At 48.0% G+C, this 250,794-nt stretch overlaps 1 protein-coding gene and 1 pseudogene across 2 annotated transcripts; both read right to left on the bottom strand.

Moving 5' to 3' along the window:
* Positions 1 to 13,800: 13,800 nt before the first annotated feature.
* LARS2 (leucyl-tRNA synthetase 2, mitochondrial) lies at positions 13,801 to 155,419 on the bottom strand. Of its 2 annotated transcripts, XM_002912754.4 has the most exons (21): positions 155,283 to 155,416; positions 151,457 to 151,711; positions 145,579 to 145,707; positions 132,792 to 132,883; positions 130,289 to 130,349; positions 103,985 to 104,074; positions 93,437 to 93,580; positions 74,428 to 74,535; positions 72,299 to 72,458; positions 63,851 to 63,955; positions 60,688 to 60,803; positions 57,781 to 58,064; positions 54,343 to 54,441; positions 51,541 to 51,678; positions 40,251 to 40,351; positions 37,678 to 37,860; positions 36,410 to 36,579; positions 34,512 to 34,589; positions 31,415 to 31,526; positions 19,731 to 19,858; positions 13,801 to 15,076 (listed from the first exon to the last, which is right to left on the bottom strand). In XM_002912754.4, exons 2-21 carry the CDS (start codon positions 151,688 to 151,690, stop codon positions 14,897 to 14,899), a joined length of 2,712 nt encoding a protein of 903 aa, XP_002912800.1. In that variant the 5' UTR covers positions 151,691 to 151,711; positions 155,283 to 155,416; the 3' UTR covers positions 13,801 to 14,896. The 2 variants fall into 2 exon arrangements, with proteins under 2 accessions (XP_002912800.1, XP_034514062.1); XM_034658171.1 differs by lacking the exon at positions 151,457 to 151,711 and having other exon boundaries at positions 155,283 to 155,419.
* Positions 94,166 to 94,306, bottom strand: LOC117802118 (annotated as a pseudogene).
* Positions 155,420 to 250,794: the final 95,375 nt, after the last annotated feature.

Below are 250,794 nucleotides of genomic sequence, written 5' to 3'. Positions count from 1 at the left end.
CCTGCTGCAGAATGAGCACAAGCCCCAGCCCGTGTCAATCCCATCCACTTGAGTGTGTCTCTGCCACAGGCGCCTCGGCGGGCCGGTGATTCCCATGTTCAAGGGGGAGGTGACATGCTGTGTCACGTTGAGAAACAGAGGCACTGGGGCAGTGGGCAGCGTCTCCTCTCCTTCGTCAGGAGATGTGACACTGCTGACCTTAACCCGGGGCTCTGGGTGCCATGAGGTCAGAAGGCAGGGAAGGGGTCGGGGGGCGGGGGGGGAGGCAGCAGTGTCATTTTACCATTTACCCGGAAATCGGTGCTGCCTTTTTCTAAACGGGTCGTAAAGTCCCACTGCCACTGCCCGCGGCAGGGCTGGTCTACCAGATGTCTCCTCAAGGAGACGCGTGCACACTGGAGAAGAGGCCCACAGGCAGGTCAGAGAAAGCAGCTGGGAGAGAACAGTGGGAAGCCCGTGGTGGGTTGAACAGTGTTCCCCCAAAAGTCATGCCCTCCCTGGACCCTTACAACGTGACCGCGTTTGGAAACAGGGGTGTTTGCAAATGTAAATAGTTAAGGAGGTCATGTGGGACAAGGGCGGGTCCTAGTTCCACTATGTTCCTTGTCTTGACTCGAAGAGACACAGAGGCACAGGAGGAGAACGCCCTGTGACAAGGGGCACAGCTTTATGTGACGCAGCTGCAAAACCAAGCATAGCAAAGGACACCAGAGGCCCCAGAAGCTGGAAGAAGGCAAGGAAGGACTCCCCCTAAAGCCTTCGGAGGGACCAGGACCCTGCCCACATCCTTCCTTTTGGACTTCTGGTCTCCAGAATGGGGGGAGAACAGATTTCTGTTGTTTAAACCACTCAGGGTGTGGCACTCTGTTGTGAAATTTTCCCAGCCCCGTAGTGGCACGTGGCAGCCCTTGGGTCCCCTTCAACCAGACCCCTTGTGCAGATTCAGAATCCCCCAGTGAGGCAGAGCTGGAAAATGCATTACATCATGTCATTCATTCATTCAATGCATAATTATTGAGTATCTGCTCAGCGCCGGGCTCTGTGCTCAGTGCTAGGGATGCTGTGGGAGACCAAGGAGATGGGCCGGCTGCCCCGCGCAGGGTCCAGGCTAACAGGAGACAAGTGCACGCAGAACAATCACACATGTGGATGGGGAATTCCCAGTGGTGGAAAGTGCTGGAAAAGGGGAGAACACGTTTCCGGGAGAGCAGTAGGGCAGGAGGGACAAAGCTTGGCTGAGGATTGGGGTAGTCGGTGAGTAACTCTGTGAGGAGCGTGGTGTGAGGGCAGGGCAGGGCTCCCCGGGCCAGGGTCTGAAAGAGGGTGTGGCCGCTCAGGCTCAGGGCAGGACGGGAGGAGCTGGGAGCAGGAGATGGCCCCTCAGGCCTGGTCAGCGGTTCCGGATATAGTCTAAATTCAATAAGAAACACTCCCAGTTAAACCTTCCTCCCAGGTGTTTATTCTCACAAATAGATTTCTCAAAAAATTTATTATGAAGTAATTTCTACACCCAATGTGGGGCTCGAACTTACAGCCCTGAGATCAAGAGTCACCCACTCCAGTGCCTGGGTGGCTCAGTCAGTTAAGTGTCTGCCTTCGGCTCAGGTCATGATTCCGGGGTCCTGGGATCGAGCCCCGACTCGGGCTCGCTGTATCTCTCTCTCAAATAAAAACAAAAAAATTAATTAATTAAAAAAAAAGAGTCACATGTTCCACTGACTGAGCCAGCCAGGTGTCCCTCTCACAGATGGATTTTAAAATGGGGAGGCGGAAGGGCCTGGATGAGGCCATGGTAAGACACTGTCATCTCCTGGGAAACAGTGGGTCACTGGCTGGAAATGCGCCCTCTCACCCCCCCTTTCAAATGTGTGAACAGACCTCACACTAAGCCTATATTGAAAAACAGGCTCACATCTGGATTCCAAATTGAGAGGAAAATGAAGGAAAGCAGAGGTGGGGGGTGGCCCTTCTGCATTTTGCAGCTCATCTCAACCTAAGAAGTCAGCCATCAGGCGGGGCAAGGCAGCTCCGTAATTGTGGAGGCTCACACACCCTGAATGGCCTTACTTGGGGGGGCAGTTTTTAGAGAAAAACATTCTGTGGGTCTCGTCTTTCTCTCAGGGCTGTCCTGGATCCCGGAGGCCCTGCTGCTCTTGTGTCTGTGGGTGTCTCTTCTCTGTCCAGACAGTGGGAACCCAGAAGGAAGGTGCGGGGGGGGCAAGAAGGGGCACGTGTGGTGAGGGGAGGGGAAGGGCAGGAAGAGTCAAAGCCCGGGTCATCCCAGCACAGACCGGTGAGTCTCGTGAACCCCAAGCAGGGTATATACAAAGAAAACCACATCGAGTCATGTCCAACTCAAACGGCTGAAACACAGAGTTAAAGAGACAGTCTTAAAAGTGGGCAAAGGAAAAAGGGCATCTTCAATGGAACAACAAATTCACGGTCATCAGAAACAGACAGTCAGAAGGAATGGAATGGCATCTAAAATCTTGAAAGAAAAGCGTGTCCACCAAGAAGTCTCTAGTGAAAGTACAGGGAAAACCTGTGGGGGGAGGGGAAGAGGGAGAGGCAGACTCCCTGTGGAGCAGGAAGCCCAACTTGGGACTCCATCCCCAGACCCTGGGCTCATGATCTGAGCTGAAGGCAGATGCTTAACCGACTGTGCCATCCAGACGCCCTAAAAAAATGTCTTTAAGGACTGCTGGCTGTTTAAAGCAAAAATAATAAGCAATTTACGTGGGCTTTATAGCATATAGAGAAAAAGTATTTGGTAAGAGCTCCAAGGACAGGAAGAACAGCTCAATTTGCACGCTGTGAAGTTTACAGTATAAACCCCAGGAAAACTATTATCAGTTACACTTGCACGCTGCAATGTCTCAATAACCATTGAAAGACTACAAAGAAATATAATAAATATATTATCTATTTGATACTCATGACAATGGGTAGACCATTCTGGGCAGACCATTACCATCCAATTTAAGAAAGATAAAGAAACTCAGGCTTGGAGAGGCTAAAGCTTTGCCCAAGGTTGTCAGATAGGAAATAGGTACCCCAGAACTCAACCCAAGTTTTTGGACCCTCCAAGCCTCTTCCATCATTCCAAGAGTCAAGAAACTTTCTCTGTACAGGGCCAGATGATAAATATTTCAGGATCTGGGAGCCACAGAGTTTCTGTCACAGCTTCTCAACTCTGTGCGAAAGCAGCCACAGACAAATATATACACAATTCGGCATGGCAATGTTCCAATAAAACTTTATTTATAAAAACAGGTGGTGGGCCAGATTTGGCCAATGGGCCACAGCTGGCCAATCTCTGCAATACTGCACCACTCAGGGGTTTTTAGTTCCGGCCCACAAAGGATCACCCTGACCCACCACCAGGGTCCGGAACCACAGACATAGGCAACGGGCTGTATTTGAGCCCATGTGGCTGTCCCCACCCTTCTCCCCTTCCTGGCTCCCTTGGGCTCTGGCCGCAACATGATGGTAACTAGAACACTCAGTTCCTTTCCACTCCTGCCTCAGGGGAAATCCAAGTAAAGGCCAGCGACTTCTGGGCCCTGATTACCGCATCACATTGTGCTCCCTCCACTTTCCTTTTTCTCTAGGCTTCAAATGAATGACTAGTGCTCCCCCCCACCCTGCCCCGTCCGCGGCTCTTCACTCCCTTCTCACAGCTCTCTCCACATGGCCTTTTTTTGAAGCTCCCTCCGCAGGAGGCTCCCAGCCCTTGGGGTCAGCCCGGTTCTTGACAATCAAGACTTCACACACACACACCAGATTTGCAACAGGCTGTTGGCTCTGGGAGTGCCCCATGACGAACCCTCCACCCCAAGCCCGTGGCAGCCCAGGCAAGAGGGGCCAGGAGCGAAGCCTTAACCGTAGCCGAGAGGCTACAGGAAATCATCCAATTTATGCTTTTGTTCCCTGCCAAGAAATCCGCAGACCGTCATTTAGGGCTGCGCCCGGAGTTTTCAATTTACGAAATATCCCCGGACTATTTTCAGCAGTCTTCCCTCCCAGGACGCCCATCTCACCTACCAGCTGGCATCGCTGGCTCAGTTTTGCAATTAAGGAAATAAAAGTCTTGGCGGTCCTTGACAACTTGCGCAAGGTCACGGAGCCCACTTGGGGCCAGAATCAGAATTCAAAGTTGTCCTGCACCACCAAGCCTCACCCAAAAGTCCGTAACCACTTCTTGACCCTTGGAATCACATCAAGACTTTGGACCCATGTCAAAGGTCAGTCTTTGGGCTCATTCCGACCTGATGCTTAGGACTTCTAAGCTGAGAGGCACTGCAGGAAAGATTTTGCTTAGGGGCTGAGGGGCAAAGCCACTGATCGCCTCTAGAACATATTTATATGAACGAGAAAAACTGCCTGCTCTGGGCAGTCATAGTCCTATGGGCGCATGGCTTGGCCACTTGCTCCCTGACAAGCTACCTTTGTGCAGTGTACAACCTACACAACCGTACCTGTAACCTTACAGAAAAAGCAGTGTGGGCATTTTGAACTCTTTCCACTCTCCTGGAAAAAAAAATAGGTGGGCACCTTTGTGGCTGGTCTATGGGAGCATGCCACCACTCAAATGCACGGATTGTTAGGCCATTCCCAAACTGCCCCACAGAAGCCTCGCCATGGGCCATGCAGGGTGAGACACGTTCTTGCAACCCACTTTAGCGATCATACCCCAACGGAATGGACCTGTTGCCAGGGGCGTGGGGAGGGGCGAGGGGGAGGGAGCTAGTGTGTGCTAAGCACTTACTGTGCACCCGAGGTCACTCGTCACCTCCCCCCGCTGGGTGGTCGCCCCGTGGAAGGGGGAAATCACGAGGAGATAGATGCAGCCCAGGGCGGCTGGGTGGGTCACGACTGGCTTTTTTGTTTTTAGTATTTGGCGTTACACTCTTTCAAAAAAGTAAACGTGAGGAAACAGATTCAGAAAAGGCACACGTACTGAGTGCGCACCATTAATTCTCCTAAACTCTGCAATTGGCACCCAGATCGTGAAACAGAACTCAACAGCACCCACCTCCGGACACTTACCTGACACCTCCAAGCCTCAGTTTGTTCATCTGTAAAGTGGGGTCCTGCTCGTTACACCCCCCAACAGTGTGAGGACTAAACGGGATAAACTGTGTGATTGTGAGAGTATTGGCCAGTTCGAAGCCCTTTTACCTGCCTTAGACTCCTCCCAACAAGGTCAAGGCCGGAACTGTTGTTATCCAAGTCCCACAGGTGAGGAAGTGAGCTTCAGGAAGGGCAGGTCACCTGCCAAGCTCTCAGGATCCGGAGCCGGGCCTCCAGCCGAGCCGAGCTCCAGAGGCCTCTGCCTTACCCGGCAGCACACTGTCCGGTTCGGTGGCGGGCACAAAATTACCGGAAGATACACCGCAGCCAATTACTATTACCTGCCTTTCTGAACATTTAGGGGGCTTCCACCCCAGGTGGGCGCTGTCGGAGGAGGGAAGCCCCTGCGATTCGATGCCTCGGGCGCTGGTGGCCCACCTGAGCACCGGGGAAGATAGGCGACCTTTGTGTGTCATGGCCCACTGTGCCCCGCGGCCGGCACTTCCTTGACTGACAGCCGTGGGGCCCTTGTCATGTCTAATCTGCCCTCCTGAGGCCCCCTCATCACCATCACGGGGCTGTGAGGCTCATCCTCTATCAGGCAAAATCAAGGAGCAGGCGCCCTCCCCCAGGGCAGGCCCCTGGCGGTGTGGTGTGTGTGGTGAATGTACGTGTGTGTGTAAGTGGTGTGTGTGTGGGACATGCGTATGTGTGTGTGTATATGGTGGTGTGGGGTGTGTGTGTATGTGGGACGTGTGTATACGTGTTTTTGGGGTGTGTGTGTGTATGGTATATGTGGGGGGTGTGTGTGGTGTGTTTATGCGTGTGTGTGGAGGCAGGGCGGGGCTGGGGTGTGTGTCTCCAGCACCAGACACACTCGGACGCTCAGGGACTGCCACATTCCCAGGCTGAATGAACACCGTGACTCTTCCGACGCAGGAATGTGAAGAATTTCCCAGGTTCCCCGCGGGGCATCTGAGGAGCCTGCCTTGCTCTACCTTTCCAAATGTCCCACATCCTCCAAACCAACAGAACCTTCCAGATGGCCCCCACACACCATCGCATGAGTCTCACGGGGGACCTTGGGGACCAAGCAGCCGAGCTCTGCAATGGAAGCCGGCCATGCGTAGGACGACCCACTGGGTCTGCGATTTCACGCCCTTCCGCAGAGTGAGGCCGGGGCAGGGGCAGAGCGGGCATCGGCAGGGCAGGGGAGGAACGGGTCTGTGACGGCAAGCACACAGCGAGCAGCTTCCCAGACTTAGAGGGCAAACAGTTGTCGCTCCGGAGAGGTCTGGAAGCCCAGGGCTTAGCGGATACGGATCAGGAAGACGCACACTGACGAGCAAGTCTGGAGACGAAGATTGCTCGGGTGGCAGGAGGCAGCTAGCCGCCCACCACATACTTGGGTGTCCCCCCCCCCCATGCAAGGTGGTGGCCAGGAAGTGGCTGCAGCCGGGACCACGCTTCCCCTCTCCCCGGAGGCCAGGAGAGTGGACGGAAGAGACGCATGCCCCTTCCAGACCTGGCACGTGAAGACCTCCCTGGGAAACGCCACCCCTCTCTCCCCTTCCCTGCAGATGTCAATGTCCTGGGAGGTCGATGTCCGGGGCGCCCTTGGAAGCCAGGAGTTGAACGTGATGGAGGCTGCATCAACCCGGGTCCCTGCAAGAAGCTGGGGCAGGACGGAACAGAGCTCCTCTCCTGCCCCTCCACCCAGGATTAGATTATGGGACCGGGAAATGCGGTTTGCTGCGAGACCGGAGGTTTAGCGGCGTAGATGTTACCGGTGAGCTGAAGGTGAAGGGCAGACCGGGCGTCCGCGCACAATGCAGGTGGTACAGGTAATACTGGAGTAGCTGGTAACGAAGAGCTCTAGCTCCTCCCCCAGGAGGGACCGGAGAGGTCTACGGTGTTCGCTAGGGCGTTTGCTGAGAACTCCGCTTTCACCGAGGATGAGGATGGTAATGGCCGTCTCTGTGCGGGCTGCCGAAACAAGGCCCCACAGACTGGGGGGCTTATAAGCAACAGAAATTTATTCCTCAAGGGTATGGAAACAGAAGTCGGAGATCGGGGTGCCATTATGGCCAAGGGCTCTGGTGAACGCTCCCTTCCCCGGGGTGTAGACTGCTGACTTCTCCTTGTGTGCCCCCCAACAACTCCCCCCGCCACCAGCCGCTGGAGGGATGGGAGGCCAGTGGCGAGTTCTCTGAGACTCCTCCAAGGGTTCTGATGCCACTCATGGGGGCCCCACCCTCGTGACCCCACCAGACCCATCACCTCCCAGAGGCCCTGCCTCCTAGCATCATTACTTGGTAGGGGGGGTAGGCTTTCAACATACAAATTTGCGGGGGACATAACTATTCCGTTTGTAATAGTAGCCAAACTATTAATAGAAAACAAAGACGTGGGGCGCCTGGGTGGCTCAGTAGGTTAAGCGTCCGCCTTTGGCTCAGGTCATGATCTCGAGGTCCTGGGATCGAGCCCTGAGTCGGGCTCCCTGCTCAGGGGGGGAGTCTGCTTCTCCCTCTCCTTCTCCCCTACCCCTCCATTCGTGCGTGCTTGCTCTCTCAAATAAAAATAAATTTTTTATTATAAAATAAAGAAAACTAAGACGTTAACTGACACCTAAGAAGTTAATTGATAACTAATACTGGAAATATTTGGTGACACTTGGCTCAGGCTCCCGCTTCTCAGCCACTTCTTTCAGCCTGTTTCTGCACAGTGGCTGCCCTGGTGGGCTGCCCACTGACAGCGAGGCCCCTCGGGCCCACTCTGGCTCTGTTTCCAGTGGAAGGGGGGAGCCTGCCTTTTCCTGATGAGTGACACGCCAGATGCAGTGAATGACATCACTTTTTGGGTGGCCCTGCCTCCCCGATCGACCCCACAGTGTGCAGTACACCCTCTCCACGCTCTCCGTCACCTCCCTGTCCGAGGAAGGGGGATCCCTCTCCAGGGCACGGTTCTCTCCTGGTCCTGCGGACAGCCCATGGGGGTGCCGCTGCTGTGGTGTGGCGGGGGGCACGGGTGGTGCTCCTCTGGAAGGAGCCCGGGCCGGCCAAGCTCAGTAATCCCAGATGAGGTCCTTCTGCTGTGCGTGGAAAGGATGACCGGGGACGGTGGTGATCTCAGCCACCTGAGGCCTGCCCAGGCCGGGTGTCCCCCACCTCCTTCCATGGGATTTTCCCAGCAGTGTGTGGGGTTGAGCCAAGTTGACTCCCTGACTTCTAGGTCCCAATGATGGGGCCCAAGGGAGGCTCCGTCTGTCTGCCGGAGGTGACGGCCCCTTGGAGGGGTCCATCCCAGGCTCAGAGAGAACCAGACCTCTCGGTGGGCACTGGCTGAGTTGGGTGCCTCGGGACACCGGGGATGTGCTCACCTGGCTGTGCACCCACAGTGGGCTGACCTTCCCGGCCACGGATCAGGAAGTGTCGGCTGGATAGTTTCTAGGGGACCCTGGGGACCATTGGAGAGAAAACCAGAACTGTCTTGGAAAATTCGGAAGGTGCGTGGGCTGGTTTGCGTGAAGGCCTTCGGGAAGCGGTGCGGTGAGCAGGGCCGGAATCCGGCTCTGCTGTCTGCTCGTGTGTGCGATGCGCAAGCACCCCCCCCCCCGCCCCCGCCGTGGTAAAGCACTTAGAACGGGGTCTGCCACATAATCGGTTGGCAATAAACAGTAAATGGTATCACTGCTGATACTGGGGGATCCCAGACCGTGGCTCCTACATACTGGGCGTCTGGGACAGGCAACGCTCCTGCAGAGGCCCAGCAAGAACGGGAATTCAAGTTCAGGCCTTGAGGCTGGGGGAGGTGAGTCATCCGTGTTGGGTCCCAGGCCAGCTGGGTGACTTCAGCGGGCCTGGCCACCACCTCCCCCTCAGGGCCTCACGATCCCTGCGCCCCTCCCCCACACGGGCGGGCCCAGAGATACGATGGAAGCCTGGAGGGGCCCCACCCCTGGATCTGGGGCCTGGGCCTCCAGGACCGGCCTTGCCCTGGGTGTTCCAGGCTCTCCCCTTCCCGCCGGCACCAGCGCTGCCCACCTACCCACCCACCCTCAGGGGATGACCCCCTCGCTCGCTGTTGGTCATCCCAGATTCCAATCTCCAAACTCATGGGCTTGGATGAGAGCCTTTGGCTGCCCACCCCTGGAGCGTCGGACAGGGACCCAGCCCATGAAGCAGATGTTTTCTGCTCCCTCGTCTCCCAGGGAGGAAGGGGAGAGCAAACTCTTCTCATTTTGCCTACCCTGGGCCTTCCCTTGACCTCTAGGGTGCGGCGGGCCTCATCCATTGGGATGATGCTGCTGCCAGGAGCACAGGCTTGCCCTCCAAAGCAGGGGAGGGGTGCTGTGAGTGGAACGGGCACAGATCGGAGTCGAGATGCTTCATCACTTACCGCCGTGGTCTCAAGCAAGTGTCAGCCCGTTGGAGCGGTGGTTTTGCCATCAGCAGAAGGGGGATGGAGGGTAAGGCCCCCTGGTGGGTCTCATCCACCGCCCCGAGGCCAGTGGCACTGCCCCGCGCCGCACAGCCTATAGGCAGGAGGCGGGCCAAGAGTGGCTGGACTTGTCCAGACTCTGTCCCGCATTCCACATCTCTTGTGAGTCTGGCTGCTGTTCTAGAGCCTTTCCTCACCCGCAGACGCGCTCCCTCCCAGGCTCCGACTGTCGCCTTTTCTCCCCAAAGGTGCTCCACCCTGACCAATCCCCTTCACGGCCTGCGGCTGAGGGCTCCGCTGTGCCCCTTCTCCGGAGACTCTCCCTGGGCCAAGGGGAGTCCCTTCATCCCCAGATGCCCAGGAAGTTATCACCCCCACCCCCAGAAGAGACCCACAGCCGAAGATGGACAGATTCAAAAAATTCACAAAAGCCCAGCCCCTCCTGCAAGGAGGGACACGTAGGCAGGGCCACACGCATGCCAGAGCTCCTGTTCAGAATTCTCTGGATAGAAAGAGCAAGGACGAGCTGCACTTCCTCCCAAGACATGCCACTTCTTGCGTCCCAGGTCGGCAGGTGCGTGCCGCGGAGGAAGCAGGAGCCGGGACTGGTCCTGGCTCTAGCGGTTCCTAGTGTTATGACTTACGGAGTTCACTGTACGTTTCTAGGCTTCTTTCCTTTATAGGAAGAGAGTCACAATTACCACTTTGTTGCTTTGATATGGTAATGCCAGGGCAGCGGCAAAGCCCCTACAATGGCGTGTGGTGCACAAAATGACCCTGTAAGCAGGGCTGCCCCTTCCTTCTCTCCCAGGAGGAGGAAGGCCAAGGGGGGCAGCTGGTGGGGAGGCCACTGGTGCAGGAACCACGCCCTCTTTGGCCTGTGGTCCCTGGTGGCCAACCCCGGCCCAGCAGGAGTGCTGTGGCATGTCTGTGGGCACTAGTGGCCTCATAACCCCTCCTCTGCGGCTCACCTGTCAAACCACCTGTCAAAGAAAACTTCTGATGCCCCACTTTTGGTTTGGAGGCCATCTTGTCTGAGCACCGGCCTGCCAAGAGGTCCCTGGGCCATGAAAGGCCTGCCAGGGTCTCTGGTGGACTTTTCCACGTGGCCCCCAACCTCCTCCAGCTCACACCACTGGGCCATCGCTCCCAGCTGCCTCAGGCCGCCAATCAGGAAACCCCAAGCCAAGGCAGGTGACACCATAAGAACGATGGCTGCTCCACTCAGTCAAGAGGCCTCCCCCAGCACATCACAGGCTCTCCTTCCAGTAACTGCTGTGGAGGAACCTTCTACTCTGGGCGCCACAGGCAGGCCACCCCACCCGAACCAGACTAGATCTAAGGGCTACAGCTTGGCTCACATGTATGGTTTCCAGCTCTTGGCTTTTTGTCCCTTGCTGCATTCTTTCCCATGTCCCGATTCCGTGGGTCCTGGGACAAAAGTGGATGGCCAGCGTGGGGCCAGAAGGAGGTCGGGAGCTTCCCGGACCCTTGTCAGACTGTGGCCTGGGCGACCACTTAAGGAAAAGAGGGTCTCCAGCACCCAGGAAAGATCACTGTCACCCAGATGAAGCTTCCAAGAAACTAACCAGCAGGCATGGAATCATGGAAGCAGATAACACCTAAGGTTTCAGGACATGAAGTGAAAATACCAAATAATAGGGCTGACTGTACCCAACGGGATTAAAATTCCTCCAAGTTTACTGCTTAAATCTTTTACCTCAGCAGGCTGGGATGCATATTTTTCTAAATGTTCTCTTCTTTCTGACCAAAGATAATCCCATTCTAGACCATTAGCCTATTTTTACTCAGGCAAGATTACTCAGAATGAGCTATTCTCTTTTACTGAGAACTTATTATGTGCCATGAGCTTTACACACATTCTCTCACTTTATCCTCATGCCCTAAGGCATGGTTTCTACTCCTGTCTTCTCAAGAAAACAAAGGTTCAGAGACATTCCAAGGCTTGCCTAGGTCAGTGAGGTTTCAAGGGACATAGTCACTTGGTCGCGTATCACAGAACCTGGGTCTGGCTGACTCCGGAGCTCACGCTTTTGGCTGCCATATTGGTTTATCCACCCAGGACAGGAGAGTTCCATGAAGGGATGTTACCTCCTGTTCTTCTGTCCTTGGGCTGCAGATTCCGAGGCTGAGAGATGCTTGCGAGGGTCGCACACCTGCCCACACTGAGTGGCTGCAAACACCAGCTTCCTGGGGCTGCTTTTTGCTTCTTTAGATTCCACTGTGTACAACAAAGAGCCTATATTTTCCCAGTTGGGGCACGTCCCACCTGGCCACTGGCTACTTGAAAAATCAAGGGGGACAGGCCTTTAGCTCATTTGAATCTTCACAAAATTGTCCATTTTAATACCTTCCCCCCATTACTGAAATACCACATGACCAATACAAGTTGGAATACGCAAAAAAAAGTAAACAGAAGGAAAAAATTACTTGTAGGACTCTCAACCAATGATTTGTGAGCAAATTTCCTTCTCTCTCTGTAAGGGCTGGAATTTTTAAAAATTACGGTCAGGATCACACTATGTAAATATACTGATTTATTCATGAGAAAAAGGTCATTTTCCTTTTTTTTTTTTTTTTTTTAATAAACCATCTTTGGCTGGCTGCTTCATCTTCCATGGACTGGCTGCACCGTTTTCCTTAACCAGCTCCCCAGGGGTGCGCAGTTAGGTTGGGATAAAGCACGTCTACGCCTTTGCTCAGCTCATTCACTGTTTTAGGGTCTCAGAGATCAATTTCATTTTCCTTGGCAGACAGTAGGCGCCTACTATAGGGGCATCTGCCTGCCGTGGGGTTTCCCAGGTGTCTCTTTCCCTATGGGTAAACTCTCTTCACTCATTCCCCTGCCATCGCCCGTGAACCCGGGTGTTCCACCGAATCTGGCAATAATCTTTGCCTCCAGCCCTCTGGAACCCACACTGCGCTCTTGGACCGGCGCCCACCACCTGTACCAGCACGGGGGCCAGCGCTGTGACTTCCTGGCTTTACCGGAGGACAGACCAGGCCAGCCTCTGCTCAGAATGCCGACATTCAGCCAAGGTCTCAATTTCCTGACTGTGGCACTTAGGGCAAAGATGGGCAATTACAGGGGGGCGGGCAAACATGGCAGGGTGGCAACAGGGGATTCGGAGGCCAGAAGATGTGGGTTTGGATCCCGGTTCTACTTTCCTGCTGTGGAAACGGGGCATATCGTTGAACCTCAGAGCCTGGGTTTCTTTGTATTTCCGAGGATAATTCCTTCCCTGTAGGGTTATTGTGGGAGTTACATGACATAATGCAAGTGAACTTGTTGAGTCCGGTTTTTGACCTAATCAAGGCAGTTAATAAAGGACTGAGATCATTCCCCACCCCACCTCCCTACCCTGGGGATTAGCGTTCTGTTCCATTGTTCTTTATACCCAGCATCTCTACTAGTACCAAGGAGCTCTTGTTTCCAAAAGCCTTATTCTCTCGCAGAGAAAGTTCTCCAAAGCCATGGCCGGTTAGTCTAGCAGCCTTGAGGTTTTAATGGCCCATTGCTCTGGCCAGATTATGTGCAGATAAAGGGCTCCCTGCCCTTGTCCTGTTGATGGGTTCAAGACCACTGGGCTTACTTTGGAAGAAAAAGGACAATCGAGCAAGAACACTCGTGGCTCTCTCCCCACATCAAATACCCGCATCTACTTGCTTATATCGACTCCACACGTGCTGGTACACGGAATGGGGCTGTGTCCACCCGAGGGGGCTCCGGGAGCATGTTAAGCACCTGCTGGAGACTTCTGGCCCCTGCCTCCCATTCTGGGCCTGGTCTTTCCCCGGTCTCCTCCTTCATGCTTGGGTCCCACACCAGACTCATTCCAGGGAAGCGGAAGACAGAGGAAGGACTAGTTCGACGTTTTATGGTTCAAATCCATCAATCAACCCAGTGGTTCTCAAACTTCGCTGCCCATTAGAATCCCCCATGCAGCTTTTAAGGTTCCCTGAGGCCCAAACACACCTGTGATCACTTACACCAGAATTTCGGGGCACAGGGACCAGGCATGGTATCAAAGCTGAGCCACATTTGAGAACCGGTAACTTAACCGCTGTGGCTAGCGAGCCTGAACCAGGGTTGGCTACCACGTTCATTAAGTCCCCCCACGCACCTCACTTTATGACTTTCCGTGTGGACTCAGGCACACGGCCAATGCTTCTGATGAGGACAGAACACCTTGATCTGGTCCTGATTAACTCCCAGAACGGGAGCTATGGCGGCTATTCCGAGATCGCACATCCGTCCCAACGTCATACGTGACACACAATTTATTACGTTAAAAAAAGGCATCTGTTCGCCGCTCAACTGTAGCCACAGCTGAGGCTACTTTAGAAAAACGGCATCAGAAAACAAATACAGCTTTTCAGTAGCACAGAACGGCGGGTTCTCCTGCGCTTCCCCAGTAAGTATCATCAGTGGCTCAGGCTGGTTCTGGTAAGAGCACCTAACTGCTGACTTCACAGAACCCCGGATTGCCCTAAGGCACCGACAACGGGGGTCCAGTCCCGGCCCCCTCCCGGCAGCCAGGCGGCGGGGGCTTGAACCTGGAGGCAGCGGCCGGGGGCACCAGCCCCCTCGCCCCCGGTGAGCTCGCTCGTGCTAACGCCCTGCCCTGGGGGCCACCCCGACATCTGGGGCCCACATGGGCAGACTCCCCGCGGGGCTGCGGTGCACCCTGGGATGGGTTCCAGCTGAACCAGCCTGGTTCTGCTTCACTACCAGCACATGTGACACCCGGAGAGAGTGGTCAGGAAGTGGTGCTCTGCCCACGAGCCCGTGTGTCGGCATCAGAGCAGGCCCGGCAGTGGGGACGCCTGCGGAGGGACCAGCCCCGCCACATACTGGATATTTGGTCATAAACCCTCATGGCTCCTCCATCCAGCCTGAAAGCGAGGAGACCCTGCCACGATGCCCAGCCGTCACCCGTCCAACACTGGCTGTCCATGCTGCTCCGTGCGCCGTGTGTGGGTCCTCAGTTTACCCTCATGCTCCTGGGCTGTGCAATTTCTAGGAGTCAGGGCTCCCAGGCTGCTCGAGAGGGACCACGTTCATTCTCACTTGCTTCTCTTCTCGCCTTCCTGCAGACACCCAGGGGACACCCAGCAGTTCCTCTGGTGGCTTCACACGCGCAGCTGGCTTCCTCCACCTGCGGCGGCTGCCCGAGCCCTCCGCCTCTGCTCCTCCTGGTCCTCCTCTGCCCACACCCACCCTCACCCCTGCGCCAGGCCCCACCACCCAGGCTCACGCCCTAGCCCGTTCAGCAGAGCGCGAAGGTAAACATTCAAGACGCTAGTCGCTTCCCCGCCCCGGGCCAGCACACTCGTCCTTCCTCGGGGGCCACACCTGCGGTCAGTCCTGCACCAGGAAGTTGATGAGGGCCGTTCTGGGGGACAGGAAAGCCTTCTTGATGTTTCGCCCCTGCAGGAGCCTGACACCCAGCTCGCTCTGGAGGACGAGCTCATGGACTTTGTCCTGGTCCCCCGCGACTCCCTGGGGCACGGGGATCTTGCCACAGGCTTTGTTGTTGATCTGAGAAGGAGAAAAGCGAGACAAACGGTGAGCAGCATCCTGAGGATGACAAGGGGCCCCAAACCAACGCCCGCGGGAAGCGGGGAGATGCAGCACCGGCTTCCCCAGACGACAGAGGGCAGCGAGGACAGGATTAATGCCCGAAAACCACAGGCTGGGGGAGAGAGGATAGGGGCGCCCCGTCCCAGCTGTGCTGGAAGTTAGGTCAGAACTCTCAGCAGCTTCCAGGGGGAGAGGGACGGTTGTGTCATTGGGGATCGAGTCTAGGTTCTGCTCACAGCGAGTGTCACCGAGAATTTTACCCAGGTCTTTGCGGGGGGGGGGGGGGGGTGGTTCCGGCTCCTGGGGAAGGCAGGCAGCCTCCCTGCCGGGGGCCTGATACCAGAACGGGGTGCCCAAGTATGGAGACTAGGAAACTGGACTCAGCTTTGCCAAGAATGGGCCCATCCAGTTCCAGACGTCAGTGCCTATTCACTGAGGACCGTTCAAAAAGGAACACACTTCACAGCAAATACGAAGTGATATCGGCAAGGGGGGAGGTGCTGTCACAGCCCACATGGCTTCTGAACAGCCGTGCTTCAAATCCTCCATCCCACCGCTCCTGCGAGAACGCTTTCACTAACGTTCCTGGTTTTTTTACTGGGAAAATACAGTTACCATATTGTGAAAAGTTACCAAGAATAATTTCTCAGGTTTCAACCAAAGCCTATCAGGGGTCCCCCATCACCCACTTCATTTTTTCAGATGTATGTAGAACTTAGGGCCATTTTTCTTGGTTGCATCAACATACATCACTGGGTGGGAGCCAAAGATGATAATACATCATGTCCTGAAATATTCTAGAATACGGTTCTTCTAAAAAAGTGTGAGTCTCCTGGATGCAGGGTTTGGTGTCCTAAAGCTGTGGGACGAGGGCTGTTGTTCAAAGGACTGTGCCCCCCATCTTGTTTCTAAGCCATTAGAAGCCGCCATCTTTCACGACCACATGCTTGCTTTGACCAAGACCTCAGAAAAGACCTCCATCCTGTCACATCAAAGCCGCACCCTTTGTGAAGTCCTGGGGGCCCCAAACACGGCGTTCTCAGAAACTGCTTGTTCCTGAGTCACAGCCCCAGCTCCGGCTCTCGGTTCTCACCCAGGGAAGAGTGGCCCAGGGCAAGGGCTCCCCCAGCCACCTGCTGCGATGGGCCGTCGGGGGAGAGAGCACACGCTCTTGTGCAGACTCCCGGGCCTGGACTTCAGTTTCCTCTTCTTTCAGGTTGGAATCGCCTGCATTGTTGAGGGAGATAACCTGTCTGAAGGGACCAGCTCACTAGGCCTTACACCCCCTTACCCCTCGGCCTTTGTCGGGACTCCCGGCCACCAGGGAAGGAGCCAGATTGGGATGTCCTCTTCAATACACGGCCTCGGCACCATGACCCTACCTCTAGACCCAGTGCTTCTGTGGAGCCTGGGGACCGGGAGCCTGGGGACTGGCCCTCAGCAGTCCCTGTGAGGCCTGTCCAGGGAGCTGAGCCATTCCTGACCCCAACTGGAGCAGGGGGGTGGGGCGGCTCGTGACCTCTGGATGTGGCCAGGGAGCCCAGCGGGCCTTCCCACGTGGTCCCAGGCACCCTCTTCTGGCTCCCGGGGACTCTCCTGAGTTGCCTTACCCAGGGGGGGTCCTTTCAGAGGGAGTGGGTCTCCATCACACTCCACTCCCGGCATGAGGGACCAGTTAAATGGACACCAGGAGCCAAAGTGGGATTCCACACTGGACTTGGCCTTCAGGGACCTACAGGGGAAGAAGCTCTTTCAAATCACGTCAAATAGTGGCCATCTGACTTGAGAAAAGTCTTCCAGTTCCCATTTGGGGGCCCCGCAAGCTTCCATCTCTGCCGCCTCCCCTCATTACTTGCAGCCTCGGTCCAGGGCCTCGGCATTGTTCTCCCGGACTTTTCCAACTGCTTCCTGATGGACCCCTGGCCGTGAGCACTGCCCCCACCCCAGCCATGGCCACCCAGCGACACAAGGGCAGCCCTGTGATAGCGACGAACGATGAAAGCTGCGCTAAGTTCTCACTCCTCCGTGCCAGGTGCTGAGCCATGCAATCCCCCGAGCCAACCTGCATCTCCTCCCACAACCCCGTGAAGGCCATGCATGACCACTCTGTGCCCATTTTACAGACGGGGAAGCCGAGGCACACGAGGTGAAGCCACTTCGCCCAGCAAGTGGTGGAGACGGGATGACTCCTGGATCCTCCCCTTCCCCTGATCAGATGCCCTGCCAGCCCCCAACCCTCTCAGAGTGGAGCCTGGCCTTCTCCCCAGAAGCGCCCTACCTGTGCCTATGCTCTAGTCCCTCCACGGCTCGCAGTCCCAACGTCACCGAGGGCCTTCCCTGCCTTTGCTTCGGCCCATCAGGCATCCTCTTCTCCACCAGGGAAACACTGCTCCTCTTTCGAGCCCAGGCCCCACAGCCCCTTGTGGCAATGCCCCGACTGCCAGAAGCAGCGATGTCCACACCAGCGGCTGGCGGCACCTGCCATCTCCCCTGGGGATTAGATCCCCTTCTGCCGCTGCTCCCTCACCTACAGAATGGACTTGGTCGCACAGCTGCCTCGTCTGTGACAGGGGTAAACCAGGGCCTGCTCCCAGGCCTGCTGTGCGGGGTACATGAGTCAGTATCTGGAAAGTTCTTAGGGCAGTGCCTGGCCGTCAGTCGGCACTCACTGCTTGTTAGTGGGTTTTGTCATCAGTGCACCCAGAAGCAGGCTAGGCACCTGCTGGCATCATCCAATCAAATTCTTTCCACAACAGGCAAAGCTAGGTACCGTGTCTGCCTCCTTTCGTCGAAACAGAGGCCTACAGAAGTATTTTGTAGAACGGAGACTTCCAAGCAGGACAGTCTCACTCCCCAGCTCTATGCCTTAACCTGGAGGCTACAGAAACTCCCTGTGTGTGTGGCAGTCGTGGGTCCCTTAGATGGTCCCTCCTGGGCGCCGAGCGGCAAGGAGCTAATCCCCAGTGTTGGGCCCTGCCCTGCATACCATGCGCACAGAGGACAGGGGCACGGTGGGCCCGAACCATGCTGAATGACATGTACTGTCACCGCAGCTGCTATTTCTCGCCAGGGCACCAACCTGAGATCACACGGACACAGAACTCAGGCCTCCAAAGAAGTTCAGCCACGTGGCACGGTGCCCTGAGCCAAGGGGTCTCCAGTTGGGTGAACCCACAGGGAGTCCTACTCACATCTTAAACTTTGGGTTTTCATTTCCACGATAATTTAAAACTATTTTACCAAAGACTAGAACTAAATGTCTTTTCTGCAGTGATTAAAGTGGAATGGTATTTTACAGACTCAAACTTCAGGTTCTCAAGCTGGCACTCCTCACACCGAGGACGAGTTCTCAGGGACACACGAGATTATGTCTTAGAAACGTGACTTCAGGTAAAGAAACTTCTCTGCGCCACAAGGCTATTTTTGGTTTTGAGGCTTTTGGGAAGAAGCCCACCAGGGCAGGCCCACGTCCTTCCCTCCGTGGGGGAAGCAAAGTGGGATTGCAGGGGAACGAGGTGCCAGGGGAGGTGGTGTGGAGACAAAGCGGCTGGGAAGGGGCCAGTTCTCCCGCTTGGAGCCGTCTTTCCAAACACCGACCCGCAGGCTGGGCCCAGGATTTGCACAGACTCAGAAGAGCAGGGGCCTGGCCGACTGGGCCCCTGTGAGGCTGGGTTCTCTCTCAGCTCCTGGGCGGTGTGTTCGTGGCCCTTTTCACCATTTGCAGTGATTTTATTTATTTTTCTTTCCTTTTCCTTTTCCCGATCTCTGCCACTCGGCTTTCGGCTCCATCAGGGCAGGGACCCTGACCGACCTGTTCGATTTTGTACCCCCAGAGCCTAGCCCTGTGCCTGACCCACAGCAGGTAACTTGACCATTACTGACCAATAAGCAAATAAACTTGGGCAAGGCGACCAACTTCTCCGAGCCTGATTTCTCAACTGAAATTAGTAAGAATGGAAATGCCTACCTTACGGAATGGTAAGAGTTTAATGAAATCTTGGATGTGAATGACCTGGCCCCACGTGCGAACCAGAGACACGCTAAGAGGGCCCCCTCTTCCTCTTTCCCTCTACGACCAGATCAGCATTAAACAGTCCTTATAATGGGTTCCAGAGTACACACATTAAATACGTTAAAATTCCATAAAGGATGAATTATTCAAGTTATTTGCTCTATAAAAGGTTGAAATAAAAAACAACTTTTATGTATTTACAACGATGTAATTTACCCAAAATAGAAAAGAAAAGAAGAAAGAAAGAGACGTTACGTAGCCTTTCTGAAACAGTGTTCTCGGCAAGGTGTTCCTGCTTGGCCAACCTGCTCACCGTCACCCTCCTCCCTAAGCGAAGCAGGAGCGGCCCAGGAGACGGGAACACCGTGGAGGGCAAGGCGATCAGAACCTATAATGCAGGACAGGGTTCTGTCGCCCACCGTCTAAACCCCCGAGGGCCTTCGGAGCTTTATGCTCACAAGCTCGTGACGTGTGTTGACCTCAAAGCTGAACTGTACAAAGGTAGGAAGTAAGATAGGCAGGGCGGTGAGGCCGAGTCAGGCCCGACGACCCGCCCCGGTCAGGTTCACCTCCCGCCCTGGGGCTGCGGGAGACACTTACCAGCACGGCCATCTCCACCACGTCAGGCTGCTGGAGGAACTGCGGGTCCACGGCCGGCCACGGCTGAAGCAGCACGCTGGCGTCCCAGGCGTAGTGGGCACACAGCTTCCCGGGCACCTGTGCCAGGCCTGCAACGTCAAGGCACAGAGGGTCACGGGGCACTCGCGAGGCTCATGGAAGCAAGGTACACAGCCTTCGTCCCAACACAGTCTGGCTTGGAGCTGCCTGAGGAGGCCACACCTCGGCTTTACACAGCCTACCGGGGGGCCCCCCACTTACTTTGGCCTGGCTTATCGTCCCAGGCTTATAGGTAGCCTCCCCCCTTTTAAACAATACCCAGAGCTGTAAAGATGGATGGACATGTTGTTCTAAGGTGTGCATTTAGAGGGGCGCCTGGGGGGCTCAGTCAGTTAAGCTCTGCCTTTGGCTCAGGTCATGATCTCGGGGGGTTCTGGGATCGAGTCCCGCGTTGGGGTGGGGAGCCTGCTTCTCCCTTTCACTCTCCCTCTGTGCTTTGCCACTTTCTCTCTCTCTCTCAAAAAAATAAATCTTTAAAAAAAATAAAGTGTGCATTTGGAAAAACAAGGCTGCTGATTTTCCTTGGTCTCTGCATTTCTGTTGATGAAGGAATGCCTTTGTGCTCTTGAGAGCAGATCCCAAAATAATGAGCCATGCTCACTTCCTTTCCGGCCTGTGAATACTTGCGGTCTGCGAGGGCCTCCTACCCGGTCCTTTCACTCATGATCGCTGGAGCCAACATGCCGAGAACAGCAGGGCGCTCCTTCTCCGCCTTCACAGAGGGATCTCAGCCTTCACACTACACTTCTTCTGGAGAGGGGCTCCTGCCAACGACTGAATTGGAAAGAACTGGCCTTGGCTCAGGACGGGTCAGACGTGAGGAAGGAAAGCCCCACACGTCCTGCATCCTAGATCGCTTCACGCTGCAGCCCCCAAGCAGAGGCGGCCGTGCGCAGCACCCACAGGGCCCCGCGGGGACTTCAGCCAAGGTAGGGCTACTCGCAGGAAAAGCTCTGACTGCAAAGCCCCTGCCGATCTCATGAGTACAAGAGATGCCCCCGAATGCGCATGAAATACACACATCACAAAACGGAGCCCGGGGCGCTCCCAGCGCGGCCACGTCCCCCTGCCTCATCGTCCCGGAGGAGGGCTCTGGGCAGGGGCTTGGCAGTGAACGTGGCGGCGTGCCCGTGCTGGGGCACAGCTGTGGCCGCTGCACGGCCCTCGCGCTATGAATGGCTTTTCCAGGGGTGGCGGGGTGGGGGGTGGCCCTTGCACACCTCCTTATTATCAGCCCTGAGCCCAGGAAATCCATTTGAGGGACAGGCCCATCCCTCAGGGGTGGTCTGAGGCCAACTGTGAGGCAAAGGGAGCGAATCCCTCCAACGCCAGTGCCTGGAGCACTGGCTTGGGACTGACAACGTTTTACTTTCCTTGAGGGCAAAAGTAATGCATGCTCCTTGCAGAAAATTTGTAAAAGGTCAAACGAGAGAGAAGAAAATCATGTTGACCTGCATAATAGCATTTTTTAAACTTCTGATTTTTTTTTTAAAGATTTTATTTATTTTGAGAGAAAGAGAGTGAGCAGAGGGAGGGACAGAGGCAGACGGAGAGAGACTCTCAAGCGGATTCCACGTGGGGCTCGATCCCACGACCTTGAGATCACGACCTGAGCTGAAATCAAGAGTCAGACGCTTAACCGACTGAGCCACCCAGGTGCCCCTCAACTTCTGATTTTGAGGAAAAGTCATGTTTTTCATGACTAGTATATAAACCAACCCCACCAAACCAAACCACTACCAAGATCATGCTGTGTATGCGGTTTTGTATTCCTTTCATTTCATTATTTTAAAATAATAATTAATTTCACGGAAAAGGGTGATATGCAATAGTATATATCGCATGATCCTAGTTTTATTAAATATTTCTACGAACAGATAAAAGGTCAGAGAGAATGAAGCTAAGAGAAGCAGCGATTCTACCTGGGAGCTGGGAGCATGGGTGATTTTATTTTCATGCTGTATGGATTCTCTACAAAAAGCACTGATCACTTGGGTAATTTGAAAGGATATTTCGAGATCAAGCTTGCCCGCAGTGAGATGGGTTCGAGATTTTTCTTCTGGTTTCGTCTTAAGGTTACAGCTTGTTCCCCGTTTCATTTTTGAATCCAGCTCATTTTGTGTGTAGAGTGAAGGAGCATCGGGGCACCTGGGGGGCTCCGTCGGTGAAGCGTCTGTGTTTGGCTCAGGTTGTGATCCCAGGGTCCTGGGATGGAGCCCTGCGTCGGGTTCCCTGCTCAGCGGGGAGCCTGCTTCTCCCCCTCCCCCTCCCTCTCCCCCTGCTCACTCTCTCTCCAATAAATAAATAAAATCTTAAAGTGCAGAGGAGCATTTCATGGTCAATTTTCCGAACTTAATTTGGAGCGTAAACCTCTTCCCTATCTGTTTGTGAGGTTTCTTTTACACTATATTGTACTGGGGACGGTTTCAGGACCACCCAAAGCTACTCCATGAAGCTACTCCACGCGGCCGTCCGCAATGCGCGGGAGCACAGGCCGGGATGTGGACGGACACACCGCTTCCTTGGGAGAGTCTTGCTGCCGAACACACGGGGCAGCCTCACTCGGATGTGTGCTCAGTGACACAGCTGATCTGCATTCTAAGCTCAGGCTGTTTATGTCGTTGGCGGACTGTGACAGCCAGTTCCCAGACCGGCCTCCAGTCCGCGGCCCACTCTGAGGAGCAGCGACCCCCTCTGCTCTGTCGACGTCTGTCTTGATTCCGGGGCAAGGCTCCCAGACATACGTGCTGCACGTCCAAGTCCCGCTCTCTGGTGCTCTCGCTGAAAGCCTGGGCTGCTAGCCGGTCTGAGGGGAGGGAAGGCCGACAGAGTCTGAGGATCAAGTGGTGTCAAAGACGTATTCCTGGGCCCCGCTGGCCCCTGTGCCCTGGGCTTCCAGCACTTACCAATGAGCCTCCTCCATTGCTAACAGATGGGCTGCCTGGCAGGAGCCAAAAGGGGCTTCCTGCCCGTTCCTCAGAAGGGGTGCTATGGAGGCCCGTGTCTAAACACAAGACAGAGGTCACAGAAGGGAGATAACCATTTCTTTCTTTGAGCAGGCTGGCCCCGTGTGGCTCACCCTGTGACCCAGCTACAGTGGGAAGGATTCCAGAACGTCTGCATGGCCATCGAACAGGATGCCTGGGAGATGAAAGGGCCCTGGACACAAATGTTCTGGGCAGAAGATGTTGCAAATTCCACTTAGACCAAAAAAAAAAAAAAAAAAGAGGAAGGCCAGCCTTCCTGGAGCAGCCAGGATGCTTATTTATAGCAGGCTGGGTCCCCACCAGAGTTTCCATATAGATGGGAGTGGGGCCGTCCTGCTCTACAGGGTGGAACAAAAACTCACGGCTGTGGGTTCTCTGCAGTGTTTCTGCCTCCTGCTCCTTAGGGAAGTAGAAACATCTAACGTTTGCATAGCAAATACGATGCTTTCTTTACGTGACACACGCCAGGTCCAGAGCTGGCCTTTGGGCAGCACCTGGAGATAAGTCTGAACACGGGCTGGGATGCATCAGGGCCCTGGCACACAAGGCCACCGCGCTGGGCCGGCTGTCGCCTGTGGCCCACCCCCTTCCTGCCCCTCCTCTGGGAGAGCTGTTGTCACTGACCTTCCTTTGAAATGACCGACACAACCGACGCAAGCGCCTCTCATGCTCCAAGACCTGGTGAGGTCACCACAGTGCCACAGTGCCCGGCAGCGGGTGCTGGGGCGGGCGCGGCGTCTGGGGACAGCAGCCGCTCTTGCTGGCCACCATCAGACCTGCTTCCACCCCCCACCTTTGTGCTCACACACACACCAGGGTGGACTTGCGGACGCCATGGCCTCTGGCGCCCACTGAGCCTCATCCAGCCCTGGCGATTCCGAGGAAATGGACAGGACGGGATGCCGCTTCCTTTTAGCCTTCACTCACCGAAGGAATTCCACTGATGTTGTTTTGAGATAACACCACCGACGCGGCACACATATTCATACGTAAAATGCCATCAGAACATCAGTGAGAACTTATTCTCCTTTACAGTGATCACACATACACCCCTATGTGATCTGTATGTCTGTAGTTGTGCTGAAATTAAGGGATACGGCACTTATGTGTAGCAAAACGCTAAGCTACACTATTCTGCAGCCGTTTTACAAAGAAAAATGGATTTGTGGCACAGCCTGATGCTTTCCAGTTTTATGAGTCAATTCCGAATGCCTAAGGCGGGGGGCACGGGGTGCCCCTGGCTGTGACCTCACAATTACGGTGCTAATGGGAGACCCGGAGCATGCACAAGGTACAGCCTGAGGCAGGAATCCAGACAGAAAGAAAAAATTGCTGCACAGCCATAAGCGTGGTCAGAAAAATAGAAACAGATCTTACCTCCAGATTGTAAAGAACTTGTATTTTGGACAAGAGGCTAAACTCAAAGCAGCACAAAAAGCAGCAGAAGGACAAGCCCCCAAATACCCACGAGCAGAAGACGGCTCGATGACTCGTGGCACGTTCATAGGGTGGCACACTCCGTGGCTGGTGAGAAAGCAAGGGTCCGCCAAAAGTAGGGACGCACGACGGCTCTCACACACACAGAGAAAGCTGTTTGTGCAGCACGCCAACATCTGCCTACGAACAGGTGCACATTTCACGTACCACGTGCGTGGGGTCTAGTGTCACACTGAACAGCGAACGGGGAGCAGGGGGTCTCAGAGCAACAGAGGGATGGGGGCAAGGGCGCGACGGGACTGAGGACACACCCTTCTTCGACAGTTTCATGTTTTACAGTATGTGTTAGAGACATAACTTTTCTTTTTTTAAAGATTTTATTTATTTGTTTGACAGAGATAGACAGAGAGCACAAGCAGGGGGAGCTGCAGAGGGAGAGGGAGAAGCAGGCTCCCGCTGAGCAGGGAGCCCGATGCGGGGCTCGATCCCAGGACCCTGAGATCATGACCTGAGCCGAAGGCAGATGCTTCACCGACGGAGCCACCCAGGCGCCCCGAGATGTAATTTTTCAATTAAAAATCAAGGTTTTGCTTGGCTTGAAGAAGCCCCGAGAGCTACACTGGAGGGGGAGTTCCTTTCTGCAGTTGGCTCTAGGCCTTTTCTCCCGAAGTGGAGCTTACACAGGAGCAAGGGGGACCCGGAGGGCAGGCCGATCCTGGGACTGCGTCCTGGGCCACTTCATGCTGCTCTGCTGTGCCGGGTGTGCGCCTCAGACACCAGCAGGACGAGTGGCTGCAACTGGTCAGCTGTGTGTGTGTGTGTGTGTGTGTGTGTGTGTGTGCATGTGTTAAAACCTTCTTCAACTCACAACAAACTCCTTTTCCCTTCCTTCCTCTCTCGTGGTCTCCTATGTTCCAGAGCCAGAATCTCAGCACTCAGGACGTGTAGGTTAGAAGGACATTTGAAAACAAAATGTATTTTGAAATAATGAAACATTCAGAGGAGATCGTAAAGAAATGTGACCCTTCAGGGCGCCTGGGTGGCTCAGTCAGTGAGGCATCTGCCTTGGGCTCAGGTCATGATCCTGGGGTCCTGGGATCGAGCCCCACGTCGGGCTCCTTGCTCTGCGGGGAGCCTGCTTCTCCCTCTCCCTCCGCCCATCCCCCTGCTTACACCTCTCTCTTGCTCTCTTGCTCTGTCAAATAAATAAATAAAATCTTTAAAAAATTAAAAAAAAGAAAAGGCAATGTGACCCCTCCTCCTGCCTCCCCCCGTGGTCACGTGTAAAGCAGGACACTGAGAAGGGCACAGTCCACAGAGCTTACCCAGATCTCCTCGTTTACAAGCATTTATGAATACCATCATGAGCGAGCCGCTTCACATAACCTGCGCCACAGTCAAGACCCAGAGCTGCTCGGCCACCACGGGGCTCCTCATGGTCCCTCTGTAGGGCCACCAGCCCCTCTGCCCAGTCCCTAAGCCCTGGCGACCACTAATGTGTTTTCTATCTCTGCAATTTGGTTACTTCGAGAACGTTATATAAATGGAATCACAGAGTATATAACCTTCGGAGACGGACTTTTTTTCACTCAGCACAATCCCCCTGGGATCCATCCATGCTGTTGTCTATTAGAAAGGTCATTTTTGATGATGATGAAATTATGCCTCCAACCAGAGTACCACCGAGAAGCTCCCTGCTGGTGATTTTCTGCTCTTTTACTGTCCACCCACAAAGCAAACCTTGCGTCCTTTGTCTGGAAACAGTATCAGGGACTCCAAATACACAAAATTTCCCTAAGCAAGCAGCTACCCCCCTTCGCCGGGAGCACGACACTCCACTGGGGTTCACAAAAGGTAACCGTGTGAATGCAGATGTGGTGTCTTGAGCGCCTCAGATCCAAAACTTCAGGAAGGAAAAAAAGATTTCCTCATCCTGTTACAGTTTGCCAACTGCCAAGACGTTGGTTCTGTTTCTTATTGAAGGTCTCCACTGACTCTTGGAGCCTCTCGGAAATGTTTCCTTTCTACCCACGGCAGTGATGGCCATTTTGCCCACAGGACTCCGAATCGCCCCTAGAAGACAGATCCCAATTCTGTGAAAACCTGCTTCCCTGGGGAACTCTAGAAAAATGGCAATATCTGAACATTCCTCCCTCACCGTCTTCCCTTTACAGCCATTCTATCTGTCGAAGATGCGGGAATGAAACTAGAAGCCACGTGAAAGCGAAGTTTTCTAGAACAAATGAAATGTGTGTAAAAACTGTCCAAAGCCTTGGACCAAGAAGGACCAGCACTGCGGGATGACAATAATCATGTTCTCGCGATACAGTGCTTCTGTCTGCGAAGGACTCCCCAGCCCTTGAGACAGCGGCCCTCCTGAGCTCTGGGACAGGCAGGAAGGAGTCACGTCTCCATCCTCTCCCGAGGGCACCTGCCCCACACTGACTTCATGACCAGAGTGCCACGCCAGGTGCGTGGGACTCCTCACTTGACTCTGTCATGGACCCTGCGGCTCATTCAGAGGGCATCACACGTACACAAGTGGAGAGCCAGGAGACAAAGGCTTCCCCCACTGCTTCCTCGAATTAAAAAAAAAAAATTGGCTGCTATGAATTTGTAAAGCTCGAGGACAGACCTTCACTAGACCGCCCTCCCCAGTTCTCCCACAAATGCCCAGAACACAGCCTGGCACCTAATACGTGCTCAATAAAACTAAGTAAAACTTAGTAAAACTAAGATGCAATCTCTACCGACTCACTGCGCTACGGCTCACAAAAGCTGTGTGCGGTGTGTAGGAAAAATCATGGCGCAAGGTTTGGAATGGGCTAGCTTCTATCACGACGCTTTAGCGTGTGTCCTGTGGGGAGCCTGTCATACACCTGAAGGATAGACTGGCGGGGCCATGTCATGGTGCATACTTGTACCCTAAGACCCGCCAGGGAGGGACAGGGCCCTGGGGAGAGGAGATCCTCTCTGCCCACCCACATCACAACTGAAGGGGGATGCAAGGCGTTGGGGGGCGTTTCTGCAAATCCCACTGACATCAGTCCTGCATGGGAGAAAGGAAATGAGGGAGGAAGACAGATAATGCGGGACAAAAAAGGAAGATAAAAGGAAGTGACGCGCATATTCTAGGATAAGAGTACGTTTATTACAAATTAGATTGGTTTGTTTTAGAGCACAGGGAGACGAGGAGAGGATGAACAGCAAGCCACTGAAAAGACTTAATGGGGTTGCCCATGCTAAATGAAGGAGTCATGTTTCCTTCCCACTGAGAGAACAGATGGCTGCGCGATAGAATACGGCATTAGCGTGGCAGGGCCTGATACCAACCCCCTTTAGGGCACCCTGTCTCTTCAACGAAGAATGGGTAAATGTCTCATCCTCCTGTGTCTGTTCTAAAGCACTACAGAGGACCAAGAAACCCGATGCAATTCACTGGGTGGCATGAGCGACACACTCATTTCCAAGCCTGACCATGCACACTGAGAAAAACAGGTCTTCCTTAGGAAAATAATGGCCAAATTCTAAATAAAACACTAGCAGATAGAATTTGACAGTATACTCAAAGTCCGCTTCACCATGGTCAAGATGAATCTGTGCCAGAGAGACATTAGGCGGTCAATTAACTGGGCAAGAGTGATACCAACAGGGCAAAGGGGGAAGTTAAAAGCAGATGATACAAACACCTCAACAACTGAAGAATGGATGTTAAACAAAATATAGCTCCCATTCCTAATATGAGTTCTGGAAAACAAGGACAGAGCTGCTTCCTTAACATTATAGGGAATATCTGGGTGCCTGGGAGGCTCAGTCACTTAAGGACCTGATTCTTGATTTCAGCTCAGGGCATGATCTCAGGGTCGTGAGATCGAGCCCTGCATCAGGTTCTATGCTCAGTGGGAAGTCTGCTTGAGATTCTCTCTCCCTCTCCCTCTGTCCTTCTCCTACCCTGCTCACACTCCCTAAAAACTTAAAAAAAAAAAACAGAAACATTATAGGGAATATCTATCCTAAACCAACAGCCAACATCAAAACCAACAGGGAAGTATTAGTTCCCCTTCAATCCGGAAGTGAGACAGGACAGCCTGGACCAGCCCCTCGAACATTCCATAGGGTTTTCTGAGAAGTTTAATACACGGGACATACATAGACGCCAAACCATAACTGTTAGAAAGGAAACACTTATCCTTAGGTGCTGATCACAGAATCCTAGCGCATCTAAGAGGATTTTACCTCTTACCCAAAGTAGGAGATATTTGTAGGGGATCTGGGTAAGAGAATAAGTATACAAATAAATTATAAAAAAAAAAATACTTGGGAATAATCTTAAGAAATGCGTAGGACTTCCACGAAGAAAACGACAAAACTTGACTCAGCATAAGGGAAGTCTTGAAGAGAGAGAGAGATGGGGCGTCTGGATGGGTCAGTTGGTGTGTGCAACTCTTGGTCTCGGGGTTGTGAGTTCGGGCCCCACACTGGATGTAGACATTACTTAAAAATAAAATCTTTTTTTTAAAAGTATTTATTTATTTATTTTAGAGGGTGGGGACAGGAGCACGAGCAGGAGTGGCAGAGGGAGGGGGAGAGAGAATCTCAAGCAGACTCCACGCTGAATGAGGAGGCTGACACGGGGCTCAATCTCACGACCCTGAGATCATGACCTGGGCCGAAATCAAGTCCGATGCTTAACCAACTGCACCACCCAGGCGCCCCCCAAATAAAACCTTAAAAAAAAAAAAGGGAGAGACAGACCCCATGGAGGTCTGGAAGGGGTAAAGATGTAAGGCCTTCCCAAAGTAATTTTAGGTTTACCCACATTTCCATCAAAATCTCAAGAATTTTAATAATAAAATTACACCAGAGTTCTACTGAGGAGAATAAGCAGGTGAGAAGCACCCACATAGTTATGAAAAAAAAAAAATGAAGGGAGGCTAGCCCTCCAGATGTTAAAACTATGTTGAAAAATCTGATAATTAAATCAGCAAAACACAACACACACTTCAAAAAACAGACCCTGGAGTGGAAACGGGGATAATTTTTCAGGAAAATAGTCGGGCAACAGAGATTTAGAGTGTTAAAATCATTCCTATCTTTTCCACTTCCAGGGCATCATCTGAAGTGGAAACTCAGATCTCTGCCCAGAACTGTCCCTGGCGGATTATGGAAGCAAATGCTAGACACGTCACTGGAATAGTTACCAAACTCATGCCTGGGGGCAATTGATGTAGTGATTAAAAACGTGTACAAGTTTAAAAAAAAAAATCAAAATGTTTACACGTGTATCTTGTTTTTAAACTAGAAACACTCACAGACGAATTTTTTTTTTTTTTTTTTTGCAAACCCTAAAGAAACTAATCGGAGTCCCATGTAAAGCAAAGATGGCCAAACTGTTGCTCTGCATTCTGACCGTCTTGAGTTGGTCCCGACAGGCCACACTGGGCTTCTGACACTGAGGCCAAGGCCGGGGGGCCTGAGCTCCTCTGAGACATATCCACTTGCTCTGGCCCCATAAGGTGCGTGGCCCTGACGTTCGTTCTCACAGCAGCGAAGGCGTGAGCGTATCCCTCAGGATTTCAGTGGGCCCAGGTTGGGTTATTCCAGCACGTGGGGTAGGATTATCACCAAGGGATTCCAAAGTCCTTGCAAAACCCCTGGAATCATGACGGATGCTCGTCTGTGCATCTTTACCAATGAGCCAGAGAATTTTTGGAAGTGGATTTGAGGATGGGCATCACAAGCCTTCATAGTTCGTTATCTCTTCTGAGCAAGCATTACGCATTTAGGAATGTGTTCTGAGGAGTTCGTATGTGAACAAAAAATTGGCTATTCAGCTTTTTTTTTTTTTAAGATTTTATTTATTTATTTGACACAGAGAGAGAGACAGCCAGCGAGAGAGGGAACACAAGCAGGGGGAATGGGAGAGGGAGAAGCAGACTCCTAGCAGAGGAGCCCGATGTGGGGCTCGATCCCAGAACACCGGGATCACGCCCTGAGCCAAAGGCAGATGCTTAACAACTGCGCCACCCAGGCGCCCCTCAACTTTTAAAACAATGATGTAGCGTTAGAAATGGTCTACGTGTCCAGAAAGAGGAAATGGGAAGACACGATAAGCCTCACGCCAACTGAAAAAGCAGCTCCACGTTAAAACTAACAAAATAAAGAGATGACAAAAAGGAAAAGAAAGAATTAACTACTGAAGACAGCTTAGGGTAAAGGAAGTTCAAATTATTTCTTAAAAGGAGAGGATGTAGGTATTTCTAGTGACGGCCTTTTAGAACGACCAAAGGGCCCTGAAAATGCTCTCACGAGACTGCCCTCTGAGAGAAAAAGCACATGAAGTCTTGCCTTAGGCTTTCTTCTGACAGCCAGGTCTTAACAGTGGAGGGACACAGCCCCCCGCCTGCCTGTGCATCAGAATCACCCAGAAGCTGGTTAAAAACTCTCCAGTTACGGGTGCCTGGGTGGCTCAGTCGGTGAAGCGGCTGCCTTCAGCTCAGGTCACGATCCCCGGGTCCTGGGATCGAGCTCCACATTGGGCTCCTTGCTCAGCAGGGACCTTGCTTTTCCCTCTCCCTCTGCCCCTTCCCCCTGCTCAGGCTCACGCTCTCTCTCAAATAAACAAAATCTTTAAAAAAAAAAAAGAAAGGACAAAAAACATGCTCCAGTCACACCCCCAGCTCCAGAACTGGGACCTCCAAGGGGCAGGTGGGGTGGAAGCTTCCACATTTAGCCCACGTGAGCCTCAGGCAGTGGGGGTCACTTCGGTGCCCAGTTTAGAAGAGACCGAATGAGTTTTAGATGTGCAATGTGATGCCAGGCGCCCTTTTCTCCATCTGTAAAGTAGGACTAAACCTGAGTGTCCACCTTGGAAAGAGAACGTGGGGTCATGGCACACGGAGAGCGGGAGGCTGGGTCAGGAGAAAGAACGGCCCGCAGTGCTGTCCATATTCCCAGCGGTCTGGGCGCAGCGCGCCAAAGCGGAGAAGGGTCTTCCCCTTCGGCAGGGGTGACCACGCAGAAGTACCACCGTCCTGACTACAGGACAGGGAGGTCCCCGGTACAGATGCCAAACGCCGGACCCCACGCCTGAGGACATCTGAGCCCCACGTCGTGTTCGACGAGAGGCTCGGGCGCATGCTGGTTAGCAGTCATGGGTCCGACGAGGACGCCCCCACCTACCTGCCCAGAGCTCCGAGGTGATGTGAGGGGCCATCGGGGCTGCCATCACCATCAGGGCACACAGCGCGTCCTCAAACTCGGGGCTGTGGAGAACCACTCTCTGTGAAGCTTGCTGAGGAACCGAAAAGAACAGTGGAAGAATACTGAGACGATCGAAGGGCAAGGAAGGCCACTCATGTCTCTGGAGTCCAGAGACACACGCAGCCAGGCAGAAACCCCCCTTCCCATCCACGGTTGCTCTGGACACAGACCTCGCCCCGTTTAACCACAGTATTAAACGCACCGCAGCAGTAGTCACGACACGCACACCGTCCTTCACGGAGCACGTGCCCTGCCCTTGGTCTGAGGCCGACTCACGTGGTTCCCGCAAGTGCCCTCGGACGGTGGAGTTCTTACCCCACCTGATGGATGGAGCCGCTAAGGGCCACGAAAGGGGAGTCATGTGCCCCCAGAGACGTGGTTGACCAAGTGACGTGGCCCCCATGAGAATCCAGCTTTGCCTTAAACCAGAGTTAAACTCCTGGCCGCTCTGCGAGGTTTCCCGTGCGCTGCGGGCCCGGTGAGACATGCAGAGACTTGCTCACAGGCTTTGCAACGTGGACCGCCCAGTGCAGGGGTCCTTCTGCCCCCTCGGGGACCTCAGGGGTCCTCCTTCTATTACACAGCTGTGCAGGTTATGGTAACACCCAGTTTCTTCCTGCGGTGCAGCTAGTCTCATAATGCAGCCACACCCATTTAATTTATGGGGTACCTACTTGTGGCTAGACTTCGGGGATAAATGTCCAGAAGAGCACAGTTTCTGCCCTCAGGGAGTTGACAGCCAAGGGGGGAGAAAAGTGACAAATGAGTTGAGGGTGTCACAGGATTCCACGGGGTGTGGGTGGGGAGGGAGGGTGGTCAGCAAAGCAGGGAGTGAGCTTGCAAGTATAGACCAAAGACAGCCCGGAGGGAGGTGGGTTGTGGGAAGAACAACGGAACCGAGTTTCCCAGAGGCTGGTGGTTCTCAGGGCAGGCACCCTGGGGAAGTCATGATAAAAACCAGCCTAATGTGATGGCATCATTCAGTCTGTTTTTAAAACTCGGACAAAAACAATTTTGGCTTAATTTTATGGTATATTTGTTAAAATTAAAAGTAGGAAGCCCACACAAGGTATTCTGCTAGGTTAAGAGAGGCCAAAATTATTATCCATTTTTTAAAAAGCATGCAAAACTTTGCAAAACTGCCTAAGAGATTTGAATATAACTCCATGGGAGAGGATACAGAGAGAATCTACCAGAAGGGCTGCAGACAGAACTAGCTATTGGGGAGAAGAAATTTCATTTTCAATTTCATTTTTCTACAACATTTGCCATTTTTTTTTCCTGATTAAAAAAACACACACACATGGGGTGCCTGGGTGGCTCAGTCAGTTAAGCATCTGCCTTCAACTCAGGTCATGATCCCAGGGTCCCCGGATAAAGCCCTGCCTTGGGCTCCCTGCTCAGCGGGGAGTCTGCTTCTCCCTCTGCCTCTGCCTGTCCCTCCCCCGCTTGTGCTCTCTCTCTCTCTCTGACAAATAAATAAAATCTTAAAAAAGAAAAAAAAACACCCACACACACTCAGCAAAGAAAATCTGGGAAACATAAAATCACTCATAATTGTACCACCCAGAAAAAAACTGATGTATTTTATTCCAGTCTCCAAAAATGCAAAAATATGTGAATATACACATCAGTCCACATACCCTTTTGCTCGACTGGGATTTTTATCCTGTGAGCACTTCGGTATTGTGTGTTTATGTGACGTTATGTCATGAACAGTTTCCGATACTAAGGATTCCTAGAAGACACGATGTGAAGGCTGGTGGCACATTTCCTCCCTATTGATATGACAGACATCATTTCACAATTCCCCATTGGGGACAGCTGGAGTTCTATGTCTCTGTGATTGTAAGTCACCTGCCAATGGCTGGCCCTGAGTCAAAGGATCTAAACAATCACAGGGCTACCGGCTTCAAAGCCAAAGTTCTTCCTGGCTTCCTGGTTACATCAACCAGGGCCACTGCTGGGGTGTGACACTGTCTGTCTTTGTCATAGGATGGACTTTATGTCAAAAAGTCTCTACAAATTTTATAGGTTAAAAAAATAGCATCATGTTTTTAATTCGTGTTTCACGATAATTAGTAAGGCAAATACTTTTTCCTGCCAAGTTTACAGATGATTTCCATCCCATTTTCTGTGGGTGATTTTCTTTTCACATCCTATGACCACCTTTAGGCTAGGTATTTCCATATTCATATGTAAGGAGCTCTTCACATATCAAGGGTGTTAAGCCTCATATCTGACTTATTTGTTATAAAATATTTTCCCCAGTTTTTACCTACTTTGTAACATGGCAGGTTTTAATAAACTAAAAATGGCAAGTTTTATGTAGTCAAACCTGTAACTTTCTTCCACTGTTCTTGAAGTTTGGGGAGAGCTTCATTATAAAAGGTGGTAATAGCTTTAACGTCCTTGTTGTTGTTGTCTGTTGACCAAACAGCTAACCACTTGCCTAAACTCCATTTGTTGACAGATCTTTCCCCTGGCAAGAAAAATTCTAATCACATGTAGCAAGAAGAGGAGTCTATGCTAAAAGGCTGACTTTGGTTTTCTGTGAGCACGAGTCCAATCTGTCCAGGTTAAAGGAGTGTAACATGGTAGTAATGCCAAGGGGGTATCAGATCAATCAGGAAAGCAGGCAGAGGAAGCAGGAAGAAAAGAGCAGAGCCGGAAGAGAAGAGGGCTTGGGTCTGGTGCTGGTTTGTCACTAATCAACCAGACATGCCATCGAAACTCTTTGGGTGTCTATGGCCACATCTGCAACATATGGGGGTGAGGGAGGGAAGGGAGGGAGTGGGGTTTGGACCAGACAATCTTTAAGAAACTTCCAGCTATAAAACTAGGTTGTGACTATGGAAAAAATGCTTCTTTAAGGTAACAGAGCCACACCAAGGAGGTGACAACACAGTCCTGCTCTCTGTCCACGACGCAGGACCCTGCAGGCCACCTCACAATGTGGCCGGAAGCCGCCCGCCCTCCTCAGCTACCGGCAAATGAGGACAGGAGGGCCACTTACCAGGAGGGCACTGCTGAGTCCCATCAGCTGAGAAATCACAGCATTCAGTGAGAAGTCCTCTGTGAAATGGGCGGTCACCTATTGATAAAGGTTGAATTATTCTCTTTCTTCCAAAGCCCTTTAAGCTTTCCACAAAAAAAAACAACGCGACGCAACAACAAAGCACATGAATTATCCAAAAAAAAAAAAAAAAGTGAATTAAATGAATGTAATCAAAGATATTTATACATGCATTCACTATCTTGAATAATCACGATAACATTTCATTCGCACAAAGATTTTCAAAATCAGGGTCAACGGTGTTTCCACAACGCTTCCTGCTTCCCCACATCTGGGACCGTGTTGGTTCTCCCAGTGGGGACACTAAACACTGCTCACTGCCCAGACAGGAGGCAGGACCCGTGGACGAGCAAACATCAAAACAAGTCAACAGGAGATGGGGTACAGGATGTCACTTCTCTGTGGCTCCGTGACTTATTCACAACGAAGGTTATTTGTATGTGGGATAAGGTGAGTTTTGCATTTTCAAATATGGCGTCGACAAATGAACACATATATGACTTGTCAGCGTCTTCCTGTTCGTGTGCTATTCAATTTCCACCACGGCCAAGAACACAGAAAAACAACACATCTAAAGAAGTCGAGAGTTTCCAGCTTGTTGAAATACCCCAATTCTATGATCTGACAGAAGTGAAGAAAGTGCCAAGTAGAGAGAGAAAGCACGTGGCATGAAAACAATCATTCAGGCATCACTCACATCACAGAATTCAACTGCGTGAGCTCGGTGTTTCTACACTAGAGAACAGGGGATGGGAATATTCCCTAAAGACGTGTCACCGAACGAGACCCTGCTGGCTGGACCCAGGGCCTCATGAAAACCCTGTTTATTCGATGTCATCAGTTACCAGAATCCAGAAAAGTGACCGTGGCTGACTTTATAAGTTCAAATCAGCAATTCTAAAAAATAAAAATTAAATTAAAAAATTCAGCCTAAGGAGTATGGGGGGTTCTGGTACCCACTAAAAATGGCTTTGGATCTCCTAAATGCCTTCTTTCAAAGACCTATGATATTTTTTTCACAAAGTGCTTAAAAAGGCAAATGTCATGGTACAATGTCCGACTTCTAGAGAAGAAATTTATCGGGATTTGTTATCAATGATGAATCTTTTAAAATGAGTCAGGGGCACCTGGCTGGCTCAGCTGGTGGAGCTTGCGACTCTTGATCTCGGGGGCATGAGTTCGAGCCCCACGTTGGGTGTGGAGATTACTTAAAAATAAAATCTTTAAAAAAAGAAAAAAAATGATTGAGACAATAAAATCTTCTCTATGAAAGTAACATGAACACATGATTTATTTGCAAAAGGTAACCCACAATAACCCACACAGATGCTGCGTAACATCGTAACTGGGTGGGGAAGTCCTCGCTATGTCGGGTATCCAGAACTTGGATTCTAGGCTCTGAACCTCATCTCTTTCCCGTCTGTAAAATGAGGAGACCAAAGAGCAGTCTCCTCACGCCCCTTTCAAATCGCCACTTCTGTTTCCGTTCATCTCCCATGTGGAGTGTCGGCAGCGTGGTCCTGCATTTGGTTCTCTGCCTGTGTGTGAAGTGTGGAGCTGCGGGAAGGGAGTGGCCTCCCGAGATCTGGGAGGGACCCGTGGTGGACACTGTTGGAGGAAGCCCTTTCCTGAGAGCATGTCTTTCCATTAGAGAATGTGGACTGTTGCCCCAGCTCGGTGAGATACTCGACACGGTGAGAGCAACCTGTCAAGACCAAGGGGGCCGCCACAGCGAGGAAGGAGGAAGGCCCACAGCGGCCTGCCCCCAGGCACGGTGGCCCACCCAGACCAGCGTGCTCCATCACAGAATTAACCAGCATCCCCGGAAAGCTCCTAACCTCAGAGATGACCGAGTTCTTGTACTCCCAGAGCTTTCTGCTCTCGGCTCTCTCGTCGTCACTCAGCAGCTGGGGCCGGGGAGCCGTCCCAGAAGCCCTGGCCTCGATGAAGCGGGTCACCAAGGCCCACAGCCGCTGTTGCCACCGCAGCACCCCGGGGAGGGCGTCAGCTGGGTTTCATGTCAGGAGACGAGAGAGAGAAAGAGAGACACGTGAATGACTGATGGGGTTCTCCCCAAGCCCCAAGAGGCACGTGTGTGTCCAGGAGCTCAGCGCAGCACGGACTCTGTCTCATCCCAGAGCCCCGGGTATTCGGAGCATGGGACCTCAGGGCTGCTCAGAGTGCCGCCCACCAACCACCCCAGCCCACAATGAGCTCAGAAGCCTGGGCAGGAAGGGCCTCCGTGCCCAGCTGCCCTGAGGAAGAAAGCCTGCTGCCGCAAAGGCGTCCCTCAAAGACCCCTATGCCCACTCGTGGGCCCTCTGTACGTCCCCAGGGATTCCAACGCAGCCGGTTCTGGGACCGGCCTCCGGGACACACTTATCATGGGCAAGGGCACGCTGCGTGAGCGGTGATCCCGGGCATCTGGCTGCTCCTGCCCGAAGCAACCCCAGGGGTACACGGCAGGGAGGAAAACCGAATGACCACGGGACAATGTATTCTAGGGCAGCGAGCTACCCAACAAGGTTTCACATCACGCCTTTTCAGATCTAACCAACTCTGCAGAGACCAATCTCCTAAGGGGGCTCCGGAGGCTGCTGTGGGTGATGGAGGGGGTCACAGGGAACATCGGGAGAAGGCCCCAGGCAGGGTTTTCTGGGCAGGGAAGGGGTGACAACCCTGCCCTAGAACAAGCCTCTCAGGGTAGACAAGAGGGGACTGGCCTCTGTGGACCACAGAGGAGCCCCAGGGTGGCAGGGATGGCAGTCTGGCTCCCCGGGGAATGTTCTCAGGCGGGTCTTTGTAGAACCGGCGTCAGCACACCACACACTTGCCAAAGGCAGGTGCCTGGGGCCCCCCGGACGCTGCGTCAGCAGGTCTGGGGTGAGGACTGGGAATCCACCATTGGTCCCCAGCTCCCCCTTTCCATCTGGGAACCCCAGGCTGAGAATGGCATAGGACATTGGACAAACCGCTACTCCCTTCATGGACCTGATTCCTAGAACCCTTACTACTGTCTTCAGCCCGGACGTTTCCCTCCCCGAACCCCTCCGGCGTCCGAGGCAGATCACAGAGGCGGCGGGCCGGGGAGAGGAAGGGGCCTTACTCTTCACGTCCCACAGGATGTCCTTCTCAGGGGGGGCGGCGAAAAGGATGTAAAGCCGGATGGTGTCGATGCCGTACTGCTGGACGACCTCCTCGGGGTCCACCCCGTTGTGTTTGGACTTGCTCATCTTCTCCCACGTCACCTCCAACTTCTCCTTCGTTTCCGCGTGAACGGGAACAGCACCTGTGCACCGCAGTAACACACGGGGACGGACGGTGTGGCTCGGGGCCGGTTCTCTAAAAGCTCGTTCAATAAGCAAGAGCAATTCAGAGTGTCCACGTGAAGGATCCTACGAATTTGCTCAACACGCCTCTTTCTCTACTGTATACCACAGGAAATGGTTTCGTTTTGAAACGAGTGAGGCCCACCCCCCACCACAAATCTTCCCTTCTGGAATATACGGCCCGGTTGTGACGGCCCGTGCCAGCTTGCCTCCACCACAAAGTAGGACAAAGCTATTCCCTGCTTTATAAAAGTAAATGACGTTTATACAAAAGAGAGAGTAAGAACGGTGTAACAAAGCTTTGCACATTTTGCTGTTTTCTTAATGGATTCGCGGTCTCCTCTGGAAGCCGGTAGCTGACCAGTCAGGGTCTCAGAGCAGCAAAGCCCCCTGAGAGGTCACTCCAGTCACCACAACGTGGTCACAACGGCCTGTTCTTTGGAAGTGGCTCCTCCCCACCCCCACATCACTGGTCCCGAGGATGCTGACAGAGAAGGCCTTCCGTGGCTTGGTTGGGATGAGGTGACCCTGTGGCCGAGCCCCAGTGGCTGGGACAAGGAACGACATCTGGCAAGGTGAAGGTCCTTCTCAGGCCCCGGAACTAAGAGACAGAAACTCTTGCTGCAATGTTGCCAGGCACTGGAACCGTAAAGTCCTAAGGAGATGGGGCCAAACACGGCATCGTGGCTCCCCAAGGTCACCTTGTAACCAGAAGTTAGGGAAGAGCAGAAGCCAAGCCTGGCGGAGGAAGGAGAACAGGGCAGAAGAACAGAGGGGAGGAGGAAGAGGAACCAGAGGCTACCGAAGGAGAGAGGAGAAAGTTCTAGGACTGGCATCTGTGTGGCGCCCAGTGGCTGTGGGTGTGCTGTGAGGCCTGGCCTGAGCGCCGGCAGCCGGCTTGGGGTGACATCTCTATAGCCAGTGCCCAACGTGCCTTTGGGTGCGTTCTCTTCCTTCCAGCCACACAGTCCCGGACTCCAGCAGCAACCAAGCTCCCAAGGGACTGGTGTGTGTACCTAAGAGCTAATTCCATACTTCAGCAGAAGCACACCCATGAAGGAGATGGAAGTCTGCCCTTGCTGATCCAAGTATTCTCTCCCAGGGGGCAATTCTGTGTGGGAAGGGAAAAGATGTTCACAACACGTCTGGCCCCATGACATCGGAACAAAGGGAGACTGAAGTTGCTTTATCTAGACTGGGGCTCAGAGAACCATTGTTCTGTTTATCCTGCATATCTCCTTCGGGCTGTAGCTACTCTTTCCAGCACTGTTGTGCAAATTAGGAAATAGTCAACTACCTGGGCAGCAGTTGAGAAGTTAGAAAAAGGTGTCCCTCTCTTGGCACCTGAGGTGCATGGTTTGGCAAGTGGCTGGACCTCAGGCCCTGCTCACTCCCCCTTGGCTGGGTGCCTTTGTGCAGTGCACACGCTGCTCAGCTGTACATGGCAGCCCTGCCCTTAACACAGACAGCACTTCACAAACAACTGAATTTATATGCCCTTTGGATTTGGCTCCTTTCCCCTCTGGTCCGTGTTGGTGAAACACTGACAATTTCTGCTTTTCCAGCTTCTTTTTCTCCCTTGGACCATTCCAAACCCTGATTTATTACTGCATTAATTAGGTAATTCCACTGATGTCTTCCACCTAAATCTTTTCTCTAGTGTTTGGCCTGGGAGGCTGCCTACCATTAGGGGGTTGTTGGGTTTACATGATTTCCTCCGTTGTGCCCTGGGTTTTCCAAACTGAATGGCCAGAGTTCTGGGCGTTTCTCACCGGTGCCCCTATGTACCCCCACTCCCATTTTCTACTGATTTCATCAGTTGGCTGGGAGCACATGACATCATCATGGTGCCACCTCAAGATGTGGTGGGAGGAACTACGCCTGAGGAAAAGTGCAGGGGAAGTCAGGGGAGTGCCAGACGGGGCTGCTCCGGGGTGCTGCAGGGGTTCGGTATCGGGGTGGCCCCGAGGTGCTGACATGCATCTCGAGACCGCCTAGGGAGAAGTGCTGGGAGTACCCCAGCCTTAGAAGAGTGTCTCTTGGGTCTGGAGGCTCTGTTCCTGAGATACGCTGTTAAACATGAGTGACGACATGAGGGGATGCCTGGGTTAACTCTGGGTCACACACAAACAAAAACCCCCGCCAGAAGTGAAAGGACACAGGATGGGGCTGGGGCTGAGGGGCGGGCAGCCATCCCAGCCCCCAGCCCACAGCAGGCTGAGGCCCGGACACCCTGGATTTTCCACCCAGCCGAGGCCCCGGGCAAACACCTGCTTTGTCAACGGCTCTCAGGCCTGGCCTCAGCTCTTCTCTGCGAGTACCTGGATGGGACCGGATGGGCCCTTCTTACCTGTGAGATCTACTTCCTCTCTCCGTAGATACTGTCCCGATGGCAGGCGGAACGTCTGCCCCTTGATAAGGCCTTGGGTCAGCAGCTTATGGAAGGGCTCTCTGAGGAGAGATAACGGGAAAAGAAATCAATGGGTGGGGATTTGAAGCATCCAGAAGACAGCAATACAAGCTTTCTCAGCCGATGGACAGAGACAGCTGCCCTTCGTGAAAGCAGGTGGGCTGGTCAACGCCACTTGGAAACCCACCTGACAAACGGCTCCTTATGAAGCAGCAATGAGAACAGCAAGCCCAACCAGCTGCCTTCCACTTGGCGAAGTGGCCGGAGTGTGAGCCTTCAGATTCGGAAGGGCCTGGATTTGGACCTGCTTCCTACTCAGTGCATCCTAGGAGCCAAGGCAAGTCCCTTACCTGTTCTTAGCACCCGTTTGCTTATCTGTCAAGTATAGGCACTAAAAGTCCGTCCAAGGGCCGTCGGGAAGATTCAAGTAAACGCCTGCCTGAAAATACCCGTCAACGTTAAAGAACCATACAAATGTCAGCAACGTGCTGAGTCCGCTGTCAGAAGGGGTCAAGGGGGGGCCGAGAGATTGAAGTTGGGGCTCTGTTCAAGCAGGCTGCTTTCCCCCTCAACCTTGTGTACAGGGCCTGCTCACATTCATTAAAAAATGTGTAAGTCATACAAATTCATCATGCATCTACCCTTCCTGTTCAAGTTCATTACCCTCCTCTTTTTAGGCCTGTCCCTACCCTGAGGAGACAGTTGTTATTAATTGTACGGTGAATATACCTGGAAAAGTCTGGAGACTTTTTTTGAATGTCTTTCCCGTACGGATGTGTATATCCAGTTTCGTATAATTTTCTTGGATTTAAATAGATCATAACGTACATACTACTTTGTGGTATTTCACGTAACCACAGGGAGGATTTTTCCACGACAGTCCGTACGGATCTATCTCAGCTTTAAACTGCTCTCTAACAGGTCTATGGTCCGGATAGATTATACTTTGGTTATAGGGCCTGGTTTTCGTCACTTTGGATGAATAGCGAAATATAAACGTCTTCTCTGAAGGGGGCAGGTAGAGGTTGACCCCTCTGCTGAAAGGGCTTGATTTCTGACGTGCGATGGTATATTCCAAAGAATCCACCCGATTCAGGTGTGAAGAATGTGAGCGAGCCCTATCCCAAACTCGCAGAAAGATCTGGGGAGACGGCGGCTCATCGCGTGGATGCGTGTTTCGCATTCATAACGGCAGCAGGTGGGGACGTGCGGCGGGAGCCGCGTTCTCCACGAGCATCGCCGGCAGCACGGGGCACCTTTCAACAGACAAGCCCTTTGGTGCTTCAAGTTCACTTACGCAAGGCGGCTCCTCTGTAGGGGCTCAAGGGACCGAGAACCTCAGAGGCCCGGCGGGCCACCCGTGTCACCGTCGTCGCAGAGGGAGGCGCTGGCTTGATTAATTTGATAGGACCCTCGTTTCTCGCACGAGGCCATCTGATGTAGATGAACCGTGTTGGCAAGTCGGGCCCCCGATGTGTGCCTGTGCGGCCCTCATCGAACAGCCGTGCGGACAGATGCAGTTTAGGGGAAACTCTCTAGCAGATTCAGGGGGTGGCGTGGAGCAAAGAGAGGGACGGGGAAAGAGAGGAGGGTCAGCTAGAAAGAAGGGATTCCTAGCCTTCGTGTTTTAAAATCTTACGAGGGTGTGTGTGCATACATGGTGGTGGTGGTGAGGTATTTTCCAAGGTGGAAAAGACCCAATATATTTAACAGTCAGGTGGAAAGGCAACACATGCTTTTGAGACCTTGTTCAAATTATCCAACGTTATTCTTCAACGTCACGGGGGCCACCCGCCACGCTAGCAAGCTGATTTGGAAGAAACCCCACACGTGCGTGTGCGCAGAAGTCACCAACGCCCTTGTTCAGGCTCTAAAATCCATCCTAACGATAAACTCTTCTGAGTCGTAAAACTGCCTTCCTCCCACCTCCCCCAGGACATTCCACTGGCAGAGCCACGTTCGGCCGCCTGACGCTCTCTGCTGCCACAGTTCCTGTGCCCCCAAGATTCCTAGAAAGCGTGAGATTTTTACATCGAAAACCACAAAAGGTTACTTGATGGTCAAACGCGCTTGGGTCGTATGCTGCGTTTGGATACGGCAGCGCCTTGAAGGAGGTGCGATGGTGTCCGCAGTCCCCCCTCTTCAGGAACACCCGCACCCACACCACGAGGAACGCGTGTCCTCGGGCCACACACACGCTTCATCCACAGCAGGTGGGGATTTGGATGCCCAAGGACCCCAGGTCTGCATCTTCCTCGGGAAGCTCAGAGAACTGTACCCACACACACTGAGCGTGTGATTTTCTCCACCATTCGCCCTATGAACCTTCCCGGGGTCTCTCTGACACTTAAACACACTCGCTCCTCACGGAGGTCACGCACATGCCCTTGGTTGTTCCCAGCATGTGCCAGGCTCCCCAGGAAACCTGGACTTCCCCTTCCCCATGGAATCAGGCATTCCCTTTTCTGTGTGGCCTCCTCTGTCCCCAGCACACACCTCCACGCCGTCCCTTGTGTCCTGCGGCGTCCGGCACACACTGCCGTGACGAGTGTGACCGGCTGTGCTGTGATTACAACATAATCCTGCCCTGCACCCACCACAGCAAGGACTATTCTCTTGTTCTTCCCTCCGTCCCCAGCACCTGGCGCTGTGCACGACAGACGGCAGGCTGAAATAATGTCCAAACACAGAGGGATGATTGAGTGCATAAATACGCATAAACAGATGCATACGCGTGGACAGTGGGACGGAGGGAGGAGGACGCTGGGGGGTTGCCCTTACTGGCTCCTGAAGCCATCTTTCCCTTCCCACCAGTGTAAGGTGGCGCTTGGATTTCAGCCCCAATACATATACTAGAGTACATATACGGCCACAGTTTTTAAACAAAATAGAAAATCATATGGCTGCTTTTTATTGGGCAGGTGAAGGAACAGACTGGACATGAACACAGTCAAAAGCACCAAGAAAGCTGAGCCGGTATTCTAGAAGGACGGGGTGCCCCCCAAACCCGGTGGCGCCTTTGCTAAGCGTCCGTGCGCTCAACAGGGTGATCTGTGTGCACACTCACGCTGCACAAGGTCATCTTCTAGATTGGAATCTTCCTCAGATAATCTTACAGCAGCCTGACAGGAAAAAAAAAAAAAAGACAACAAACCAGACCGCCACCTTCTCCCTGCTGTGCCTGATGCCAGTGGGATGAACTTTACAGTTTACGAGATTTTTTCCTTTCCTCTCTCACTCTAAGTGCATGGCTTTGGCCACTCTTAGGAGAAATAAAAAACCGGGATGGATGGGGTGCCTGGGCTTAGTCATTGGGGGTCTGCCTTTGGCTCAGGGCATGATCCCAGGGTCCTGGGATTAAGCCCCGCATCGGGCTCCCTGCTCGGCGGGAAGCCTGCTTCTTCCTCTCCCACTCCCCCTGCTTGTGTTCCCTCTCTCGCTGGCTGTCTCTCTCTCTGCCAAATAAATAAATAAGGAGGGGATAATCTGGATCCCAAAGATAAAGATGAGTAGTCTGATGAAAATCCGTAGCTTTCAGCCCCAGTAGCTTTCAGCCCCAGATGCAGCTGGGGAAGAAAACAGAATTCTGTTCTGGGTCCTGCCGGTTCTCGAGTGGCTCGATGCTGCCACCTTCTGGGAACGGACAGCGCTGAACCTGCTGGCGTCTGCCCCCAACTCCAGCCCTTCTGCCTGAGGCTGCTGTCCTCAGGCCTGATCGCCTATAATTCTTCTCCTTCTTCTTCTTCTTTTTTTTTTTTTTAAAGGAAACTGTGAGATGAAGCGCATCACACATACTGAAAAGTCTACAAGTCCCGGGGGTAAAGCTGGATGACTTTTCACAACATAAGCGCCCCTACTGATGACCCACGTGTGACCAGCCTCCCACCGTGGGCCCCACCAGCCTGGCTGCTGACGCCATCGACGAGCTCTGCCCGGTTCAAAACCACTTCTAACCCTTTCCCAGCGAGGGATCCCAGTGGCCTGTGCACACTGGAGGCTGGCCCCAGAACTCTCCTCGTTGGTGTGTCCAGTGTGGTACCAGTACCTGCACTCGGCAGATAGTAAATCGTATTGTGTAATCAGGTGAGTCACCTCCTGTCTTCCTCCTGGGAGCCCCTTCTCCATGCCTAGTTCAAGCGGACGCTCAACAGTCATTCACTGGTTTGCCCTAAATCAACTCTGTGTCCCCGAGGGAAGAAATAAACCTGCCAGCAGCAGAGGTGGGGACACCGTGCAGAGGGACGAGAGATGAAGGAAGAAAGTGGATGAAGGGCAGGCTGTAGACGTCTGGGTTCTGGTTGCGGCCGCGACCTTTTTGCAGGGAGAGGCGCAGTGAGATTTCAGACTCTGTCCATTCAAGCTCGCAGGAAGCTTGCAGGAAGGAGCAAGGGCACGAGCGTGGGAGAGGGCCCCAAGAGGGTTCCCACTGGATTTCACGGTGGGAGGGGCGCGTCCCAGCCCCTGAGTCCCGCTCATTCCCCAGTGGTTCCCCCTCCCCCCCGCCCCATCCCCCACTCTTGCAGGGAACGATCCACAGGACTCTGGGAATCCGGTTTTCATTCTCAAGGCTGAAGCTGGTCACACGCTGGTCACACGCACCCACAAGCAGTTTATCTCTGCACGAGGAGTCACACTTGTTAATCCAATCCACACGCAGGCAAGCAGCAACCGGCTACTGAGCACTCTGCTGCTAGAAGGCTTACGGTAAAATTGGCAGCCCGAGACATGCTCAGAAATAACCATCCACACCATAGGGAGGAGGCACTAGTGTGACAGGGAGGTGCAAGGTGTGGGGGAATGAGGGCCAAGGGGAGGTCAAGGGCCCTGCTGAACTTGGAACCCGGTCCCGCTGGAGCAGAGATCACATCACTGCCAAGCTCATGACTAAGATTCACAACCAGTGTAACATATACTCCCTACTTGTCCATTCATCCACTGGGCAAATGGTACTGGGAACAAATGTGTAAAAGCAACTGAGTGATCCAGTCATCATAGTGACCATGTTAGCAGAGGGTTCTAGAAGGAAGTGAAAAATCTGAAACCAGCACCAAACCCCTTCTGCCTGGAAGCATCAGAGGTCAGGGGCATTATGCCGGGCCTCTGCCTGGAGGGGCAGAGCTGGTTTCCCTGTGCTCTTGGCTCTGGCTCAGCTCTCCCACTAATATCACCCCTAGAGGTAGGGGCCTGTCTGCTCTCACCTGGCCGTAGAAGGATGGGAAGTGATGCCCTCTTCAGTACTTTCTTGACAGTGGGCACTGCCCTGAGTCAGAAATTACAACCATCGATGCCCGCTGGTCGCTGGAAGCCACCTCGGTCCCACCAAGGACGGAAGAAAAGAAGGGGGGGAGGGCAGGAGGAAGGGCAGGGTGAGCAGGTCAGTTACTATTAGGATAAACAAGGAATTTCGGAACACAGAATGAAAGGCTGTTTTAAGCGCCCTGAGGACATATCACCGCATAGAAGCAACGTGGCTAAAAGAAGCTCAGAGTCCTCAGAGCGCTAACTGGTCACTGCAGATGACATTTTACCTACTCATGAGCCCCTAGAGGGCCCGCTGCCCACGGTCCTGACCCGCTAGGTGGCTCCCATGTGGATCTGGACAGAAGAGAAAAGAAAGCCCTGGATTTCTGAAAATAGTCTCTGATGTGGACTTTTCAAGACGAGTTTGCGGACTTCCTCTTCTTCCTCGCCCCGTGCCGGCTGCGGTTGGGGGCGGAGTGTATCAGGCTGACATCATCGGCCAGTTTCTAAGTACTAAGCCACGGCTCACTCGTAAGACACCACCGTTTCTATTTCTCAGCAGCCAGCCAGCAGCATGGGAGGAGCCCCGATTAATACGGTGAGAACCAAGTAGAGCGTCTCTTTGCTTCCTTTTCCCCCCCCGAAGCTCGTTTCTGGTGTGATTAGAAAAACAGGACGGGAGCCCATGGAGCCGTCTGCGGTCAGCAGGGCTCTTTGTCCACAGCAAACCGCGCGGAGAATGTCAGCTCAGCCAAGGCAGCGTCTCCCCGGAGCTGATGAAGAGCAACAGCTCAAGTCACAAGACGCTGTGTGTACCGCAGTCTCTCACGAGGGGAGAGAAAAGGTTTCTTGATCCCAGTTCAGGGGAGACGAATCCACCCCTCACTGCAGGGTGTCCCTGGAGCTCCCAGCCCGGGGTGATGGCCAGCCAAAGCTGCTGCCTTCCCTTGCCCAGAAGCAAACTGGGAGGCTCCGTGTAGTTCCCTGCTTCCGAACACAGACTGTACAGGACTGGGTTTTTTCTATTACAAAGTTACAAAATCATTGTATAAAAAAATCCGGGAAAATCAGAAGTGCATGAGAATAGTAAAACCACCGATAAGCTTATCATCCAGAGAAAACTAGTGTGAACATGTCGGCACAATTTTTTCTAGCCGCCTCTCTTGCTTTGGGTTATGCATATATAAGTACATTTAAAGGCAGAGAGACCCCAATCGCATCTATGATTTTGTATCTTGCTTTTTTTTTTTTCCAGTTCTAAGCACTTCAGATGCATTTCCTCATGTTATTAAACAGTCCATATAATATAATTTTAAAGAGTTGTGCAAGAGTCCTACATAGAGATGGGCTAGATTTTATTTGCCCTTTCTCAGACTTTTGAGGCATTGAGATTGTATCCAAACTTTTAGCTACCCGAACAGTTTGGTGCGTAAGTTTGCATTTCTGATTATTTCCTTAGGCTGGATTTCTAGAAGTACAATTAGCGTGTCCAAAAGTGTGAATATTTTAAAGGCTCTCACTCCGTATTGTCAAACTGCTTTTCCTAACGGCTGTTCCGAACTGCCTTCCTGTAGCAAACGAGGTCCCGGGCTCTGCTATATGCAAAATGGCACCTCACTGCTGTTTCATTTGTATTTCTTTGACTACCAGTGAGGGCAACATCGTAGAGCATGCTTCTCAGTCATTCCTGTATCTTCTTTTGCAGATTTCCTGCTGACATTAATTCTGGCTTGATCGTTAACCTGTACTCCCGACCCACAACAGCACCGTGCTGTCCCATGCGGGGGGGGGGGCACACCCACCCCCAAGAGCAGCTTCTTGCAGCCGGTCAAGAGACCTCTGAAAAGCTCAGAGTCCACACTGAGGGGTGCAAGTGTGAAAGAGGCCCAGGACTCATTTAGAAAACAGGGAAGAGTATTAGATCTGCATAAACCGCTGTGGTTTATACTTGATGAAACTGACCAGGATTAGAGTGAATCCAGAGCTCAGAGGCGATGGAATTGCTGACCTAGGAGGCCCCCGAGAACCAAAGGGGTTACCCGTCCAGACCCCCCACATGAGCGCGGGACAGAGGCCTCGGGCTCCCAGGCTAGAGCTACTGCTTTTACTCAACTTTTTAAAGATTTTACTTATTTATTTGAGAGAGAGCGAGACATGAGCAGGGGGGAGGAGTCAGAGGGAGAGGGAGAAGCTGACTTCTCACTGAGCAGGGAGCCTGACTCAGGACCCAACTCCAGGACCCTGGGATCATGACCTGAGCTGAATGCAGATGCCCAAGCGACTGAGCCACCCAGGCATCCCGAATCTCACTGTCTTGTAAAGAATCTTTAAAAATGCACGCAAAATACTGCATAGATGTGTTTCAATTCACATCATCTAGCCGCCCCTTAAAGTTGATGGTAAAGCAAGTTCCGGGTGTAGCTGGAAGCTCGGCAAACTAGAGATTCAGCTGAACAGGTACAAAGTCATACCCCAAACCGTACTCTACAATTACATCAGAATGCTGCAAACATTTTTCCTCCTCGAATATAGTTTTGAAACCACTGGACAGGAGTTCTGAAAGTAGCCAGGGCTTGTCTTCTATTTTAAAATAGCTAGCCAATGAATCATTTATTGTTTTGTTCATTGCCCCTACAAATAACTGTGTAAGCTGGAGAAATGTGCCCCGGGGCCAGAAATCATTTACGGTCTTTGTTTCTAGACCTAGAAGGAAACATTTCTCGTGTTATCTTTTCTCTCTATCCCAAGGGGAACACTTCCTTTGAAAAACAGAAACTTTTCTTTCCTTTTTTTTTTTTTAAAGTAGGCTCCATGCCCAACATGGGGCTTGAACTCACGACCCTGAGATCAAGAGTCGCATGCTTCACCAACTGAGCCAGCTGGCGCCCCGAAAACCATACACTTTTATATGTTTATATCAAGGAGTTACACTGAATTTATTTAAACAAATATTCACTGAGAATGTACACTGTCCAGGATACTGTCACGGCAATAGGACACAATTCCCATCCTCAGGGGTAATTTTTATCTGGTGAGGTAAAGAAGTTTCCACAGAATGGTAAATCCTTTAACCCAAGGCACAAACATTTCGACTGCAGATTAATGCTGTTAATGTGTTCACTGTTCTTCTGATGAAGATCAGTTTATTTCTACACATGAAGGGTTCTGGGACTAATGAGAAGAAAATGATTTTAAGCATTTAATTTGTAAACTAAATGCATTTTTTTAAAGATTTTATTTATTTATTCGACAGAGATAGAGACAGCCAGCGAGAGAGGGAACACAAGCAGGGGGAGCGGGAGAGGAAGAAGCAGGCTCATAGCGGAGGAGCCTGATGTGGGGCTTGATCCCATAATGCCGGGATCACGCCCTGAGCCCAAGGCAGACGCCTAACCACTGTGCCACCCAGGCGCCCCTAAATGCATTTTCTGTACAGTAGACCTTTAATGTGTGTGTGCCTGCAGAGAGAGAGGGAGCAGGTCTGAGCGTGGGGTGAAGGGAGGGGGCATCTGGGTGGCTCAGTTGGTTAAGCGTCTGCCTTTGGCTTAGCTCACGATCTCAGGGCCCTGGGATCGAGTCCTATGTCAGGTTCCCCGCTCAAAGGGGAGTCTGCTTCTCCCTCTCCCTCTGCTCCCCCCTTCCTTGTGCGCTGTCTCTCGCTCGCTCGCTCTCTTTCTCAAATAAATTAATAAAATCTTTAAAGATATTATTTTTTTATTTATTTGACAGAGATAGAGACAGCCAGTGAGAGAGGGAACACAAGCGGGGGGGTGGGAGAGGAAGAAGCAGGCTCATAGCAGAAGAGCCCGATGTGGGGCTCGATCCCATAACGCTGGGATCACGCCCTGAGCCGAAGGCAGACGCCCAACCGCTGTGCCACCCAGGCGCCCCAAGAAAATCTTTAAAAAAATATTTTTGTGGAATGTCACAGGATGAATCTGAAATTCATATGGAAGGACAGAGGTCCAATTACAGCCAAGATACTCCTAAAAAAAAGAACAAAGAGGAAGGACTACCCTTACCAAACCGTAAGACTTGTAAAACTAAAATAACAAAGCCAGGAAATAACTATCAGAGCAAAAAGCAAACAGACCAACAGACAGAATAAAGCTCCTATGAACAGGCCTTTTGCATATATACGAAAACCTGACTGTGATAGGAGAGAGCACTAAAGATCCATGAGGAAATGCATGGACTGGCCCATTAATGGTACTGACACACTAAAGGCAACAGCCATAAAGGAAAAGATTATTAAAACTTATTGCGTTAAGAGTTTCTGCGCATCAAAAGACACCATAAAAGTAAGAGAAACTAAGAACTGGGAAAAATGTTTGCCATACATATAGCTGGAAAAGGAGGAGCAACCAGAATATTTTAAAAATTCCTACAATCAAGGGGCGCCTGGGTGGCTCAGTCAGTGAAGCATCCGACTCTCGATCTCAGCTCAGGTCTTGATCTCTGATCTCAGGACCGTGAGTTCAAGCCCCACGCTGGGCTCCATGTTGAGCGTGGAGCCTACTTAAAAAAAAAATTCCTACAATCACTCCAAGCAACCCAGAAAAGAAGGGTGAAGGACACAAATAGGGATTTAATGGAAGAGAAAGCACAGAGGTCCCTAAACATATTAAAAACATGCTAAACATCATTAAGTGAGCAGTGTCTTTCAATTCAAACATAATCCACCAACTGATCCATTACATAAGCAATGCTGACGTGATGAAGACGTGTGGGGATGGGAACCCCCATCTCTGCTGGTATGAGTATGGGTTTTTTTGTTTGTTTTGCTTTTTTTTTTTGGTATGAGAATGCTCATACAGTTTGGTTCATCACTGCACAAAACACTCCAACAACCATTAATGGCACTGTGGACACAGAAATCAAGTTCCGCACTAGACATTCCACTCCACGTGACGGAATGCCCTACAGCAGTGAAACGGGAATAGGACATAACGCTATGCACCAGTATGGATGAATCCCCAAAAATGCTGAGCGGGGAAAGCAAGAGAGAGTACGCGAAATATGATGCCACTTACGTGAAGTTCAAACACAAGAAAACCAAACAATACATCCTGTTTAAAAATATAGAGAGGTGATACATTTAATACAGAAAATTAATAGTTCAGGATTTTAGGACAGGGGTTGGCTGGGGGAGGGGCAGCGGGTAGGGAGATGGTCTGACTGGATAGGGGCCCCTGCGTATTCTAAGGAAACTGTAATACTCTTTCTTAAACTGAGAAGGGGGTACGGAGATGTTCACTTTATTCTTTAAATTGTATAAGACATTAAATACACCATATAAATATATATATACATATATAATATATACAAATATATATGCAAATATATGTATATATTTATATTAAATATTAATATATAAACACAATGTATTAAATATATTATATATGCAAATATGTATTTACATATATATTTATGTATGTATGCATTTACATGTTGTATTTCATGGGAAAAAAGCGTGCACAGACACCTTTCTGACCATAATGGTGAACAGGTTACAGGCCAACATGAAGAACATTTATCAATGGATTTACAGTGTGATCCTCCAGCTTTAATCCATTACCTACTTTCAGCAGAATGATCTATCAAGGCAGGATTCAATCAAGCTTAGAAAAAGAGCTTGCATCGCATGGCCAGAGGATACACACGACCTCAAACGAGAAGCTGTAAAAAGCCCTACAATGTGATGAACTGCTTCTCTCGGCCTCAGAAGTCAAAATCTCCATTAATTAACTCAGCTAAACAGACAAGAGCTGAAGGCCAGACTCTACGCGGGCCTGCCATCATCACACGCCAGAACTATGATTAAGTAACAGACACGCACTTCAAACGGCTCAGGCCGACAGTGACCGCGAAAGGACGCTTGAGAAACAGAGGTCTTCCACTACACGTGTTTCCCTTGCTCCGGAAGAACCTGCCTGCAGTTGTCGTTCACGGAACTGAATTCTTTTGCCGAGTGGTATTAAGCGCTCACCTGTGTTTGACCATTTTTTGATCGTGGCAGAAATGACTGAAGAATCTCGCATAGAACAAATGCATGACGGCGTGCTCCTTCCCTCCAATGTACAAATCCACAGGCATCCAGTAATCTGCCAAGGCTGCGTTAAAAGGGCTGCAAGAGAGAGAAATGGTCACTTTTTACAAACCCGCTTTGCCACAAGAGCACAAATTAGATAGACCTATTACAACTCGCATATGCCCCGAGACAAATGAAGTGCGAGAAAAACAGTGATTTTTCTTTTTAAAGTATAATAAGAGAAAGGCTGATATAATAAAACAGAAAAAAAAGTCAGGATGGTGTGAAATTATGAAATTTGTAAAAACTGTTTCAGAAGCCATTACTGACATTTTAACAAATGCCATTTTCATGTCAAATGAGGACAAAAGGAAAACACACAGCAGCATTAAAAAAGGTATTTCTGTGCAAAAGGTATTTCCGTAAGATGTGTATTTGAGTATCTGGATTTCTATTTTAATTTTTATTATGATTAGGCAAATTGGGATTTGTGAGTTCTCACCAATAGGGGGCAATGTGGTTTTTACAAAGGAGATTAACACGCAGCCACTAAATATTCATTTTAAAACAGAAATTCCACCTTATTTTTAAGAGCAGCCTTAAAATATGGATAGTCAGCAAGAGCCCTGTATACGGTCTGCTGCGCGCAAGGAGCGTATTAGGGTAACGCACACAAAAATCCCCGACGTCTGCCTCTCACCTCATAGATAATGTCAGCAACAGAAATCCTACGACAAAGGCTTCCTCAGACTGGTCCTAAAGGATGCTGGGGAGTAAAGGAAACACCGCTGCCCTCTAGTCTCTGGCTGGGACTCTCGAGAGGGGAGTCTGAGTGTGCAGAAGTGCGTGTGTGTGTGTGTGCATGTGTGTGTGCACGCACGTGTTGTGGGGAGGGGAGCAGAGCCGGTTGAGCTCCTTCAATCTCAGGAGAATGTGCTTCCTCGAGATCATCCAATGAAGTAAACCTCTGCCTTTGAAGGATTTGTATTCCATGGTTTCAAAGATTCGGAAATTCTCTTCCCTACACCTCAAGGTACTTCTTTTTCCCAGCCTGGACTGGGCTCAGGCGGCCAGCAAGCAGGGAGGCCTGGCCCACCGCCCCGCATTTGCATCGTAATGGAGCTTGCTTTTCTTCAGTCACTAGGCCGGAATTCTGGTAAAATTAAAACAATTTTTTTTTCCTTTGTGAACAAGCGTTCCTCAGAAAAATCCAACTTCGAATCCAAGGGACGGAAAAGAAAGGGAGGTCAAGGGGGGGGACGGTGCTCATCCTGAAAGCAAGTGTGGGCATTTCCATGTGGAAAGTGGCTGTTGCTCGGATCCATGGTTTACCAGGGAACCAAACAAGGAGAACTCGAGCTGGTGCTGAAACCAGCAGCTGCCTTTTATGAGGCAAAAGATGTGCTAAGTGGTATTCCCAGATGGGAGGCTGTGAAGGCCTCAGACGTCTCTCCCGGTCCAGGGTCCATCCGTGATGGAGAGCTGCCATCATCTGTGAGAAGAGCTTCCTTTGAAGCATTCTGACAGGTAGGGCCTGACTGTCTTCTGAGCAGCTGATGCTGGACAGAAGGCACCGACAGCCCCTTCTAGAAGGAACTATCAGAGGAGGGGACAGAAATCACAGGGCTGCAGGGCAGGACTCTGGCTGGGGGGAGGGCAGGAGTGCTCATCTCACTGGAAATGTATTAGTTTACAACCACTGAAGAGATAAGGGGGGCATTTTTATACATGGACTTCGGGGTTTGAGGGCAATGGTTCTCCTATGGACGAGAGCAAACGAGCAAGGTCTTTGAAGCACATGGTGGCCGTTTTCCTGAGCTCTGTGATTGCTTTCTTGTGCTCATTCTCTTTACCCCTCTCCCTACGGCCCTCTTCCCCTTATTCACATGTTTACCTTTGTCTAAGAAATCTGCCTATGGCTGAAAACTCAGATTGTGGTGAGAGTCTGTCGTTTCAACACTGGTCCCCCACCCCCACCTTCATGAGCCCCCCCCACCTCCCCCCACCTTCGCCACTTGGAATTCTGTAGCTGTTTCTTTGGGCAACTATACTCTTTATTATCAATTTTAGAAATTACTGTGTGTATGTGACAAGAGGCAATGCTTCCTAGCTCCCTCACGCTCCCTACTTCCTTCCCTCCCATCACTTTTGTCTGTTAAGTAAACTGCATTACAACTTTATAACCCCATAAATGCAGTTCACCACAGGGCCATGAAGGGGATTACGACAACAGCATTTTCTTCCTTCTTTGGTTTTTTATTTTCCTCGTACTTGGGATTTGCCTGGCTGTGAAGCCTCTAATTTGATAATCTGACACACTCCCTTAGGAAGGCCTGTTTCAAGGGGCACGGCTGACCAGCTGTTTCCAGCTGCGGTGCCCTTGGAACCCCTCAGTGTCCCTGCCAGCCCCTACTCTCCCAGAGGAAGGGGACCCGAGCAGAGACACCTTTGCCGTACCTGGGAATCTCTGCGGAACAAGCGGTGCTCGGGGCTTCCCGTCGGCCCGGCTGAGACTTCCTCAGAGCTGCACTGTGGTCTAAGACTCTTCTAACCCAACTCTCCTTCCTTCCCCCCTACTCGCTTCTCAGATGTGGGACCTGCACGGTGGTCTAAGGGCTCTCCCCACCAACGCCTGCTCCGTCCCCCGATCCTTTCGGGCGCTGCCCCCGGGAAATCGCTCACATACAGAATTCTGTCTTGGTGCCTGCTTCTTGAAGAACCCAAACTGACAGACGCTCGAAGGACGCAGCAAGGCCTTACCTCTGGGTATTCTGTGGGTCAGTATATCTGAAATAGTACCAAGCAGAATCGACAAAGGTATCCATCGTGTCTGTCTCTCTCTTGGCGGCTCCCTTGCACCTACGAAATAAAGGAAGTTCATCAACTGGATTCTTCTTCGGTTTTAATGCAGTGCTCCACCGGCTTTTGAGAAAGCGATGGCAATTCGGTATCCGTTTTAGAATGTCACAAGAACAATGCCTCATCATGGATTCAGAGAACGCTCTCCTTTTGTGTTGTTTAGTACAGGATGTTTTCAGGAAATTTACAAATAAAAATTTAAATCTTCAAAAATTAAAAGCCTTATTCTCCACTGGGCTGAATTTTACCTGGTAGAAAAATCTAACAACCTAAGTGGATAAGCCAGGAGTGTCTCTCTTACATGTTAACTTCTATTTTAGGCATGTCAAGATGCCTTCAGCCAATGCCTGCTTTGTGATACCTAGGAAGCAAATCAATTTACGAAGAGAAGCTGAAAACCACACGGAGACGTCGTGCTAAAGAATGAACCTGGGTTTTCTCTATCTCTGCAAGGGCTGGGGGTGCAGAAATAGAAACCCATTAGGGTGACCTTGGGAAGAGACGTCACCTTGGGGGCCGTGGTGTGCTGGGGCCAATCCATAGCGGCTTTTGAGAATCAACGGTTGGCACCTCTTCCCAACGCAGTGACAAGTGATGTCAAGTTCGCCGCCTGAAACTAGCCCTTGGTGGAAGTATGTATACTACAGAAATCAACAAACACCACCAATCAGGGGCTCCCCTCCAACGTACCCACCGCTGAAGGACACGATACAGAAGGGTGAAGATAGCCCACTGTTCCAGAAAGCAAACGAAGCAAGATGCCTGATGTATGAAGAGCTGAAAAGAGAAAGTGATTCTCATGTTCAGGACGGGGATGCCTTGGGGAGGACTAAGGTTCCGGAAGGGCCCAAGTGCTGAACCGGTTCCGAAGCACGTGTCCAGTGTGATGGGCCTGTGGGATGGCACGAACTGGGTGCAAAAAACCCCACAACTTCTAGGAACCCAACAGAGGGTGCCGTTAGTCAAGCCTAGCCTAGGAGGGGCCCGACCCCCTGAGGACTCCTCAAGGCCTGGAGCACCACTGCATGCAATGAGCCAGCGACTATCAGCTACGGACAGCTGACGGGGGCCCTTTGGGGCAGTGAGAACAAGCTGGAGAAGATGGTTCTGCCTCCAGGTTCTCCCTCTTGAGCCTTGGAAGAGGGACCAACCGCCCTTCTAAATGCTGTCCTTCTGGCAGTCTCAGTCCTTGGGGGTTCTGGGAGATTTTGAAGACGGACACAAGGAGCCCCAAGAGGAACGGATGAATCTTCTGCTAATTTTGCATGCAAGGGCAAGAGTCTGCTTTTAATTTAAAAATAAAAGAAGGCCTGCATTTATATCTTGCATCTGGGAAGCAGTTCATACTGGCTTTACAAATCGTACTGAAGGAAAGAGCCACCCCCTGCCACCTCCCACTTATTAAATAGAAGTGGCCGAGCAGAGACACAGGAGTCCCAGATCCTTGGGGCCCTGGGACTCACAGGGGCCTCCCTCTGGGAGCAGTGGTGGTCCCCGGGGTTGGGGGCAGATGTTGATGGGAGAGAGCCCGAGGGAATCCTGTTTCCTATCACCCAGGGCTGCTACAAGACACTGATCTCCACAGTGCATCTCTAAATTAAAGCCAGATCTTTTTATGGAGAGAGCAATCAGCCAGAACACAGACACTATTTCGGGAAATAATTACAAGATAAAGGTTACTTCTTCCTCACCATCGGGGCAAGGTGTACAAGTCAGGATGAACATGATCAACAGAGTCATGTCTGCCTGCAACTTGCCATGCTGATTTTCTTTGTAATGGTCACGTGGGACTTGAGGACAACCAACGCGTCTTACTGCCGCCACTAAAGGCTGGTTACGTGGCACAGGCTACTTGGTAAGTGGAAGGGACAGGTGATGGTGACAGGGACAACAGTATGATCGTCCTTGGCTCCAACGGTACGAACAGTAAGAGTGGGAGCAAACAGTAAGAGTGGGTGCAGGCATGGAGCCAAACGCTTCCCCAGCATTCTCTCCTTTAATCCCCAGGAACTCTGGGATTTTGAGGTAGAGACTATGCGTGTCCCCATTTTGCAGATGAGTAACCAAAATTCAGGGAGGTGAAGAAATCCACCCAAGGTCTTAGAGCTCAGGAACAAGGAATCCACATCTGTTGGGCTCTGCAACCGTGCCTGGCCACGCTGGTTCCGTGACTGTCGGTCCTGGACGCTCACTAGAGTCAGCCAGGGAGCCTTGACCAACACCACGGCCTGGGCTCTGCCCTCCAGGAATCCGCAGCCAGGGTCGGAAGCCTTATCCCCACCAGACGGGCCCTAGGGAGCTGATCTGGTGTGCTGAAGGCCACCAACGTCTCTGGCAGGGAAGCCCTTTTCTCACCGCTCGTTAATAAAGAGGGCGTGATATTTTCTCCTGGAGCCCACGATTCTACCCTGCAAAGGCCCAGAGCCCCCTCTGTTCCTGCCCACAAGCCCCATCTCAAATCTTTAAAACCACCTGGGTGAGAACCTGGGAGGATGACGGTAACACTTCCATTTACTGGACGGTTTGTTAGGCAACACTGTGCAGGATTGCGGGTGTTAATTCCGGTCTTCTGAGCAGCCCTTTGAGGGGGTTATTTTAGTTTCCGATAAGAAAATCGAAGCTCAGAGAAGTTACGTGACTTTCCCAAGGTCACACAGCCAGGGCCACGATTCGAATCCATTATTGTCTGACTCCCCAGCCTGGGCCGTGCAACCACTAGGGTTACCTGATTACCAACCTCGTGACTCAGCTCTGTACCGGCAGAGGGCCAAATTATTTTAACATCCTCGTCGTGATCGACAAGGCAGAGACAAATGGCTTCTCCATAGAAGGAAGCAGGAAGACGCTGGAGCTGGGCTTCGTTATTTATTTGTTTAATCAGCTGGTATGGTATCCCAAAAATCATTTGAGATACACCAGTGAACTAACAGTAAAACACAATCCTACTTCCAAAACGAGAAGATGTTCCTGTGTCTTAAAGAATGAAACCCCTGCACACACATCCGCCCCCGGAGCTACCATTCTGCGGCGTGTGTAAAAATCTCCACTGTTATCAGCGACTAGGTGGGAAAACAAAAGCAGAAAACATTTTTCTCTCATCTCCAAGAAGCTCTCTGGAATATGAAATGGAAGAAAGTGGTCTTTTACAAAGTCATGATGAAAACATGTAGCTTTCCATCGGATGGCAGGTGTTTCTGGTAAAGATGTGAGTTGCCAGAATGACCCAGGGTGTTCTTTTCAGTCTGATGGGAGTGCCGGAAAAAGGGAGCAGAGAGCCTGAAACTCCAGTGGGGTGCTGGGGCCACAGACGACACCACGGCTGGGGATGCAGTTCCTTACCTAGGACAGGCACAGTTCACCCAATCCGAAGCCGCGGCCAGCGGGGAGCCTCCCCTGCCGGTGAAAGATGCGATGCGGGGCAAGGTCACGGGCAAATCCTGCAGTGGCACGGGCACGGGGCCGCAGGCCGGGCAGTGGACCACGGGGATGGGCGTGCCCCAGTACCGCTGTCGCGAGATCAGCCAGTCCTTCAGTTTGTTGCTTGTCACGTCTCCACCTACCCCCTTCCTCCGGGCTTGCTGAGTCAAGGCTAGAAACGCATCCTGCCGGCTCATGCCTGTGAACTGCGAGGGAAAGGAGAGAGATCCAAGGCTTCCTTCCACAAGGACAAGCTGTCACCCGCCACCGCAGCACCTCCCCCTCCCCAAGACTGCTGTTTTTATGTGTAGTCTGTGCAGAGCCGTGTGGTGACTTCATGAGCCCCAGGCGCCTTCACCTCTGTGGCCCCCTCCTCCTTAGGATAGCTTGGTTTTTTTTAAATAAAGATTTTTATTTATTTGAGAGAAAGAGAGAACGAGCGGGGGGGGCAGTGGGAGAGAGAGAGAGAGAAGCAGATTCCCTACTGAGCAGGAAGCCTGAGGCAGGGCTCAATCCCAGGACCCCAGGACCATGACCTGAGCCGAAGGCAGACCAACGCTTAACGACTGAGCCACCCAGGCGCCCCATTCTTAGGAAGTATTAAAATTATGTTTTATAACTATACTGCAAGAAGAAGAACATTATTTTGACCCTAAAAATTCACTTTTTTCCCCTCTGATTTCAGAAGAAATTAACATCTCTTCGGGGACCCCCTAAAAGTACCATGAGCCCGAGGAACTGTGTCCGCCGTGTCTCACGGGCAAACCAGTCCTGGTTCTGCGGCTCCCCTTATCACCTGAGCCCCGAGACAGGGCAGGGTCTGTCAGCACTGAGCTGCCAGCAGAGAGCTGCATGGTATGTACTTCTAATGATGAGTCCCCTGTTGGGGGAAAAAAATAATCCAGAAAAGAAAATTCAATACCCTAATGTAGAAGTAATTCAGGCAAGCAGGGGAATGAACTGGGGCCACAGCTGGATGGACCCGAACCACGCCTTCTATATTTAAACGCTCCCATTTTATAGAGAGCAGAGCACAACGCTGAAAGTAGGAAAAAGCAATTCTCTCTTCGCCCAACGCTTTTCAGAGAACCAAGCTAATGATGAGAATAGAGCCAGCATGAACGCCGGCAGGGGATCGTGGGTACCTTGGAATTGGTTCACTGCGGACGGACTGCATCCCTACTACGTGCCAGGCTTCGGCGAGGCGTTGGGGGCACAAAGATAAAGATGCTCTGCCGCTTGCCCCCTGCCCGCAAGGAGCTGATGGTCACGAGGCATAAAGACCTAAGTAGAGTGACCCCCTCCCTGGGGTCTGCAGTGTCTTCTGACGTACACACCGAGCTTGCTACCAAGGAAGCACGCACCCCCTGGGAGGCATCTTCGAAGCTCCGCACTCCCGCCTTCGTGTCATTACGGGGCACGTGGTCGCAAGCTCTCTAGAAAGACTGCCTTCTCCATGGATCACTGTGTCCACATTCCAGAAGCTCACAGATGACAGGAGCCCCTTACCACCTGTTCTCCTTCCATCCACTGGAAGAAGTCCTTACCCCGGACATTCAGTCGAGAGCCAGGGGAGGATTGAACAGACCACCTGAAGCCCTCTGAGGAAGCCCGGGAGCACAATTAACGTCAGTCCTATACGAAGGACAGGGCAGCTCTCTGGGCACTTCAGAAGCCGACTTCTGGCCACGAGTGTCCCCTTTCTTGCGCTGCAGAGAGAGATTGAGGGCTCCCTAACAGGCGCCTTGGCGTGGCTCCACCTCCAGCGAGGCTCCAACACAGTCTAAAGGAGGGTTTAGGGTTCAACAACTCAGAGCATCTTACTACCATTTACATCGTGAGGGCACAAACGTGAGGTCAGGAAACGCTGTCACTCAGGGAAGGAAAAAAACCCGGCCATACTCTTTCATTTTTTATATCGATCTATATACATATCTATAACATATCCTCTAGCCACGTGATCCCAAACCTGAAAATCCCGGATCCTCAGGTCTAATTGAATCAGGATCACCCAGGCTGGGGCCAGTGAGGCCTGTGTTCCTGGTCCAGGGACCAGACTTTGAGTAGCAAGGCTGTGGGCCAGCGATTCTCAACGTGTGGGTCCTCGATCAGTAGCAGCACCTGAACACTTGTTAGAAATGCGTGTTCCTGGGCTCTACCTGGGGCTGCTGAATGAGAAGCCCCAGGTGGGGGGCGAGGCACTGCGTGTGTGTGTGTGTGAACAAGGCACCGGTCGACTCTGGGGTGTGCTTAGGTTTGAGAAGCACCGTCTCTGCTATTTACCACTCGCCCCTCACCCTACCCCTTCCATCATACTTCCTGGCCTGGGTCAAGAGCAACGCTGAGGTCAAGTCTTGCCTCTCCTGCCATCCACCACCTGGCAAGAGAGAACCTGGCCCAAATAAACGTGATTCAAGTTTAGTGTTCATTTCTATACATGAGTTCAAACTGAGGTGGAAACAAGTCCGTCATCTGGGGAGAACAGAAATCTCTAGGAAGAACAGCCAATTCCAGTCACCCTCCCAAGGAACTCGTTTTCCTGGAAGAGGGAATTTTTTTTTTTTTTTCAGGAAGAAGATTTCCCAAAATAAAGTGACTGTGATAACCATACTATTCTAGGAATGGGCTTGACTTAGAGTTGATCAATTTCTAGATCTTGAAAAGGAATATTCTGTTTTCATAGATTACGAAACGAGGCTGCAAGATCGTGAGGTTTGGGGATGAGCGAAATGGCAGGTTGTAATCTGGACCTGAAGGAAAATGTCTCATCAAAGCCAGGTCAAGGTCATGATCTGAGAAGCTGTTAGGCCCGTGGCACGGTGAACCAACCTCGGCAGAGCTGCTCATCCTCTCTGTGCCATCTGGCAACGTTTCAATGACTTCGGAGTAGGGGAGGCCCAGGGTTTGGGCTAAGGTGGTGTCCTCTGGGCTGGTGCTCGGAATTCCTGTTCAGAGGGAAAGAAACACAGAACACCTTCTTTGCAAATATCCAAGTCACGAAATAACTGACAGCCCTGACACTCGGCTTTAGCTTCCTAAGGGACACGCTCTTTTAGCTACAGAAGTTGTAAAAATGCAACGCGTTCCTTGGGAAAATGGAGAACAGTCTTGGAGAGACCCCCCCCCGCCCCCGCCCCTCATACAACCAGTTTACCATGTCGGCATGATTTCCTTTAAGTCTTTATCCTGTGTTTCATTTCTTTTTTTAATAAAAGAATTGTGATTCTAAAATATACGATTTGGTGTGCTTTTTGTCACTGAAACCGTGAATCACCAGCATCTGGACAAGCCTCTTGTCTGAATTCCCTCAGGGACCAAGGACAGCGGCGTTCTCTTGAGAAGCAGGGCTGACTGCTCCAGCATTTCCTGGCACCCTAGAAAAATCCATGCGGTCCTGAAGTGGAAAGCTGGCAACTGTGGTTCTTCACGCTATGCTCTGCTCCCAAAGGCAATGGTACATGCATTCCGAATAGAAATTTATTCTTCAGCCCACACATGCCCTTGAGATGGGAGTTGAGTGTTAAGTAAATCGCTCATCCAGAAGGCCAGGTCGACTGTCTTGGCTTCAATTATTCGTCAAAACAAGCTTGTTGGCAGTTGGGTCTTCAGGGAAGACTTTCTCACTCTCGGCACGACTGGCACCCTGGACTTCGTTGTGAGGCTGGCCTGAGCATTGCCAAGATGCTGGGCTGCATCCCTGGTCTCTGCCAGTAGCACCCTCCGGAAGTGACGGAAAAATGGCTGAAAAATTGCCAAATGCCCCCTGGTGGCAAAATCGCCCCTGGTGGAGGACCCCTGCTGCAGGGTCAGCTGTCAAGACTGCTGACGTCCCTGCAGACACAACACGTCACGTGGCCACCGAGCAGGAAGACTAAGGACAACTCACAGAGTGCTTAAATCAGATTTCCACGAACAACCTCTTTAGAACACTGACCTAGGAGGGTGATTTCATGTTTGGGAGACATGTTCTAAAGCTCCTTGGCAAGATGGAAAGCTCCATGGTATGATGGAAAGTTCTGTGGCGTTCCAGCTGAGATTACTGACCAAAAAAAAAAGTATCTAACAAGGCAAATAAATGTTCGGAGTGGACTTGAAGGATATGGAAGGGTGAGGACAAATGGCAAGCAGTAAGTATTACTGGAAAGTGCCCATGGTCAAGAAGGGAAGAGTCATTCACTGCGTCCCCACAGCGTATGGTTTGGAGTAACCAGGAGAAATGTTTGAATGGAGACACTGTGGTCAGAAAATTTATTTGGCCATATAAAGAACGCTGTGGACCACAGTGTGGGTTACGTGGGGCTAAGCAGGATGTGAACTCTCTGTAACGTGCAGGTGGGATGGCAAAAACACTGCTTTATCTCTTTTTTATTTCTTTTGCTTGTTCTTGGAAGTCAAGAAGCAGTAAACTTAGAAAATGTTAAAATGTAACTGTGGGAAGTCAAGACCACAGGGAAAATGATTTCCATGCACATCCAAAAAAAATCAGATTTTTTTTCCTTTCAGAATTTTCAATATTATGCCAGTAATTTGACTCGAAACACACCCCCCCCCCAAAAAAAGCAAAAAGCCACATCAACAACAGTTTCCTTTATTGCTCTCTTGGCTGGTTGTACTAATGAGTCTAACTAATTATAAAATACAGAAAAATAACAGAAGGAATTATTTCGGGGCACCTGGGTGGTTGGTGAAGCGTCTGCCTTCGGCTCAGGTCATGATCCCAGGGTCCTGGGATCGAGTCCTGTATCAGGCTCCCTGCTTGCTCAGTGGGGAGCCTGCTTCTCCCTCTGTCTGTTTCTCCCCCTGCTTATGTTTTTTCTCTCTCTCTCTCTGTCTAATAAATAAGTAAAATCTTTAAAAAAAAAAAAAAAAGAAGGAATTATTTCCCTGAAGCAACACCCTTTCTAGGTTTAAATGGTCAGAAGGGAATGACCTGAATGGCTTAATATCCATCTTCTGTTTGGATGTTTCTTGAAATCACTTTGTCAAAAACTCACCTGGGTATCGGGAGGGAAAACATGATTTCGGTAAGAAATGCTGTTTCTTCTGGGTGCCAGGAAATCGAGAGTGCGGAAGGAACTTTCTCTGCAGGCTTTTGGCACTTTGAGACTGGTTGGGATCTACAGTGGGAACGCTGGGGAAGAGGGGCGCTCGGGTCTATCCGAAGGGCGGATCTTGGATGGGCTGTCGTTAGTTCTCGTCCTCGGTTTGCCCCTGGTCTCTGCTAGGTGACAACACCTCAGAACTCCCAGGATGAGCAAGGCTGCAGAGGACATTCAACGCGCAACTCTAAATGTGCCTTCCACTTGACTTCTGTGTCATGGTCCTTTCCCTAGAGGCCTCAAGTTCAGCCCAGGGGCACCTGGGTGGCTCAGCCGTTAAGCATCTGCCTTCGGCTCAGGTCATGATCCCAGGGTCCTGGGATGGAGCCCCGCATCGGGCTCCCTGCTTGGCGGGAAGCTTGCTTCTCCCTCTCACTCCCCTTGCTTATGTTCCCTCTCTAACTGTCTCTCTCTTTAAAAATAAATAGTCAATTAAGTATTTGACTTTTAAAAACAAATAAATAAAATCTTTAAAAAACAAAAAAAACAAAAAAAACCCCCAAAAAACCCCAGCCCAGTCCATCACTTGTGCTCAGAATCCCCATCTCTGCAGTTCTGTTGGTCCTACGAGCTCGGAAATCAGATTTCATCCAAGCTGTACTGTTCCCCGTACCATACGTACGAGTCTCACCAACTAGCTCTACTGGCCCGATCCGTGGGTCACTTTTTATTATTCTCAAGAGCAACTAGCAAGGTGTGGTATACTGGGTATGTTTTCAAAATGTACCTCTTAAACAGGGAATGGCTCAACGAAGGGGACTATCATGTTCCCAAAGAGGCAGAACAGATCGTGGACTCAGCAGTGAGCCCTTGTGGTTGACAGCAACAGGCTGGTATTTTGATCTGAAGCCTGCTGAGTAAATTATCCTGATTATATTTTAACAGCTACTTACCTATTTTGGAATCCAGAGAGCCCTCCAAGTCAGCTTTGGCCAAGATAACGACAGGGACCTCCTGCTGGGTAAGCATGTTCACAGCCGTCACGGGTGTGAGGCAATCTGAAAATGAGAGCAAGTGACAGCTGGGGTACTAACACCATCTAAGTCTCAGAGGAGACAAGTGAGAAAAATAAGCACAAGGACTTCTGTGTTTTGTGCTAATTGTTAAAGAATCTGTTCTTTGAAGGCATTAATGGATAATTCACACCAGTAGAAAATCAAAAGATTAAGCAAATACGCAAAAATGGTCGTCTATGCTCAGAACCAAAGAAGTGAAATGGCATTTTTACTTTACAGATGGTAAAGTAAAGATGGTCCCGCCACCCCCTTTTCCTTTTGAAAAATACCTCAAATGTACAGAAGAATAAGCAACACAAAAATCTATGATGACTAAGGAGATGTCTGGGATTCCAAATCCCAACACCTGAAGATGGAAATGGATAGGAGAGTAGAGAATAACTAAGCAGAGAGCAGGAGAGTTCTGGACACACAAAGACAGGACAGTTCTTCCCACCTACCCTTTTTTAGGAGATAGTGGAGGATGTGATCCAGCAAAACAAGGGGGTAAATAAAGAAAGAGACAGAAATGGGATCTAGGAAACAGAGAACCTAACAAAAGAAAGAGGGTCAGGACAGTCTCAGAACAAAGACAGAGGGAAGCCATAGGATGGCAGATGGGCAGCAGAGGCCTGGAGAGTGACCAGGTCAGGCCTGTGTAGGACAGAGGGCCCAGGAAGCATAATCAGGGGGAAAAGGAGGATAAATACATTATCCAACAGGTTGGAATATGTAGAAAACTGTATTGAGAGGAGTTTTAAAGAGCCTCTGGGAAGGTGTGGGAAGACTTGGTAATTCAAAGAACATAGAGCAACTTGGGGAAAAAAAAAGGACATCATTAACTTCAGGCAAAACAGAAAGTATATTACCAAAAGGAAAATGTAATCATAGTACACTTGGCTCAGTTGTGAACGATATTTATGTGGTCATAATAAAATACTTAATTGACTATCTGCAGGAATGGAAGCATGAGGGCTCAAACACAGTTCCAAAGGAAGAAGGGATGAAAGGAGTAAACAATAAGTGAGTTCACTTAAGCTTACTGCAACATAAGCAACTGACAACAGTTATAATTTGTCAACTCTTACTATGTATATTTGCCATATTTTATGACTTCATATAATTATCCAAAATACGTTTTACAAACCCCAAAGTTAAAATATGCCCAGGAAGTAAGCTGTATTCTTTTCAAAGAAGAAAAGATAGGCTCTGTAGGCATCTAAGCCAGCTCTTCTCTTCTTTCACCTGGCAGGGGTCAGGAAGTACAAGACAGGTTACGGTGTGGACAGCGTGACATGTAACCCAAACGGGTCTCCGGAGCAGAGGTTCAGGAGTACCCATGGTACCAAGACTGGGAAGCACCTGCTGCCCTGAGCTGCCTAACGGCTGACACTATCCAAATGGAAACCCATACTTCTGATTCCGTACTGCCCTTCTCAAAGATGACGTGTATGTGTGCAAAGTCTGCAATTATGATAAAATGTGAGGAGGAGGATGGAAGATGAGGGGAGGTGGTGCACAAGTTAAAGTTGCAGGGTAATGTCGAGAACTGAGAGGGAACAGGGTAGGCATATTATCCAGACACATGGAGGTCTGGACCATAGAAACAACTGTGGCACAGACAGTCTACCCCAGACCTGCCTCGCCTTCTGATTCAGCAACAGAACACTTAGCTGGACACACGTCTGCATAGCTCACAACAGTACCACTTAGCCTCGCTTGCACTAGGTATGGCCTTGGGGTACGTGCAGAAGCAAGTTCTAGGGCATGCTCTCAGAGGGAAGGCACATGACCTTTTTTCCCTGCTTCTGACTTACTGCAACACAGACAAAGTGTAGAACATCTCAGAACACACAGGTAAGGGCAAGACCCTTGAAGGACACAGTGGGGAGGCAGAAAGAGCCTTGGCCATGACTGACTCACAGAGCAGACTTGTCATACTTGCTTTGAGATTCATGCGGGCAAGAAATAAACTGTCTTTTTAAGTCACTGTGTTTTCAGGACTCTGTTGCAGCCACCAAACTTATACCCTAAGTAACACATACCTAAAATGATTCAAAATGGCTGGGTAAGGAAGCTCCTGCTATTTCTAATACTCTTTGACCTTTCATGTGATATACACATATCACTTGGATCATACAAAACACAAGTTAATTTTTAAAAAGAGAAACGGAAATTAAAGTAATCTTGAAGCACTATCATTTTACACCTGAAAAGTTAGCAAAAACTTTTAGAGGGGTACCACCAATGTTTGCGAAGTTGCACTGAAATTCGTGTATCATTGGATAAGGCACTCTAAACCGATTATAGCCCTTTCAGAAGCCGATAAAAGCAACCTGTAACAAGAACTAGAAAAATGTTCATAACCTGTGACCAAGTAAATCCCATTCTGGGGAATGTCTCCTAAGGAAGTAATTCTAATGAGGAAAAGAGCTACATGGAAATAAATGTTGATAGCAGTTTGTCCATAACAGCCCCAAACATGAAAAGGCCAAACGTTCAATATGATAGGAAAGACTGAGGATATTATGGTACCTTGAGTTTATGGAATATTATGTACGGATTAAAAAAAAATTATGAAGCCTGCGTAAAAACAAAGAAAAAAAATCCACTTTCTGAAATCATATTACATGAAGACCAAAACATAAAGACAGAAGCTGTCTGATCTTTAAGATCCATTTCTGTGGGAACATGAATTAAAAAGTAAGATGACCACATGCTGGGGCACCTGGGGGCTCAGTCAGTTGAGCATTCAACTCTTGGTTTCATCTCAAGTCATGGTCTTGCAGTCATGGGTTCGAGCCCTACACCGGGCTCTGGGCTCAGTAAGGAGTCTGCTTAAGATTCTTTCCCTCTCCCTCTCCCACCTCCCCACCCCTCCCCCTGCTCACATGTGCTCTCTCTCGCTCTCCCTCTCAAATAAATAAAATAATTTTTTAAAAAAGGTAATATGACCACACACAAAAGAATGAAGGTGGACCCCTACCTTTGCTGTATATAAAAATTAATTCAAAAATGGATTAAGATGTAAGATAGAAAATGAAAAGACAACCCACAGAGCTGGAGAACATTTCTGTAAATCATGCACCTGATAAGGGGCTTGTGTCTAGAAAATGTAAAGAACTACTAAAAATCAACAACAGAAAGACAACTCAATGCATAAAATGGGCAGAGGGTCTGAACAGACATTTCTCCAAGGAAGATAAACACATGGCCCATAAGCACGTGCAAAAATGCTCAGCATTACTGGCCACTGGGTAAATGCAAATCGAACCCACAATGAGACACCACGCCCCTCCCATGATCATCATCAGAAAGACAGACAATAACAAGGGCTGGCGAAGACAGAGAGAAATCGGAGCCCTCGTACACTGCTGATGTGAAAATGACACGGTGCAGCTGCTGCGGGAAACTCCGATACTTCCTCGACCAGTTCAACACAGAGCTACCCTATGAACCAGCAAGTCCGCTCCTAGATACATACGCCAGGAAAGGACAGCATATGTCCGCACCGACATCTGCACGTATGTTCACAGCAGCACCACTCACAGTAGCTATAAAGTAGAATGTCCACCAACTGATGAATGGATGAATAAAACGCGGACTACTATTCTGGAATAAAAGGGAATAGAGTACTGAAAGAGGCTACACATGGATGAGCCTTGAAAACATTATACAAAGTGGAAGAAGCCAGTCACAAAAGGAAAAAGACTGCATGATTCCATTTATATGAAATGTCCAGAATCTGCAAATCTACGGACAGAGCAGACTAGTGGCTGCCTAGCGCTGGGGAAACAGTGGGGACAGGGTATGGGATCTCTTTGGGGGTGACAAAAATGTTCTAAAACTGTGCATAATTCTGCAGATAGACTAACAACCCTTGAATTACCCCCTTAAAATTAGGGGTGAGTTTCCTGGTACGTGAATTATATTTATATTATAAAGTCATTCTAAGAAAAATCTGAAAAAAAATGTAGAGTACTACATGAAACAAGTGGGTTGGATTTAGGCTTTTGGGTTTTTTGTGGGTTTTTTTTTTTCTCCACCTCCAAGTTCTAGTAGGACAGTTTTCCATTAGAAAAAAAATCCATCTATCAGCAGATCAGTAATGAGTATCAGCAGATCAGTAATGAGTACACAGCAGCATGTTGTATGCTTGCTCATGTGGTCAAAATCCACGTCTCAGAAAGGACAAGACTAAGATTGGAAGTTCTTGACCACACCGAGAGCTCTCCGTATTTCTGCTCAATCAGGTCCTGGCAGCAGGCGGCAGGACGCAAGGAGGCCATGGAGAAATCTGAAGTGACTGAGACATTTCCTACTGTTACACCAATACGTTAGCACAAAGGAAACACTCCTGGCCCCACAGTGCCCTCCGCCCTCAGGGCCCCACAGCAGAGCGGGCAGGTCTCTCATGCCCTCTGGAAAAACCAAACAGATGGCTTTCCGTTGAGTGATCAGCAAAGCCGTGCTCGGGGCAGGGGTATTCTGTGGCAACAGGGTTGTGTGGTCAAGGAAGTGTGGAAAGTACCACGTGACCTGCTCTCGGAGACAGTCGCCATGAGCAACAACGAGGCAAAGGTTCTGAGAAGTCCAGGAGCAAAGAAACCTGTTCGTCTTTGTTTCTCCCAGGTTATGTGAGCGCAAAAGCTCTTCCCTGCACAGAACATCTGTTAGCATGTGCTCGAAGGATGGTAGAGGGAACGGTTTGATTAAAGAACAGGCTGTAACCTACAGGATTCCATCCCCACGCACATACGAAGCAGAAAGGGGGGCAGGACAAGAGCGAGTGATTAATTATTTAATGTTCTGGGGCTCCCAGGGAGATGGGGCTCTTGCTCTCTGATGTGGCAATAACAATGGGGTTCTGAGGTGCCCTTTCGGGAGACCTCACTTACACTTTTGGCAAAAAATGCCTTGTGGAGACCACGGGTGACTCACAGCTGAAATGTGTGGTTCCAAAGCCTCAGGGTTTGAATATTATCTTAATATCAGAAATGTAAGAAAAGACGCCAGGAAAAAGACAGAACAGCTTCTAGAACTCTGATGATATTTCCCTATTGATGCTTTTTATGGTTTCTAGCTCCCATCAAGTCAGAGCTTACATAACACGACTTAAGTCAGAGGCGGTCAGCTGAGAGAAGGAGGCAACGTGAAGGATAGAAATAAGCCCGGTTTGAAGAACTCTATGGGGAAGCACCTGACTTTTCGCTCCCTTAAAGGAACCTATGCCAAATTAAACGATGCTGAGCACAACACAGCACTTGTCGTCAATAACCTCAGCAACCCAGTTGGCCCAGCCAGAAATCAGGGCGGTGTCCCCAGAGCCTCTGCCCTTGCTGCCTTCCAGAAACTTCTGAGAGCTGCTCCAGCCCCTTTATTCTGACAACCACTGTTCTCCTGTCTTCGCCGTCTCTTAACTCATGGTTTGCTGGTCCTCCTGCCTGCCCTCTGCCAAGCATGACCCCCCCATCCGCCTGTGTCATCCTCTTCCTCCTCTGGGCCCCTCAGGGCTCCTTCTGTACCCACAGGGCCTCCACAACTGCCCTGCCCACTTGGCTGGAAAAGACAAACTCACAAAGGTGAAGTGACCTTCCTTAAGTCACAGGAAGGCCCTGGGACCAGAACCTTGGTCATCTTGTGTCCACACAGGAGCTGACAAGAAGAAACCAACTTTGAGGCTGCAGGAACCCATGTTTGAGAATTTAAACTCCTGCAAGTGATACATTCCATCCCAACCTTGCGCTCCCCTGATGTTCAGTGGTCACTAGTCACCCACAAAATCTGACGCTGGAGGAAAAAAATCAAGCCGCCTGATTGGAGCCAGTCGGCAATGGTAAATGACAACCTCGATACCACGCTCGGGTTTAAAATGTAACCTCCAAAGCCAAAGGAGGCATACATCCATATTCATACGGTGATTTTAATTCGGTTTTTAGAAAAACTGCATTACCAAGGCACCCTATTGGCCTTACGTAACTCATGCCACGTGTCAAAATCCAGAGACTTGACGTGCAAATTAATCTTGAGACTTTGAATAAGTTGACATCTGCAAAAAGACTATTTCTACTCTGAAAATTAGAATTGGAAAATATAGAGCCAGGCGTAATGTTCCATTTGGAATTATTTCAGAGATTATTAAAAAGAGGCGAGAACGAGGCTGGCGAGCCCTTCAGCGCCAAAATGAAATGATGGGACAAGTCAGAGGGGCCGATGCCCCAGACGATCATGAAACATCGTTCTTCGCATCTGCTAAAATCATGTCATTTCTTACACACCAAAATGTTTGGCATTTATACAGTGCCTTTCATGTCAGGAACCCCATCTCTCACAATGTACGATCTGAGGAAGCCCCTGTTAATATTCCCTCCTTTTAATTTGTGTCCCCAGATTAACTGTAAGAAAACAAAATCTAACGGCTTGGATGTTTACATTTTTTAGTTTTTCGATTTTAGATATTCTTCAACCATCACAGCCCACGAGGAATTTCAAAATGCTCATGAGAGTAAAAACTATGAGTTTTCTCTTTCAACCAAACAGTTGAAAAGAATCCAGGTTTTCTTTTGAGTGAGTGGAAAATAAAACAGACAGCTACACTGGACTTCTTAAGCACCACGCCGAAATTTTAACACCAGTCTTCTTTCTGTTTCAATACGTAACAACAGGAAAGGACAGCAAGTGCTAACTGTGGACCAGAGTGAGTCACGCACGCGTCTGGCTCTCCTCTGTCACGGCTCCCCCCGGAAGGCAGGACCGGGACGGTTCCTCTGCGCGTCCCCAAGCGCTCAGCACACAGTAGGCTCTTCCTAAGTGCTCACTGATCTGAACCTGGCTTCGGTGCTGGAAGTCAGCAATTAAAAGTCTTCAGCAGAGGTAAGCTGGGATGACATTGTCTATCTTTCCAGCCTGATATCAGGAAACCTTTCATTCTGGTTATTTTAAGAATAGCAATTAAAAAAAAAAAACACCTTTACATCACCACGCACACCATTTTTGTTAGTCAAATAATTCAAACAGATCCTGCTAATTCAGACTGTGTTCTCTGGGTTGAAATTTATAGTCTGTGAAAAGAGAATATGGATTAGATATTTACAGAAACAGTTACATTTCTCCAGAGACCTTCTTCTTCTCTCTTTTTTTTTTTTTTTGGTTGAAGATTTATTTATTTTTTGAGAGAGAGAGAGAGAGAGAGAGCGCGCAAGTGCACGAGCAGGAGAGGCAGAGGGAGAGATAGCGTCTCATGCAGACTCTGCTGAGTGCGGAGCCCAACATGGGGGTCAATCTCACGACCCTGAGCGGAACCCAAAAGGTGGACATTTGACCGACTGTGCCACCCAGACACCCCATCCAGAGACCTACTTCTGATTGATGGGGGACTTCCTTTTGCCTGCCCAGGGTCCATACTGCCTTCCTCTGGTAAGAGCCTCTGAGTGTTTCGGGGAGCGGCCCCTCCTCACTGGTTCTAGTCTTGGTGGTCTAACAAGGAAGGAGTCCCACCTTCCCTTGCCCAAGAAAAAGGCCACGGGCCTCAGTTATACCATCCAGACACCTCTCCCTACAACAGGAATCTTAGACCAAGTGCCCCCAGCACTGAGGATGAGGTGACAGCAGATTCTCTCCATCAGTGGCACTCAAGAGACTGTCTGTTAGTTCCTGCTGCCAAAACCCCATGGCTGCCTGATCCAAGTCCTCTTCCAGACTGTTTCCTGCTAGTCAGCAAGCTTTCCACAGCCTCCCGGAGGTTCCCTTTGTCCTCTGGGTTGGCCAGCGATGCGTTCTGTTGCTTGCAACCACAGAACGCTAACGCACAGGCACTCCCCAAATCCTCGCTGACCAGTAACCCCTGCTGTGCCCATTCCAGGTCGACTTGATCCACCGATCGAGGGCCTGTGCTGAGCAGTGCCCTGTTCAGCCGCTCAGATGACTGGGGATTCTTTAAAATAATAGGATGAAGCTGTCGAAAATGCTTCCTCTGAGACTCACTGGCCTCCTCCTGGTCGCTATCATCAGGATAGTCTTATCTGACGATGGAATTCTAAATTAAGCAGAAGATGCTATTCCTGTCAGCAAGAGCTTTAAGTCTAGATTGCACTAAAAGAGAAAGAGTTGAGCTTTGGGTCAGAAACTCAAGAAGCCGACAAATTAGTCAGTCGACGTGAAACCGGGGTAGCAACATTTTCAAAGAGCTCGTTTATCCCGTTTGAAAAATAAAAAACTAACAAGTCAGGCTCAGGCGAAGAACAGATCACACAGGATGACATATGGGAAAGGACCGTGACCCTGGGAAGCGCTCGCTGTCCAACCACAACGTGTAATCCCTGTGTCAGCCCGAACTCGCCAGCTCACCTTTGCCAGGAACGAGCGCCTTCCGGAAGGTTTCCTTCAGAGAGCTGTGCCCGTGTAAGAGTCTGTGGCTGGGAGAGATGGCCACGTGGGAGGTGCCGTAAATGGCCTCGGGGGTGGCCGTGTAGGCGGTCAGCTTTTCTCCTGTGACTTGACCATCCACCTGGCAGGTAAAAGCAGAGCCATTTCATTCCTCAGGGCTCCTTCGGGACTGTCGTGGTCCCGGACCACATCCCCTCCTCCCTCCCTCCTCAAGCCCAAACACCAGGGACAGTTTCTGGCTGCGGCCCCAGGGATGTGGGGCCCTGAGATCGCCCCTAGCAGGGACAGAGACGGGCGAGAGAGAAGGGGATCACCATTCCTCTTTGAGAAGCCTGGTGCCCACTGCCAGGCATACTTGGCAGCCCCATATCGAAGATGGTCAAAGCATGCTCAGAAAGACACCTCCCCCATTTTCTCTGGCTCCTTTGTTCACGAATCAAAAATAACTATCAACGTTATTTTGTTTCTGTCCTGACAAAGGAGCTATACTTTCCTCCAGGATTTAAGGTATAGTTAAAAAAAAAAAAGAAGAAAGGCATATGCTTTTCTAACCAGAAAAACCACCACTGAGGCTAAAACCATTCTGAAGAGGAAAGAGAGGACACCTGAGGTCACGACTGAGTGTGTTCCTAGGGCTGGTTACATGCCTTTCAAAGAAGAGGCATACGTTAGGCATCAACTGAATGATAATTATATGACAGACACTGAGGGAACAGATGCTCCTTCCTTCACACATTCATTCAGCTGTGTTCACAGTGGGCCAATGACGTGCAAGTCGACACTGTGGCCGGAGTGTGAGTCAGAGGTCCCCTGTGGAGCCAGATTTAGAGCCCCAGAGGCCCAAACACATGGTCCTGCACCTGCCGGACTGAGAGTTCCCTCCCCTGAGACATCTCATTTTCAGGTGGGTCCAGGAACGGAGACAGAAACATTTTCATAACAAAATGTTGGGGAAGGGAGAGAACGTGGAAGCCATTCCATGTACAGCAGCTGAATGGCTCAGAGACCCATGGCCTTCACCCTGGCTGAGAAGCAAAGGCCTTTCGACACGGGGACCCGACCTAATCTAGTGCACAGAACCCCGAAAGAGATGGTCCAGGGAGTCTGAACCAAAGTCGCAGCTGGACTGAATTTCAGAAATCTCACCACCTTCTCAGGAAAGTGGTGACAGAATTTGGTCATTTCAGGATTTGGTTTTCAAAGGTTTCAAAGTCCCCGCTCCTTTATGGGGGGGCTTCCCATGTCTGCAGTTGGAGGGAGGGGGATCACTTTTGTGAGGAGACGGCAGAGGGAAGAGCAAGCTCTGTGACAAGTAGTGGGTGCTCAGCAGACACCAGCATGGCTATCAGTAGGAAGAGGCTAGAAAAGTAGGTCAACTCGGTCTCTTGGCTGCTGTCCCCTCCTTCTAAAGGTCTGACCTAAGGTGAGGGATGAGTTTGGACCTAAGTGCACAAAAGTCTGGAGTAGGAAGGACACATCGGAAGAATTAAAAAAAAAAAAACCAAACAAAAAACCCAGAACCCACCCCGGTGAGAAACAGCAAAACAACAACTATAAAGTCTGTAGGGACAAAGAGAAAAGTTTGGGGGGCACCTTCCAGAGTAGGTGGGCCTTCGGCAGTGACCTCCGAGCAGTGTTTCCACACAGGTAGGCTCTTCTGAACCCTGGGTAAGCCCGCAGCCCTCACCAGCTTCGGGTGTGCCCCGTTTTGAGATGGTGTCAGCCTTCGCTCATTGGCTTTTAGCCTGCTTTGTGACACGAACCCCTTTGAGCTCTGGGCCCGCTGCTCAGGAAAATGCCCACACAACCTTCCGCACATCATCTCAGGGAGTTCACGGACCCATAGAAAACTGGAGCATCAACTGTTTCCTCAATAGAGATTTGTTACTGATCACAGCCCGAAATGATCATTTTCTGTATACAACGGGTTAAAAATATGTTATTAAAATCAAGTTTGCCTGTTTCTATGCACTTTAAAAATGTGGCCACTGCAACGTTGGAGATGACGCTGCTGGTTTGCTTGGTGAGTTCTGAAACCGCAGAAGGGGGATCTGTGAGCTTTAATCCACGGAGAGGCTATGCTCGATTACCTTCAATGTGAAGTCCAGATGGCAGCCCACACAGTCCCCGATCCAGTGGGCCTGCATGCCTTTTATTCCATACCACTCTGGAAGGTCCACCAGCGCGTCCTGCATGGCCTGCAGGAACGACAAGAGAAGAAGGGTGGAATGGCAAAGCTGACTTAAGAGGCGGCACAGGATGGGGGGGGGATGCTAAGTCAAAAAAAGCGGGACATTAAAGGAGGCTCCGGATTCAGCCCTCTCCTTGTCTATGTGCCAGTCCGAGGAGCCCAGCGAGGGTTGGAAACAGATGCACTCACCATGACTCAATTTAACAAGATGGGTTTGACCGATTTCTCTATTCTGAGCAGGCCAACGTTTCGCGGAAAGGAGAAAATTAATGAGGAAAGACCCCAATTAACATCTTTGATGGATGCGGTGAGGAAATTCTCTCCCACAGTCTGGGAACTAAACAAAAGAAGTTCAAGTTTCTGAATTTTGAAACTCTAAGATAAGCAACTCAAGGGGATGGGCACGTTACAACTCAGCTGTATCAAAAATAGAACACTATAAATGACATCTTCGCATTTAAAAAAATCGAAATCAGCATAAGGGAAACCATTGCTCTGATCTGTGTAAACAATTGCTATCAGAAGTGCATATATAGGGGCGCCTGGGTGGCACAGTGGTTGGGCATCTGCCTTCGGCTCAGGGCGTGATCCCGGCGTTGTGGGATCGAGCCCCACGTCGGGCTCCTCCGTTAGCAGCCTGCTTCTTCCTCTCCCACTCCCCCTGCTTGTGTTCCCTCTCTCGCTGACTGTCTCTGTCTCTGTCGAATAAATAAATAAAATCTTTAAAAAAAAAAAAAAAAAAAAAAGAAGTGCATATATATTTTCACTGGTTTTTTTGTGTCTGTGTGTGTCTACTTTTGGTCCTAAATTCCTATAACAGGGAGGCTTTTCTATATAAATTACTGTCTATGGCCTCGAGTCCATGCCATCCTTCAGCATTTGGCAATAAGACACATTCCTTCAACAGATGGATTTAAAACTAAATCGCAGGGGCGTCTGGGTGGCACAGTCCGTTAAGCCTCGGACTCTTGATTTCGGCTCAGGTCATGATCTCAGGGTGGTGAGATCGAGCCCTGCTTCAGGCTCCACGCTCAGCGGGGAATCCGCTTGTGATTCTCTCTCTCCCTCTCCTTCTGCTCCTGCCCCCAGCTCACACGCACTCTCTCTCTCTTTGGTTAAACCTTAACCAAAAAAAGGAGTAAATCACATATCTGTAATGTGAAGAGTACAATTTTAAACTCCTGATTGTATTATGATGAAGATAGGCTTCATAATGATGCTTGTCTAGTGTTTTGTAATCCATAAAGTGCTTTTACACACATCTCTTCTCACATACTCTGGTAAGGTAGCTCACTTTCAAACCAGTGAACTTATACTGAGAGAGGTTATAGCTCTGTGATGCGAGGCTGCCGGAGCGGACGAGTCACGACTAGAACCCAGACTTACTAACAGCACTCCTTCCCCTCCAGCACAGAGATTCACACTCAGTTGTTGTGATAAACAACACAGAGCCTTTTCTATACCCATCATCTGTCTATCCATCCAGTCTCATCTACCTAATAGAGTCTGGAAGCTTCAAGATCCAGAAATTTCTTCTGCGGCAGAAACTGTGGATAATGGACCCCATCAAGCTGACCAGCAGTGTGTCATTCATTTTTTTAAAAGACTTTATTTATTTATTTGACAGAGAGCGAGTGAGAGAGGGAACACAAGCAGAGGGAGAGGGAGAAGCAGGCTCCCCGCTGAGGAGCCTAATGCAGGACTCGATCCCAGGACCCTGGGATCATGACCTGAGCCGAAGGCAGACGCTTAACTGACTGAGCCACGCAGGCGTCCCCATTCATTTCTTTATTTCACCACGAGGTATTAGCCACCCACCCGGCCACACCAGGGCCTCATCTAGGCTCTGGGGGCGTGGGCATATGCAGAGTAGGATGTGCCAGAGTCCCTCCCATGAAGTCTAAATAATGAACACATGTAGTATGCTGCTCTTAGTCGGGTAACTGATCAAAATTCAATGCCAGATGCAATTAGTATCACAGAAAGTGAGACAGGGGTCCTGGAGGTGACGCAAGGGAAAAGAAAAACAGTGGGAAGGCAGGGAAGAAAAGGAGCAGAGTGAGAAATAGGGAGCGTTACAAAAGAGCTGGGTGGATGAACCCCAGGGAAGGAGAAGGAAAGTCACGGGAGTCGGTGGGTGGGGAAAGCGAGGCTCCAGAAAGGAAAGACAGGAAGAATAGAGGGAATTTGGAAGCAGAGAGATAATGGGGAAATGGTGCAGGTGAGGGCATGAAAGCTAGGGAGCCCCTACCATGGGTGGGGCTATGGGGTGTCTGACCCCAGTAAGATGCAAGGAACAGTGCTGCATGGAACGCGGCTTACCGGCTGCTCAGTGACACCATGAGCCTTCCTGCCGCAGGGCTGTCAGTCTCGAGTGACGAGCGAAGGAAAGAGGGAGCAGAGCTACACTAACATGAAAATGGAAAGCAGACAAAATGGAAGAGGGAGAGCATTGGAAAGCCTCGCAAGTTCAAGCGGTCCTCTGAACACTACCGCACACCAGGGCTAGGCAGACCCCCTTCCTTTCTGCCACCAACAAACCCAGTGATGGGGCACTTGGCACAATCCTCAAGGCAGAAACACAACCACCCAGGGTGTTCGTAGGTCGCTTCCAACACATGATTCTAGGCTTCTCCCATTTCTGGGCTGTTACTTATGAAAGATAAAAAATGCTTTTTTTTAAAAAAAGTTTTATTTATTTATTTGACACAGAGAGAGACACCACAAGCAGGGGGGGCAGCAGAGGGAGAGGGAGAAGCAGACTCCCAGCAGAGCAGGGAGCCCGATGCGGGGCTCGATCCCTGGACCCTGGGATCATGACCTGAGCCAAAGGCAGACGCTTAACTAACTGAGCCACCCAGGGTGCCCCCAGATTTATTTTTATGCGACTTCTGGGGTGTCTAAAAATCACTCATGGTGATGGCTGAAGACAGTATAAGATCTTGACTCATCAAAGAAAAGTTCAACTATAGGCCATGTGTAGTTTTACATATATTTAGCTGGATTGGATTTCTTTGGAAACGGCCTCACTGCATGTACCCAGGGTATGGAACAACACTCAGTGAGCTAGAATACTGATCTGATCCAGACAGCCTGCTTCCTGACTTCCAGATAAACAGTAGCTTCTCCACCTTCCCCTTTCCTGGCTGACACAAACAGAACGTGAAATGCTGGAGCTACGTACGCATGCGATGGTTTGAGAATATTCGCTCAAAAACAAGTATTACAAACATGGGAGATTTTTCTGCTACTGACAGCACAGACTTGAAAAGCTGCACAACTAATTTTAGTATAACCCAGAGCGTAAGGCGAGACCTGGGATTCGATCTTGGATCCACTGTCCTGAAGACGCGTGAGAGAGGAAACCGAGGGAGTTGGTGAGAACTGCATCTAAAAATAAGGCTTTCCTAGAAGTCGGTTCTTTCAAAGTCACCAGCGGCGTTGGAACTTCAGACAGGACACGGGCATGTGGTATCTCCATTATGAATGAATCACATACCAAAGTTCCCACGGACCCGTCCACTTCAATTACAAAATGGTCACTGAGCTCCTTGCGCGACAGAAGACATTGTGTTTGGTGTGATAAAAGGCGCGCCAGGAGCTCCAGAGGACAGGAGCATGTCCCACTGCCCCACCAACGTCCGATCAGCAAACCCCAGGAAACTCTATGGGCCCCACAGCCTGGCTACTTCAACAGGTAAAGTGTAAGAAAAAGAAAAGGGAGGAAGAGGAAAACCTGCAGGTTAAGACACTTAGAAGGCATCATCAAATAAAGAAAGGGAGAGTTAAGAATAAACCCGAGTCTAGGGAGGCACATGTGGGTGACAGCTACAGAGAAATGTAAGGCAGAGCCTATTCCCACAGCACAGCGGCTCCCTGGGAAGCCGTGTCTTATGGGAAAGAGGGAGGGCTCCGGGGTGTTGGCAAAATTCAGCATCCTGACCTCCAAGGATGGCTGCTTTAAAAGAAATCGATAAGCTACATGTTTGTTTTACATGATTATCTGCATTTCATTTTGCAGTAAAAATGTCACCACAAAACACAGGCTCACTCAGTCTGGGACGGCAGAGCTCTCAGCTCTCGATCCCAGTGTGGCTCCCGGAGAGCAGGGCACGGGGCAAGGCTGGCCTGCGGGCTCCAGGCGGCAGCTTCTGCTCTCTGGTCTTTCTTTAGAACCCACGCAGGGCTTGGCCCAGAGCCCAGACGCGTGCCTTGTGTTGGACAAATGCTCATTAAATTGCCATTCAACTCCCTCTGCTCGGGGGCGAGAGTGGGAGAGCAGAAGCAGTGGAACTGGATGCCCAGCCCCTGCGCAGGGACGGAATGATCTCCGTGGAACCCTGCCTACGTCCTGGGCACTTTTACGTGTGTGGTACACTGAAGACAAGGCACGTGTCACGTTCACGACAGCACAACCCAGCACCAGTCCACCTCACAGACGAGAATACGAATCTCAGCAATTTCCCCCGGTGCACCCCACAAGGACGGAGCCGGGGGTGGGGGGTGCACTGGGAAGGCAGCGCTCGAAGCCCGTCCCTTCCTAGACCTGCTACCCCATGACCACCCTGCCATCCAAGGGCTTACGTTCAGCTCTCCCGTGTCTGGGTTTCAGACGGTGTCGACTCCCTCTTCTCGAACTTGGAAGAGACGCTTACGACAGCTCTGCCTGCGTCTATTATCTCATTTATTTTTAAATTTTATGGCTGGAAAGAAGCCTCTCGTCATGGAGTCATGGGGCTGAGGCTGTCAGTACAATTCCCCCGCTCTGTACAGATGAGGACACAGAGGCCCCGGGAGGTTCAGCAATCTGCCCGCCATCACTTAGCTAACTGGAGCCCGGCCCAAAACTCCGGTCCTCAGTACACAACCCAGGCCTCATTTAACTAGGACGCACTTTCCTCGAGTTTTCTCCCAAGTGGCACGGTGAACTTGAACTGCGTCGGCTGCCCAGCACCTGCAGGCTCTTCTTTCCTGGGGGCCATCCCCTGCGGGTGAGTGGCAGGGCCCCACCACCCACGATGGAAGCTTTCCCGGGCCCACTCTCTTCCTCTGTGGAAGCGAAACAAAGTAACCAATCATAGCAGGGGCTCAGGACAGTCTTGGAACACTGCCGGAGAGAGGGGGGACCCTGAGGCACCTGGGCAACTGGTTTAAATGCCACAGCAGACCTGAGAGGCCGGAGATCCTGGGACTGACAGCAGCAATGGCTTAACCAGATCTTTCCTGGGCAAGATCTCAGCCGTGTCCTTGTGTTCCCTGAATCTGGCCAAAGTCTAGGTCTCTGGCCTTCCACCAACTGTGAGCAACCTGATCCTCTTCTGATCTATTTGTTTGTGGCTGAAGTTAACCAGAGTAACTTGAAGTTGTTTGCAACCACGTTTCCTCACTAAGATCAATGGATTTAAAAAGTTTCAACATTCTGAAGAATATTAGCTGATACCGTACTGCCTTGATATCACTGTCACAAAAGTATAAAATCTTGAATAGATTAATTACATATTAATATCACAACAAGACTATATTAATAAACCAGTAATCAATCTTCTGATTAAGCTGCATGTTCTAGAAAGCTTTTCAATTTATGGAACAATTTAGGGGTTCTTAAATGCCCCCAGGCATGTAACTAGTGCATTATAAACTCTGAAAATGACCCACAGCTTTTCCTCTCCAATAATCAGTAAGTTCCATTTAACTTCCAAGCAAACCCACATGTGGTCTCACGGGATCTGACGTCTTTCCATCAGATAAAACCCACATTACATGATTGGAAGATTAGCTCCACAGCCCACATTAGCCTTTCCTGCCACAGAAAATTCAGAGTTGACTGACTTTGGTCCAACGTTGACTGCGCCTGACACCCCACCCCTCCCCTGCATTACCGAGCCACCATGTAAGTACCCAAGACCTCTTACAGTGTTTTTCTTCTAGACTGAATTGTCAAGGCTGAAACACTTCTGGTTGGAGGTGCTTTGCTTAAAATATTCAGATCTCAGGGAGGACAAAAGATTTGAATAGAATGAAATGTGAATGTTTTGATATGCTAATTACCGGGGGAGTGGGAAGGACACCTGCTTAAAACCTCAACAAAATCTATGACTATTTCTAAAAACCAGAAGAACTTTTAAAAAACAAACCAAATGAGGGGCGCCTGGGTGGCACAGCGGTTGGGCGTCTGCCTTCGGCTCAGGGCGTGATCCCGGTGTTGTGGGATCGAGCCCCACATCAGGCTCCTCCGCTATGAGCCTGCTTCTTCCTCTCCCACTCCCCCTGCTTGTGTTCCCTCTCTCGCTGGCTGTCTCTATCTCTGTCGAATAAATAAATAAAATCTTTAAAAAAAAAAAAAAACAAATGAAATCAACATCTTGAGAACAACGCAGCAAGCCCTGTTTCGTCCCCACAGACACCGATGCATCACTGACTTGATGAACGGGGGTTTAGAGAGCACAGCCCCACAGCCCCCAAGGACCTCTCCTTCATCCTGCGCTGCTGCCCCCCCATCTCTGCCAGACCAGGAGCAATGTGGGGGTATTTATGGGTATTTATGGACATATTTATGGTGCTGCAGTTGTTCAATCTAAAGTAGGCTATGGGGGCGCCTGGGTGGCTCAGTCGTTAAGCATTTGCCTTAGGCTCAGGTCATGATCCCAGGGTCCTGGGATCGAGCCCCTCATCGGGCTCCCTGCTCCACCGGGAGCCTGCTTCTCCCTCTCCCATTCCCCCTGCTTGTGTTCCCTCTCTCACTGGCTGTCTCTCTCTCTGTCAAATAAATAAAATCTTTTAAAAAATTAAAAAAAAAAGTAGGCTATGTTTATCTCCTTTTTTGGGTGTTCCGGTTGAGATCATATATCCTTCCTCCTCTTGGGGGCAATCACGGTAATAGTCGATGGAATTCATCTCGTCTCCTGTCCTTACATTTGGCAAACACTTGGCAGTGCCTCCTTTTCCCACCCTGGCCAACTCAATGTGAGAAAATCTTACCGGTTCACGGAATCCCCAAACCTGGGGAAAGAGCAAGTTTTGAGACTCTTTTTAAAAAGTGCAGTGAAATCACTTTTCCAAGGGCATCAGAGGGAACCCAATATGTAAGTGCTAAAAGCTAAAAGCTAAACCATCCTTTGGCCCCTCTCCATCAATCCCAAGGCTTTGGCGCGGTTTGGCAACCATGAATTTATTCAACTCCCCTCAATTAATAAATGAAAAAAAAATGGCTCACTCAACCAAGTCCATGGCAGACCCCAAATAATGAGTTACCCAGATCTCCTTTATTGTTCTGTGCCCACCCCCCATGCTGTTTTCAGGTATCTTCACGTAAATTAAACAAAAGACAACTCCTTCCACCTGCAAAACCTAGAAATTAACCATATGGATGGGCTTCTCAGTCCATTTTTATAAACAATGACTGTACTAATACCTCAAGGCAAATGGTACTGTTGCCCTGTGGTTATTACTCAGCACACACAGAAGTATTGTGGTTTGCAAAGGGCGCTTATAATCATTTTCAGCAGGGTAGGGCTGAAAATACAGCCACTGTCGCTCCACAGATGCACCGTCTGAATGCAGATGCTTGAAGAAGTTGAAACAGGACTGTACATTAGTGGGTCTCAAACTCTAGGAGCCAGAGTTTAAGAACATGAACCAACAAGAGATGGGCTGACGCACGCATCCAATCAAAAAAAAAAAAAAGCTTCGGGGATCCCAAACATCGTTGGGAATGAGAAAGACGAAGATGAAATAATACTAAAAAGCTTGGGATAAAAAGAGAATTAAATATAACATGGCTAATTGGATTCTTTCTTCAAAGAAGCAGAAATAATGCCAGGAATAAATCCATACCTCCCAAGAGAGGACAGTACGTGGGCTAAAGCATTAAGAACAAGGCGCGGCACGACCACAAGTAAGAATTCCAGAGGAAGCGGTTTTAAAAACATGATACACTTTAGAAGACCTTGGTTAAAAAAAAAAAGTTTAGGCAGACTGAGAAATAAAGTGGACATATTAGCTACTAAGGGAGAGAGTCCAGAAACCAGAGCCCGGAGAGCTGGACACCGAATGGAGGCAGAATGGAAGGGAAAGATTTAATGACAAGACTTAATTAAAATGGGCAGTTTTTAAAGTCTTAACACTGAGCCTCCTTCTGAATCAGTGTGATCTGAGTAGCAATTCTGTTTGAATTATAAATTCGTATGCACTTTTTCCAAAACTTAATCGTGTTGCCAAGATGTTCTTATTTTTGTGTTTGAGATTGTTTCAACGCAATCACACCAAAGACACAGCGTGTATTTGAGGTGTAATAAAGGAAAATAAATGCTGAAGGCAGTAAGATGTTTTTAAAAACTCTAGATGTCCCCTCTAGAATATTCTAGAGGGATCAACTCCCCCACAGCCTCGTCTCCCTCTCCTGCGTGGACTCTGGCATGAAGTTGCACACAAGGATTTCTGCATTAAAAAGCTCACACGGCATGATGTTTACCGTGCTCACTTCCCTCTGATAGCTGTGTTTTCACCTCTCTTCTGAAAGGTGATGTGTATTTCTACCAAAATCCATTTGCTGTGGCATCTCAAGGCAAAACATTTATTTGCAAATACAGTCGTGCTATGCAAGAGTCTCAATTCCAGCAAAGGTGTTGTTAACCAGAAGGGAGATAATCAGTCTAAGCAAGGCACCCTACTGATGATACGGGACTCACCAACAAGGTGCGCGTTCCTGGGACTGCGGGGGTCATAGGAGAGGAGGTGCCAAGCAGCCCACACGAATGAACATCGAGTGTGCATCTCAGAGCCGAGGCAAAGAGAGGGACACGCCAAGTACTATTAAATAGCTTCCAAGTAGCTGGACAGAAGGAAGTGCTTTCTGGGTGCAACCACCAGGGACAGACGTAGGGAAGGAAACCAGCAAGCACGGTGGCAGCCATTTTGGCGAATCTCCTCTTAGCCCCATTAATTCTGGCCACACCTAGCAGCCTTTTTCCCCACTTCAGACCCAAGCAAACCCCTTTTCTGGCAGAACAGTTCTAATTCCACTAACTTCCAAGAGGGGGTGAGCACAGGTTCTGAAATGTCCCCACCCCACCCCTAAGAATGCAGATGACAGAGGCCAGACTCTCCCAATGGCAGTCATCTGTCTGGATGAGGCTGCTTCGTATTCCCAGAGGCCACTCAGGTGGCCTCACTGCCCCTGGGTAGACAGGACACAAGCGGGGCTGTCCCGTACCCACAGGACAGGGAGCAAGCAGCGGAACAGCCGCACCCTGTACTCAGCCCGATCTGCGACTCTAGGCTACCCTTGCCTGGAAAGGTGGTTTTGTTCCGGGAAAGCAGAGTCTTGGGAGCAAGACTGAAAGCTTTTATTGGTCTAATGAGGGGGGAAAAATGGGGACAGTGATCCCAGGGGACATTCCGCTCAATTACCTTCACGTTGGAAGCCTGCCCATAAATTGAAAAGTTGCAGGAACATGAGACCATCCCTTCCAAGGCACTCAGGTGTACAGAAGATATGTAAATAAATGCTGACATAACCCTGCTATCAGGTGTTTTGTTCTATGATTACCAAAATGATAATAATCATTCTGGAAAATATGAAGAAGCACGAAGAACAACAACAATTTCCCACAATCAATATAAACACCCAGGGAGGTCACTATTAATATTTTATTCCGTATTTTTCCATCGTACTTATACCCCATCTTCTACTGATTCAAAGATGCACATTTTCTTTCTTTCTTTTTTTTTTTTTTAAAGATTTTTATTTGAGAGAGAGAGAGAGAGAAAGAGGGAATGAGCACAAGCTGGGGGAGGGGCATGGGCAGAGGGAGACAAGAGCCTCAAGTTTGATCCCAGGACCCTGAGATCATGACCTGAGCCGAAATCAAGAGTCACACGTTTAACCAACTGAGCCACCCAGATGCCCCAAAGATGCACAGTTTCCCCACAAATGCTGAAACTGGCCCCACAAATGTCTTACAATCCATGGTGCCTTTGACACCATTTTTCTTTCTTAGGGAGCATAAGATGTAATGCCAATCACGTGTTACAGCTGATAAAACATACTAGGGTGGTGGGTACTCGTGCGACCGTCACGTAGTTGAGACCATGCCCTTACTCTTTTTAAACTACTGGAGTTTGCATTTTGCCAGAGTTCACAACTTATGATAGCTCTAGAAAGGATTAAATCTTTATTTCGAGCAAATCTGACACTCAGAATTAGGCACTCTGGAATACAAACAAAACAGAGAAAAATGGAAAGATAGTATGGAAAATTGTCTCTTTCTCGAAGGGGACACTGATTTTGAAAACAAAACACTATCACATGATGATGGCTATGGCTGTTAATGCCTGCTTCTCTCCTAACAAGGCAGCCACGGGATCAGTGTCCCTGTTCCCCAAGCAGCTGGGCTCAGAAGGTCCAGGGTAAGAGGCAGGACCTTGGACGGGAGACAGGACACAAAAAGATACCGTTTCAGCTCGGAGGCCAGCAAGCCAATTCCATCAAGAACAAACCAGAAAACCTCCATCCACTGTACTTGCCATTACCTGGCCATCTGTGCCCTGGCTCTGGCCCTATTATAGTTCCTACCGGGCTAATGTTTGGCCTTCTTGCAACACCTGCCCTCCGACTGCACCGCGTGCCCCAAAATGCCTGGTTGCTTGGGAACCCGTGTTCAAGAGCTGGTAGAAAGAGAGCACGCAGGCCTGGCTGCATCTCAGGAGACCCAAGTTGGGTCCTGGCTTTCTTGGGCTTGGGGGCCTCCATTATAAAATGAGGAACGGTCTGTCATTTTCAAGGACACCTCAAGCTGGGGAGCAGGAGGAGGGCGGAATGTGCTCTGCTTAAGAGAAACCAATGCCTGATCCCTTTGTCTTTAGGTATCATATTGATTTTGTAATTTCCAAATCATGAGGGTTTTCTGGTTTGCATTTGTTTTTCAGATCAGGGCAGGGATTTAAAAAGCATGGGAGACCGTGGACTAAATGTGGGGGAGCCTGTGCACCATTTGCTCAAGTTTCTTTTAGCTTTAAAATCCAAATGTCGGGGCGCCTGGGCGGCTCAGTGATTTGAGCCTCCAACTATGGTTCAGGGCATGATCTCAGGGACGTGGGACTGAGCCCCATGTCGGGCTCCGTGCTCAGCAGGGAGTCTGCTTGGGATTCTCTCTCCCTCTCCCCCTGCCCCTTCCCCTCCACATGCACTGTCTCTGTCTCTCTCTCTCAAATAAATAAATAAAATCTTTAAAATCCAGATGTCTCCCAGAGCTAAAGGGGTTCATTGGTGACACTCACCAGCCCTCCCTGGCAATGCCCAGGGACCCCCTACAATGAGGTGCTAACAAATAAATCTCTTTACTCCCATGGGGTCCAGGCGGACACTTCAAAAAGGAAGGAGGTCCTTACACCCCAAAAGGACCTGGCCAGGAGCTCAGAAAGCCCACTCAGGGTTTAAGAGCAAGATGTCATGTTCAGTTCTGCCTTCATTTTTTCCTAATCAGATTTACAATTTATTTCATTGTCAATATAACCTAAGAAGCATATTACAGTTGACCATGAACATCACGGGTTTGGTCCATACAGTACAGCACCGTAAACGTATTTTCTCTTCCCTATGATTATCTTTGCCTCCTAACATTTTCTTTTCTCTAGCTAGCTTTATTGTTAAGACTATAGTATATAATACATACAACCCATAAAATAGTGTTCATCGACTGTTTCTGTTACCAGCTAGGCCTCTGGTCAACAGTAGGCTATGAGCCGTTAAGTTTCTGGGGACTCAAAAGTTATCTGTGAATTTTTAACTGCATGGGGAGAGGAGGAGGGTCAGCACCCCTAAATCCCAGGTTGTTCAAGGGTCAACGGTATTAACTTATTTTTCTCATTTTCCCTTTGCAGTCATTCCTTCTCTCTTAGAAACAAAACCCCGAAAACAACACAGAAATGGAAACTTATCGTTTGTCAAGCATGTGTGCTGACCAGGAGCCCATGTGTCCCCTTCAGCAGTGCTTTGGGGAGGCTGTGTGCGCACAGCTGTTCTCAGTTCCCAGACGGGAGGGACACGGGTGGGCACAAGGCGCCAGGGCAAAGGGAAATGAAAGCTCACAGGGAACAGGGCTAATGGAGAGCACACAGATGTGGCCAGACACGGGCAGGGGGCCTATCCGAGGCGGACAGGAAGGCCCCGTGTTTAGGGAGAGGAAATCTAATTGCTGGGGGCATCTCGGTACCATCCAGAAACACTGTGGGTTTCGGAATCCCAGAGCCGGGGCCCATGCCCTGCACCAACTCACGTGCACCCTTCTGGGCAGAGTTCCCTCCAAGGGCTGTGCAGAGCTATCCCCCACCGCCACCCCAGCAGTGTCACCCCCCGCTGTGGCCACAAGCCACTCCAGGCAGCGGGAGGCTTGCCTGGGGACCGCTGGGGAGCTGTCAGCCTCCAGGCACGTGCCTTCTTTTCGCCTCTCTTCCCCTACCCCCTGGGCCCTGCCCACTACCATCCAGAAGGATTTCCCAGGGGCTAGGGGGTGGCCCTCCCTGTAAGAAGGCCAACCATCACCCCAAGGAGTACGGAGGGGACAGCACGGAAGGTGGGGGGACTGCATTCACCGTACAGCTTAGGAAAGATCTGGGATGGGCGGGGAATACAGAGAAGAGAAAGAAGTCAGAGAGATTATGTAAGAAGGAGCAGATTTAACAACTAATTAGTTTTGTGAGACAGGGTGTCAAAAGCAGATCCTGGGGACGAGTGCAGAGTCTGCGCTTTCCAAAAGGAGAGACAGCCGGGGCATGGGGGAGAATTCCAGTAGAAAGCTTATGCTCAGGGTACCCCCGAGTGCTGCTCTGGGAGCTCCGGGGTCCGGAGCCTGCATGCACTCAGCCACTCCTACCACTCAGGAGCTGAGAACGTATTTTTTATAAGCGAGGAGGCATAACGCCACAAGAGGGGCACGGTGGCGATGGTGTCATAATAGCTTTAAAGCCACCGGGCTTTGAAGAGCAAAGCCTCACGGTAGATAAACCCGAGCTTGCATTAAATGCGCCCCTGGCCAGTGTGCTCCCTGCTTTTTATCCCAACAGCCTTGCAGGGAAGCGGACAGCTCATCAAATGCGTCTCACTGGTTCCTCTTGGTTCCCAGCAACGCTGCTTCCTCGGCCCACCTCTCATGTGGGCCTACACCCACCCCGTGAAGGCCCAGGCTGCACACACAGGAGCAGCCCCCTGCGCTAAGGGTCTTTCTTGGGGGCAAAAAGCAGGGCAGGGCCCGGTTGTCAAACCTCACTGACCAGTCCCTTTGCAAAGCCTCCCGAGCAGCACAGGGATGACTGGGTTGGTGTCAGGGAGAAACATTTCCCGGCATCATCAGCGAGCCAGCCTCTGTTCGGGGGCTGCCAGAGGCTGTGAGGGTAGGAGCAGAAAGCCGGGCACCAGGCCCGATTTCCAGAAGACAGCCAAACGCTTTCACAAGCAGCTCAAGGCCTCAGGACTGGAACCAGGGTGCCCGAGGGTCCCCATTCCAGAGGGCAGAGGGCAGGGGAGCCTTAGGCACCCAGGGGCATGTGCTGGAGACTGGGGCTGTCTTTCTGCTCCAGCCTCTAGAGCTCCTATCGTAAAGCCCATTCCCCTTCCCTCACCTCCTCGCCTCTCCCACCCCGTGTTTTCACTCTTTGCAGGCTCCAACACGACCAGTGTGTTCTGGGAAAGGTACCTCCATTTCACCCGCAAGCTCCCAGGTGAAACTGGGGGGAGAGGAGAGGCACAAGGGGGCAGGGAAATGGGGGCTCTTCCCTCCCATCCTCCCTGATTTCATGAGGGCTCATCGTTGCCTGGCTGCTTCTTGCCAGCAGAAATTCTACGTGGAGATACTTGTGAGACATGAAGTTTCCGGCACGTCTGGAAGGCAATGAAACGTTCCCTGACAGACATTCTGCGCTTTGCAGCCTTCCTGGAGCACAGGGCAGACCTGGGGCTCCTTCTCACCGCCCCCCGCACTCGCCTGCATCGTCACAGTGATCCCACTGGGCTATGCCCCCCCAGTCTGAGACTGTCCCCCGCACCAGCCTCCACGTTCCGTGCTAGCACCTGGCCCAGGTCTGGCCGGGTGCTCGGTAACATCTGGGGAAAGAATGAATGAATTCACACTCCCTGAGAAGTGGTACAGACTGCCGGTGGATGTGAAGCCCAGGGCTATTACTTATTACCAGTGGGAGCCTCGGTTTCCTTGTCAGTAAAATGGGGCTAATAGGCACGCCGTAGGGTTAAGTAAGATGGTGTCTGTAAAAGCCAGAGCACTGATCAGCTCAGGGGCAAGCAGGCAGGAAATGGGAGGGGGAGATGGACTTTCTGGATATTCCAGCAGCTACGGGGTAATTCCTGAAACCTTGGACAACATACCCACCAATCTGGTGTGGCGGCTGACTCGGCACCATCAGGGCATGATTATGCCCATCTCAACGCCATAGAGGGGCCTACGTACAGTGCCCCGGGGTCTGAGGGCCTGCGGGAGGCAGCTGCAGAAATCGAAACCACAGATCTATTAGAAAAGTTCACATGGGAAGCCGGCTCTCTATTTGTCTCGCCTTCCCACTGTCGCCCCACTGGCAGGAACTGAGGCGTTTGCTCCACCAGACCCTGAATGTCTTTTGCTTTCTGTGCAGAGGTTTGCACTCCCTGCTCCTCCCCCTGCTCTCCCCTCGCCGTGCTGCCCACAAGATACCTCCCACACTAATTCATGGGCTTTTAGATACTCCTACTGCAAGTTTTCTCCACATCTCACACAGCAAACAGTCCTGGCGAGACTGGATGGGGATAAGGGGAGCAAAATCCAATAACATCACAGAACAGCCTAAATAAAGCATTTTTGCATTTCAGGGCTCCCTGTAATTTTCACGTTGGGCATCGTCTTTCTTCATCTGGAAGGTAAGTGACGGAAAGGAGGGCCCCTCCACAGCCATGCTCCCCTGCAGACCACCAGCTGTAGGTCACAGAGGCAGCCCCCAGAGCAGCCAAACCAGAAGCAGACCCAAGGCTCTAAAGATGACTGTGGCAGGCACAGCTCACCTGGTCATCCTAGCACCCACTGTCCCCCCTCTTGCCTCAAACAGCTTAACAGCTTGACTGCAGAAGCTAAAAAGCCCATGCCTGCTTTCCTAGTCTCCCTCGAAACTGGGGAGTAGCCACATGATACAACTGGGGCCAAGAGAATACCAGTGGAATTTTGCTGGGGGTTTGTGGGAAAGTTCTTGCTTTCTGGGAAAAAGAAACAGTTGCTCGCACTGCCCCTTCTGCTGCTTTCTGTCTTGAATGGAAATGTGATGTTTGGAGCTCCTGCAACCATGAGGTGATAGGCAGAAAGGAAGGGCTGCGAGAACCACCGAGATGCCAACTCAGAGTCTGATCCTGGTTCAACCCCAGCAACTTGGGCCTTCTTATGTGGGAAAAGTCAACTCCCACTTGTTTAAGCCACCATTAACTCGGGTGTTCAGCTACTTGCAGCCAAAAGCATCACTAACTGATTCTTCTCTCTAGAGCAGGACCTCCCCCCGATTCAACATTATTTCTATCATACCAGGTTTTAAGGTGGATGCCTTATCTCGTTTGATCTTTGAAGTTTCAAACCCATTTATCCAAGCACCTGTTATTTGCACATCTCTACTCAACAGTCTCAGGGCCACTGCATACTCCAAAGGGTCAAGACTATGTCTTCCAGGACTCCCTACGGCAGTCAGTAGCTTAATCATCCACTTAGTGTCCAAATCAGGGTCCTTCTTAATAACACCACGTCCTACACACTCTCATCCAATAGATTCTCAAGTGCGACAAATTTCACCATCTGAGTATTTTCCTAACCTGCCCATCTCTTCCCACTCCTCCCACCTAGTCTAATCTCTGCAATGCCTGGACTACTCCAAGAGCCTCTCAACTGCTCTCGCTGTATCCACACTTGCTCTTTCCACAGAGAATTTATAAAAACACAAATCTGACCGTGTCATTCCCTTTCCTGGAGTCCTTCCATGGTTTCCCATGGCCCCCATGATAAAGTCCAAATTCCTTAAGACCTAAAAGGCCTTGCCTGATCAAGTCCCTCACTCCGCGCTGCACTCCGCTCCCCACTCCAGCTGCACCAGCCCTACTCAATCTCTCCTCTTGACTCTGTTTCATTTATACGGTCATTCTCAAAATCATCACATACATTTCTATTTTGGGGCCACCACACACGATATTCCCAATATGAAGGAGCCCCCCTCCAACTTTATGGCCTTATTTGACCCTTACTCATCCCTCTGCAGCCCAAACAGTGATTTTCTATTTCAGATATTGTACTTTTCTGTTCTAGATTTCCAGTTTTTTTTTTTAATAGTTACCATTTCTCTTCTGAGATTCACCATCTGTTCACTCATCATGACCATCTTTTCCTTTAAGTCCCAGATCATTCATATAGCAGATGTCTCTGGCTTTATCTCCTAATTCTAACATCTGGGTCATCTCAGGATCTATTTCTATTGGGCTGCCCCCCTCCCTTTTTTTCTCGGGATTACAGGCCACAATTTCCTGATTTTTCACAAGTCTAGTGCTTTCTTATTATATGTGGGGCATGCAAATAAAAACCAGCCATGTAGAGAGTTGGATTATGTTGTCTCCCTTTTAAAGGTGCTGAGTTTTGCTCTGAAAGTTTCTCTCGAAGGCGTCGGGTTTACTTTTATTTTTTATTAAGCGGAGTCTATTCTGATTTTGTCTTTGGTCCTAGGGTGACATCCATACTTCTAACATATGGCCTTTTGGGGGTCTCAACTGCATACTTCTGGCTGGGCCGTAACTGCCAAGATCCCTGAGCACGGTGCAGTTCTCTGGTGCCTGGTCTCCTCTCAGTCTCTTTCCAATCTTCTGTCCAGCCTTCTGGAGTCTTGCTTTTGTGCGTGGGCAGCCCTCAGCTGAGGACCTGCAGCGAACGTAGATTTCTGCTGGCCCCTACCACTCCCACACCACTCCCTCTCCTCTTGATTTTCAGGGCAAACCAAGTGCTGACCTCCAAAGACAGCTTTTTCAATAAATCTGCACAGGAGTTCAGCAAGAACCAGGTGAATCACCATGGTAACTAACAATTTCTGCTGAACAGCTGAAAATTCGCAGCTGACAATTTAAAGAATAATGTCCCTCCATTAGGTTATAACATTTCCAACTGGAGGCAGAGGTCAAAAAAGAAAGAGCTAATGAGATAGCCTTTCCTACAACGTCTATTACAGAGTCATCTGGAGGTGACCTGGTTTCCCTCCCCATAATGCAGTGGACCCCAACTGTCAGCAGATAGGGGCTCCCACTGCCTGGGATGTTACAGAAACGATGTCCGCAGCTTTGTTTTTCTTAATCAATCTCTCGATATTACCGTGTGCTTCAAAGGAGCAAGGCACTGTGTTAACAAGTTCTAATGGGTAGTTTTCCAAACCCAGATGCTCTTCTCTGCTACATTCTGAAGAAATTATCATGGGAAAACTGCCTCATTGAAGACCTGTCTTTTGAGTGAGAAAACTGGAGGTCATACATCCATATGGTGCTGGGATTGTGAGCTGGTGTACTGCGGTTCTAATTCAGCCAAGTTTTGTAGTGATCAGCGATTATATAACTTTGTGCTTTCTTGGCATATAAGAAGTACAGTGTTGGACTGGACCCAAAGTGCATCTCAGCCCACTACCGTCTCTCTGACAGAGCACCCCAGGGGCTACTATGGCTGGGTATAACTATCCTTACAGTGACTAGCATGGGGAAAGAACTACCATGGCATGCAGTCACTAGCCCTTCAAGATGTCTTTACCTTTTCAGATCTTGTTTATGTCCAGTCGTAAACAAAAAACTATGGAGATCATCAAATTGCCATGGGAAGTGTCCCTGATTGGCTCCAGTCATTTCTCTCTCGAGTTTCAGGGGGTGATCTGTCAATTCCATATCCTGAATCTTGGTAAGCTCAAAGGGTATTTTGCAGAGTGGTTCTGGCATAGCCAGAATGGGTTCTTCTGCTCAGGCTATTGGTGATTTAATAAGCAAGCCCCCCTTTCAATGGCTGGCTTTGCCTTCAATCCCCGAACACAGAAAGAGCCAGAAGGCACCCTAAAAACCACCTGGTGCCACCCTCTCCTTTTACTGATGAGAAAACTGAGCCTCCTGACTCCCGCCAGTTTACAATATTAATCAGGGACACAACAAGAGTTAAAATCAAAGATGTGGCTCCTGGTTTAGTTCCTTTTCACTCTGGTCTTCCTTCATGGAGACCAACTATCTTGCCACTCCTTTTATCTTATTTTTTTAAAAGATTTCATTTGAGATAGAGAGAGAGAAAGACAGAGAAAGAGCATGAGCTCGGGGTGGGGGGCAGAGGGAGAAGCCGACTCCCCGCTGAGCAAGGAGCCCAACGTGGGGCTCGATCTCAGGACCCTGGGATCATGACCTGAGCTGAAGGCAGACGCTTAACGACTGAGCCACCCAAGTGCCCTGCTTCACTCCTTTTAGATGCTCTTCTCTGGACCCTCTACAAGGTCCTACTATTCTTCTGGAAGTTTTACTAGTACTATACAGATGAAGATACTTTTTTTCCTTTCTAGCTTTATTGCTGATATGATCGCAAATGAAGTTGAACATTTTTTGGCCTCTATGGCAGCACAATGATTGAGTGTGTTGAAAGGTCAGCAAACGCAGGCCGACAACGACCCCAGGTGCCATTCTCGACATACCTCTGAAACTCCCAAACCCATCACCCTCGCAATGAGCGACCCTGAGGCTCATGTGCTTCCAGTCTACACACCCACGGCTCCAAGAGCCCTTCCTAGAGTTCACTCCCAACAGTGGGGCTCTCCAATTCCCAGAAGACCTTGGCGTAGCCTCCCAATACAGACGGCATTGTTGGGGGGGGGGGGGACAGCGGGCAGACACTCACCTTTGCAAAAGCAGTTGTCTTAATAAACCACTGTCGGAGGTACTTCTGTTCCACCTTCGCTCCAGAACGCCACGAACAGCCACGTTCATCCACCTGCTCATTGGCAAGCACTGTTTGATCCACCGGGTCCCAGTTAACCAAGGCCTGTTATAATTCACAGAACAAAATGATGCGATGTGGCGAGCATATGGGACAGGGTCAGCTCAAGGGGCCTTACACGTAAGCAGGTCTGCAAGTGCAGTATCTCTGCTCTGAGACTTGAGGGCGTCTCCTTGGGAGGACTGCCGGGCAAGGAAACCACTAGCGCTTTGTAAGAAAGAACAGAGCGCACGAACTACCTCTGTGCTTTCACCTTAGAGCGGGCTTGGGAGGGAGCCCGTGAGCATGTGGCTACTCAGGTCTGGTTTCTTCTTGTGTGACAGGACGAACCTGCAGGACTGGGGATTTCAGTAAACAGAGGGGGGGAAAAAAGGTACCTGGACCTTAGCAGAACCGGGTTATCTTAGGGGAAGCAAATATATTTATCCGAATATAAACAGGTACCATTTACTGAGTGATTACCATGCATTAGATGCTGTGCTGGGGGCCAAACTAAGGTTGGCTCTTGTAAGCCTTCACAACCACATTAAGAAGTAAGAATATTCTTCTCCTTCCCCTCCCCCGCCCCGTCCTCCTCTTCTCCTCCTCTTCCTCCTCCTTTTTCCTATTATTATTATTACTATTATTATTACTTGTAGCAAGAATTACTACCAAACTTCACTCATTGGGCCAGAGACCCTTGTGGTGCTAGCGAAAGACTTGCGTCTCGTGAGGCACACTACCTACACCCGTGAGTTCACCGGCCAGCAGGTGGAGGTAAGACTATCCCTACCCCAATATTACCGAGGAAGAAGTTGGGGAAGAGAGAGATTAGATAACTTGTCTAAGGTCACACAGTCAGTAAGTGAGAGAAAGGGCAGGAACTCGGGTCTCTCGAAACTATAAAAATTTCCGCAACTTTTAAAAACTCCTGTTTTTGCTTTGTTTTTAAAGAGTTATTTATTTATTTGAGAGAGAGAGTGCGTGTGAGTGTGCGTGGGGGGGTGGGGAGGCAGAGGGTTCTGCAGAGGCAGAATCCCGAGCAGACTCCCTGTGGAGCGTGGAGCCTGACCCGGGGCTCGATCCCACCACCCCAAGATCATGACCTGAGCCAAAACCAAGAGTCAGACGCTTAACCGACTGAGCTACCCAGGCGCCCCTAAAAACTCCTGTTTAAATCAAGGAAGAACATACAGAGCAATGTGGATCGATCCAATGGTACAACTTAACGAATTTTTATCAGTGCTCACTATCAAGATACAGAACATTCCCGGCATCCCAGAAAATTCTGTTCTGCCTTCTCCCAAATGAGTATCTGCCCCTGAAAGGTAACAATATTGTGAGATCTATCTATCCCCATAGATGGGTCCGACTGACTGAACCTGCAGTCTTAACCATTATGAAGCCTCTCTCCAGAATTCTAATTCATTTCTGTCGTCATTTAAAAGAAATACCTCTTCTGTCGATGTTCGTTCCTTTATGACGTTAAGTTAAAACTTAGGACAAAGAAGGCAATGAATACAAGTGAATACAATGAATCCGAAGAACGAGAGGTGTCCAGGCACTGAAATATCTTGACTTGATACACGTTATTTTTTAAAAATGTTTTTTATTATTTTTATTTTTTAATTTATTTTTTATTATTATTATTTTTTAAATAAGCCTGGGTGGCTTGGTCAGTTGAGTGGCCGAATCTTGATTTCGGCTCAGGTCCTGATCTCGGGGTCATGGGATCGAGCCCCAGGTCAGGCTCTGTGCTCAGCAGGGAGTCTGCTTGAGGATTCTCTCCCTCCCTCTCCCTCTGCCCTTCCCCCCACTCATGCACATGTGCCCTCTCTCTCTTTCTCAAATAAACAACCTTAAAAGAAATTTTTTAAATAAATAAACTTTTACTAAGCAATTCTAAGAAGAAATTATGCTAAGCATTGTCCATTTGCCCCTCAAATCCTCTTTCCACCCTGGTCTACACCGCAGGAAGCTGACCTCTGCGCCCGTACTCCCCTGGACACTCGCCCTACGCCTACACTCAAGCAGTCAGAGGCACCCTGGCATCTTCCCAACCGGGGTGTGTCTGGCGGTTGGTCCCAAAGGCAACACAGCCTCTGTCACACAGGCCTCTGCTACTGCTCTCCCAGTTCCAACAATACCCCCTTCAGCCTGGGCTGGCAAAGACCTCCCTCTGCGGCCAGCGCCAGGTGCTTGACCACTCCTTGTGGGCTGTCCTAAACCCTGCACAAAATCAGTCCTTTCATCACACTTTCTTCAATAACCGCTTTCAGGTGTGCTCTTTATTTCCTGCCGAGACACAACTGATCTAAAGATATATCTAAAAATTAGGAGTGGAGGACAGACTAACCCATCTATGGGTTGTGCTTTTACAACTAAAACATAGTGCATTCACTGCAAAACGGAAGCCTGAGAAGCACAGAGGCAGAGGGGGAAAGGTATGCACCGAATGAGCTTTTCCCTCTCCTTCCACCGTCCTCGAAAACCTCGAATCCATAAATAGAGACAAAATATAAGACAAAAATATTTCAGACCTAAAAACTCGAGGTCTATAAACTAAGCACGGTTTACTTATCTATTATCATTGCCTGTATTAGGGGTTATGACACAGTCATAAAGCTCAATGAGCCAGGTTCACAAGGGTGATGGTGGGTGTCCCATCATTTCTGCCCCCCTCCCCCTTCCCTTCTTGGACTGCAGGTTCTCAGAGGTGTGGGCAACTATGGGCTCCGCTGGGGATTCTCAGGGTTTTTCCATCTCGAATTCTCATTTACCAATTCTCCTCTCTGTTACAGGGGGGCTTCAAATAAAAGATAAGGGGCACCTGGGGGGCTCAGCTGGTTGAGCATTAAGTTTGGTTTCAGCTCAGGTCATGATCTCAGGATGGGGATCTGCACTCAGTGGGGAGTCTGCTGGAGAATTCTCTCTCTCCCTCTTCCTCTGCCCCTCCTCCACTCACATTTTTCTTCTCTCTTTCTCAAATAAATAAATAAATCTTTAAAAAATAAAAGATAAAATGAAAGGACCAAGTATTATTTAGGAACATGATAGGTCTTTCAAGAGCCCCCATTCCCCCCCAAAAAGATGCACAACTAAAACTGTATAAAACAGAGAAGAAAGCAAAAAAGCATACCTCTGAGGATACGGGAGAAGCAAACAGCATTGCAGATTGCAAAAACAAATAGGACTTTATTTTCCTATCAACATTTCCCACACAGCCCGGCATCTCTCAGGCTCTAGGTCACAAAATACAATGAGGGAGATGTGCTCCAAAGAGGTTTATACATTATAATAAAACTCTCGCATTGAATGAAAAGACCAATAAAAGCAAAACACAACACCAATTTTGCCCCCGTGAAAGTCCTGAGGGGAGAGGAACAGCACAATAGGAAACAGCATCTCAAATCAAAGACGTATCAGCTGGGAGAACCCACTGACATTTCTTCCCAGGACCACGATCTGGCCCATCCTCAGACCGGCAGGGTTCAAGTGCAATCTCTCCACAGCTTGCTAACCCAGGGGGTGGGCCAAACGGAGGGCCACCAGGGTCCTGGGCGTATAACATGTGCAGCCTCGTAAAGCCCCCAGGACCTGCTTCCCAAATCCCTTTTCTCGGGTCTCCATTCCTACAAAAGTCTCTATCATACAGCCTCCCTTGAAACCAGGGTCTTCTCTCATCCAGCATTCCTGGATTTTCACGTCTTGAACACTGACTCTGATGGACACCTAGATTTCTACTCAAGCACAGTCTTGCTACATTTAAAATCGTTTCGGGACAATGTCCCTGACTACAGTCCTTTCCTTTCCTTTCCTGGTTGACCTCTGTTTGCTATCACCCACTAAAGCCACCTCTGTGCTCCCTCAGCGTTAACTAGCCTTATTTGTAAAACACAGCCTGAACCCGTATTTTGAAATCAACCTTAAATCAATAAATGATTAAATCAACCCATGATATCATGAAAACCTCTGCAAACACACTGAACTCTGGGAGATTTTGTCCACTGCTTCCCTCACTTAAGTTACCTGGGAACATCACAGAAGGAGCCATTCCAAGTAAGAGCAATTTCTCCAGTTGACCAAGGAAGGGTTAAATACCAGGATTCATATTTTTGTTTGTTTGAGTGATTTGTGGGAAGCTTTCAGAAAGCCTCTTAGAAATGCGCCCCGTGACACAATCAAACCTCAATGAGCCAGGTTCACAATGGTGATGGTGGGTGTCCCATCATTTCTGCCCCCCTCCCCCTTCCCTTCTTGGCCTGTAGGTTCTCAGGGGTGTAGGCGACTAGGGGCTCCGTTGGGGATTCTCAGGGTGTTTTCATCTCGAAATCTCATTTTTCCATTCTCCTCTCTGTTACACAGCAGCTGTGTGGCGTCTACTGACCCAGGGAGCCTCCTGTTCCAAACCTCCTGCTTTATCTCATCCTCCCCCTTCACTTGGATCCTCCTTCCCCTTCCTTCCCTGGGCCTCGCCCTTTACCTCGGGCGCCAGTCCCTTCTAGGATCACACCTCCCGCTAGCATGCTTTCGTCTCCTGGCCAATACCTCACTCCTCAGGCCTTTGGCTACTCTCCATCATCTTCCTTGCTGCTTTCTCCTCGGGCTCTGCTTTCACACTACCAAGAACCTTTGCTGAGTGTGATGTGAGGCAGCTGCGGGTTCCAGAAGGATGCTTTAAGATATTCATTTTCTCAAGGTCCATTAGCTTTTTTTCCTGACAAAACCACGCCTTATTAAGGAACACCACATAGATCTTATTAAAAAATCAAACTCTCAATATCCATCTTGCTCCATTCCATTCAGAATGGGCCTGGGTTTGGACTGAGTGGGGAGGGGAGGGTCTCCAAGGTGACCGGTTATTTACTGCCACTACCTTCCACTGCCACCAGGGGGCAGAGCGGGAGAGGCTGCCCGCCTGCGCACAATGTGCGGTCCTGTAGGCTCCCCAGAACGCAAGGTCTTGCCGCAAACCTAGCTCGCTCAGGTGAGTGCATTAGCTCTGTCCCCAGCTGCCTCTGAAATCCTGCAGGAGCCCAAGGACAACAATCACAGATCAGCTGGCTTCCACAACTCCCCACGACGTTCAGGCGTCACAGCACCCTCTCTACTAACTGCCTCTACCACATCATTTTTTTTTTTTTTTAAACCAGAGAGGTGAAATTAAGGTTCTGCCAAGCGGAGGTCTTTACATTCATAGCTTGGGCTAAAAATATTTTTGTTTCGGGAGAGCAAGAAGAGATTCCGTTTGCAAAGGAAATGAGCCTTTTGATGGATAGCACTCGTTAAGGACAAAAGACTTCAACACTCCAGCTGTTTGGTAATGCTCTGCTAAAACGCTCTCCCCAAATAGAAGTTCATTTAGACAGCTTATACCAGAGCTGAATTTAAGGGTTAAGGCTATCTCCGATTTCAAAAAAAGTTATGACAATGCTGTTAGAGGAAAGGCATTAATAGGCGGGTTATTTTTGGCTTAGTATGTTTCACAGAGAATGCTACCTGCAGTCTTTCTAGAGTCAATTAACTTTCTGGTGTTAATTTCAAAAGTTTGTATTTTGAAATAAGCCCTTTGAACGGAATACTAACTGACACCAATTCGTTTTATGTTTTAAAGCCAATTTGAAAATAGCTAGCCAATAAAAGGAGACCTACATGGAATATAATACCTTGGATTAGGGCTAAGGCTGACCTTCAGACAACATTACCAAATGTGCATTTTTTGCACTCTATTTATGATTTTTCCTTAAGATCGTGGCTGGGTGGACTCAAAAAAATTAATACACCAAAAACCTTTCAGGCAACAACTAGCAACAAAAACACGACCTTTCTAAATGAAATCCAGAAAATAAGCTACCTTATTCTTCCCTAATACCTGGCCGTGGATGGGCTGCCTTAGAATTAGCCAGGAAGCTTTAGGAACTTTTTCCTCTCTATTTTTCCAATTTAAACGAACCATGATTTTAGGTAATTCCACAGGCATTTATCGAGCACCAACTGTGTGCTAGACATCCCGTGTTCTTCCCAAGCACCGGCTTGGTTAATCCTCAGAGAATCTGGGAGAAGAGGCTTATGGCAGGCAGAACAATCACAAAGATGTGATGTCCATGTCCTGATCCCCGAAACTGGTGAATATGTTACCTACACGACGAAAGGGTCTTGGACGGTATGATCAAATGAAGGATCCCGAGATGGAGAGATTAGCCTGGATTAACCAGGCGGGCCCAAAGTCATGGCAAAGACTCATCTAAGAGAAAGGGGGAGGGAGCAGAAGAGTCAATCAGAAGAAGATGGGAGGATGGAAGCCCAGGGCAGAGAGCTTGCAAGATGCTATGCTCTGGCTTTGAAGATTGGGGGTGGGGAGGCAAGTGGGGTCAAAAGTCAAGGAATGCAGGCAGCTTCCAGAAACTGGAAAAGGCAAACAACCAGATTCTCCTCCAGAGTCTCCAGAAGGAAGGCGGCCCTGCCGACATCTAGATTTTTATCCCAGTGAGACCCATTTCATGGACTTCTGACCTCCAGAACTGTAAGACAATCAATTTGTGTTTTATGACGACCCCGTCTGTGGTAATCTATTACAGCAGCAACAATAGGAAATTAATACAAGTTGTTTAAGAGAGAAGCTGTCAGTGGGGAAACTCGACTAGATTACCCAGGGGGATGCATCGCGGCAGGGGTGAGGGTGTAGGGGGAATGAGAAGAGAGACATCTGGAGCCAGCAGGACGGCCGTGTCCATGCAATGAGACCCTCTCCCAGAACTCCTTCCATCTTTAAAAAAGTTATTTAGCTCCTAAGATGCTGCCTGTGATTGGCTTTGGATCTAACCCAACAGTGACGAGGTTCAGTTTCCTATTTGGGTTTGACGTGCTGTAAAACGGAGGTACCATGAATACACCCCGAGTGCAGAGACAGAGACCAAGTGTCCGATGTACAGGAATATTACGATAAATATTCAATATCTTCAAAAATTCAACTGAAATAGAAAATAAATAGTGACAAAGAATAAAATCCTAGGAAGGAATATTACACAGCACACATAAGGGCTCCATGCAAGAAATGTTGACCCTATTAAGTCAGTGTACCCCATCATTTCAACATCCCATGCATGTAAAATAAACAGTAACCACACCCCTGAGGCGAGGGAACATTGGCTAATCCGATACGACTGCTTACACTCTTCCAACAACTGTTTACTCTGGTTTACCCGCAGGGCACCCTCTGCTTTGCTAGGGCTTTCTCATGGCTTACTCGGATCTGAGTCATCCTTGCTGTCACCTGGGAAGCATAACGTAGCTCATGCTATCTCCTCCTCCCTCTGCCCTGGACCCACGGGTGATGCCAGTGTGGAGGCCCCTTTGGGATGTAATGGCTGGAGCAAGGGAGGCTCTTCTGAAAATGTGCCTGTCAGGCTGCCAGGTCAGCACAGAACCTGGAGTAGAGGTGGGACTCTAGGATGCTTTCCCACTGATTCTCCTCCTACCCTTTTACTTCTGACTATTGAGTAATGCTCTTAAGAAAAATTATCCACATCTCAGAAACAGACCAAAGGGACTAGGAGGTGTCCTTTCCATGTAGGCTGGGGCCGTCTAACGGGCCCACATCCCCCAGGGATGATCTGATTTTCGAGAAAGGTGGGTGCCTTTGTTTGACTTCCTGTTTACTACGGTTTGAGTTATTTCACAATCCTGCCCGGGTGCGAGAGGAGAGGGCAACTTGTAGAAAACTTATTTCAATGCAAAGGGTTTCTGTCTGAGAGTAATGCCAACGGGCTCCCACGCAGTGCCAACGCAAATGATGTGTCTGATAGCAAAGACAGCTCCCAAAGTTAGGTTTACTGCCTTGTAGGCCATGAAGTGGCTTGGATTCTATTAGCAGATTCATTTCAGTATTCCTTTGACTCGATAAATCTCTGCTCCTTGAAATCTCGATTTGAACCATTCTTAACATACGACTGGTTTCCTCACTAATTAATGAGTTGGATAACATCTCTGATGCATGTTCATTTTGTATTTGTGTGGAAACCAGGTGTGTAACTTGGGGAAACCATGCTTTCACAATACAAAAAGATCTGCTGTGGGCAAGAACTTGGGACAGGTATTCTTATCTCTCTCCATTCCCCACCTGAGGGGGCTCCGGGCCCAGAAACAGCTACAGTGTTTTAAGAAATTAAACTGACCCAGGAGAGTCTACAGGGGTGGAACAGGGGTCATGATCCAGTTCCACAAACTTCCCCATCAATTCACCCCAAAGGCTAATGGGGACTCAAGTCTTCCTCCGAAAAAATAAAATCAGCTCAACAACAATGTATTTTAAATCATCGACATTTTAATATTCTTGATTTAAAGACGGGAGCAGGGGGTAAGGGTTATTTACGTTGGACAGCGGTTCTCAAAGTGTGACCTCTGGGGGTCCCGGAGGCCCTTTCAAGACCCTGGGGTCTGCAGGTGAAAACTCTTCGTTATAATAATAAGACCCTGTTTGCCTTTTGCCTTGTGTTCACATCTGCACTGAGGGTGCAGGAGTGATGGTGGGTGAGACAGTCGGCCCTCAGCATGAAGCCGGGCCGTGGCACCGGACTCCACGAGGGGTCCCTGGATTCTTTACCACCGTGCACTCCCGGTAGAAAGGGGGGAAAAAAGTCAGTTTCACCACTAACGTGCTTGACGAAGCAGTAAAATGTACCCGTGCTCTGAAATCTCAACTCTGGGGCACACGTCCTCGTCGTAACTTCTGTGGTGAGATGGGATGCAGGCCTAAGTGCTCCCACACAGCGCAGTGGGACAGTTGTCTCTAGAACAAGCACACGCACGACTGTTGGAGGGGCGAGCAGGATCAGCCAGTATTTTTTTTTTCGTGTAACTATGTTTTTATGTGAAAGAAGGACTGATGATAAACTATGGTGATCGAGACTTAGGAATCTGGCAAACATGTTCGCAAAAATAAACAAAGTGAGCCCATTGCTCCAAGGGAAACGACGGATGGTTTCTGTTGCCAATGATAAAATTTGAACTTTGAAGGGAAAAAAAAAATCAGAATTGTAGAGAACTTGCATCCGCCCACCATGAACTTCACAGCTTCCCACCACTTAAAAACTCTTCTGAGGGTATTCTGAGATGAAATATGGCAACATTTGGAAGGTCTGCGTAACTCACTAGACCCGGGTTTTCCAAAGGACTGATGCACGATGTTATAAGATGATGCACGGGTAAAAAAAAAAAAAATCCATTCCAAGTGCAAGACAGGCCAATGCATTTTAATGTAGGAGAGTATAGACGTTCACGGACGTTTCAGATTTCACACTGCAGCTAACTCTGAAGAAACCACCACTTGCTGAGTTTTGGTGTCGTATCAAAAAAAGAACATTCATAAATAATCTGGAATGGTTATCAAAATATGCCCCCACTATGAGCAGCTTCTGTCCGTTAGTTCTTCTGGTATTTACCATTGTAACTTTAGTGAAATCACACTTCGATTTTGGCGTATTCCCTTTAGACAGTTTTACTGAAGCTCTGCCATGAAATAGGAGATATTCAGCATGATCACGCAGCCTTCCTTCCAGCCCCGACCCCTCTTCTAGTTTCTGCGGTCTTTGTTACCTTGAGCTTTAATAGCTCCCGTTCTAACTACTAAAAAACAAAACGAAAACGAAACAGACGTACAGCTCTAGTTCTTCACCACGCCTCCTTGTTATGAAAGATAAAGGGATCACCTCCCGCTTGCTTCTACTTTGCTTCCCCAATTTCACCTCCTGATTTTGGTCAGCCATACGGTTTTCATGTTGTCAAGGTTGATGACATTTTGGTTTTATTCTGAAATTCAAATCGAGCCTTCTGCATTTGTCTCCATACTGATTCTACATTTTTTTTTAAAGATTTTGTTTATTTATTTGTGAGAGAGAGGGAATGAGCAGGGGGAGGGGAGGGGTACAGGGAGAAGCAGACTCCCCACGGAGCAGAGAGCCCCACGTGGGGCTTGATTCCAGGACCCCGAGATCATGACCTGAACCGAAGGCAGACGCTTAACCGACGGAGCCACCCAGGCACCCCTATGAGAGCTGTTCCTTAAATAGCACCCCAAATCTTCCCCAGGCCATGCAAGAGAGCTGCAACCACCCACGTAGCAGATGAGAAACCATAATTCCTAGAGTTAAGTTACCCAGGCTGAGTGAGGTAGCTGAGCTGGGGCTGGAGAAACTTCCTCTCTTCCTATGCTCCCTCCTTGACGTCAGGATAGGCACCAGACACCTTGTGGTGGAATTCAAGATAGACAGAAGCCCAGGCCTGTCCTGGAGGCACCAAACTCAGCCGGGCAGCAGTTACTCTCTGCGTCTGCTGTGATTGATTTCATGAACTTGAGGTGGGGTCCATTTCCACTGCTTCTGTGCAGGGCTTGTAGCTTAGTTAACCATGATGTGCTCTAATAAAACTGAGAAGATTTACAAAAATTTTACAGTGCAGCTAACTTTAACTTACCTCCTTTTGATAGGCCAGCCCAGCTTCGTAGAGCTTAATAAAGAGGTACTGAGTCCATTTGTAGTAATCTGGTAAACAGGTAGTTATTTCCTGCCAGAGAGGGGAAAAAAAATCACTCATAGGCCATTGTAAACATTCCCCCTCACCCCACCACCAACGTACGCACTGGCCTTGCAATTCACTTTTAAAAAGCAATCATACCGCAAAAATATTTACCAACCTATATATCTTCTGCCAACTCGTAAAGTGAGGGAAGAAGCAATTCGTTCTGGAAAGAAAGCTATTACTGAAATGCCACCCCTACCTTTCCCGGGGTCAGTTTAATGATAAGAAACTCATCGTCTCCTGCACACCTCTCCCTGGGGCCATGCAAGTAACAGGTGAATGACACTGTATGAAACTGGGCATTACCATTTTTGTCTGCATGTATTTTGGGGATCCTGACGCTAATTCCCGAACGTAGTTCATTTTGAAAGCAACCACAAAATTCAAGAGGAATAGTTGCCTGCTTCAGTCGGGTGCTCATTTGAAAACAAATCTTGTGTTTCTACGTGTAACTGGGCCCTGGAAGCTTTTTAAGACTTATTTATATTCCATTTATTCCATTAGGTGAATCAGGCTGTTGCCTGGTCAGGAAGACCCATTAAAACCATTATTAAAAATTAAACTTAGTGAGAAATCACCTGGCTTGTATTTCCATGCCTAAATCTAAGGTTCCAAGAATTTGTCCTGAAAACACATTTACTATAGAATCTTTAAAAACAAGTTACTGATCAACCAATTTCTAAGTTGATAAAGTCAAGTAAGCATAAAACCTCTATGCTGTCACACTGTTTCTTTTCGAGTGGTCCTTAACTTCAAATAAATAGCTAACATAGAAATGAACGTAGGGCAGAGACCATTCTAAATGGTTCCATTTGGAACGGACTATTGATATAAGGCATACTTCTATCAAAAGTGCAAATAACTCAGTCATTCTTCAGATGAATGAATGAAGACACAGTTGAAAACCCAGGCAGGCAAGTGGGCCAGGAACTGGGCAAGGTGTCACACTGGGGCCCCAATGGGCTATTTTTCTTATGTAAGATTCTTGGGTCCTTTTATGTGCTATTTTATAAAAACAGCAGCGTAAACTCTGAGAAAACAAGGAATTCAACTCTGATCACTGGCTTCCCTCCTCCTGTTGCAAGGCAGGTAGTGAATAACCCGCCAGTCTAACAGCTTGGCTGGTCCCCGGCGGGCCGGCCCCGCACAATGCCAGAGCTGGGGCCCCAGGTCTGCAGGAATGTCACACACCAAGCACTTTGCCAACTCAAGAATGGGCCCAGCACACAATGGGTGGGCTTATTCCCCCAAACCTCCAAATTCACCTTCTGAGATTTCCTTATCTTTTCTCTACCAGCTACCTGCCCACCCCCAGCCCTTGCAGGCACAGCACAGAACTCATTTTCCCCCGTTTTCCAGACAGGCCACTTAAGAACTCTCATTTTCTAACAAAACCCAGGGCGGGAAGCTATGCTCTGTATGTTTTCTTTTGCTCGGGTTGAGGCACCCCAAAATCTAAATGGATATAAGAATGCTTGCAGGTTGTTATATGTTAATTAATTGAATTTAAAAAATAAGTAAAAAAAAAAAAGAATGTTTGCATGTTGAATCAAATTGGTATCTCCACATAGGTTTCACAAATGAAATTCAAATCACGTCAGTCCACAAGATGAACTGGGGCAGTGGGGGGTGGTGGGGTAAGGGGAACTGGGTAAAAATATTCCCAGACCTTGTTATGGTGAATGTCTTTTAAAATTCTCATCCATTAGAAGTTAAAGGAAATACGTGAAGCAAATGTGACCAAAATCATGACAACATTACATGGAGGGGAGGGGAGTTCTCTTTTCTCTATTTTTCTATATATTTAAGTTTTCCTAAGGGGATATCAAAATACTTCCAATGAATACATATATGTATATATGTATACATGTTCTTAGCCCTTGAATCTGCCTCCGTATTGAGAAAAAAATTAAACAGCATTATTATCTCCACACTGGTTTATGGTTTTGAAAACCATTTTAACCTAAAATAGAAAAAAAGATGATAGATCCAGTCAGGAAAAAAAGAAAAAGGAAAAGATTGTCATCCAGCCAAGCATTAGCCTACTTTCAGTCAGCTGTATAACGCAGAGTGCCTTCTCCTCGGACGCGAGGGGAAGGGAGGTGAGCGGAGGGAAGGGGAGGTGAGGGATGGGGGACTATGGGCCCCCTTCTCGCACCCTGGCCTCAAACTTGGCTCTGACCTGTTTTATTTATATTAGGTTTCTGCACATATTGTTTGAAGAAAAAGTAATGTCAGCTGCTAAAAGAGTACAGCTGGAAAACCACGGCTCCAAGGACCATAATCCCCTCCAGACAGTTTCATTTCAGTGTATGTTCCCTCACCTGCCCCCAGGGCTGCAAGCACCGAAGGCCCGCCCAGAGGAGGTGGGCGATGCCCTGAAGACAGGACCTGCCATCCTGCCTGCCTGCTCCCATGCCCAGCCGGTACCCTCAGTACCGTGCACTCCACCCGTGAAGTGATGTCACTGCAGACACTCGCCAGGCTCCCCAGGGGCCAGTCCCAGAAGAACCATGACCGTGGTCCGAGATAGACCCTGCTCAGAAATGCATTCCCCGAAAAAGTTATAGAACCCTTCTGGAACCTCTCTGGATTTGCTAACTTTGAAAAACTCCCCAAAACCAAAATAGCTATTTCTGGTCTTCTAATGCCTCATCTCAGTACAAATCATCCAAGACATCTTTCTGGAATTAAACTGCTGAAAAGCTTTAACTTTTGTCAAGTGACTAGAAATTCCATGTCAGGGGAACTATCTACTCAAAACCCAGCCCTGTGGACAAAGGTCTTGGGGGGGGGGCTCACAAAGATGTTAATGGCCCTTCTTCCTTCCTTTCCCTAAGAAAAGGATTCTCAAGGCAGAACAGCCGCTCCCCAGGGACGTGTGTAACTCGGGAGACATCTCTGTCACTACTGTAGCGGTAGTGCTACCCTACAGTGCACAGGACAGATCCTAGAACAAAAAATCATCCAGCCCCAAATGTTACTAGTAGCAAGGGGAGAAACCCTGCTGGAAGGGTTTTGATCTTTTTATCTTATTTATTTATTTGACAGAGATAGAGACAGCCAGCGAGAGAGGGAACACAAGCAAGGGGAGTGGGAGAGAAGCAGGCTTCCCGCTGAGCAGGGAGCCCGATGCGGGGCTTGATCCCAGGACCCTAGGATCACGACCTGAGCCGAAGGCAGACGCTTAACAAATGAGCCACCCAGGTGCCCCCTGATCTTTTTATTTTTTTTTAAGGATTTTTATTTATTCATCAGAGAGAGAGAGAGAGCACAAGCAGAGGGAGAGTCAGGCAGAGAGAGAAGCAGGCTCCCCGCAGAGCAGGGAGTCCGATGCGGGACTCGATCTCAGGACCCTGGAATCATGGCCTGAGCCGAAAGCAGATGCTTAACCAACCAAGTCACCCGGTTTTTATCTTTTTAGTTTTTGAGTCTGTGACCACAGGCAGATAAAGGGAGAGTGAACAAAACAACTGCCTGGCGGGCATTCCATAAAAAGCCACATAGGCAGAAACACAAGTTAACTTAGAATTCCTGCTCCAGCTGGTGTGATGGCATCTCTCCCAAGGACATCTTGCAGCCTTACACAGAAATGCTATGGGACACAAACTCCTTGCCCTTCTACCAACTCCCAGACCACCCAGAGGAGAGGCCTATCAAGTCCGGGGGGCGGAGGCAGCTGTAATTCCAGAACTCTGCTCTGCATGCGAAGTGCTACTGGGAAGCGAGCAATCGATTTTACTACCTAAATTTTCAATCGTGTCATATGCCTGCAAGTCATTGCCTGACTTGGCGAATCTCACGTAATGCTGTCACGTAGTGACTTTCCTGTCTTGAAGTCGGAGAGGCACACAATTTTCCTTGACGCCACATCAGGCTATCCCCCTCCCAGGAGAGAGTTGTTGAACAAATGAGAGTTTAAATAGTGTCTGTTGGAATCCGCCCCCCCGCACCCAGGCCCAGCCCTGACGGTGACCCCAAGGGGGAGCCCTGGGTCCGTGGCTCCGTTGGCCACGGCTGTCCACGAGCTGTGGGGTAGCGCCAACCTGGTAAGACCTCTCCACGCGACCCCCAGAGAAGTCAAGCGAAGGATGTGCACTGTCTTCCAAATCCCTCTTCATTCCCCTGCTTTCCAAATAAGCCAACGCCCACGTCGCTGTAGACTTGTTTTTAAAACAAAACCAAGCAATTCAAAGTTATAGTTCCAAAAGCAACGGCAATTCAGCCGAACGCCACATAGATCTATATAAAGGTGTCGACTTTCATATCCCCCTGAACTCCAGAAAGCACAGCCTAGCTGTCAAGAGGCTAAATTTATGAATCTGGGATCTCAACGAGCACCGTTCCTCTGTGCTGCAATTCTGCATTTTACAATGCCAGGTTTTCAGCATTAAAAATATTTTGCACATTCACAGCCAAACACAGAGCCCAACGCAGAAGGTGAGCTCCCTCAGAACACAAGTGGGGCTCAACACGTCATCCTTTGAGGCCCGCCGTCCATACCTCACTGACCACACAAGTGAATAACCGAGCCGGCCTTGCCAGGGGTTCCCGCAGCACACCGATCCGGCCATGACGGAGCCTAAGAAGGTTGAGCCAACTTTGCTGTCTCTGATATGAAACAGCATTTGGCCTATGAAGGAAGAATCGGGGTGGTCAGTCACCTTCTGGGTACCTCACTGAGGCCTGCTCCTGAAGACACAGTCCTCACTCCATGAAGACTCTGGAGAGAGCATGATCTATGGGAAAGACATTCTACTGTGGGGCCAACTGACTTGGGTTCAAGTCCTAACACCATCATTACTTTGTGGCCCTACCCAAGTGTCTCCATCTAGAAAACTGGGGTAACGAAGCCCATCTGAGCAGGTGTTCTAAGGACACACTCGGTAACGTAACCAGAGCACGCGCTGGCCACCCAGGAGGGTCGCCGGGCTATTTCCCTTGGCTTGGTCCACAGTGTATCACGGAGCAGTGAGGCCGGCTTCCTTGTCACACACTCAGAGGTGGGGGCCACTGGGACAAGGAGAAAGGGAGGACAAAGGACCTAACTCATGGTCACTTAGCATCACTATCCCTTCCCAAATACTGGCCTTCTCACTACAAAGAGATGGTGTTCATGAGGGAAAGGCCAAACACATGATCCAGATGGAGACCGCCACACAAGGGTGTTCCGTCCGTCACCGCTGGTGCAAGCCCCCCGCCCCGACACACACACACACACACACACACACACACCCAGGTGGGGAGAGCCAGGCAAGTCAGAGCCTCTCTGCTCTGGCAGGATTTGGTTGGGTCTTTGTTCCTCGGTTCCCTGGCATCTCTGACAGAGACTGGTCCCAGATCACAGAATAGTGGACATCACTCAAAGCCATCATGCATTTAATTTGCCTTACAGCCTCACCATATTCAGGTTCGCTCTCAGGATTAAACGCAATAAAACAAAAACCCGAGGCTATGTGTTTATTAAGTCAGCCCTTCAGCAGCCCGGTACACTGGGACATAAACACGGTAAGAAAGAGGAGCAATCACCCCTCGCGTCCATTTCCAGTGGAAAGACATCTGCCACCTCTCCCCAGTCCCTGTGAGCTTCCTGCCTTCAAAACAATGAGGCCTGGAAACAGAGGAGAGAGGTGTTCGTGTCCCTTTTTAAAAAACTGAGCTTCTGTACCGTGCATTTTTTGTCAACTGTTCCTTAACTGCATCGGATCCAAAGGAAGTGTATGGTAATGATCTTGCCTTTTATTCCATTTCAGGTTCTCCAATCCTAGAGTGAAGGGCTCTGAAAACACAGCATAGCTCAAAGGACAGAGAAGCTAACCTCAGGACTCATTGTGCAACTGAAGACAAAAAAAAGAAAAAAAAAAACCGAGGCTGCATCAGATGTTCCTCACTGGGGCTGGTTCAGGGTTCCAGTCCACAGCTCCGTGCACCCGCTGTTTTGGAAGAAGGAAGAGGGAGAAAATCTGCCGGAACGGGACATGAACGGCCACCCCCACACTAAGTCCTCTAAACTTAGCACTGGCTCTCAAACTTGGTGGCACCCTGGAACGGAGCTGCGGAAGTTCCTGGTGCCTGGGTCTCACCCCACCCCCGGAAATGTCATGAGCAGCCAGGGTTGAGAACCACTGCAAAGAGGTTCCCCCCAAATACATCTCCCTCCCAAATACTGCATCAGCGGCAGGATCCGGTCCTGTCCTTGTGTCTTCGCAGAGCTCAGTCGGGCTTCGACACGAGCAAGAGCACAACTGAGTCGATATGCGATTTTTTTTTTTAAGATTTTATTAATTTATCTGACAGAGAGAGAGAGACACCCACTGAGAGAGGGAACACAAGCAGGGGGAGGGAGAGAGGAAGAAGCAGGCTCCCAGCGGAGCAGGGAGCCTGATGCGGGGCTCGATCCCAGAACCCTGGGATCACGCCCTGAGCCGAAGGCAGATGCTTAACGACTGAGCCACCCAGGCGCCCCCGATATGTGATTTCTAACAAGGTCCCCGGCGCCCTGTGCTGAGAGGGCTTTCTCCACCAGGATGCCTGGATTCCTGTCCTGCCCAGCACAGACTTGCTCCCTTCTCACAGTGAGTCCTTGCCCTTGCTGTCTTCCCAAGACAAACACAGGAAATAATAACAAATAACCACTTGAAACCCACCTCTCCAACAACACACACAGCAACCTGATTGGGTAACTCCCTAAGCTTGTGGGTCGGCTGCTTAAAACAACCCAGACTTTCTGACAGCTCGTTTCTCTGCCCAGAGGAGAAATGCTTTTCGGAGGGGAGGCTGCGGAAAACCCACGAGGGTGGCCTGGCCCTCCCCTGAGGCTTCAGGGGAAGAGGATGAGGAGGAAGATGTCAAAATCCTCAGGCGGATGCCCCTAAAGGGGACCTTGGGCAGAAGGGGGGCAGAGAGAGTGGAGGCAGGTGGAGCAGCACAGCCCTGGCCGGGGGTCTTCTTTAGCAGGTGATGGGACACGTCTGTACACGGCTCTGTGCTCCCACACTGCTCTTCCCTCCTCCTCTCATCCCACGCCCCACGGCAGCTCTGTGGAGGCAGGTACTGTGCACGCTGCTTTACACACGAGGAACCTGCACTTGGCCGGGGTTGGGGGAGGGGGCAGCGCCCAAGGCTGCCCAGCTCAATAGGGTGGGGGGCGGGGCAGAAGGGACCCTGGAATCCAGGTCTCTCAACTCAGAGGGACACCAGGGAGTGAAATGGCACCTTGAGAAGTACACCCTGGCCTTCCCGGCTGCGCCTGGACTGACGGCTGGACTGACTCAAACACGTGCCCCCAGGAGGTGTGGGTAAATCAAGCAGAAGGAAGGAGCTGGAGCAGCCTCCAGAAAGGAATACCGGGGTGAATATGCTTTTAGCAAAAACAACAGCAGCAGCCATAATGGTAACGAGCATTTCCCAGGCACTGACCAAGAGCTGGACTCGGGTTTGGCTGTTTAGAAGCATCTCGTTTAGTTCTTATTATGATCCCGGGAGTCAGCTACTCTAGTTATCAAATATGGGCTTGAACTCCCTGTTTAAAACTGCATCCCCCCATCCTCCTGCCTGCCCTTACCCTGTTCAGCCTTTTTTTCTTTCCATAGCACTCACGATCCTCTAATGTACTTTGCTGTTTACTTATTTATTATGTGTTTTGTCTATCTCTGTCTCCCCCCTCCCCACCCGCCTCCCCATTCCTAGCGCACTGGTTTCAAGGTTCCTCCGTGAAAGAAAGGGTTTTGTCTTTGTGCCTCCCACTGGTAAATTCTGAGTGCCTAGAACACAACCTGGTACAATGGATGTTTAGTAAGTGGCTGCTGAATGAATGAATGATCATTTTACAGATCAGAGAACTGAGCCTCGGAGTAACTTGTTGAAGGTCGCGTGGTTAGGAGAAGGCACAATTAGGATCCAAACGTGGGTCCAAGTGACTCGGGATCTGCACCTCTGCAAGTGATTTCCTCCTCTCCAAGTCACCTCGACTTTTATTAAGACGTGCATGCCGGGTGTTTGCAAGACAGAGAGCTGCATGAACCAAACACACACCACGTACGCTTAAACTTGTGTGACGAAGGTTTGCACAGGTGTCTTTCTGTTTGAGTATAATGTGCACTAAAGCTAGAACGAATGAAATGGCTCAAATACTATACCCTTTACTTATGTCAACACTGTATAATGTTTAATGACATACTTGATACAAAACTGACTATATTTTATGGTTTCAATTATATAATGAAAAAATAAAAGAGTATCAGGAAAAAAAAAAGGCAACAGGTACATACACACTGGGTTGCCTCAAGATGACACTGGGCATGGGTGATTTTCCTAAAATTATAAATGGTTTTTCCAACCTCCCCTGATTTTGTAGTGACCGCCTATTACTTGGAATCAGCCTACAGTGTGACGGCTCTTGACGACACTGCCGCCTTGGTGACAGCCTTACTAGGAACCCTGTGCCGGGGCACCCAGCTAAGCCAGGCCTGGATTCCTACCCCACAGAAACTGTGAAGTAACAAAGGCTGCCTCTGTGAAGTTTGGGGACAGTTTATCATGCAGCAAGGGATAACCACTACGTTTGTAAAAAGGGGTCACTAATGGGACCGAATCCTGGGATGGGCGCAAGGACTGATGAGAAAATGTAGGTAATACACTTGGCAAACGTTCAGCATGAAGACGAGGAGGTGGAGCCCCAAGGGTACCCCAGACTCCCCCACAGCGTGGCAGACAACTGGTCTACTGCCCAGGCCACGGGGGAATGACGCCGAGTGCTCCATGCTCCCACTTGACTCAGTCCGGAATGCCAAGTACATGTCCGTCCTCTTAGGACCTAACACAGACTTTTTGCCCCTATGATTTAAGTCCCCAAGTTTTGTTCACGTTCCCAGACAGGCTGTCAGCTCCTGAGAGCAGTGGAAGGCCATGGATGGCAGGAGCACGGGGTTGGCAGGCTGAAGACCAGGGTCTCAGCACTGGACTCTGTCCACGGGTCTGCTCTGGACTCACTGGGGACCCTGGACAAATGGCGCACCGCCCTGGGCCTCCCTTTCCTCATGTGGCAACTGTGGTGAGCATCCAGGTTATCTGAAGAGGGTCAGCTTGTCTTTCCAACACCGTCTGCCTCAGTATGGGTGCACAGCAGGCACCCAATAAATCTTCATTACAGCAACAAATATACCAAACTCCAGGTAGTCAAATGTCACCATATTTAAAAAAAAAAAAAAAGAAAGAAAGAAAGCCGTGAGTCAGAGCCCTTCCTATTTTTTTAAACACAACAGGCTTTCGGGGCACCTGGGTGGCTGAGCCAGGTGGGCATCTGCCTTTGGCTCAGGTCATGATCCCAGGCTCCTGGGATCAAGCCCCACATAGCATGGGGCTCCTTGCTCAGCAGGGAGTCTGCTTCTCCCTCTCCCTCTGCCCCTCCCCCTGCTCATGCTCTCGCACTCGCTTACTCTGTCTCTCTCAAATAAACAAATAAATAAAATCTTACTAAAACACAGACACACACATAATAGGCTTTCTTAAAAAGTGGTATGTTTCTTCTTAGAACCACAATCTAGCTTATTTGTGCTAAATTTTGCCAAATATGGGTTCACAAGAGAAATACTGCCCCAATTCATACCACGCTAAGAACTCTAAGACATCTGTATACAGAACCTCCAAACTTCCAAAGGCAAAAAAAGAACCACGTTTACCTCCATTAGCAACTTCTACAACAAAACAAATGATCATTGTTTTGATCAATGTTTTGATTACCAGAAACAAAGGCTAATTCCCCGCCCCCCCCCCCCAAATCCACTGAGATCAGTTTCCCAGCTCCCTGGTGTAAGGCTGGTTCTGAATTCTGTTTTTTCCCCATTTGATCCACCAATGAGAGAACATTCACTGAGGGCCTACTACCCAGTCCTTATTCTAAGGGACTCACTAATTGGCTAGAGCGATAGAAAATGATGGTACAAGAGAGCAGAAAGGATGGATTTTCCACCCAAGTCGAGCTTCTGTTTGTTCGCTCACTCGCTCACTGACTCGTTCCGCAGACACTGACTGGGTACCAGCTACGTATCAGCACTGGGTTGGTAGCACAGAGAGGACTTCTCCTCCATCACTAAGAAGATTAAGGCCACCTATAGTGCCTCATCTCATGGTCTGTCCTCCTTTCTCTGAAGTTCCTATGAATAATCATCCCCACCCCTGTCCTACTCATTCACATTTGACTGAGGGGGAAAGAGAGGTATTCCGACCATCCACCCTAACTCCCGGGGCAGCCGGGCCCCACACCTGTCCCTGCCACCAGGTTCTGCTGCATTTCACCTCGTGTGCACCTTTCCCTTCAACAGGGAAAGGCCAGGGGTCAAGTCTAGGCCTGGCTAGGGCTCCCCATCTAGACCACATGGCCACCACTTCCTCCTCCCCAGGTTATTATTCCCAAAGACTCCCACCGCCCAAGACTGCTCGGCCTCACTGGCCACTCCCTTGCATCCCTCTTCCTTCAACCATCTGCTGAATTCCACCTTTGCCAAGTTTCCGCCTCTGTCCTGCTTTCCCTTCTCTGTTCTCCTCCTTTGTGCAGAGTTGAGGGAACAGGTGTTAATATCAGGGTAATTAATTAATCATGAACCTAACATTTGCCTAAAAGCTCATTTTTATGTAATTATGTTCTTTCATCTCGGGTCTAACTTTAGACTGAAAGTGAGCATTTCATGAAAATTGAAAATGACAAATGCTGGGCACTGTGCTTTTCTACAGCATGCGTTTTATTCTTGAAGGTCCTGTTTTTCAAATCTAAGGCTACGGCTAAACGGTCACGTAATTTGAAAGGCTCATGTTCTACGTGCACTTGAGGCCAATTTAGAGAATGAGTATTAATGGATGGAAAATCGTGGTCTTTGCAGTTTTCAAGGCAGCTCACACTGTTTTTCTGCACTGAAATCAGCTTGATCGGTGAGCTCCTCTTCTTGCTATTTTCCTGACCCTTCTTTTCTGGGCACCATCATTTTTATGGGAACTTGAAAGCTGTCTCCTGCTACGAACGACACAAGACTCTGACAACTATCAATAATCAGACGAGAAGCAACAATTTGCTTAATTCCTTGGTAATTGTTCTTCGCCAGCTGACAAGGATTTCATCACGGCCGTCCAACAATACAGACAGCTTTTCCAACCAGACAGTTGGGAACAGAAAACCCTCCATTAAACGACAGATGAGACTAATGGGTTTGAACTGCAATTTGTTACCCGTCTACTTGGGCAGATGCCAGGATTTCAACTCTCCGAGCCAAACCAGCTCTCCTACAATTGTTCCATTTTTCTGGAACAAAAGAACATTAAGTTTTTCTGCAACGTTTTTGAAAATTTCAGGATTCGCGGGAGTCATCTGAAAGGTATTCTGAGACGTGGGTTCTCCTGGCCTCCTGAATAGCATGAAGGCTATTTGTTAGACACGGGAATGGATCCAGAGGAAGAGGAAATATCAATTCATCAATTCCGTGGATGGAAAACAGTGACAGCAGTGTGCAAAATGAGCTGTTCTGCTGCCTGCAAGCTCCATGAGCAATGAGTAGTAGAAACCTGTCACAGCCTGAAACCTGTCACATGTGACACAGACCGAGAAATTAAACGCTAAACTTAGAAAAAAGTATAGAAAATTATTTTGAGTATCTTTTAGTCCAATGATTTTTAAGGGAAGGGCGAGGGGCAAGGAAGCACAGATCAGAATCTCACAGGAGGTGGGGGGATTTTTAAAACTATGCATGCCATCTTCTTCTGGGATGATGGCACAGATGTACTTTTCCCTATTCTTTCCACGAGGTACAACTAAAAACCCCGGTCATTCCATACATAAAACAAACCTAGGACTCTGAAAAATGAAAAAGAGAAGGCAGAGCGGTTGAAGACCTTAGCACCTGAGGAACGACACAGTGGTGAGTTCCATGGATTTTCCTGATGCCCTGTAAGTCCCAGGACTGGCACCTAACTAAGTCAGTAACCCAGAAATGTCAAGGAGTACAGACAAAAATCTTTTTAAAAATTAAAAATTAAAACAAGAAAGAAAGAAAAAAAGAAAAGCCTGCTCTCTTGGGCCAGACTACCAGGGAAGGGACAGCCTAGCAAGAAAGAAAATTTAGACAACCCCTCTACTCAGGCCAGCATCACGGAAAAAAATGGCAGCCCACCCCCACCAGCAAAGGCTTAGTGGAGAGCCTAGACTTACAACCTTGGGAGGCTACAGCAAGGCAACCAAACTGCGCACCAGGGTGGTGTCCGAGGAAGCCAGTGGAAAGCCAGGACTTATACCCTCACTGGGCATTAATGAACATTCCTCTTTGGTGGTGACAGTGGAGACCACAGGGGGTATCTGGACTTCCACCCCAACCAGCAGTAATAAAATGCCCCTCCCTCTCCCTGATGGGATAGTGTCGGAGGAGTCAGGAAGTCTGTCCCTGCTCTGTGGTTAACAGGGCCACCCCTCCACAGTGTCAGTGGCATCCACATGGGGACAGTAACAACGTCCTCTTTCCCAATCAGGGCAATATCAGCAGGGGCCTAGTGGGGAATCTCTGCTCCTACCTCTGCCCAGCCGTAACAGGGAGGTCCTCCATCCCCAGGATGTCAGTGATGGCCACCTGGAGATCCCAGACTTCTACAGCTACATAGAAATACAGAGGCAGTGCCCCCTTTTACCCACTGGAGCAGTACCAGGGAATCCCTGCTAATATATAAGGTGTTTTTTTTTTTAAGATTTTATTTATTTATTTGACAGAGAGAGAGACAGCCAGCGAGAGCGGGAACACAAGCAGGGGGAGCGGGAGAGGAAGAAGCAGGCTCCCAGCGGAGCAGGGAGCCCGATGTGGGGCTCGATCCCAGGACCCCGGGATCACGCCCGGCCAAAGGCAGACACTTAACCACCGAGCCACCCAGGCGCCCAATATATAAGGTTTAAATAAGATCCAGAGGGGCGCCTGGGTAGCGCAGTCATTAAGCATCTGCCTTCGGCTCAGGGCGTGATCCCGGCATTATAGGATCGAGCCCCACAATCAGGCTCCTCCGCTGGAAGCCTGCTTCTTCCTCTCCCACTCCCCCTGCTTGTGTTCCCTCTCTCACTGGCTGTCTCTGTCAAATAGATAAATAAAATCTTTAAAAATAAATAAATAAATAAATAAGATCCAGAGTCTTAAAAGAATTCTCCAAATGTCCATATTTCAATAAAAAATCATTAATCATACCAAGAACCAGGAAGATCTCAAACTGAGTCAGAAAAGACAACTGACACAGGCCAATACCATAATGACCAGACTGTCACCATAATGACTAGACTGCCAACATTATCTGACAAGGATTTTAAAGCAGCCATTATAAGAAAGCTTCGATGGGAAATTATAAACATACTTGAAACAAATGAAAAAACAAAAAGTCTCTACAAAGAAAGAGAAGTTGTAAGAAGAACCAAATGGAAATTTTAGAACTAGAATATAAAATAACTGTAATAAAAAGTTCAAAGGATAGGCTCACCAGCAGAATGGAGGGGTACAGAGGAAAGAATCAGTGAACCTGAAGATAGTACAATAGAATTTATCTAATCTGAACAAAAGAGAGAAAACAGACTGGAGAAAAATGAAGAGCCTCAAAAAAAAAAAAAAAACCAGAGCCTCAGGGACAACAAAAGATCTAACATTCAAGTCATTGGAGTTTCATAAATAGAGAAGAAAGAGAATGGAACTGAAAAAGTATTTTAGGAAATATTGGTCAAAAGTTTCTCAAATTTGGAAAAACATAAACTTCCATATTCAAGAAACTGAAACTACAAACAAGATAAATCCAAAGAAATCCACTCCAAAAAAAAAATCATAATCAAATGTCTAAGTACTAAAGATGAAGAAGAAAACCTTGAAGGCAAACAGACAGAAACAATGTTTAGCTGAAGAGAAAATTCAAAAGGCAGCAGATTTCTCATCTGAAACCATGGAGGCCAAAAAGAAATGTCACATTTTTCAAGTACTTAAAGAACTGTCAACCCCAAATTGGCTATCCAGTGAAATTATCCTTCAAGAATGAAGGGGAAATCAAGACACTCTCAGGTTAAGAAAAATCAAGAGAATTTGTCATGAGCAAAACTACCCTTAAAGGATGGCTAAATGAAGTTCTTTATTTAGAAAGAAAATGATAAAAAGGGAATCTTTTTTTTTTTTTAAAAGTAGGCTCCATGTCCACTGTGGAGCCCAATGTGGGGCTTGAACTTATGACCCTGAGATCAAGACCTGGGCTGGGGATCAAGAGTCAGACGCCCAACAGACACAGCCACCCAGGTGCCCCCAAAAAGGAATCTTGAAACATCAGGATTGAAAAAAAAAACCAAATAAGCAAAAATATGGGTAAATACAGTAGACTTTCTCTTGAGTTTTCTGAATATATTACAAATGGAGAAGAGTAAAGGAATGTAAAGTAAGGTTTCTACATTTCATTCAAACTGGTAAAATGACTATACCAATGGACTGTGATACATTATATATGTAATGTAATACCCAAAGCAACAACTAAAGAAGCTAAAGACAACCAGCCAAACAAAAAAGTATAGATAAATCCAAATGGAACTCTAAAAAACACTCAAGTAATTCAAAGAAAGGCAGAAAAAGAAAACAGAGAAACAAAAAAGAAACCAGAAAATAAATTAAAATGTCAAAATTTAGCCACAACATATCAATAATTACATTAAATGTAAATGGTGTAAATATACCAATTAAAAGACAGAGTTTGGCAGAACTGATTTTAAAAAATGAACCAACTATATTCTGTTTTAAAATAAAATTCCCTTCAAATATAATGATATAAGTAGGTTGGAAGTAAAAGGATTAAAAAAGATATACCATGTAAAAATTAATTAAAAGAAAGGAAGAAAGGCTTTATTAAGACAAAGCAGACTAAGAAAAGTGGCTATATTATCAGTATATTTCATTTCTATTTCATGAACTTCAAAGAAAAATGTCATGAAGTAGAATTCAGAGCAAAGGAAATTACCAATGACAGAGAGGAACATCACATAATGATAAAAGGATAAATCACCAAGAAGACAGAGCAATCCTAAATGTATACACACCGGACAGCAGAACTGTAAAATATGTGAAGCAACTGAGAGGAGAATGGAAAAATCCACAATTACAGCTGAAGACTTCACTACCTCCCTCAGAATGAATGATGGAACTAGACAGGAGTTAGAATTCAACATCACCCAACAGAACCCAATTGACATTTACAGAACACTCTACCCCAAAACAGCCAAATCCACATTATTCTCAAAACAGATGCCAAGACAGATCATATCCTGGGCTGTGAAACAAACCTCAAGAATTGAAATCTGTGATATAATAAGAAATATATTTGTATAACATTTCTGTCCCATTATTGGCACAAGGCTCCAAAAATCCTTAAGAATTTCCTGGTAAGGAGGATGTTTTGTTTTGTTTTGTTTTTGTTTTTGGTCATTCAAAAGGACCCCTTTTGAGTATACCTGAGGTGACTTAGGGTGGGGCCCCCTAGATAGAGAACTAGGACTTTCAGCCACACCTGCCAACCTCTGGAAAAGAAGAGAAGGGGTAGGGAGAACTGGAAATTAAGCTCCATAAAAACTTTTTTTTTTCCCAAAGACAATCCAATTTTTTTTTAAATTTTTTTTAAAGATTTTTTATTTTTATTTTTATTTATTCAACAGAGATAGAGACAGCCAGCGAGAGAGGGAACACAAGCAGGGGGAGTGGGAGAGGAAGAAGCAGGCTCATAGCGGAGGAGCCTGATGTGGGGCTTGATCCCATAACGCCGGGATCAAGCCCTGAGCCGAAGGCAGACGCTTAACCGCTGTGCCACCCAGGCGCCCCTCCATAAAAATTCTTGAACCACGGGACTTGATGAGCTTCTGGGATGATAAATGGGCCAGAAGAGTGGCCCATTCCAGTTCCATCAGGACAGAAGCTCTTGTGGTTGGGCTGTTATTGCACCTCACACTAGCAGAATTCAGCAGTGAAGCCATCCAGTCCAGGGCTTCTCTCTCTCTCTCTCTTTTTTTAAGATTATTTATTTATTTATTTATTTATTTATTTATTTATTTGAGAGAGAGAGAAAGAGAGAACAAGCAAGGGGAGCGGCAAGCAGAGGGAGAAGCAGGCTCCCCGCTGAGCTGGAAGCCTGACGCTGGACTCAATCCCAGGACCCTGAGATCATGACCAGAGCCCAAGGCGGACGCTCAACCCACTGAGCCACCCAGGCACCCCAGGGCTTTTCTGTGTTGGAAGATTCTTGATGACTGTTTCGATCTCCTTCAGAGTCATAGGTCTATTCAGATTTCCTATTTCTTTGTGATTCAGTTTTGGCAGGTTTTGTTTCTAGGAATTTATCCATTTCATCCACATTTATCCTATTTTAGTAATCGGAGTCTTTTTCTTTCTTAGTCAATTCTAGCTAAAGGTTTGCCCATTTTGCTGATCTTTTTGAAGGCCCAACTGTTGGTTTTGTTGGTTTTCTCTGCTGTCTTTCTAGTCTCTAGCTCACTGATCTCTGCTCTAATCTTTATTATTTCCCTCTTTGTGCTAGCTCTGGATTTAGTTTGTTCTCCCTTTTCTGGTTCTTAAGTTGTAAAGTTAGGCTGTTGACTTGACATCTTCCTTGTGTTTTGATGTCAGCACGTATGGTTATACATGTTCTCCTTACTGTTGCTTTTGCTGCACCCCAGAGATACTGGTATGTTGTGTTTCCTTGTTCATTTGTCTCAAAGTATTTTCTAATGTCCCTGTGATTTCTTTGAGTCACTGGTTGTTTAAGAATGTGTTGTTTAATTTCCTCTTCAGCCCACTGCGGTCAGAGAAAATACCTTGTATGATATCTGTCTTTTAAAATCTACTGAGACTTAACTTTGTGGGTATCCTACAGTATCGGGATGCAGTCAGTAGAATATCCATTCCCTAATCCCTTGAACATGTGAACATGTCGGTTTAGTAGCTAGAAGAATTTTGCAGATGTAGTTAAAATAGGGAGATTATCCTACATTATGCAGGGGAGCCCAATGTAATCAATCACACAGGCTGGTAAGGGCAGAGACCTTTCTTTGGCTGGAGTCAGAGGGACACAGCAAAAGGGGGACTTCAGAGGGACTGGAAGCATGAGAGGGACCCAACCACTGCTGCTGGAAAAGCCACATGGAGGGCACAGGAGGAGTGCAGGCAGCCTCAAAGTAGCAAACACTGGTCCCCGGCTGATTGCCAGCAAAGACCTGATCCTACAACCACCAAGGAACTGAACTCGGCCAACACCCCAAATGAAGTAGGAAGCAGATTCCTTCTCAACGTCCAGCAAGGAAGGCAGCTCTGCTGACACCGTGATGCTGGCCTTATAAGATCCCAAGCAGAGGACCCTGTGAAGCCCACCCAAATTTCTGGCTTACTAAAACTGTGAGATAATAAGTTTGTGTTGCTTTAAGATGCTAAGCTTGTGGTAATTTTTATGGTAGCAATAGAAAACTAATACGGGGGACGTGTCTAGGATAAAAGTAACTATGAAAGACATCTTTGCAACAACCAGGAAATTCACATATGGATTGCATATAAGATAATATCATGGAATTACTGTTATTTATTTATTTATTTATTTTTTTAGTTGTCAAATGGTATTGTGGTTATGTAGGAGGACCTCTTAAGTCTTCAGACAGGAATAACCGAAGTACTTAGGAGCAAAGCACCACCGTGTCTGCAAGTTATGAAGCAAATATGGCAAGCAATATTCAATGATTGTTGAATCCAGGTGAAGGCAAATGAATGTTCAAAAACGTTTCATAAGTCGTTGGAGAAAAAAAATGTCGAGTTAAAGAAGCTAGACACAAAAGAACACAAACTAGGGGCTCCTGGCTGGCTCCGTCAGAAGAGCATGGACTCTTTATCTTGGGGTCATGAGTTCAAGCCCCATGTTGGGTATAGAGATTACTGTTAAAACAAAACAAAACAAAACACATACTATGTGAGTCCATTTATGTAACTGTTTAAAAAACATCTGTCGGTGGTAAAACTATATTGCAAACAAGGCAGTGGTGATCACCAGGTGTCAGAACAGTGGTTACTTGTAGTGGGGAGAGACAAAGTTGTGAATGGAAAAGGCCACATAGAGAGGGATTTTAGGTGTTGGTGAAGTTTTATTTTGTAACCTAGGCAGTTGCTCTACAAACATGTTTTATGCTTTAGCCTATATATGTGTAATACCTCACAATTTAAGAAGTTATAAAAATGCGGCGCTGGGGTGGCTCAGTCGGTTAAGCGTCTGCCTTTGGCTCAGGTCATGATTTCAGAGTTCTGAGATTGAACCCTGCATGGGGGGTCCCCTGCTCATTGGGGAGTCTGCTTCTCCCTCTGCCCCTCAACCTGCTTGTGCTCTAACTAAATAAAATCTTAAAAAAAAAAAAAGAAGTTATAAAAATAATTCTTGTATTCACAAAAACACTGCCAGCTTTTTCAAAATTGGCTTTTATTATTCCGTTATGCTCTACCTTATGCCAGAAATAATTGAGGGTAGGCTTGTCTTTTGATTCCTACCTAATAAGGTTTGAGAGCACAAGCATTCCTAAGATCCTTTTCTCTGAACAGAAAAACAAAACCACAGACCTACTGCATAAGAAACTCCGGGAGTGGGGCCCGGAAATCTGCGCTTTAACAAGGTCTCTTGGTGATTCTGATGCTCACAAAGGAAGTTACGAACCGCTGATATAAGTACACATATAAATAATCCTTGTTATTTTCATGGAGTAACAGCTTCATCTGCAAGATCTCCTAGATATTGCTTCCCAGCACGCCTGAAGTCCATTGTCCCCACACAACTACAGGCACCCATGCTATCAAAGGTTGTACTGGGCTGATGTGCAAGACGGACCTGGAGGCCTGATGGAGCAGTGGAGAGAAGGGCTTTGTACTCTTATTTTCTAAGACATTTAAAGAGTGATAGAAGAGTTCTCTCTTCAATAATCATAACAAACATTCTCTCGGAGAGAAGCTGAGGCTCAGAGGGGCAACAGATGATGCCCACCACATGTGAAAGGCAAGACCCATCACCAAAAGCCAGGCCTCTGGGAGGAGGGGGTAATTTCACTGCCATCAGCCAGAGTGCGTCCTGGACAAGGATGGCCTGCCTGGGCTCATAACCACCAGTGGGGGAGGACTTTGGATAAAACTAACTATCTCGCTGGGGCACCTGGGTGGCTCAGTCGTTAAGCGTCTGCCTTTGGCTCGGGTCATGATCCCAGGGTCCTGGGATCGAGCCCCGCATCAGGTTCCCTCTTCAGTGGGAAGCTGGCTTCCTCCCTCTCCCACTCCCCCTGCTTGTGTTCCCTCTCTCGCTGTCTCTCTCTTCACCAAATAAATAAACAAAATCTTAAAAAAACAAAAAAACACAACTATCTTGCTTGAATAGCCAAATCCACGGAGGGGCCCGGGAGACTTCCTTCTTCAGTTAGGGCTGAAGAGTCCAAGAATGCTACGCTGGTTGAAGCCATGAACACGGACATGTGACTGTTGGACCAGCACAGCTCTGCACGAGGTCAGAGGCACCTGTGCTCTGCATTCATGACGACACGTGGTTCCCAACCTGCAGACGACCCCAGCCCCGAACACTAGGCCTTGTGCACCAGCACCAACCTCCCTGTGAGCAGGTAAGCAATGAAGGATGAGCTGCCAAGTCACGTCACCTACAACAAAGATATCCCCTTTTCCCTCCTGGGGGAGAGGAAAACCTCCAGAAAAAGGTTAATTTTCTGCCTCTGCCAGACAAACTACTTCACCTCTGTCAGGACTTAAAAGAAGACCTGGAGAGTCACTTTGAGTGCCTGCTACACGTTGTCAAGGCAACCACGGCTCCCAGCTCTCGGGAATCATCCCAACCATGTGTTTAGGCCCTTGCTTGCCCCCCAGTTCTTTTTGTTTTAAGCTCTTCTTTAAAATTCTTCTAAAATAAAAACCGTTAAAAATATATCTTTCTACTCCCTCTGAGCCCTCCTTATTTCCTGGAGTTTAATCCTTCCTATTAGATATCCGGTTCTCTATGTAAACAAAATGCCACGGTTAAGGGCCTAAGCAAACATAATTTTCACTTTGCAATCACACAAATCATGCTGCCTTTGGAAGTAAGCTCATGCAGGTATGGTCCAAAGAGCTTGTGTGTTTTGCACAAAAAGAGGGTAATAACAACACAGGGAGGGGAAGAAAGGGCCAAAGAAAGACCAGCGGGGGGTGCAGGCTGACAAATGCTGGCGGCAGGAGAGATATTTACAAGACAACCAGCGCAATCTACAAGAGGACTGGTGCTCCCTGATGTTAGGGGACCGTCCTTCAGTCCTTCACTGCTTCCACTGTGACGACGGGAGTGAAGGTGGAAAGAGCGAGCCTTCAACTCCTAGCGACACACATTGAATTCTTGACAGATAAAGTTATCTGACTTCCTGCGTGTTGCAAAGTAATTCGGGGCAGAAGGTACGCATGAAGTCAGACTGGTCACAAAACAGCAACTGTTGAAGCTGGGCGACAAGTGCTTGGAGGTTCTCTATACCAGCCTCATTTTTTTGAGTGTAAACTGGACTTTTTCCATCATAAAAAAAAAAAAACAACCAAAAACATAGAGAGGGAGAGGAGAGAAAGAAAAGGTGGGGGAGAGCTGGAAAGGAAAGCAGGTGAGTCAAGGAAAGGGGTGAGAGCGAACAAGGGAATGGAAAGAGGACAGTGAAAGGGAAGAGAGAGGGAGAGAACTGTGCGCGTGGTGGAGATGCCACGGGCACCCCAGCTGCCCCCCTACTTCATGTAGGCTGTGTGGCACTGCCGGATAAAACCTGGAAAAGCTCAAAGGCACCCAAAGCCTAGCCTGGTAAAAATTGTGATAGAGCGTAGTCGCGACGTGCCTCCTGTACCGGCTCCGCGGTAGCCACACCCCACGCCTTTCTCAGCCCGCAAAGCCTGCCTTCGAGAAGCTGGGGAAGCACGTTTGTGTTCGTTTCAATGGATGACTGTCTTAGGGGCAGTAATTCCGGAGTCTGCCTGACCCCACTGGGACTGATGGGCAAAGCTGTCAGTCTTTACTACTGGGCACCAACAAGCACAGAAGACAAGGAGGAAATGAGACAAAGGGATTAAAATTCCAGTGAAAACGAGTATAAATAGAAACTCCTAAGATCTCCACAATCAAGAAACTCAAGCGAGGGGCACCTGGGTGGCTCAGTGGTTAAGCAACTGCGTTCGGCTCAGGTCATGATCTCAGGATCCTGGGATTGAGCCCCGCGTCAGGCTCCCTGCTCTGCCTCCCCCTGCTCCTTCTCTCTCACTCACTCTCTCTCTCAAATAAATAAATAAAAATTTTTTTTAAATGACCAATGAATATATAAAGACGGGGGACATGGGGACTACATCAGTACGGGAAACAACAGAAGGTGCCCCCAATGCGCGAGAAACGTCAAAGAATTTTGGCAGATGGAACCCAATTGAAGAAAAATACCATAAGCCAAACAGCGCCCCCACCAATCTTTAAGAATAGAATGGGTTCTTGAGAAGCAGAGCTCTGCCACCTCTTACTTGAAGGGGCGAAGTCCTGAGGGAGGGGACAGCAGGCCACGGGGCAAATAGAAAGTCCACAAAGTGGACCCCTCTGGCTTTGGTGGCTCAACAGTACTTCAAACAGTCAGGGTCAGGGGTATCTGTGATGGCACAACTCATCCCTGGGTAAAGATCAGACCGAAGGGAAAGACGCACCAGGAGCAGTGGATTCCCCAAACCCAGAAAGGAATCAATGACGCAGAGACTACGAAGGAGCTTCCCTTCCCCTCCTCTCAGGCTGCTGGATCTCTAACTTGATATATTAGTCCACGTCACTCAGCAAATACAGGAGAAAATCCACAAGGTGTCTATGAAGAGATTCTGAAACGAACAAGGACAACACGGCATTCCTACTGGTAAAAAAGACACCGCACAGGAAGCAAAATAATTTTTCAAGAGCATCTCCTTATAGCCTCAAAGTTTCTGAACACACACGGTCTGTGAAGATGAGATAAGATGGTGAAAGAAGAAAAAAAGAAAGAAGAGGCTTGAGAAAGAAACTGGGAACTGAATGAGATAAGAAAAAATACGACGAAATCTAAAAATACAATAGCAATATGAGTATCTGCACCAGAAACCACACAAAGAGGCACTGATTCGATAGAAACTGGACCAGTGATGCGGAAAGCAAATAGAAGTTCTCCCAAAAGGCAGAGAAGAACAAAAGGACCAAGGTCATGAGGGAGACAGATAAGCAAAGGAGGACGGTGAGCGGAGCACACACACCGACAGCTGGGGTTCTGGGGAGCCGGAGGAATGGACTGCCACAGGGAAGGACCCACAACTGCAGATTGAAAGGGGTCACTCAGCACTCAAAATTCAAGTGGAAGGACTAAACTGGGATACGCTCTGATGCAAACTTGGAATGGCAGGGGCAGAGACGGAAAGAACGCAACAAGCATCAAATGGGGGTATAAAGATTACTGCATGTACGAAGGGAGCGAACGGACTGTCTGGGCTGGTCTCAGACTTAAAGGCCAGTGGGTCAGAGGCTGGTAGTTACATAAATTCCACACGGGATTAAGTCACACAGAATGATAACTACTGCACACACCCCAGTGACTGCGTGTAAAACTGGCGAAATCTGAATGAGGTTCCTGACACTCGTTAATAGTTTCATGCCAGTGTCAATTTCCTGGTTTTGATATTATATTATATTGTAGTTCTTTTTTTTTTTTAAGATTTTATTTATTTGACAGAGACAGCCAGCGAGAGAGGGAACACAAGCAGGGGGAGTGGGAGAGGAAGAAGCAGGCTCCTAGCGGAGGAGCCTGATGTGTGGCTCGATCCCTAATGCCGGGATCACGCCCTGAGCCGAAGGCAGACGCTTAACGGCTGCGCCACCCAGGCGCCCCATATTGTAGTTCTATCCAATATTCTCATGGGGGGAAGCTGGGTGAAGGGCACTTAGGATCTCTCCTGTAAGTCTATAATTATTAAAAAAAAAAAAAAAGATAGTAGGTCAAGCATCAGGGTCCACTACAGAAATCCGAAAGAAAAAAGAATTCCATACCCCAGTAAACTGCTGTTCACACATGAAAGAAAAGGATAGTCATTTCTGTTATGAAGACAACATATGATGCCAGAAAAAGCAAGAGTCAAAATAAAATGTTCGCAAATCCAGAGCTTTTAAATGGGCAGACGTGCTCTAAAAAGGTCTACAGACCAGCACTAAAATTAGCCAAGAATAATTGATTTGATTTGAATAATTGCTATGGATGTGATTTCAAAACTAGCAGCAAATATCAAACATAATGTTTAAGAAATAATACATGATCAGAAAATGTATAATATAAAGAATAAATTAGGCCTAGAAACTCCTATCAGGGGCACCTGGGTGGCTCGTCGGGTAAGCATCTGACTCTTGGTTTCGGTTCAGGTCACAATCTCAGGGTCACGAGATCAAGCCCCATGTCGGGCTCTGGGCTCAGCACAGAGTCTGCTTGAGATTCATTCTTTCCCTCTCCCTCTGCCCCTCCCCCCACTTATGCTCGCTTGCTTGCTCTTTCTCTATCGCTCAAATAAAATCTAAAAAAAAGAAAAAAGAAAAGAACAAACACTCCTTACCTGTGTGGGCAAAAGACATGATTAGATCACACACACACACAAACACACACACACAAATTCAAACATCCATTAAACACATGGGGAAAAAAAACCTCCCTATCATGAACAATGAAATACAGACAAAAACAGCTCTGTCATAACTTGAGAGTATAAATTTGTATGGTCTTCAAACCTTCAAATACCACAAGCCAAATTATACCTTTAAGTTTCCTTTAAGTACCTATCTCAGCCTTAAACTTGTTCATGGCTTTTTTGAGAGTTCACATTAACAAAATAATAAAAAATGATATATCAAGATTTCTGCTCCAAGAGTGGGGGATGAACACAGCAAACTGGTCACTGAATTAGCCAAGCCTTGCTGAGACCTATCTTCATCTGAGAGCTTACCAGGGACCCAAAGAGATAATTATGGGTGCCTGGCGCATGGTAAGTGCTCAGTAACCATTAGACAGTGAGAGCAGTGGGGGTGCTATTTATCTACAACATCGCACAACAGGTTCAAAATCCCTTATCTGAAATGTTCGCAGTCAAATGTGCCTCAGAAGTAAGAACTTTTGGGATATCAAAAAATAATAGCGTATTTACCCAACAAGGTCTGGGAGAGTACCTGGTAATCAGTTATATCACTACTTCTACAGGAAAATATACAAATATTCATTCTAAGTGACATAAATATCAGTTCAGGTTAGATTTTGCAGTCGAATGAGTTAAAAAAATTATTCAGTTTTTAGAGCTTTCTGGACTTCAGATTTGCACAGAAGGGATGAGAACCCGTATTTATAATAGAGAAACATTAAAATCTATCTAAGTGTATAGTAATAAGGGATAAGTTACATAAGTTATAATATAGTCATTAGATGGAAAACTATACTGCTCTAAAAAGTCATTTTTTTAAACAATATTTAATAAAATGGGAAAATGTTCACGAATAGTAGGTAAAAGAAAAAAAAGCAAGATAAAAATATGCATTGTGAGTTCAACTTTGCAAAAGTAAATTACATAGATGTTTATAATCCCAGAAAAAGACACAAGGAACCATACCAGGATGCTAAATTAGCCAGGCTGACTCCTGTTCTTCTTTAGATGTTGCTGTATTTTCTAATCTTCTACAATAATCAGGAAAATAATCTGCTAATATTTTGAACCATTTCATGGCTGATGTCCCTGTGCAGACCTAGAGGGTTAACAAGTCCATCTCTGCCCTCAAGGAATCTAGAATCTCATCTCTGGAGAGCCCTGGGCAGTTGTCTCTGCACCAGACTGCATTTTGTTAGCGATTCCCCCCCCACTGGCCCCTCAGGACAACGGGACCGGGCCACCGAGACTTTGTCACACCTCCACCAAATGCAACACTGGTGCCCTTACAAGTCAAGTCAGCGGTAAAAATGGCATCAGTGGTGTACCGAGAACTTGATTCAGCTCGTGACCTTATTTAAAGCTACCAAAAAAAAAAAAAAAGGACTGTTCAAATGTGTTTGCTTTTTTTTCACTGTACTCATCAAATCTCAATTATTTAAGAAATTGCTGAAGAAGGGGAACCTGGGTGGCTGAGATGGTTAAGCGTCTGCCTTCAGCTCGGGTCACGATCCTGGGATCATGGTCCTGGGATCAAGCCCCACATCGGGCTCCCTGCTCGGCGGGGAGTCTGCTTCTCCCTCTCTCTCTCCCTCTGCAATTTCCCCCGCTTATGCGCTCTGTCTCTCTCTGTCAAATTAAAAAAAAAAAAAAAAGAAAAATTCCCGAAGAAGCAGGAAAAGATTGTATTTGGGTTTGTTCCAGGTGCTTCTCATGAGGAAGACGATGTGACCTTGACCTTGACAGATTCAGCAATGAAAACCTTCATCATTTTGTGGAGCATATGGATGCTAAGAGGGATTGTGACACTGGAGGGTTCCCTGTGAAGGGACAGGCAGGAATCCCTCTTACCAAACAGGCCATTAACGTCTAAGGGGGTGGGCCTTTGGCCAGAGCACTGAAGGGCTCAGTTCCCAGTTTCCTGAAGGGTTCCTAACACCCAGGTGGTCTTCATGAACTCCTCCCACACCTGGAACTCTCCACTGGTTTAATACACAGTTCAAAAGCATTTTACACCAAAATGTTATTTGTGACACAGCATCATGGGCTGTTAGGAGACTCAGTTTTGAACTTGGAACAAAGGTAAATAAAAGGTCAGTCAACTTGACACCTAACCACCCCAAAAAACCAGATGGGCTGATAGTTAATTACATTTATATAGATTCCAATGGTCTTTTTAGAATATTGCAGATAGGAGGGGAAATCCACGTGCAAAGCTACTGACACACATAAATTCTAGTCGGTTGTGGAGTTAAATAAGAAGTTAACTCTCCTAGCTTAATCCCACAGAAAATTACTCGTTTGCAGGCAGACTGTCCTCCGGGAGCACTTTTTCATTTGCGGAGTGCTAATCCTTCCCTCCCTCCCTTCCCTTCTCCGAACCCAAAGAGGAGAAACATAAAGTGTGCCCGTTCTCGTGTGCAGCCGGGACCCTCATAAAACGAAACCCTTCCAGGAGAAAGGGCTGACTTACCCTATCCCAGCTGAAACACAGGCCCAGTCGATCCAGCTGCCTCCTCATGTGCTCAATATTACTGTGAAACAGAGGGAAGAGAGTTTGGTTTTCGGAGGGGGGAAAGCCACAGACAAACCACACTTTGAGACTGTGAAGGGAAAATGCAGAAGTCTAGATTATTCAAGAGGGCTTCCAATGTTGCTTTGCCCTGGCAAAAAAATATTAATTACCGAGAATCAATGAAAATATCAGCACTATTAGAATTAGAAGACACCCATTCTCCAGATTCATAGAGAATCTACTAGAAACCACAATGGTCTTTGGCCCTAGGGACTGGCCCTTCCTCTGGCCATCATAGGGAATCCCTTTGGTATGTGCACTCCCGGCCCATCCAAACATCTGTATCCCACACAAATTTAAGCCAAGCGTTTCTAAGTTTAAATTCGACTGAAGGGAAAAACCCTAATGGGCAAATTGTGGAAATCCAAAAGAAACCTGCTTTCGTGCTTATCAGTCAAAACCTAAAATCGGAAACTGTCCAATAACTGAGATGGGTAGAAAAGCGAATGAATCAACTTTAATATAATATGAAATAAGGTGATACATCATTTTTTTCTTCCCCCGAGGTGATCTCTGCTTAGCCAAGAATAGCTTATTTTAGGACAGGCTTTGTGCTAGACATTTTGCGGAAAAGTGCTTACTATGGACAATGTTTGTGTCCCCTCAGAGTTTGTATGTTGAAACCTGATCTCCAAGGTGATGGAGGTCACGAGGGGGAAGGCCTCTTGAATGGGAACAGTGCCTTTATGAAAGAGACGCCAGAGATCTCCCTTTCCCCTTCTGTCATGTGGGAACACAGAGAGAAGATGGCCACCTGTGAACCAGGAAGGGGGGGGTCCTCTCCAGACACCAAATCTGCAGGTGCCTTGGTCTTGGACTTCCCAGCCCCTAGAACTATGGGAAAGAAATATCTATTGTTTATAAGACACCCAGACTATGGCATTTTTGTTACAGCGGCCAATGAAGGTGGCGCTTAATCTTTACCCATTCAGATGAGGTAGGAACGATGACTATCCCTCTTGTACAGACAAATAAACTGAAGCACAGAGACATTAAGTAACTTTCTCAAGGTGATTAGCAAGCAAGAAGGAAAAGCAGAATTCACACCGAGGTGGCCTGACTCAGGGGACATCTTCTTAACTGCTATTTTCTCGGGGGGGGGGGGTTGGCAAACTTCTTCTGTAAAGGGCCAGATGGTAAATGTTTTCAGCTTTCTGAGCCAAAGGTCTATCACAACAACTCAACTCTGCCTCTGTATCATGAAGGCAGCCATGGACAACATGTAAACAAATGGATATGTCTGTGTTCCAATAAAACTTTATTTACAAAATCAGGCACAGCCGTATCTGGCCCACGGGCACTAATTTGTCAACTCTTGATCTGGTTACATCAATTCTGTGCCATATTTGATTTACTTTATTCGACTATCTTTTCTTCCTTTTTTCATTACTCTCATTTAACCTAGAATTAACCATATGAAAAAGTGGGAACTAGGGGTTAGGAGAAAAAAAGAGAAGTGGATGGTACAGTGGATGTTTCTACAAAGTAGCCTCGGGCAAGATAAAGCAAAGGGAGGTCAAAGACAATGGGGACAGGCCCTGGAACTGCCCTTCTAGATCTCTTGCGGTGCAGAGTGGGGAAAGGCCCCAGATCTTTGTGAAAAAGGCTGACAGAGAGCCCAGAACATTCCACTAGGTTCTGGTATGAGGGATGGGCACTGCTGGCCATGTACATGGAAGCCTGAGGCACAGGTGGACTTGGGAATGTGTCCCCCTTGGAGAAAGCTATCCCCAAAATATACTGGCCATGTATTTCTATATTGAACGTCTAAGTTCCCCTTGCTCTGGAATGGTGAAGGCAAAAACAACAGAATTCTCAGAGAAAATTACAATGTAGAATTCGGATACAGCTCACACTGTGGTCAAGCAGATGAGAAGCATTATAGAAATGTAACAAATGCAACTCTCTCCTTCTTTTTCCTCCCAAATGCAAATACTCAAGGGAAGAATCAGTTTGTAAGAACAAACCATCAAAGTGGACACACGAATGAATACCCAGAACCTACTTTGGGACTTCCCAGTTAAGAATACAACACGCTAAGGGGCGCCTGGGTGGCACAGCAGTTGAGCGTCTGCCTTCGGCTCAAGGTATGATCCCGGCGTTGTGGGATCGAGCCCCACATCAGGCTCCTCCGCTGGGAGCCTGCTTCTTCCTCTCCCACTCCCCCTGCTTGTGTTCCCTCTCTTGCTGGCTGTCTCTCTCTCTGTTAAATAAATAAAATCTTAAAAAAAAAAAAAGAATACAACACGTTAAAAGACAAACGCCGACATATACAATCCTGTTCATCGCCTGGCTGACTGCAATGTTGTGTTTGCTTCACTATCCGTTTCTCATGCACGGATTAAAACCTTTTTTTAAGGTTTCTGTACAGAAGTATTTGAAGACGCCTGTAAATACATACCTTTGCGTCCAACTTTCTGGATGTAGATTCCTCTCAATCGCTGCATTTTCGGCAGGCAGCCCAAAGGCATCCCATCCCATAGGGTTGATGACCTGGCATCCAGAAAAGAAACACCAGTCATGGCAGACTGCTCATACCGCTATCCGTATTGTCTTCTGGGCCATAAACAGGCATTCTCTCCTACTAACATGTTGTAGCCCTTTCTGGGTGATTCCAGGCTATGCTTCTGAAAGCAAGCTGGCTATGATGACACATGCAGAGGAGAGCATTTAGAAGGTTATACACCAAGGTGCCCAGAGCCGTTATCTCTGAGTAGACTCTTCTTTACGACTACTCTTCACTTTCTTCTTCTTGTCTGTATGGTCTATAATGAAACCAAACTGTTTTTCTAAAATTATAATATTTTTTTTAATTTCAAAAATACATATATGTGAAAATGTATAGGCATTTAAAATGCTCACCTCGTATTACTATCTTCAAATGGAGGAACTGTGCCGTCCAATATGGTAGCCACGGCCACATGTGGTTATAGAAATTTTAACTTAAATTAATTCAGATTAAAAATTCATCAGTCCCTCCGTCACACTAGCCACCTTTCAAGAGCGCAACAGCCACTTTGAATCACTCCCTGTAAGATGTTCCTATTCTCTGAAGAATAGGGAAGCCTAAAATCTTAGAGCTCAAAAAGGCTTTTGAGATCTGTCCTCCAGCCTTAACCCCCTTTAATTTCACAGCCAAAGCAATGGCGGCCCAGCAAGAGTGAGCAGCCTAGCTGGGTCACACCAGCAGCCATCACCTTCAGCCAGGGTGGGCCAGGAAGGCATTCATTTCCGCAAAGGGACAACAGCTACAGCTGGCAGCTTCTGTCCACCTGCCTTACGTGCTGTGAACCGGAACCACGGTTTGAAACACGTACTGTGGCACCAAGGGACAGCCTTGTTTGTAATCATACGGCCAACCTGACCTTGTGTTCACACACACCACCTTGGGATAACGGCGAATACTCAGAGGTATTTACCAGTACCACCTCATCACCCATGCACACCAAAACAGGCCATTTTCCACTAAAGAAATAGGTCTGGCTTTCTTTTATAAAAAAAAACTCTTCCCTCTGATACATGAAGTAACACATATTCACTATAAATAATTGGGTACAGAGAGAAAAAGATTCAGAAGAAAGCAAAACTCACTTGTAATTCTACCAGACAGCCATAACCAATTAAATTTGGTAAATTTATATCCAATTTTTAGAGATAGGGATCATATTATTTATATATATATATAAATATATATATAAAAGATAGAGATGATATTACTTTTATATACTTACATATACTTATTTATTTTTATATATACTTTTATATATACTCATTATTTTTATATACTTATATATAAATATATAAACGATGGGGATCATATTATTTATATTTAGAGAGATTATATATATATTTGTAAATATATTTTAAATATATAAACATATATTTTTTATTAAATATATTTATAAAATATACATATATTATCTCTTCTTTCTTTCCCACTGTGCACCTGGGGTTTTCTTCCGTCTTTCCGTCTGGCCCAAGGACTCTCCCAGGTGCTCATGAGTATCGCCCACGGCCATCCTGCCTCAGGTCCACAGGCAGCTATGATTCCAAATGTCCCAAACTGGACTTGTCCCCCCATTCCGGTCTCCAGATGTGTTTTCCCCTTCGTCCCACTTACCAGGTGGCAGGAAGAGAACAGGCCTGCCTCCCCCAGTGTTTGGAGCCACTTGCCTTAGAGTCACCCTTCTGTTGGACACATTATTTGCTTTAATGGGTTTGAAAAGTCTAATAGAATAGTCCATCTGAAGCCAAAGGCCACGTACCCGCAATCAGAGCCGCTCAAACCCACTGTGGCAAGTGAGTGGGAAATGCCAACAAAGGCTCGCTCTTCAGGAGGCTGTGTGGTCTGAGGGGAAAAGGCCCAAACCCAAGGCTGCCACTTATTAGCAATGGGACCCGAGGCACATCACTTACTCGGTCTCTCAACTCTCACTTGCGACTGAAAGCAGCCACCTTGCATTGTCGAGGACCACGTGCCATGTCGTGGCACACCCTGCATGGAGCCCGGTCCAAGCACCCGAGACACAGGGGTGCCGGCTACATGGCAGCGGCTGTCATCTGCTACGCCCGGTCTGCAGCACCCACAACATGACACGTCACTGGTTTCCTTGGCAACACTTCAGCCGTGTCGCTGGCCAGAGGTATCGCGGTGGCCATCTGACACCAGGTAGGGAGACACCGTGACCTCACACCCGTCCTGAACATGGGTTACTCACAACAACTGTTGGCAGCACGTTGGTGCCACATATCAGAAGTTCTTAACCAAACCGAACGGACCATGAGGTTCAAAGGGCCGGTCATCTACTTGGCCTTCTTTCCCATAAAAGGGGCCCAGCAGCTCCTTCCTGCATAAGTCATGACTGACAGCAGGTGCTCCGCCTGAAGGGAGCCCCGCTCTTCCTGCCGCAGCTGGCTGAAGCGGGGCTAGTCCATGAGAAGGCAGCCAGCTGGGTCCTGGGCGGGAAGAGCCCTACCTCGGACTGCCCTGGATGAGAACACACCGCCTCGGACATCTGGCCACGTCAGGGGTGGTGGGGAGACTGACCCACTCAGATCTGCTTTCTAGAAGGGTTACAGGGCTGGTGAACAAACGGCACTGTGGCGTGCTCCAGCTGCTACTGTCCCGGGGAGGCGGCTTTGCCGTGTCCTACTGGGAGGGCCTGCATTTCCAGCCCAAGAAGACATGACTCCCAAGCTGTCCCGCATTCAGCCCTGCATCCGCACCCCTCCTGAATCTGCTGGAAGAGGGTAGATGTCTTTTACTGGATGTTTCTCAAAGTACAAACATAATACGAGCTTACTTTAACAAGTGAAACAACATAATTTGTGATACATGAAAGCAAAGCCGACCCTCTCCCCCTGGTCCCGACCCCCATTCTCAGCGCTCCGACTTAACTGATAACACCAGCCTCGGTAGCCCTCCACGTCCTGCTTCTCACTCAAGCACAGACACGCAAACCTAAGTACACATATGGAGGAGAGCTGGCTGGTTTATTTTTATGGAAACAGAACCTGTGATACTCTATGTCATGACCTATTTTTTTTTTCATTTAACACATCAGGGACATCTGTACAAAACATGTAAGTGTGTGTGTGTGTGTGTGTGTGTGCACATTTGCACATGTGTATGGCTTTGTAGAACATATCCTCCCAGCCCCCGGTATATCTGTTCTTTGTAGCGCGAGGAACCCGACTAGACACAACCCAATCCAGCTGATGTTTCAGACCCGAGGTCTCTCTGCCACTTGCTAAATGGGGCAGACCCAAAACGCTTCACCCTTCTGGACCGCACCCCTCACCTTCTGGGACCTGCTCCTCCTCCAAATTCACACAGTCCTGCTGCGGGACTGTCAATCACAAAACCCACCCCCACCCCCCACCCCCAGTTACACGGGCCTGAACGCCTCTCTGGGCTGGTCTGTTGCCTGTTGGGGGTGGAGGTGGGATGCCACAAAGATCAGGGAGGCGACAGCGCACTCTCTTCACTCCTTTCTCCTGGGCCCACAGGAACAAGGACATGAGATCGACCAGGGCTCCAGGCGACCCCCGCCTTCCGCCGGGTGGAGGTGTCTGAGAACACAGAGCTAACATGGGGACCGAGACTGGGGGTACTGACATGCTGCCAGGACCTGGCCTCAGTGCCCAAGGGCTTGTTGCCTGCGGCACCGCCTTTCATTCTGTGAGCTACACTGGGGTCTATAAACACGAACGACCCCCTCCCCCCTTTGGCTTAAGCTGGGCTGGGGTGGGCTGCAGTTCCTGGTGGCCAAGAATCCTGAGTAAAACAAACAGCTTTTAGGATACAGCTTTCTCTTCAGCATCACTCAAGCCATAGATGAAAAACATCCCCTTGTATTAAACTATTAAGCTTCACGGGTTTTTTTTCCTTTAATTTGCAAAAGCTATAAATAAATAAATAAACAAACAAACAAATAAAATCCTGTGTCGGGGATTTGTGCTGGATTACTGGATTACTAGAAAGTTCTGCAGTACTTCCATGGACTACACGGGAGTGTAATTGCCAGCTGTGCCTGAATTCTCCTAGGGCTGCTTCACTGGCAGAAAAAATGTAACTGTTGTGTAACTGCTCCAGGAGAAGGGGGAAAAACTTAATTACCACTTGGTTTCTTTGTGGGAGCTGCCAGAATGGCACCGGTTCAACGTTCCTGCCTATTAACATTCTGTTAGACGCTGTCCGTATTTTTAAATAAAGTCAATACAGAGACCGTCACGAAAGCCAGTCTGGATTTACGTAATATTTTTCTATTTTTGTTTTCAGATGAAATCCACATGAAAGGATATTCTGAGCCCACATGTTACCCAAGCTGTCTATGAAAAATCAAGTTAGAAAATCGTAAAGCTTCTTAATATTCCATTCTTATCAAAAATCGACAAAAAAGCAAATGCCTGCCCTGGAATACAGACTGTGGGAAGGCCTTTTGGCATCTTGAAGACAGAACGGTTCTCTCCACCATGGGAGGGATCACTGAAATAAACGTTTCCGTGAGCCAAGTTTCTACGGAACAGGAAAGGGGTCCTATCGCTCCTAGACCCTGGGTTTCCAGAGACCCAGGGACCAGGTGCAGAACTCACTGTAGTGCTAGGAGAGGATTCACGACTGTCAAGGCGAAACCAAGTGAAGACCTGCAACAGGATCATGAAATATCAAAGCTTGTCAATGTCTCCGAGGCAGCCGGTTCTCTCTGCTGGTCAAACTGTTACAGCCCATTTATGTAAAAGATACCATGTCAAGTGCTTCCTTTGCCAGACTCCTTCGCCTCTTGGTCTCTTACACATAGTCCACATTGAATACCTTCGATCTAGGTCCAGGATGCCTGCTTTCTTGCCTTCTTGCCTGTGATTCCCTGTGGCCAAGACCGTCCAAAACATTCACTGGAAGGAACTCCAAACTCTTTTTTGGTTCTCAAATTCCTACTCCCTTCTTTCTATCACTGTAACTCGGTTTAACCTTTAATGCTAGGGCCCCCGAGCCCTCTCAATTCCCTAGGAGTTAACTCCTCTTGGACATGAGTGCTTTCTGCAGAAAAGGAATCCAGAAAAAGTGCTAGTAGCTCTAACTTGGAAATCTATAACATAAACTTCCAGTGTGTGAAAAACCATAATTTCCAGCTGTTCTTCTAACAAACACTCTACATATTTACAACTGAGTGAGAAGCTAAAGTGGACAGCAAAACCACCCCCAAATCCGGAAGAGCGGGATACCACCACCGCCCCTAGACCAAAGGAATCAAGTGGCAAGCAGAGGTAACACAGCTCCAAGGCCGAGATCAAGTATAAAAACTGAAACATGAGGGTCTGCCCAGATAGAACTGGATTCCTGAAGATGACACTGACCAGGGCAGAGAGAGAGAAATTCTCTGGCTTCTCCTTTTCTCCTGCACGCCAGTCGTGCCAGAATTTCTTTTGTCCAAAACCAGCTGGGGGCCAGCTACCACCAGGGCTTGGGAAACGTGGTCTACGGGGGTCAGTCCTTCTGCTGTACAAGGCAAAACAGTGGGGGGAGCTGACAGCCAACTGGCCAGGGGCCAGCCCAGGAACACCAGCAAGACTAGAAACCTACCGCAATCGGAGATATCAAAGGGGAGTCAGGGCCAGCTATGGACGAGGGGGAAACACAGGGTTCAGAGACCTGGCAAGTCAGACCAGAGCTGGGCAGAAGGCGAGGCCTGGGAGCTGGGGCGAGGCCAGCCTCTGGTGTGGACAGAGTCACGTGCCCATGGCTCACCCTGACAGGGCCTTCTGCCACCCCCTGAGCTGAGCCGTGGGCGTCTCAGGGTTGGCAGGCAGGATGGATGGCAAGCAGACGGGAAGAAAGGGATACAGGAGAGAGCACAGTTACAAAGGACAACATGCAGACAAGGCTCGGAAGGGATACACACTGATACGTGCCAGGGATCACTGCCCAGAAGGGCCTGGTCAGGGAGGGGGTGATCAGAGGGGACTGCAGCCTTATCTATGTTGTGTTGTATTTTTTCTTTTTAAAGGGGGGAATATGGAATGTTATGTACAACTTTAAAATACATTTTTAAGAAGGAAAAAAAAGAACAGGCAAAGATACCGTTCTTCCTCCAACACAGGACATAAGATCAAACAGAGGTAAGAAAACTCTTCCGGGGAAGCCTGGGTGGCTCAGTCGTTAAGCTTCTGCCTGCGGCTCCGGGCGTGATCCCGGTGCTCTGGGATCGAGCCCCACATCAGGCTCCTCCGCTGGGAGCCTGCTTCTTCCTCTCCCACTCCCCCTGCTTGTGTTCCCTCTCTCGCTGGGCTGTCTCTGTCAAATAAATAAATAAAATCTTAAAAAAAAAAAAAAAAGAAAACTCTTCCGGTAGAAGGGAAGGAAGCTGGGGCAGCTGGTCGTCTGCCTTCCTGATGGCAAGAGAAATAGCACAATTGTTGCTACAAAAGGGCCAACCTATTCCCTGGGAATGACCAGCTTTCTCTCCTTTCATCATAAAACAAAACTTCAGAGTTGAAACCAATGCAGCTTCTAACAGAGAGCAACCATGGTTACTGCTTCCCAAAAAACTGCTATTTTCAGGGAGAGGGATGGTTTCTCTGGAGTAGATTCAACGCTTTATTTCCAAGAAATGAGAAACACAACATTTAATTTTGTTTAGCAAGTGTAATAACCCACCGCTATTATAGACTGGGGATCAAAATCAAGCGAATACTTCAGAGTAAAGAACCCAAACGACAGCAGCTAGGACCAAAACAGAAGACCTCCCCTGGGAAGGTGGAGAGACGTGACACACAGATAAATCAGCCGGTTTCTAATCAAGACACTGGACCAGCAATTCATTCTTCCCTTCAAATGACATCGGAGAGGACAAGCCCTGGAAATCCACTCTCTACTTTTAGAAGGTGCCTAGAGTCAAAAATTTGAAAACTAAATGCCATACTATGCACCCTCTGGGCACTTCAAACACACTTGTTGACTGGCGGGCCGACTGAAAATTGATGAAACATGTATTATCATCCACTTGCTAAGAACTCCCTTTGCTTCCTGATATTTAGGGATAATCATGTTATGATCACGCAGCAGCCACAGAGCCTCAATTTACTCCCTCCTCCGCAGTGAATAGCAAAAAGGCCCAAGCAGAAAACCCGACTTGGGCAGTGTGCAGAGGCTTCTGGCCTGAGACAAATGAGACCGAGCCCAACCCTGTGAGTGGGACCGGGCACCTTGATATTGTCATCACCCTGCTTCTGGCTGGGAGGGTGCCAGGGAGACCAGCCGGGGTGGGAGGTGGGTCATGTTATTTTCCAATCCCCTGTGCAGACAACATACAAAGACATGACAAAAGCACCACATGTGCTAGGCTTTAAATTGGTCATTAGACATTGTATGAGTTCAAGAAGAAGCCAATTGGCAGCACAGCCCTTTCTGATTCTTGAAAGAGAATAATTGATCTCTGGCTTCAAGAGGCTCTTGCTTAAACATCCAAACATCAGGACTAACTTATTACTGCTACTATTAATTGCGAGATACCAAAGGGAAACTGCATTACCATTTTTCTCATTGATCACTTCACAGGAAACTTGCCACAACCTGTGAGGTCAGTCGGGCAGGTATCACCACCCTCATTGACTAAAGCCCCTATTTCCTGATCAATTCATCACCCCCAAACCACCTGCCTCTCCACTTATAAAGTCCACATCTAATCTGTGCTGTGTCCGTGGCCTGGTCAGCTCTTTGTGAAATTAGCCTTCCCCAAGAGGGCTGTGATGGTCATGGCTTTCAGGCCTGTCTCCATGAACGAGTGAGAGCGTGAAGGACCACAATGATCCACTGCACTCTTGTCTCATTTCTCTCCTTCGGACAACTTATTTGCAGCTCTAAGAGGAAACCAAAGTAAAAGCAGCCCTGAACTTCCCAAATCATCGTTCTCATCCGTTCTCAAACCCAAATTACAATCTGTGGTCTGGCTGGGCTCACAAAATGCAAGGACAAACCACAGACTGGGAGAAGACATTTGCATTGCATTTAGCCAACAGAGAATCAGTAATCCAAACTGTATAAAGAATTCTACAGAGCAATACGAAAAAGACAAGCAACCCAAGAGGAACTTGGCAAATAACGTGAGCAAGGCAAACAGAAAAGAAGAAAAGTAAATAAGCAACAAACATATGAAAATATCTCAGCTTCACTAGGATAGTACTTAGGAAGATGCAAATTACAAACACAAGTTATGCAATTTCCCATATGACAAATTGACACAGACTAAAAAGTCTAACGTTCCTAAGTGCTGTCAAGGATGTAGGGCAGTTACAAACGTCATTCACTGCTGGTGGGACTAATAACTGGCCTTGACAGTTTGAAAAGCGATTTAGAAAGATGTAGTAACGTTGAGCTATGTACACTCTATGACCCAGCAATGCCACCTCTCCCACAGGCTAGCCCGTCAGGTACAACGACGTTCACTGCAGCAAAAATTTGAAACAACCTAAAACTCTATCCATGCAAAAATGGATAATTAACTACTGTCATAATTATAAAGTACTTATAATGGTTGAAGTAACTCTAGAGACATAATCAGGATAATCCTTGATACAAAATACCGAGTGAAAAAATATACAGAATATTAAGGTATCTGATATAAAATTAAAAACACAATAGTACCTATAAGTGTGTATGTATCCCTAAGTAATAGAAGTGTTCCATAATTTTTTAAAGTATCCTGTTTAAACTAAAGTGGACAGAGGGAAAAAAAGAGAAGGCAGTCCAGAACAGAACTGGAGGTAAGGTAGAGAAATTCCTTGAAAAACACAACTTAAAAGTGACACGGAAGAAAACAGAAGCTCTAAACAGACCTACAGCATTGAGGAGATAGAATCTGTCATTTTAAAACTTCCCACAAACAAAATGGCGGGCCCAGATACCATCACTGGTGAACGGTATTAAACAATAAGGAAGAAATAATGCCAATAATACACAGTGCTTTCAGAAAATAGGAAGGGAAAACCTTCTAGTTTATTTTACGAGACCAGCATCACCCTAACTGCAAAACCAGACAAATAAGTTAAAGAAAAGAAAATTTCAGAGCAGTATCTCCCATGCATGTAGGAGCTTAACAAATTATATACAGCAATTCATGCATTAAGAAAAATACATTATGACCAAATGAAATTTGTCCCAGGAACACAAGGTTGGTTTAAAAATTTTTTTAAATCAATCAACAAAATATATCACATTAACAGAATAAAAGAGAAAAACCTTATTCCATCTCAATAGATGCAGAAAAGGCATGTCACAAAAATCAACACCCATTCATGATAAAAACTCTCACCAAAGCAGGAATAAAGGGGAACTTTCTCAACCTGATAAAGAGTATGCTAAGATGGAGTGGAGCAGGGAAAGTTTGTGGAGTAAACTGGGAAGGAGAAGCCAAAATGCAGAAGTGCCTGGAGAGTGAGGTCTCACTGACAGCAGAGTGTTTTAAGGAGGAGGAAATGGTCTACATATTTCATATTGCTGAAGTTGAGAAAGATGAGGATAGGGCCACATCCACGGAGGTCACTGGTAGCCTTGAAGAGAGTAGTACTACCGCACAACTCACTCCACCTTTTACTTCCCACACTGTTCATGTCACGTATCTCCACTCAAGAACAAAGCAAACCAGTCAACAAATTAACAAGTTCTAGAAAAAGCCAAAGCTTGCTGAATTCTTCTTAGGCCTACTGACTGATTTTGAACCTAAGACTCCAATATTTCTATTTAATATTATAGAAATCCCAGTGTTCAGAATAAAGCTGATACTCAAGAATGAATGAATGAATGAATGAATACACATGTCAGACCCCGCTGTTACTCCAGATTATTCCTTCCTTCTTAGAGTGAGGACCATTGAACTTGACCTGAATCCAACCCCACTCTATCTCTGGGACCAGTGCCGACACTGGGAACGGATTTTAAAACAACAGCAAGCTCAACAGGCTTTATGTTATTGACAATTACACTGAGATTCCTGTTTCTCTTTTGCTGTATCGTGTAAAAAATAGCTGGACAAGTTTTCACCAAATTTGGAGTTACAGATGGGAGAAACTGACTTAAATACAGCTTATGAAAATTAACAAATTAATTTCAGCGGAACCTGGAGGACACCCAAAAAGACAGCTCATCATCTTAAGAAGAACAACTGAAACTTAGAAACAAAGAGAACCCTCGGTGCCTGTTGACCACACAGACTCAGCCACTGTAAACCAAATAACAAAGTGCTTTTAGGTACCCGTCGAGTCATAGGATAGGTAATATAAATTGCAGGCAATGTTTTACAGTCGAGCTGCTTCTGAGGAGGTAATTCTATAAGCTCCAGGCTGAAGAGAGCGGGGTTCAGTTATTAAATGATAGCAACTGACTTCCCAGAGTAAATCAAATCAACGTAAATAATAATTGGAGCGATCACTTATTAAGGGATTATTGTCGCAGACACACGTACTATCTCATTTAACCTGCACAACAATCCCATAAGGCAAGAATTACTGTTGACCCTATTTTAAAGATGAGGAAAGTGGGGACTCAGAGCCATGAAATGACTTCTGCAGGGAGTCCCTGCTGGGTCCAGCCTGACCCTGGGCTTCAGTTACTATAGAAGTCTCCTTTTTTTTTTTTTTAAGATTTTATTTATTTATTTGACGGAGAGAGAGACAGCCAGCAAGAGAGGGAACACAGGCGGGGAGAGTGGGAGAGGAAGAAGCAGGCTCCCAGTGGAGCAAGGAGCCCGATGCGGGGCTTGATCCCAGGACCCCAGGATCACGCCCTGAGCCGAAGGCGGACGCTTAACGACTGAGCCACCCAGGCGCCCTCCATTTTGTCTCTTGGGCCTGAGTGGTTCTGGGCCTGGAACTCTGCCTTGAGCTTCCTCTGGAACATCTCATCCCATCCAAGGGAATCAGAATCCCACCTATACCCCCTCAACCACCTGCACCCTCTCACAAATGTACAATTTTGCTATAAAAGCTTCATCCTCAGCAATTTGCCTGCACTCACTAATTGTCCAAAATAAGTTGGCGTAAGTAAAAAACCATAAGATAAATCTAGTCGAAGAATCACAGTAAGACAAAGAATTATACTTTAGGCAAAGAGCCAATTCACTCTGCACCGTCTCTTTCTAATAAACATCGCAGCAATGGTGGAAAGCAGTGTTTGGGGAAAATAACATCCGACATAAACCAGGAAGACAAATACCTTTGACTATTAGAGTAGAGCACAAGTCTCTGCGTTTGGTAGTGTGAAGTTATTAACTCTTCAAGTGACAAGGAGCCATTATCACTTGCCTTCCTTTTTAGGAATACTTCTTGCCAATGTCAGTTCAGCATAAATTTTCAAACCAATTGTGAAAACAGATGCACGTACGTCTCTACAAGAAAATCTTCACAAAGAACTAGGAGGTGGCAGATGTCATCTGCGTGGGCCCCAGCGGGTTAATAACAACAGGAACAGCTGGTGGGAGTGCCAGCGACTGCGTTAACGATTGCCTCTCTGGAGGAAAAAGCCCAAAGTTGGAGCATTTGCTGATGTCCATGGTGTAAATACTCCTGCCATGGCTGGATTTCAAGCTCCTGGGGTGACTGATAAACACAGAGTTGGACAGATGTGCACAGTGGGCTCTCAGGAGATGCTGTGAACAGGCCCCAGCCAGCCGCTGGTGAGCGCTAATATTTACTGGTTACCTACTACGTGCCAGGTATGTGCTACATGCTTCACAGCCGTCCTCCTTGGTCCTTGTAACAGGCCAGTGGGCAGGTGCTGCTTTATCCCCATTTTACAGAAGAGGGAAAACTAGGCCTTAGAGAGGTTAAGTAACTATTCAAAGATCACATAGCTAGTACGTGTTAAGAGCTGGCATTCAAGTCCCGGCCATCGTGTTCAGTGGTTTGTGTTCTCAATCCCGCCTTTCTGTAAGTGTTTAGAGACAGTACTGTGATCATTCCCACCCCATTTTACAGATGCTACGCTGCTAAAGAGTACAGAGTAAGCTTTGTACTTTGGCAATGGGGTGAAGGGGACTGACCCACAACGGCCGAGGAAGGGCCTTTCTCTTCCTGTTTTGGTAAATTTCACCTCAACCATCAAGACCCATGTCAGACGCTCTCTCTTAGTGGAGCCTTTTCCAAATGCCCCAGAATTGTTACTCTCCAGATATTTTTTTTCCTGATGAAAATGTTAATTTTTCCATCATAAAATAATCCATCCTCACAAAAGGATACAGAAAATATCAAACAGAAAGAGAAAAATCTCTTGTGGCCCTACCTCCTCCTCACGGCATTTGATCCGTATCTGTTCTATTGGACTCATTCCCCTACACGATGACTATCTATTATGTGTTTTACCCCCGTCAGACTGTGAACTCATCCTGGGAAGATGGCCCGTGTTACCAACATCTGTTGCTACAGCTGACGCCACCCCCACCCGACCTCCATCCCTAGCACAACATCGAACACACAGCGCCCCCCCCACCTCCATTAATCCAGACGCTTTATTAGGTCTTCTAACTCATAAAAAGAAACACTGGGCTTTTCGTGTTTATCGTCAAAGCTGTCCTAATTTTAACTAAAATCGGTTCTCTTCATTTGTCTTGACCACGTTAATGACATTCTTGCTGCCCTGGGTGGGGCGGAAAGGTGGGGGGGGGGAGGGCGCTGTTCCAGCAGCCATCTTTCCTTACCTGCATCCCTCGCATCTTCTGGAACCATGCAATGGTGTCGCTGATGGTGTACACACGCACGTGGCCCATGTGCAACTTGCCGGAAGGATAAGGGAACATGGACAGTACGTAAAACTTGGGCTTTGATTTCTGGGAAAGAATTGACAAAGAATGACAATGAGCATTTCTTGAGCATTTACTGGGACCCTACATGCACATAAAATATTGGCGCTGTACTCGAGGTAATAGTTTAACATTTTTTGAAGTTCCCTTTAAAAAAAAAAAAGGCACCTGGGTGGCTCAGTTGGTTAAGCAACTGCCTTTGGCTCAGGTCACGATCCCGGGGTCCTAGGATCGAGTCCCATGTCAGGCTCCCTGCTCAGCGAGGAGTCTGCTTCTCCCTCTGACCCTCCCCTTTCTCGTGCTCTCTCACTCACTCTCTCTCTCACATAAATAAATAAAATCTTAAAAAAAAAAAAGTGGCTCTCATAATGTAAACCGATAAAAATGTCAAAAGCCAAAATTCAAAGTCCTGGTTGAAGCTGAAGAATGTCCAAAAGAATGCCAAACAACCTCAAAGTGCTAATTACCCATATATATATATTTTTTTAATCTTTTTCCCCCCTCTTTTAAAAGCTTCTCTTTTAAGACGGTTTCTATCTAGGTCTTAAAGAACTCGATGTTTTTCCAAATGAAGCTCTAATGCATATATCCGTATAATTCAAGGACACTATAGTTGAACCACACAGACGTGACATCTCTAAATCCATTGTAGCTGCGTTCGGACTCGGATTTAGCAGGAAGAGCAGGACCCCGAGGCACCAGCCTGGGTCCTGGGTTTCTCAGCTGTATCATGAGCTTATCTTTCAACTGACAAAGCTGAAATGGGAGAATAATGAGAAAATCACAGCCAAAGAGGCAAGAAGGTCGTTGTTTCCCACGGGCAATCTACAGACAGCCTCACACTAGGGTTAGAGAACCTTCCAGCTGCCAAAAACACAGCTGCATGACAAGACACAGAAAAACAGTACCTGCATCCAAACAGAATGAACCCAGGGCAGGGAGTCCTTGCTGGACGGCTGACTTTGGGTCCGTGCACCGCCCAAGGAGATAAGGCTCCAGAGGAATCGTGGTAGTCATTTAATTGATTCCTAATTAGGGGTCTGTGGTGCAAGGGCTATGTTTTAATCATCTCCCTCTCCCCGCTCCCCCTGGCCCACGTCACTTCGTCCCACCCCTACCTCCAGCAGAAGTTTGCTACCCGGGCCCACAGAGCACTTGTGACCAATGGGCATTTTTTCCCCAGCTACACAAATCCTGTCCAGGTGACAGAGGCATCCCCCAGCCTTAAACCCTCTCATGCAGGGCTCTCTGAAGAAAGGCAGAAGAGATAACTGCTGTTGTTTGGTCTCTGAGGGTCCGGACCTTCTGATATTACCCCTCTCTCATTTATTTCCACCTTCTGTTTTTCTCTCTCTGCCCTTACTCCCTTCCTGCAGCCTTGCTAGAGTTCTTTCAGGTTTTGCTTCTCCAAAAGTAATGAAAACAAAAGCAAAACAGAATATTCGTGACCATTCCTTCGTGTATGCGGTGGGGGGGGATATATTTTTTGCTAAGTATTTGCAGGACTGATCATCGACACAGCCAACTATAATCAGGGGAGCGGAAGACACCAGAAGTCAGATTCTTTCCAAATCTCATCTGACCCCTTGCTTTATTAAACTTCCTTCAGCAAAGAAGTTAAGCGAACCTTTCATGGGGCCACTAGCATGTGGCAAAATAAACCAGATTTTTCTCTGTACTGCCTAACCTCTAGAAATTACCAGCAGGTGGTTAAGTCGAGCGGACTAAAACAAGAAAAGGGAAGGGAATACACAGGAGTCTGGATAATACACAAACCGGAAAAGCACATAATGCTCAAGTGAGAGCGGCAACTGATTTACATAAATGGATGGAAAGCAGCACGCAGATCACGCACTAACTGGAAAGTGCAGACCCACAACCCTTAGGAAAACCTCAGCAGACGGACAGGCCCTGAGGTGTGGAGTCCGTGGGGACTCATGACTTGCTGTCTTTAAGAAGGAAAGTGACAGATAATCGTCTCAACTTGTGAACTAGTCCCTCAAAGGAGGCGCAAGACCTTACTCTGCCACTCAGCGCGGAATCAGAAGCAAGCAAACTGTCCACTCCGTTTGAACCTTACTCCTTGCAATGAATGAGGTATACTGCCTTTTCTTGGGGCATTTTTAGGGACATGGGAAAAAAGCTATTACAGAGCTCTTGAGGATCTGAAAAAAAATCAATAAAATCCCTGATATAAACCATTTCTTGTTTTTTTCTTTTTTTTAAGATTTTATTTATTTATTGACAGAGAGAGACAGCCAGCGAGAGAGGGAACACAAGCAGGGGGAGTGGGAGAGGAAGAAGCGGGCTCCCAGTGGAGCAGGGAACCCGATGCGGGGCTCGATCCCAGGACCCTGGGATCACACCCTGGGCCGAAGGCAGACGCTTAACGACTGAGCCATCCAGGCGCCCCACATTTCTCGTTTTTCATTTTAAGTTTTTACATTAAGCCCATTTTTCTTTTTTTCTTTAAAGATTTTATTTATTTATTTGACAGAGATAGAGACAGCCAGCGAGAGAAGGAACACAAGCAGGGGGAGTGGGAGAGGAAGAAGCAGGCTCCCAGCGGAGGAGCCCGATGTGGGGCCCGATCCCACAACGCCGGGATCACGCCCTGAGCCGAAGGCAGACGCTTAACCGCTGTGCCACCCAGGCGCCCCAAGCCCATTTTTCTTTTATTATAATTGCCTTGTTTTCGTTGTAGTGACATATCTATTTTTTTAATATTATGTTTATTTAACAATTGCTCTTACCCCAAACATTTTCCACATACAACTTCTTCATGACTATCTCTTTTTGGGAGGTCTGTCCAACAGAGATTTAATGTATAGCACAACTGAGTGATTCATTACATACTAAGCCAAACTCCAAAATGGAGCTTAAAGAAGATATGCAGAAAAGCACCGCTGGCAAAAGTCTTTAATATTCATGACTATTTTTGTTTATTGCAGAAAAGGTATTCAGCTTGCTTCGTGTCCCTGCCTTTTGCTTTTCTGTGTGAATTAAGTCATTTTCCTCCGTGATAATGAAATGAGTTCCGTCCTCTGGGGATGGCAAGAAGGAATTATGGGAGTTTAAGGTAAAACTGCGCAGGAATCTGACTGAAGGGGAAATTTTCATAATTATATAAAACTATAAGAATGTAAGCCTTTAAAAGAAATTAAGACGGTCAGTGATGGGAAGAGGATGGTTTTTATAAGTGGGACCTGTTATTTTTGCCAGCTTCTGACGTCAGGAGAAAGGATAACTTTTGCCTCTTTATAGATCACGTTCCAAAGCAATCGCAGAACCTGGAAGGGGCAGACAGAAGGAGCCCGGAGCCCTAGTTCTGCCCCCCAGCCTTGCCACTAGCTGTGAGACCTTGGGCAAATTCCTCTGCCTTTCTGGGCTCGGAATCTAAATCAAAGAAAGGTGAGGCAACAGAAGGTCCCAGGTACATATCCCAATAAATTACCAAATCTCCCTCTGAGCCTCTGTTTTCTTACGCCAAAAAAATCCCCAGGGTTATTTCAGGATTAAATGAATTAATAGATGGAAAGATACTCAAATGTTCATTCAATGGAACTTCTTTTAATAATGATGATTATGGTGATCACGGCAAGACATTCAACTCCTGGAAACTCATCTGGGTGGATTTTAAATAGACCTAATACCGGAGTGAAGTCAATGATAAATGCTTCAAAATCCCGACATCCAGTTGTATTCTTAGTTCCTGACAAAGATACCACACATTCCGATCCTCTGGGAGCTTTTATTAATGTAACATTTCTATTTGTAAAAATGTGTTCGGCCACGTTTTCTCATTTGATTCTCAAAACAATTCTGTGAGACGAACAGGTTAAAGAATCTGAGGACCGAAGAGGTTACGTGATATGGCGGCCATCACGCTGAGGTCTTGAGGCCGAGCCCACGGTACTGCCCTGGCCCCAGACCGGCCACGTGGCACCTTTTCTACCTCACCATGCCCCAGTACAGACCCTAAGAGGGGGCCCCGGGGGACCACCCTCGATATCCCTCCAGCTGCTTCCCCAATTATTGATACACAGTTTATGTTGATCCATTTAATTTTTTTAAAGACTTTATCTATTTATTTATTTATTTATTTATTTACTTATTTATTGAGAGAGTGAGAGAGTGCACACATGTGCACACACATGAACGGGGGACGGAGGCGTGTGGGCAGAGGGAGAGAGAGACTCCCAGGAAGACTCCACACTGAGCACAGAGCCCCACTCGAGGCTCGATCCCACGACCCTGAGATCATGACCTGAGCCAAACCAAGAGCCAGAGGCCCAACTGACTGAGCCATCCAGGTGTCCCTTGATCCATTTAATTGTTAAGAAAAAAACAAAAAACCATATACTTAAGAAGAACGAGATGCCACAAGAATCAGCAAGATACAACTTTAAAATGCGAGGAAGCCATAAAATTATAATCTAAACCAAAAAGAAAAAAGAGAAGAAAAGCTAATTTTACTCTCCTCGTTCCGAATTAAACTGCTCCCTAGTTTGTTTCCAAAATACGTTCGGTTACCTGAGTCTGGTCATGCTGACATGAAGGCCCTTCGCATCCTGCTGAGGCAGTCAGGCTTTCATTACACAATCAAGCATCCTATTCAAACCTTCCTTTTTATCATTCCACTTGTTATCCATCACACCTCTCTCAATACCAGATTTTCTTTCTAACAAATTTCCCCAAAAACATCCTCTTCCTTTTAATACAAATAACTGCCCCCAGCATTCTTCACAGCGATCAATCTCATGGAAGGAATGAGTCTGAAAAGAGCAAGAAGCGGGAGATGGCAAATGGCCAGTCCATGGAAAAGCAGTCTCGTGCAGTTATTATTTACTCAACTGCTTGCCTTTGGCCTCATCTCTTTAATTAAATGTCGAAGGTCTGTCTTATTTGGCAACTATTACAAAGGGATGGTAGAATTTAAGAGTGAACTATCTTATAGCGCTTGGCTCTGAACAGATTCAACATTTCATGTCACAAATCACATCTCCCATTTGTTATTTTGGCCCATATCAAGGGGTAAGGGCTACCACATCCAAGACTAATCCCCGACAGGCTGGATTCCCACAGGAGCCAGCCCCCAATATGGCGCCCCATGGAAACTGGGTACAACCAAATACTTAAGATCATTAGAAGTAGAGTGCTGAGCTGAAGCACCCAGAGCAGAAGCCAAGGGGTCACTAACTCACACAGCTGCCGCTGCCAGGTAGGATCCCAGCCCCATATCACACCAGGGGAGGGCTCGTACCTCCCAAACCACGATGCTGAGATGGCAGAACCAGGTTGGAGGCCAAGGCCTGTGCCAGGGGGAGGCAGCTGCTTCTCAGAATATGCAGATTCAAAGTTCCACAGGTGAGGGGTCCAGGTGTCCACTCCTGGACTTCCCATCTGACCCTGCTGGATCCCTGTGTGCTGCCGCACCATGTCATGAACCATGAAGGACCCAACCCCCACTATGGTTTCCTGTCCTGATGAGGCTCCCCAGTAAAAGCTGCTCCAGAATGCCCAGTGTGGCACCACACTGAAACCCTTCTAAGCACTATCCTTGTCTGATCTCATTTACCCCTCACAAGCACCCAAGGAAGCAGGGGGCACTATCATTAGCCCTGTCTGTAGCAGATAAGAAAACTGAAGCACAGAGTCAATCATTCGGTTCAAGGTCACACCCTGAATAACTTACTTGAACTTGGGCAAGCTGACCCCGGAGTCCAAGTCCTTAGCCCCTCTTCTCTACCCTCTCAAAACCCCTCAGAATACTCACATCGGCTTCTGAAATTTTGGAGGCCTGTTCTTTTATTCGGTGATGCCACCATTTCTCAACATCCTTTCTTGTCTGCAGTGTGTACTCTTTCGTCCACTCTCCCGTGGCACTGTAAATACTTCTGGCACATCCCGGAATCACTCGCCTTCCCCCGCTGATGATCCCTGGCCCACCATCTAACTGGCTTTTCAGAAAAGAGACACAAAAGCCCAGTCTCCGCCAAGCGGAAGCCATGCTGCAGAAGGTGGGAAGATCCTGAAAAAAGAGGGCAGAAAGCACACGTTTGGCCTGTTTTCACGCAGGTACTGGGTCACGGAAGCTGCCAAGAGAGTTTCCTATAGGCTCACACAAGTGGGTTTCACACTCACAGAAAACGGCCCCACAGTGTTGGCATTTTACAAGATGGTCTGCCGAAGTTCTTGATATACCAAGTCTCACTGTCTCACTGCATTTAACACCTCTTGCTTCCTTGGGGGTGGAAACAGAAAGATCAAAAAAAAAAAAAAGAAAGAAACCGACAAAACCCAAAAAACAAAAACCCCCCTATCCACTGGGCTTGGCTATTCTAAAATATGTGGATGTGACTATAGATATTAGGGTGAACTATATGAAAACAGTTGACTATCCACAAGCCCATAGGACCAACCTACTATATAGACACTTTGTACACTGGAGGCAATGACATTTATTTTTAAGGGTTGGGTTTCTCCATAATTAGAACTATCCACAGGAGTCATGGAGTTTATGAGTTTATTCCCTTGCAAAGTCAGCATTTCCCTATCTTTACAAGCCAAAGACTACTCAATTAGCAGAGGGCACAGATGCCTGCCATTCCTCTTCAGGACCTCATTCCCTAAAACACATAAGGAGACGGTTCTGGACTATTCCCCCCCAACAGAAACAATAGGAAACAATGAAACTATAAAAATACAAATTAAGCTGAACCACAGTCTCATTAGTTTTTGCTTTCAAGGCTTGTGAGCTGTTGTGACAAATGAAATCCCAAAGAGTGCAGACAGATCACCAAATGAACAGTATGAAGGGAGGTCATTCTTTCACTGAAGATTCTAACCCTGTCTCTGTAACTTACTCCTATTTTACAATTTATATAAACCGTAAACAATACATACAACACTCCCTGTCTACCCAATGAGAATAAGCTTTCTAAATATGTTTACATAATACGTGGCTCACTGACAATCTCGCCTTTATGTAAACCAATGCTACGTAGAGACTAGAGAATCCTGAAACTGATCTGGGCATTTAAAGAACTTAAAGTTCATAAAGAAAAAAGCACAAGTACATTAGAAAGTGAGAGATTATTTAATGAATGGGAAAATATTCAAATTAGAGCCCCACCTGAAACCATAAACCAGTGCAAATCCCATACAGATTAAAGCATTTTTTAAGTATCATAAAACAAGACAAAAATATGAATATTTAATATATTTTTGCAAGGTGCAAGATGTTCTGTCCTGAGCAATGGAAGCATTCACAAACTATTAATAAATCTGACTCTAAAGGGGTAAAATGCCTGTATATCAAAACCACCGTGAACAAAATGAGAAAGTAAGCAATAAACTGAGACAAAGTCTTTTCTAAAATGGCAATAACAAAAGGTCACCCTACTCTATAAAGAGTTTACATATGAAAAGAAAAACATTAAAACCCAATTTAAAAAATGGGCAAAGGAAAAACGGAAAGAGAAATACAAATGTCTAATAAATACATGAAAAAGATCAACTTTAGAATTAATCAAAGGATGCAAATTAAAACAACAATGAGGGGCGCCTGGGTGGCACAGCGGTTAAGCGTCTGCCTTCGGCTCAGGGCGTGATCCCAGCGTTCTGGGATCAAGCCCCACATCAGGCTCTTCCGCTATGAGCCTGCTTCTTCCTCTCCCACTCCCCCTGCTTGTGTTCCCTCTCTCGCTGGCTGTCTCTATCTCTGTCGAATAAATAAATAAAATCTTTAAAAAAATTAAAAAAATAAAATAAAACAACAATGAAATATTTTGCTTAACAGATTGGCAAAAGCCCGTTAAATGCAAAACGGGCATTTTTTTTTTTTTACCCTGCTGCAGAGACGGTAAATGGATTCCACCTCTCTGGGAGCAATGTGGTAATAAAGTGTCAAGACTCTTTAAGGAAAGTTCACACCCAAAGTCAGGGGATTCCCCAAGACTCAGGGGGACACGGCATATAGTGTACTCAGGGCTATGATATTGAAAAAAATAAAGGAAATTTTCAACTTTTAATGTCTGTGGGCCCTGCTCCTGAGCTCCCGGGAAACTATACTTCAACATTTACCAAGGTGAAAATGATTTGGCAAAACCTCAAAGTATGGGCTCTATTTCTGCCGGAGCACACACTGTAGAACTGCTTCATTTATGAAATAACCAAAAAGAAGCATTCCAAACATAAAGATCAAAAAAAAAAAAAAAAAAGGAGAAATCCTCCCTGGTTCCCATAAGATTAAAGTCATATAGCCTTGCATATACTAGAAGCTTAAGATAAGGTCTGCAACGTTCTGAAATGTACTTTGTCTAACGATTTGTAACTTTTTATGTAAAAAAGTGTATACAACCCCACACCAAATGTTCCTTCACAGAGCACTCTCTTCTTTGTGAAGACTGTGTACCCCAGCAGCTGTCCTAACTTGGCCTTGAATAAAACCCGCTTTCTTTTAGAAATTCTAAAGGTTTGTTCAATTTGCCTCGACGATATACTACAGAACTTCCTGATGCTAAGCCCTGTTCCCTTCCTTTACTTTCCAGGCCCTGCTCTTGGCCACTCCACCACCAAAGCACTGATGGGCACTGCCTCTTCCTGACAAAAGAGACAGCCATTTCATTAGAGACCTCTGACCACTTCATCAGTGTGAAAGGTGTGGCTCATGTCTTGTATTTAGAATCAACTTGGCCTTCTTCTGCCTTAGCTCTATCTCATCCAGTTCCTCGCCTAGATGCTTGGAATCTTATCTTGTCTTCCACATCTTTCCAAAGCATCAGTCCCCATTACTCCGCTCCTCTTTAGAGTCAGTCCTGACCTCACTCTCACTTGGGGCTTAAGGTTAAGTTTTCTGAGAATGATGGAGGCATCGAGATGTGGTCAGAACGGGACAGGCCTGAGAACTGGACCCGAAATGACAATCGTATATGGGCAGAGAAACCTACAGGAAGAGTAGAGGACAGGCAAAGGAACAGAACACATGGAAGAAGCACATGGGGGCATTTGTGTGCGCCCAAAAGAAAATGCACAAGAATGGACCAGGGAAAGCGCACCTTAAAGAAAACACATTTTGTAACAAAAAAATACAGATCTTGCCTTTTACAAAGACTAATTCCCTGCGGGACCTCAGGCAAATTATTTCCTGTCGGGAACCTTTTCTTTCTAGGACGAGGAGGTAGACCCACAAGATCTCTGAGGGTTTTCGAGCCTTAATGCAGTGGCAAGGACCCCTGGGCCACAAAAATGCACCGGATGGCCTTTAACTGAGTTCAAACCCGCCAGTCCTGGGAAGCAAAGATCCAGGGACGAATTGGGGCAGGGGAGCAGGAACAGGAGAACTTAAGTACAAAACTACGTGTACGTATGCATTCTTCTGGGAATGGGAAAAGGTCTATCATCAGGGTGCGTGGCTCCACGAGTCTGAAGACCCGGATCTCAGAGACTTCCCGGTCAGAAATTGCACGGCTCCGGGACCACCTTAACCCAGACCGCACTTTCCCTTCCTGCCCCCAGCAAGCTGGAACCTCCCGATCCGGGAGCAGAGGTCTCCACTCCAGAAGTCTCTCGTCCCGCTGTGCCCCGGGCTGGGGGTTTACCTGCTCACAGGCTTTTGGCCTGCGGCTCCTCACGCCTCTGTTTCCACTTTTAGGGGAACACGGCCCGGACAGTCACTATGGGCGCCGCCATGTTGGCAGAACAACAACTTTATCTGGTAGCAGCCGGCGCAGACACAGACAGGAGGGGGCGGAGCCGGGGGACGCGAAGCGCTGCCCGGGGCTGACTCCCGGCAGCCTGTGGGGCGGGGGCATCTGCGCGGCTCCGCCCCCCGTTCCCGGGTACCTCCTCCCGACCTGAATCCCCGCCCTTCGACCCAGTACTCTACCCTGTCTCTGGCGTCACCAAAACCAGAAACCTGGGGGTCAGATTATTCCAGGTGCTGCAGACGTGTGAGAGACATCAGTTTAGTGGCCCCAAAATAAACTAGATGGCAGGTGGCGTAAAGAGCACTGGGAGAGTTCCGGTTCCCGGATTCGAATCCCAGCTTAGCTACAACTGCCTGCCGGGCTTGCATAGGTCTTTTGACCTCTTGATTCTTAACGATGGTTCAGGATCTTCTTCCATCATATTCCATAATTTTATAGACCCGGGAAGGGAATTATCCAGCCATGATTGGGAGTAAAGTGTACTTTCTCACCTGAAAGTAGGCTGAGAGTCAGGAAAGCAGGATTCCCGATGAACCACTTTCCTTGAGGAGTTTATGTATCCCCAACCCAACCTCTCCCTGGCCCCCAACTAGCGTTTCTTGCTACACATGAATAAATCAATGAACAAATTGTAAAGGACCAGTGGTGTTAAAGTGTGATTTTCAAAAAGGTAAAGCCCGTTTAAAGGAGATTTTGAAGAACTCATACACGTGGGCAATCAGGAATACTGAAATTAATTTGGTAATTGTACAAACCTAGTTGATATCCTACAGGACAGGAAAAAGTAATGTTTGAGAGCCATCTTTTTCTACAGTGCTGAAATCCATTGTATCTTTATCAAACAAAATTCAGCACATTACTATCCATATGCTACATTTTAACTTCTACTCTTGCAGAGCTGGACAACAGAAGACAAGCAAAGGTGCATATTCCTCTAGCACCAATAATCGCCAGACCAGCACTCCACCCAAGGGACACACAGGAATCTTTTCTGCCCACTCCGAAGTCTTTAACAAAGTTTCCCGACAGTTTAAAATCTAAGTACTTTGCTATTCAAAGGGTGATCTCCAGACTAGCGTCAGCCTCACCTGAGAACTCGCTAGGAATGTCAGATCTCAGGTCGCACCCAAATCCGCTGAATCAAACTCTGCATTTAACAAGATCTCCGGGGGGGATCTTTAGGCATGTGGAAGTTTGAGACTCCCTATTTTAGAATGTGAGTGTTAGAAAGGATCTTGAGAGGGGCGCCTGGGTGGCTCAGTCGTTAAGTGTCTGCCTTTGGCTCAGGGCGTGATCCCACGGTCCTGGGACTCCTGGGATCGAGTCCTACATGGGCTCCTTGCTCAGCGGGGAGCCTGCTTCTTCCTCTCCCACTCCCCCTGCTTGTGTTCCCTCTCTCGCTGGCTGTCTCTCTGTCAAATCAAGAAAGAGAGAGAGAGAGAGAGAGGGAGGGAGGAAGAAAAGAAAAGAAAAGAAAAAAGAATCTCGAGAACACTCCAGACCAGCCAGCTCACATTTTACAGGTGAATAAACGGAGGCCCTGCAGAACTGACTGTCTAGCTCAAGGTCATATTCAAGTTGGTAGAAGGTTTGCGATTCACCACTGGACCTCTAGCCTGCTAGAATAGTGCCCTTCCCAAATTGCAGAATGGAAGGTCATTAGGAGCTTGGACAGCTTCCAGTGCAATCCTCCCACTTCAAAGATTAGGACACCGAGGCCCAGAGATTGGATACATCTTGCCTAAAGTAATAAACAGCCAGTCGATGGCAAAGCCAGGATTCCAGTCCAAGTCTTCAGATCTCCCCACCCCTGATACTAGACGCTTAATTTAAACGGACACCATGGAAGCACTGACTCTCCCATTAACATGCTACACTTCAGGTAATTCAGCCTTCAGGTATGTCCTGCTTTATCCATATAAAACTAGAGTGCCCTTCCTCTAAGTTATCCAAATACTAAATTCTGAGTAGCCTCCACCCTTATTTTGGTTCAAAATCTCTCTTTCCTCTTAAGAATTGAAGTTAGCATTGACATTTCCAGGAGATTATTTCAAATAGAATTTTTCTAAAAGTCATTTGCTTTACTGGAAAGTTGCAATTTTTACATCAAAGAAGACAGTAGCATGAAAGCAAATCCCTTTTGCTCTTAAAGAGCTTGCTGCAAAGATGCATTATTGAATGAAAGAGACAAGTTGCTGGGCCATGTAGAAAGTTACCCCGCTTTTTATTTTTTAAAAAAGGAATGGAAACAAAAGAAATACATTTGTTAGAATATGAGTGGAAAGAAATCTGGAAAAATATGTCCCCTATTTCCTGTGATGATCTCTAAGGACAGGGTGGTCCTATGGGCCATTCTTTTTTTGACAGGTTTCTGTGTTCCTTTTGCTTTTTCTATTAGCTTGTATGGGAGGCTGATTAATGACCCCCAAAGAAATCTAGGTCCTAATTCCCGGCCCCTGGGAATGTCACCTTATATGGCAAAAGAGACTTTACAGATGTGATTAAATTAGGAATCTTGACATAAGAAGATTATCCTGAATTATCCTGGTGGGCCCTAGATGTCATCACAAGAGTCCTTCTAAGAGAGACACAGAGGGAACTTTGAGACAGAAGAAGAGCCAGTGTGATCCGAAGATGAAGTACCACAAGCCAAGGAATGCAAGAGATACAGCTCTGGAAGATGAAAAGACAAGAATATAGATTCTCCCCTATGATTCAGCAACTCCACTTCCAGGGGGATACCCCGAAGAGCTGAAGGCAGGGTCTTTTTTTTTTTTTTTAAAGATTTTATTTATTTATTTGACAGAGATAGAGACAGCCAGCGAGAGAGGGAACACAAAGGGGGAGTGGGAGAGGAAGAAGCAGGCTCATAGCAGAGGAGCCTGATGTGGGGGCTCGATCCCATAACGCCGGGATCACGCCCTGAGCCGAAGGCAGACGGTTAACCGCTGTGCCACCCAGGCACCCCTGAAGGCAGGGTCTTAAAGAGATACCTGCGCAGCCGTGGTCACAGAGGCATTATTCACAATAGCCAAAAGGTGGAAGCAACCCCAGTGTCCATTGAGTGATGAATGGATAGAGTGACATATGATAGACACCTACAATGGACTATGATTCAGCCTTGAAAAGGAAGCAAATTCTGACACTTGCTACAACATGGATGGACCTTGAAGACATTGAATTTGCTTCATAGGCACAAAGTTTCAGTTTGGGAAGATGAAAAAGTCCCAGAGGGATGGATGGTGGTGAGTAGTTACATAACAACATGAAGGTATTTAATGCCACTGAACTACACGCTTAAAAATGGTTCAGATGGTACATTTGATGAATATTTCAGTACAATTAAAAAAAAGGAAGAGAAGAGAACAGATCCTCTTCTAGGACCCCCAGTGGGAGTGCTTCCCTGCTAACAACTGGATGTGGACCCAGTGCAACTGATGTCCAAGCCACCAAGTTTGTGGTGCTATGTTCCCACGGCCATAGGAAGCATCATGGTTCAGCTTCCATGACTTCGTATGCAGAAAAAAATCAAGATTTTTTTGTTACATAAGGAGATTAATGCCCATCACCATGTGTTTGGTTTGAATCAGTGCGGCTTCACTTCTCTACCTTCTGTTTATTTCCTTACCTCTCCCACCTTGCTCTGCACTCTCTTTGTCTGATATAAAAGCTTTGCGTGTCAGCAATTTCCAGAAGAGTCTCCATTTCTTTGACCATTTCTTCCCCTCAGTGTAAATACAAGACTATTCCTTTATCTTCCCTCATGAAGTAAGGCAAACTGACTAGACATGACCTAGAAATGCACAAGTCATAAATAATTTCAATTTGACATTTATTTCCATGCTTTTGCGACCTTTCCAAAAATAAGTCACTGGGGCATCCATGTAAATTCTTCCCTGAGCTGTCACGTTTCAGACATTGATTCAGGTCTTCTGGGAAGGGAGATGAAAGCAAACCCTAAGATTCTTGCTACTCTATGGATGTTTTTCTTTTTCTTTTTTCTTTTTCTTTTTTTAAAAAAGATTTTATTTATTTGACAGAGAGAGAGACAGCGAGAAAGGGAACACAAGCAGGGGCAGAGGGAGGGGGCGAAGCAGACTTCCCACTGAGCAGGGAGCCTGATGTGGGCTCGATCCCAGGCCCCTGGGATCATGACCCAAGCTGAAGGCAAACGCCTAATGACTGAGCCACCCAGGCGCCCCTATGGATTGTTTTACAATACAAACTGCCCCAGCCCTGATGATCACATCACTTCAGATGTAGATGGGCTTATCATCTACGCTGCCCAGCACATCTCTACCTCCATCTTTCCTGAGCACAGCTCCTGGACTTCCCTCAAGGCAACCAGCCCTTTACCCCAATTCTGAGCCCTTCAGCCTGGTGGGCTTGACCCCTCATCTGCCAAGTCCGGCTGAATCCAATCTGTTCATTCCATCCCCTGACCACAGAGACAGTTCAGGCAGGCACTCGACCTAAGCCAGAAGCCTAAGCCTTCTGCTGGGAACATTAGAACCAGGATTCTCTTTCCTCGTTGCTAGTTGCTGTCTCAACCATTCCCGGATCACATTAGGAGAGCCTGCGAAGACTGGATGCAGGAGGAGGAGTGGGTCCTGGTGCCACGGAAGGATCTGCCAGATCAAGCCCTGCCTGAAGCTAGAGCGGCATTCAGCTTCCCATGCACAGGAGCCGGGGAGGCCCCTTAGTTGTTCAAGCCAGTTCAACTGGGGTTTTCCATTTATCCCAACAGAAGGTATCCTGCTATACCCACCTACCCAACTGACAGAGATGGCGCCCTTCTCCCTCCCTCCACATGGAATCCATCTCCAGCTTTTGTTACCTATGCAGTCAAGTAGCTTTCCCCAGCCCCGTACTCTCACCTGGCACCTAATACAACCCCCCCCCCAAGTTGAGGCTCTCCTCCCCTCTCACCTGCACTGTTGCAATCGCCTCGTTACCATATCCTAGTCATCTGTCTGCCACTGTGAATACCACAGTGGGTACTCAGTATATATCTTTTAAATGCAGTCTTTTAAAATTGGCAAGTTCACAGATTCCATATTTGTGAATTCACCTGCTCTCTAAAATTGATGTGTAACCCCCAAATCAATACTCATGGCACTTTCATGGTCATTCACAGACATACATGGGGAGTGAAAAAGGGGAGTTCCCCTCTTCCCCATCCCATGCATGTTCCCAGCTGAGGCTGAACAAGGTGACACTCTCCCTCCTCATTTTGGCTCTTATGCTATAAACGGGTCTTTTCCCCAGGATATTATACGCCATGTTTTTTTATATTTTTGCACTTTTTTGCTAGTGAGTTCACGGTTTAAAATGGCTCTGAAGAAAAGTGCAGAAGTGCAGGCTCGTGTTCCTAACCACAAGAAAGCAGTGATGTGCCTTATGGAGAAAGTATGTGTGTTAGATGACCTTCATTCAGGCACGAGTTACAGGGCTCTGGGCTATAAGTTCAATGTTAATGAATCGATAATATATATTAAATAAGGTGTCTTTAAGCAGAAGCCCACATACAAGAAACGGATCAGCTGACAAAAACTTGACGACCAGAGGCTTTCAGGAACCTAACCATGTATTTTCCTTCAGTATTCACTAATGTAGTGCTCAGGCGACTTTATAGAACACAATTACCGTGAATAACATGAAACAACTCTATGTGGAAAGCAAACAGGAATGATCCAGACTTTCTGACATCACAGTCACCAAGAGCACACGCTCCAGGCAGAGGCAGCCTGGCTCTGAAGCTCAGCTCTACCGCTTTCAAGATGAGTGATTGTGGGCAAGTCCCTCAGCCTCGCTGAGCCTCAGTTGCTCCGTCTGCAAAATGAGGATTATTGTGCCTACCTATTAGGTTGCTAATAAGAATTTTTAAAAAGTGAAAATTTTAAGCGAAAATTTTTAAGTGACATTAGTATGTAAAGTGTTTTGCCAAGTTCCAGACAGAGTAAACACTCAAAAAACGGTACCTCCGGCTTTTGTCGTTTTTACTGAATTTAAAGAGCTGGTCTACACACACTGCTAAGCGGTGGGCAGATGCCAAGATTGTACTGGAAAGAAAGAGATCTCCTGCCTGGTACTGACCCCATTCAGGCCAGGAGGGAGTGGCACGGACGTGCCTCGGTGATATTCCCACCAGAGTGCAAGCTCTTGGGGACAGGAACTGAGTCTTGCACACACGTTCAGTGACACCATGCCCAGTGAGAAAGCTCAGGAGGGAGGCAGATCCAGGGTAGACTCACAGTTTAGTCACTTAGCAGCTGCGTGAACTTGGGAAGATCATCTACCTTGCTTCTCTTAACTCCAACAGTAATGGTGTCTGCCTTGCAGAGATGGTGTCACTATTAAGTACAACAACCCACGTAAAATGCTTCCGATGGTGCCTGGCACATGGGCCTTTTGGTAAATGTTGGATTCCTGTCCCTGCAGAGGCCAGCTGGCTTTCTTGATTACATCTCAGCTCATTCACTAACCCCTCACATCCCACTCCTTGGCTATAATTTCCCTTATTATACTAGAGCTGAGCCTAATCCCCCTCCCGTCCTGCAAAACCCCATGGCAGTGGTCCCTACACCCATCATAAAAGTCCCCCTCACCATTCTAACTAGTGTCATGGATCATTCTTTCTTTAACAGTTCTTGCTGAGAGTCAAACCTAGCATTGATGGGCCAAAAGACTCACAATAACCTTTGCAGAACCATTATCAGACAGCTCAGTAACTAGGAAGATAAGAGTAGACGCCTTTCTGAAAGTTGCCACAATGCAATCTTGACCTTGAAGGGTCTGGAGTAAAATCATTATTTTCCTAGGTGCCTGATATTTCAAAGTACCCATTTTTGTCATCCTTTCCAGGGTACAAAGTCTGCTGAAAGCGACCTCTTTTGTTGACTTTTTAAATTTGTTTTTTCCCCCCAAAAAAGCCTTATAGTTCTGGAGTGTTTACGAGAAACCCCATTTGGAGTGACTCACACCACAATTATACTTGGACACAGAAACAGACCTTGGGATTAAGCTTTTAATCTCCTCCTCCATTACAGGAGGAAAAAAATTCTTTCCATTGCTGCAAATCTTCTTAGGCCTTGTGATTGCTTCTAGAAAAAGATAATCCTATTTGAAGAAATACTGAATGTGTAAAACAGTACAGATGGTCCCCGACATACGATGGGTCTACTTATGATTTTTTGACTTGACAATGGTGAGAAAGTGGTATGCGTTCGGGAGAAACTGTACTTTGAATTTTGAATTTTGGTCTTTTCCCGGGCTAGTGCTACGTGGTCGGGTCCTCCTTTTACGGTGCTGGGCAGGGCCCAGGAGCACAGCTCCCAGTCAGCCATGTAATCACGAGGGTGAACAACCAATAAATACACTTACGACCATCCTGTTTTTCACGTTCAGGACAGTATTCAATAAATTACATGAAATATTCAACAGTATATCATCAAATAGTCTTGGTGTTGGATGACTTTGCCCAATTGTAGGCTAATGTAAATGTTCTGAGCTGTTTAAATTAGGCCAGCCTAAGCTGTGATGTTCGGTCCTTTGGGTGTATTACATGCATTTTCAACTTACAGTATGTTCAACATGTGATGGGTTTATCGAGACATAACCCCATAGTAAGTCAAGGAAGAGCTGTATTGAGTTAAATTTGACCTGACTACATTCAGAATTTGTTCTTGCTGGTCTAAGAGTGGGCTACAGGTAACATGTCTTTATTTGCAAATTTGTGAAATCTATCTTTCCCATCTTTCAGGGGTATCCACAACTTGAATAAATAAATGTAAGATCTTAGAGTTCCTACATCTCTGCCATTAATTTGGCATTTAGTCATCTTTTGGCATCTCCATATTCTTGTAAAGTAGCCCTTAAATTTATGCGCATATGCCTTCTCCCAAGTAGACAATAAATTAAGTCAGTGATATTTCTCTAATCCTTGACCAGCAGTATAGTTTAATATACAGAGAATACAAGTTGTAAGTGACCCCCTAAGATCTAGCTGTTTTGCAGGCCAAGTTATACAACAGGCAAATAGAGACAGCATAGGCCTCAGTTTCCTACTCTGCCCAATTTATGGGGTGTACAGATCATGTATGTAAAGAATTAACAAGTGCCAGGCACATGAAGGGAGCTTGGGAAGTGGTGGGCTGATAGTAATGGTAACAGTAATGTAACAGCCCCTCAATGTCCTGCAGTGGCTGGAAGGGCTTGTTGGCAGTGACTCTGCAGTGGTTGATGACAAATACACCCCAAGGAGAGAAGGTGGTGCCAAACACATCTATACTTTTCCTACTAGTCACCTTTCAGACCAGTCTGAATGTGTGTCTGATAAGCACCTGGAGTCCCTTCTTTCTAGTCTCCTCTCTCCTCCCTCCTCATTCCCTGTAATCTTTTTTTACCTTTCATGACCCTCCCCCTGCTTACAGAGTTTCTAAATCTACTGGACAAATGACCCCTTCTCTTCCTAATATTGGCTGCCTTTTGTAGCAGAACTTCATGTTCTCCTATTGAATGACCTCTCTCCTACCAGGGTGGAAGATAAGAAGAATAAAGGGAGATGAGGGACTGAAAATCCTGGTCAGCCAAACAATAACAACAAAATCGCCATGACCATAAGCATCAGCATCGGCATCACCCATCAGCATCACTCATCAGCATCACCATCAGCATCCACCATCACCATCACTATCACCATAATCCATTACCATCAGCATCCCCGTCAGCAGCAGCAGCATCGGTATCAGTATCACCACCATCATCACCCATCAGCATCACATCATCATCAACATCCATCAGCATCACCCATCAGCATCAGCATCACCACCATCATCACCCATCACCATCAGCATCACATCATCATCAACATCCATCAGCATCACCACCATCATCACCCATCACCATCAGCATCACATCATCATCAACATCCATCAGCATCACCCATCTGCATCAGCATCACCACCATCATCACCCATCACCATCAGCATCACATCATCATCAACATCCATCAGCATCACCCATCAGCGTCAGCATCAGTATCACCACCATCATCACCCATCACCATCAGCATCACGACCATCATCACCCATCAGCATCGGTCTCAGTATTACCACCAAGATCACCCATCAACGTCAGCATTACCACCATCATCATCCATCAGCATTGGTATCAGTATCACCACCATCAGCATCACCATCGACACCATCATCATCATCATCATCGTCGTCGTCGTCGTCGTCGTCGTCATCCATCAGCACCACCATCACTGTCAGCAACAGCAGCATCCAAGTTCTCTACCTGGAGCCCAGGGTAAAAGGAGGGCAGGGGGAAAGAAAGAAAGAGAAGCTGAACTGAGTTCAAGTGCTTGACAAGAGAAAGAGAAGAGAAAAAAAAGAGAAGGAAGAGGAGAAGGAACAGGAGAGGCAGAAGATCAGAAGGAGAAAGAGGAGGAGAAGACTGAGAAGGAGGATGAAGGGGAGAAAAACGTGGAAGAGGAAGAGGCAGTAGCCTTGGGATGGGGCAGGCAATGAGATATTGTCCCTGGCCCTCAGCCCAGGGTAGGGAAAGACCATTCTCTTGTGCACAAACGGTTGAAAAGAGAGGACGACCACTAAGATGCAGGTGCTCGCTGGGCTGTTCCGTGGCTGTTTAAGTCTGGACCACCCTGGCCCCAGAAAGAGGAGAAGGATCTCAGGAGCCCTCAGTTACAGGACCCTTCTTACAGGCCTGGTACTGCACCGCAAGCTGGGTGGCAGAAAGCAAACTGTTTTACCTCTCTAATCCCCAGGCTCTTCATCTGTAAAGGGGCCAGGCACGGTACCTACCTCATAGACTTACGGTAAGGCTTAAATGAGAGAATGCATGTGAAGCAGTTGGCACAGCTCCTGGTGCAACGGCAGCCCTCAGCACTGTATGTGGGGGCTCCCCCTCCCAGGAGCTCGAGGTAGGGCAGGCAAGGCCACCTGGCTAGTGGGTGTTGGTCCAGTAAAGGTAGAGTCTGCTTAGTGCAAAGAGGTATGTATTCAACACTTTTCTCCTAGTTCAGTCCCCACATCATCTACGAGGTATGAGATAGGATTAGTTGAACCTTGGCTTCTCAAACATGTATGTGCACAGGAATCACCCAGGGATCAGAAAGTCTGGGGTGCACCTGAGATTCTGCATGTCTAACGGGCTCCCAGGAGGTGCTGATGCTGCCAGCGCATGGCCTGCTCTGTGAGTAGCAAAGAGCTAACGGATATCTCTAGTGTCACACAGTCAGTTGTAACATCCAAGTGATTCAGGAGTAAAGACGAGATACACGGCCACTGATGTGCTTCCCAATACTTACTTATTCTGTTAAATTTGGAAGCAAAAACCCATCTGAATGAGTGGGAAGCTTGGATAATAAAACCTTAATAAGAAGAAAGGAAGGGAGGGAGGAGAAGAGGAAGGAAACAAGGAGAAAAAGAAGGGAGAGGGAAGGGAGCGAGGAAAGAAGTAAAATGGAATGAAAACAAATTACTTCAAAGGCCATATAGTAAAAGACAACTTTAGTAGAATTTTGCTAAATAGAAATTGGTCCTATTGGACTTACTTATAAATACATTTAAATTATTTGAAATTAGCCAACTGTTCGTCAAATGGAGGAAAGACTTTTTTTTAAGAGTGTTAACATCTCTCCACCTGAGTCTTGCTTGCACATTAAATTTGCTTAGCAGATCCAAAGACAAAGACTAATCCCTATCAAAATAACCAAGTTTCCTTCTCAAGTGAACTAGCCACACATGAACAATTCAATTCAACCCATCAAACAATGTCTGAACATCTTGTACATACTAAGCACCGTCTTTGGTCCTGCAGTTAAAGAGAAAAAAGACACTAAATGCCCATTCTCAGGAGCTCAGGGCTAATGGCGGAGACAGACAATTGAAACGCCCCTCTCCCATAATCTATAGTGGTGGTAAAAATGGGGACTGTGGAACAGAGAGGAGGGACACATGTCTCAGCCTGGAGAGGAAGAAGAACGTAGGGGGTAGAGAGAGATCAGGAAAGGCATCCTGGAGGAAGTGATTTGAGTACTATCCTCCTTGTGTGATTGTCGAACAATCTTCCAGATGTCCATTCTTCACATCCCCAAAACTACATCTAGGAAGATGGTTAGATGCAGGGCCAAAAAAGCTGTCTCTGAAATCTTCTGGCCTCCTTGGTCTGGAAGAGCTGGCTGGGAAGTCCTCAGCTCCTTGGCTCCTTTGCCACCTCCTACCTCGTATGGCCAGTAGGGGGCAGAGCCAGAAGCCCTAAGCCAAAACAAGTCTCCAAGATTGCCCTGAAATTACACTAACGTGTTCATTAGCATCTCATTAGCATCCTTTGACAGCAGAAAAAGCATAAATAATTCATTGGTTCTGCTCTAGAATATCTAATGGAGTGGTCCAAACTCACTTGCAGAAGGGGCAAGCCTAAGGAGCTGGGTTGCGGGGGAGGGGGGTGAAATGTGGCACCAGCTCTCACACTGGAAAGTCTTCCCTTATGGGCCCACAGTGCTGCTCTGATGGAAGAGAACAAAGCGATACAACACTTTCCCTTCATCCAAGAAGAACACCCTCTGAAAGAAGGGAAACTGACCAGGGTGACCCTCTTTCAAAACAGAATAAAGATTCAGTGTCAGAAGGCTCACAGCACCCCCAATCAGCCTCTTCCAGGGCTCCCGATGTGACACACACAAAAAGATCCAGGCCAAATTATGAGAAGTGCTGCAATGCAGAGACTGTACAAGCATCGCCTGACAAAGGGTTTTCTCAAACATTATTGACCATGGAACCATTTTTTTTTAATTGCTGAGGACTTACTTTCATGAAACACTCATGTTCCATGGAGCTGAGCTGCAGTTTGAGTCCAAAGGCTGTCTGTTGGCAGAATTCCTTCTTGCTCAGGTGAGGTCAGTCTTAGTTCTATCAAGGCCTTCAACTGACTGGACGACGCCCACTCACATGATGGAGGGGAATCCACGTTAGTGAAAGTCTAATTGTTGATTTCATCCGAAAAGCACTTTCACAGAAACATACAGAATAACATTTGGCTAAATATCTGGGCACCAATGACCCAAGTGGACACATAACATTAACCATCACAGTGACCAATCTGGTGTCATGCCACTCCATATATGGGGTCAGCTAAGGAGCTCTCCTGGGGCTGGAGGAGCCGAACCTTCCTAGCTGGCTCACTTACACAGCAGGTGAGTTAGTGCCGGCTGTGGGATGGGAGCTGGGCTAGACTGTTGGTATGGAGTTAGAGGACTGGGTTTCTCTCCCTCTGGGCTTTTCCATGAGGCTGCCTGAACTTTCTCCAGCAAGATGACAGACTTCAAAATCAGGTGTTCTTGAACATACTACAACCCACCCTCAAATGATCATTTCTGCCACATACAAAATACTCACCCCCAAAAGTCACATCCCTCTACCACCCCGGCAAAGGACCAGGGTCTCATCATCTAAATAAGGTTCTGATGTGGATGAGGCTTCTCAGGTGCACTTCAAAGACAGACAAAACATTCTGCCCACAGAGAAGTGGGATGTATGTCCCCTCCTCTGGAATCTGGGGAGCTCCATCGACCTTGCTGAGAAACAGAAGATGGCAAAGTGACACCATCCCTGCTTCTAGGTCTGGGCCTTAAAGAGACTGGTGCTTTCCGCTTTCTGTCTCTTGGAACACTTGCTCTGGGCCCTAAGCCACTGTGAAGTCCAACAACCCTGAGACCACACTGCTGGGGCCGCCACATGTAGATGGATGTTCCAGTCAGTAGTCACCACTGAGCCCAGCCTTCTAGCCACTCCCGACAAGGCTTCAGATGTGCCAGTGACACCATCTTGGACCCTCAAGACCAGCCCAGACAGCAGATGCCCAGCACTGAGTAACCATCACGGGCACCCCAAGGAATAGGTCTGCCCAGATTCCTGACCCACAACATCGCATATTAAAATAATTGTTGTTTTAAGGCACAGGAGTAGATAATAGGAACAAACAGTATTTCAACGTCTTTTTTAGTTCAGTACTTTATAAACTCTTGGCTTTGTGTGTAATAGCAGAAACCTCTTTTCCAATAAAATTTCACATGGAACCCTAATTTATCAAGGGATCTGAGGAAGCTACTTTGCTTGAAGTAAGGATGGGGGACATGAACTCCTTCAACCTTCTTATCCCTGCCCCACGGCTAAGGCACTTCTGGAAACATGTAGAGACCTCAGAACACAATCAAAGACTGCAAATCCCGTCCTACTCTTTGTTCTACAAAGACCATACTTGAGATTCAAGGGCTAAATGGTCTGCTTTGCGTAAGCACTTCTCAAAATCTGGTCCCCAGCTCAGCAGCATCAACACCATCCAGAAATGTATTAGAAATGCAAATTCTCTGGCCATATTCCAGATCCACCAAATCAGAATCTCTGGGGTGGGGCCCAGCACCCTGTGTTTTAACAAGCCCTGCAGGGGATTCTTTCGCAAGCTGTGGTTGGAGAACCACTACGGTATACCACAGAGAGAGGTGATTACCAAGCACCTATTTTGACTTGATCAAGACCTGGGTTTGAATCCTGGACACTTCTTAGCTTTGTGACTTTGGGCAACTAACTTAATATCTCAGCCTCAGTTTCCCTCTCTGGAAAGAGAAGAGAGTAGTAACTACTGGTGATTCCCTCTGAGGGTCCCAACCTTCTTGGATGATGGAAACAAAGAGGGGACGCTAAAGGGAAGCCTGATGTGGTGACTGAGCCCCGCTGGAAGGAGGAGTGGCTGCCATTTCCTGAGTCAGGGTTCTGGGGTTTTCCTCTAAGTATCTTTGACTAATTCCAAGAAAGCAGGGGAGGCAATGAGGAGACGCAGCCACTGAGATTTAATTTACACGGACTGGCTTCACTAGAATTTCTGAGAAGCCTCAGGTGTCTCCAGCACACAGGCTCAAGTCCACCACGGTCAAGCCCCTGCCTGAGGCTCCAGCCCAAAAGCCCTCTGCCTTTCCCCTGGACCTCCCTGGACCTCTCTGCATGCATGATGAAGCAAGCCAGACCACCGCTGGTTCCGCCTCTCATGACTTCATCTTCCTATTTTTTCCTTCTTCCTTGCAATAATGTCAATACCAGAAGGAGGAGGTTGTCAGGGCAACCCAGAGTGGAGGTGGGAAGTCCATCCTTGACCTAAACCTTAAGTCTGTTTGGTTAGACACCCACTGAGTTCTTGCCTGCCTTGTTTCTTGATATCAAGAATGTAAAAAATTGACGTTTTCTGTTTTTCTCGTCTTTTCTCTCCCTCTAATAATCTCTTTCTTTCCCCCCACCTCTCTCTCTTTCTCTCTCCCTCTCTTCTCTCTCGGCAGAGTTGGCCTGACCTGTGTGCATCCTCCTGAATTTACTAGCTTTAACTCCTGTTTCTATGAGCCAATATTGATAACCTTTTCTCCCTAACTCAATAGTTCGAGACCCTCCAATACCCTGTCTGATCAGTATTGCTCACCCCACCCCACCCCAGACAGGAATTACATGAGGCTGAACACCAGGGGGGCCTGGGAGCAGGTGGTGGACACATGAAGTCAGGGCTGGCGGTGTTACTGTTTTATTAATTCCCATCTCCCTGGCCTGCATTTTCTCCATTACAAAACTAGAATGTTGGTCTCCGAGTTGCCATAATTGTGTTATGATACCATTTAAAATGATAAAGAAAAAGTCTGGAGAGGGGAAAAAAAAAACAGAATACACACAGAGATTATGTCTAAGAGATGAGATAATGATTTTTATATTTTTCTGTACTTCCTGAATTTTTTTTTACAATGAGCATATATTACTTTTTAAGCTTTCTTTCTGAAGTAGATTTACAGGAAGTTGCAAAAATAGTAGAGAAGTCCCATGTGCCCCCTACCCAGACGTGTATCCAGACGTGTATTACTTTTATAATAAAAAATGAAGAGTTAAAAAAAATACTCCTATATACACAAGAACCAACTTGAGAGTTCCCAATGGCCAGATCTGAGACAATTTGAGTAACAAATAATCATAGTAAAGGATTATAACCCATAGGAAGGAAGAAAACATTCACAAGTCCCTACCAATGTAAATAGATACTTGAATAAATAAATAAGAAGGGACACATCTACTTTACACAATTCCAATTAATAAAGGTAGAAGGAATGATAGAAATAGGAAATCAACAAGAGGCAAACAGCACAGTAATAACTGTTGTCTATAAGCATGATCAATGGCTATTAAAATTTATGGGCAAAAGAATGAGAAACAGGATAATTCCATAGTCTCAAGATAATTATTCATTACAAAGGGAAAAACAGAAACCAAGCAGACACCCACCACCTTACCCAAGGGATCAATGTCAACATTACCAGTAATGACATATTGATGTCATGCATCCCTGATATGATTCACAATGTCACTTCTGGTATTCTTGTCCAAAATGCACGACCTCAACCTAATCACAAGAAAACCTCAGACAAACCCAAAGTGAGGGACATCCTATAAAATGTTTGACCAGTACTCTTCAGAAGTGGCAAGGTCATAAAAGACAAGGCAAGACTGAGCGAAAAACTGTCCCAGATTAAAGGAGGTTAAGGAGACATAAAAACTAAATGCAATGTGGAGAATCTGGATTGGGTTCTGAAGTAGTCAAGGGAGATTAGTGGAAAAACTGAGTGTACCCGTTAGGATTCTCAATTGTAGGCAACGGAAACCAACTCTGGTTAAGTAAGATTTATCAGAAAAGTATCAGGACTGGGAGGAAGACACCAGATTTGAACCTAAACAGACTGGCTCCAGAAGTCCAGCTTGTAACCACTACATTTTGCTTCCTTTTGACAAACAAATAAACCTTTAAGGAGATGTTCTCTGTTCCAGGCACCAGAGCAAAGACTCAGTCCCTAAATATAATTACAACCATATTGGTATCCCCAGTCCCAAGCACAATATCAGACTCCTGAAAGATGCTTAATAAACGGCAATTGGATGACTCAATGAACCAATGTGGTAGCTAACCTCCAAGGTGGCCCCCAATGATCCCCACTTCCTTTTACCCCTTGGGTAGTCCCTTCCTATGCTGTGATACTAATATGGTAGAAATGATGGTATATGATTTCTGAGGCTAGATCATAAAAGACATTGTGTCCTCAACCTCCTTCTCTAGGATCACTTGCTCTGGGGTAGGCAGCTGCCAAGTCATAGGCACTGGGACAGTCCAGATTCCATAGTGAGAAACTGACACCTCCCACCAACAGCCATGTGGGAAGGGGCATTCTGGAAGCAGATCCTTGAGCCCCAATCAAGCCTTCAGACGTCTAAGTGCTGGCTGGCATCTTGACATCAGCATCATGGGAGACCTCAAGCCAAAACCACCTAGCCAAGCTGCTTCTGATTTCCTGACCTACCAAAACTTTGTGATAATAATTATTGTTGGTTTAGATGACTAAGTATTGGGGCAATCTGTTACCCAGCAATAGATAATATAATCAGCGAATGAATGAATGTCAGACCTACACTTTCCCTCCTGTGTCCCATGCTTACCACCGCAGCTTTGACAATATTTGATTGTCATGCCTGCATCACCTAGGTGCCCTGAAAACAAAGATGTTCCTTTTCCTCTGGGTCCCCATGGCCTTGTACCATACCTGACAGATAGCAGTTGCTCAGTAAATATTTGTTGAATGAATGAGTGCAAAGAGACAAATGGAGTCCTAAGCCCATCTTTATCCAGAGTTGCCCAGAAATCCTAAAAGTGTTGTCACTGGAAGGAAGACAAGGAATAGATTTTTGAATCAAAGCCATGAAATCAGTAGGTTGTTTTCTCCTGGCTTCCAATCACCAATATTTTTCAAAGGTATTTGAAAAGAAGAAGTGTTTAGTAAAGAGATCAACACCCTCCCACCACCCACTTGAGTTGAGGAACAACCCCTCCTTCCAAGCTACAAAGGTATAAAATGACCCTTCACAGGTCACATCAGTGGGCTGGCTTGTCACTGTTTTGCAAATACCACAATGCATAGAAATTAGGTCTATTCAAAATGTGCTTTTCATCTACTTGGAAAATTAACAAGCAGCCATTAAAAATTATAAGAACTATTAATCAGTGTTAAATAGATCACGTTCAGTGGGAAAAGCAAGAATGAAATTCCATGCGCATTCCAAAGACTGTACTAGACCTAACCTCTTCAAATCCTCTTGCCCCCCCNTCCCCTTGCCCCCCCCCCCCCCGTCTCTTAGCATAGGCAGCGCTGGTGTGACCAGTTCTAGGTAGACTCTGGCCATCTTCTCAGAGTGGCAACCCGACATCGTGTGCCTCATGGTTCTTGCCCCTGACCCTGGGACTTCTCGGTTAATGCCATTGCCTGGGACCTAAAGGAAACCCACACAGCACCTATGTGAGAGCAGCCCGGAAGTGTGGGGGAGTCACCCCCTGGGGAAAGCCTCTGACCAATGAGGGGTGGGGAGTCAATGGAAATATGCTTCTCTCTTTTTCCCTCCCACCTATGGAAGGTCTAAATATGGCTCCTTGGATGGTGTTGGGTCCAGCACTCAGCTGCGGCCAACTTCATAATACATTCGTGCCTACCCCACTCCCCCATCCCTCCTCATCATTCCCTGGAATCTCTTACCTCAATCAAGAGGTAACTTTTTCTCAGACTCTGCTTTCTGCGGAACAAGACCAAGACAAGCATCACCATGTTAGAATAAAATGTTATTTTAGGGACAGAAACTGCAAGGAACAGGGTCCCCCAGGGCCCACCTTGTGCCTACAACACCTCCCCACCCTAACACACACAGTGACCTGAGGCTGCCCTGCTTTGTGTCTGGGCCTTGAGAGTTTTCAAACACACTTTCACAGTGCCCTGGAGGGGGCTGGGGTCGTGATGCACATTACCACTCCCATTTTACAGAGGAAGCAGCAGGGGTCAGAGCCAGGGGTTACAAACACAGTAACAGGTGGCAGAGCTAGAACCTGGGTCAGGCCTTCTGGCCTTCATATTAAGTGATCTGTCCATCATACTCCAGGCCAGTAGTTTGCAAACTTCTCCTTCTCAGGATCCCACTACACTTTTAAAAATTACTGAAGATCCCAGGGTGCCTGGGTGGCTTGGTCAGTTGGGCGTCCAACTCTTGGTTTTGGCTCGGGTTGTGATCTCATGGGTCGTGGGATTGAGCCCTGCATCGGGCTCTGTGCTCAGTGGGGAGTCTGCTTGAGAGTCTCTCCCTCTGTCCCTGCTCCTGCCCCTGCTTGCTGCTGTGCTCTCTCTAAAATAAATCTTTAAACAAAAATTATTGAAGGTCCCAAAGAACTTTGTAAGTCCCAAAGAACTTTTGTAAGCCCCGTGGGGACAGGAACTAGGGTCACCCTTTTCTCAGCCATCTCTGCTCACTCACTCCCCATTGAGTATGCGCACAGTAGGTGGTCAATTCTTGCGGCAGGATGAGACAGAGAGAGGATGGAAGGGGAATGGAAGGAAAGACCACCCCAGGTCCAATGTCACTATGGTGTCACTGCCATAAGCACCTGCCCCTTCTGGAACGTGACCAATGGTTAGAGCCTGCAGACAGTCATCGTCACCATCGTAGAGCAGGCACATATATGGAGCACTTACTGTGTACCAGGCACTGTTCTCTCACTTGACGTGGATGGTATTTACCCTTCAACAAGAACAACCCTATTTCTCAGCTGGTATTATTATTATTTTTTCAAAGAGCTGGCATATACTATTTTATTAGTTTCAGGTGTGCTACCCAGGGATTCGACAATTCTATGCATTATGAAATTCAGCTTGGATTCGTTTTACAGATGAGGAAACTAAGGCACAGAGAGGCTAAATAACCTGTCCACAGTCACAGAATTAGTAAAGAGTGGAACCAGAGTCTGCGCCAGGCTCTACGAACCTAATAACAGCTCGATGCTGCCCCTCAAGGTGGGAAAGAAGAATCTGGAAGGGGCTGCCATAAGATGGGAGCACGTGAATGAAGATGATGAGGGGAAAATGGCCAAGGCCACAGCCTCTGGTCCACACTCACCGCTTCAATCCCATGCAAATATACCCAAGTTCATCGGTGTACCGGTAAATATCTCACCATTCACTCTCTTGAGGGGCAGGGACTGACGAGTAAGCATCCGCCCATTTCCATGGTGTAAATGTTCTCTTACCATGGCAGATTTTGAGAGACCAATGGTTTAACACTAGTTTACAAAGTTTCTGAGTATTTAACAAGGTGCTCTTGGGAACCAGCATGAGCCCGCTCCAACAGACCACTACACACACCAGTCCAGCAGTATTGGTGCGTTCCCTTAGGTATCCAGCAACACACAAGACGCTAACCAAACCACTGCCGTGACTATTATTAATCTCAGGATACCAATGACAGCACTAAGACTCCAAGAGATAATTTTCTCAGGGCTACAAAGCTGGAATGAAACTGAGCAGGCACTCAAATTCAAGTCTCTAGACCTGCACTAGTCAGTATGGTGACCACGAGCCACACGTGACTACTGAACAGTAGATGTGTGGCTGGTCCAAGCTGAGATGTCGCTGAAAGTATAAAATACACACCAGAGTTTGAAGACTTTGTTAGAAGAAAAAAGAATGTGAAGGATCTCATTTATATATTTTTACATTAACTGTATGTTGAAATGATAATATTTGGGATAGGTTGGGTTAAATAAAATGCATGCTTGAAATTCATTTCTTTTCTAACGTGGCCACCAGAAAATTTAAAGTTCGATACTAGCTCACATTATATTTCTATTAGCATGACTCTAGACTCCTGGTCTAGTGCTCCCTCCCAAAGCACCAGGCACTTCTCATAGTCAGCGATACCCTGCAGGGTCTTGTGTGCAAGAATGCATGTGTACGCGCACACACACACTCAATCCCACCTGTGCAGAGGATCACTCCCCCTCTCTGCCCCTTCTCCCCAAACACTCACCACTCACCTCCCAGAGCTCCCCGGCTGCCATAATGGTATGCAACCACTCCCCCCCTCCTATCCTCAGAGTACCTGCCTGAGGACCTCACATCCCCACCCCCGCCAATGACCTTGACAGAAATGGAAATGCTACCTTGGAGCACCTGCCCGGAGTGCCCCCCACGCACAGATTGGCACTGCTCTATCTGGCTGAGCAGTGGGCAGGGGGCAGGCGGCACCTCCCTCTGACCAGGCTTCGTTTCTTTGAGGAGCTCTTCCAAGGGAAGGACATTTACCTCCTTGCCGCAATATCACTGCCCTTGGGTTACAAGAGCAACAGCTCGGCGATTCAAGGTGAAAGTAGCTTCTGTTCCAACCCCACTTTTCCCCAGCCTTCCTCTTTCTGAAACTGCCCGCTTGAACTTTGCAAAAGCTTTTCAGAAGCCCACTGCTGCCGACTTGTCAGAGAATTTACACACCTTTGTGCATGTGTACGTGTGTGTGAGAGAGAGAGAGAGAGAGGAAGGCAGGAAATCCACATGTTCTCTGCCAGCCTCCTCTCTGCCTCATTCACAGGCACACTTGCTCAGTATACCGCTGGCTGTGCTCTGGCCTCACCACACTGGTTCCCTAATTTTTAGGAGTTGGTCTTTTTCAAGTTCACAGCTGTTGGGTATCTCCAAAGGGTTTTTTTTTTTTTTTCTTTCCTTAAGCATTAAAAAAAAAGCACCCAGACCAGACCTTCTGGCTCAGGTGACATTAATCTGGCAATTACACGGAGGTAATTATCCAAACGCAGACTCTGGGTTCTATAAACAGACACTGTCACTGCCCTCACTGTGCCCAGCAGGACCCTGTTTCCAGAGGTCTCAGCAACCCCTGGTATCCGTCACAACAGCCAGTGAGGGTTTATAAAGACTCATCACAAAACCCAGGTAGGCTCTGGAGATACAGCCTTCCTGCTTACAATTGCTTAATTAGATGGAATAGTGCCTGCGGGACCCCGATCAGATGAGCTTCGTAGACACATCCGACTCCACGAGGCTCTGGGCTGATGGGGGCAGGACAACGACTGAAGATTCTAGAACCTGTGGTATGATAGGATGAGACCGGTGGCATAGAAGTGAGGTCCATGTCCTGCGTCACACTGCCGTTACTTAGCTTTGAGACCTGCACACGGGGCTGTCCCTCTGGGCCTTCGTTCTTTCCTCAGCGAAGTAAGATGGTGCTGAGTCGGCCTCCTGCAGGTCCTGCGGTATTAGGGCTGCAAGCCGCCGGAAACCCCAATTCAAGCCGGTTTCTCCTTTGTATCTGCACATAACGAGAGGCAGAAGAGGGTGCACCTGAAGCAAGGGACTATCAGCACTCGATGATCCGATGTCATCAGAGGCCCGGGTATCTCCTCTGCTGGCTGTACTGCCTAGGGACATCTTGTGACCACGTAGCCATCCCAGGCGTCACATCCCAAACCACACTGCTCAGGACCAAGAGCGCCCATCTCTCCTGCAGCCTTTCCCAAAGGCTCCTCCCGGAGACCGCCCCTCTCGCATCTCATTGGAGGAATGTGGTCACATGCCCACTTCTGAGCCAATCATTGGTAAGGGACAGGGGACGACCGAGATTAGTTTAGAACCCGTCTGGCTTTAACCTGAGTCACCTTTCTTTGCGTCCGTGGAGGGAGAGCACCTGAGAAATACCGAGTTTCTGTTTACGGAAGAAGGGGGGGATGTCAGGTGGGCAACCTACAGTGTCTGCCACGGATTCTACTTAGGTTTAAGTGGAAAACAGGGCAGGTCTGGTCCTGTCCAACCTCTACCCCATCCCCCATTTCTATTTTCCTCCTTTCCCCCCTTTTTATTCCTCTGTTCTAGTTATAATTGCGGGGAACATAAACCAAATCAACTTAAGACCTTTTTTAAAGGGATTTATTGGCTTATATTAACTGAGAGTTGAAGGGGAGATTTGAACCATCTCCATTCAGGGGATGGGATGGTATCATTAAGGAGGGCTGGATCTTTCTCTCATCTTCTTCATTGCCAGCTCCGTGCCAGCTTATTTCTCGGGCAAGCTCTTTCTCTCTCTACTCAGCAGATACACCTTTGGCAATGAAAGGCGTCCATGGCCCTCAGTAGCAAGTTCTGGAAGGAGGGTGTTGTGTGGAACATCCTAAGTAGAAGCCACATTTCAAGAAGTTAAGTCTGACCATGGGTGGGCTGGTTTGGAGGGAGAAGAGGACAGAGATAGGGAGACCAGGAGGAGGTGGAAATTGACAGGAAGCTGAGTGGGGGCCCCAGGGGTGAGGGGCAGAGTGTGTGGTGACTAGTTCTCCGCCTAGTCCTTCCAAGCAAAGGAGAGTCGTGGTCCAAACTCCTGATCATGTCATTCGAGGCCTGACCCCAACTTACTTTTCTGACCATGTGTTCTGGAGCTCATCAGCACAAACCCCTATCTGTTTTTAGGCAGATCATGAGAGCATGCCCGATGAAGCCCTGGTTCCACCTTGGCCACCCTTCCCGGCCTGTCTGCTCAGCTACACCTTCAACCAACCTTCAAGGTGCAACCCACCTCCTCCTGACACAGCCCTATAAGGATTTCCTCCTTCCTTGAATAAATGTACTACCCATTCCTGGCCATTCCTGGAATCTGCATTGTCTTCTCCATCCCATCCCCACCAGAGCCCACCTGCAGACTTGGCATCTCCACCCTCAGGAAGGATTCTCTCCTGAAACGGGGAGTTGAAGGAATTCCAGGGATTCCATATGAAGTTAATCTGGTTGCCAGTTCAGCTCTGACCTTGTGTCCCAGTGAGAGAACTGGGTTCCTAACTTGTGCCCTGCAACAATGACATCCAACATTTCCAAGCCCTGAGCGCTTCACTTGTGTTATTTCGTAGTAAAAGCCACACTAGGATTTTTCCTATCTTACAGAGGCAGTTGAGGCACAGAGAAGTTAAGAAACCTACCCCCAATCAAAGGAGAGAACACAGACTCCACCTCTTGCAGAGGAAGGGGCAAACTTTTGGAACAGCACCTTGAACCAGAACTATTGTGGGAACCATTTTTAGAAAATATGGTCCTACTGCACCTTGCTATCTTTCTTACTTTTTAATTTTTTTAAGTTTGTTTGTTTGTTTGAGAGGGCATGCCACAAGCAGAGAGGAGAGGCAGAGGGCGAGGGTGAGGGAGAGGGAATCTCAGGCAGACTTCCTGCTGAGCACAGAGCCCAACGTGGGGCTCAGTCCCACAACCCCAAGATCATGACCTGAGCCAAAGCCAAGAGTCAGACTCTTAACCAACTGAGCCACCCAGGTCCCCCATCTTGCTCTCTTTTTTTAAAAAATGGCTTTTTATTTTCAAATAATTTTAGAATTGTATGGGTAGCAAAGATAGTACAAAAAATTCTTGTATTCCCTCCATCCCGGTCCCTCTACTGTTAACATGAAGTAACTGGGAGACATTTATCATGGCACATTAAGCCATGAGATCTCCTTGATCTCCGAGGAGTTTCTCTGTGCAGTTTCTTGGTCTTTTCTTATCTTTCATGCCCATGTTACTTTTGAAGAGAACTGGGTCAGGTGTACGCTCTCACTTTGATAAACATCAGCTCTCACATCACACTTCAATGCTGTATGAAATTTAAAATTTTTAAAGTGAGTAAAATCCGGGGGGCCTGGGTGGCTCAGTTGGTTAAGTGTCTGCCTTCAGCTCAGGTCATGATCTCAAGGTCCTGGAATTGAGCCCCGCATGGGGCTCTCTGCTCATCAGGGAGTCTGCTTCTCCCTCTCCCTCTGCTACTCCCCCCCTACTCATATATACTCTCTCTCTCTTTCTCTCTCAAATAAATAAATGAATAAAATATTTTTAAAAATAAAATGAAAACTAAAAAGTGAAATCCTGTGACCACTGTAAAAAGTAATAAGGAAAGCTTGTTTAGATGCAGTCCGGAGACCAGCTGGAGGAGCTCTCATGCCCTACCATTCATCTTCAATTGCAGACCCACCTGGAAGACACACACCTTGCAAATTAACACTGTTCTAGCTCCTACTTTACTCTCCTAGCAGGAGAAAGGAAGGTTTCCTCTTGCCCTGGCAACAGCCCAGCCAATGAGAGACTGTCACAACTCAGCCAATGAGAAGCCACTATGCTTGGAACTCCCAGTTTACTCCATGGACTTTTTGTTTAGAACATCCCTCCCTAGGGGCTCCTGGGTGGCGCAGTGGTTAGGCGTCTGCCTTTGGCTCAGGGCGTGATCCCAGTGTTCCAGGACGTGATCCCAGTGTTCCAGGACGTGATCCCAGTGTTCCAGGACATGATCCCAGTGTTCCAGGATCGAGTCCCACATCGGGCTCCTTCGCTGGGAGCCTGCTTCTTGCTCTCCCACTCCCCCTGCTTGTGTTCCCTCTCTCGCTGGCTGTTTCTCTCTCTGTCAAATAAATAAAATCTTAAAAAAAAAAAAAAAAGAACAGCCCTTCCTACCTCCCCCCCTTTCCTCTGTAAAAGAGTGTTCCTCTCCTTCCTTCTCCAGACTTGCCTATGGTTTTCCCGGAGTTTGGTTGTAGGGGACTGCAATTTTCTGCTATTCCCAAATAAACCTTTTTTTTTTTCTGGTAAAATTACTGGCAGTTTTTTGTTTGTTTTATTTAAGATTTTATTTATTTGACAGAGAGAGAGAGAAAGCACAAGCTGGGAGAGTGGGAGAAGCAGGCTCCCCACCGAGCAGGGAGCCCCATGCAGGGCTCGATTCCAGGACCCTGGGATCATGACCTGAGCCAAAGGCAGACACTTAACAGATTAAGCCACCTGGGAATCCCTGGTGGTTGTTTTTAAGGTTAACATCACAAAGTAGCTACCACATTGTATGCTTTTCCCACCAAACCTGACCCATGACTGTATAGAGACTGTGATTTCCTCACCCCAGGAATATGAGCCTCTCTCTTATCTGGAAAACTATTCATTGGCTAATCTGAGCCTCAGTTTCCACATCTGAGAATAAAAGAAGTACAGGGTGGGCTAGATATCTCCAACCTCTGCCTCAGCTTTAAAAGTTGATTCCAGAAGCATCTGGCTGGCTCAGTCAGAAAAGCGTGCAACTCTTGCTCTTGGGATTGTGAGTTTGAGCCCCACATTGGGTATAGAGATTACCTAAATGAATAAACAGACACTTTAAAATAATAATTTAAAAAATAAAATACCATTTTTTTAAAAAGTTGATTCCATAAAATAGATTTCATTAACTTGAAATTTATTTTTTGAGCCTTAATTATTGGTCAAATTTCTGCCTCAATTTTAAGGCAATTAAACAACATCAAATCAGTTTCTTGTAAAGTCTGAAACCTAAATTGCTTCTGCCTCTGGGCATTCCCCTCACCCCTGCCTCACCCCTCCAGACTCAAAGCTCTGGAAGGGCAGGGGTGGGCCTCAGGACTCCTCACGCCCAGCACTCAGAGCATTTCGGATGAGCGCAACCACTTGCTCGGATGTCTCCCTGTTGCTCTGTTTCTATTACAAGTTCACGAACCCCTATGACTTCCAAGTACATTTTTCCCCTCCCAAACTACGCAGTTAAGTCCTCCAGGGGAGCAACCTGGGGTACCATTTCTTTTATGTCTTCCCACACTGTGCCTACTCTATCCACCTCCGGGAACAGTCAGGCAATGTTCTGGAATGACCCACTCACGCCTCGAGCATCAGCCCGACTGGCTCTGGACGCATTCTAGTGGACGAATGTGCCATGTATTTATTTGACAAATATATATTGACCCTCAAATAGATGCCAGGGGCTTCTCTAGGTGCTAGACCTTATTTTCTTCAGAGTAGGATCGCCAGCCTCTCGGATAAGATGGTACTCGAGCATTACTCTGCAACCCTCCCACCAGTTGATGGCAAAAGGGATCAGAAAGATAAAATGCGGTACCCGAGATACGAAAGCTATGCGTGTCGGGGCTTTAGATGTTTTATCCTGACAAAATACCTTATTGGTTTGCTTCATTTTGTTGGTTGGGCTCAGGTTACTGTGTTTTGTTTTGTTTTGTTTTGTTTTGTTTTGTTTTGTTTTGGACTCAAGTGGCCTATTCATGAAGAAGAGCCAGTGTACAAAGCCAGCATAGAAAGAAAATGCAATAAAGGTAAAATCAGGTGTTTGGTTTAGATCCCACCTGCGCTAGAGGACAATTAGGCCCAGTGTTGGGGGGTAGGGGCTGGAGGCTCCCTGCAGGGCCAACCTTGCTTAGAGTTTATCACTCTGCTCTGCCTGCCTTGAAACTGAAGGATGTGATCTGGAAGTCAGTAGACAGCAGGAGACCCCCCCTTTCTTCTGGAAACCTAGCCCCTCTTCCAGTTTGGCACCCCCTGCTCAAAGGAGCTGCCAGCCACACTCTGAAGCAGCTTACCCTCCCACAGGATTGGGGTGCATTTGGACAAACCACGTTTCTGAATTCTCCATGCTGGAGGGGCTCTCATTTCCCTCATGTCTCTCTGTTGAAGAAAGAAACCCTTTTCCTTTCAAATGGGATCCAACAATTTAAGAAAAAAAAAATCGATTGAACTTTGTAACTTCCTTTGGTCTCCTGGTAAGACAGATTTGGGTTTTGATTCTTTCAAAATGTGAAATTTGCCTTGTTCTGTAAGATCAGAGATTGGAGGAGTTTCTCTCTTTTCTCTCTTTTTTTTTCCTTTTTTTAAGCCCCAGGGGCACCGACTGTTGAGGGAGTGGCGTCTGCTCAGAACTCCCCAGCGTGGCACCTTCTCTCCCAGGAGCACAACTCAACAGCTAACATGTGCTCCCCATCGCTGGGTTCCAGCCCCGTGTCATCATGCAACCTCAGGGGGTACCATTCCCATCCTCACCCACGATGGGGCAATGCTGTGCCTGACAGATAAGAGGGCTTCCTCTTAATGGACCCCCCAAAGGCCCGGGTTGTTTAATGGAAGGAGCCTGCGGTGATCCTGCCTCGACATCACCACGTGACCTTCAGCAGGTTGCTGAACCTCTCAGATCTGCGTGACATAGGAGGCTGTGCCAGATTGGACATGCTGGTCCTTATTCCTCAGACTGATGTGGACGTGGCAGGAGGCCACTGTTGCTCAGGATCCCGTATTGACCAGACTTGGCTGTTCCCATCATAAAACAAATATAGAGTGTTCCTCTCTCCCCACACACCAAAAAACATGACGCTTTTCTTGTTCCTGTTTTTTGTGGCAGTTGCTGTGGAAAGAATACATTGCAGGGTAGAGGAAAGAGTGAAGAAATGGAAGAGCGTCCTGGAGGGGAGGGACCAGGGGTGAAAGATCCATGTCCCGATGCAGGAGGAGGAGCCTTATGGGTCAACCTGTCCGCTTGCTGGCATCTGTCCCTCTCCCTCCACCACCCGCTTCTCTTTCGGAGAACTCCCTCTTGTCCCCTCTGCAGGTGCTCTAGAGGGACAAGGGGCCAGCAGGTGTCCTGGGAGAGGCCAGCAGCCCTGCTGAAAGATGGAGAGTGGGCCCAATACCAAGCCTGGGAGAAGCGATGCCACTGAAGGCATCACTGCCCTGAAGAGACCCTCCATCCCTCCCTGTTGTCTAGATCCCCACAGCTCCCTGCTCCTGTCTTCCTGAGACCCGGATTTCGGCTCTGTCTTCAATTCTGTGTCACCTCACGTCCTTCCACCAAATGCAGCTTCCGTTTAAGTTAGCCAGAGTCAGACTCTGTTGCTTGCAACCAAGGGATTCTAACTGAAATGAGCATTTCATTTCTTCTCTCCCTCTCTTGCAACCTCATCTAAACAAACAAACAAACCAAGGATGGGAGGAAGGAAATGAAAGAATGGATAGGATGACATTAGTGGTTTTTTAAAAGATTTTATTTATTTATTAGAGAGGGAGCATGAGCAGGGGTAGGGGCAGAGGGAGACAGAGAGGCACACTCCCTCACTGAACAGGGAGCCCGATGCGGGGCTCGATCCCAGGACCTCAGGATCATGACCTGAGCCAAAGGTAGTCACTTAACTGACTAAGCCACCCAGGTGCCCCAACATTGGTGTTTTTAGATTTGTTTTAGCCACAGAGCCATTTCCCCCTGATTAAATCAAATGGCCTACCCAAGACAGATGAAACAGAGCTCCTCGTTTCTTCCAGCTTCCTCCAGCCTGTAATCCATCACTGGCCACCAGGTTCTGCCTCCTGAAAAGCAATCAGGGGTGTTGGATATATTTCCCATCTAGCCTGGTGAAGGGATACTGGGAGCCACCCCTGCCCCCAGATCTGCATCCTCAGATCCACAAATCCCAGGCACCACCACCTCTGTTAATACTCACATGCGAGAAAGTTCGGTTTCCTTGGGGAGAGGGGGCTCGGAGAGAGGGGGAGAAGCAGCAGCTGTGCTCCAGGCACAGTGGGGAGTTTCATATGTTTTAGATAGCACAGCAACCCACAAGGTGGCTTCCTTTACTATGGTTTTGCAGATGAAGAAACTCAAGAGTGCATGGGGCGCCTGGGTGGCACAGCGGTTAAGCGTCTGCCTTCGGCTCAGGGCGTGATCCCGGCGTTATGGGATCGAGCCCCACGTCAGGCTCCTCAGCTATGAGCCTCTTTCTTCCTCTCCCCCCCCCCCCGCTTGTGTTCCCTCTCTCGCTGGCTGTCTCTATCTCTGTCGAATAAATAAATAAAATCTTTAAAAAAAAAAAAAAAAGAGTGCAAAACACTGGCTGGAAGGCTCAGAGATACCAGTGCAGAGCGGGGACTTGAAAGCAGGTCTCTCGTTCCTGACACAGGGACACAGTCCCTCATTAGGCTCTGATCTGGGGTACAGAGTAGGCCTCTCCCTGCACACCCGTACCACCAGCAGTCCCTGCCCTGCTCCCCGCCACACAACCCACTCCTCCCCCCGTTGCACTTTTTCCTGTTGGCGCTTTGCTCTCTGTGTTACCTTGAATCCTTCTGTTTCCATCAACACAGCCCTTTGCTAAAGTACTGAGTGAAAGAACAGGGAACATATGAAAGGAGTACAGTTTAAAGGTTAAGAATACAGGGTCTATCATCAGATGGCCTGAGGAAATGCCAACTCCGATGCTTACCAGCTGTGTGGCCTTGAACAAGTCACATAACCTCTCTGTGCCCCGTTTTCCTCACCTGGAAAATAGGAGATAATAATATTACCGACCATGGTAGGTACCATAATGGCCCCAAAGGTGTTCACATCCTAATCCCTAGAATGTGTGAATATGTTACCTTATATTGCAAAGGGGAAGTAATCAGCCGACTTTAAAATAAAGAGTATTCTGGATTGCCCAGGTGGGCCCAATGTCATCTCAAGGACCTTTAAATGTGGAAGAGGGAGGCAGGAAAGTCAATGTCACCGTGAAAAGGCCTTGACTGGCACTGGTGTCTTTGAAGACGGAAGGGGCCATGAGCCAAGGAACAAAGGAAGCCTCTAGAAGCTGGAAAAGGCAAGAAAATTAATTCTCCACAAAACCTCCAGAAAAGAACACAGCCTGGCAGACATGGTGATGTAATCCCAGTGAGACCCATTTTGAACCTCTGACATCTAGGATTTTAAGAAAATAAAAGTGTGTTAAGTTATCTGTGCTACGTTGTTAGAGCGACCCTAGGAAACTAACACCCCTCCCTCAAGAGGTCGCTGTGAGGATTCTAAGAGAAGCTGCCAGAAAGGCAGGAGCGCAGGGGAGTAGTCTGTCCTTGTTGTTTGGTGTGCAGAGGTGGGAGCTGTGGCGGGCGGTATTGAGCTGTGCCCATTTCTTCTGACCCCGCCTGTCCACCCACCCCTAATGGAGAGCCCTGTACCTTCAGTGCCTTAATTACTTTGGAACACTGCTTTATAATCACACACCCGACAACTCCGTTCATCAGGCTGAATTCTGAATTGCACTTGAAGTGGCTTGTACAGTGCCGGCCCTCTGATTAGCTTCTTTCCGAGCTCCAAAATGAGGGTAATCAGAGTGGAGGAAAGATCTTACCATGTGCCCCTGGGAGGGAGGCAAGGGCAGGGGATCTCGCTATCCTAATTTTCTAATTAAGGCTTTAAGAGCTTTTCAAGAGCCAGCTCATATCACCCTGCAGGCCTGTGGTCCTCCTCCCGCCAACCCCTCCATGCACACAAGCTCTCAGACTCGCCCTTCCAGGATCAAGCCAAGCTGCCTTCAGCACCTTCTCCACCCTGGTCTTTCCTCCCCGGAGATTATAACCCAGCTGTCAGTCTGTCCAGCCAGCCCCTGAGATCTGGATCAGATTCTCCGGCCTATGGAGCCCCACACCCCCTCCAAGGTCTCAGGGATTTTCAAGTGGGGTCTGGTTTTCCCATGGTCACATCTGCCCAGAGGAAGATTTATAAGGGAGCTAACGAACTCTAAACTCCAGCCGTGGGAGGCCCAGCAAATTGTTCATACAGTCATGGGCTTCAGTAAAATTGTCAAAAGCTTGATATTTTTATATTCTTTTTCTTTAAGGAGATCCCACCAAACTGTAGAAGCTGCAGGTACTGTGAAATCTGGCTTTGCCTCTGCACCTAGGCGCCTGGGTCTATGCCACAGGGCATTCACCCCCACCCGAAGTTCAGCCCTTTGTTTCCCCCCAAAAGATGTCAAGGTGTTCCTGAGGGTGGTAGATTGCTCCCAAGTAAGTGTGTGTGAGCATGCGCCGGCCACGTGAAGAAAGGGTTGGTAACTTACAACTGGCCATCAGGCGTCCTCATTCTTAGACATTTCCTTTGGCCACCAGCATGGGCCCTCTGCCTCTGCGACCTTCCCCTGGGGGACCCTGTCTGTAACTCTGGCTTCTTTCTGCCTCCTTGCTCTTTACTTCTACTCAAGAGCACAACAAATTCCTTTTACTCTCTCCTATGTAACCATTACTTTCGGGTTCTTGCCTTGTAACCACCTTGCCCTGCCCTCAAGGAGTCAGTCATGCTATTTTTCCCCGGCTGGCTTTCCTAAGAAGCTTTACAGTAGCTGCCATTAAGAGAGTATATTTTTTACAATCACTACGTGTGATGAAAAGGGTTGGGCCTTTCTTTCTAAGGGTGGAGTGAGCAGACGAGCAGACCCAAGGGCCTGGGGGATAACATAGTAATGGAGATGCAGGGGGGAAACCTGCAAGCAGAGATGACTGGGAGGAAGGAGGTTGGCTGAGGGCCTTGGTTTAACAATAACAGCAACAACAACAAAGTGTGTTGGTTGAGATGATAGTCCTAGGTCCGTTTTTCCCCCTAACCCTTTCAAAATCTCCAGGACTTATATCCAGCCGAATAACACCAAAAAAGGACCATTCCCTCCTTTGCGCCCATCTGGACCCTAACAGTTGCTCACGGTGGCTCCCATAATACTTTATTGCATGTTTTTGTTTATGCATCTGTCTCTCCCCGCACAATCCTCTGCCTGGATGCAAGGACAATATTTTATTTTTTTCTGTTCCTCCCCATGTAGCTTATTGGGCCTGACACAATAAATATTTCTTTAAAAGTTCTTATAAAATAGTGACGGTATCAGCAGCTATCCCTTGGAGTCATTTTATAGATTGAATGAGATAATCGTCTGAAGTTCTTAGCATAGTTGGCCACAGAGGAAAAAAATACTCAAAAAGTGTCCTTTGTTAATATTATTGAATGAATGAATGAATGAGATGCTTTGGTTTAACTCATTAGCACAAGATTTTACACAGGCCTGGAAGTCCTTTGCGTTGCCACAGAGAACTAAAAAACCAAAAACAACCCCCCCAAAAAAAACAAAACAAACATACAAACCCGGCATGATAAAAGCAAAGGGAAAAATAGAGTGCAAATCACAGCTGTTCCATCACACACATCTACAGATACAAATTTTTCCCTTTTAAATTTCCGGGGACCTGACAGTAACTGAAGGCAGCGCCACCCATCAACGGGAGGAATGCGTCCACACGGTCAACGCCCACTGCCTTCTTGTGTTGGGAAGAATCACTGAAGTTAAGGACTGGCCACTCGCCAGCCACACTGAGGATGTTACCTACACTTGCTCTTAGTTAAGCTTCATAGGAACGCTACGATGTGCCTACTGGGTGGCAATGTGGAGCGAGAACGGAGAGATGGGTGCTGAGACTCGGGATGTATTTAGAATTAGGGGAAAAGATATAAAAGGGGGGCTTCCAAAGAGAGAAGGTCAGCTGGAGATGCTGGAGACGCGGCATCTTGGACGCCAGGGAGGACAGAATGCCAGCAGGCAGGGCAGGAGAGTGGGGTGGAAAGGTTTAAGGAGAACCCACACGAGGAGTGAGAGAGGTGGAGGGTCTGACGGAGGGACCGAGTGACCTGCAGCAGGGCCAGGGGCAACTATGAAGGAAGCAGGGCAGAGGAGCAATGCAGGCACGGGCCGCAGGGGTTTGACTGCCATCGTTTTGAAGAGGTATGCGGCTGCCCCAGCGGAAGGAGCCAGTGGGAGCCAAACCGGAACCGGAAAGACTGAGCGGTTGGGAGGAAGAGGGAGGCGTTGCCCCGGAAGCACAAATGTGGGGCAGAGGAACAGGTCCGGATCCCACTGCCAATGTTTTCGAGACCCTGACACGTGGCAGGAAGGGATCATGGAGAGCCGATGGTGCAGCCTAATGCGGGGCGGGAGGGTGAGGAATCCAGGAAGAGGGAAGGAAGTTGCCGGGCAGAAGCCTAGACAGAAAGCCCTCTCAGAGCCAGGCTTTCTCAATGGTGGGGAGATCTGAGCGGTGTTTGTGGGCAGAGGGGAAGGACTCAAGGAGAGGGAGAGAAAGAAGACGGGAAATGGGTGACTGATAGAGCCAAGTCTTGGAGGAGGTGGGGTGGCGAAGAATCTGAAAGGCCGGAAGACTTCCAGTTCCCCTTGCACACAAGAGAAATGAAACCCATATAAACCCAGAGCCCCATGTGACCCTGCCAGGGGACGGGATGCATTCAAATAAACAGCAAGCCAACAGTTGAAAACAATAGAAAAACATCTTACTAAATTCCTTCAAATCTTTCCCCAGACATTTCTGTGTTTCTCTCTCAGATCCCCAAACCTCCTCTTTCAATGGAGAACATTGGGATCTGGTCTCATTTTCTCTCCCTCCTCTTTCCTCCCTCCTTCCGTCTCCCTATCCAACCTTCTTCTCTTCCTCCTTCCCTCCCTCTTCCCTCAGACTCTATTACATAGATCAATCTGACCACTCTAACTGCCTTAGTCTTAAATATCTATTTGTCCAAATCTCATTTTTAGTCTCTCCTCTTTACCCATGCCCTGGATTCTACAAAACAAAGGATGCTGACCCCATGACCCCAAATCCCCCTTCCTTAGAAGGAGTGGGAGTCCAAACACTTATTATTTGAAATCCTCTCTTTAAAAATCCCTACCAGGGGAGAAAGGGGGGAAATGGGCAAAAAGTCACCATGAGGCAGCCATAGAGACACCGGGGAGGGGACAGGGGCTAAAGATGGTGCATCCCAAAGAAGCCTTCAGGCCTCACTGCAGGCCCAGGCTCCCACGTCTGGATAGATGTAGTGAATCCAGAGGTTAGTGGCCCAGCCTTTGTCCCAAGGGGCAGCTAGGGAGGACCGGTAGGAAAATGCCACCAACCTGGCCTGGGTGTTGGGAGGCAAGGTGGATTGTCGGGTGCTTTTCAGATGCAGAATGTCTCCAAAATGCAGACACCCAAGCGAGGGCACATTATCAGAAAAGCCGCCTACACAGCTCAGGAAAGTAAATAGATTTCCAAGCTGACTTGATTTTTGATAAGCATTGATCTTTGACTTTATAATCAGTTGCAAATTCAGCTCAATTCAAAAGGCCAGCTGCCCACCTATGGAAACCTAGATTTTTGTTGGGGAGGGGGGGAAGAGAAATTTAAAAAGTATTAATTTTTTAAAAATATTTTACATTAAGAAGGCAATGTGTTTAGTTGTAGTTTACAATGAATTCCTTTAGGTTCCAAAGTATTCTAATTATTTGGAATTTACGAGGACTTTAAGAGCTGTCCATGCCGTTTCAATTACCATGCTGTGTCTGTCCTGAAAAGGGTTACATAATAGTAGTCTGAGTTTATATGCGAGTAGGTAGTTTGCCTGGAAATGATTTCTGTTTCCGTTATATCAAAGTTATGTAGGCCATTTTGGAAAACACTGTCATATATGTTAATACTAGAACTACGAATGACTTCAAGGGTCTTGCATCTATCCCTTTGCCTTCCGAAGATCTCTGACATTTGAAGCCCGTGATTGTTTCAGTCTGTTTTGGAAAGACCCTCAGGAGTCAGGATTTCAGTCTCCAGTTTTTAGTACCTAATCACTATTCCTACCAGGATGTTCTTTCCAGAGAGCTTGATTTTCTCCAGCTGCAACTTAAGCCCGGGTCTATGGGAAGCAGTAATGAACAATCAATGTGGTTTTTAAGTGCTCGTTTCCCCTAGGGTGAGGACACCTCTGGGGGCTGATTATCCTCTCTTTGCCTCTTCCCTCATCTCATCTCTGCCCTACCTGGTGTACCACGAGGCAGGTCCCGAGGACTGCGTCACCAGAGATTCCCTCCCCTTCCAGATCCTGGTTGAGTTGGCCAATGCAAGCTACTGGCGGAGATCTGCATGGGGGAGGAGAGCCAGAAAGGGTCTTCTCTGTTGGGCCCTGCTCTGACCCTGGCCATGGTCCCATGACCACAGCTTCTATCGGGTGGCCCTTCCTTCATGGCTCCAGCTCTCTCAGTGCTCCGTGAATACCTTTTCCTCCTTATGCCTCAGGTCCAGAGTTAGCAGCAGAACTGCTAACCCCCCCCCCCCACCTTGCAGCTGGTCTCTGTGTTTCCTTAACTTGTGTGGACTCTGAAATAGCCCCATCAGTGAAGTCTCCTGAAACACAGGGCTGGATTCTGTTCCAGCCAGGACGCTGGCTGATGAACTGGATGACAACGTGTTTTAAGTTTTTTTAGAGCATAGGAGCACCCCATCGGGTATCACATTTATCCCATTTCCTCCCCGGGTGACCTCAAAGGGCCTGGGTTTCCCAGTCATTCTGAGGCCAGTGGGGCTTCTGTATGTCAAGGACAAATCATGCTGGGCCCACCATGAGAAGGTGCTGGAGTGGGAGCTCTGGGTGATAATGGACAGAATCTACTCTGTGGCCTAGTGCCAGAGGGGAGCCAACAGAGTAGGCGACGCTGACACCCTGGTAATTCTGTTGATGGTGAAGGACATTTGCAGGGCAGAGTGGGGGCTGCAGAGATAGACTCTGACCGCAACCCCCTGCCCTGCCTCAGATGCTCCCACTTCGGACACAGGTCTGCCTTTGCCCCCACCCCCAAGTCTGTTCTCTACTCCGCAACCAGAGTAATGCTTTCAAACATAAGTCAAAAACAAGCCAAAATCCTCCAGCGGCTCCCCAGCTCACCCGCACAAAACCCATAGCCCTTTAAAGCCCTCCACAAGGCCTTGGCAATCAGTCTGTCCCCTGACCTCAGCTCTGACTCTCCCCCACCCACTCCCACGGGCCACTCATCTGCTGCCCACCCCCCAGGACCTTTGCTCTTGAGGATGCTTCTGCCGGGAGTCCCACGACTGGCTCCGTCCATTCCTTCGGCCTTCTGCTCAAAGATCGCCTTCCCTCACAACCACCACACCTCCATTCCTAGGGGCCTGGGCCGGGCCCCTGTATTCAGATCCCTACAAGGCAGCTCGTCCTGTGAACAAGCCCAGGCAGCAGGAGCGGGAGCTCGTAATGAAAGGAGGCACAGCAGTGCTCAGTGAGGGCCACGGGAGACTTCAGGAGTTCAGTGGGCATATAAAACTATGCACAGTCTTATAAGCAACAAAAGAAGCTGGGACTGAGATAGGCTTAATGTTAATATTATTCTACAAACAACATAAAAGTGTTATGCCTTTATCATTACCTGCCTCCTGTGACAATATGACAGCTGGGGTGCAACAGTTGCTTACAAAAAGGAACTGGAGCCCCATGAAAGAGCAAGCAGGAACGGGAGGGGGGCAGAGAGCAGAGCAGAACGGGGGAACTTCAGGAGCCACCCCACTCCTCCCCCCGCAGCATTCACAGCTGAGACAGGTGCACCAGGAGTTGAGAGGAGGGAGCGCTGGCTAGTGGGGAGTTTCGTGCAGGAGGGAGGAATGCGGGCTGGGCCTCGGACATAGGGGTGGTTTGCCCCTGGTAGGAAGGATGTCAGGAGCAAAAGCAAGAGGCGGAACTGGGGTGTAGATGAGCTCCCTCAGAACGGGGGGGAGGGGTAAGCTGGTCAAGACCCAGGAGGAGGAGCGCCACTGCTGGCTCAGGAGTTCTGCCTCAGCCTCAGTGTCCCGAGCCTCCCTGCCTCCATCCGGCACAGGGTGCAGCGCCGGGTGCTGGCGGGTGTTGCTCTAATGGCTGCGGGCACAGAAGTCCTCAGCAAAGCCCCTGCCCCCCGAGCTCCCCTTGGAGCCCCCGGTGGGGCTGGAGTGGTGACAGAACCCAGGTACCTGGACTCTGCGGGGCAACAGACAGAACCCACCCTCACCATCTTTCTGGTGGCTGCTCCCCACCCCCCGCCCGCCCCAGCCCAGGAACACTTTGCCTGAACACAATGACTCCAAATGAGCCCAGGAGATTTAAATGTATGGTTTCCAGATCAAAGGGAGCTCCATGGGTCACAAAGGGACACAGTCACAACATGACGGAGCGAGCCATGTGTGGTTAGGGGACTCTGGGCTTAAAATTGGACTCTGCCTCTTGGTGGCGGTGTGGCCCTGGGCATGGCCCTGGTTTCTCCAAGGGCCACGTCCTCCTCTGTACCACAAGAGAGATCTTAGAAGCTGCCTCGTGCAGTGGGGATTCAGTGAGAGAGTCCATCGGGAACTCTGGGCCCAGTACCAGCCTGGAGGAAATGCCTGGGGGCCGTGGTCATAGCTATTGTGAGAGGAAAATGTCGCCAGTGCATGCTTCCCAGACACTGACACCTTCTCCAACAAAAGACGGGCACAGCCCAGTCACCAGAGGGGACAGGCTCAATTTTCAAGAGATGTGCATTAATGAGGATAATCTACTTTTTTGCAAGCGAAAGCACTTCTCCAGACCTCCTACCTTGGCTGGCTGCTTTTGGCTGCACAAAGTGTTTCAACGTCTCCTCTGTCCTCTCATCAGTACGGTAGGACAGATGAAGGAGAGGTGACGCAGGAGTGGCAGCCCAGCCTGGCCTGGGGTGTCCCGCAGTTGTGAGCTCTAAGGACGAGTGGCCACCCTGGCCAAGGCTAGCAGTGTGGCATTGGCTGTCCTGAGCAGCCCTGTCTCTGAAAGCTCAGCCTTCCAGCTGTGGGCAGGGATGTCCTCTTGTCCTCCTGGGGCTCTGCTCCCTGCCTGTGCTTATCCCCCCTCCCGTGAACGTCTCCCTGCTGAGGGGCAGCAGGCACAGAGGCTCCTGTGTCCCTGGCCCCCTCCTGCTCCCGGGCACCATGGCAACATGGTACCTCCCCCGGCTGGGGGGTGTTCTACCACCTGACTCCCAGCACTGCCACCGACTGGCCAGGTTGACCTCACAAGGATCCACGACCGTTTAGAGCAAGCCCCCCTTCCAGGACATAAAGCTGGTCTGCTGACCTGCTTTCACAGTCACCCCAACAGCAGGAGGGCCCCCTCGAGGTCTTTCCATGAACCCCCTGGCTCTGCCATGCTTCGAGGAACTGGTGTCTGTCTCCCCACTACGTTTTGAGATTCTTTTTTTTTTCTTTAAAGATTTTATTTATTTATTTGACAGAGAGAGAGACAGCCAGCGAGAGAGGGAACACAAGCAGGGGGAGTGGGAGAGGAAGAAGCAGGCTCCCAGCAGACCAGGGACCCCAATGTGGGGCTCGATCCCAGGACTGTGGGATCACGCCCTGAGCCGAAGGCAGACGCTTAACGACTGAGCCACCCAGGTGCCCCATGTTTTGAGATTCTTGAGGACAGGACCCCGTGTTTGTGCACTTTGTAGCCACAACACATTACCGGTGCTCAGGAAAGGTTTGCATCGCACACCCTGGGCCGGGCCTGCACAGGGGGATGGGAAGGATCAGGCACTTATGAAGGTGGACAGCTCCCTGGCGGGGGGAGCTCACGCCGGAAGCCAGAGCTTGGCGTCGTGGCGGCCAAGCGCAGGCTGGGGGCTGGGCTACCAGAGTTTGTGTTCTAACTCCACTGTGTAGTAGCTCATGACCTTGGGCAAGCATTTTAACACTTCTGTGCCTCAATTTCCTCATCTGTAAAATGGAAGAAATGGAACTATCTTTCCTTCTAGTACTTGAGAGGATTAAATGCGATCATACCAATACCCCGCGGCAGATGTGTCCTGGGACAGAGCCAATGCTCTGTCTGTGTTGACTGGGAATAGTTAATAATCTGGGCAAGCTAAGGGGAAAAAAATTTAAAAAACAGAATAATTCATGTGAGCTCTTATTATGTGTACGCACCGAAAAAAGAAGGAAGTGGATCCTTAAACATGCCGAGGAGGGTCACCTGTGGCCCGTGGGATTATGGATGACTTTTGGTTTCTTTTACATATTTTTCTGTAATTTTCAACTTTTCTACAGTGAAATTAGATATTTGAAAAACTTGCTTAAAAGCCACCTGGAACCCCTACCACCTCTCCCCACCCCCGTCCTGCCTATGATTTGGGGTTCTAAGGAGACACCCCTGCTGTTTCCGATTGCCCAGGAATCAAAGGAACCCGCTGAGACATTTCAGCTGGAGTACTGGAGGCTACATTTCCCCAGTATTTTGCTCGTACACCCAACTAGAAAATGAGACATCTTGTGTTTTGGGTGAAACTCTTCCATTAATCACGGGGATACTCCAGGTCTATCCGGCAGAGTGATTGGTATAATTACAGCCTCCGTCTTCAAGGATAATGCCAGCAGTCAAGAGCAGCGTGCATGAAGCAAGCCCGAGGCTTCCTGGAGCTTGTAGAGATGTGATTGCATCCCAGAGCCACGGAAGTCAAAGGTGAGAGAAGGTCTCGGAGGCCCAGAGATTTCCGGTGGAGACCAAAGTGGTGTGATAGCTTCAAAGAGGGTTTCCCTGGGACTCTCCCGTATGTGAGCAAATGTAACGTCGCCTGGAGTACGAGACAAGGATTCCTACCAACCAGGAATGGCCTTAGGGACAGATTACCCAAGTCTGACAAGTGATTTTTCCAGCCAGGCCCTGTGTCTTTTTTGCCAGTCAAAGCCGTTTGTACCCATCAAAGAGTTGTGACTGGTGTTGAAACACAACCACACACTTCACACCAAAATGTACACATTCTAGGGGCGCCTGGGTGGCACAGCGGTTGGGTGTCTGCCTTCGGCTCAGGGCGTGATCCCGGCGTTATGGGATCAAGCCCCACATCAGGCTCCTCCGCTATGAGCCTGCTTCTCCCTCTCCCACTCCCCCTGCTTGTGTTCCCTCTCTCGCTGGCTGTCTCTGTCTCTGTCGAATGAATAAATAAAATCTTTTTTTTAAAAAATGTACAAATTCTAGAGCCCACATCAGCAGTTGGAAAAATGACCCATAAAACATATCCATTCCCAGCCACTGGGTCACCTGCTCTGGCTGTTCCCTACTTTCTTTAGTAGCAACGGACTCCCTACGGGTCTTCGGGCAATGCCAAGAAGACAAAACCTGAGCCGGCTCTGGGAATTGTGGGAAACTGCGCCCTCGTCCCTGGTGGTGTTCCACAGTGTGAACAAAGGGAGCGTGTCTCAAGCAGGGAAGAAAACCTTTAGAGTGGTTCCTCCAAGTTGTGCCCCTGCCTGCCTCTAAATAATCACATAAAACCCAAACCCTTCACTACTCAGCCCATCACCATAACAACCCTTATTCTCTAAGAAAAAGGGAGGCTATCAAGACAGACAGAATGAGCAGCTTGATATTTCTCATTGGGGGTTTTCTCAGCCCTCCAATCTGCCCTGTTTTTGGCATTTTGAAACGTACCACATGCATCAGTTAGCCCTGTACCCGTCCCCGTGTACCTGCTGTCAGCGATGGTCCTTAAATCCCTGTTTGCCCTAACCCAGCCCCCAAGCTCAAAATAGGATGAGTTATGTTAATCATGTGAGGCAGACAGGAGAAAGATGAAGACTTGGAACCGCATCTACCCGATTGCACCATAATCCCCAGAGGAAAAGAACGGAGCCCGAAAATAGGGTGCCCCTGGGACAGAGAAAACGCGATGTTCACAGAAGGGATTTGCCATCCTACTTGCTAACCAAGGGGCAGTGGGTACCGCTCTGGGAGGTCACAGGGAAACATCTGGCAGTGATCCTGGGCGTTTGGAGAGAGAATTTTGAGCGAGGAAGGTGCAGACAAACCGGAGTGTCCAAGGCCCACCCCCTTGCTCCAACCAGCAACGACCTTCAGAGTTGTTGCTTTGCTCTGCCTCTCAGGTCTGGCATAACTTCGGTTTTGGCCAAATCAAACTCAGAGCCACACCAGGGAGGGGATTTGGGGAAACGCAGTTCTCAGAGTCAACACACTGACAGTTAGAAAAATCCAGCACAGGTTGCCAAGCAAACTGGGGTGAGGCCCATGTAGGATGTCAGCTCTGCAAAAGAAATGCAAGATGTTGGAAGATGGGAGGGTGCCTGATCTGGAGGGCAGAGGGGGGAGAGCGGGGGCCAAGGCGGGCTTGAAGCCCTACCCCCTCCGGCTGTCTAGTAGAGCTCGCCCTCATTGCCATATGAGGCTCTTCTCCTCTCTGAAGTCAGTACAGGAAATAGACAGAAATGAATGTCACACAGGAAACCGAGCACCTACAAAGAGAAGGGCTGGGGAAGGGGGGCCCGGGGGCCACTCTTGAACCATAGGCTTCACATCCAGGCCCCCCGATGAGACCCAGAGTCAGGACACTGCTGTGACTGCCTCCAGCCACGAAGCTGCCACCACCGTGAGTGCGGAGTCGGCCCCTATGGCCCCTCATGCCCACCCGAGCTTGCCACCAACAGCCTCTGGCTCATGTCCAGCCTCCTGTATCGGTTGCGTGCTGCCAGAACAAAGTGCCTCAGGCCTGGGGGCCTCAAAACAGACATGTACGCTCTCACAGTGGTGGAGGTTCCAAGTCTGAAGTCAAGGGCTTGGTGGGGCCCTGCTCCCTCCGATGCTCTGGGTAGCATCTCTCCTTGCCTCTGCCTAGCTTCTGGCGGTGGCTCTCGGTCCTTTGTGTTCCTTGGCTCACAACTGCATGACTCCAGCCTCTGCCTCTCTTGTCTCATGGAGTTTCCCTGTGTGCCTTCGTCTTCACACGGCATTTTCCCCTTCTGACAAGAACACCTGTCCTATTGGACTGGGCCCCGCCCCCCAATGACCTCATCATAACCTGATTACAGTTGCAAAGACCCTATTTCCCAATAAAGGCACATTCATAGGTACTGGAAGCGAGGCCTTCAACCTGTCTTTGGAGGGGGGACACAATTTAGCCCACAATGCTCCCTAACGGCATGGGAGCATCTCGTTGGAGAACCTCATTCACATTCAGACCCCCCCCCAGATGAGGAGTCTAGGGAACAGAGTTAGCTTTCAAGGTCTCCAAATAGAGTGAGGGGAAATAGAGGGGGGCCCGCCTGCGTGGCCAACACGGCCTCTGTGCCAGCGCTGCGGTATTCTGGCTGGAACAGAATGGGAGAGAGTGAAGCAGAGAGATTATCAGCACTGGATCTGATGTCTGAAACTGGCCCTGTCCTGGCTGGCATGGAGGCCTTGGCCAGGTAGTTACCCCTCCTCTGGAACCCTTGGCTTCCACACCTGTAAGCGAGGATAACAGTCACTGTATCTCAGGGTTTATGTGAGGACTGAGTCAGACAATGGACTCAAAGTCCCTAGGGCCAGGCGCACAGTGAGCAATCTACAGATGGTAAGTATTATGCAATTATCAAACTTATTAGTTTCATTCTGTACCTGTCGTGGTAGGGAAGTGGATGAATCACAAAAGCATGGATGAACTATATCCAAGGGTCCCCTGGCATGTGTAGGACTTTATGTAAAAATCAGAAACTCCAGGAATTTAGGCCAAAGCATAAATCTCCTGATGTAAGGGTTTTCTTACTCAGAGCAATGGCCCGTCAGAACATCAAGAAGCTAAGGGATTTACGTCTAGAATAGATTTCTCCAAGCTCCGTTTGTGATTACCTAACTTCGGTTGACACAGGAAAAAGAAAAGCAGGTGTCAGCTCTCGTGTGGGTGTTTACTTACACAAGGACTGTTACATGTTTGTGTTCCTGAGAAAGATAAGTAGAAGTCATGTCAACCATGTGTAGGGCTCAGATCCCAAATACTTGTTTAGTTTTAAAATGCACCATGGATGAAAGTAACTTCGTGATGGTCAGCATGACTTGGATGGAGACGCACCCTGAATCTTACTATTTTTCGCGCTGTCTGTCTGAATGAGATACAGCAATTGAGGCAGAAATCAGACTTTCATTCCTCAGACGGGGCCATGGGGAAAATGCGCCTATTAAAAATAAAACATTGTACAATTCAGTAATAAAAAACCAAACAATCCAATACAAAAATAGGCAAAAGGTTTGGCCAGACATTTCACCAATACAGGTACATAAATAAACGGCCAATAAGCCCATGAGAAGATACTCAGCGTCATTAGTCATCACGGAAATGCAAGGTAAAACCACAAGTCTACACAACAACACAGCGATTAGAATGGCTGAAACAGGCGAACAGATCAACAGCCAACACTGACAGCGCCAAGTGCTGATAAAGGCGTGGAGTCACTAGAACTCTCCTCCATTGCTGGTGGGAATGCAAAATGGTGCAGCCTCTCTGGAAAACAGCATGGCAGCATCTTTTTAAGTTAAACATTCATTGGGGCGTCTGGGTGGTTCAGACGGTTAAGCATCTGCCTTTGGCTCAGGTCACGATCCCAGGGTCCTGGGATCAAGTCCTGCGTGGGACTCTCTGCTCAGCGGGGAGTCTGCTTCTCCCTCTCTCCCTGCCTCTCCCCCCTGCTTGTGCTCTCTCCGTCTCTGTCTCTCTCTTTGTCTCAAATGAATTAACAAAATCTTAAAAAAAAAAAAAGTTAGGGGTGCCTGGGTGGCACAGCGGTTAAGCGTCTGCCTTCACGCTCAGGGCGTGATCCCGGCGTTATGGGATCGAGCCCCATATCAGGCTCCTCCGCTATGAGCGTGCTTCTTCCTCTCCCACTACCACTGCTTGTGTTCTCTCTCTCGCTGGCTGTCTCTATCTCTGTCGAATAAATAAATAAAATCTTTAAAAAAAAAAAGTGAAACATGAATCGGCTATACGACCCAGCCATTCCACTCCTAGATATTTACCTAAGAGAAATGAAAACCTGTGTCCACACAAGGAATGTGTGTGTGAATGTTCACAGCAGCTTTATTCCTAGTCACCCCGGACTGGAAGCAACCAAATGTTCAACCGGTGAGTGGATGAACACATTGTGGCAGACGCATATAATGGAATACTAGTCAGCAATGAAAAGGAACACGGGAGCCATACATGGAACTACACAGATGGATCTCAAAAACACTATGTGAAAGTGAAAAAAAAAAAAAAGTCAATGCAGAAGACTGTCTGTGAGAGCATTTTTGTGAAATTCTAGAAAAGGCAAAACTGTGACAGAGCGACCCAGTGGTCACCTGAGGTTGGTGGGGGAAAGGGAGTGAAGGCACGGGGGCACAGGGATTCTTAGGGTGAAGGGGTGGTCCTCATCTGGATTGTGATGGTGATTGCATGGTTGTATACACGCGCTCAAACTCACCCAACTGTGCACTGTAAATGGGTGAAATTTACTATGTGTAAATAATACACAAATATGGAAATAAGCATGGAGTTCTGATGTGACAGCCTTGGGGAGACAGAGCATTCTGATGAACAGGACTGGGGTGACGGACCGGAAGGGCTGCTGCCGGGCATGGCTCCCCTCTGCGATGCCTGGATCCGGTGATTTCTCCTTCAGGGTAAACCCACCCGTTATACCCCGCACCCTAGGACAGCCAAGCCCCGTTCCAAGAGGAGCTGTTAATATCATATCTATAGAGGGGTTTTTTTTCATTAGACAAATTGAGTGGTTTTTATTGTATTGATTTTTATTGCAGCTGCAAAGGGAGGTAAGGATAGGTATGATCATATATCAAATAGCAAATGAGGACTGGTGAGGGCAAAGCTAAAGGAGAAAACATACGTGAAGCAGAGAGTTCACAAAAGGCAATGACGAATGGCAACGGGTGTAGTTTTACGTGCCTGTCGTGGTTGTGGTCGGTGTCGCAGTGTGAGTCCCAGCTTCTGGTGCCGGAAAAGCAGCACAGATCGCTGGGAACAGGACTAGAGCCCTGGTTCCCCAGCCTTTCCGCCCCAGTGAGTTCCCTTTATAACAGGTGTTTTACAAGACCCTTTTGGCTATCCTGAATTTAATAATCTACCCATACACAGGATTTTTTTGTAAATGAACACAATGCCTAATTGCAGAAGAAGGAGGAGGAGGAGAAGCAAAAGGAGAGGAGTGTATAATAAAACAGCCTTCATTTCAACGTGTAAATGCTCGAGCACGATTATGCTAGAAAACACAGTTGACACAGTCACGCATGTGTCTGCTCTGAAATGCAGACTGGGAAAGGTGAGTTGAATTAGCAACTCAAATACCACCAGTGGCATTGCTATTGGTGACATGATTTTCCCAGATGGCGAACAGCTCTTGGAAAAGTTCCAAACAAAACAGTATCAGTCGGGGTTCCAGACAGTAGAAGCCAGCAACAGCAAGTAAGATCCTTGGTGGAAAGCTCAGTACAGATGCGATTTGCAAAGGTGAGGGCAGGGTATAGGGGCTCTAGAGGGCTGGTCTGTTAGCCTAGGGCTGGGGTGTGTGTGTGTGTGTGTGTGTGTGTGTGTGTGTGTGTGTGTGTTGGTGCCTGAATCCTATTCCCAGGAGCTGCATCTATCCTAAGGAGGGCCCAGAGATAGCATCTCGCCCCTTTGGGACCAGGAGTGAGAAAATTGGAGAACAGATGACCGCGGTCCATCTTTTTCTCTTTGTCCACAGCAGGTTTCTAACAGAGCTGTTTTCTTGTAAAAACATTTGGTGTAAAGAGAGCTTAAATGATTTAAAACATGCAGGTGGGTGGGGAAGAACTGTAGCAGGCTATCATAAATTGTTCTGGGTGGCCTCCGAAGCCCCTTCCACCTCCAGCTGCTAGGTTTCACATCAGACTTCCTGTTTCTGGTGTCTAGGGTTGTGTGGGGACCCTCCCAGCCCCAGACTTCATTCAGATCCTTAGCCCCACCCCCCCATCTTGCTCTTGCTCTCGTCCTCCAAGCTGAATTGCTACGTTTCAGTTAATCCCGGACAAGGTGAGCTGCATGTGAGTCGGGATGCAGAGAGGGGAACGCCTGGGACAGGTGAGGGGAGCAGGGAACATCCCTGAGCCTCCCTCCGCAGCCCAGCCAGAGTCAAGAGCTGGGCCTTGGTATCCAAAGGGGCGCAAGATCAGCAACGGGTAGGTTCTCACCCCTCCCGTTGAACCCACGTGTCTGCTGCAGCCTTTTACAGAAAGAGTCAGCAATTCATTCCAGTACCTTCTATAGGCCAGACACTGCCCCAGGTGCTGGGGACCCCAAGACAAATGGGGCTAATCTGCACCTCCCAGGCATTCACAGTCTGGGTGGAGAACATGGAAAACTCGGAACCAGGGGTTAGAAAAGCCGCTTTGGGAACATAGAGGGAAATAGCTCTCTCTGCACGCTGTTTTTCAAAAGAGAAAATTGCTTTCTATTTATTTCCCATTTAAAGCATTTTTTAAAAATATCAACCTGGGGGCTCCTGGGTGACTCAGGGGGTAGAGCATGCGATTCTTGACCTTGGGGTTGTGAGTGCAAGCCCCACGTTGGGTGTAGAGATGACTTAAAAATAAAACCTTAAAAAAAAAAGTCAACCTGATGGAACACGAAGTTATTGGTCTGCCCAGGGTGTCCTCATGCCCCAGGCTAGCCTGGGCTGGGCTTTCTTTGGAGGCACACGTCTGCCTCGCATCCCAGGTCCCACCCTCAGCAGCTTCCAGAGATTCAATCCTCTGAGCCAGGCATCTCAGACTGATCGTGACCCCGGGGGTGGGGCTTTTGCAGATCAGTTCCCCAGTGGACTGGGGAGCACCATCTGTAGTTCGGCCCTGGGAAAATCAAGAGGCAAATCCAAGCAGGTCTGGACTCACCAGGAGCAGATGGGGAGAGAGGAATAAAGTGGGAGGTAGGGAAGCAAGGCCAGGAGGAGCACTGGGCGTCATCCCGGTGGCTTAGTCCAGGGTCCCCGTGGTCCCAGGAGGGGACACGTTCTGAGGCTTATTGGGATCACCTGGGGGCGTACATTTGCAAAGGCAGCACGCACCCAACCTTTGCCGCGGGCCTCCTGGGTGCCAGGCACTGGGCCAGGCGCTGTCTCCATGCCATAGATCCTGCCGTGCTTAGCAGGTCATAGGTTCCAGCCTCCGTCCCGCAGAGAGAGCAGCTGTGAGTGAGCTCTGAGATTGCTTTTCATTTTACAACTTGATAAGAATGACATACATGACATAGGACGATTCTTCTTCCTATAGATAAAAATCCCTTCAGACAAGAAATGATGGATAAAATCCTACTAAAGAGAAACCCAGTGGGCTAATGAGCGTGTGGAAGTATGCTCGGCTTCCTTAAGTAATCAGGTATGAACACTAAAATTAGATACCCTGTGTTTTCGTCTATCAAAATATTTTTAAAAGACAATTCTCGTTTGGGGAAGCTTTGGCAACACAAGCAGGCTCAGACGCGGCTGGCCGATGTAAACACGAATCCACTGGCGGATCCCGTCAATGTGTCAAGAATCTTGTGCCTAATACCTGGTCTAGTAATTCCATCTTGGAAGAAGATGAGGATTTGTACACAAGGCTGTTAATCATATATGTAGAGGACACAAATTGGAAAGTACCCGAATGCCCAACGAGAAAACAGATAAGATAATGGATCTCTTTGCCTCTCTCCGTCTCTGTCTCTCTGTCTCTCTCTCTCTCTCTCTCTCACACACACACACACACACATGCACACACACACACACACACACACATTACCACACAGAGAGGCTGTGAGCTTACTTTTGTTTTTAAATATAATGCTAATAGCTCTTTTCTCTTGTTCCCGCTTTATTTACATCCAGAGAACCAAGGACTGGTAAGAAATGCACTGGAATATATTTATTTGGGGATGGCAGGATTATGGGCTATTCCTACTTCTTTAAAAAAATTTGTTTTCTACAATGAATCTGAATTTGTTTTATTATCAGAAAGAAAATTATTTTTAAAATATCCGTGAAGTATTCTTGCCAAAAATGAATCTAACCAAGACTTGAGCCCTAACTCCCACTTGGCAAGAAAGAGACAAACAAGTAAAATGACACCAGGAAGATAACGATTTGACAAATTCCAGAAGGTACAACATTCTATGAGCAGTCATCTTCTCTGCAAGTCAATGTAATCAGGGACCAAAAATTGGGGGAATCATTCTATATCAACAAAAAATGAAACAGGCATAACAACCGAACACCGTGCTCAAATCTGGACTCAGAATGAGGTCTGCAAGACATGGCAGGCTCACTTGGGGAAAGTGAAACTGGGGTTTGGGTTTTGATTTTCCTTTGGCCAAACCATGGTCGTGCTGCCCAGTTGGCAAATGCCTGGCTTGCAAGAGCCCTACTCTCAGAATCCCATCGCACTCTCAGAAACCATCACAGCATGCTCCTAACAGAAGAGGAATTCCGCACGACTCCAACATAGCACATCTCCTTCATTTTACATAAAATGCCTATCAGGAAACCATCCAAAGTCAGTTCAGATAACTGAACTCACAGGGGGTACCACTTACGAAATGGTAGATTCTTGGCTTCCTGTACAGTAATTTCTCCTGTGACTCCCATCCAGTGGGGACAAGGTAAGGGGCTGAAGATGGGCTGGAGGGAGACCAAGCAGACAGCCAGCACTGTCCCCCAGCCTCTCCGGCACCAGACATCACCCTGGTCCCCCCTGAGCCCAGGGGAAGGTGGGGGTTTTGTCTACTCTTAAATAACAAAAGGTAAGAAACTCTTGGTCGAGAGCCCAGAATTTCCCAACAAATGGCTAATTTCGCTTCAATAGATTCTGTTATTTAGTTCAAAAGCTTCCATTTAAGGGTAGAGGGACAAAAATATCTAACTGCGAATAATTGTCCCTGAAGCTTATACAGCAGCCAACCATTTTCAGAATTCTTTTACATATCACATTGAAAAGATTTCAGACCTCCCAAGTGGGCAGCTGTTCCCTTCCATCCTGGAGTGCGTTCTGCGGAAGAGAATTTTCCCTAATCTCTGTTTTCCTCTTTGGTGCCGGGGTGAGGGTGAGTGGGGACCCCCAAGTCTATGTGGAGGGGGTAGTAGGGAATTGTTATCCCATTTTATAGACTTTGTAAAACGTAAGTATACAAATTTATAATGTAAAATATGTATTTATGCATAACAATATGCATTTATATATTTATAAAATATAAATTTAACATACAGGAGATCGGTACTCAGAGAGGGGCCAACTGCCAACTCCTGGCAAAATCCCACCGAGAGAGCCCACAGGGCCAGCAGAGCTCAGCTCGCCGCTTTCAGCAGCCTCAGCATCAAGGTCAAGGGTGCCGTATTTATGGGATTTGCAGGGTCTGGTTTAAGGGAGATCTTCAATTGCGGGGAGGTGATGGGGATTGAACTGAGTTTTTTGTATAATAGCTGAGGATTGGGGAACAGAGGAAGGAAGGCTCTGAATGAAGCTTAAGAGTAAACAGTCTTGAGGCGCCTGGGTGGCTCAGCTGCTTGAGCGGCCGACTCTTGATTTCGGCTCAGGTCATGACCTTGGCGTGTGAAATCGAGCCCCATGTTGGGCTCCACGCTCAGCGGTGTGAGTCTGCTTGAGAATCTCTCCCTCTCTGTCTGCTTCTCCCTCCCACCCCCACTCATGTGCTCTCTCTCTCTCTCACATAAATAAATCAATAAAATTTTTTAAAAAAGAGTAAATAGTGTTTGCAAAGCCCAGCTGAGCAACCTATTTTTCTGAGTAAGGGGCTATTCACCCTGGCAAAGTCTCGTAGGGTAATAAATGCAAGTCCAGATGAAGGCTCTTCAGAAAGCTCACGAGGCAAATAATAAAATTATTTGTAGCTTTATCTTCCTGGAGAGGAATTTCCTGCAGAAAGTGGAGGGCTACACTCTTTATCTGCACAGTCCTAGAATTTAATCCTATTAAGCTGCGGGGCTACAGGGGGCTTCACGCTCTAAGGGTAGTGACTTGCCCAAGGTCTGCTGGAAGTTGACCTCAGCCTTCAGATTCAAGCTGAGCTCACCTTGCTCAGACTTTGCCAGAAAACGCCTCCAATGGAGTTCAAGCAGCCTCTGCACCAACGCCATCTCATGACGATGGTGGCCCCCTGACAGGTACTGGGGTGAGGGCATGGGGCAGAGTGGCAGGAGAGGGGGCTCCTGGCCCTGGAGTGGGTGAGCCCCAGAGATACCATACTGGCTAACAGAGCATCCCCCTAAAATTCAGGTCTACTCGGACCTTGCTTGGAAATAGGGTCTTTGTGGCTATAATTATTAAAAATGAGGTCATCGTGGATTAGGGTGGGCCCTAAGCCCAATGACTAATGTCCTTCTAAGAGGGTCATGTGACAACACACAGGGAAGAAGGCCATGTGACAACAGTGACAGAGATCACCATGACACATCTACAAGACAAAGATCACCAAGGATGGCCGATAGCCCCCAGAACCTACAAAGAGGCAAGGGAGGATTTTTTCCCTGGGACCATCAGAGGGATGGTGGGACACCTTGATTTTGGATGTCCAGCCTCCAGAACTGTGAGAGAATAAATTTCTGTTGTTTTAGCTCCCCTCCCCTTCAGCCCCACTCTGCCAAGTGCGGCACACGCCCTGTACTCAGCACCTCTGAACGGGACCCAGGTGCCCTGGGGTGGGACGTGCAGCCTCCCCAGGGCTCTGGGGAGCTAGGGATATCTGATGAGGCCTGAGGGTCGGTGTCCACGTCATAGCTTTTCTGCCAGCCTGGCCACTTTGCCAACATTCAGGGAGGAACCCTTTAAAAAATAAAAAAAATCCCAACCAATCAATTCTGGAAAAGCTTCAAAATGCAACACCACGCCCCACTGAGCCCCCCCCCCCATTTCTCCCCTCTTGGGGGCGGGGAGGGGGACAGCCTGATGCCCCTTCAGGGATGCACAGGAAAGAGCCAGAACATGGGGGAGGGCAGGCTCGGGGTCCTCCTCCTGGTGGGCGGGTGGGCGTGGCCACGGTGACAGCCTTTCGTGAGGACAGGAGCACTTGGAAATCTGGGTCACTTCGATAGCCTCCCCACAGGAGCCAGCAGCTGTTCCAGAGGAGTTCACCCGCCGGCCTGAAAATAGCTTGGTCCTTTTCCGCATGAGAAACAAGGCTTAGGAATAACGAGTTCGGCAAACGATGACCGGGATCACCGCACTGACTCCTGCTGGCAACTCAGGGACAGAGGACCTGAGGTCCTGCCCTCCAGGGAGCCGTGGGGGAGAGATAGCCAGGCTTTGAATGCTTGAGTTTCCCAAGCGGGTCCTTCCGTATCCCTTCCCCACATCTTGCTGATGAGAAGCCTGAGGTTAGGGGAGGCTGATTTGCCTGGGGCCCATTGAGAAATCTCACCATCGATGGGTGCCTGGCACCAGAATTCATTTCCAGGTTCCAGGTTCCAGGTTCCTTCTTCTGGGGACACAGTACTTTCACACATGCCCAGGGACAGAGGGAGGAGTGGCAGGTGTCGGGAGGCAGCGGGAACCCAGGGCCAAAGTTTCAAGTGGATCCTTGGTTGGTGGAGGGAGGAGCCTGTTGAGTGGGAAATCTGAGGGCCCCCCAACACCTGCGGGGTTGGGGGGCTTGGGGGGGACCACAGAGATGACGCTATCTCCAGAGATGTAATAGCAAAGGGTAGAAAACACGAACCACTATATCTGACGCTATCTCCAGAGATGTAATAGCAAAGGGTAGAAAACACGAACCACTGACGCTATCTCCAGAGATGTAATAGCAAAGGGTAGAAAACACGAACCACTCCTCATGACTTCAGAGCTGTGGTTCTGGTTCACAAAACTATCATGGGGTCGGGGTGGGGTGGGGCCAGGGGAGGGGCTTAAAAGTCCCAAGGCCTTGTCCCAACCCCAGGGATCCTGCCACCGATGGCCAGGTGGGGCCTAGGTCTGGGGTGTCAGAGCTCCCAGGGGGGTCTGAGAGTAACCACGATGGTAGGCCACTGTTCTAGAGGATTCCAAGTGTTCAAAATCCTGGGCTGGTGTTTCTCCTCCTTTGAAGAATTACGCCAGGAGCCTCGGATTTTAGGCAGGACATGAGGTTAGCGTCGGACCACGCAGAGGCCCACCCAGGTCTGGGTGAGGAGAGCAGGCTCAAGGGACCCTGGATGGCTGTGTTTTGTGTGTGCTTAAATTTAGAAATAATTGAAAGTTTACAGTTTTATGACCGTTTTGACAGATGACTATAATAGTGTGATCATCAACCACAATCAAGATCTAGAAAGTTCTATCCCCAAGAAATCATCTCGGGAGACACTTTGGGATGCAGTTCCAGGGGCATGATTGGGGGGCAGAGGTTCCAAAACCCTCCCCACCCCACCCCCACCCCGAATTCTCTGTCCCTCTGGAAGTTGTGTGTCGAAGGCACCTGTTTCTGGCCCAGGCAACTTCCGTGATCGTTGGAAGTAATTACTCCCCAGCAGCTCCGCTCGGCCTCGTTAGAGCTTCTGTTGAAAAAGCCAGGTTGCCAGTGTCACGTTGCTTTCTTCCAAGTCCAATTTTCCGGACCCAGACAGCACCCACAGTCGATACCTCCCACGATGGCTAGAGCCACTTCTGGTGGCAGAAAAAACATTCACCTGCTACCCAGGGCAATTATAAGTGCTTTCCTCACGCAGCTGTTCCTGGCTCCCGAGAAAACATTTAATTGGTCTGGAGGTCGCAGGATCCTCTTCCAATCAGGGTCCTATCACACCAGCTGCCATCTGCACCGGGGACCGTCCAGACTGGACTTCTTCAGAGGACACAGAGTCGTCCACTCTTAGAAACAGCGATAGTCTGGTCGCCATTGTCTGGCTCCTTTCAAAAGGCAGACTGCTCTGTAGGCTAGATCTCCTCTTTGCCTCCAGGTCAATTACTTGGGAATCAGGATGGAATGAGCAGAATCAGAATTTTCAACTCAGCCTCTTCCCCTTTCCCAGGGCAGCCACCGTAAGGACAGAACAGGGTTGCCAGGGCAGCAAAGGGCCTGGGAGAGCTTACCTTTCAGACTCAATGGAAGGAGAGCAGCCCACCCAGGGGCCCATCAGCACAGTTTCCAGGCGTGGGAGGGGATCCCGTGACAGGCTAAGCGGCAGGAACACCACGAACAGGGAGCCGTATGCGTGTGGACGTTGCATTTAACAAAATGTTCCCATTAGGGAGGACTTTTCAAGAAAGTGGGGAGGGCCGGGATGGGGCTTTGGTCACAGGGGGACGTCAGCGAGGTGCCCACTCACATGGCACCTCCTCCACAAAGCATTCCTATAAGTGTCTGATGTCTGCTGTGCTCCTGGGCCCTGGCGATGGAACGGCAGTGCTCCCCCGGGCCCTGGAATGACTTCAGTTACTCAAAGCCTCCCAGACAGACCAGGGCTGGGCGCCTTCAAAGGGAGCTCGGCGGCTGAACCTGCAGCAGAGAGGGCTTGTCTGGACCTCTGCTTGCCCCCAACACACTTGGTTTTTTGTTTTCTATTCTGGTGTGCTTTTTTTTTTCATTTATTATTTTTTTTAAGATTTTATTTATGTGTCAGAGAGAGAGAGCCGGAGAGCACAAGCAGGGGGAGCAGCAGGCAGAAGGAGAAGCAGGCTCCCCGCTGAGCAGGGAGCCCAATGTGGGACTCGATCCCAAGACCCTGAGCCACCCAGGTGTCCCTATTATTTTTTAACACTTTGTTTCTAGAACAGTTTTAGGTTCACAGTGTAATTAAGAGGAAGGTACAGAGATTTCCCATTTGCCCCTCTCCCTCCCCATACACAGCATCCTTGTCAACATCCCCCACCAGAGGGCTACACTCATTAGGACCAATGAATCTAGAGTGACACCTCGCCATCCCCCAAAGTCCACAGTTTACATTAGGGTTCGCTCTCGGTGTTGGACTTACTGTGGGTTTGGACTTATGTGAAATGACATTTATCCATCATTACAGTATCATACAGAGAATTTCCACTGCCCTAAAAATGCCATGTTCTGCCTATTCGCCCCTCCTCCCTCGACCCCTGGCAACCACGGATCTGACTGTCGCCATAGTTTTCCTTTTCCTGAATGTCATGTACTCGGACGCATGCAGAGCGCAGCCTTTCCAGATGGGCTTCTTTCACTTAGTAAAATGCATGTACATTTCCTCTGAGTGTTTTCATAGCTTGATTGCTCATGTGCTTTTAGCACTAAATACTCTTCCTTTGTCTGGATGGACCACAGTTTATCCATTCACCTCCCGAAGGACATCTTGGTTGCTTTCAGGTTTAGGCAATTATGAATAGAGCGGCTGTAAACATCTGTGTGCAGGGTTTTGTGGGGGACCAACACGCTTGTTTTTCAGTAGAGTGGGGAGAAGGAGTCCCCCCTCCCCTGCCCTGGCCCAGGCCCAGAGCTCCTGGGCACCGCAACCCCTCCCAACCCCCCACCCGAACCACACTCCCCACACTCCGGAGGCCGGGGCTGCCGAATTACCTCCCGATTTAGAGAATCCTTGAGCCGAAAGCAAATAATGCTCACTGAGATCATCGTTCTATTTGTCCACATCAACCAGGAGACAAGCAGCGCCCCGTGACAGCCAGGCCCCCTCCTTTGTCTCTCGAGTCTCTGCCCCAGCTCCTCCACCCACTGCAAACCCCGTCCCATCCAGCCCTGCGTGCCGTTCAAGAGCTCAGATGACACCGTGTCCACAAAGCTGTCCCCGAGTGCCCCACAAGGAAGCGATGTCTCTTTTCTTTGCTCCCTTTTAAATAGCCTTCTAATTTGAGAATCATTTTAGATTCACAGGGAAGTTCAAAGATAGCAGTGCGAGCTCCCATGTACACCCCACCCCGCGTCCGCTATGTTAACTGTCTTATGTTGCCATGGTACATTTGTCAAAACTAAGAAATTAATTGGTAGGCGAAACCTCACTCATTATTCTGCTTTTGTTAGTTTTCCCGTAATGTCCTTTTTCTGTCCCGGGACCCCCTCCCGGATGCCACATTACATTCAGTTGTCACTTTTCCCTAGGCTACTCTGCTCCATGACAGTTCCTTGGTCTTTCCTTGTTTTTGACGATCTCTACAGGTTGGAGGCTTATTGGCCAGGTGTTTTGAAGAGAGCCCCTGGGTGTGGGATTGTCGGATGTCTTTTTCCTCATGCTCAGACAGGGCTATGGGTTTCTGGGGAAAAGGGCATGAGGGTGAGATGTTCCCCCCATCCTCACCATTACACCTTGCTCTTTGTTCTTTATTGCTCCATCTCCTGGCCTCTCTTCCTGCCTCCGGTCTGGCTCTGTCTGTCCTCCACAGAGTGCATCACCAGAAGTATCCACCTTCTTAGACACCTGTGTGACCACAGGATACCTGAGTGGATGCCATGTGCCAGGCATTGTCCTCGTCCTGAAATATGTAAGATGCCAGTGGAGAATGGTAATAACAATTTAAAATACCTTTTCCTGGGTCCTTGGGTCTTGGAGTAGGGACAGTTTTCCATGATTGGATGGGCACTTGGTCTCTCTCTGGTTCCCTCCCTCTGCCGGTGGGTGGTCTCTGCAGAGATGATGTATGTGGCCCTCATGAGGTGTGTTCTGCCTCAACTTGGTCTCTTTTGTTACTAAGGATGCCTTTAGAGAGGGACAGCTGGGCTTTGGATCCAGGGGGAGGTAACAGCACCCCCCGCCCCACTACAAACATGAGGTTCAATTAGCAGCCGTGTTTGAGCGAAGCGCATAGCTGGAGGAGACAGATGTGGGTCAGGGGGCAGTGGGGTGGGACCGGATCAGTTCCTTTTGTGCCCTGGGCGAGAAGAGACATCTGTCACGCCTCTTCCCTATATGTAATTCTAAATAAAAATCATAAAGCAGAAAATTCACACGCATGTTGAAATGAGAACACCTTCCTACTTACTTATCCGGTTGCCATTGTTGTGCACAGGTTTGTTGATAGTAAATTTTCCTCCTTCCTTCGGCTTTGTCTCCCCACCGCAAAGCCAGGCTCAGGTGGGAGGTCCCTCGCTGCCTTCGCGGCATCTCTCCTCTGATGTCCTGAAGGTCAGGAAGCCCTCATTCTCCTCTAGCTCATCCATCGGGCCCACAGAGCCTCTTCGACCATTGAGACCAGTTGTTTTGCAAACCCCACTCTTTTGAAGATCTTGGATGCTTTCCTTCCTGAGAGAAGAAAAGCAGAGCTCAACCCCCCCCCCACCGCCCACAGCTGGAGTTCCTTAGCTGCAAATGGCTCAAATCCTTCAGAAAAGGCATGACCAAGATGCCATAAGGATGGCACAGCCCATCAAAGAGACCACAGGGCATTCAGAACCAGCCAGAGGCCCACGGAGCAGCCAGTAGCATCACTTCACTCCCGTGGTGAGCCTGGCCCCCACTTCTCCTTCATTGGTGCCCCAGCCACAGTGTGGGAGCCCCTTCTGCTGGCTCCCGAGAGCCCACTGAGCGCGTGTCTTCCTGACTCTATTCGGCGACATCATGTCGATAGCATGGCCGTGGTGGGAGTGATGACACCAGAGCAATTGGCAAGCACTGCAACCCATGGCTTGTCTCCCCAGAGCTGGCGGCTAAGCATATTCCTGCCTTGAGGGCAGGTTTCCCACCATGACAAACTGGCATCATGGCTCCTTTCCAAAACACCAGATCGATGGGGGCACCCCTCTCTTCAAATGCTCCACAGAAACCCCCTTCTTTCTATAGCCCTACCAAGTCCATGGTCAAGCCTCCAGTGTCCTTCCTAGCTGCATGCCTTTGGGCAAGTCTCTGGGCTTCTCTGGCCCTCTGGTCCCCCATCCATGAAACAGGGTCAGTACTATGTATCCCTTAGGCAGGTGGCATCTAACTGGGCTTTGGTGTGCACCTGTGCCACTGTCATAAGTGGACCCGCGGACCATGTGGAACCTCTCTACAATGGAGGGAAAAGATCTTCCTCTTCCTCACCACCCACTCCCCAGCTCGGGCCCTGCCCTGTGGATGATGGGTTTAACTCTGGCAGCAGCACAATGAGGGAGGGACAGTGGGACTGGTCTGCCCTGGGAGTAGCCAATAAGGGAGCAATCGTCTGTAGAGAATTGAAAAAGAACACCAAGACTGAAAGTTGGTCTGCTTTTTTAAAATCACCATGTGCCCATGATTCTAAGGAACGTCGATGATAAAATACTCTTCCTCTCTCAGGTGGGAGGAAACTCTCCCGCTGCCCTTCCCCTTTGGCAGGCCTCAGCTGGCAGCTGCCCATTGTGGGCGCTCAACAGTGAAGGGAGGGCCCTGGCTACAGTGAGGCTTTGGACACTCACAATCATGGCCCCTCAGGTCTCTCCTTGCCCCGCACAAACATCTCCTCTCTGGTGTTTGGAGAAGATCCAAAGCATTTTCCTGCCTTGGGATCTGTGGCAGATTTCAATATTTTGCAGTTCATCTCATCAAATCATGGAAGCAATTTCTCCTTCAATCTGGGTTTGTCCACGACTTGCTTTGGCCAACAGAATGCAGCGGGAGTGATGATATGCAAGTGACAAGTCTAGGTCTCAAGAGTTCTGGCAAGCTTCTGCTTGCCTCCCTCCCAGAACGCTGGTGCCACCATATAGCAGAGGCCCAGGCTAGCCTGTGGGGCGATGAGAGAACAGCCGTCTGTCACCCACACCACCCCGGCCCAGCCAGCCAACACCAGGGGTATGAGTGAGGCCACCCTAGACCAGCCACTCCCCAGCTGACCTGCCAGCTGACTGCAGACCCATGAGCAAGCCAGGCCGAGATCAGCCATACCTACCTGGTCCAGATACGTAGACTCACTCAGCGGATCGGTGGGTTCAGACGCTGTCATTAACATTGATGTTTGAAGCTACTAAGGGTTGGGGTGGGTTTTTTATGCAGCAAAATGTGACAGAGATAGTGTCTTTGCTCTTGCTGGCTTCTTCCTTCCATCCCTTTCTCCATGTCTGCATGACACAATTCTACCTCTCCCTCAAGGCACGTCTTTCATACAAACGTCTCTGCATTTCTCAGGTTGGAATTCATCTCCTCTTCCCACAGCTCTCGTTTCCTCAGCTCCTCTGGTTTTTGCCATTTTCTTTGCCTTGGGTGTATCTGTGCACAAGCCCTCGCTGAGGAGGAATACCGGGCCCTGACCGTCACTATGATCTCTCAACTACCCAAGATGCAGGAACCTTGAGATTCCCAAACTCGAATGAGTAGAGAGGTCCCTTGCACAGCTGGCCAGTCTTAGTTCCCTGCCCACTGCCAGAGATGCTGATTCATGAGGTCTGGAGTGGGGCCCAGGAATCCGTATGCTTAACAAACGCCCCAGGGGACTCAGACGCAGGTAGTGTGTAGACCACACTTGGACCAATCGTGCAGCCTGGTAACGTCCATGAACTACACACGGGGAGACTTTCAGACCCTGAGGAGCCAAGGAACTTGCCCAAGGTCACAAGGATGGAGGGTGAGAAAGCCAGGATTCAGACCCAGCTCCAGAAAAAGGCGTGCATGCTCTGTATCTGTCCTCTGGGAAGGGGAACACACCACACGGGTCCTTGTTCAGCTCCAATCTCTGAGGTGACGGCGGTAGCCATTGTGGGCTTTCTTCCCGTAGAGAAGGTAAATGATTTCAGGACCTTTAAACAGTGATTTCTGGGAGAATCTGTGCCAGCAGACGGCCCTCCTCCTACTCAATCGTACTTCTGCGCTGCCCTGGAAAGAAGCTGGCTAACTAGCCAGATGTTGCCAGCAGCAGCCCTGATGGAGAACCGTCTTCTCCCCAAACACTGAGGAAAATGGAGAGTTCGAGTTCAGAGCCTGCCTTCCCCCTCCCAGGTGCCCAGCAAGACAGCTTGGATGAGGTCTCAGAAGGAGCCAGGTACGGAAGGAAAGGGAGACCACCCACACGAGAACAAGCAAAGGCTATTTATCCAGAGTTTTCTGTAGCAAGGGAGCCAGCCACCACCGTGTGCCTTTGGCAGAGACTTCCAGGCAGGCAGAGGAGCAGGAAGCTTTCTAGTGAGAAAGAGAAGGATCCAGGGGTGCCCTGATCGGAGGTGTGAACACGGGGGAGCTAGCAGTGGGGGCATCCTATGTGATTGGTTAGGGAAGCATATTTGGCCTTCTCTCAATGGTCCTAAATTGGGAGGGAGGCACGCATTAGGGAAGCTGGCAGTTACATCCAGCCATTGATTACATCCCAGTCATTTGGTGCCGATTGTTACAGGAGTTGTGGCTCTGTTTCCTGAGCTAGTGGCTATACATTGTGGGTCAGAGTTCTATTTTATATAGGGTTTGGTCACAGCCATTTGTATATTTAGTGTCACACAGAATTCAAGTCCCAGCATCTTTATCCTAGCCATTCAGCCCTGTCCTTACTTCTCTCAGAACAATCCAGTGTCGCAGTCTCCACCGTGTGTGAAATACGCCTTCCCCTCACCCCCCAGGCTCTCAGCAGCCAGAGGACACAGCTGAGCAGAGCTCCAGCCAAACTGCCGCCTCTCTGGGGACTCCAGAACAGAGCTCTGCTCCCATTCATGTCCCCATCCATCATCTGAGATGTCTGTGGAGGAAAATCCACCTTCTGAGTCACCTAGAACTCACGTCACTGCCCACCCCCACCCCCATTTCTTCCAACACTGATCAGATGCAGTCAATGACTTTTACGTTTTCACTCGGGGGGCCTCTGAGGAGGGTAATTTTTGCACAAAGGACCTCTTGACACCACGAATTGTGGAATAAACAGACTTCCAGAGGACATTCCACACTCTGGCTTCTTTTCACGGGCAATCCTCCATGCTATTTACGTAAGGAGGCTGGGAGTCATTCTTAAGACTCCCTGCTCATTTCCCATGCTCAGGGCAGACTTTCCCCAAGTCCTTTTAATTCAATCTCCAGAATCTTTTTCAGTCTAGTTCTCAACTCTCTCATCCCCGCCACCCCTACCCCAACCCCAGCCGGGCAGCATCTCCCCACCAGGCTGTGCAAAAGTTCCCTCCAAGGCTCCTGGTTTATTTAAATGGGCCCAAGCTACCAAACTCTGTTTGAAAAAAAAAATTACAAAGAAATATATTTTTCTTACAAAGAGATAAGAAGGGATGATCAATGTTCTCCTCAGGGCTTAAGAAAGAAACCTCGCAAGTACTTATTTTTGGGAAATAAAGATGCCATTTTATTTTTTGTTTTGTTTTTGTTTTCTTTATAGTTGACGTACAATGACATATTCATTTCAGATATACAATATAGTGTTTTGACAATTCTATACATTATACAATGCTCACTGGAGAAGGATGCCATTTTTTTTTAAAGATTTTATTTCTTTATTCGACAGAGATAGAGATAGCCAGTGAGAGAGGGAACACAAGCAGGGGGAGTGGGAGAGGAAGAAGCAGGCTCATAGCGGAGGAGCCTGATGTGGGGCTCGATCCCAGGACCCTGGGATCACGCCCTGAGCCGAAGGCAGACACCCAACTGCTGTGCCACCCAGGTGCCCTGAGAAGAATGCCATTTTAAATCTTATTACCAGGGCAAACAGTTAGAACCAGAAATATATTAGAGGTCATGGGTCATAGTTATAGTTGCAGTGCAACCATCTCCAAAATCCAGGCATCTTAGAGAAGACCTTGTCAGATACAGTTTTTGCAAAGACGGTATTAAGATATCGAATGGTATCCACTTTTCTACATCTGCAAGGAAGGAGGTAAGAGTTTTTTTTTATCGTGATGAGAATTCATTCACCAGCAGTTAGAAGGACCTGCAGTTTCCAGATCAAGCACTACAACTTGATTAGTAAATATCGGAAGAGTTTGCCCAAGTAACTCAAAACTTGTGGGAAAAATGAAAGAGGAGAGATCACAACCAACACGGAAGAAATACGAACAATTATAAGAACATATTATGAGCAACTATCTGCCAATAAATTAGGCAATCTGGAAGAAATGGATGCATTCCCAGAAACCCTAGAAACATATAAACTACCAAAACTGAAACAGGAAGAAATAAAACACCGAAACAGACAGATAACCAGCAAGGAAATTGAAGCAGTAATAAAAAATCTCCCAACAAACAGGAGTCCGGGACCAGATGGCTTCCCAGGGGAATTCTACCAAACATTAAAAAAAAAAAAGAATTAATACCTATTTTTCTGAAGCTGTTTCAAAAAAATAAAAATGGGGGGCGCCTGGGTGGCATAGCGGTTGGGCGTCTGCCTTCGGCTCAGGGCGTGATCCTGGCGTTATGGGTTCGAGCCCCACATCAGGCTCCTCCGCTATGAGCCTGCTTCTTCCTCTCCCACTCCCCCTGCTTGTGTTCCCTCTCTCGCTGGCTGTCTCTATCTCTGTCAGATGAATAAATAAAATCTTTTAAAAAAAATAGAAAAAAATAAAAAAAATAAAAACGAATGAAACTTCCAAACTCATTCTATAAAACCAGCATTACCTTGATCCCGAAACCTGACAAAGACCCCACCAAAAAGGAGAATTACAGACCAATATCCCTGGTGAACATGGATGCCAAAATTCTCGCCAAGATACTAGCCACTAGGATCCAACAGGAGGATTATTCCAACATTAAAAGGATTATTCACCACAACCAAGTGGGATTTTTTCCTGGGCTGCAGGGGTGGTTCAACATCTGGAAATCAATCAATGTGATACATCACATTAACAACAACAACAAAAAAAACACCACAAGCAAACAAACAAGAAACATACGATTCTCTCAATTGATGAAGAAAAAGCATTTGACAAAATACAGCATCCTTTCTTGATTAAAACTCTCTGCAGTGTAGGAATAGAGGGAACATACCTCAATATGATAAAAGTCATATACGAAAAGCCAACCGTGAATATCATTCTCAATGGGGAAAAAACTGAGAGCTTTTCCCCTAAGGTCAGGAACATGACATGATGTCCACTCTCACCACTGCTGTTCAACATAGTACTAGAAATTGTAGCCTCAGCAATCAGACAACAAAAAGAAATAAAAGGCATTCGAATCAGCAAAGAAGAAGTCAAACTCTCACTCTTTGCAGATGACCTAATAGTCTCTGTGGAAAATCCAAAAGATTCCACCCCTAGATTGCTAGAATCATACAGGAATTCAGCAAAGTCGCAGGATATAAAATCAACACACAGAAATCAATTGCATTTCTATACACTAACAATGAGACAGAAGAAAGAGAAATTAAGGAGTCAATCCCATTTACAACTGCATCAAAAACTGTAAGATACCAAGGAATAAACCTAACCAAAGAGGCAAAGGATCTGTACTCAGAAAACTGTAGAACGCTCATGAAAGAAATTGAGGAAGACACAAAGAAATGGAAAAATACTCCATGCTCACGGATTGGAAGAACAAATATTGTTAAAATGTCTGCACTACCTAGAGCAATCTATACATTCAAAGCAATCCCTATCAAAATACCATTAACTTTTTCCACAGAGCTGGAACAAATAATCCTAAAATTTGTGTGGAACCAGAAAGATCCTGAATAGCCAGAGGAATATTGAGAAAGAAAACCTGAGGCTGGTGGCATCACAATCCCAGACTCCAAGCTCTATTACAAAACCATAATCATTAAGACAGCATGGTACTGGCACAAAAACAGACACATAGATCAATGGAACAGCATAGAGAACCCAGAAATGGACCCTCAACTCTATGGTCAACTAATCTTCAACGAAGCAGGAAAGAATATCCAATGGAAAAAAGAAAGTATCTTCAATAAATGGTGTTGGGAAAATTGGACAGCCGCATGCAGAAGAATGAAACTGGACCATTTCCTTACACCATACACAAAAATAGACACAAAATGGATGAAAGACCTAAATGTGAGACAGGAATCCATCAAAATCCTAGAGGAGAACACAGGCAGCAACATCCGTGACCTCGGCCACAGCAACTTCTTGCTAGACACGTCTCCAGAGGCAAGGGAAACAAAAGCAAAAGTGAACTATTGGGATTTCATTAGGATAAAAAGCTTTCACACAGCAAAAGTAACAGCCGACAAAACCAAAAGACAAATTACGGAATGGGAGAAGATATTTGCAAATGTCTTATGAGATAAAGGGCTAGTATCCAAAATCTATACAGAACTTATCAAACTCAACACCTAAAAAACAAAAAAATCCGTCAAGAAACGGGCAGAAGACAAACAGATATTTTTCCGAAGAAGACACACAAATGGCCACAGACATATGAAAAAAGTTCGACATCACTCGGCATCAGGGAAATACAAATGAAAACCTCAATGAGATACCACCTCACACCAGTCAGAACGGCTAAAATTAACAAGTCAGGAAACATCAGATGTTGGCCAGGATGAAGAGACAGGGGAACACGCCTACACTGTTGGTGGGAATGCAAGCTGGCACAGCCACTCTGGAAAACATTATGGAGGTTCCTCAAAAAGTTGAAAATAGAGCTACCCTATGACCCAGCAATTGTACTACTAGATATTTACCCAAAGGATACAAACCTGGTGATCGAAAGGGGCACCTGCACCCCAATATTTATAGCAGCAATGTCCACGATAGCCAAACTACAGAAAGAGTCCGGATGTCCATCGACAGATGAATGGATAAGGAAGATGTGGTATATATACACAATGGAATATTACTCAGCCATCAAAAAATGAAATCTTACCATTTGTAACAACGTCGATGGAACTAGAGGGTATTATGCTAAGCAAAATAAGTCAATCAGAGAAAGACAATTATCATACGATTTCACTCGTATGTGGAATTTAAGAAACAAAACAGGACCATAGGGAAAGGGAGGGAAAAACAAAACAAGACAAAATCAGAGAGGGAGACAAACCATAAGAGAGTCTTAACTCTAGGAAACAAACTGAGGGTTGCTGGAGGGGAGGTGGGTGGAGGGATGGGGTAACCGGGTGATGGGCTTTAAGAAGGGCGCGTGATGTGGTGAGCACTGGGGATTATATGCAACTCATGAATCACTGAACTCTACGCCTGAAAATAATAATACACTATGCATTAGTTAATTGAATTAAATAAAATTAAATTAAAAGATAAACTTGTGGGAAAACAAATGGCAGAAAGAGAGCGCTGACAATGAGATGCGGCGCAGGTGTGAAGTGTTGCCTCTGCACCCTGCTTCCCCTCCTCCCCCTCCAGCTCAGCCCCCCACTCAGCAGCCAGAGGGAACCTGTGAAGCCCCCACCCCACCCTCGCCTCTGTGTCCCTCCTCTGCTTAAACACATCACTTGCCTGTGGGACCCACTTGCTTGTTGGGTTAAGACCCTGCCCTGCTGGGGGTGATGAGGTTCTGCACATCCCTTCCACCCCGTCCCCACCCCTCCAGTTGACTTTCCTGTCCCCATCCCTAGACGTGTTGGCCTCCTGTTCTTCCTTCATCACTTGGAGGAGAAACACCTGTGCATCAGGAACATTTGCTTTAGACTTATGATGAGTGAAAAATTAGTTCCTACCATATTTGAGCCTGTATTACATTGTCAGGATTGTTCCAGCAGCTGGCATGACCTTAACTGACCAGCCAGGGTATTCAATCAACAGCTCTCAGAGTCTCTTTTCTGGTTTTTAAGATGATGATTACATTACCCACCTTCTGGGGTTGTTAGAGGATGGTGTGAAACTCCCAGCATGGGGCTAGCTCAACGACAATGGAGCGAAGTCATAAGAAGGCAATGCTGCTAGAGCTGTCAGATTCAAGACCACATTTCCGGCTAATGGAGAGAGGAAGAGAGAAACAGGGTTGCCTCTGATAATAAAGATCTCTCAAAAATAATAGGCTGTGATTGCATCAGAGCCAAGTAGAAAAATTTAAAGAAAAAGAAAAATATAGTGGTTGAATGTCAGGCTTTGAAGTTGGACAGAACTAAATCTGAGTTCCTGCTTTACCACTCGCAAAGCTCTGTGTCCTTGACCAGTCTTTCAACTTCTTTGAGCTCCAATTTCCTCGTGAAGATACCCACCAACTAACCCTATGGGGAGGGAATCCAAGGGTATTAATGAGGACTCTTGCTGCAGGCAACCGGATCTGTTCCAGCTAAGGAATTTATTAAGCAGACTAGAAAGCCTACAGAACTCTTACAGAGGGCTGAGGAAGCTGGCTCTGAGCCGAGCTTCCATAAACAACTACCCAAACCACCAAAAGGTCTACGGAAAGGGCTGCTCCTTCACCTGATAAGGAGCCTCCAGGATCCGGAAGCAGCCGACCAAGGACCATGGCGCCTGTAGCCCAGCCTGCGCTGGGGAAACGGACAACGCTCTACCTCTCCGCACATGCGCAGGTCAAAGTCTCACGCGAGATCATCCGGTGCATGGAACGTACAGCACAGCTGTGAGGGGGGCTGGAAAATGCCTCGCTTTCCACTCTTTGCAGGGTAAGAGTCGCTTTAGAAAGAGGTCAGAAAGAGTGCTGAGGGAGCCAGTACCTCTATGGAAAATATTTAGTGTGGTCTCTAGAACAGAGAAGCTGATCGACACATTTGAACGAGAGGGAGCAGAGCTCAGTTGTTAAGGGTCTAAACTCTGCATCCATACAGTCTTGGTTCAAATCCCTGCTCCATCATTATTACTGTGTTAACCTACTTCCCCTCTCTGTGTTTCCGCTTACATGGTTAGGCTAATGACGATAGGTCATATACCTTGGGGCTTGCTGTGAATGCCAGATGGTCTAGTAAGTGCTTAGAAGTAACTGGTTCATGCAAGCTCAATTACATGAGCTGCTACCAGCGCATTCTTTGGCCTGGTCTTCATGACTCCAAAGAGCAACTGCATGTACTAGAGGCCTCTAGCGGGCATTCCAAACGTTCCAGACTCTGTAGGCCAACCTCAGCTCTCACTGAAACATCTCCTTCCTTCCCCCAAATGCTACTGAGCCACTGAAAGCCAGCTCCCCACTCATGGTTGTAGGGCACTAACTTACCTTCCTTTTTATGCTTTCCCTAGTTCAAATGCAGCAGAGCTATGCTCTTCATGTGGTTCAGTTCTGATCTACTCTGATTCTTGGAGTACAACAGTAAATAAGAAAGGGTCCTTGCCTTCGAGGAACCTGCAGTCAATGGTCTGTGCCATGGGGAGACCCATGGTCCGTGCCATGGGGAGTGTGAACAAGGCCAGAAATAATACAAAAAAACAGCCTTAGGTTAACTAGGGTTTCAGACAAGAGCTTCAGGGAGGAGGTGAAGGCCCAGGGGGGAGTTACAAATGCTAAATTTGAGGCAGAAAGCAGAACAGGAGGGGCACCTGGGTGTCTCAGTCGATTAAGCATCTGCCTTCCGCTCAGGTCATGATCCCACGGTCCTTCCTGATGGCTCCCTGTTCAGCAGGGGGTCTGCTCCCTCTTCCTCTGCCCCTCCTACCTGCTTGCATTTTCTCTCTCTCTCTCTCCCTCCCTCTCTCTCTCTCACATAAATAAATAAAATCTTTCTAAACAATTTTTTTAAAAAAAGCAAAACAGGAGGAGAAGAAGTACCACACAGAGAGAGCAGTACATGCAAAGGCACTGTGGCATGAAAAGCATGCTGGGTGTCCAGGCAATGGCAAGGAGAGCTATGTTTTGGAAGTACAAGGTGTGATGTGAGGCACAGCAGAAAATAGGGTTAGCAAGGGCTGTGAGGAGCCTTGAAAAGCTGCATTAGGGCATTGAGGAGGCAGGGAAGAGTAAAGGGTTTTAAATAGCTCAAGTACAAGGTATGACTTGCATTTAGAACAATGACTGCTTCGTGGGCAAGTCTCGGTGCAAACGAAAACGTGGAGCCCCTTGTTCCAAAAGCAGGAGAGAAGTGCTGTTCAAAGCACCCATGTATAAAGTTTTTTCTTTAAATATATTTTATTACTTATAAAGCATTAGTTTTGTTTTTCTACTCTCCATTGTATGGATTTCTGTTCTAATCCTTATTTTCTTCCTTCAGTTTGCTTTGGATACAGTTTGCTCTTGTTTTGCTAGTTTCCTAAGATTGAAGGTTAGGCTATTGATTTGCGATTCCTTTTTTTTTTTTTTTTAATGGGCACTTAGAGCTGTAAATATCCCTCTAAGCACTGCCTCAGCTTATCTCATAAGTTTGGGGTTGTCATGTTTTTGTTTTCATTCATCTCGAAGTATTTTCTAATTCCCCCCCCCCCGTGACTTCTTCTTCCCCATTGGTTACTTCGGAAACCAAGGTGGAAGTTTAATTTCCCCATATTTGTGAATTTTCTAACTTCCTTTCTGCAACTGATTTCTAATTTGTTGGCATTGTGGCTGGAGAATGTACTTTGTACGATTTCATCCTTTTAAATTGATTGAGACTTGCTTTATAAATTACCATGTGGTCTGTCCTGGGGGATGTTCCGTGTGTGCTTGAGAACAATGTACATTTTGCGTGGAGCATTCTAGAAAGGTCTGTTAGAGCTGGTTGTTTAGGTGTGGTTCAAGACTTTTTTATCCTTGCTGGTCTTCCGCCTGGTTGTTCTAGCCATTACTGAAAGTGGGGTATTGAGGCTGGTTCAGTCGGTAGAGCACGTGACTCTTGACCTCGGGGTCATGAGTGCGAGCCCCACGTTGGGTGTGGAGCTACTTAAAAAAAATACAGTAAAATAAAAATAAAGAAAGTGGAGTGTTGAAATTCCCAAGGATTATTGTTGAATGTTCTATTTCCCCCCTTCAGTTTAGTTTTTGCTCCAAGCATTTCAAGGCTCTGTTGTTAGGTGCATATATACTTATAATTGGTATGTCTTCCTGATGGATTGACCCTTTTATCTTTATAAAACGTCCGTATTTAACTCTAGTAACCTCTGTGTTTCAGTCTGTTTTGTCTGGTATCTGTATGGCCACTCCAGCTCTCCTATGAGTGCCATTTGCATGATGTATCTCTTTCCATTCTTTTACTTTTAATCTACTTGTACCTTTGAATCTGAAGTGCTTTCTCAGAGAATAGACACCAACAAGGGGTAGGGTAGGAGCACAGTGGGCTTCAGAGGTAGTACTCAGTCCGAAGATTTGAATCCTGCCTCTGGAAGCTGAGTAACTTTTGTTATGATTCTTAACTTACATGACACCCAGTCTTGTTACCTGCGAAATAGAGATGATAAGGCCTACTATCGTGGACGGTGAAATGGGATGCATGAAGCTCACAGCAACATTCCTGGCACCTAGAAGAGGATCAATAAAACTTTAGGACAATGGCAATGAGTAATTATAAGCTGCAGACCCAGATAGTGCTGAAGGACACTTCAGACTTTTTGAAGGCGGCCTTTAGAGACAGCCTAAAGCAACTCATCTCTTTTTCCATCTAGAAATTTCGAGCTTGGTCTTTAAAAGCTCTGCAGCATAATCCTGATTTTAATGGACATCTCTCTGGCTGTCCTTTACACATAAAGCCACCTGCTGTCTTTGCTCTCGCCCCCATCCCCTCTACCCCCACTAACACCCCTCTCTAGTTTGACACCAGACTTGACGAAAAGATGAGAGTTTCCTTCACGGACATGAGAATTCTGTTCCGACAAAAGCTGGCAGAATCCTCCTTGGATGTGTTGACAGCATTTTTATCACCTAGACATCCTCGAAAAAACTTGAACATGTCTAGCTTTTAATTGCCTTACCCACCCACACAGAAGCTGTTTGGAGCATTAATCTGGGCTGTTTAGTACTTTCTGATTGCAACTCTACTGATGTAAACAGAACCACAGCTCTTTGTCAAATTTCTTTTTTCTTCTCTGGAAGGAATTTCTCAAGAACCTATCACCAAAGAACCCGTCCACTTCGTAATTATAAGGGGATATACAAATATCACACGGAAGAGGTCAAGCTACAAAGATAAGGCCAGAAGTCGAAGAGGGGAGGGAGAGAATGTAAGAGAAAACACTGATGGGAAAACTGTTATTTAATGGGATCAACGCCAATATCATCATAAAGAAGGGGAGAGTTGAACGGGGCAGGCATGCATATCGTCCACCACCTACGCATCAGCCACTAGGTCACAGCGAACTGAAATTGGGAGACTCTAACCCAAGCTGATACCATCCATGCAGGTGGCTAAGAGAGAGAGAGAGGCCATTTGCAGCCACTTTGGCTACTCTTGTAGGGGCAGAAAACGTCAAATTATGCCAGCAGTGCAGTAGTTATGCTTGTGGCGGGAAGAGACTTTCCTCATATTGAGATTGGACTTGCGTCTGGGGGAACAAGGTCAATGCTTGCCTTGGTGAGGTTGCTTGCTCCTCAGATACCTTAGTGGGGAAACCAGCTGCAGCTATCATGGGTAGGGGGTTAAATGGAATCAGAGTACCCAGCAGCAGCAGCAGCAAAGGGGTCAGAGAACATCAATTAGCTTCCGGCCAAATCTGAGGTGTCCATGATTACGCAAGAGACGAGGGGAGACAAAGACTTTCCCTGTCGGCATGCAGCAGTGCCAACACCAAGGTCGAGGAAGCATGCCTACTAGTAATTGCCACCAGCCCACACTACTCTGAATGAAGTCCTAACCCCACGCTTGTGAAAAAAAAGCATGTGGTCCTCACCCCCATTTCCATGCCTTCCATGGACATTGCAGCATTCTGATCTCCTACTGTCAACATTCTGGAGCTCAGCGAGAGGAGGGAATTGCTTATGGAGAATGATGGAGCTCTGGACACTTGAAAGAAAGTCTTTGGGGTGAAGGAAAGAGGGATTTAGAGGAAATAAAGAGAAAGGGAGATAGATTCCACATGGGAAATTTACCTCTTACTCATTAGTTTCTTTAGGACATCATGAACTCAGAATTAAGTTGGTCAAGTTCAATATGTCAACTATCATTATCGATCCATGCAAGGCCTCTCTTTTGTTTTATTTATTTATTTATTTATTTATTTATTTATTTATTTGGGATATCCAATCTCCAGCCCCATAATCTATTCCATGTAACCTGCTGCCTTCGGAGACAAGATAGAAGTATGATGTGACTACTGACAGATCTTTCTCTACCTTTGGTCTCTGTCTCTCTCTGCATTCCCTCAGAACCATTTCTCCTTGTGTATGGAACTAAGCTGTTGGCTTCTCTTCTAGTTGCACCTCTACAGACGGTCTCCAACTCTCTTCTTCCAGTGCCAAAAATCCCTACAAGGTGTTGGACTGGTGCAGTCTGAGTCTTATGTCCAACTCTGGCCCATCACTCTAGTTGGGGAGTTTCAGTCCTATTTCAATATGGCTCTCCCAGTGAAACCACATTGTTAGAGTGAGAGATCAGGCATTTTCCAGAAGGGAGAAGGTGCTTCTCCGGGCAGACAAAATGATGGGTGTCTACTTGGGGCAATTGCTGAAGTTCATAGGTTCTTCACCACACCTTAGGAAGGACTCTTTGCTTTTATGCTTATTAGGTGCTGTGAACCCAGCAGCTATCTGATAGAATCATGTACCAGTCTTCCACCTCTTCCACAAAAACCCATCATGACTCCCACTCCTATCCTCTCATTGTTCTTTGAGCTACAAAGAGATGGGGATGGTGATTATGGTGATATTAATTACAACAACTAATAAGAACTCACCATGTGCGGGGCGCCAGGGTGACTCGGTCATTAAGCATCTGCCTCTGGCTCAGGGCCCGGGGTCCTGGGATCAAGCCCCGCATCGGGCTCCCTGCTCTACTGGGAGCCTGCTTCTTCCTCTCCCACTCCCCCTGCTGTGTTCCCTCTCTTTCTGGCTCTCTCTCTCTCTGTCAAATAAATAAATAAAATCTTGAAAAAACAAGAACTCACCATGTATTACCAACTCTACTAAGTAACTTCCAATATATTAATATTCATTCCATTTTCACAATAACCTCAAAGCTTAAGCACTATTAATATTCCATTTTATAAATAAGGAAACCAGTGCCTAAAGATTAATCTGCCCAAGGTCATAAGGTTAGTATATGATAGAGTCAGGATTTTAACCGAGGTGTACCTGCTTCCAAAACTTACCTTAAGCTCCAGTGAATGCTAGTGACAAGGCAAGAGTTAGAATGTGCATGCAGAGAGCAGAGAGAGCAGGAACTCGCTTCTTTTGTCTCCTACAGCACCAAGCACCAGACGTAGCACATCGCAGGGACCTGTACGTTTCACAAGCTGCGTTGAATTATGTGGCTTGGGAAAACCTGCCTGGGTTCTTCCCCGAGACATTGAAGCAGAAATTTCAAGAGCTGCAACTACACTTACCTGAGATTCTTGAATAAGGGAGGTGGGTGGATCATTCAGAGTTTGTTGCAAAACATATAGTAGGCAGCTGAGGCTTCACGTGTCTTTAGGGCAAAAGCATGCAATTGTGGTACAAGCTGATTTGTGTTCTCTCTGCCATATTATCCTGTAATACCCATAATTTTCAGATCTAAAGAGACTTATATCTGAGTTCTTGAGTTTTTTTATGGGCCCATAACAGTAAGTGTATCCACATTGAAATTGCCTGTTTTGAGAGGTTAATGAGTTTAAGTCACTTGTCTTCCACTGATTCAGCAGACGCATTACTATTATTTTGTAGTCTCCAGATGATTCCAGCTAAGAGTTCAATTAGACACCAAGTGTAGTCTTGACGGGAACGCTGGTTCTAAGGTTTAGGGTGTTTGTTTGTTTTGTATTATTACTGAGGTTCTGGGGAAAATGGAGAAGTAGATAGAAATCCAAGAATAGGAAATCTGGGAGTAGATGAGTCCTGGACCTCACCTTTATTTTTATTTTTTTTTAAGATTTTATTTATTTATTTGACAGAGCTAGAGACAGCCAGCGAGAGAGGGAACACAAGCAAGGGGAGTGGGAGAGGAAGAAGCAGGCTCATAGCGGAGGAGCCTGATGTGGGGCTCGATCCCAGAACGCCGGGATCACGCCCTGAGCTGAAGGCAGACACTTAATGATTGAGCCACCCGGGCACCCCTGGACCTCACTTTTAACACGAGAAGAGCAAGAACAGAGCACACAAAGAATGGAAAGAATCCTGGGATGCCTGAGTGACTCAAGCTGATTAAGCTTCTGCCTTCAGCTCAGGTAACGGTCCCAGAGTCCTGGGATCAAGTCCCACCTTGGGCTCCCTGCTCAGTGGGGAGTCTGCTTCTGCCCCTCCCCTCTGCTCATGTTCTCTCTCTCTCTCTCTCTCAAATATTTAAAGAAAATATCTAAAATAAATAAATTAATTAATTAATTTTTAAAAAAGAATGGAAAGCGTCCTGAGAGAAAAGCTTGGTCGATGTCTTACCAAGAAGTTAATGGAGAGTAAAACATGACAGGGGCGGCAGAACGGAGCTGGAATTCTCCAGGTCGAGATCTGCAGGCAGCAGGTCTGGGATCCCGCTGTGTTGTGACCCACACTTGTCAGAGGTCTGCTGCACCAGGGATGGCTCTGAGTTCCACTGAAGCATGAACCTGTTATTTAGGTTGCCCTGATCCCATTGCCCTCTTTCTGGAATCCTCACTCCATGTTTCCATGGAATCTCATCCTATGTACTCATTTAGTCATTGGCTCAAGTGAGACTAATCCTGGGTTGGCCATGTGGCCCAGCTCTGGCCCATGAGAGCCCTGCATCCCTCTGCCACTTAATTGATTCAGGGTCACCCTCCGCTTTCAGACTTAGAAAAACCACAGAGTACCCTGAGTGGTCACCAAGGGGCCAGATAAACAGTGCAGAACTGCAGGTGGGTGTGGAATAAGTCCCTGTGAGGTGAACTCTGATCAAGGGGAACAGGAGATGGGAAAGAGCCAAACAGATGAACGTGCATTCCTTTCTCTCTTCCATGGATGACAGTAAAGGGTAGCTCTTCCCAGCAATTCTTTGGAGATGTCCCACGTGCTGAACAAACACACCTACTAGGTTACCTGCTTTGTCCCTTCTCAGCTTGTCATGAAGGAGAATCAGTGTGATAATGAGTTGCACCACATTGTTTTCCATCTTTTCTTCCCCATCCCCACTTGCCTTCTTCCTCCCTTTCACCCTCCCAGCCTAGCACTTCTCAAAATGTCAATGATTTCATCTTTGCGTCCGCCTTGGGAAGACCCCAGCTAAGAAACCCTTCTCCTTATGTCGTCTGGTAATCACCCAGGTGTTTATTTGATCAAGTCCTGACTTTCCAAATACTTAAAGGATCTGGAAGTGATCCCTCTTCCTCCTTCCAGAGAAAGGAGGAGCACAGTTTGTGCTCAATTTTAGTCTTGGTCACATAAAACAAAAAAGGAAATGAGGCAGCAAAGCGATGTAAAATTTGACAGCTGCTCACTGAAAACTTCCTGCGTAAGGCAGTTGTATTACCCCATTTCACAGGTGACAAAATCGAGAGTCAGAGATGTCTTATCACTGATGTGATTGAACTGGGACTCTTCTCTCATTTTCTAAATTCTCATTCACTTCTGGTACCTCTCAGGACTAGGTCTTAAATCCCCAACCCAGTAAGCTGCCAGGAGAGAGCAACGGGGTCTCCTTACCCATAACCAGCATGCACCTGAGCAGAACTTGGTACAAGTGAGATGGCCACAGTCCCCACTCATCCTGAGCCCCTCCTCTCTTCTTCTCCAAGATCTGAACTTCTGCCTTGAATTTCCTCCATGAGAAAAATGGCGCTATGTCAACTCTTCACCTACCAGGGATCCCTCAGAGCAAGAAGCCGGAGTGTTTGTAGGCTTATGGAAGGGCTCACAAAACCAAAATCCAGTTTTCTCTCTCTGGCAGCCAGTTTTTCTCTGACAGGAGATTTGCAGGCTGTCCTTTGTTGCTTATTCTCTTTCTTGATACCCCATTGACTCCTGATCATTTCACTGTCAGCCCCAGGCAAGAGAGGAGAGATGGCATACCAGTCTGTTTGCTATTTATAGATGTTGCTGTTAAAAGTTTCACAGGAGAAAGATGCTTGCATTAGGTGTGGATTTCTTTAAGCCAATGCTACTCAAAGTTTGGTCCCAGACCAACGGCATCAGCAGCATCTGAGAATTTGTTGAAAATGTGGTATCTTAGGCCCTGCCTCTGACCCACTAGACCAGCATCTCTGCTGGTGGGGCCCAGGAATCTGTGTTTTAACAGCCTCTCTGGGTGATGCTTGTGTGCATTCAAGTTGAAGAATCGCTGTTTTCACCGATTTCCTTCTTCCCCTCCTTAGTACGAATACCGAGGACTGGCTAAATGGCTGAAGTGGCTCTACTTGACAATTGGAGAGGCAGCTTGCAGGTGGACAGCGGTGGACTCTGGAATCCAGCAGAGTGGACCTCACTTCTCTCTCCCCCACCTGTGCTGTGATCATGAGCTGACCTTACTGAGCCTCGGACTCCTTATTGATAACATGGAGGTGATCATAACAACTTTATAGAATTACTGAGGATTACATGAGATACTCACATGCCAGCCCTTTGTTGCATGGTAGGAGCCCAACAAATTGTCATGGTAGTGGAAATCTCGTCATCACCAGCTCATTTTAGTGGCGAGTGTGTGGGGTATGCTTTAAACATTTGCTTTGTCTTCTGGCTACCTTACACCTTTTTGGGGCATGCTTTTATTGTATCTAATTTATTTTGTTTTTCCCAGTATCTTTTGAACACTGCTGCTAATTTTGGGAAATAACCAGCGGTGACAGTTTTATGAGTCAACTTGGCTAGGCTATGGTACCCAGTTACTCAATCGAATGCTAATCTAGATGTCGCTATGGAGGGTATTTTATAGACATGGAGATTATCTTTGATAATGCGAGTGTTCCTCACCCCATCCGTGGAAAGTCCTTAAAAGCAAAACTGACGTTTACCTGAAGAAGGAAAAACTTTGCCTCAGGACTGCCTGTATCAGCTCCTGCCCGGAAGTGTCCAGCCCGCTGGACTGCCCTAAGGATTTCAGACTTGCCAGCCTCCACAATCACACAAGCCAATCTCTTAAGATAAATCTCATATACCAGCCTTATGAATTCTGCTCGTAGAAGGTAGAATTCAGAAATCTCAGTTCTCCCAGCCTTCTTTGCTGCTGAGACACAAATGCATAACCTCTGTGCCAACTCTCAGACTCTACTGTCTGAGATTTGATTTCAGGAATAAGCAATACAAAGAAGGAGGCTACATCTAGAACCTTCCACAGGATGGTGTCAGAGGCATCTGGCTTTCAGGGTCAGCCATGGATACAAGGTTACTTCCTGGAGAGAAGCAGACGCAGTGGGGGGATGGGGGTGTTCCTTAAGTGCTGGAGGTGGTGGTGTCCTTATCAGGTCAATTCTGTTGTGTGATTCTGAAAACAGCCTTGAGCATGATTCTCCAGCCTTCCCGACACTTCTGGGAGCTATGGTAATGTGTTTTTAATAAACACCTTTTCTACTTAGTCAGGGTGAGCATTTCACCATCAGACACCTGACTTATCCACACGTTGGGACCAGAAGTCGTTGCCAGCTACAGAACCTTGGGGAGGAATGTGGGTTTCGTTATCTGACCCAGTTGGAAGGAATGGCGCTGAAGAGCCAGGTAGCATTAAGGAATGGGACCTGGGAGTCCAAGCCAGGAGTCTTAAAAACAATGAATTCAGCTATTTCCTGGTGTCACCTTGAAGAGCACATTGAAGGCAAAGTTCAGAGGGATCTAATTGTGTTGCCATCAAAAGATATGAAAAGTGTGAGGAATTCAAGGCCAGTGGGGATAAACTGGCTGCCTCCAGCTACACTGGACAGCTTAACAAGAGTAGCACTAAGCCCTGCTACCCTGCCTTTGTCAGAACGGTATTCTCTTCCTTCCTCGTTCGCAGAAGCTTTCCCTGCCTTGCTTTTGAGACCCTGGAATGGCTCACCCACAGAAGTTACTTTGCCAGGGAACTCCAAATCTCTCCAAGTTCCCTTCACCCCCTGCCAGCACCAATGATTGTCTTGAGACCTATAAGGAGAATCAGACCCTAACAATCACCGAAGGCCAACCATAAAGGCAAACCTGGGAAGAAAAGACATCTATATTAAAAGAATGGCAAGAACTTGCTAATTGATCCCAGGAAAAAGCATGGAGGTGTGTATGGCAATTAATTCTGAAGATGCAAGACGAAGGAAGGAGGAACATCATGTGAATAGGCTGCATTTGTTGATAGGAGTGCTTTGACCAGAAATTCTGTGTTTAACAGGCTATCTTGAGCAATTGGTTGCAGTTCCAATTACTCTTTCTAATTGATCTGTTGACTTAATCCTGGATTCATTGACAGCTAACATAAAACGGAGTTCCAGAAATTCCATGGCCTAATGTAGGACAGCAGCTCTCAAGCCTGGGTGCACATTAGAATCACCTAAGGGGATTTTCAAACTACTGAGGCCACGGTTGCTCCGCAGACCAATCGAATCAAAGCATCTGTGGATGGAGCCGAGCCATCGGTATTTTTCAGAGCACCTCAGATGACTAAAATGTATACCCAAAGTTATGAAGCTCTGATATAGAGGAAAGAACTATAAATTTGGATTAATTCTATTCTAATTCTATTAATTCTATGAGTTCCACTTACTTATTCCCTCATTATGTACCTTGAAAGGACCCTGGAGATACTCTCCTTGCCAAAGTGTTGAGAATTTCATTAATAAGGAAAGAATCAGAATCATTGGAAGGTGCTATTGTGACTCTTACCTACAGATTGGATGTGCTAGGGGGCGAGACTGCATTACAATGGGCTCCCTGATGTCAGTGGGGGCCAAAGGGATACAGAATTGGCTGAGGCCAAGAGGTAGCACTAGCTACTAGAAGATGCTTCAGGGTTACAGCAGTCAGCAGAGGGGCTGGGGAGCCACCCAGAATAGCCTGACCACAGAGGTTTTGGGAGTGACCAAGTGATCATGGGATCTATGGACTCAAATAGGCTGGCACCTAACGGTGATCCTATTGGACATTATAACCCCAAACCTCTAGTTTGGCCAACTAGAGCTTAACTTGAGCCACCAGAGCAGTTCCCAAATCGGAGCTATTTAGAAGAGCTAGGGCCCCTTGATAATGGGATAATATCAAAAGTATGTACATCATGTCTTATAACTAGCCTGGGATAAACTGGCTTCTTCCAGTTGCACTGGAAAGTTTAGTGAGAAGGGTGCCAAGTTCCACTAATCCACTCTTGCCAGAAAGTGGCCCTTCCTCCCCAGTTTGAAGAAGTTCTTCCTGCCTTGCTTGAGGCCCTGTGATGATGTCACCTAACGAAGTTACTTTCATGGGGAAATCCAAATCTCAAGTTCCCCCCACTCCTTGCAATTAGCACTCTCCCAAAGGGACCTGTGACCCTTCCCCAGGGTAGCTATGTCTTGGGAAAAGGGAAATTGTTAGGCTATTTGAGAAGAATTGGACACCTACTCTGAGGGACTCAGAGCTCCGCTATGGTCCTTTGGAACTGGAAAGAACTAATCCACCCCAGTCAGCCTGCTGATATCTTACACACTTTTACTCTAGCACATAATGGCTAATTTCCCAGTTCCTGAGTATATAGTTGGAATACACATATTCATCAAGAAGAAGAATCCCCACACTGACTCTCCAACCTTGGATTGAAGGCAATTATAGTGCAAAGAGTCACAAAGGAGTCCCCGGAGCTTCTCTTGCGATCCAAAATTATGAACCGAAACCAAGTCTACATCCATGAGAGAATTGCCAAAATTAGTTAATATGAATTAAAAATTAATGTCAAAAATATTCAAAGATGTGGAAGATGTAGGGGTGTTGATTTCTATCCTATCCCCCCATTTAACTCACCAATTTAACAAAGAATTTATGAAGATTTAAAAATGGGTCTTGGACAAAGACAACAAATTATCATGAGCTTAGCTAGGAGAGGACCCCAATTGCAACTACTGCTCAAACATAGACCTTTAACCAGCAATAAATATACATAGTTTCCGGAGCTGTAGCTGTTCACCTAGAAAAAAAATTTTTTCACTATCCTAATAAACAGAGAAAAACTGGAAGCCATCTGTTTTCACTTGGCAGGGACAGCAGTCCACCTTCGCCATTTGCCTCAGGGCTATGTCAACTTTCTCACGCTGGGCCGTAATTTAGTCTTTAGGGATCTTGCTTGTTTTGCCATCTCATAAGACATCATATGCTCCACTAATGTCGTGCTTCTAGAATCTAAAAAGGAGGAAGTAGACAGTGTTCCAAGAGGCTTTGCTAAGACACATGCATGCCAGGTGAGAGAGAAATCCCATGGAAATACTAGGTCCTGACTCATTGGTAAAGTTTCTGGGGATACAGTAATCTGGGAAATGATGCAATTACTCCCTTAAAGTGAAAGGCAAGTAGTTGTCCCCAACACTAAGAAAAAGGCATGATACTCATCTGGCTTCATTGTGTTTAGGAGGGAATATTTGCTATGATTGGATGTATTCCTCCAACTTCTTAACCAAGTTACCCAAAAGACAACCAGCTTTAAGCAAGGCCCAGGGCAAGAATCAGCTCTCCAGCTGGGCAAGCTGTGGTGCAAGGAGCTCTGTCTCTCAGAGCTAATGGCCACTAGCTATGGTAGACTGGGATGCTATGCAAAGTATACAGCAATAGGATAATTACAGTGCAAGCTCAAGGGTTTAAGAGAAGATCCAAGTCTTCTTCACAGATAACCATTTGCCTTTTGGGAAACAATTTCTGTCTTGCTTCTGAGCTTTAGTAGAGACTGAATGCATGATCGAAGGGCACCAAGTACCATGAGATCAGAACTTCCCGTGAATAACTGGATATTATCTGATATACCAAGCTGTAAAAGCAGGCACGGTGGAAGTGGAAAAGGTACATATGAAGTTAATATGAGCAGTTCTGAAGCCACTAATGAGTTATGTGAGCAAGATGTATCTTCTCTGGTTAAACTGACACCTCTCCTTCGACCCACACCTACAACTTCGTAGGGAATGCCTGAGGCTATTGACTGAAAAGAAAGACCGTCAAGTGTAGCTTCCAGATGGCTTTCTATTTTCTGAAATTCTATGGACTCATTCAGAGGTAGCTTTGAAGGACAATAAGAAGTAAAAACACCCAGAGGAAGGAACTTTGAGTTATCTACTTTTCCTGGATGGGAAGATGGCCAGGGGAATGGATCCATCTTGATTCATGGGCTATGGCTAATAGTTTGGCTAATTGGTCAGAAATTTGAAAGGGACAACATTGGAGGATTAGTGTCAAGGAAATCTGGGGGAGGGGAGAGATGTTGGAATGGGCCTCTTAGAATGGGTTCACGTGTGTGGTGATGTTGTGCCTCGTGTGGATAGTCACAAAAAGGGCTCCTCTGGGGAGGAGGCTTTCAAAAGTGAGATGGGTAATCTGACTATGGATATCAATCACCTCTAAGACCCCATTGTGCTCTCAAACAAAGGCACTATATTGGCACTGACAGAGATCCTACAAGAGCTCAACAACAGGGAGCCCCCCTCACCAAGCTGACCTGGCTTTCACCACTGCTGTTTCCCCAGTTGGCAGCAGCAAAGACCACAGCTGGGCACCTGTTACGGCACCTACCTCACCAGAATAGCCAGGTACCCAGTGACAGGTTATTTACACTGGTCCCCTTCCATCTTGAAGATGTCAATGATTTGTCCTCAGGTAATAAAAGCCCACTCTGGGTTTGAATTTGCCTTCCGTGGGTACCGTGTGTCTTCTAACAACATCATCAGTAGACTTACTGAATATTTTACTCCACCGCTGAGGTATTCCACACCACACTGCATCTCAGCAAGGAATTTCTTTTAGAGTGAAAGAACTAAGGAAACCAGATGGAAAATATGGCATTCACTGGTCTTACAGAAGGTTAGAATGTTTAAGAAAGACTGAGTAACAGCATTGACTAGAGAAAGCCCCTTGCGAGGTTGGGCTGCTGTCCCATTGATTGACTCTATGCTTTGAGCCAAAAACCGGTATATGGAGCTGGGGATCCCACGCAGAATGCCTGGCTCTGAGCAACTAAGTGGGTAGAAGTGGGGTGGCATCTCTTGCTACAACTCCTAACCACCCGGCTGCAAATGGTTTTATTTCCTATGCGTGTGGGCTGTTCTGTGTTTATTCTCGAACACTCTCCCACTTCCTGCCCTGCTATATAGCCCTGCAGACTCTCTCTTGGCCTCCCATGCTGGCTAGTCTCTGGATCAGCCAAGGGAACAGCACAAGTAGGTAAGTGGAGGCCAGAGGAGAGAGTGAGCGAGGCATTTCTTCCCCGTTACCCCCAAGTTTATATCTGCCAGGGGCTACTTTTTCCCGAAATATGGCTGCCGCCCAGGGACCCCAACTCGGCTCCAACCTCACTGGGCTCAGGTACACTATTTCCCCCATTTATCCCTTCAAGCCAAGGGGTGGTATCTGCTTTCTGCCCTGCATTAGCCTCTGTGTACCTCGACATCCTGCATTAGGCCCCCCATCCTGCATCCTGCCCTCCCCTCTGTAAGTTGTCCCCCACCAAAGTCTCTTCTTTTAAATCAAGTGAGTTGAATTCAGTTTCCCAGTGGGATTCAGAGTGGCATGTTATTTCTGCAACTCATCTCTGCTGGCTTTGAGGGCAAACACCCGAGAAAGAAGACAAAAGAAAGGTGCCACTGTATTGAAAACCGAGGCTGCCACCTGTCCGTGTCAATGCCTTCATGCCACTTGGTGAACAGGCATAAAGAGGGTTAGCAGGAGGCTGCAATGACAGGTGCTGTTATATAAATAACAGGCGTGGGAGCCATGCCGCCTACACGACAGGGAGGGCAACACCTGGTTAAGTCAGGCCCGGTAGGACAGAAAAGTTAACGGAAGACTTTGACAACGCCATTCAGGCAGAACCACAGCATCTCAGCTTCCTCAAAAATCAGACTTTGGGGCACCTCGCTGGGTCAAGAATTCTGTCCAGTTGCGATGCTGCCAAAGAGAAAGGCCACGTGGGGCAGGTGTGTTAGGGGAAGGGTATTGGAGATACCAGCTAAGGCTGTGTGACCCGGACGCCGGGCTGACGATGGTTTGAACTGACAGACCTCTAGATTTCTCGTTCTATAGAAAATGGCTCTTCCTTATTCTTTAAGCTACCTGGACCTCAGAAAGCTGCTGAAGACCAAACTCATCTCAACTGATACCCGCATGCTCTGCTAAATGAGCGAACTTATACACGTTACACTTAGCACGGTGCTTGCCAGTGTGCCCTCCTCACTCCCAAGCTTCCACCGGGGACCCTCATACAAGGTGGGCTGTGGTCACTGCTGTCACTTCTGTCGTGGGAGGAGTCAGTGGCGGCTGCAGTGCAAAGAGGGACATCCCAGAGGTGACAGCCAGGGGTGAACTGAGTCGAGGTAGTGTTTAGCCTGGTCGTGGGGAAGGCTCTTGCTGTTGGGCAGATTTCTGATAGAGCCAAGGCAGCTGTGAAATAAGACCCAGACCAAGCTGAAGTGTGAGCACGCTGGGGCACGTGTCCTGAGAGAGGGGGTGTGGATGGTGGGAGCTGAGCGTGTGTGGGGGAAGAGTAGTCACTTAGATTATACGTTCCCTTCTTCCTCCATCGTAGGGATGGCCCCATGCACAGAAAATCAGACGTAAAGCCAGGTGAAAGATAAACAAGTTGATACCGTATTTGGCTTCCTCCTGCCTTTGGGACGGATAGAAAATAATGTGTTGCTCTGAGCAAAGGACTTGACTCCAGATGCTTTGATCAATTTGATTTTAAGGCAGATAAGAAGCGGCCCCTAGTAGAGGCAGGTGGTGTCTCACCGAGCTGCTTTTTACCTGGCCAGTGCACCTGTCCCCCAGCTGCTGTGAGTGTCAGCCACTAATGGTTCACAGTGGTTCCCTTCCCCAGAGAATCATCCCCAACCAAGGGAACACCTCACCCAGAAAAGCCTGGAAGGTTCTGCCCTCCCCAGGGGCAGCCCTCAGCCAGCAGTGACTGATACGGGTGTACAAAGGCCAAAGGCCTTACCCCCAGGTGAAGCAACTCATGCTTCCAGGCTCCACTGGGACAAGACTTCAGCTGAACCCGCATGTTTGCCCAGCCTCCTCCCTGCCCCATCCTGATTCCTCTGCCCCCTTCTCGGGTCCCCGGAGCAGATCTCCAATAAACCCTCATCTAAAGCAGTGCCTGGGGGCTGTCAGATGAAGAAGACTCTGGAGAACAGAACTTATGCATGGAATGAGCTGGCTCCTTGCTGCTCTGACCTCTTGCCCGTGTTTCTGCCTGGTCAGCTCTGCAGCTGTTTGGGAAGGCTGGTAACCTGGTTTGATAACCAGGCCCAAGTCCCAGAGGAAGTCCCATGTAAACCCACCCGCTGCCAGCTTCACTCAGCCCACACTACCGCAAGTCTGGAAAAGCTGGGCAAGCTCATTAGGTCCATCTGTGACACCTTCCAGCACCTTCCAGTGGGTATTTTTAACTACATGGCACCTACTGTATCCCCGAATGTCTTGAGGGAGGTCTATGAGTCACCTGCAGGATCGGCAAGATGTGCCAAAGGGCATCCTTGTTATATTTAGCTGGAACTTTTTTTTTTCCAGAAGACTTAATGTGGGAAGAAAAAAATTAAGTTTCATGGTTATAGCTTGTGCTATGCAACACACAGCCTAAAACCCAGGAGCTGGGGTATCCTGGCTGAGGTGTCTCCTGTTCTCCAAGTGGCGCCCCTGGGGCGACCAGCAGACCCCAGAGCAGGTGGGGGACCCAGATGGAGTAGCTCAGCGTTGTTCCTCAGGGGCCATGTGGGCTCTCCAAGTGCGGGCAATGTCTCCAGTGTAACTACGGCACACTGGGACAGTCGGAGAACAGAAAGGGCTGGCATTCGGGGTCTGAAGACCATCATTCAGGTTCTAGCTTTGACCTCTACTAACTACATTTCTTTTTTTTTTTTTTTAAGATTTTATTTATTTATTTGGCAGTGATAGAGACAGCCAGCGAGAGAGGGAACACAAGCAGGGGGAGTGGGAGAGGAAGAAGCAGGCTCCCAGGGGAGGAGCCCAATGCGGGGCTCAATCCCAGGACCCCGGGATCACGCCCTGAGCTGAAGGCAGACGCTTAACGACTGAGCCACCCAGGCACCCCTCTACTAACTACATTTCTTTGAGCCTGTTATTCTTCCTCTTCCCAGCTGCTTTTCCTTTCCTGTAAGATAAGAATAATAGCCAGCTCACAAGGTCTCTGGGGAGGGGAATATGTGAAAGGGCTTTATAAACTGTGAAGTGCCAGGCAGAACAGCAGTTGTTAGGGGAGACCAAAAGAGGAAACTCGGAGGTTCCAGGATTTCCTCCCCCCACCTAGGCAGGGCTGGATGACCAGTAGGCCAAGCAAACTCCCTCAAGGCCCTGGGAGAGAAAGAATCTCGGGGAAAATAACGTTTGTCATGGCAATTTGTTCTCACGAGTTCCTCTGTGAAGGGTATTTTTAGGGGTGTTTAATTGGTGCTGCCTGTTTCAGTGTGGGCAGCGACACGCTCAGACAGGATAGGCTGGAGTCGATCTATGTTTCAGTGGTGGAAAAGATTAATTCCCAGGCCAGCTCCACGGTCGAGATCCTCCTCTGTGACCCCAGAGTCTTAGATCCACTGCCTGTCAGCAAAGCGTAGATGTCAACCCATGTCTGCAGCAAAGGAGCATTGGACTTCTCTTCTCCAAGATGGCTGTCTGAGGAGAGAATCCACAGCAGGGAGACAGACTCAAGGCAATCCTTTCTTTTAATTGAGTTCTCAGAGAAAAGACCTATGTTTCATTAGAAGAGTATAGACTCTTCTGGGGACCCGGCCTCACGCTAGGAACGTGGGCAGGGCTTCATTCGATGACAGCACTCTGGTTCCTGGTCACAAACCACTAGGCAGAGAGAACTGGCCTTGCAGTGAAAGGGACCCTGGCCAAGTCACCCAACCTGTCTGTGACTGCTTTCCTCATCTTGAAGGTGGGAGTTCCAAAGATTATTATGGGGATGAAATGAGAAAATAGATAGGGACATGACACGTTACCAGGCACAGAGAAAAGTTTATTACAATGCAATTGGAAAATAGAGGAGCTGGAAAAGACCCGGAAATGGGGTAGCTAGTTTCCCCAAATGTCCCTCCCACCACCAATGACCACGTCTCTCAGTATCCATCCCCTTGGATCATAGGAAACCTTGAAGCATCCATGACTGAGTCTCTTGGAAAGTTCACTCTGGGGATACTCGCCCTTAGAACCCAGCTTCCATGCTGTAAGAAGCCCCCAAGTCACATGGAGAAGCCATGTTAGGCACACTGACTGAGAGCCACAGCTGACCTCCCAGTCAGCAGGACCAACCACCAGCCATGGGAGTGAGCCCTCTTGATGACCCCAGTCACCATCTGACAGAAACTGTAGGAGAGGCCCCAAGTAGGAGCTGCTCAGCTGAGCCCAATTCAACCCACAGACTCGGGAGTGATAAGAAATTGTTGCTTCAGCTATCAGATTTCACAGTGCTCGGTTATACGGGTATCCTTGTGTCCCACCAGCTCTGGCCAGAGGGGCAGGGGCAGAGGGGACACCTGAGTCCGCAGGGTCCGCCCCATGGGTGGAGAGCTGGGAGCAGGTTTTAGAGAAGCAGGAGAGATAGGGTATCACCCCTAAAAGGAGTCCACCGCACGCTGAAAATTGCTTGACTGTAAGCAACTGGTGGGCCGGCGTCTTCTAACACTGATCAGAAAGGAGATCTAGAAGCTCTCATCAGCAAGCATTTTGATGGAAACGTTGAAGTTTTGCTGAAAATAGAGCCTGTTGCATCAGGCAGCAGCACTAGGACCTTTCATCTGGGCAGAACAAGGAAACAAGCCAGTTACTGGCTCAGTGCTTGGCATAGACGAAGTCATTACCATGTGAGGTGGACATTATGACCCCATTTCACATATGGCGAAGGGAGGGCTCAGAACAAACCACCCTGCTACTCACAGTGCTTTCTTAGCTAAGAATGCGGCCGCACGAGAACCCATGAGCAGCCAATCCCCAGGCCTTATTCAAAAACAAACAAACCAAAAAACCTCAAACCGGAATTTGCTCCAATGATTAAATGTACTTGACAACATCCAGAGTTTTGCCACTAAGACTTGAGCAGAGGAGAACCATGGACTGTAAGATATTGAGGGCAGGATGTTCCTAGCATCTGCGTCTTTGATGGAAGATTCTGGATTGTTGAGTTGGCCTTGAGCCACCCAGTGGCCCACAGGAATCCCTGGAGTGAATTAGCACCCGGTGCATCCGAAGAACAAATCAAGTAGTTCTCTGCATGCTGAGGAGCGCCAGCTGGGAGCAGGCAAGTGGGGTTTGGCCTAACCTGCATGGGCTGCTCTGGCTGGTGGCATGAGGCCAGGAGAACCAGCTTCCCCCAGATGCACCCCTTCTGAGGACCCCTGCTCTGCAGGGAGGAGTACATTGGTCTTCCCACTTGCTGGGAAGAGTGGGCATCTTGTTCAGTCCTAACACTGTCACTTAGCGGTGGAGTAGCCCTGCGCAAGTTCCCTGATGTCTCTATGCCTCAGTTTCCCTATCTGTAAAGCATCGTTACTGCCTATCCTAAACCGTGGTTGTAAAGATTAAATAAAACATAGGTAAAGTGCTGAACACAGTGCACGTAACAGGCACTCAGTGAAGATTTACTGCGGCCCATAACTCAAAACCCACCCTCCACGTCGTATGCATAAAAAGGGAGGACAGGTGGTTACCATCATAGGAAAGGGTCCGTAAATGACAGTGCAGCACCTCAGAGAATTATGCCACCATTCGAAAAAATAAAAAGAAGTGATGAAAGCTATTAGTAACCAAGAAGAATACTTAGAAGGAGAAAACTGAGACTCACACTTGTATGTTAAATTACATCTAGGACAACATAGTAGAAGGAAATACACTTCAGTGGTACGAGTGGTGGGATTAGGAGAGTGGGCTATGAATTATTATAACACTTCTCTGTAATGAGATTATCGTTTTTACAAAAAACTTGAATTTCCGCAGACCTCACCAAACTAGAGAAACAAGTCGAGGGCCACAGTAGCAGTCATACCATTCCATCGGCTTTGACTCTTAACAGATTGGTGGATGGATAGACGCAGCTCCCAGAGCCACACTGGGGCGTGCTTTGAAGCACCGCTAAAGCGCAAGTGCACAGAAGGCTGAAATCAATCAATAATGTCCGCCCTGGGAGCAGGAGCGGAAACAGCAATAGGCGAGCTTTGTATTCATCATCCTAGACCCAAAGACTCCAAGCTGCCTATGACTTTGCTTTGAGGTACAATTTGCACACAGCAAAGCGCAATGATTTTAGGTGATAGATTTTGACAGTCGTCTATACTCTTGGAACCACCACCCAAAACGAAATATAGAACATTTTTGTCATCCTGGAACGTTCCCTCATGTCCTCCCAGTCACCTTCTCCATCCCCAACCACGTTCTGATTTCCATCACCACAGATGAGTTTTCAACTGTTCTTGAATTACCTAGAAATGACTGTGGATTCTTTTACTTAGTGTAACACCCGTGAGATTCAGTCTCCCTCTTGCATATGCCATTAGTTCTTTCTTTTAAATTGCCAAATGTATTTCATTATATGGAAATTTTATTTTTTTATATAATAATATTTTTTTATTATATTAGTCACCATACAGTACATCCCTGGTTTTTGATGTAAAGTTCCATGATTCATTAGTTGCGTATAACACCCAGTGCACCATGCAATACGTGCCCTCCTTACTACCCATCGCCAGCCTATCCCATTCCCCCACCCCCCCTCCCCTCTGAAGCCCTCAGTTTTATTTATCTAGTTTCAAGTTGATGGACATTTGGTTGTTTTCAGTTTGGGGCTTTATACATAAAATTGCTTATGAACATTCATATATAAATTGTTTTGTGGACATGTGTTCATTTTTCTTGGGTAAATCTCTAAGAATGGAACTACCGGATCATAGGGTGGTCATTTATATGTTCAACTTTAGGAGAACCTGTCAAACCATTTTCCAAAGTGGTTCCACCATTTTGCCTTCCCTCCAGCAGGCAGTGCCATTCTGAGATTAGCCATCCAGTGACATGAAATGGTATTTCATTGCGGTCTCAATTTTCATTTCCCTGATGACTAAAAAATCTGAGACCTGTTTCATATGCTTAATGGCCACTTGGATGGCTTCATTTGTTAAGTGCTCCTGTGTGCTATTTATTGAGTATTAAAATGGCTTCATCCTTAAAAGGAAGTGAACGGGAAGCTCCTCTGTGGGCTAGGATCTGGCTTCTGTATCAAGGATAATTCACTGTTACTAGGTTCCTATGGAATTCAGAAATTCCCATGCCCATCCGGATTTCTCATCTCCAGTAGCCAGGTGCTTTTTTTCCTCCTGCTTTTCTGGCCTTCTGAGCTCTCTGTCTCAGGACCTTGCTCTCACTCTGCCTGGAGGGGCTGCCATCTTGAATTCTGCTTGCCACCCTGCCACATGGCCCTGGGTGCCCTGTTGCTTGGTTACCATCTCACAGGTCCAGCTGTGGCTGGTCCAGCCCTGCCTCACGTCCCAGCTCCCCCTGTCTCAGAGCTGGGCATCTGGAAGTGTCCAGCCTGGGAAGTCTGGGGGTTCAATAGTATTGAGTCAACACCCATGAAAGGCAGCTGCTAAAGAGACAGGGTGATCCGGCTATCTGGCTGTCAGTCTTGTTCTATCCCTGATTTAAGTACTTTGTGGTTACTTTTTTCCCAAGTGAAAAAAGAGAAAAAGAAATCAATTTGTCACTACTCTACGTGAGAAAGAAGAATGCTAGCAACACAAGTAGACAGAATTGCCACCCTCTTCCTCTCACAAAAGCCTCTTGTCTCCACATCTCACTGCCACTTTCCCCAACACCCTCCCTATGCATCATGTCCTAATTACAATCAATATTTTAGTTGTAAAGAAGCCTTAATCATGGGACTAGAACGTGCATCTCTCTGGCTGCACTTACTAAGACACGTTAATGGCATAATCTCCTGCTGGGTGGTTCATGGACAAATGAATAAAAATAAGGTTATGACCAGGGCTTTTCCTGCCATGGTCCCAGCTGCCTGGCATGTCCAGGCTGGAAAGACAGTGGACACAGCTGGCAGAGTACCAAGCACCAAAGCTGTTGGGGTTTGCCACAAACCTGCTTGATGACCTGTTTCCAGAATGCATGAGGGTGTTGGGCTGGCAACATGACCTGCACCTAGGCTCAGCTTTGTCAAGAACTGACCATGACTTGGGCTGACTCTTATTCTCCTCCACCTTGTTTTCACCTCTGTAAAATGGGAATAGCAAAGCCTGCCTTGTCTATCAATGCATTCAACAAATAAATATTGAGCCCTGTGCCAGCTGCTGGGGATGGCCCTTGAACAGACAGAAGCCATCTCTGGCTTCACCCTGGTTAGGGAGTTGCACGTTAGAATCAGGAAGTTACATGTGATGTGTTTTATCATCAAATGCGCAAGTATGGGGAATGATGGGAATCCAGAGAAAGGGCACTTAAAGCAGGTGCAGGAGGTCAGGTAGGACCCCATCTAACCAGCCCCCAAAAGAAAGTGGGAATTGATCAGCCAAGGAGATATGAGAAGAACACTCTGGGCTGAGAAGCATGTGTGTGGAGGAAGGATCTTGGCAAGAGATATGCAGAGTGTGTTAAGAAAGAGAAGACTTTCAACCGACTGGGCCTGGAAGGCATAGTGGGCAGAGAAAAAGGGGTGTTAGAGAGAACTGAGACTCGGAGACCACATGGAGCAGAGAATATTTGCCTTTACTATGTCCTGTTCAAATTCCTGACCCAAAGAATCCATGTGTGTAATAACAAATGGTTCCTGTGTGTCACTAAGTTTTGGAGCAATGTATTATGAAGCAATGGGAGCAAAGTATATAAGTTATTTTAATGAAGTTCAGGAAAAAAGGTTTTTTTTAAAAGATTTTATTTATTATTTATTTATTAGAGAGAGAGAGTTAGGGAGAGAGAACACGAGCAGGGGGGCAGAGATGTAGCCAAGCAGGGAACCTGATGTAGGGCTTCATCCCAGGACCCTGGAATCACGACCTGAGCCAAAGGCAGATGCTCAAGTGACTGAGCCGCCCAGGCTCCCCCGGAAAAAAAGTTATTTTAATGAAGTTCAGGAAGTTAGACAGAGCAAAGGAATTGCAACACTTACAAAGCATTCATCCTTCCTGTCCTGCGTCCCCAGCATTCACAGTGGAATTGCAAAGGGCTTACACTTCAGCTTGGTACAGACACAAATTTTAATTTTTATGCATGTTTCTTTCACAGATACCAGGGAATCCTATTTAGGCCAAAACAGCTTATGAAAGTCTTCTGCTCTCAAATCTCTAGGACCCTAAAACTCCTAAAACTTTCTCATTCTTGTGCTCCAACAGAACTCTCTCATCCAGCTGCCTTTTCCCGCCATCTTGGTCTCTCGAACTCTTCTCTACAAATGCATTTCCACCCACCATGCTGCTTTTACCTTGCATAGTCCTGTTGTGCTAAGCAGGTTTAGGAATTCTTATTATGCCATGGTTGCCTTTCTTTTGATAGTCAATCCATATATTTCGTGGTTTTGATCTTTAAAGCTGAAGAAGTGAAGAAAGAGACCCAAGAAGAAACAAAATTTGAATAGACCTAAAAGATTATTGAATTTATACGTAAGGGGAGAAAAGGAGGTTTACCAGAAGAAAACTGTAGGCTTACTGGTGAAGTCCAGCAAACATCTGAGGAAGGAATAATATGAATCTTACATAAACTCTTTCAAGAAATAGAGGAGGAGAGATTCATTTCATGAGGCTAGATGGCTCCAATACCAAAAGCTGACAAAGACATTACAAAAGAAATACAGACCAATATCCCTCGTGAGCCTGGACACAAAAATCCTTAACAAAATATTACTAAGTCTAATCCAGCAAAGTATAAAAGGAAACTATATCACGGCCAAGTGGAGTTTAGCCCAAGAATGCAAGATTTACTCAGCATTCAAAAAGTAGATGATTTATATATTAGTTATCTATTGCTGCATAAAGAAATCACCCCCAAAATTTAGCATCCTAAAGCAACGAACATTAATTCTCTCACTGTGTCTGTGTCTGTGGGTGTGTCTCTCATGAGGCTATAGTCAAGGGTCAGCCAGGGTGGTGGTCTCATCTGACGATCTAACTGAGAAAGGATTTGCTTCCAAAGTCACCTATGTGGTTACTGGCAAGATTCAATTTCTTATGGGCTGTTGGACTGAAGCCCTCAGTTCTTCTCCAGCTATTGGACAAAGCTCCCTCCATTCCATGCCATATGGACATCTTCACAGTTAGCTCAAAACATGGCAGCCGGCTTTCCTCAGAGCAGATGAGTGAGAGAAGTCACCCAAGATGGAAACCTCAGTCTTCTTATAACCTAATCTCAGAAGTGCTATGCCCTCACCTCTCCTGCATTATATTCATTATAAAATGAATCACTAAGTCCAGGTCATTTTCAGGACAGGGAATTACACAAAGGCATGAATACCAAGAGAGGGTTTCTGGGGACTACCTTGGAGGTTGCTGACCACATTGTAATTCCCCCCATTAACAGTATAAAAGAGAGGAAATACGTCTCATTAATGAAAAAAAAAAACAAAACCTATTTGACAAAATTAAACACCCAGTCATAATAAAAACTTGCAGCAAATAAGGACTAGAGAGCAAATTCCTCAAACTGATAAAGGGCATCTATGAAAAACTTAAAGTTTACATGGTACTTAGTGATGAAAAATAAATACTTTTCACCGTAAGAGCAGGAAAAAAGCAAGGTTAATGAACTCTCACCACTTCTATTCACCATTGTTTTAGAAATTATAGCAATTTCAACAAAGCAAGAAAAATCAAAAGGCATAAACACTGGCCAGGAAGAAGTCAAGCCATCTCTGTTTGTAGATAATATGATTGTGTATATAGAAAATCCTAAGGAATCTTTGAAAAATTACTAAAACTAATCAGGGAGTTTAGCAAAACCACAGAATGCAAAGTCAATATGTAAGAATCAATATTTTTGGTATATACTGTCACAATTAATGGAAAATAACTTTTGGGATACCATTTATCATAGTATCAAAAAACAAAATACTTAGGAATAAATTAAATGAAAAATGTTGTGAGACCTCTGCTAAAAAACTACAAAAAATTTCATAGCAAATTAAAGACTAATAGATTAAAGGATAAAAGTAATCATATGGTCATTTCAATTAAGGCAGAAAAAATCATTTAACAAATTTCAGCTCCTACTTATGGTCAAAAACCTATTTTAGAAAATTGAAATAAAGGAGAACCCCCTTAAATATAGCTGCGAAAACACACGGTAAACGTTCAGTTATGAACTGCTGGATGACAAACCACCCCAAAACATCATGGCTTATAACCACAGCAATGTAAATTTCTCAATATTCTGTGGGTTCTGTGAATATGGGCAGTGTTCAACGCTGATCTGTTGTTCTTCTGCTCCATGTGGCACTAGCTGGGGTCACTCACTCACCTGCATCCAGATGGTGGCTGAATGGGGTGGGAAGGTCCCTGAAGGATTCACTCTAGAAGAGTCTGGTTCCTCAGGCTCCTCTGCATGTCCTGTCCTTCCCCATGTGGCTTCTCATCCAGTAATCTTTCCTGAGCTTCTTTACAGCATGACACAGCCTCCTGAAGACTGGGCCTGGAACTGGCACAGTGTCACTTCTAGCACATTCCGTTGATCAAAGCAAGTTCCAAACCAGCCTCTCCACAGCATCAAGGGGAGGGGAAAATATAACCCAGCACTTGATGGAAAGAGTGGCATGTATGTACAGGGAGGGCAGGTGTGATATTGTGATTTATAAGAAGAAATATATATTTCGTCTCTTTGTTTCTGGCCCAGAAACCAAAAACTCTTGGAATTTCTTAAGTGCTGATAGCTATAAACGTGACTTTTGTTGTGTTAACAAGGTGACTTTTGGAACCACACCTAAGGATGGGGGTTGGGGGGGGCTGGTTGCCATGAGAACCAACCATGTGATAAGAAGGTTGGAACTTTCAGTCCCAAGCGGGGCTGGAGGTTGAATCAATGAACGCTGGCCAATGATTTCATCAATCATGCCTATGCAGTGAAGCCTCCATGAAAACCCCTAAGGACAGGTGTCAAAGAGCTTCTAGACTGGTGAACCAAAACACTTCACTTGCCACCCTGCGGGACCCCAAACTCCACAAGGACAGAAACTCCTTTGTTTGGCACCTCGCCCTATGTATCTCTTTATCTGGCTGTTGATTTGCATCCTTTAATATCCTTTATAATAAACCAGTAATTTAGTGAGCAAATTAACCCAGGTCGAGGAAGGGGTCGTGGGAACCCCCAGTGTGGATTTCCCATTGATATCTAGGGAAGGTGGTCTTGTACGACCAAACCCTCACCTGTGCAACATCATGCTGCCTCCAGGTAGAACAGGGTCAGATCAGAGTCCAACGGTAGGACACCCAGCCAGAACCACGGAATTGCTTGTTGGTGTGAGGAATCCCCCCCCTTTCCCACGCATTCACTCATTGAAATTGCAGAATCCATTAGCAGGCATTGGCGGTGTCCACCTTTGAAAGCTATCTGCCACCATTGATGGATGAAAAGATGAATGAACAGTGGAATAAATAAGCCAACTGCCATCCTGATTAAAGAAATGAGGGAACTAAACCCCACACTCCTGTTTCCTTTAAGCAGAGCATAACCTGGACAGGTTCTTTACGTATTTCCCAGTCTGTGAACTCCAGTATGGCATTAGCTTCCGGTACAATGGCTGACAACATTTAGCATCTTCCTTTAGTGTCCTCTTGGTTCCCACCGCCCCCTCCTGCCCTCTGTTTCCATTTCGTTTCTTCTTACCCTCTTCTCCGAAGTCCAAATCTGAGGCTAGACGCTCTCACTGGTGGGCAAGGAAGCTCTTTCCACTATGCCTACCTTATGGGACCCAAAGAAATGAACCTCTAGTAGTAAAAAGTCACCCATCTGGGGGAATTATTTCTGAGAACTGGGCCCTTCCCACAGAGCCCTAAAATTGTATCCCGCTGACAGCCCGCATCCTCCGCTTGAAAGACAAGTTCTGGGTCAAACCCAATTATTACGCGGCATGCAGAGCCTCAAGCTTCAACAGTAACTCTTCAGTTTGACTTGACTCCCTTGACCATTCTTTTGTAGATCAGGAGTTAAAATATAGTCCAGGTTTTATGCTATCTGATAAACCAGAAGCCCTTTCTGACTAACAAGCCAGGAGCACGCAGTATAAACACACTCACAGGAGGAGAGTCTGGGAGAGCCAAGGGTCCCTTCTTTCATATATTAAAGGACAGAACCTGGTCCAGGAACCCAGTGACTCAGAGCCATGGCACAAATCAATGCAGGGGTTTCTGTCCACATATAGGTTTCTCTTCCTTAAAAGGTGGTGTATAAAAGGGAACAAACTAGCAATATTTCCTGGAATTTGGAGCCCAGACAATGCGTCAGTGTTTTTTTATCCCGGGCATTCTGGAGAAAGATACAATGAGCGGACTCTCGGTACTGGATGAGAGGAAGAGAAGCCATGTGAGTCCTGCCTGCCCACAGCACTTCAGCAGATGCCAGAGACTGGCCACGCCAATGCTCATATATTCCACCAGAGAGAATGTGTGTGTGCCTCAGTGCCCAGGACTTTAATAATGTCCTCGTTCCTTCCCCTTCTAGAGGAGAGAAATAAGACATCATTTTAGGGCTAGAAGAGATGCTGAAGCTCACAGTGCCTCATTAACAAGTGAGCTGATAGAGGCCCAGAGAAGCATAGTGACTCCCCTGACGTCACACAGCTGATTGGAAACAGGGCAACAACTACAAGGCCAGTCTTCTAGCTATAGAACTTGTGCACCCCCTAAATAGAAGTGGACACCTGCTAACACATGACCATGTATTAGGGCACAGAGAATTTGATTAAAATGAGCTTAAGTATAGAGGGTCCAGCACTATGGTGCCCCATACATTTAGCCACTTGAAATGTAGCTGGTGTGATGAAGGAACTGGGTTTTTTATTTTATTGAACTGGATCCATTTAATTGTAAATGTGAAAACTACTTGATTCAGCTATTGGGAAACTTTTAGTCTATTTGGAACAACTTGGGTATGTATATCTATGTTTTTCAATGTAAAGTTTATGAAATATAAATGCAGATCAAGTATTTCCAATGAAAATAGAGTGATTGAATTGAGATATACTCAATGTGTGAGTATAAAGTTCACCCTGGATTTCAAAGACTTAGTATTAAAAAATGTAAAAGACCTCATTAGTAATTCATAGATTGAGGGGCTCCTGGCAGGCCCAGTGGGTAGAGCATTCAACTCTTGATCTCGGGTTTGTAAGTTTGAGCCCCATGTTGGATATAGAGATTACTTTTTAAAAAAAGATTGAAGGCATGTTGAAATAATCTCTGGGATACATTGGGTTAAATAAAATATATTAATTTTACCTGTTTTTTTACTTTTTAACTGTAGCTACAAGAAAATTAACACTGTCTAGGTAGCTTACATTACATTTCTATTGGATAATCTAGAGTCACATTTAAATCCCCGCCCTACCAGGTCACCAGCTCTGTGGCCTTAGGCAAATTCTCAGGGAACTTTGAGAAGAGATCGTCTTCTCTGAAAAATAACTGAGAGAGAAAGGTGTGAGGATTTCTGTCCCCTTTCTTTTCCTGTTTCCGTACCTCACTGTGTGATGACATGGTGTTTGGGGCAATGGCAGCCATTTTGACGATGGGAAGAAACGTGTCCAATATACAAAGCATGGTAAGAAACATAGAAGGAAAGAAAGGGCCAGGGTCCTTGATGCAGGAGGGAATGGCTAAACTCACCCTGGAATTGCCAACCATGAAACTTCTCATTAAGTAGGGAAACAAATTCCCCAATTATTTAAGTCACTACTCTTACAGACAAAAGCACATGACACAACAGATGTGTAAAATCATTGTGCAATTAGGCACTTTGGGGATAAGATAAGAGCATGTAGTTGCCACCATGATGTCCGAAGCAAAGGTGGGTCGTCAGTTCTGCCTGGGTTAGAGCAACTGGAAATCAGAATATATGATGCCTGGGCTGAGAAATGTTATGGGGCAGACATTTTAGCAAAGATAGCAGAGAGAGAGAAATCAGAGAGACAGGCAAGACCCTCACATCTGTCCACGTGGGACTCATGCTTGGTTTCCTCAAGGACATGACAGTTCTGTCTGCTACAGGCCAGGGCCCATCAGTGGCCATTGTTTCATTAACCGCCTTGAGGCCAAATGAGATGTGGGCATTCAGGTCAATGTCAGGACACCCTATGATTAATTTCCTAAGAGTAAAATTGCTACTTTGGGATGGAGGAAAGCAGAAAGCTGGACAAGGAGTAGAGAAATGTAGGTTTCAGTCTGATCTTTTACTGCTTAATAGCTGGGTGACCATAAGTAATTCACTTAACCTCTGAGTCCCAAGCGTCTGAGTCCCCCTCATACAGCATTTAGGATGCTTTGAGCTGCAAGTAACAGGAAACTCTAAGCAATGCAGAAAATCATTCTTTCACATAACTGCAGGTCCAGAGGTCGGGTGCCAGTCAGCAAACTCAGAAACTCAACCATGTCACTCAGGACCCAGGTTCTTTCCGTCACTGCACCGCCGTCTTACGGGCTTTCATTACTGGGTAGGAGCAAGACCACAGCAGCAATGCCTGGAGCCATTTTCAGACACAGAAATTTCCAAGCCGACTCTTTCTTGGGAGCAAAACAAACTCTCCTGGAAACACCCAGCAAACTTCCTCTCCCTTCTCATTGGCTAAAATTGAGGCGCGTCTCATTAACTAAGCAATCATTGGGAAGGATGCCGGGAATCAAATCAGGATCTATCCTGGAAGCTGGAGATAGGACTAGGACTCTTCTTCGGAGTCCTGTGAGGCAGAGGTAGATACTGAGAAAATAAATAAACTTTTATTTCAAGGGAAGAAGGTCACAATGAGTATATCTTCTACACTAGGTCTAGTGAATGGGGAAAGTATCGCCCTGGATGTCACATACAGGGTGCTCTCGAATAGCAGAAGAAATTAAATACTCTTTTCAAGTTCTGCAGAATGTAAAAGCTGAAGAATGGACGATGATAGGCCCAGAGGAGATCATCTGGGGACGTCACCCAGCTGAGATTGGACATTAGCCCAAAGCCTGCCCTTTGGTTGGGTTTAAATTTCCCCTTCACTTCCCTGGAATGGAATGTGAGGAGATGACGTTGAGCTCCCTATTACACTGTCCCCACCCTGGGCCCACCTTACCCTGATGTCATCAAAATCCAAGAAAAGAGAGTCCTTGGAGCTGTGGCTATTTAAATTTTCAACCCTAGGGAAGTTTTTTTCTTCTTCTTGAGATTTTACAGAATTCTGGGTTCTGGCTTGAGTCCATTACATTTTCAGTGTTCTCAGAAGAGAATTACTAA

The sequence above is a fragment of the Ailuropoda melanoleuca genome, chromosome 4 (genome assembly GCF_002007445.2).
Source record: "Ailuropoda melanoleuca isolate Jingjing chromosome 4, ASM200744v2, whole genome shotgun sequence".
NCBI lineage: Eukaryota > Metazoa > Chordata > Mammalia > Carnivora > Ursidae > Ailuropoda > Ailuropoda melanoleuca.
Note: the sequence above shows the minus strand (reverse complement) of the source record. Positions and strands in the feature narration are given on the sequence as shown.

What these genes read in the sequence shown, in the direction of transcription:
- LARS2 (XM_002912754.4), bottom strand. Translation starts at nt 151,690, where the DNA reads ATGGCTTCCGCTTGGCGGAGACTGGGCTTTTGTGTCTCTTTTCTGAAA. An exon ending in CCAAAATTTCAGAAGCCGAT is followed by an intron (nt 145,708 to 151,456) that starts GTGAGTATTCTG and finishes ATTCTTTCCCAG; the next exon opens with AAATCAAAGCCCAAGTTTTA. An exon ending in CACCTCGGAGCTCTGGGCAG is followed by an intron (nt 19,859 to 31,414) that starts GTAGGTGGGGGC and finishes TTGACGTTGCAG; the next exon opens with GCCTGGCACAGGTGCCCGGG.